We start from the raw sequence: 284364 nt of genomic DNA on the forward strand, positions 1-284364 counted from the left end.
GGACAGACTTGTGTATTTGATGTACGGTCATCACAACACCCCAGAGAATGGACTGGAGGACAGCTATTTCAAAGTTAAACAAAGAAAAAAAAATCCTCCTCGTGTCGTTGTTGGCTTTGAATGTTGCCTGATGTATTTCAATGAAAATTTCATTGAATAATAAAATGTTATGTCTTCAATCATTAATAAAACAATGAGTTCCCCTCAAAGAGTCGTAACGTCCCTCGGGTGTTGAGTAAGAGCTGATGCATTATGGGTATGAAACTAATGCAATCCAAGATAACAGACCAGTCTCATTCTGCACGATAAGCAAAATGCATCAAATAAAAATAAGGCCGTCATGAGGGAATAAAAAAAACTTGTTTGTGTTCTCCTAATGCAAAACAATGCACATGTAATGCCTTTCATTTTGTGAGTGTTATGTTGACTCATCTCGGCTTAGTGCTTTATAGGCATGTCACTCATATCAATGCAATTTGGCAGCGGGAAGGATTTTGATGAAAAAAGACATATTAGCTCATGTAAATGCGTATGGATTGAGTTCAAGCCGCGACCATATTGTTATTTTGAAATCAATAATGTCGACGGCCCCGAGCAACATGTCAAGTAAAAAGAATAGCGGCACAATTTAACAAATGCAATAATTGCGAGCATACTTCAAATATACTGACAAGTGCATTGCCGAAGCCCCCTGAGGCGCTTCTGGAAAGTTCACATAATCAGCGTGCTTCATTTCTCACTTTTTCCACCTCATCACTGAAAATATTATTAAAGCATTCTGCATGCTGCTGCTCCACAATGGCAATGAGGAAAAAAGATCATTTTTTCACGAGAAGCTGTGTTGCTTGTTAGTTGTCTGTCTCCCCAAAGTCTCCCAGGACCTTGAGGACTCTTTTGTGCCGTTGTGAGAGTAAATTGCCATGGAAGCCTTGAGAGTGCTATTTGAATGGGATGCTGAATACTGCTTGATACAGATATTGCAGATGGCTCACTGAGCGCTCCTCCTGTTGTCTGTTGGGACACCAGTTCAACATTAACCACCAAAAAGGCTGAAGCCCCGAGCCCAGACAATCAATAGGAAATCATAAAAATAGCAATAGTTTCATCCAGGGTCCAGCCATCACCATAAGACAAGCCTCCCAACTGCCATGCAAGCATAAACCATCATGGTGCGTGACTTCGCCCAGGGGTACCGTAAGGAAGAGTTATGACAGTTTCAAGGGCCCCAGTAAATAGATAAAATAAATGTTCTGATGTTGCTCTTTTTTAAATATACTCAGAAAACCCTTGTATTTAGTAGTAGTTACCTGTAAAATAATACCTGCAGTACATTAACCAAAAGTAATCTTCCACAAAGACTGATCACCCCCCGCTTTGCTACATGAAATGGTTTGTTCCACTACCACCTTCACTGTGCTGTCCAACTGCAGCTCGTCAGCCGTTGGGGTAGATCAGAGAGAAACGACGCCGCCGGGGCCTAAAATAAAGTCTCGGAGTCAAAAAGGCAAAGAGAGAAAAGGTGAGAGAAGAGAAGCAAACGAAAAGGGTGTCCATATGTGACCCGTTTTTTGTAAGCTTGCCAGTCTGTGTGTCGTGGAAATACACCAGTTAGCTTAATTTCCACCATGAAATAAGCTAGCACAGTATTAGCATGTTGTGTTAACCTATATTGCACTCCTTTTTTCAAAAACATTTAATCAGAACAAGTACATGTTTAGCATGTATTATTTAGAAGATCCGCTATACAACAAGTGCTCGGAAAAAAAAGGTCCTCTATTTGACAGAACCTAGTGCAAACACAGAGTTACAGATGTTATATATGACATGAGCATAGTGTTATTTTGAACATCCTACTGCAGAAAGTTAAATATCATCCATGTGACAGCAGCGTTCAGCACTTGGTCGTGAAAAATCCTCCTTAGAAACATTCAGCTATTTTTAAGGACCTGCTGCAATAACAATAGCCAAAGATCCTCTACTGAGCAGAAGAATTTTGCTGTGTTTGAGAAACTACTATAAAAATAAAGTCACAGATCATCTATATAAAAAGAACATTCTGCTGTTTTTACTACAAAGGCCCTCTACTCTGCATGGCAGGGAAATTCTGCTGGTTTTCAGGCCACTCATCCAAGATCCTCTATGTATGAAGAGCGCGCTGCTGTTTTTAACAATCTTCTGCAAAAACACTAGTCAAAGATCCTTACTTGACGGGGGTTGCTCCACTGTGTTGAAGGACTGCTACAAAAAGCAGGGGCTGTTTTCAGGCTCCTAGTTTGCCTAGACTAGGAAAAGGTCCTTTGGATGACAGGAACACTAAGAACATACTGCACACTAACAACCGTAGCCGAAGGTCCACAACATGGGAGTGTTGCTGTTACTGACTGCTGCAATAACACTAGTTAAAGATCCTCTATGTGACAGGAGAGTTGTACCATTTTAAGGACCTGCTACGATATCACTAGCCAAAGATCCACTATTTGACAAGAGCTCTCTGCTGTTGTAGGCACCTCCCGCAGAAACAAGTCGAAGATCCTCTATGCTACAACTGGAGGAGTGTTTGTGAAATGATGTTGTGTGTATGAACTTCCGTGGTTGGTCAAGAATGGTTGCTGTCTGCAGGAGATACGACACTGCCGCTGTCTACTCGGCGCAGACCAAACAGAAAGCTTCTATTTCATCCCGAGGTGGATGTTTACGAGATTTTTGATGAGGAGAAGAAGCAGGATGGACGTCTCTCGTCTAACAGGTGAGCACAGTTCAAAGGAGCTTCTCATCCTCCTTGAGGATGGATGGACTACTATCATCAAGAGAAGCTCTCAAGCAATTTAATTCCTTTTGTTACTTATCGAGAATAATCCCTGGCTCTCGTTGAGATGGAAGTGTAGCTACCTACCTACGTATGTATGAGGAGGAGGAGGCGGCGGGTCTGCATTCACACGAGTGACCTGAAGGAGAGACAGCGCCTCTCCACACAGGAAGACATGTGATGACAGTGCCATCTTCAGTAGACACAGGTGAACAACAATACCACACGTTCACAGGAAATGCTGGAGTATTTAGTGCCACATTATTAGACTCCAAAGCTTAAAAAGTACTTCTGTGTCCAATCACAGACAACAACCAATTCCAGCATTTAAAGCTACAATGATGTACTTGGTTGTACTCAGCCCATCGTGCTCTCCATGCAATCGAAAGGCTATTTTCTTTCAGTCTCAATAACAGCAAACTGGTTTTAAACACTTCAAAAAGAAAGCCTATATTTATTGGTGGAGTACAGTAGCTCAAAAATATTTTGCTTTGCAAGTACTGCACCAGTACGGTAATGTGGCTTGTGGCGTATAAGGCAAATTAATCATTTTAATTCCATTTCAGCAATTGTTTTGTTTAATACACGTTCATACTTGTTCCCAAGATTTTTGTTTCTTTTAAGTCTGCAATGGGCCATGTTCCACAGACGGGCCCTGCGCCACATTTTGGACATCAAGGTTTGTTTAGCCAGGAAGGAGAGTGTGGCCAAGAGCTGCTTTCTTGGTGCAGGTATTGGTCAAGGCCTGGCCTGCATTATGGAGGGTTTTTTTCTATACGCTTTCAGACGTGCATGGCATAGTGTTATGGAGTTGGGGCTTACTCCTGCGTACCTGCTTGGCGGATGCCCCATCCTTGTTGTTGGCTTGTATTTCATTAGCAAATAAATGCATGGTGCAAGAAACACTTAACACATACATCCTTCTGTGTATGAGGAGCTTTTGTTTGAAATGCAATCTCCTGACCATGTGACCAACAAACTAACCACGAGGCCACTGATACCTCCATATGCCTGTATTATCATCCATAGTAGCAATGCTAGGTGATAAACAACAACTGAGCGCTAAACATAACAAGTAACTTCCATCCATACATTTTCTTTTTTTGAGTTGCGGGGGTATGCTTGAGCCTATCCCAGCTGACTTTGGATGAGAGGCGGGGAACACTCTGTAAGTGTCCACAAAGCATGCTGGGTAGTCCAGTGGCAACAACAGTATGAGCTGTGAGCAATAACACTTTGGACGTCAAGAGTATTGTAACGTTTCTCTTTGTTTACTTACTGGACGGCCGTAACATGTTGTGCAGTCAAGCAGCAATTTGACAGACTGCAAAATGTTGGGAAAGAGTACCCCAAACTACCCAACATGCCTTGTGGCAAGAATATAGGGGTGAAATTTTGGGCCACGGGCCGGAGTTTTCCCACCACTAATTTAGACAATTTTACCAGAGACGGCCAGCATTATCAAGAGATGATTTACGCCAAAAACTAATTTATATAAAAAATGTCTAAGGCCATTATTTTAAGAGGGTGGTCAATATTTTTCTTGGCAATAGAATAAATCATGTTCCTATCAAGTTTCTTCTGATAAGCGGCGTCTTTGCAATGAAACTCTTTCCAGTTCCTTGCTGGAGACGCCATCATGTCAGCCATCATCTTTCAACTGCTCCCACAGTGAGAGGCAGCCTGCTAAACACCAACACTGGAGGCCACATTGAAATAGTCCTTCTCCCCTCGGGGGGTTGGTGCCATCTTGTTTCTGACTCATTAACTAAGAGAATGGTGTAGTCGCTTTTTATTATTTGACTCATCCATAACAAAAATCACCATCTGGCAGCCAATCGATGAACCCCTGAACTTGCAGATCTTGAGTGAGGACCTTCCAGGCAAGATGGTGTTTGTGCACAGCTGTGTAGCACGTGGGCGTGGACACAGCGAAGGCACGCAGTAGGCAAGCCCCCACTGCCAGACAGCTTCCTCAGGCACCCACGCACATCCATGATGCAGTAGCACACCACAATACGCACAGCAGAGAATCAATCTAAGTCACACGGTGGTGACAGACTGTCTTCATCTGTGAGTGGCGTGTCACATGGTAATGTATTCATCCGCCCACAGCTAGTGCAGAGAGGCTGATCTTAAACACAGACCAGTCAGTCTCTCTGTTGGTGCTAATGGCACACATCCAGTAGACTTTTCTTAGGGTGCTTAACATTTGCATCCTAGCACCTTGGATCGGTTCATTAGCTCAGGTAGGTAGGTAACACAGTAATCAAGAGCATATGCATAAGGTGGTGAACAGAAGAAGTAAGCCTTCACTTTAGCCCGGATGTTCTTCGCATTAGTGTTGGTGAATTCCGTTCATTTTGTAAACTGTTGATTCTGAGTCATTCACTGAAACGATTTGGTTCACTTGAGTCACTGGACTGAAATGAAGGGAATCAAACCACCTGACTGACTGAAGTCAGTAAACCACATGAATGGAAGCATTTGTGTCTGCCGTTTCCAGTGAATCTGCCACCTCGACTCAGTGAACTCATTGAAATGAAGCATCTGAGTCCACTGATTCGAGTCAGTGAACAATTCAAAAGATTGCAAATTTATATCTGAGTATGAAGTGTTTCCAGTGAGTCTGCTAACTCTAATAACTCAAAGTCACTGACTGAGTTTAAATGAATCAGTGATTTCATCTCGATTGACGAATCAATGATTTGAGTGTTTCAGGTGGATCTGTTAACCCGAGTCAGTGAACCAATTCAGCACAATTATCTGAGTCCACTAATCAATTAAGTCAAGTATTTCAAATGAATCGCCTCAGTCGCCGAACTCAAGTCATTGAGCCAATCCAAATGATTCTACTCATTCGAATCAGTGAATGAGTCATCTAAGTTCACTAACCGGAGTTGAATCATCTGAGTCCAACTCAAATGAATGGAGATTTGGAGAGTAATGATTCGAATCACAAACCGGGGTGATTGGGCAACTGACCAGCTCTAGTTAGCCATTATTGTGTTTACTAGCCACGTTTACATGAGGAGTTGTTATTCTTTCTCAATGACTTTTCCGAAAACAATGGTATCCATGGAAAGGAATATTCCAATCTCTTGTCTACATGCGCTGCTATAATCAAACAGGATAGTCAATGGGGCATGCGCAGTAAAGCGTAAACATCAACATCACGTGATTCAGACTTCCCCAAGTTTTTCTTTCACTGATTGGAATAACTCTGTATTGCCAGTTTTTCATTCGTCCAGTCTTGAAATTTAGTTTGGATCAAAAACTAACTTTCCGCAGCAGTCCAGTGCCGATTACTCGCCTCCATTTTTAAAACTGAAGAACGTCTCGAGCTGCATGTTACGTCATATCTGAGCATGCGCTGAACGAACGCACCGGACTGGAATAAATTTAAACAGGAAAAGATCAAATTCAATCTTGCTAATATTTTATAACTAAATTCGGGATACACACACACACATATATATATATATATATATATTCTTTTTAAAGAAAAACTGGAGGGTATGGAGGGTAGAAGTGTAGAATGCACACCGAAAGCTGCATGCCAACAAGATACCTCAATCGGATTGGGGAAAGGAATATTCCACCCCTGTGAATCCGATTATATGTTCATTCGGATTGGCACTTTTCTTTCGGAATGAGGTGTATACAAAGGTTAAATTCTTTCCATTTGAGCAAATAAACCAAATGCAATTGGAATATTTGGGTCCATGTATACGTGGCTACTGTTTCACTCACAATGTTGTGTGCCTGATGTTCCTGCCACAATACCTCACCATCGCCACTTTGCGTGACTGCCGTGACACAAGAAAAGACATCCAGGAAGTGTTCCAAATCTATTCTATATATATTCAGCATGAAGGAGGCCATTGACAATCAGCAGTCACAAACGACAGTGCTTTAAGGCAAGGGCGGTCTACATACAGGGATGTACATATATACAGAGCAAAAACAAACATAGAAATATAAAAGCAGCAAAGACAAACATAAAAGTCTCCAGTGTAATTGTTATTGATTGTCGTAGTCTTGCATAAGCTTGTATATGAACAGTAAGTATACATTCAAGACTTGAAGACTTGTCTTGGAACACCTGCTGTGCGGATCAGCGTGTCTGCATGTCCTCACAGCGTCCACCTGAGGGCCAAATTCACCCAATTTAGCCGCCATACCACCCCAATGGATCAATGAGGCTGCGTCTTCCCCGCCATGGGGTTCCAATCAGATGTTTGACCTCAGCAAATAAGCAAGGCACAGAATCCTACACGACTGATCCAAGAGCAGGTGCGAAGAGGGCACTTTGCACTGAATAAACAGCATTTTTGTTCCAAAAACAACAAAATTTGACATGCATACTGATGCTTTTGATAATGATTCTTGAAGGACTCTTTGACGGTGAAGTAACAAAGCGTCAGTATGCTTGCTAAAAGGAATGAAACCAGGAGAAAATAATGGAATGAGCACTTTGCACCTAAACATTCAAGAAAATCTGCATTATGTATGTATGTATGTAAGTATGTAAGGCTACATGTGGAGAAATGAGTCATCTGAGTCCCCTAACTTGAGTCAGAAAATCAATTCAGCCCAACCACGCAAGTCTTTTCGGTGAGTCGGTCAACTCAAATCAGTGAACAATTCGAATTAATGATTTCAGTCTGCGGTGTTTCCGGGTCGTCCACTGACTTGAATCAGTGATTCAATCTAGCGGAATCACCCGAATTAGTGAACCAATTCAGTTGAATCATCTCACCCTGCAGTGTTTAAGTCCGCTGAATCAAATAAGTAAACCAATTCAAATGGCTCATCTGCGTCCACAGTCTTTCCGCTGAGTCTGCTGACACGAGGCGGTGATTTAATTCAGCTGATTTATCAGAGTCAGTGCTGTTTGCAGTGAATCGGCTGAGCTGCGTTTACGGTAAACCCACTGACTCAAGTCAGTGCACAGTTCAAATGAGTTATCCGAGTTGGCTAAGGCTAGTCGGTGAATCAATTTAGCAGAACCATAAGACTCTGCAGTGTTTTCACTGAGTCTGTGATTCAATTTAGCAGAATCGTCTGAGTCAGTGGTGTTTGCAGTGAACCGGCTAACTCTAGTCACTGAACAATTCATCCGAGTCCGCTGGGTTGGGTCAGTGAGCCAATTCAAAGTAATTTGACTTTGCTGTATTTTCAAAAAGCAACAGAATGCTCACTAAAAAGAAAAGTCAGACAGCAGAACAAGTACATGTCAGGATAAAATTCTGGAATGAGCACTTTAGCACCTAACAACTGAAGCAAAGATGCATTTATACCGTAAGGCTACCTCGAGAAAAAATAAAGCTCCTGTCATAATAGATGCTGTATGCTTTGTATTTCCCTCATGTAAATAGTACAAATAGTACATGTGCCTTTTTTATACAGAATTTAGAAATTCACAAAATAAATAAATTTGCAGTGGCCTTAAAATTGAATCTCAATGTTCTATAATTTGTATGTACAGAGATCTGCGTATATTCCATTTCATATAAACAGTGTAATGCAGCAGAGGCAAGAGATATATATTTTTATATCTATAATTCTTTCTGTTTGTGCAGCCTGCATTCTACTCCATGAGTTGTGGATACTGGACTGTCCTGGTTCAACAAAAAAATGCCCTATGCTAGAGAGGACATGCATAGCTTTTCTTTTGCGTATTAGGAAATGAAGGCAAACTAGCCATTGGTCAGGGTGCTCGCCACGTGATGCAGCATTCACTCACACAAAAGTCATTTTCTTGCACCATTCAGTCCCCCCTTTTTTGGTTTGTGGTGTTTTTCGCTCTCTCTCTCTTTTTTTTTTTAAACCATTCACCGTTTAAGTCCTCTGAGATTTTAATTAAAAAAAGAAAGAAACTGGCACATTTGGTAGACAGGCATCCCTGCTTCATCCATGGCTGTTCTCCTCAGGGGAGCCTTTTTTTTGTCTTTGTCTGAAATGCGACATTGTAAAAAAAAAAAAAAAAGAAGAGACACTCCCTTGATATATTTCTTTAGGCACATGATCATAAAAAATATGTGAGTAAACTATTCAATCCTGAGGCTGACCGGCGCAACATTGAGGAGCAACATGTCAACGGATCTTGGATCAAAAACAAAAACGGCCACCATCAAGTCCAAAGGAGGTCCATGTTTTTTTTGGTTCAGCTTGTGAAGAAAAACAATGTCAGGCCTCAGCAGGCTCTGTCTTTATCTGGATAAAGTTTGCAGGCAGCTCCTGCAGGCCTTTGAGGGCCTGCTCGGGCTGCAGGGACATCTCCCCGCGTACCTCCAGCTCCTCCACCGGGGTGAGGCCCTCACAAGGGCTGCTGCTCTGGGAAGCATGTCCATTGAAGGTAGCTTCACTCCCAACTTCTTGGCCCTCCTGGTTGTGGCTGCTATCGATGATGACAGTCCGGTACTGCAGCTCCGCTTCATCCATCTCCTCCTTGGCCAAAGTGTTAGCCAGGCACGGATCGCCATTCACCATGGACTGGAAGTAGCTGGAGTCCAGCAGCTCCTCCTTTACCTGCAGGCTGCAAAATTCGCCAGATTTGAGCACGGTGGCGATGACGGTGCCGGGCTGCTGCGCCACCATGGTCTGCCCGCATGTGGTGTTGATGGTGACCAGGCGGGGCAGTCCTGACGCAGTGGACGTGCAAGTAGCGGCAAATGAGGAGACGGTGGACGGGCTGTGGCTGGCAACCAGCAGCTGATGTGGGAGGCCCTCCTGAAGGGTGTTGGTCGTCTGCAGAGTGAGAACATCGTTGTTGGGGGGCATGGAGTGGAGGAGGACTCGAGGCGGGGAGGAGTGGGTGGAGTCGCCGTTGGGGAGGACAGTGGTGAGGGGCATGGTTTGAAGGGACGTGGGGGAGGTCAAAACCATCGGGAGTGAAGTGGAAGCACTGATGGCCCTAGAAAGACTAGACTTAAGTTACATGGTACATAATGACAATGTGGACTCCGATGAAGACAGTAAGACATTTACCTCATAGCCTGAGCTACATTCGCCTCCTGGTTGGCCTGCAGGATCTGAAGGAGCTGCTGAGCTGTCTGTCCAGCCTCCACGTCCTGGTCATCACTGGCCTCCTTCTTCATCTGCTTCACTGACACCTGGTGGTGACCGTGGGCTCTTCCTTTGGAGCTCCCGCGAGAGATCGCCCTGCCGTTGGTAGACCTTTGGTTGCCGTACTCGTGACCATCTGCGTCGTCGTCCTCGATCACCACCAGGTCGGCCGGCATCTCCTTGAACTGGTAAACCAGACGCTGACCCTCCACTTTAGCCAGGATGCCTCTCTGGTAGTAGTACCTACAGTACAAAGCAGACAGTGTGGTTCACTGATATGCAAGTGGTGGCCAGGGAGCCAAATCCAAATTGGTTAACACCAGAGCACTCCTGTCATATGGAGAATCTTTGACTAGCGTTTTTTTTTTGCTGGAGATTAAAAAAAAATAGAGGCTCTTTAACTGGCATTTTTGTGGAAGGTCCTTAAAACAGCACAGCACTCCTGCCATAGAAAGGATCTTTGACTAGCATTTTTTCTGGAGGTCCCTAAAATAGCAGAGTGCTCCTGTCAAATACAGGATCTTTAACTAGCAAAAAAACGTGAAATGATCTTTTTTTTCCTTACCTGAGCGCCCTTCCCATGGTCTCATAGTTCATGTCAGGCTTGTTCTTATGTTTGCCCCAAAGCTTGGAGACGGCTTTGGAGTCGACCAGCTTGAAGATGCCTTTCTCCCGCTGTGTCCACTTGATGTATTTAGGACAGGTGTTCTTGTCCTGCAGTAGAGCCAGGAGGAATTCCCACAGGTAGATGGTGTTGCCTGCAAATGAGGATGGGAAATGACATTGGGCTTGTCTTTTTCATATCGAAACACAGCTAAGATATTTATATTTATTATTCAGTCGATATTTTAGGGGTTTACCTCAAAAGGTTTCACTTTTGGAATTACAGTCTACCGCTCTTGGGGTTTTACGATTCATAGTTTTACTAAGGTATAGGTTACACAAACAACTGGAGTTTAAAACACTGTTGCGGGACGTCAGCATATGGCACGAGCATTTCAGGATTAGCTTTGCACATGCTATTATCAAAATATTGCCACATTTAGTGCAAGTTCCCATTTCCGGTGCAAATATTCCCATTGAAAATGAATGGGCAATTTATTTGGTTAAAAGCATTTTCCATTACTGAATCATTCTGTTGATTCTACAGAGGTGACATTGCTCAGGGGGAAGCGGCCTTCATTCCCAACCCAGGAGTTCCTGGTTCAATTCCTGTGTAGACATGAATCATGTTTTATTAAATGATGTCGTCAATATCCTCTCATCATCATCACCTGTACTAGACTAATAGAACTGAGCAGAGAGTAAATTGTGATTGATTGAGCCGGAGAGCCACACCCCATCGCTTTATACATTTCGTCATTCAGTCTGCATTCTTACTTTCCTTCTTACTTTCCAACGTTTCTAACAACGTTTCAATTCTGTCAAAAACAAATGGAGAAATTAATTGGTAGCCATGACTGGTGAAAGGTCACCTTTATAACTTTTAGAGATTATCACGTTCCACTCCCTTGTTTCTGTGCCCCTGCCTTCTCCGTGTTTTCTTTCTGCCCAGAAGCCCGGGTCTTGGGCAAGGGGGTCTCCCAGGTTATTAGTTCTGCTAAAAAGCTCTGACTAAATATTTAGCACGTTTTTGTTCTCTAAAGACCTTTTATACATGGTTCACATTTTAACAGTATGTCAGTGCAGCATCCAAACTATTCTTACATTCAGTCGACATTTCAGCATATTTCCACAGCACTTCAGTCCAGCTTCAGCTCAAAACTTCTCCTACGTTCATTCTACTTGCCAACTTTCATATATTTATTTCAGTTTTACTTCAGCTCTTCTGCATTCACACGCAATGTCTACTGGCATTGCTTCATCCAGTTAAAATGGCATCATTTATAGTTTTATCATTTTTAAATGTTAATACTAATGAGTTCTTTTTACACTTTTGCGTGACAGAAGTGTGAAAATATTTGCACGAGGCGCATCCTGTGACATTAACAATGTAATTTTATTATTTGTCCTTTTTTATTGTCTATTTTGTGTATTTTACACTTGTGTCACTAGGGTGTTTGAGTTGGGCAAATCTGCAAAACAAATCACTTAATTTCACAATTTCTTTACTCGTCATTAATGTTATTGATTTTTTTGTATTTGGTATTTTTACAACTAAACTCAGTGAACAGTGGCTAACTTATTTAACTTATTTTACTACTTATTTCTACTTGCATAATAGCTAATATTGTTAAATTGTCACTTCAGGTGTTGCCTGAGTAAAATAAAAGAGGCAGCCTGACACTGGGACAGACTATTTCTCTAATTTTCTATGTGAATCTCAACAAATCAGTAGCATCCTGGAATGGCTGTGTTCGACCTTGCATTGTGTGTCCATTACTCTTAGTTTGTGGCAGGCTTTAACCAGAGGTGGTTAAAAACAGTAACGCTCTCCCCAGTAGTGTCTTCAATCCCAGCCGCCATGACAGGCTGATGTATATGTGTGAGACTAAAACCACCCCGCCAGCGCTGGCGGTGTCACCCTGTGTGGTGCAATGAGGGTTCATCAGTGGAGCATCAATGTGCCCGCAAGCTTGCAATCTTCTCCCTGCAGGCCATCATTCAGACGAACCCCCCTAGCCCACTATCCCCCACCTCCACATGGTGACACAGATCATCACACAAGAGGGATAGGGACCTTGATTTTGATTGGATAGTCACTTGTTATGGAGGCTTACCTTTGCCCTCTTTGCTCTTCTTCCTGAGTGGCAGGTTAGGGGTGGAGATGGGGGAGCAGGAGCGCACCACCCGGGGCTTCCTCACTGAGGAGAGGTCATGCGTTAGAAAATCACCATAAACCCACACACACACACACACACACACACACACACACGTTGTGTTGTACAGCATGCTCACCTTTGGTTTTCTTCTGCGGCTTCAAGGCACACTTTGGGGGAATCTCGTCCATGGATGACGTGTCCTCGTCCAGTGACATGTCAAGGGCACTGTTCTCCATGTGGTCAGGCCTCAGCGGGGCGTAATTCAGGTCCGACTCCAACAGAGTGCCGTAGGTGTGAACTAAAGCAATGTCGAAAAGCGCCGTAAAATTAAAGTACTGTATATGGACTCATTTCAGACTTGGGTGAGGTTTTTTTTTTACATTTTCATATAGAGTGGAACCTCTGAATGAATGTCAATGAAAGCTAGCAGGAGCATTCGGAGGGGTACAGAGAGGAATCAATCAATCATGCGGGACCTTCTATATTCAGTATATGTCCATAGAAAGTCGTCTTACGCATGCGCTTCTCGTCCAGTATGTTGTTTGGGGACTCCATGTTGAGGAGAGCTGCTGCCGCCTCGTTTGTCTCCATGCTGTCTTCTGCGCCTGAAACGGTCTCTAAACCCAAGACGACACAACATATTAGTCCATTGCATGTCCATACTTCATGTGGCGCAGCTGCATGGATAATGTCACACATTCACAGGATCACCACATTAGGTACACCTGCACAATGTCATATTGGTTTTTTGTAATGCCAGCCAACACATGAACTGCATCAAACATTGTATTGTAATATCATAGTGTCAGATACACAAATGAGGTTTATTACCTTTTGTAAAAGAACGTTTTTTTTAAAAGAAATCCCTAAATTAGGATCGGGCTCCAATTGGGTGCCTGGTTTGTATTCAGTTTTTATTATTGGGGCTGTGATTGTCATAGTTACTGTAAGCCAAAATGTGGTACAAGTACTTCTGGTGGTAAGCGGGCTCCATCTAGTGGTACTCAGGAACACCAGAGATTTTTTTGTATTAAAAAAAATATCATTAGAGACATATGTAACTGAAATAAAGGTGCAAATGTATCACCCACAGATTTACTGTAATTGAGTTCAATTTCAATTTCCCTTTGCTGAAATAAATCCTTAAATTTGTATGCCACAAGCCAATTAACAGCAAGTACATACATCTAGTACTGTGAAAACGTGTTTGCCCCCTTCCTGATATCTTTTTTGCATGTTTGTCACACATGTTTCACCTCATGAAATACGTATATACTTTATGCAATTAAGGAAGAAAACAATTCCAAACCTGCATGAACCTGAACATGGTGAACCTTCCCATGGGGTTGCCAGCCAACCAGAATCACCCCACAAGAGCAGAGACAACTCATCCAAGCAGTCAAAAAATACTCCACAACAACATCCAAAGAACTGCAGGCCTCACTTGCCTCAGTTAAGGTCAGTGTTCATGACTCCATCATTGGAAAGACACTGGGCAAAAACAGCCGGCATGGCAGAGTTCCAAGACCAAAACCACTGCTGAATAAAAACAACATTAAGCCTCATCTCAAATTTGCCGGAAAACATCTCGATGATCACCGGGAGATTTGGGGAAATACTCTGTGATCTGACGAGATAAAAAGAATACCAAACCAGCAGTAAAATATGGTGGCGGTAGTGTGATGGTCTGGGACTGTTTTGTTGCTACAGGACCTGGAAGACTTGCTGTGATAAATGGAACCATGAATTCTGCTGTCTACCAAAAATCCTAGAGGAGAATATTTGTGACTTTAAGCTGAAACCAACTTGGGTTCTGCGGCAGGACAATAATGCAACACACACCAGCATGTCCACCACTGAGTGGCTGAAAAAAAGTTTAGTGTAACCTAGTCAAAGTCCTGACCTGAGTCTTATTGAGATGCTGTGGCATGGCCTTAAAAGGACGGCTCTGCTGGAAAATCTTCCAATGTGCCTGGATGACAACAACTATTAGTGGGCCAAAATTCCTCTACAGCGCTGTAAGAGACTCAGTGCAAGTTATCCCAAACGCTTGATTCCACTTGTTGTCGCTCAGGTTGCCCCAACCAGTTATTAGGTTTTCCACATGGGGCCATGAAGGCTAGGATTTTTTTCTCCCTTAACTCATTCAATACCAAAGATATATTTACGTATGTTTTTATAATCCGAACAACAACTTTTGAGAGAGGTGATTCAGTAACGTGTTAACATTTCAGAGCACTTTTAAGCCATAAAAATGCCAAAGTGCATTTGATAAGATTTGTTTAGAAATTTGATCTGTCACAAAAGCAAAAAATATTTGTGTCAAAGTGGAAGAAAGATGAACATGAACACACATAAAAGTGTGAAAGAACTCAAAATACGTCTTGGATTCTGCAAAGTAGCCACTCGTTCCAAAAGTTTGGCCTGTAGTGTATTTTAGTAAGTTTATGTCCTTGGGGGTAAAACCTTGTAGTAGATTGTGCAGGTGTAGATAATGAAGTGTCCGGTGACTGTAGATTTTAGGCAAAAGAGCAATCAATTTCCAACCTGAGAGGTCCACCCCTCCCACCAAGATGGAGGGCGCCTCCACCACTTGGAGCGTGTTGTCCATCATGATGCCGTTGGTCACCGCGTCTGACTCCAGGCCCGAGTACACCTGCAGCAGATCTGTGGTGGGCACCGGCTCCACGATGACTGCGGGGAACACTGACGGGTCATCCAGCTGAGCACGCACATACACACACAGACACACACACACACACACACACTGAGTGGGAGGCAGTGGATCGGCTCAATAGTTGTAAAATATTAGGGAGAAAAAGCCCTGCAGATTAATAACACAACCTGGGTATTTTTTACAGCCTTATAAAACCTAGCGGGCTCTGTGCAATTTGAGCTAAGTGAGGACACGTAGCACGGAGAGGAGCTCATTTCTGCAGACATTGGAGTAGTCTGCAGGGAGCCCCCCTTCCCCAAAAAAGACAGGAAGGAGGCGGCCGACTTGGCTCAGAAGTGTTAATAAAACCAGCCAATGTGGATGCTGTTATTGTCAATTTCACACTAAATGTGCTCTGGGAGTTCTGGAGGGAGCCTTTCACTTTATTTAAACCTCCTTTCTAACATATGCTGCTTATATCAATGCATGCCATCAAAAACATGTTATATATCCATATGCATATATGTATATCTATATGCATGTATATGTACAGTACTTACAGCAGCGGATTAATCATACATTCCACCTTGACTGAGATAATAATGCTATTTGTTGGTGTTTATGTAACAATGTGTTTATTATTAGTGTGCTTGTAGATTGCACTGCATCATACCCAGAGGTGTGTCTCATTCTGCGGTGACCTAATTTCCGTAGCAGAGGATAGAGGGCTGTGGTGTGTTTTGTCTGAGGTAACTCTTCCACTCCTGAAGCGTTATACACAGAAGGGTGAACATTTGGCATAGCATTCACCCCTGCTGTGTTTGTGCTATTATTTAAAAAAAAACACCACATGATTGTGCTGCTATGAAGCCCCGTGGGTGGGACTGACTTGAAATTTCTCACACAGTTCTACATATAACCCACTGTAATTTTAGGGTTAAAACAAGTAAATAAATAACATTTTAAAAAACATACATTCGAATGTATAAAATATACTTCCATTGGATTTTATTTTATTGTTTTCTTTTTTCCTGCAGTGTTTGCATGTTTTTGTAATTTGTTAGTTTTAGATGCAGTGCCATCTTCTCACCACTAGATAGCAGCACAATACATTACAAATCAACCGGGTTGTTGCTCCTCAGTTTGGAAAAACAATTTAAAAATTGCCTCAGGGAGTCATGACTATTAAGCAGTTAAATGAAACAATGCTGGGTGTTTCTTCTCTTTTTTAAACACATACCCCAAACAAGCGTCATCTACAAAGGAAAGAATGTTGCACAATCCTGAAGTCACACAAAAGGCTAAAAAAAAAACAAAAAAACAAATACAGTGTTGCATCTGTTTGTGTGTGTGTTCAGGCACAGTTCATTAAAAGTAGCAGGAGGAACGGGAATAAAGGCTTATCTGTGTCTTTGGACAAGTGTCCATTCTTGGTGTGGACCTTGGGGGCATACCAGGTGTTCAGGCGGCTTGGAGGGGGGGGGTTAAAATGGAGCCCTGCACATTTGGGCTACACTTTAACCAGAGAGCTGATAGAGCTCTTTGTTGTTTGTAGCCATTGTAAATTGTCTGTTGTTGAGAGACAGAGAGTCTTCCATGGATGAGGATGGACCAACAACACCGTGCCACCTCGGACAACGTTTGCTTTGGCTACAAACAATATATGAAGAGATTAGTGGAATGTTTCCCAATAAGACGAGACACATTATCAAGATGGAGGACAAGCGTGCCTGTCTGAGCTCGCTGATGCTTGATGTCCTTGAGAGAGTTAAGTGTGTGTGTGAAGACATTTTGACTATTGGTTGGCTCCACTCCCCTAACAGTCAAATGTCCCACAGCGTGCTGACACAGCTTGTTGTCTCTGCAGATGTTTTGATGTTGATGTCTTCCTCCGAGCTTGTATTCTCTTGTCAAAGTGTTGATGAGACAGACGGACAGAGAGGGATGTTGCAGTGACTCCTACTTGACTTTTAACGGCTATTTCCTCTTTGTTGTTTTTAATGTTTCCTCGTTTGCATTTCCCCTTTTTCAAAAAGAACAAAAAAATAACCTTCTGCTTTTTGGACTATTTTACATCAGAACCACCTGCACACTCCACTGTAGTGATGATCACAGCACAATAGTGCTGTTCACAATTATGCCTTTGGGAAAACAAAAAAAAGCTGTTTTTTTTTAATAACAGTCAGTTAGTCAGTTGACTGACTGTGATGACCATTGCACTGAGTCATACTGAAAGCTGTTTCTAATATGTTAGTTCCCTTATTTGGCAACAGGGGAAGGGTAACATACAGTATTGGAAACCACTTTCAGCGTGATGCAGGGAAGTCACAGGAAGAATCAACATATAGTTCAATTCATTATTAAAATCACATACAGTTCATACATATTTACTATTTACAGTAAAATAATTCATTATGGTATTTGTATTTACTGTAATTATTGGTAATATGAACTTTTTCCTATTCATTTTGTTTTAATGTAATTTTTTGTTTTCATTTAAACATACTTGAGCACAAAATTTAAAAAAAAATGTCGCTTGTCCTCATGAGGGTAACGGGTATGCTGGAGCCTATCCCAGTTGACTTTGGCCGAGAGGCGGTGTCCAACTTTTATCACCATTCAGGCTGTCAGCTATTGGTGTTTCGTGGGCGTCGTCTTTATGCTATTTTGTGGTCATTTGTCATGATATAAAAAGGTATAAAGTTACAGTTAAAAAGCTACAGACATGTAGCAAATATTCTTCTCTTCAACATCAGCTGATATAGTATCACCATCATAAGGCTGGACATACTGTGTGCTTAGTAAGTTCATTAAACAACCACACACAAATAGTGTTTTGAGGATAAGACATCATTAGCATAATGACTACAGGAAGCAAAATTGATTTAAAAAGTTAGTCTGTACCCCATATACGTTACATCCACTTGTAGCTTTCCCATGGGACAAAAACAAGCTCCTAACTAACTGCATTGCTTGTTTGTTTAAAACAAAATGTCACTATCGTAAAAAGTCACATTTGGAGTCCGAAGATGAGATGTTAGGCGAAATAAACGTAGCTATTAGGTGCAAGATAAATGAAACAGCCATACGTATATGATGATATGATAAGGCAGTGATCAAACACGCTGCCATGGATTGGCACAGCCTGTGTGAAGCAGTCAAATAGAACTCACCAGGCTTTGCAGATGCAGCAATACGGGACAAAGTGTGTCTGTTGTCAGTGAGTGTTAGCAACCCCATGAGACACAGCACACATGTACTGTTTCTCGCCGTACTTTTTTCTAATCAACTTTCAGCAGCATTGCGGAATTTGGCCGATGTTCATCTGTCAACAATCGGAGCCTCCCTGTATTTAACTATACCTAATTTATTATGTATTTTAATTGTTAAAATGAATGACATTCATTCATTATCCCGCCTCTTGCACAAAGTCAGCTGGGATAGGCTCCAGCATGCCCACAATCCTAGTGAGGATAAGCGGTATAGAAAATGAATGAATGAATGAATGAATTGTAAAAATAAAAACAAATCATATAATGCAAAACAAAATGAAGTTAAAATAATAATATTATGCAGCAGCAGATTCTTTATATATCATATAGAAAGAATTAGTTTCAGTTAGGTGGTAAATTATATTTAAACAAGTAAATGAATTACTGGCTTTCAGTGACAGTGTAAAGACTCTGTGATGTCATGAAATGAGGCACCTTAAGGAGTTTCCGACTCACCAACTACAAGAGTAGGGCTCGCTATGTACTTACACACACTTACACGCTCAAATATCATCTGTGTTATTGAGCATTTATCATCCATGACTCATAATCTATACATGAATCTATACATGATTGAAAGCCAGCCAGTATCTGGTGTGGCCACCATTTGCCTCAAGTCATATACACCAACCCGAGCATCCCACACATGCTCGCATGCTTGAAAACATGAATGAAATGCAGCTATTATGGTTGTCCATAACATACGGACCAGCCCATACTACCCCCCCCCCGCTGTCCCCACTGGCGACTCAATCCACAACACAGGTGCATTTTACTGTACTGATGGCATTTTGAATTCATGAGATACTGTGATGAAATCCTGAGATCCATTGTTGTGTCATTCATCCACAAGCATGGCCTCGGCATGCTGCAGCATGTTAACACATCTGTATTCCTGGAAGCGGAAAACATCCCAGTTCTCGCATGGCCACCACACTCACCAGACATGTCACCCAATGACATCCCATTCTTGGGATGCTCTTAATGAGTGTATACTGTACTTCAGGCAATGCAGTGAAACTGCACATTTTGCAGTGGCCTTTTATTGTGTCTGCCCTAAGGCCCACCTATGCAACAATGGTGCTTGATATGCCACACCTGTGAAGTGGGTAGCTCATGAATCATGAATGAAGAATGCCCACTGACACAGATTTAGACAATATTGACTGAGATGCCTTTTGTGTACATAGAAAATGTTCATGAAAAATAAGAGCAAAAACAAAAGTGTTGCATTTATATTCTCGTTGAGTGTATTATAGCCAGTATAAATACATCTAAGAGAAAATATGTAGGCAGTTGTTATTGTGGGGGCATGGGAGGGGTAGGATGAAGTTTGTTTTAACAGGGTGGGTGCAGCAAGGAACAAAGCCAAAGCAGTAGAACAATGTGAGAGCTTTGAGAAGGGAATGATCCCATCCTCTCTCGAGCCGCCTTGTAAACTGGTTGGTCGGGTTAGGCCAAAACAAATGCTAGTCAGGGATCCAGTGACAACCCGTCATTCTGGATCCAGCTCACATTAACGCACACAACTAGAGCCTGCTCCACTGGACGGAGAAGGTGTGGGGGGGGGGGTGTGCTTTTGGTAGGGCAGCCAAGCCAAAGATACATACTGTATTACAGTGTCATATAAACATATTCATGCTAACCTGGCCTGTTTTTCCCTCCCATGCACCCTGACCTTACTGCAGGTTTGTCAGACTGTTAAGTTGAAAAGATGACAGCTTCCCAGTGGCCAAGTTTAGCCGGTGGGACAAGTCTTTCAAATATCAACAAGCAGAACATCTGCTCCAATCTACGAAAAAGTCCACACTCACAGTCTGCTTCTGCACTGTAAACGTACAGCCGCCGCTCCTTTAGCACAGGTTGCGATAACCAAATGTCCACTTCCGTATTAATAAATGTAGCATTTTAGTATTTATGGCATAGAAAACAAACCTGCTTAAAATCTTCTAAACACAGTTTTCAACAGTATTAGAGCCATCTTGACATGAAGTAACACCCCTATAATCAGCTTTACACTTGTAATACCCAATATAGAAGCTATAATCCGAGAAAATAAGACATTACACATGAATTAGAAAACAGACTTAGTTCCTTTTTTCCGGAAATCATACTTCCTGCTGTGGCTGCTGATTTACTGAATTGTAAGGGCAGCTTTAAATGGCTTTACACTTATACTGCCTGATGTAGTAGACATTGCTTGTGTGTCACAGTAAATGTCTTCCTAGGTGACCTTAGTGATGGGCGGACAGATGTATGGAGGATGGGAAGCCAGTTGAGTTTCCACTTGTCCTGGGTTATGGCCCCAATAGTAGCTAATGTTATTACTGTGATTATGATTATTTTTCTGAGATAATTAATGCAATAAATGTCTGTTCTGGTGATGGAGTCTGGCTGGAGCCTATCCCAGTTGTACACCCTGGACTGGTCACAGCCACACTGACTGTAGCTCTTTCTCCCACCACAAATGCATCTGCCCCATGTAGCCCCAATGCAAGCAGATTATAACATGAATAAGGTGGCCTGTGAGCCACCCGTCTACAAAGTTTCCCAAGGATACATTATACTGTCAAGAATAGTAAAACTGTGACATGCATTAAGCATATAAGAGATGATAAGAGACAACTGCAACAAATCTACAGATAAACATAATATTAAATTGTAATCCATGTATAAATAACAGATTAGACCAGCGTTTTTCAAAGTGTGATGTTGAGAAAAAAGCTCGAGAAAAACAAAGAAAAACATAATTTTAAAACCAGTTCAGCTAACTTCAGTTACGTTTAAAGGCAAAATGAGACCAAGACATGTACAGTACCTGGTTGATTTCATCCATCCCGTTACTGGCAAATTCAAACATCAGTTCATTAGGCTGCACTGCAGTGGTCATGGCGGTGGAGTAAGCAGCCCACGTATCCCAGCAGCCGCCTTATGGGTCCTTCTCTGTTCCAAAAGCGCCCCCCTACAGAGGCCCGAAGCTGCGTTCACAGCACCAAATAGGCCTTCCTGTCTCACACACTCACGAGACTCAAAGGGTCAGCCTGATCCTGCTGGAAGCAGCCTGGTTGGTCTCTGGATCCACCTGGAGGAGCAGAGGGAGGACACAGAATATGGTCATAATTCTGGACAATGTGGAGCCAAAGTGTACATTAATATGTGTAACATTACGTTCGCTTTGCTGTTCGAAGAAGCCAGTTTTGGTGTACAGCTGGTAACTGAAGTTAATATGATTGAAATTAGTAGGACCTACAATGTGTCTTTTGCCATACAGTTAGCCAAGATGGGTTCATTTAAAAATCAGGGCTGATCCAAAATGTGTGAAAAATCTGTCACTATGCTGGCAAAAGAAGTTGTTTCACAGTTTGGCCAGCGCTTGAGAGGCAAATCTGGAATGATTTTGTCAAAGCCCAACCACAGGCCGCCTGCGGCCACGCCCACTCCACTGGGATTGGTCCCACTCCCAGGTGTTACAGCCAAGGCCTACAGCTTGGACCCTGGCACGCCCACGTAAGGAAGGCTCACTGGGAAGTCAAAGTGAGCTGAAACATTGGTATTCTTTAACACGACATTCTTAGAACACTTACAGGTCAGAAAAGTGGAAGAAGTATCATGGGTCCCCTTTGAAGAGTATGTGAACGTCCCTCCTTTTTTACTTCCCAGACAGTGCAGTGGGTAGGTCTACTTGTGTGTCACATATTAGTTGACTTTGTCTGGCATCATGGGTGAGGTACTTGTCTGGATCGCTGCATGTGAAAAGCTACTTAAAGGTTGTCTCAGATTGACTGATTCTGACTACTCGCAAGTCATTTTGCCAGCTTGTATGTTAAAAACTTTGGAAGCAACTCTGACTCAAATGCTTGGCAGGCCGGATGTGGTCCCCCCCTGGCCATAGTTCGCCATGTTAGTCATGATAGGCTTATTTTTAAAAATCACGATTGGTTTTCTTAAAGCTGGCACACAATGTGGAGGTTTCACTATACAGATAGCCCTTGAGGGGAAAATCGGGCCTGATTTTGTGAAGTTTAACGCAAAATGTATGAAAATATGCATAAAAGTTGGGGCGCTATGCTGGTGAAAGAAGTGCTCTGCAGGCTAAACAAGCTTCTCAGTCGGCATAATCCTTGAGTGGCACATTTGCTATGATTTTATTTCAGTGGATCACAAATGTGTGATAACCTACAAAGAAATTTGGGAACTATACTAGTGAAAGAAGGCTGCATGGTGGATGAGTGGTTAGCGTGGAGGCCACACAGCTAGGAGACCTGAGTTCAGTTCCACCCTCTGCCATCTCTGTGTGGAGTTTGCATGTTCTCCCCGTGCATGCGTGGGTTTTCTCCGGGTACTCCGGTTTCCTCCCACATTCCAAAAACATGCTAGGTTAATTAGCCACTCCAAATTGTCCATAGGTATGAATGTGAGTGTGAATGGTTGTTTGTCTATATGTGTCCTGTGATTGGCTGGCCACCAGTCCAGGGTGCACCCCGCCTCTTGCCCAAAGACAGCTGTGATAGGTTCCAGCACCCCTGCGACCCTCGTGAGGATAAGCGGTAGAAAATGAATGAACTAGTGAAAGAAGAGATTTGCAGGCTAAAGACGTTCTGTGTAAGAATAGTCCTTGAGGGCCAAATCTGGGTTGATTTTGCTAAAAAGTATTTTTTCATTATGGATTTTTTATTGTATTTTTAAATATATCGGATGTGATTTTAACCCAAAATGTATCATTACCAGGGAACAGTGCTGGCAAAAGAAAGAGTTCTACTGTAGTTATTCATGATGTAAAACACAGGGCTGATTTTGTTCAAGCTAAGCAAATAAATGGACATTTTTGTAATGTCCAAGGATGGTTGATTTTGTTAAAGTTGACCCTAAATGTGCAATAATGTGTGTAAATTGTGGTGAAAGATTACGCTTTGCTGGCAAAAGAAATTGTTCAGCTATATAGGAAGTCATGATGGACTTACCTGTATTTCTATTTTATTTTTTTAAATCAAGACTGATATCATAAAAGCTAACGCAAAATATAAGTACATCTGTGAGAAAATCGTACCACTATGCTGGTAAAAGAAGTAGTTGTTTTGTAGTTTGTTTTTTCGAAAATGTGCTACAAGTGCAAAAGAAATGCCCAGCAGCCAGACTGTCATGAGGATGGACACAAAACAATCAGAATCTTGCCTGTCCTGAGAGACCCATGTCATGATGAAGCTCGGGAGTATGTTTTCATCGCATGATCTGCTGAGGCTTGAACAAAGTCACCCACCACCACACACAATCACCAAGGTGACATCACCCTTGTGATGCTGCCCTGGGTAGTACCCTCAGGCTGCTACTGGAATCACCAGAAGAGTGTGTGTGTGTACCAAAGAGCTGACATCCATGGGCGGTTTTTAGTGCAGGGGGACAGGAGTGGCTCATGTCGGGTTGAAGAATTAATAGAGCCTGGGGGTGGGTAAACACACACATATACCCACGCACAAACACACACACTCGTCTTTCCCAGGATTGGTGGCACTGGAGGTCACAATGTCAGCACACACACACACACACACACATCCTTGCTGCAGGGTGAAGAATATTTGCTTTGAACTGTCTTTGTGAAAGTTGCAGGTCCAAGGTAGAGTTAAAACAAGACAGGGGTGGGGGCCTCCTATGTAAGCCATCCAGACAGAGTAGTTAAATGTGGTGGGAGGAGGGGAAAGTAGAAAGGTTTTAGTGATTAAAAAAATGTTGACTATGTCTCAAACTTTGCTTTGACTAAGTTTTATGATCCGCTCATTGGAACTTATGATCAGCCTTAAAATGTTGAGAAGAAAGTTTAGTCTACTATACTACTTCATTATGCTGGCGAAAGGTCCATCATACATGCAGTCATGGCTTATTGTCTTGTTTTAGAAAATCTCAGTTGATTTTGTGGGATTTCGACACAAAATGTGCACAAATCTGTTTTAAAAGTGCTGGTGATAGAAGTTATGTTGTACAGATGGTCTTTAATGAATTTTGGATTAAAATATGATTCATCTTTGGTGATTTGGATCCAAAATGGTAATGTAATGGTAATGGTAATGGTAATGGTAATGGTTTTATTTCATTAGAACATGCATCAGATTACAATTGAGTGCATCCCATAATCAGTTCCCAGTTCCACATGTCCAAAAGGAGTAGGAAGAAGCAAAGCTTATTAAATCCTACCCCTCCATCTGGTACTTTTACAATCAGTAACTGTTACATTTGTTCACTTCCTGCTTTCCATAATACAGTTTAAGGTTGTTTTTTTTATTTTTTTATTTTACATACGCTGGCAAACTAAAATGTTCCACTGTACAGATTGTACATCAAAAGTGTTTGATTTTTTAAAATTGGGGTTGAGTTTATTTTTGTTCCAATTGTGAATAAATCCATGAAAAACATCAAGGTGCTATGCTGGCTAAAGAGGTGGTCCTGCCGTATAGCTGGTCTTTAACAAGCATATTAAGTGATTTCTTATCATAAGCATATTCAGTTGACCCAAAATATGCATAAAGGTATAAAAGCAAATCTATAGGAGCAATATGTGCTGGCAAAAGGAGGCTCTTTGCTGCAGAAAGAAGTGGTAAAGTTTGTACCGCTGGTAATTCCATCTATTCATGCATGCTGCTTAATCCTCATTAGGTTCCCGGGTGGAGCTGGAGCCTATCCCAGCTGACTTTGGGCGGTAGAGATGTGAGAGACACTCACATTTATATCTTTGGTATATTTTTAATGGCATATTTTTGGAATCTCGAGAAGACCAACGGTGATTCAAACCCTGATTTTCCAGATCTCCTCACCATGTGCCCAACATGCTAACCACTAGGCCACCGTGCAGCCTCAGCTGATAATGAATGGGCATATTTTGGAAACTCAGGATTGAAGGGGTTATGACTGTATTTTTACCCAAAAATGTGTGAAAACATGCAGAGAAATCAAGTTGGTATGTTGGCAAAAGAAGGGATTCAGTTGTCCACCTGGTTTTTGACTGAAAATCAGGATTGACTTCATTATGGGCAAAAATATGTGGACATATTCCTAGAAATCAGAAAGCAGTGCAAAAGAAGACAAAATCCTACTTTGAATTTGTGATGAAATTTCAACAAGCTTGAGGCCGAGGCGCAGTTAATAGAGGCTAATTAGAGGGGCATGAATACTGTGTCAGCTGCTTTCATTTGTTTTACATCCCAGCATTGATTAGCATTGTCTGGCAGCAGACAAGCGAGGCGGCCATTAGCCGTTACAGGCAGGCTGCATATTATCCATGACAACAGCTGCCTTGTCCTGACCAGGAGGCTGAGCTGCTGCTGCGTCATGAAAAGGAAGGGGAGGAGCCGCGCGGCTGATGCGTGGATGCGAGTCAGCGCATTACGGCCCAAAGAGTATATATACAGCTCCTGCCTGGGTGGGGCCCTCTTTGACGGACCCAGGCGTTTATGGAAGAGTGATTACAGAACCAGATGCATTTGTCATGCATGTGTCATCTGGAATTTGGATCCAGTTGAACACATGCTCCACATTACGCCACAAAAAGTTAATGACAGGCAAATGTCTTTTTGGTTAATCAATAGACTGGCGAACAGACGGCTTATCTAATAAAGTCATTCATCGTTGGCAAGCAGCGTGGAGTTCATTTTGGTTTGTTTGTTAGCAGGATTACATAAAAAACACGACTTTTTTGCATCCATTTATTATATTATTCATACATTACTGTGTAGTTTTTAATCATGCATTGTTTTCTAAACATTTGTATTAAGTTTTTTAGATTCTAAATACTATATGTTTTATTTAATATTTACATCATGTTACCTTTGTTGTGTTAAACATGTTCTATTCAATGCAAAATGTGGTTTTCTGTCTTTACCTTTTAAGTCCAAACGGGAGAGGTGTTCCCTGCAATACTCTATCATAGCCAACAATGAATATTGCGTTATATTTGACTTGTGTGTAATTGCTGTTGACTGACAGCTTCTCAGTCAAGATTATCAGCAGTTGCAGCCCTATAAATAGACCACCATCTTGCCAGCTGCTAGCATTGTCAACTTGCCATTGCAGATATGCACGCAGCACTAATAGCCTGCAGCAAATTCAATTTAACACGGCAGTGATTGAAAAGACTGAAACATTAGGCCGAGGAGGTTCATGGGCATATGGGCATACCAGTTTGATTGCAACGCTGAATTATATTCCAGGAGTTTTTGCTTCAGGTTGAATTTTGCAGCTCTCACGGAGATGCGATGGTTTCTGTCAATCTCAGCCGGCAGAGAACACAGCAAAGACTGTGGGGCTCCACCCCTCCCACATGGCACTGCTAGTTGAAATAACAACCAATTAGAGACAGGATCCATGGGCGAAGGGAGCGTTCCCAGAAGGTCTAATGCGCCCCTATCGCCCCTTGGCTTTATTCTCCTCAGCTGAGCTCATTGTTGACCATGAAAGGAGGCAGTTTAAGCCAATAGGGCGACTAAGCAATGACTCACTCTGCATGTGGCGAGTGCAAACACTGAGGGATGCAAACTTGACTTATCAGCCACTTTCAGCTCAAGTTACTGAAAATCTTTTTTTTTTCTCGGGTGGCACCATTGTTGATGTGGTGGAGATACAAGATAACAGCTCGTCGTTTTTTTCCCCCCTCACACAAGTAGCGATGGAATAGCCCAGCTAGCAACATGTTCATATTATTAAAGTGTTCCCAATTGGTATACATCTTCCCCCTTGTAGTTCTTCAGCAAGTTTCTCTGCCATGAATTGTTTGGCAAGCACCACAGCATAACATGCACTGTATTGACTATTGACTATTGACTATTCCTGTATCATAGCATATTCGGCACCGTCATGAATGTTCCACCATCACTGCCTGTTATGGAGGTACCCCAGCAGGTCATTTACTGCCATCATCATAGTGTCTAGGGCTCTATAAACTTGTATTTTTCCCAATTTTGCTGTGTAATAGAGGAATTTGTAGAGATTTTTGCCGCTGTTTTGATTGTGTCCATGATTGAAGTGGAAATTAAAGGCCCTAAGGATGTACGGTTGTGACTATGCCAGGGTCATCACAGCATGTTGTACTGTTGTGGCGATTTGGCAGGTTTTGGGGGCATCACAGCATATCATGCACTGTCATGACTATTCCAGTATCATTGTCCATTTGGGACCTTGCTGGGACTATTCGACTATCATTACAATCGTTTACAGTCTTGAAGGCTTTGTTATGCACGGTCATGACTATTCCGGTATCAACATATTATGCACTGTTGTAACTTTCACAGCATATCATGCATTGTCATGATGACTATAGTACCCATGTGTAGAGACATTGCAGCATATCAAGCACTGCAATGACTAATCTAGTGCTGTTTGTTTGATACTGCAGGATATCATGCACTGGTGGGAATATTTGTGCCATCAAGCATCACATATCATGCACTTTTGTGACTATTGATGCGTCATTGTTAGTGTCGGACGCATGGTAGCACATCATCCACAGTCTGGACTAATTCGGCATCACTGCACATTTTGGAAGCATAGCAGCATGTCAATGTTGTGAGTATTCCACAATTATTGTTTAATTATGCACTGTTGGTACCATTTGCAGCATATTATGCTCTGCTGGGACTATTCCAGCATCATCGACAGTTTTCTGGAATCATATTATGCACTACCATCACTATTTTAGCATCGTGTTTGAGGCATGGCGGCATGTCATGCACTGTTGTAACTATTAAATCCAAATCAGGTGATAGGTCATGACTATTCCATCATCGTTGCCCATTTTAGAGGTATGGCATCATATCATGCACTGCTGGGACTATTCACTGCCTATCGTTCATATGACAGCATTATTGTCTGTTTGGGAGGCATTGTAGGAATACTGTGCACTGTCGTGACAATTACAGTATCATTGGTCTTTTTGTAGGACTTCCCCATCTGACTGTAAACATGGCATATTCATTTGATTTTCAGGGAAATCATCTAAGTGACATTTAAAGATGGTTTAAAGTCTGGTTTAGTGAGACAAAGCAAACAATTTTCTCTGGTGTCTCGCGTTGTGTAAACTGTGACTGACATGCGCTACTCCGACATTCCACCAGCAATGTATTTCCCAAAAACCCTGCTGGCAGACACAATGTGGGCTTTCCACCACCGTGTTGTTGAACATGGTCAGCACAGGCGCTGTTTTTTGCTGGATCCGCCGGGTTCCTGTCAGGGAAATGACTCAATGATATGACGCTCATTGCTGGACGCTGTGATAGCCCGTGTGGGAGGCAGCAGGATGGCGCTCAACTTTTTGTGGGGGGGAAAGAGGGACAGCGCTTCCCTTTTTGGCAGCTTATGTTCATTTGTCACAAAACTATGTAGCCGTACCAAGTGCCAAGGAAAATGCTGGCAATCTCCTGGGCAAAGCATGACTCAGCTTTCAACATGAAAACAAAGTTTAGCTTAACAGCCCCAAGACGGTAACGAACACAAACCTCTGCCCTTTTCAGAACGACTCCCTGTCGGTGACATTCATGACATTTGATCAAAATAAATGTTACGTTTTTATACCATCCCCAACACAGGGCCTCCTTGGCAGAAGTAAAAACTACACTGAATACAAACCTCCACCAAGGCCAAACCATCCTAATATACGCTTGGATTTTGTCATTAACATTAAAACATGACTCGCCCAAAAAATTGGAAACATTATCTTTTTTTAGTAAAACTGGAAGGAATTTTATTACATTTTAATTATAAAAAAAAAGAAAAAAATCTGATTTATTCTGATTACAGTAAAGTCTCGTTATATCGATATTCTCGGGAGTCGGAAAAAATACCGATATAACCGGACTATCCATATATCCGATCCTGCGCCGAACTGCATTAAAAGTGGGCGGATCTTTGATATGGCATGTAATTTTCTCCTTGAGTTCATGGATTGCGTATCTAGCATGCTTTTGTACTACAATACATTTTGTACTACAGTAAATAAAAATAAACTTACGCTGTAGTGATTACCGGTTACCGGGACATAATTCACCCCGGAACTATCGATAGGGAAGGTGTTGCCACCCGGAGGGGTAGGCGCGAGGGACGGGTGTTTTCCGCTGTGTGTGCTGCACTCTGGTGGTGGAAGTGTGAAAAATAAAGTTGACTGGAAGCAGCCGTTCGCCGTGTTCTTTTTTGGTATTGAAATCCTTAAGCAAAGATTGATTTAAGCTGCTTTTGTATCGATATAAGCAGACCAAATTGGCTGGCGGGAGATGAAAAGGGCATCCTAGTAACCGTATTATCATAATAACCGTGTATCGTACTAACGGAACTAATTATATCATAAAAGACTAGAAATTTGCCGGGAAATGAAAATAGTATCGTAATAAGTAGTAATTCGTTTTAACCGATATCGATATAACGAGACTTTACTGTATTTCCAAAATGTCACATCAACTGACCAAGTTGCAGGATAAAACGTACTTAACTATAACACATAGAAGTCTATAGTGCTGCAAGTTAAGTGAAGAATATACGTGAATAGAATATACGTTATAAGTGAAATAAAATGTTGGTCCTGCAAACAAACCACAACATATCCCACCATGCAACTGCACATCACGAGCGAGGAGAGTGGCTGCTACAATATGGCAGACAGCCAGGCTAAAAAAGATGCTGGCTAACAGCATCTATTGCAGCCTAATAGCATCTAGAGCAGCAACAGACCATCAGAGCCTTGCGTCAGAGGGGCATCCGGGCCGTCGCGCTGTGCCAGGGCCAGAAAAGACGGCTGGAATTTAATCTCATCTCCTGCAAACCTTGTACTTTTCCACTCAGACTCAGAGAGCGAAAGACGCATGCTTCTGTTTGACAGCAGCTGTTTGTGCCCCATGATAAAAGTCTAGAGCGTAATTGGTGCATCATCAACAAGTTTAGAATCACTGATGGATGCACACAGAAAGAAAAATGAAGAAAATGACCCCAAATATACGGTAAGAAAAGTAGCACCCAGCAACTGACCTGTGAATTTGGCAGTGGCAGGAAAAGCATCGCTGAGCAGCGGCTTTCTGTGACTTCCTGTCTGTTAAACCACACTCACAGCAACATTTCACTCTCAGCGTGGAAAGTTCTAAACATCTCACTGCTTCCTTTTCGAGCATCTCTCACGTTGTATCATTTCCAGTCACATAACCTCGAAAACAGGCAACGATAGGCGCTCTCCATGCAATATCTCCTTTCAAAAACATCAAAATCATTCAAACCCGTAATTAGCCATCCTCCCGTAGACACCACACACACAGAATCACACACACCCCGTTAACGTGAGTAGAGAGGCACATCGGCATTGCTTTGCAGCCCTTTTACACCAATTAACCAGAAACTGTAGAAAAAGGTCATAGAAAATAGGTAGGTAGCAAGGCATTTAAAACATGAAACCATTCATTTGGAATTACATTCATTGGATGTGTGTTGCACCCAAACCACAATATTTGAAGCAAACACATGAAAGCCATCCAAAAAAGGTATACCTCATCCTCCGGCCAATGTATTTCTCTAAATGTAGCAACAGGCCATGTGTCACAAGCACAGGAAATTGCAGATAGCTTCTAAAAAAAAAAAAACTTCGACATTACACCAGCATCTGGATGTTGTCAGTAGAAGTTTGTCTTGACACACAGTCAGCATCCAAAAATCATCTTGGAAATGACAATATTTCATGTGTGTTGTTATGTTTTGTTTTGTTTTTTTTGCAAAAAAACACAGTAAAAACTGCAGTACTTCATAAAACATAGGGGGAAATGAATCAATAGCTCTATCATTTGGGGAAGAGGGGCAACATTTCGCTGAATGTCCTGTTTCCAAGCCAGATTGAAACTGAATCCACTTTGCCTCTTTCTCCCATCTCATTGTGAAAATAACCATTTAATTAGGTGATGGTTCGTTGATGATGAAATGAAATGCAAATTTGACAGACTTGCTTCTGAGTCCCCAAAATGCGTGTCATCGTGATTCAGCTAAATGCCCTAAAGTTACACTGGGTGGTCTGCAGCGTGCAAGGAGCTGTGTGAGAAATTTCAGGACAGACTTTGGCGGTTAATGGCAGTGCCATCATGCGGTGTATTTTCACAACTAATAGCACAAGCAACATAGGAGCGTTTCAAGTTGTGACACATTTTCAGCCTTTAGTGTGCAGCCGTTTAAGAGTAGAAGAATTAGGCCCTGGGCTATACTCATTTTTCCCCCACAATGTAAAATAATCATTAATCACATTAATGTCACTTAATATGCTATAAAACGTGTCCATTCATCTATCCCTGTTTGATACAAAGCACGTACTGTATCTTCCGATTAGTGTATGTTCTTCCCTTTTATCCAAAAGGAAGCATTTTTTGCTGGGACGTACAGCCATGTCTCACTACATTGGGGTTCGAACATCGCGTTCTCACTCTATTGCCTTTTTCCACAAATTATATTTTATAATTATAATGATATATGTTATTATGTCAAGCAATAATAATGATAATAACAACATGGGCTACTGTTGGGGCCATAACCCGCAACAAGTGAAAACAAAGCTCTGAACCTCTGAAGTCACTTCCTGTCTTCCCGCCACTAACGTCCGAGAGTGAACACATTTACTGTGACACACGAGCACGAGTTTTCGTAAAGAGGACCTATTATGCTAATTGTCAGCGCTTTGTAATGAGTTGTGGACTCCTATAGAGCAGCTACACAGCTACAAACTTTCTAGAGCTTCCAGATTCTACACCTCTTTCTGCAGTGTTTTATGGACTTCCTGCTTCCAACCCAAACGTTAATTTACTCCACAACCCCCGACCCCCCTGTAGATACGTGCAGTCTGTTGTGATTGGTGCAATTAACCGCACTAACAAGGGGCGACTGTACCTGCTTTTTACCAGGCAGCGACGCATATTTCATTTGCCAAATGGTATTGGCAAAGCAAATACTCCCTTTCGGCACCTCCAGATTGGAAAATAGTCACAATTTTAAGCAGAGATTTGTTCAGTTTTATCCAAAAACAAAACCATCTTAGTCTGTTCATTCCATCAATAAAAGCAAATAATTCAGTCTCGACACCTCTAGAGTCTAACATAGCAACAATATCAAGCATTTTGCATTTACAGTTTATGCATTTTAAAAATGAGCAAACATGAGTATGTGTGTGTGTGGCCTGATGACTCCTTCCATGCAGGAATACTCGGGATGCTTCATCCTGACACTGCTGTTATTTTGGCTTGTGTCCAAGTGTGGAAAGTGATTTATACGCGTCACATTCAGACAAATGTGGAAATCTACTGGAATCTGGAGAATGGATTTGCAAGAAGAATAGGCCGCTACAAATTGCCAGTGAAGAACTTGAATTTCCCCTGTCATCGGTACACCGACTGAATAAAAAAACAGGAACAATGACATTCCTGATTGTGTCTCAAACTCGACACCGGTGTGTGTGCGTGTGTGTGTGTGTAAATGTCAGCCACCATCAAATATTTTGAACTTCTTTGCCGTAAAGGTGGCACACACTGTGAAGGCGAGGCTGGGAAGCGGGCACCAGGCAAATAGGCTGCATACCAAACAGGTCTGGACACAGGCGGGCGGGCTGCTTGGTGTGTCCACCCATAATGAGGCATGCAGCAATGCGAAGCACACTACACGCCCACACTACACGGAGAGGGCACATTTGAACCGCAACTCGTTCTCCCGCTTGTTTTTTGTCACACACTTTTTGGGGTTAAATGTTCCTTTAAGGATACTGAACTCTGAGATATATAAAATGAACTTCTGGTGTTAGAATACACAGAAAGGGAAAGAAATGTTCATCTTCATGTTTAACATCAGGATTGGGGATGATGGGCAAAACTCCAAGAAAAGTGCAGTTCCCCTTTAAAGGTCCCATATTGTACTAGAGGTTCCACAATAAAGTACAGTAAAGTCTTGTTATATCGATATCGGTTAAAACGAATTACTACTTATTACGATACTATTTTCATTTCCCGGCAAATTTCTAGTCTTTTATGATATAATTAGCTCCGTTAGTACGATACACGGTTATTATGATAATCCGGTTACTACGATGCCCTTTTCATCTCCCGCCAGCCAATTTGGTCTGCTTATATCGATACAAAAGCAGCTTAAATCAATCTTTGCTTAAGGATTTCAATACCAAAAAAGAACACGGCGAACGGCTGCTTCCAGTCAACTTTATTTTTCACACTTCCACCACCAGAGCACAGCACACACAGCGGAAAACACCCGTCCCTCGCGCCTACCCCTCCGGGTGGCAACACCTTCCCTATCGATAGTTCCGGGGTGAATTATGTCCCGGTAACCGGTAATCACTACAGCGTAAGTTTATTTTTATTTACTGTAGTACAAAATTTATTGTAGTACAAAAGCATGCTAGATACGCAATCCATGAACTCAAGGAGAAAATTACATGCCATATCAAAGATCCGCCCACTTTTAATGCAGTTCGGCGCAGGATCGGATATATGGATAGTCCGGTTATATCGGTATTTTTTCCGACTCCCGAGAATATCAATATAACGAGACTTTACTGTATTGGAAAATCTAGCCTTGATGTTAGAATTTAAGACAGTTTAAATGTGCTTTTGGAAACATGCTATTTGTCTGTAGCTTTAATGCAAATGATCTGTTTCTACAAGCGTTGGTGTGTACTTTATCCACTTTTTACGTATACTGTATACTCGACCTCTGCAACATTACTCTTGAGCGATGTAGTTAACACGGCAGGGTTCCAAGCGTGATACATCAGTAACATCATATTAGGTTAGCTTATTCATATTCACTGAATAAAAACTAAATGATCAAATCACCACACAGGCTGGATGGCAAGAGTGTTCACTCTGCATGTGTCTGTAGTGGAATGAACCAAGAAAGTGAACCCTCCTGTCAGCCTCTTTGTCTCCCAGTATGTGGAGTGGGGCTACTCATGAGTGGATACACATGACTGGCTGTTAGCAAGCGAGCAAGCAAAGCTAGCAAGCAAACACTAATATCATTGTAGGCAACAAAAGCCACGGTTTCTATGACAAATGCCATAGCTGCCTATTGAAGCGTTTGATCGGTCAGTGCAAAATGGTGTACGCTCGCAGACAGTGTCGCTCGCCACATTGCAAACGAAAAATACAGTTGAAAATCCAACATTTTGGGAAATGTTGGAAACAGCAGACAACAGGAAACAGCGTTAATAAATTCACAAATGCCCCCCCAACTCACTGCCCCATATTAACCTTAATTAACAATACCAGTACCAGTCAAAGACAGGTCGATGTGCTCGGAGACAACCTCCCTCTTAGTAGGCACTCATAACTGTGACCCCGTTAAAAGTGGAAAAGAGGAACCCAAAGACATCTGCGCCATGGTACAATACACATACCTACGAGCTGAAACGTAAAACACAAAAACTAGAGAGGAAATGGCGTTCCACCCACTCACAAGAAATCTGCACAGCCTGGAAAGATAAAATATTACAGAAAGGCCCTATGTAATGCTAGAACAGCTAATTACTCAGCCTTAATTGAACAAAACAAGTATAACCACCAATTCCTCTTCAGCACTTGGGCTAGGTCAACAGGGTGTCATAGCACCATCAACCCATACATCCCTTCTACTCGTAGAAGTGATGACTTCATGTCATTTTTTGACACGTCTTTGCTCACGCCAGCCCAGTATCACCTTCCATTTGTCTCCAAGGTCCTAGAGAAAGTCATTGTCAATTAGTGACACCATTTCCTTCAAAGCCACTACTTGAGGTCTTTCAGGCAGGATTTAGGATGCACCACGGAACATAAACAGTACCTTTACCAAAACTACCAACAACTACCAACTGCTCACCGCCTCAGACAAAGTATTAGTTTTATTCGACCTTACTGCAGCATTCCAACAATTGATCACCAAATTCTCTTACCAGGTAACGTCACTAGAAGACACTTCCACTTCAACTTCCACTGGTACGAAGACGACCCACAGCGGCACTCATCAATGAAACCGAACCCAACTCGTCCGCTGTCCAAACTCAATGTGACATAACGTAAAGAGCCGGATGACCTCAAACTTTTACTATAAAACTCAGATAAAAGCAACACCATAGTCCCTTCCGTTAGTCCAAAATACTGCCGCACGAGTCTTAACTAGAAGAAGTGAAGTCAAATTTAGAAGGACGTCTAAAGTCCTCCTTCTCACATAGGAAGTATACAGAAGATCTTAAAGAGCTCCTGGAATCCCATCAATCCAGTAGAACACTTGGCTCCCAGAAATTACAAATACTTGCCACTCCTAAAGTATTAAGAAGTAGAATCCGTGGTACAGCATTTAGTTATCTCTCCGACTCATTCCAGGGGGCAGACACTCTGAATACACTGAATACTCATATATATATATATATATATATATATATATATTATAATACTCAACCCCTGATACACTGATATGTGTTATGGGTTATTATTGTCAACTGTAAATTGTACATTTGTCTTTTTTGTTGGTTTAATTTAGCATGTTGTTTCACTTATTTAAAAGCTCTTGAGATTCAAATTACAATAAATATTTAAAATTAAAGTTTATTGCTTTTGATACAATTTAATCTCATTAGTTTGCTATAAAATTCATGTCAAAATTGTTTAAAAAAATGTTGTCAATACAACCATTATCGACAATAATCTGTAGGGCAATTATGGTCCGGTAAAATTTGTTATCGTGACAGGCCTAAAATAGTGAAAAAAATGTCTCCTGTTGTTCCGTGTGGAAGTGATAAGACCTTGGATTCTTTGTTCTTCTTCACCACTCTGTTTGAAACCCTTAAGTTTAAAACCAACAAACTGGAGGCTAATTAGCTAGCTCAGTAGCATACTATGTTTAAAGCTGTGGTTTGTGTTCTTGTCGCCGATGCATTAGCAATGTGGTGGAAACAAAGAATAATAGGCATTCTTTTATGTCTCCAGGGCTCTAATAATGGTAATAATGGTCAAAATCACATTTAGAATGTCATAGACACGTTTTCTACATTAGTTATTAATTAATAGGTGTGTTAATATTGAATCCTACTTTGTGGAAATTCACTTATCACTGTGGGGTCTGGAACAAATGATCTGTGATAAACGAGGGTCGACTCTACTGGGAGCAGACTCCTCCAGCTCGGGGCAGGTCATGACCACGAGGAAGGAGGAGTTTCCTTTCACCATGTGATTAAACTTCAAATGAAAGGCTCTCGTGTAATAGACGACATTTACAAAACAATTTACTTCAAAATGTAGTACAAACCAGAGTATCGTACATCTTAATGGTGTTGATGAATTGGAATGATGCATGCTAATTGGCAGCTAGGCTTTGGTTTCTTTCATTCATTCATTTTCTACTGCTTATCCTTATGAGGGTCGCGGGGGTGCTGGAGCCTATCCCAGCTGTCTTCGGGCGAGAGGCGGGGTACACCCTGGACTGGTGGCCAGCCAATCACAGGGCACATATAGACAAACAACCATTCACACTCACATTCATACCTATGGACAATTTGGAGTGGCTAATTAACCTAGCATGTTTTTGGAATGTGGGAGGAAACCGGAGTACCCGGAGAAAACCCACGCATGCACGGGGAGAACATGCAAACTCCACACAGAGATGGCTGAAGGTGGAATTGAACTCAGGTCTTCTAGCTGTGAGGCCTGTGTGCTAACCACTCAACCGCCGTGCAGCCGCTTTGGTTTAATTCATTCTCTAAATCCTAAATCTGAACCCCACACAGACAGCCCCCCCCCCGACACAGAGACACGTGGTAGGTCAGTGTGGTGTCTAAACTTCAAGCCCGTAAGCAGGAGGCTCCATCTAAAGTGCAGCATCATCACTTTGCTGCACGTCAAGCGCATACGTGGCCAACAGCGAGTATGTTCAAGTATGCGAGTCATGCCTGGTAACTCCTACGACATCTCTCCAGCATGCGTCGTCTTGAATAATACTTCATACTTCTTCAATATTGGGTCAATATTTGCGAATGGTTTCATGAAGTGGGCTCCTTTATGGTGGTCATGTGACCAGGAAGGTGCAGGACAATAAAGTGCTTGTATAACATGACAATGTTAATCTTTAACAGGTGGTAATAATTCCATTTGATGAAGATGTCTTGTGTATGCGCTTAGATGCCCTCACCAGTGGTGGGGGGTCTTCTTCCAATGACAATCCCTATGCAAAATACACATGAGATAAACAAGGAGGGGCGGTTGCCTAGCAACCAACATATGGCGAAGGCTTGCCGGTAAAAAGAAGGCCCAAGCAAGTGAGCTACAATTCCGCTAATTAACAATCCAAAGCATCCAAAAGGGCTCACGTTGCAGAAACAAAGCCTTGTTGATCTTATCATTTATTAGCAACAACAATAACGACCTTCCTTGGGAGGAATTACACATCAAGTGTTTCCCACAGGTGGAGAATGTGTGGTATTTGGCGGTGTGACGTTTGGCGGCGCCACATTTGACAGGTAGTATGTTTAGTAATGTCACCCCCAGTGGTGTCCATTACGGCATGGGAGTGTACTACGTATTACGTATTACGTATTACGTATTATGTATTTGTGATGGGCCAAAAAGGTGGAATATGAGCTTTGTATGGAGGCGGTAGACTAATCCATCTTGAGTCTATGTTTGGAGACGTGTTACCTCATGCAGGGTGGAGACCAGACAACTTTGCACTCTGCTTGTGTTTTTTTGAAATAGAACATTGTTGAGTAAGGATTTGTGGGAACGGCTCAGTACTTTTGAGGAGGTACTGCTGAAGTCAACTTCTTTTGTTTCTTTCTTTGCAATGCTTAAGTATGTCGGAGTAACAATCATGACTTTATAACATTCACAGAGATTTACTGTGGAAGAAAACACATTCTATCATCAAAATGACTATATTATGTCATATACGGGCCTACTATGGGGGTGTTTACTTAGCTTAGCTTAAGAAAAATAAAGAAATATACTAATGAGCATGCACAGGAACAATATTTTGCTCAAATGTTTAATTTATAGACACTTTGGCATGTGACCAATCACAGCGCAGTGGGCATGCGGGGAGGTGGAATAAATGAAAACAGACCGTTTTGGCGGGAAGCACAAATCAAAGGAAATACAGCTGGAATAGGTGGAGGTTCTGGAAAATCTAAAATGTTTTCTGTACAGGTTATTGTGTGTAGCTGCTCTATAGGACACCAATGTACAAAGGGTGTAAAATGAGCATAATAGGCCCCCTTTAAAAAGCTAAACAGGAGTTTACAGTGTAAACGTAGAAGAATGTAGGTGGACTGACCAGAGGCGGGGACAGTGGAGTGGAGTACTTTGTTGGGTGGGTGCTGCTGTTTTGGTTAGCAATGGATTCAACTTTTTTAGAACAATAGCATCACTGTAGGGATTGTTGACTGGAATTGGACAGGATTATCAGTCCTATGGGAATTACTCAGTGTGGCCATTATTTGAGGGAATACAACAATTAATACCAGAAATGTGATATCGGTCATGAAAACCGATATTAAAAAATGCTGTACCCACGACATATTCGGCCATTCCACCTTAGGAGACATGTCATGGTAAGTATACAATATCGGACATCCTTTAATATTCTAGAAAACACGAATCATAACCAAGCATTATTTGTCTGCAGGTGTTGTATTTGATCTCTTGCCAGTATTGATAGTTTCATGAACCATATGAAAATACTAAATACTGAATGTCATTAAACGTAACGTAGGCTAACTATGAAGTCCATTATCTACATTCTGTTAAAGCTGACTATCACACAATCTGACCAGCATGCTTACTTACATAACCACAAGTGTGTGAGTGTGTGTGTGTGTGTGTGTGCGTGTGCGTTATCAGAGTGTGTAACCTGTTTTCCAAATATCATCTGTCTTTCTTGGGGGTTTTTGTTCCAACGTTTTAGGATAAGGTGGGTGTTATGAGTCACACTTCCACAGGCTTTGCCGACAACCGAACACGGACAAAGAAGTCAACATCTTTGATGGTGATGGTGGAGTTAGGATGAAGATCAATTGTGGAATAAGAGTGAATAGAGAGCTCAGTGTGTTCAGGCTGCTAGTCTCAGCATGCATGATTGCAACATTAGCAGGCAGTTACTCAATATATGCTGGCATGATGGGAATATTTATCAAGGGAGGGCCTGGTGAGCAGAACTAGAATGTGTCCTTGAACGCATCATTGTAGCCTAAAAAAAGTGACACCTCACCGGGGGCCGTTCTCGAGTGGGGGTTACACATGAACCTCCCCCAACCAGACGCGTCTTTCATTGTTTAATGAAGAGGTTTAAACTCTTGAATGGAGAATAAGTGAATGAAAGACATGGAAATAGCATGGAAATGTGCTCTTTTCCCAGCCAAGCAACATCCCAACTGTGCTCAAACACTGATTGTATGCACATGTCGCATTTACGTGTACATTTCAGAACAATTAGACACATTTTTAGAAGCACTTTTTGTTATAATATTGTGACAGGGAGGGTAAAAGTATTTACTAATGTTTTAGTACTTTAAGATGCATGCAGGTTTTTTGCTGAAATTTCCCCAAAACATGACAGGATATATTTTTGTATTATATGAATTCAACTATATTAGCTTAGTTTTAATGTTGTTTTGTACGTTTTTAATTTGTTATTCTTTTAATGCACTGTAGTAATTCAAGGTTTTGGATGCAAGGTTTTTGCAGAATTGATCTCACCCAAAAAAAGTCACTAAAGGCATTTTTATTGATACCAATTTAAATGATTATGATTAAGTTTATGCAAGATTTTTGCTATTTTTTCAGCATTGTTTTATTTTACTCATTCATTCATTCACTCACTCATTTTACTCATTCAAACATTCATAAAAGAAATTCTACAAATGAAACGAAACCTGAATGTCGCACATACAGTTTAATAAAACATATTTAAAAAACTATAAATTAAATTAAATTAAATGCCTGAATATTATACAATTCCATTCACTTTTGTGTAATACTTTTTTCTTCTTCCTCCTCATTTTCCTCCATCCTCATGTTGAGCCGTGCAAACGTGACCCTCATGTAAGTTGAAGCACGTGTGAAACATACCACTACACCACCGTACAACCTACTGGAGATGTAGCATTGGTGAAACAAACCATACCACCTTTTTATACATTTATACTATACAAACTCATTAAAATGACCATTAGACCAAACCATTAGAATAAATACAACTAAGACGTTTAACACCAACCTGATGACCGACTGTGTGATTTACCGTGAAAGCATTCCAACGTTCCATCCAAGGTTCATGTTGGCCGCCATGTAGCATTCCTACCATGCTTTGTCTAGTTGGGATTCATCCCGGTATGTAACTGGGATTCATCCTGGTATGTAACTGGGATTCATCCTGGTATGTAACTGGGATTCATCCTGGTATGTAACTTTGGAGTGTAAGGATGGACCGTGTGAATCTAGGCTTTCCTTAGTGTTTTTACAGGACCATAAAACGTGAGGCTAATTTACATATCCCAGGATTCTAGACTGGATACTCCACCTTCTGTCAACTCTTGGAAAGACCTCTATCAAGGACAGGCTTAGGACGGGCTTCACTTTGTATTCCAACCACCAGCACTACTATTACTACTATCACTACTACTATAAGCACTACTACTGCTACTGCTGACCAGCCTACATTACCAGAGAGAGAGCTGGTCCGTATTTCCAATGCAAAGCAGTGGACCAGGGGGTGTGATGCAACCCCGTCCCAAATAGAAATGATATCCTTCCACTCCCAAGCTCAGCTCCATAGTCATACCCTAAAAAAGGAGGATTTCTAGTGCCTGTGATGGGCCTGCAGGCCAAGAACCACATCACTGCATTACATCGCACTGACAGAATCAAGCCTTTTTGCCAAGCAAAGTGGGGGTGTTTTCTTTTTGCTACTTCAAGCATGCTAACCTGCCTGAGAAGTCATGTGATCACTACTATGACTCATTAGGTTTGTGCAAGATTAAGACACAAAATAGAATTTTTATATTGGCCACACAGTCAAGAGATGTGGAAGATCTGGGTTCGAATCTCCGCTTGGGCATCTGTGTGGAATCCCACGGGACTCCGGCTCCCTCCCACATTCCAAAAACATGCTAGGTTAATTGGCCACTCCAAATTGTCCATAGGTATGAATGTGAGTGTGAATGGTTGTTTGTCTATATGTGCCCTGTGATTGGCTGGCCACCAGTCCAGGGTGTACCCCGCCATCGTCAGCTGGGATAGGCTCCAGCACAAGGTAGTGAGGATAAATGTAGTAAAAATGTGTCCGATTTAGCAGAAGCCAAACGGTGAAGCTGTCAGGAAGCTGCAATAAAAAGCTGTAAGAAGTAGAAGAGGAGAAAAGGCTAGCAGGGCGTAGGTTAAGGTGGTGCACACACGAGGAACAAGAAACTGTGGTTAAACCTCCCACTGAAGCCAAATCAAGATCTTCTGGTCCTCTTTTTTTTTTTTAGGGCTACAAGATGAACGACATTCTGCCGTGTGGTGATTTTACTGCCACCACGCACTTTTGGCAAAATGCGGTAAAAACGAAACAAACCCAGGGATCTGCAGTGACGTGATGCTAGAAAACGCCATAGCGAGGAGAGAAAAGTGGCGTGATACCGTGCTGTGCCATACGTGATTGACAAACACACGATGTGGGCTTGGTCGGTTGGAGGGCCTTCGCAAAACTGTCAGCTCCCGCCCTTCTTTCAGCGCCATATATGGCAACGAGCGGCCGCGAGGAGCTGCAAAAATGACATAACTTGATCTTGATGCTTCTTTTGACTTCAAATTCGGACACAACGTCTCCAAATGTGGACCAATGGGGGAAGGTCGCGGAGTTCGTTCACATAACCAAGTTTTTGTTGTGGCATTTGATGGCATGTAAAAATGTGAAGAATTTCCACCCGTTAAAACGGGCACAACAGCATTTGACTAACCTCAAGCAAGCAGGATGCAGGTGACAGGATCCATGGTGGAAAGTCAACAACCGATGACAAAAAGAGGCAAAAGGAGCAAAAAGGGAATAATCCAAGGCGTGCAAAAACTAACGAAACGGCCACAAAACTAAACGGGAAGACGAGGCGAGAGACAACAACAGCAAAACAAAAGAAAAAAGCAGGCTTGAGTGTCAGCGTCAGAAAAAGGAGAAGTGCAGAGGAGCCACAGCCGTCCTCTCCCTATGAGTCACCAGCCTGGCCGCCATCCGTAGAGACAGCCCCCGGGCGGCCTGCCTTCACCTGGCCAATCAGCGAGCGCTAGGTGCATGCAAATCTTCTCAGGTGAACGCTACCCGATTGGCCCGGAGGAGGAAGAGTGGGGGTAGGCGGTGGGATGTGCTATGAGGGGGAGGGGAGGCCGCGTGAAAGACGATAGACGGGTTTCTCCTGCAGCCGAGGAGGAGGTGAAGGTAAACACCGGGGCAGGTACGCACCCTCTTTAGACTTTGACCGTGTTGAATAAATGGGCTCTGGTTCCTGTGCTGGCCAAACGTCAGCCTATGAGCCATAACTGGGGGGTTGGGGGGGGGGGGGGGGGCATGTTCATCAGGAGGGAACAGAAAGTAGGATGTTGCATTCATGTGCAGTCAGTACGTAGTGCTTGTCACTTGCTAAATGGGTTTATTGGCGCCACATCAAATATTTATTCCTACATTCACACTCATTTAGTCAAAATTGTTAAAAAAAAAAATTTGGATATTTTCTATGCTCTAACTATGAAAATATTCAGTTTATTAATACTGAATGCAACTTTTATTCCACTTTTATGACGGTCCAGTCTGAAAACAATTATAGGATTTTTTTTCAAGTCTTATTGTGAGAATAATCATAGGTTTTTTATAAATAAAGTCGTGATTATTAAGTATAATATATATTATATATATATATATATATACACACTTTACATATTTATATCAATGTACATCAAACAATTATAGAATTTAAATAGTTGTACTCATGAAAAATTATACAATTTAGATAACAATATATAACAATATAGAAATATGATATTCTAAAGTATTAGAGACATAGTCAGCAAATTTTTCAAATCAAGTCGTAATTAATTGTAATATTTTTCCAACAGTTCTATAATGAAAAAGATAGGAGTTGTACTCAAAAAGTTATGAAAATTGTCAGATTTTTGTTTTTTGATATAGTGACATCCAAAGCTATAATTGGGTATATATAATAATGTTAATATTCTTATATTGCTAATCATATAATATATATATTACTATATTAATTATAATTACTATTAATATTGTGATATTATCATAATATTATAGAGACAATATTATGAGACAATAGTGGCAAAAGTGCGCTATGCCATCCGTGACCTATCAGCAGATAATGTAAAAAATGTATCTAAATATATGTCGGCTACAAAGGTTGTCTGTGGAACACAGGACACAGCACACAGGAAGCAATGCTCAGTGGCAGCCAGCACACAGGAAGCATTGCTCAGAGGCAACCAGCACTGTAGACCTCCAACTGACAACCCCGGCAGCCATAAAGAACCCCAGACCCCATACAGTATACCCAATGTACGGTGTGCCGTTCCCAACCACTGGATGGGGACCCTCACCCTCCACGAGAGCCCACCTGAGAACTCCGCTGCGTCAGCATTGTCAAGAGCATTCTCCACGGCCTGCTCACACTGAAGCATGGCTGACATCTCGTTACGTGTTTCTACAAAGGAACCAGAGGAACCACTGACCATGCAGGAGGAACTTGGAAGCCACACGGATGTTGGGTGTGGACTTCAGTCAGCAAAGTGGATTTCATATTGCTTATTTTTTTATTATTTCAAAATAGGAAAAATAGTATTTCAGATGGAGCTTGTGGTGTTGATTTTATAGTTAATACAGAGTAAATCATTCATTCAGAGGATTTTATGACGTCTAAATCTGCCTAGCGATGACAACAAAACCTTCATCTATGACAGGGGTCTCAAACTCAATTTACCTGGGGGCCACTGGAGCTAGGGTCTAGGTGAGACTGGGCCACATCAGGTTTTCCAAAAAAAAAAATGCATTTATTAAAAACAGAAAAATATACAAACTTTTTCAGTGCTTTGGTTCTGATTTTCTACAATAAAAGCTCTGATAAAACATTCCACTGTTCTCAAATATCTTCATTTTTTTCTGCACAAAATAAGATGAAAAACAAATGAACAAATCACGAATAAATAAAATCAATCAATCAGTAATAAATAAATATAATAATAATAATAATAAAAGGGCAAATAACAAAAACTTAAGAAACCACATATAGTTGGTGGGTAGACAAATGATTTTTTTCAGATTAAAATGAACAAAGCATTATTAGAGCCCTGTAGACATGACAAAACACGACTATAGTCACATTTATACTCTTTTTATTTACAACATATTGCGCAATTGCAGGGTCTTGAGACACATGCTAACTCGCAAACTAGGGCGCTAGCGACCTAAACGGTAGCCTTCAAGTTATTTCCTTTAAACTTAAATAGCCAAAAACTTACCACTTCCACACGGATCGGGAGGATAACTCTTAACAGTTATTTAACCTTTAACATGAACATTAATTAAACGTAATATTTTTTTCTGGGTACATGATACCATACAGCAAGGCGGGGGCCTCAAACTAGTGTCCTGCGGGCCACATTTGGCCCGCAGGCCGCATGTTTGAGACCCCGATCTACGACAACCCAAAGAAAGAATAATACTTCATAGTGGATTTTTGAAACAGCTGGACCCAAAAGCCACTACTGTGTTGCCAAGTTTGTAAGTACACAGGACTTGATGGAAAAACTGCAACGATGTATTGATTAGTTTGCAAAGTGATAAACTGATCAGGAAGATCTGCAACAAAAGTTGTGTTTTATCGCTTGTCTCTGAGAGCGCAGAGACCTGCCTGCCTGATGACGTGGTCCCAGCGAGGCCACGTGACTCCTTAAAGGACACACCTTTCCTTTTCAGCCTTCACAATGAAAAATAGGCCACTGCTTGTGATCATGTGATGGCTCTGAACAACAAAGCTCCTTATTTGCTACACGCTGTCCCCTTTCAAAGCAGCCTTGCTTTGCACTTAGTTAAATACACACTATGTCGTCTATGCAGGACTCCGTACAAGAATCACAACATTTAAGTCCTGGCTGAAAATATGAGAACACAAAACAGTCCTTAGACGAGCGACTCCACAGAAAACCGCCCTGCGAACAATCCCCAGCATTCCGTCAAGGAGTTATGCAGGTACTGTGGACTCATAAACCCGATAAGAACTTTGAAACAATCCTTGACAGCCTGAGATACGCGGGGGCTTTGGAGGACATGTTGAATTATTTGTGTGTGCGCCTCGGAGGTCATCTGATGGCAAGACGAGAGGAAGGCTGTCTGGCTAGCACAGCCTCGTTGTTAGCCTTCCTCCCGTATGGAAACGTGTTCTTATGGGAGGTTTGGGCCAACGTGTGCCGACCGGGCGAGACAACACAGCCAGTGTGGGCGCGACGACATGGACAATGTAGTCAGTGTGCAAAGCCTGAATCATCCGCCCCAGTGATGACACGGCGCTGCACGGCTAATGGCAGCGAGACGCCACCATGAAGTCCATTAAGTCATCTTTTATGTGCACAGCTGACTTTGGGCGAGAGATGGGGTGCACCCTGCAGTGGCCCCCAGTCAATTAGCACACGTGTTCTTATACGAACAAACGTTCATTCTCATACTCCACGTCTACTGGATCTGGTGAGGCAAAAGTCCCCATTCGGATGCACACGCTGAGGGCAAGTCATGAAATATGAACGACAGCCATGTGTAGTCAGATAGCACACGAGGTCACAGCTCCGTCTCTTAGCAAAGTGTCCAAAAGGACGACTACGGACCATAAAACCAACGGGACACACCTATTTCCACTATAAAACCCTCCAAAAAAATCACTTTATTTCCATAGCTGACTTGGATATAAGCCAAGCTAACAGTGACGTCGTTATTGTCGCAGCAAAACACGAAGAACTATTTTTCTGGCGTAGTGATGCAGCGCCACACGCCACGGCCGAGAAGAAGGCAGCGCTCCAACACGATGCAATATGACACCAGTCTGCACTGACCAGGTAGAACAGGCGTGTCCATGATGTGCATGTTTAGCCTCCTCATGTTGACGCTTTTCCTCACCTCAGAACGCACAGAAAAGGGAAGGAAAGACGTGCTCATCATCCACAAACGATTGTGGATGACGGGAAGAATTCCTAAAAAGTGCAAAACTATCTGTATGTCCAGCTCGGTATCGTAGCGAAGCGAGCGAGGCTACGCAGCACATATTCCACTATTCTCTCCCCAGGCTAGGATTCTAACAGCCAATGGCTTAGTCCACATGAAACTATTCCACCATGCCTGAGTATGTGTCACTAAGAAATGGAGTCAATAGAGGGAATTTCATGAAGGTGAAGAAAGACTAAAGTTGAGTGACAAGAGACGGGGGACGTACCGACGTGGGACGAGATAAAAGGCCAGAATACAAAAGGCCAGAAGCCGCTCCTAAATGTAATAAGATTTACTTTGTGGGCCAACGGCCGCCATAAAAGTTTCGGTTAACGAAGAATGTGGTGAAAGAGTCACACGGCACGCTGCAAGAGCGACTTTGATTCGTTGGAATTCTTAAATGGAGGCAAAGTCAAAGACGGCTTGGACACGAATGTTGTGTCATGAAAGGGAAAATACACTTTTTGGGAAATTTTGCCCATGAGCAAGTTTTTTTTTCTCTTTTCTGTGCGTTCTAAAGATATGAAAACAGATAAAACGCGAGAGCTCAAAACTGAACGTAATATGATACAGCCATGCCTCCAACAAGGTTTCATGGTTTCATATACATGCTGGGACCATGTAGTAACAGGTACATGATATATTGTAATATTTTGCCATATTTTGGTAACTTTTCCAAATTAAAAAAGCAGTGGTGTCATCTCAAATACCTAGCCTTACCTTTTTGGTGAGGCGAGTGGGTGTGGTGTCGCCAATTGTCAATACACCAGCAACGTCATTCGATTGAACAACAATGTTAATAATAATAATAATAATAATAATAATAATAATAATAATGGTGTAGCTTGATTAATATACACATCACATGATTGGGATTTTGAGAAGGCTTTATAGGCAGAATAAGTGTTTCCTATTATGTGCAGTAATTAGCTGTCTATTTTTTATATATTAAGAAGGCACAGAAAATTATTCCATTGAAAAATTATTATAATAAAAAAAAATAATAAATTATTATATTCAAACTTTAATTTCATGCCATTCCCAAAAAACCATGGTTTACACCACCTCCTATTTGCGTACCAAGGTGTGTTATACATCACTGGAAATATTATTTTGCCAAGTTTTGTTTCTGCACAAACACAAACATGAACAAAACTCACCTATGAAACCTGACAATATTCCAAACCTGACAGTATTCCAAACCTGACAGTATTCCAAACGGACGTTCCACACCAAGACTCACATCGTTGGAGACATACTAACCGTTGCTGAGCACTTCATCATTTTCGTCGGATGCACATATTTTCCACTTATCATTAATTTGGTTAGCATGATGCATTAGCCACTTAACTCTACCCAATAACTCTTTGAAGTTTTGATTGACACCTGCCTCAACCCAATAAACAACTGTTTACCCCGCCTGCTGTGACACAATCGTTTTATTGTGTCACCCAAGCGGAGGAGAAATGTAGCAGTTCTTCTTCTCCGGCCAATTCCATCAAATCCAATTGATGACGGACGCATTGAAGAGCCAATGAAATTGTGATGGATGGACTTTGATCATAAAAGCAAGGACCAGCTCCGCAATGGAGAACAGAAAAACGTGGACTGTACTTGAACGCTGCATCAATGTTGTGGCTGTGAAGGTTTTATTTCTGTCTTCAAAGGTTAGATAAAGGAAGAAAAGGAAGGCCTGGTCGCCATTGTTGACGTGGACTTACTGACGACTTTGACCAGATAGAACACATTTGGAACGTCTGATCTTAACTTTGGGTACGAGGGTTTTTTTTCTCGATATTTTGGCCAAAAAAAAAACAAAAAACAGAAATGCTAAAGTCATCTGTGTAAAAAATGTACTAAGTCAACTAAGTTGTAAATGCAGTTGAATTGGATGAGTTAGTCGTTAGTTAGCTCATCTGTATAATACAGTAAAGTCTCGTTATATCGATATTGTCGGGAGTCGGAAAAAATACCGATATAACCGGACTATCCATATATCCGATCCTGCGCCGAACTGCATTAAAAGTGGGCAATAATGCACTCGACATTGTTCTATAGTATAGCAACAGAAGAACCAACAAACGCCAGCATGTACATATGAAAAACAATGATTATTGCAAGCGATAAAAAGATATCTGAATACAACACAATTAAATACATGTATTTGTACGCTTGTGTCTTCGTTGGAATAGGTGTGTATGCTATGTCAGTTGGTTCTTCTGTTGCAGGCATGTGTTTGGCCAGCTATGTGGGGCGGGTTGAGCATGACCTGTGAACCAGGAAGTGCGGGAATCGGTGTGTGTGCTGTGCTCTGGTGGTGGAAGTGTGAAAAATAAAGTTGACTGGAAGCAGCCGTTCGCCGTGTTCTTTTTTGGTATTGAAATCCTTAAGCAAAGATTGATTTAAGCTGCTTTTGTATCGATATAAGCAGACCAAATTGGCTGGCGGGAGATGAAAAGGGCATCGTAGTAACCGGATTATCATAATAACCGGGTATCGTACTAACGGAACTAATTATGTCATAAAAGACTAGAAATTTGCCGGGAAATGAAAATAGTATCGTAATAAGCAGTAATTCGTTATAACGAGACTTTACTGTACAAGATACGGATGAGCTAACTGGAAAACAAACAAAGCTGGCCTGTCAGGCCCAAAAACATCCTGAAAAGTATGAATCCATCCATCTTCTATGCTGGAGCCTATCCCAGCTGTCTTGGGGCGAGAGGCGGGGTACACCCTGGACTGGTGGCCAGCCAATCACAGGGCACATATAGACAAACAACCATTCACACTCACATTCATACCTATGGACAATTTGGAGTCACCAATTAACCTAGCATGTTTTTGGAATGTGGGAGGAACCCGGAGAAAACCCACGCATGCAAACTCCACCCAGGGATGCCCAAGTGCAGATTGGAGCCCAGGTCTTCCCGATCCCGTGACTGTGAATGCAACATGCTAACCAGTCCAACCCAAACCATGAATGTTTATTCTTTATTTTCCCCACCAAAGACAAAGTGTTAGTCCCAGGCGGCTTTTCCTGCTGTTTATCCAAAGCTAAGTTAGCCAGTTCAGCTAAATGGAGCACATTTCTGAGACATCTTAAGGAAGCCCAATAAGATGTGCCTGATTGTTACGTCATCAGCTTACGCTATCGGCTATATTTGCTACATACAAATACGGTATTAGCGGTGACATACGTATTTACAGAAAATAACGGTGAGAAATGAATGTGTTCTTTGCTCCACTAAGATGTAACCTTCAGGGCCTGCTGTTAAAAATAGGCCTTTTTTTCTATGTAAAACCCCCTGCCTGCCTTGCTTAATGGCAATGCACACATTGACAGAAAGAGTCGGACGTGCCGAGCGCGGCGTGTCACATGATCGCCAGACATGCAGCGTGAGAGAGGAATGAGGCTGCAGGTGGAATTCCCCTCGTTTCTCCTCTCCTCCACTCTCGCTGTGACATCACGTTCTGGCGGCTGAGGCTTTCAACATGTCTGCCGAGGCGCCATTCAGCTGCCACCATTAAAAGGAAGTGCGACAACTGTCAAAGTGAGCGGCGGTCATTTTCCACACACGAAAAGGGGAAGCTTGACACTTTTATTTCTCTTTTTTGAACGCACGTCCCTGCAGTTGTGTGAGTGATTGAGGTGTCAGCCATCTTGTTGGATTGTGGCCTAAAGCATCTGAACATTGCCACCTGGTGGTTAGAGCTCAGGTGTCAATGATAACTTGTATCAAGACCTTGTGGGGGGTGTAGCGTGTAGCGTGTAGTGTGGCAGTGGTTAAGTAAGTAGGTCAGGGGTCGGGTAAGATGGGTGTTTTATGCCAAACAGGTAGCTGGGCGGACGGATGGGTCGCTAGGTAAGTCGTGAGTATGGAGGCCAGTTGACGGGTGAGTGGATAGTTGGGTAGTACGGCTTAAGCTAAGTAGGTAGGTTGAGGTTAGGGGGGTGCGGGGGTAGAGGGGGTGGATATCTAGTTGGGGTAGATCGGTAGGCTGAGGGCTAATCTAAACGAGTCTTACTAGCTCTTCTTCATGGATTTCTATTCCTATGATCCACCTACATTCATGTCTGGCAAGGTTCCCATTGAGGAACCCCTCCACCTCGGACTAGACTCCATTCAGTCTGCCTGTGATGTCATCGCCATGTTTGATACTGTATTGGAACGTATGTACTTTATATATACGTTTATATATACGTTTATATATACGTTTATCTAGCGTTGGACTATAAGTAAAGTCCAACTTTAAGCCTTCCCAACTCATGGATCCAAGTTTCAGGACAAGATAAAAGATATGGAGGATTAAATTCATTTATTATCCATCTGGAGATGACATTTCCTTCAAATCTGACGTCACCAAATATGGTCATTTTACCTGGGAATTACTGTGTACATTGTTGTTACATTGGTGGTGGAGGTAGGTTTGGGAGGTAGTAGGTAGTAGATAAGGGAGGTAGTAGGTAAGGGAGGTAGGTTGGTCAGGGAGGTAGTAGGTAGTAGATAAGGGAGGTAGTAGGTAAGGGAGCTAGGTTGGTCAGGGAGGTAGTAGGTAGTAGGTAGTAGGTAGTAGGTAGTAGGTAGTAGGTAGTAGGTAGTAGGTAGTAGGTAGTAGGTAGTAGGTAGTAGGTAGTAGGTAGTAGGTGGGAGGTTGTAGGTAGTTGGTAAGGGAGGTAGTAGGGAGTAAGTAGTAGGTAGTAGATAACGGAGGTAGTAGGTAGTAGGTAGTAGGTAGTAGGTAGTAGGTAAGGGAGGTAGTAGGTCGTAGGTACTACGTTAGGGAGGTAGTAGGTAAGGGAGGTAGTAGGTAGTAGGTAGTAGGTAGTAGATAACGGAGGTAGTAGGTATTAGGTAGTAGGTAGTAGGTAGTAGGTAAGGGAGGGAGTAGGTAGTAGGTAGAAGGTAGTAGGTAGTAGGTAAGGGAGGGAGTAGGTAGTAGGTAGAAGGTAGTAGGTAGTAGGTAAGGGAGGGAGTAGGTAGTAGGTAAGGGAGGGAGTAGGTAGTAGGTAAGGGAGGTAGTAGGTAGAAGGTAGTAGGTAGTAGGTAAGGGAGGTAGTAGGTAGTAGGTAGTAGGTAAGGGAGGTAGTAGGTAGTAGGTAGTAGGTAGTAGGTAGTAGGTAGTAGGTAGTAGGTAAGGGAGGTAGTAGGTAGAAGGTAGTAGGTAGTAGGTAGTAGGTAGTAGATAACGGAGGTAGTAGGTATTAGGTAGTAGGAAAGGGAGGTAGTAGGTAGTAAGTAGTAGGTAGTAGATAACGGAGGTAGTAGGTAAGGGAGGTAGTAGGTAGTAGATAAGGGAGGTAGTAGGTAAGGGAGGTAGGTAGTCGGTCAGGGAGGTAGTAGCAAAGGTAGGTAGTAGGTAGTAGGTAGAAGGTAGTAGGTAGTAGGTAAGGGAGGTAGTAGGTATTAGGTAGTATATAAGGGAGGGAGGTAGTAGGTAAGGTAGGTAGGTAGTCAGTCATGGAGGTAGAAGAATAAGTTAATAATTGCATTCCTGGTAAGACAACCCAAAGTGAAAATACTTTGTCATTTCTTATCGGAACGCCTCTGCCTCCTCCTCTGCCTCCTCCTCTGCCTCCTCCATTGCCTCCTCCTCTGCCTCCTCCTCTGCCTCCTCCTCTGCCTCCTCCTCTGCCTCCTCCTCTGCCTCCTCCTCTGCCTCCTCCTCTGCCTCCTCCTCTGCCTCTGCTCTCTAAAAGCTTGAGTGAAACTCGAGTGTTGCTTTCCAAATAGCTTATGAGCTCACTTTGTCTTTTGGTCTGGTCCAATCAATACGTGGAAGCCATTAAGGCGGGCGAGCAGACCTCAGACGAGCGAGGACAGAAGAAGCTTTGAGGACAGCGCCGGTCAATAAAGAGGCAGCAGGAATGAGGGCGGCCTCGTCTGAGCAGCATCGCCCTGCTCGGACGCTTGGGAGTGACGTTGCTGTCACGGGATGAGAAAGCTGCCGGGAAGCACAACCACACATTCCCTGCGTGCACACGCACACACGCACATCAGAAGGAGGCGATGTGGACGGATGATCCGAACACAAAAGGGCACACGGCGAGTCTTCAGTGGAGTATATTTGGAAACTCTTGCTGGGGATAATTGCTTTCAGTGGATTGAAGATTCCAATTATCCCTCTGCCAGCGATCCCACCATGGGAAAACTGGAGGGGAGGAGGGGAGGAGGGGAGGAGGGGGTTCTTGTCTGTCGTTCGACCGCTAAAGGCCTCGCAAAAACCTCTGCCCCCTCCCAATGCCTCGCTGCGACCAATGAGAGTTTGGAGAGGGCGTCCCATGACACAAGCAAAAATGTAAACATGTGGGAAACATTTAGATTCCCAAGAGGCTTGTATTCCTAGACAATAGCATGTAGCGCTAGCACAACACTGGAAGACAATAAGACTGAGGAGCTTTCTCAGATTCATTAGCTCAAATCCAGCTTTGGAAAATATATTAGTGTGACATCATGTGAGGAGGGACCATCTGGGAGGTGTACTGGTGTACTGGTGTACTGGTGTACTGGTGTACTGGTGTACTGGTGTACTGGTGTACTGGTGTACTGGTACACCTCATAAAGTCGGCCACAATGTCCGCTAAATATGGTCTTTAGAATCCAATCAAATGTTGCCATAAATGGGGAAATGGAGCAGAAAGGATGGTCTACAAAACCGAGGCGGTGTCACACTTCCATGTTTCACGTCAAAGATATTAAAATATTAATCAATGTTCAAAAACGGGCCGTGTTCAAAAACCCTCAATTATGGCGGAATTGCAACAATTCTGCAAAGACGAGTTGGCCAAAATTGTCTGCCTTTAAAGACCGCTATTATAATATGTCCAATATCCTGGTTTTATGGTTTCATATACATCCTACAGGTACGACCAGGTAGTAACAGGTAGTAACATCATAATAACATGGAATTTGCATATTTTGCCCATTTTGAAGCGTAGGCTGGTCAAACCAGCACGGAAACCCACCGTATGCTGGTCATGCTGGGAGCTGGTCTATGCTGTTTTTTTTCAAAATGGAGTCGCTAGCCGATCCACTAAGCCACCGGCTAGTGGATCGGCTAGCGACTACAGCATAGTTGGATCGGCATAACAATGTTAATAATAACGATAACCATGTCACTGTAGCTTGGTAAATATGCACGTCACATTATATGTAAATAAACATTCATGGTGCTTTTTGGGGCTGCACGGCGGACGAGTGGTTAGCACGCGGGCCTCACAGCTAGGAGACCTGATTTCAATTCCACCCTCGGCCATCTCTGTGTGGAGTTTGCATGCGTGGGTTTTCTCCGGGTACTCCGGTTTCCTCCCACATTCCAAAAACATGCTATGTTAATTAGCCACTCTTGTCCATAGGTATGAATGTGAGTGTGAATGGTTGTTTGTCTATATGTGCCCTGTGATTGGCTGGCCACCAGTCCAGCTGCTGGGATAGGCTCCAGCACCCTTGTGAGGATAAGCGGTTGAAAATGAATGAATGAATGAATGTTGCTTTCTGAAGGCTTTATAGGTAGAATGAGTGTTTCCCATCCGTGCAGTAATGAGTCTTTAGTTTTTTACATCATTAGAACACACAGAAAAGGATTGCGGATGATTGACAAGTGCAGTTTTCCTTCATAATTTTACCTGAAACACTGCCCATACAATCAATAAAGGTTTTACGATGGTGAGAGTTTGACCCTGGAACAGATTTAGTTAATAATTCTCAATGATATTATTTATGGTCAATGTCCTCATTTCCATTCAGTGTTCTATCACACTAATATCATAATAATAACTAATAAGTAATATATTATTGCAGCTAAATAAAATGTCATAATTGTGCTTCCAATTTCAGTTTCGGTATAGTAGTGGCGCCGTGTCTTTGACGTACACGCGCGCCCCAGTTTGATCACATGCTGGCCAAGTGACAGAAATGAAAGTATGATGCAAACTAAGTCATGTGACCAGGCAACAGCTACCGTATCGTATGAGTTAGTCATGCTGCCTTGGTTAGAGCCTGATTAAGGCTAATAAGAAGAATGCGACTCACGCAAGTCGTGTTTCCATCGTAAAGGGGAAATATGAGCAATAAACAAAGGTAGACACTCACCCTGGTGGACGGAGAAGAGTCTAGATGTCCCTCTACCTTCAGGAACTGAACATATTATCCCAAGAGTGAGAGCACAGGCAGCCTGAAGCCTCCTGCGGGCTCCCTGCCTGGCACACAAGGCTTGACTCTCCAAACGTGTGGGGAATTCCTCCAAGCAGTCACATTTTCCTGGGAACTGATTGGTCCTCGCTCGCCCTGCACTTTTTTCCTCGGCGTCTGGAAGAAGTGAGCGAATCCCAACAAGAGATGTTTCTGGGAAAGGAAGAGGGGGAAGTCAATGTAGATGCAGCTTGGATTGTTAGTTATGAGTCGTATTGGAGTCGAACAGGTGTGTGCGACCGATCAACTGACCAGGCGGAGCTTCCAATGGCCGGGCCTCATAAATAAATAAAGAATGTTTCCACTAGCGGGGAATCGAATCCGCGTCACCATCATAACTGTTTTTTGTTCAAAACCACAAATCCGACCTTTAGATGTATGATGTGTTAGGTGGTACACAATTTATTAGCTATAAAAGCAACTTGGTATTAGTTTTTATTTGTTTTTACAAATCAGGTGCGCAAAAAAGAGGAGAACCAGAGCAGACTGACATCTAGTGGTCGCTACCGGTAGGAACACTACCGTAAATACTGTTAACTCTGCTTTAGCTGATTAGCTTCTCGTCGCTACTGTCTTTTACATAAAAAATAGGTCCATATATAAAGTTATTAAAGATGATTATTGAATATTGTGTTTATTAAACAAGAGGACATCGGCACCAGAATAAGATATGGGTGTTTGACACACAACGTCATCGTCTCTGGAATGTTCCATCCGGAGAGCAAACGGTGTCGCTTTAAATGTGACTATGTCACACTTTCTACTTTTACACATGGTCAAAACTCAATTTTCTAATTTGGGGATGCAATTTGGTGATTTTATGCGCATGTATAATATTAATATGTAAGGACCAGACAGTGACAGAGTATCCCTTTTCCCTTTTAATGGTAGCGTCCATGGGCTACCAGAGGCAGCCAAATATTTGACAAACTAACAATCGCTGTGTTCTCCCCCCAGTTAGCGTAAAGTCTTTTAAAGTAATTACTCGTTTAACAATAAAAAAACCACTTCAACTCGATCACCTGTGCGGCCCATACATATATTTATCTGCCAGCGGGATGTCAACACCGGCGAGACGACGTTTAATGAGAGATTTTAAACGGTAAGCGAGACGAAAACAACAAGTAGCTAGCGTTAGCATCCCAAGGCTAGCCTGTCAGCGTCGCCAACATTGGTCAAATTGTCACAACTCCCGAAGAGTATTAGTCTCACGACTGTTTGGCATTTACTTAGTGATATCCTATAATCGTGTATCATATCATGGCGGGCGCGCCAATAAACATATATAAACCGTATTTTCCAAGAGTGTTAGCATGTTTAGCTACTAGTTTTTCATACACGTTGCCATTCAAGGATTGAAGGTGCTACGTTGACGTACCTCACCTTTATGGCCCTTCCTTCTTAGTAACTGACCTAAATGATCCCCAATATCAATGTGTCCATCTATACACACTATTCAGATTATAGTGAAAACAGTTATTACTCAGTGTGGATTTTTAAATATTGTACAATTATATTCAGTTGTGTGCTTGTTTGAATATTAAGACTGCAAGAAGATCCCCCAGCCGGGGTCAGCGGGGCTCCATCAGAAAATAATATCATGGTATGGAACGCTGTCATTTTTGGGTAGGTTTTTTTTTTTATTATAGACTATAAACTTCTTACAACACATGCCTACTGAAAAATGTCACTAAATAACTTATTTCTTTCAGTCCAGAGGGAACTCCTTTTGAAGATGGTAAGTCATTTTTCTTGAAAAGTACATTTGAAACGAGGACCACCATATATGTCCTTATATGGTGCTGATTTACTCAACTGCAGAGAATACCAGCTACCTATGATTTAAAGTCTTTAATTGTACAACTTGGAGCATGACTGGTTTTCCTCAAAAGGTTCAGTGTTTATTATCACTATTTGAGGAAATTCTCGTTACTGCTCACATTCACACATGCTCTACTTTTCCCTCCAGGGACTTTCAAACTTACCATTGAGTTCACAGAAGAGTATCCAAATAAGCCTCCAACAGTGAGGTTTGTCTCCAAAATGTTTCATCCTAATGGTAAGTGAAAGACATGTGATTTATTGGTTGCGTCTCCTGGCTTGGTCATTCATGTGTTCATTTTTCAGTATACGCCGACGGCAGCATATGTTTAGATATACTTCAAAACCGTTGGAGTCCCACTTATGATGTATCTTCAATATTAACTTCTATACAGGTACCAGTTGCACGCAGTGCCAACTTCAAATGTGCTCATCCACTGAGATCGCTTTTATCTTTTTATCCATAGTCTTTACTGGACGAGCCGAACCCAAACAGTCCGGCCAACAGCCAGGCGGCACAGCTGTACCAGGAAAACAAGCGGGAGTACGAGAAGAGGGTTTCTGCTATTGTTGAACAGAGTTGGCGTGACTGTTGACCCATGTTATCGTCTGTCACCAACAGCCCCGAATCATCTCACAAAGAAAAAATATCCCACTCAGTATATACCATATATATATATATACACACACACATACGCGTCCCTGAACTGTTGGTTGCTAAGTTTGTACTGTTTGTGGAAGTCATTTCTGCAGAATGTTATAAAAAAGTTAATGTACCTTGTTATATCTGGGTTACTTCCTCTGGTGGCTGCTAACTGTATGTGCTTGCTGTGTGGTTTGCTGTGACGATACACACTTTATTTTTGAGTGTTTCTCCTCTTTGCTTTTTTTCTTCTGCCTTCTGGAAGCCTTTCAAGTGGGACATAACCCGACACAACCACCCCTCTAACACAGTTGCCTTTTCTTCATATTTTTGTTTTGAGTACTACACACACACACAAGACATAAATGGCCCTTTTTAGGTTTCATTAACAGAAGACTGAAGATATTTCACAATCAAAGCATTTGAACTGATACATGATTTCAGGTTCATTGAGTTTGCACTTGGTAACCCATGTAACAAACTACATTTTCTTGTAAATAAATGAATATACATCAGTTGCGCTTGTTGCTTTTCACTGCACTTAACATTTTATTGAAGCCAAGCCTGGTGATGTCAGATTTATTCAGTTCTGACAGCTGTGAAGACGACTATAGCTCCGATGGCAATGTCTGCCATTAAATAAAATGGCTGATGCAACGCTCCTACCATGAACAAAAAGTGCTACCATAGTTGTGAGTATTGCCTGATGCATTACTCCCATTACAGTAAACGGTTCCATAATCCATTGGTTACACGAATCACCTAACATTAAATGTTAACACACAGTGAACAGTCTTATTTCTGGCTTACGATCGTCGTCAAGATCTAGTACTGAAAACAAGTGTGTCCAAAAAATGTTAAGGTTATGAGCAAAGGCGGGGAAAAAAGGGTATTTTGTTGGAATAGAAATGCAGGACCCCTCCAAGCCTTACCTGAAAGAGTCCAAAGCACTGGCTTTATCTCACATACGTTTGCCTGGAGTGTGATTGGTTCATGCAAATCAGTGCAAGGCCTGAGGTTTGACCAGTTCATATCGCCCCACCTGTCCTTCCTGAAGAAGCTGGCCAATGAGCTGGTCTGTGTCCACCCTGCGGCTGACCACTAGGAAGCGCTGCTTCCCCTGTCCGTACGACTTGCTCCTCAGGCCATACTTCTGAGACACCTGGTGGATCTGCTTGCGTTCCTCATTGGTCAGGTCAGTGGAGAAGCGGAGGTCGTCCTGGCGGTCTGAGCTGACGTACTTGCGAATAATGTCCTCAATGTCCCGTTTGCTGAGGTGGCTGCATTTGTCCGCGTCCATGCCCAAACCCTCCCTGGAGAACTGCTCCTTGACTCGGATGGGCTCTGCAATGCCATCGCCGTCTCGGCCCAGGCCGCCTCCCTTCCAGCCCATCTTGCGCAGCAGCTGGTTCCCAATGTTGTCTTCCTTAATCTCCTGCCTCAAGGCCTCCTCACTGGAACGACACTTTATCTGCGAGCGGGATATGGCGTCATTGTGACCCTCCTTTCTCAGGTTGGATTTGACCACAGCCTGTGTCTGTCTCAAGGTGGCCAAGGCCTCCTGTGCTGCAATGTGCTTCACCTGCTTCTTAGCTCCGACGCCTGCTGCCACAAACTGTCCTTCCAAGTAGACCTCACACCTCCAGCTGTGATCGGGTAAGTAGATGAACTTGTAGTCGGCTGACACTTTGTTAAACTGAGCCGTGTCATTGATGATACAAACGGCATTGTCCGAGTTTTCCAAGATGACCACCTCGCTCAGATGCTTCTTTTTCATGCCAGGTTGTCCAAACTGTCCAAAGTGTCCACCCGAGTCTGACTGATAATTTCCTCTTGCGTCCTGCGGCTCATGCTGCTGGTGGTGGTGGTGGTGGTGTTGTCGTGACGCCTGGTTCATGCGCAGCTTTTCTAGCGCCGCTCTTGCCGCAGCATGCTTGGAGTTCTTTTTGGTGCCAGTGGCCTGCGCTACCATTTCATCTTGGACGTAAACGCTGCACAGCCAGGAGCCATTGGGCAGTGGCTCAAACTTGTAGTCTACTTTCATGTGACTGAAGGCTGCAGAGTTGTTGAGTATGCAGATGGCGTCTTGGGCGTTGTCCATAACCACAAACTCCGTCCAGTGCTTCCTCATGTCGGGCTCATAGGGGCCCTTAAAGCTGGGGTATCCAATGTTCTCTGGGTTCCAGAGGGAAGGTGTCAAGACCGGGGTGGGGCAGTGCGTCTGGCACACAACCACGTCATTAAGCATTGTGTGTTTGTATTTGCGCGGCACCACACAGACCTCCACCGGCTTCATGAAGAGTTTGACGGCATGCTCGGAGGCGCGGTCCCTCGCTCCGTTTTTACTGCCGGAGTATCCAGTGGCTAGATACACGCCCTGACATCTCAGCTCGCAGGCATAGCCGTCCGCCGGCACTTTGCGGTTCTTGGGTAGGTCGGCCTGAGGGATGTCTCTCAGGTTGACATAAATGTACTGAGGGTTCGTCTTGCACGCCTGGATGCTGCGACTCAACATGAAGCTGTAATTTGGAGTGTCTGTTCCAGTGGCGTACTGAGGGTCCCAAAGAGCACCGGACAAAGCCGACGCCAGACTGGCGATGAGCCGCTGCTTCTCAGCTAGTGTGCACTGAGATATGGGGAGGGGCTGTGATGAACCCCCCAGCTGGGAGGTGGATGGACTATTGTACGTCCTGTTTTGAGGCCGGTTGGATGATTGGCGGTCCTGGTGGCCATACCCCAAACCCTGACGTCCGGAGTCCCACCCACCTGATCTGTTCCCTCCCCCGTATCCATTGTACCTGTGGGGCTGCGGGTACAAATCTGAATTTCGAGAGCTATGGGCTTCATATTTGTTTGTGTAGTCCTGCTGCATTTTCGCCATGAAGTTTGAGGACCCGCGGCCTCCGTAACCTAAGCCGACTGAACCACTTGAAGAAACATCACAGTTTCTCTCCCGGTCTCGATCTCTATGGGAGCCCCAAGAGTCAGAAGTGTATGAATGCACTCTATCAAAAGCAGGCCTGAGGGAGGAGCTTTGAGCCCTGCCGCCGCTGCTGTAGGACGCATGTTCAAAATCCCTGTCTCTAGCAGCATACAGATTGCTCCTTCTGGGCTCCTTATCGTTCTCCTTCTCGTCAGGGCCATTTCTTACTCCACCTCCTGCCCCTAAACCTCCACTACTGCTGCCGCTGCTCACAAACTGCACAGGCTCGAATCGCGGTCTGGAACCAAACTTTGACACAGGCATCTTCCTCATTGGTTCTTCTCCTGCAAGAATATGACACAGGCAAATCATTAAGGAGACATACGTCATGCAAAACACATACGCAACATATGTGAATGGATTGGAATCTACAATTTAAATTACTGAGCCACTAAGCACCTATCTATAGTGGTGTGACAAATTGTTCCCTGACCTTTCCTGATTTCTTCTTTTTTAATGTTTGTCACACTGAAATGACATTTTCATTAATCGAAAAAAAAACCCAATTTGCCCTGTGTGAATAAAAACATACATTTACTGTGGTTTATCACCCCCCCCCCCCCCAGAGTTCAATTTCTCTAGCCTCACCCAAGCCTAATAATTGCCAAGCCTGTTCTCAATCAAGAAATCACTTCAATAGGACCTGTCTGACAAAGTGAAGCACACCAGAAGATCCTCAAAAGCTATCACATCATGCCGAGATCTAAAGAAATTCAGGAACAAATTAGAAAGTAATTGAGATCTTATCAGTCAGGAAACGGTTATAAAGCCGTTTTTAAAGCTTTGGGACTCCAGTAAAGCCATTAGCCACAAATGGCAAAAACATGAAAGAGTGGTGAACCTTCCCAGGAATAGCCGGCCAAGCAAAACGACCCCAAGAGGGTAGCGACGACTCATCCAAGAGGTCACAAAAGACCCCACAACAGTATCCGAAGAACCGCAGGCCTCACTTCCCTCAGTTAAGGTCAGTGTTCGTGACATACGAAAGAAAAGCAGCAGAAAAGGCCTGCATGGCAGCGCTCCAAGATGAAACCCACTGCTGAACAAAACCAGTGTTGTCTCAGTTTAGCCAGAAAACATCTCCATGATCAACAATCATTTGCTCTGTGGTCTTTCGAGACAAAAAGTTATTTTTGGAGGGTTTGCGTCCCATTACACATGCAGTTAGATTTGCATCAGTGACTGCATCTTCCTTAGTCACACGCACAGGCATTACAGTTTGAAGATTTTGTAGCAATGTGTGCAGAGGCTGAGATCCATTAGACAAGTTAGCCAGGCCACATTCAATTGGGAATTACTGTTCAGAATTGTCCAATGATGTATTGCATTCAGAGAAGGACTTTTGCGTTTGATTAACAGACTTTTTATTCACTAACTCAAAAAGCACACATTGTGTGCTGTTAAAAAATGACCTCTAAAAAATAAAAATGGAATTTGGAAAATAAATAGAATTTTGCACAAACAAAATGGATTTCATAGGGCCCTAGCTTGAGGTCAACAAATGGCCAGACGTTCTCCTTCAGGATTTTTTTGGAGGACAGCAGAATTCATAGTTAATTTTAAGGATCGACCGATACATTTGTGTTCTTTACTTGAATCGGTATCGGCCGATACGCGTGTGGTTTCGCCAATGTATTTTTCCGCCACATGATTTACAGACAGGCTTCCGCCGGGCAGCTTTGTGTTGCCGGAGGACCATGCAACACACGCAGTCGCGGTACCCCTCCCACACCGCAACAGTAGTGAATCACAACAAGGGTACGTGTTCAACTTTTAACAGTTAAACTTAGTTGAAATATTGCCACCTGTTTTGAAATAGGAAACTTGAACGCCAAGTGCATGCAACGTGCTTGAAAATATAGTTTAGATTGTGGGTGTGAAAAGCAGGAATGCTGCTGAATGCTTCATCTTTAAAAGTGCCTACCGTTGGAATTAGGGAGCTGTTGATGTAGTTGGAGGCTAATATGAACAGCTGCTACCAACACCGCTTTAATGGCAACCTTGGCAATTCAGTCCCATGGTGTTTGGAGGACTTTCATTCAGCCAGCGCCGGGCTCAGGTTAAATGCGTGTCGTGTTATGTGTGTGTGCTCTCTCCGAGCATGTGCACACGTGCCAAACAATGGCCTTGAAGGCCAAACAATAGGCCTTCAAGAGAGGACAATATTAGGTTTTTACTTAAGTACCTCTTCTCATCAATAGAATCATGTTTGGATTCATTCAACTTTCATTATTTCCCATGGTTCTATGGTGTCAGAAAACAAACATGACATCACAGGTGGACCAGTGTCCAAGAGCTTGCCAGATTGTGTTGTGTATCACTGGTTAGGTCACAGGCGACCACAAACTGTAGAATGCTTAATAAATAACAAGCTTTGTTTAAACAATACTCACTTCCATCAGAAGAAATATGTCTCTTTTTTGCTTCAGAGCTAAAACATGGGTCAAAGGAGCGCATTTCGCCAGCATCTGTCCCCTGTTCCATCCCCAGCGCATCCGATCACATCCAGGCCATACCTGTGAAGGTCAACAAAAATGTCAGACTTTTACGCAGTGCATAGGAATGGAATATATATTTATACTACTAGTCAAGAGAATTTGATGGCAATGAACAAGGGCTAATATTGTAAAATAATACTGTATATATATATATATTATATATGCATATATGCTGTTCTCCTATGCTGCACAACTTGAGGGACTGCTTAGCAACTGTGTTGTGCAATATAAACTCAAGCGTCTGTTACTAGTTTACCAATGCTCGTATGTTTATGCATACGTGATGGCATGTACAGTATGGAAAAACAGTGACTGCAGCACACAAATGATCAAATGACGGGTGTAGGCCTACAGCAATCCTTTGCGAGCTGTCACGTGTAATTCATTCGTGTCATATTCTTACCTTTAGCCCCGTAACCGTTCTCTGTTAGTTGGTAGAGAACTTCGATATAAAACGAATATAAATACAAAAAACGTCGGGCTAGCCTACTTTGGCTAGCTGGATGGCACGAGGGACTAGCTTCAAGCTTACCACAACAGCAGGAAAAAATGATTAACCTCTTAAATTAACAACCTAGCTCGTGAAGACGATAGCGGCGTTGGGATGCAAGTGTCTTTTTAAAAAGTATGACCAATATAACCCTCCTTGAAAGCATAAACAGTTGTGTAGAGACAGAAAGCATCCATTTTCTGGTCCCGCTAGCTAAATCAGTCATGGCGTCAATCACACCACAGGACCCACAATGCTTTGCGGGACGGCTGTTCGGACAAGCGCCTGACAGCAGCGTGAAAAGTTTTTTCCAAATGAATTCATGACATTAATTACCACGGTACACAGTCCTTTCCTTATTATTGTTTTACTTTTGTTTTCATTTCCATCATGAATCACCTTATTAAAAACGAAATTACACTTTTTACGCTTAGGTCCAAAATATATGTAATGGATAGATATCCATTCAATATCTTCTTAACTTAACTTATATTGTTATATTATTATGTTATATGCCGTACATATAAGAAACCCTGATCTTTTCAGTAAAACAATACACAAAATAATGGTCCCCAAAAGTGTAAAAAAAATTGAATACATCTTTCTTGTTTTAACTTCAGACCAAAGCACAAATATACATTTACGTTTTTCATTTTAAATATTTATGTTTTCATGAATACCCCCCCCCCCCAAAAAAAATACATGCAATATTTTGAGGTTAATAACAACATTGATTTGGCTGCATGAAGAATTTATTCCAAATACAGTTTTAAAAAGTACATAAAAATACATGGTTACAATGGGAGTCAATAGCACACTAAGGGTCAAGAGTGGCCAAGTGCAGTACAATTTGAATTAACACTAACCAATATATTGATAATAAAAACAATGAATTTAGCAGGATGTGCACATTTGGTTCCCCATTGTGGGGATTAAATTACTGGATTAAGGGATTAATAATCCTGAGAAGACTACACCACATGTTGTAAATGAAAGGACAAAAGATGTTGAATCATATTTTTTTAATTGAAAATGTACATGAATCGGAGTCAACTTAAGAGATATCGAATCATTTGTGGTGTGAGAGGGTTTTCTGACAACAATGACGGACACTAGAAAAATGTTTCTGGACACCAAAATATTACTTGAGCATAGGTAACAAACAACATGTCTTCAATGCACTTCAATACACAAAATATATCCTTATAAATTATATAAATGCATGGGTATGCTTTTTTTTTTATTTTTTTTAATAATCCTATCTGGGGTTCACCTCAACTCCACCTTGTACTAATATTTGGCAAAATAAGGGAGCTGAAACAAATGTATACTCATAATTTGCACCATTTGGAGGAAACTGCATGAAGAGACCACGGGTTATTTGAAGGGCATGGAAAGGCAAGCGGAAAATAAGTCAGATCACAGCATTATGGAAATAAAAGGAAGCATGCTGAATATACTGTAGAATAGGCAGGTGGAATATTAAAGCACGACGTGTTAACGGAAACAGGACACCTCTCTGGTATGTACTGTAAACATGGCCACCTATTTGTTATATATTGCTTTGGCATAGTCATGACTGCTTCAATTGTGTGATTATTATTACACAGTGTACACCTGTCCATTTTTTGTAAAGTTGCTCTCTCGTAATTCAAATTTAATGTGCAAACCTGTGATGATTTTTCAGGGTCCCCCGTTTTTTTTAATTTTAAGACTGGTTTCCAACCGGCAATCAGAGCTTCATGATACCATGCAAGCCCATATATAAACGTATGTTTAACAAAAGGAGATGATGCGATGGGAGAGCAGAAGAAAATATACAGCGTAGGGGGGAAAAAAACTGAAAGAAGAGGTAAAGGGTGCCGAGTTGTTTGCTGAAGCTGCCATCCCCCCCTCTTCAGATGGTCAAGACACATTAAAAGAAGCTAAAGAGAGAAAAGACAAAAGAGATGTTGCTGTTAGAGAAGCACAAATCTGGCGTCAGGAGGAGAAAAGTGTGGTTAGAATGCACGTGATTGCCTCCAACACTGTCAGCAAAGTGGACAATGTGTTAGTGACAGCAACAGAAGAGGACATAAAAAAGGGGAATTTAAAAAAAGGGACGCAGAAGAGTGGTCCCTCAAAACTGCCAGAATTTGAAGATGGTCCCTTACTCTGTGCAGAGCCAGGGAGAACTGCAAAGGAAATACACACAAACCAGTAAAACCGCCGACCACAAAGCACCTCTGCTCGAGGGAAAAAATAAAAGCCAAAAAAGGGTTTATTTACCATTTGAGAAAATATCGGTCCATTAAAAAAACAACAGGTACAAACTAAAATGTGCCATCATAAACGCATAGGAACAAGACCAAAAAAATAAAAATAAAAATACATACGGTACTTAACATCACATTTGTATATTTCTTTTTCTTTCTTTTTTTTATGTGCAAATGTGACTCACAAATACAAAAAACGAAGTATAAAAACACATGATGAGGTACAGGGAGATGTGGTAAAGAGATAACGGCTAAGCCAAACTGTCAACTGATTGGGATGTGAAACGGGGAATTTTAAAAAGTATAAAAGTGAGCATGGGTGAGGATTTATTTGTACATTTTCAAATGCTACGTTTAGAGCTAGTTTTCTGCTAGTTGATGTTCAGCACCGAGCAGGTTTATGCCCCTCATAAGAAAACCATTTTAGGGCTACACTGAAAAGAAAATGTAATATTACGAGGAGAAATGTCCTAATTCTGTAAGGGAACACTGTTATTTTGCAAATGAGAAAAAAGGCTGAAATTTCCCAAGAATAAAATTTCAATATTTGGAATAAAATAGCTGGAACTGTCAGTGTATGAAGACATAATATTACAAAGAAAAGTTGTAAAGTCAACATATTTTCCTCATGCTATAAAGTTTGCTTTTCAGTGTCGCCCCAATTTTTCAAAACACACAAAACCAATTGTGATGCATTTACAGTAAAGTACACATTCTTTCTACCACATCCATTAAATATAATTAGAGTAAGACTCCACCACACCAACATATTACTTTACAATCCACACGCTACATTAACAAAACTCATTTATTTGTGATCTGAACCGTGTTTATATTCCTTTTCACGTCCCAAGTATGTGACACATGTTTGGCTTTGGACGCGGTACATTTGTGCCCATCATGCCCATATACCCGTCATGTTGTTGTGTGTTAATATGGAATAAAATAAAGCACACTCCACAAACGCCATGCAAGAGAGTCACTACATAGGAAAAAAAGCATGGAATGTATTTTTTCTGTGTAAAAAAAAAAAGGCCTGTCCAGGAAACCACGTGGTTGTTAGACAAAGCTTCATCCAGCATGAACAAGTGGCATATATATTTGTTTTTAAAAAAAGTCCAGCTGAGCAAATGCTCACACATTTTGGGAGTGGGGTGTGGGGGAATAGTAAGGGATGTTCATTCACAGCAACGTGGCCACAAGGGGTCGCTTTTCTACAGGAATCCTTCTCTGGAAATAAGAAAGAAGGGCCATTATTGCTTTGATGGACAGCACATATCTACACAATTATTATCATCATTGTGATAAAATGGTCATCAAAGGAGATTTAGGCGTACCCCTCCCCTCGTACGTGTCCTGTCACAGTGGACATAACATCTGTCCATCCCTGGCTTTTGTATGTGTGTTGGTCCATAAATGGTCCTTACTGAGGCCCTGAGGCTGCTCTTTGCTCTGGAGTGACCCTTTCAGCCTTGAAAGGCTCTTTGTGTGAAAGACGCTACCCAACAAAAAGGAGACTGTGGATTTGAGGAGGACAGCTTGGGCAAGCATTCAAATGAGAGGACGAGATCATGAACCGGCTCATTTAGAAGGGAGATGGCACGTGGGTGATAAGGATTTGACTGACAGCCTTGAACTCATGACTACTGGAAGGATGTTTTGTCAATTTGGCATTCAAGCTTTGATTATTAGATTGTTAATTATTGGCCAGACCTTACCAGAACAAGTGACTCATGCAGCATGCAGCCAATGCAGGAGCAGTTAACTAGAAAATAGGATGGATGCGCTGTGCAGTAGATCATACATGCACTCAGCTCCACACTGCAAGTAGCACTTAGTACTAAAGTTGTGTCCTACAAGATGTCTAGCACCAGAACCCAAACCCCATATGCAAGAAAATCTCTAAAATGAAACACAGTGACCATTTCCCCCCATAGGAAATAATGGAAATAGGCCAGGCCTCTTGTTAATGAGCAGAAACCAAAAAAAGCTCAGTATTATGGACACTTTGAACAATTCTGCACTTCCTACTTTGCCGAAAGGCATAAAAGGGAATGCTTGGATGAGTGTGGAAGAACTTGACCACTATCTATCAGATATTTTCAGGATGTACTTACTTCTTCTTCTCTTTGTCTCTCTTGAGCGTGGTGGAGCCCCCCGCCTGCTGGGCCTGATTCAGCAAGAGCTCAGCTGCCGTCTTTTTCTGTTTGAACGTGTTGAGCTCGTCGTCCAGGGACTTCTTCTTCTCCTCCAGTTTCTTTTTCTCGTCCTGGTGCAGCTTCTTCAGGCGGTCAAACTTCTCGTGCAGCTACAAGGGGGAGATATTTGTGAGGAACGGACACAAAAAAAAGACCATAAATTGGTCCAATTATACCCAGGGTATTTATTTACTCAAACTGCACAGAAAATGAGGCTTTAATTGGAAGCAGACAATAATTGGAGAGAGGCTGTCATTTATAAAATTTGAAAATGTAATAATTATTTAGAGTGCATGAGAAAGTGGAAAGTAAAAGACAGCCCTTCTTGACCACATGGTCATTTACAACCAAGTATACACAGCAGTAATAGAGGTTGGTTGTTCCACATGACATCATGCAATTTAAGGTAAATGTACTTGTTTTCAGTGTATATTCCAGTATACTTAAATGTATACTCAAATTGGACATCTGAATTACCAGTTACCAAGTGAGTGATAAGAATATCCACTTGATGTTTTTCTTTACCATCCTGTTTATTTACACACACACACATACACACACACACACACACACACAATCAATGAGGATGCAATGAGGATGAGGACGTGTCGTTCCAGGATGGACAGGCTAGAGACGTGTGTGATATGGTGTTGGAATTGATGTATTTGGTCAGAATGAAGTTAGAAAGGAGTGTGAAACTGTGCTTTACTTAGTGTGCCATCATAGGCGTGCTTGCTCTAGTGCAGGGGTCGGGAACCTTTTTGGCTAAGAGAGCCATGAAGGCCAGATATTTTAAAATGTGTATCTGTGAGAGCCATATACTTTTTTTTAAACATTGAATGCAATAAAATGTGTGCATTTTTATGTAAGACCAACAGTTTTAGATAATGGGCTCTAATTGTGTAGACGAGGCACACTACCGCACGCCAATGGGGTGTGGCCAGCACACTTTCGTGAGCAGTGCAGTGTCCAACAATAAATCAAATACTTGTTGCCATTAATACAACTTCTGCTGCTGCATAATTTTGCACCATACTCAGTATATTTAATTCTTTTGGCCATCTTTGCCAGAAGGCTTGGTTCTGCAGCTTTAGCTAGGTGACTATTTGACTAAAGGAGAAAAGTTTATATTTACATGTTGACATCTCAATGACCGAGGTAGACTACCACATTACCCAGTAATAATCGAGTTTTGGTGTTTGACCTGGAAAATATCAGGAAAGATGGATATGGTCGGCCGTATTGCAGCAGAATATAGATGGACGAATTAAAATGCATAAAAAAGTTGTTGATTTTGAATATTATTTTTAATATGTATATATTATATATATATTATTATTATTATATTATATATTATATTATATATTTTTAAGTCATTTCTGTGATGTTTACTTTAAAATGTTAGCAAAAATACATTTTTATTGTGGTAAGAAATGCTTGAGAGCCAGATACAGTCATCAAAAGAGCCCTACCTGGCTCCCGAGCCATAGGTTCCCTACCTCTGCTCTAGTGGGTAGGAGTTAATATTACCTAAATATTTATGTACATTCCATCCATTTTCCTCCGCTTATCCGGGTCCGGGTCGCGGGGGCAGCAGTCTCAGTAGGGAAGCCCAGACTTCCCGGTCCCCGGCCACCTCCTCCAGTTCCACCGGGAGGACACCAAGGCGTTCCCAGGCCAGCTGTGAGACATAATCCCTCCAGCGTGTCCTAGGTCTGCCCCGGGGCCTTTTCCTGGGTGGGCATGCCCGGAACACCTCACCAGGGAGGCGTCCGGGAGGCATCCGGACTAGATGCCCGAGCCACCTCAACTGACTCCTCTCGATGTGAAGGAGAAGCGGCTCTACTCTGAGCCCCTCACCCTATCTCTTAGGGTGAGTCCAGCTACCCTACGGAGGAAACTCTTTTCAGCCGCCTGTATCCGCCATCTCATTCTTTCGGTCATGACCCAAAGCTCATGACCATAGGTGAGGGTGGGAACATGGATCCACCGGTAAATTGAGAGCTTTGCCCTCCGGCTCAGCTCTCTTTTCACCACGACGGTCTGGTACAGCAACCACATTACTGCCGAGGCTGTGCCGATCCGTCTGTCGACCTCATGCTCCCACTTTCCCTACTCGTGAACAAGACCCTGAGATACTTAAACTCCTCCACCTGCGGCAGGACCTCATTCCCAACCCGGAGGGAGCACTCCACCCTTTTCGGACTGAGAACCATGGCCTCTGATTTGGAGGTACTGAGTCTCATCCCAGACGCTTCACACTCAGATGCAAACCATCCCAGTAAACGCCTTTATTTCTGACAGCCCTAAAATTAATTCATAAATCATTGCTGTGGTTGAGTAGAGCCAATTATTAGTAAAAACATTCTTTTATTTATGTATTTTTGACCTAAATCAAGATTTTAGAGGAACACAATGACTAAATGAACTAAAATACAGGTATAAGACACTCAAAAAATGAATGAAGACACATTGATATGTGATATTTGTGTCAGTAATGACCTGTTGGTGTTGTATAGTTGCTGTTTTAAATTCTGATGTTCTTGCACGCACCTTGCTGTTAATGTTGGTGGATAAGGAGGAAGTGTTGGTATCGTGGGAGTGTGTGCGAATTGAACACTCCAATTAGTAGGGTTGGCAATAAAACTTGAAAAGAGCATCAGACTCTGTGTGACTATAAGAGCGCTACATTACATTATTACAATCACTACTAGAAGTCCCGAAAGTAAAAAAAAAAAAATGAAACAACAATAAGGAACTTTCCCAATGCTAACATGTGTGTGTACATTATGTCTTTTATATGGGGGGAAACGACTGTAAAGTTGACAATATAGGTGTTATTATATAGGGCTGTATTAGTGTCAAAAATCACATTTAGAAGGTTGTAAATAGGATTTTCTATGCTCAAACTAGGAAAATATTATAAAATATTATAAGGAAATCCACTTCATGCAAATGTACTTATCATGGTCGGTTCTGGAACCAATTAACTGCGATAAATAAGGGATGACTATGTGTCTTTTCAAGATAGACTACAATGACACAAACCTCTTTCTCTGCTTCTTTTAGCTCCGCCTCCTTCTCTTTAACTCTTTGGACAAACATTTGCCGCATTTCTTCTTCCTTCTTCTGCAGCTCACCCATGAACTCGTTCCTCTTAGCTTCATACGTTTCCTGTAGACTAGAATAGTGAAAAGGAGAGTTAACACGGTAAAGCATGAAAACAAGTCAAGAAAGCCGTCCTGCGTCTGCTACCTGAAGGGCTTGCTGTCGGGGTCTGTGTCCTTGAAGCCCATCTCCTCCAGCTTGCAACGGCGGTACAGCTCATAGTGGCGCGTGTGCGTCTGCTCTCGCAAGTCCTCCATGTTCACTCGGATCAGCATCTCTCGCAGTTTGACAAAGTCACAGTGATTCTCGTTTTCCACTGTGCACATAAGACATATCCAGTTATACAGCTGTGATTAGGTCATGTCCAGTGTGCTCTGTATTGACTGTGGTTAGCAACATGATATAGACATCATGTGTCACCCCATGCGAGTGCATGCCAAAACATGCCCTAATATTAAGAAAAAACCCTGCCCCCCGCCCCCCATAGCTGTATCAGTCTTTACATGTTATGACACTGTTGTGTACAAAAATAAACAAGGTGTTTATGTGTTGACTTACAGCTTTAAAGAGGGTCTTTACATTTCTTTTCAGCATTACTTACCCTGGTGTTTATCAACAAATACATTTAAAGATGGAGCAGCTCATATTGGCACTTTGCTTCGAACTGATACACTACTGTGGCTGCTGGCTACTTGCACCACATTGTTATGGATCGCTGAACAAGTCAATTAGAAATCAATTCAAAGTCCATTAGTGACATGCTCTAATAGCTCAACATGCTGAATGAGGTTGTATGTACAAGATGGCTGCAGGAGGGAGAGGGATCTGGCAGCACTGGAAGTGAAGCTGACTGACTTACCTTGCACCGTACCCCAGGGATACTGGCGGGCCTTCACCATCTTGTTCCCAATCTTCACCTCTTCTGTGCTGCCCACCACTGCAAACGGCAAATGGCTCTGTGGAGCAGATTGAGACGTGTTGGTCCAATGCTTCAGCTTCCTTATGTCAACGGAAATAACACTAAAATATCCCAAATAAAGCTGACTATAAGCATTTCATTTCACTATTAGTGGACTATTAGTGTATGTCTTAAAGGGCTGTTATAATGTTAAAACCTACATTTAGAAGGCCATAAGCAACAGCTATAACTATAAAAATGTTCCTTTGAAAAGGAATCCCACTTGGCAAAAATTCACTGATCACAGTCGGGTGTGGAAGTAATTAACCGCAACTGAAGGATTAACTGCTTCTAGTGCATCCCTGACAAACAAAAAAGCGTGACAATGTGTCTGAATGTGCACTCCTACTGTGCTGCCTGCACTATTCAAAATATCATAATTGTTTTTTTTTACCCCAAAGGTTGTACAGACTTTGAAAAGCCAAATCACCACTAAAGTTGGTACACAACTTTAGAGGACTGGCAAGCAATTGGGGATGCCACCGAGGTGCATGCCAATACAACAGTCGACGCCATAGCACTTCAATGTAATGAAATGTAACATTTGGACGGATCAAGAAATGGAGTTAATCCTAAACACTCTACTTCAATGTAACAATATTTAAACAAATTACCTCATGTCAGTTGCTAGCAACACTGTGGCACCATGCAAAGTAAGACAGCCAAACAAACAAAACAAAATTGGTGGTCCCAGTCTTCACTGAAACAATGAAAAGTTTTAGAAAGTCTTTCCCCGCAGGCCAATGTTTGCCCAGATATTTGTTTAAACACACTGTCTTTACCATAACAAAACTCATTTTTAAAAATACCTTTGCATAGACATAACCTAATAGCAAGAACTTCCCAAATGTCATGGGTTCCAACAAACGCATGTGATCTATTATTGCAAACACCCAATGAATGAACACAGAGAGACAAGGCAGATGTTACTGGAAGTGTTTTTGTCTCATGTGCGGAGAGGCTGTCAGCTTGCTGCAAGGCTGAGCTGGTTGACCGTCTGCAACAACTAAACTACATGAGACGTCTCAGATGTCGCCTGTCTACATTCTACACTGCAGGTAATGTCTGTGTGTGTGCCTTACGTTCATGGTGGAGTTGATCTCGGCAACGGACTCGTCGTCAGTGGGGAACTGGTAGATCTGAACGCCGTTGCTGACGAGCTCACTGGTGATTTTGATCTTGAACTTGGTCAGCTCGCTCTTAGAGATGGCGTCAGACTTGGCAACGATTGGGATAATGTTGACCTACAGGGTCAGACAACAAGATGGCGCTAATGTGAGAATTCACAATCATTTAATACAGTTTCAAATAAAGAGTTGCCTTTGTTCAAAAAGTTCCACGGAGACATTTTAGCTCAAGGTGCACTGCTACTTGTCCTCTACAACCACTGCTACTGTGAGAACTATACACTATTGCACACTGGATATAAATGATGCTATAGTCATCTTAAGATGCAGCAGACTACTGAACACAAATGTATCCCTTGGATCAATGTGAAGGCTGCCTCTACGTTGCCGCAGGCTCAGCTGCTCTGGCAAACACTTGGGGCGTCCATGCAAATAAGCCCCAGGTGAGCAGATCTCACATAAAAGCAGTCAGCTGATGAGCAGCGAAGTCACATGGGACGACGTACATGGCCTCTGAAGGCTTGTGACCCATGAGTGGAATGGAGGAGGCCATAATGTGCCATTTCATTTTTAATCGTGATTAACAGTCATGTCATAGTTTTCCATCCGGATTCAAATGAGAATATCATTTGGAATGGGTCTGATCTTTGCCTATGCATTTATTGATTTCAAAATACTGGCCTTTTACATCAAGCTGTACAAAGGTGAGGCTGTGGGTTAAAAGAGCATTCATTCATTTTCTACCACTTATCCTCACGAGGGTCGCAAGGGGTGCTGGAGCCTATCCCAGCTGTCTTCAGGCGAGAGGCGGGGTACGCCCTGGGCTGGTCGCCAGCCAATCAAAGGGCACATATAGACAAAACCACATTCATACCTATGGACAATTTGGAGTGGCTAACTAACCAAGCATGCATGTTTTTGTGATGTGGGAGGAAGCCGGACTCCCTGGAGAAAACCCACGCATACACGGGGAGAACATGCAATCTCCAGAAAGATGGCCGAGGGTCTCCTCGCTCTGAGGCCTGCACACTAACCACTCGGTCGCCGTGCAGCCAGTAAAAAAAAGCAATGATGTCACGGCCCCAATGCATCCAAATAATATTGTTCTGCTGACATTCCTTATGTGGCTTCCAATCCTGGCTCACGGCACAACACACTAAGTGGAATTGATTCAGGGTGAGTGGGAAAGCCTAATCAACTGTCAGTGAAGCACATTGTAGTACACCATGCAAACATACACTAAACAACAGCATGGAACTCACCTTGCTATCCAGCTTCTTCATGGTGACCAAGTCAAGGGATTTGAGTGAGTGTCCCGTGGGAGCAATGAAGTAGAGGCATGCATGGATGCGGGTGTCATGGTAACTGTGTAGTGTGCGCTTGATCTTCAGCTCCTCTTGAAGATACGCTTCAAACTGGGCATCGATGAACTCTACGATGGACTTATAACTGTGGAAGACACACAAGAGGACGCATGAAGGAGGATTGTGTCCACCCTGTCCTGCTCGTCTGCATGTGGGAACATACCTGTCTTCCTTATTAATCTGGTCCCCGAAGCCCACGGTGTTGACGACAGTGAGCTTCAGGCGCACGTTGCTCTCCTGCAGCTCGTAGGTGTTGGACTTGAGCGTCACTCCAGGCTGGCTGTGCTGGGTGGGGTCACCCTCAAACTTGGTGTTGAACAAAGTATCCATCAGAGTGGACTTGCCCAGGCCCGTCTCGCCTGCACAATAAGATAATGAGTGGTTTAATCATTTTTGAGGATACAGTTCAATACATACATATGCATGAGGGGCTGGGTGGGCATCTATGATGGTGGACAATTTGGTACTGACCTGTATATGTGATGGCCACAATAAGAATGATATCGATTGTGTGCAGTGAATTGCTCATTATTGGGTTATGAGGCAATAGTTTCCCTATCAAGGACATTTTGGGTGAAGCCCTTGAGTTACCTTTAGGGATGCACTGATTCACATGTTTCACTTCCAATCAGATACCTGACTTTGGATATCTGCTGATACCAAAGCTCTGTTTGCTTTAACGTGCAACCACACCGAAAGAATATCACGTAGCTGTCTCCACTAGAGCCTGAACCTTATTGGTGGGCCGATTAATCAGGCCATTTATGACACATGGCCCATTAAACAACATCGGTGAACATGTAACCGATATATACTTATATACTTTTTTCTGTTCTAGTGTGTGGTCTGTGCTTCTCCCTGCCCGAGTATCAGTAATCGGCCAATATATCGGATATCTGCTTTTTTTCCAGCCCCCAATATCGCTAAAGGCCCAAGAAACCCCATATTGGTCGAGCTCTACTGCTGATAACCGTAAAGCACAGATGTAGCTCATAGATCTGCAGGTGGTATTGGACATTTCCAATACAAAAATGACACCGGTATCAGAACCAGATACCGATAATGGATCGGACTGGCCTCATCCCTATTATGTTTGCATCAGCCTGCTTAACGGATTGCCACACGTTTTTGGCTGCATCCTAGGCTACAAGTATTTTCATTTTATTTTGTATTTAATAATGCACTAATTAGAACAACAAAATTATTGGAAAATTCTTCAAAATTTTTGAAGCTGTGATGGTGGGCAACATGGGAGGGCGGACTTGGCACTTTAATATTTACATGTAGCATCACGTATCATATATTATATGTATCATATCTGGTCACACATGGAGAAGTGCGAGCAAGGCAGACAGGCGATTCTGGTGCATGCTTATCAAAATTATTTTATATTTATATTATTAATATTTTAAATTGTTTCAAACTCATTGTGGTCAATATGTATGTAAATAACCTATATATGGTTCAGTGTAGTGTATATCGTAGATAGATTACTTAAAACGTCTTTGCCTTATTAAAAAACTCTCATGTCTCTCTAAGGTGTGGTGGCTTTTATTTTGTAGTGGAGCACCGCCACGATCAATTACATATTGCAGAAACCCTGATGAAGAAGGGGAATCTGTGAGTGTGCCCAAGATTAATACCATCTTTTATTGCTTGTGGGCTTTTGTGGAGCCCAGTCGTTGAGAAAACGTGTTACATTCATGACTTCACCTCAGCATTTTAGCCTGCATAAATGCACCCAAAAAGATCCCCTATTCTTGTAAGATTCACTGAATAATGATGATAATGATGCAAGGGCGGTAAATGGGAGGATGGGTCAAACGAAAACTATACATTGACGTGAATAGAAATAGAGAGCAGCTTGTTTGCTGATGTACTCTGACGTTCATTTATCTTCCAGGCAGTCAGATGACTCAGTTAGCCAGCTCCCTCTGTAAGAACTTCTATTTTTAATTCTTCACGGCCCTGACTCTGACATCTATGTCAGCCCATTTTTTTGTAAAATAGCACATGATTTAGCAAACGCTTAACCACTCCGGTGAATCTTAGCAATTTGGAATTAAGGTCAATTAAAACACAATAGCTTTACATCAATGCGATGTCACATCACCACCTGGACCAACTCATTTCATTTATGTGCAGCGAGTCTCCTATATATATATATATATATATTAAATCATATTGTTAAGGAAGGTGTCAATCTAAAGTAATAAGTGTGGTTGGAAAGGCTGAAAGGGCAGCCGTTGAACACACAACATGACCACAGGAAGAGCAACTCCACACTGTTCAATTACTGTCTTATGACATTACTGAGGCCGTAACAAATGTTGTCACATGTGACTGTGTACTCACCGACGCAGAGGATGTTGAAGCAAAATCCATGATTGACAGATTTGTTGACCAGCTGGTCAGGCATGCTGTCAAAGCCAACATGGCCGGCGAGAGGTACGGCACGGGCACCTTCTCCCTGAACACAACAAAAAAATATTATTGCACTATGGCATACCTATTCAACAGGAGGCCCGGGGGCCAAATCTGGCTCAATACAGTAAAGGTTTGGAAACACACTGACTTGTGGAGATGTACTACGTATTCAAAAACAAAATGTGCTCCTGTTGTATAGTTGATCTTTGGCTAGTGATTTCCACAATACTGTCTTAAAAACAGTACAATGCTCCCGTCATATAGAGGATCTATGATCTATGTTTTTGTTTGGGTTTTTTTTGCAGTAGTTTCCCTTGTTACACATTTCTGCTGATACATGCTGACTTCCTGTTTCCTGGACGCTTCACTTTCTTCTTACATTAGGAAACCACAAAGCAACAATGCGTATTTATATCTTATTGCTACTTTTAATAATATACACTCACTGTAAAGCGCCAATAGTAACATTTTGCCCATTGTCATTTGCAGGAAGATGCTAACTTTTGACGATTGAATTGTGTGTTTTTAGTTAAAGCAGTGGTGTAGAACTGCACACGATCATATTAAGTCTAGTTATACATGTTAGACAGGTTTCTAATATTTTGGGGAACTACACGGGACAGTTAAAACATTATAAACATCTCAGGATGCAGTACAGTTCATCCATGAGAGTGCCCATCAAAACTGTCTTGCATCTAATCACATCTGCTGATTCCACTTCAAAATAGTGAAAACCACAAAGCATTGAACGCATCATGCTAACAAACAACAGCAATGGGGAATGAGACAGGTTTTATCCAAGAGGAGAAGGAGAGCAGAAAGACAACTGATCCCTGAATTGCATACTATGGAGTATAATACTACAGCATCAGGGCTAAACTAACGTTAGCGTGTGCGTCTTTTGTTGTCTTTTCTAAAAGCAAAAGTTTCAATGATGGTTTTGCCTGTGAAAAGAGACAGACTTATCATGAAGCTGATAGATAAATGCTACCAGTGACTACACAGTATGCAGCCTCTCGCTGGACCAAAGTGGTACATCTCTGCCTGAGTGTAAAATCACAGTGGAAGTGAGTGGGCGTGTGGCTGCTGCCGTTGGTGATGGTGGTGATAGTGGTGGTTTGCATGGCAGCCAACATTAGCAAAGAATTTAGATTATATGGTGAAGCAAGTGGACGTTAGGCGTCCTAACGTAACACCAGTGTCGCTCAACTATGAGAGGAAAAACATTCCAACCAAAAGAAGGATAAAGATGGTGATCAGAGACTGTTACATTGAATTTGGGTTGGGGAAAAAGGATGTATGTCTCTGGCCAAACAATCTTTTGCTTTAATGTGCAACATTCCTACAACCCTTCCTGCTTTTCAAGACAACCACAGCCAAATTCCACACACACTCCGCTGCAGAATGGGTTGTCAAAAACTGCAAAAAGGTGCTATTTTTGGCACATTGTGTGCACACGTATTCTTTTTAAACCCAACCAGAGTAAAATATGTGGCGTAATTTCATGACATTTGCAAAGTGTAGGGTTAAATACCAAGCAAGGAATGACAACGCCCGACTGAAAGTTAAATTGCATGAGAAGATAACATAACGGAAATGAGCATCGTAGCGGTGCTGAAATGGAGGCGTAACAGAGAATGAATGGCCTCGTTTTGTCATAAAAGCTAGTTGTTTTAAACATAAGATAACACAGAGTATTGATTGAATTGACCTGACACAAAGCATTATACGTGGTTACTAATAACAGTGGCAAATTACAGTATTCGCGCATTTCACGATGTAATAATGGAATCATCCATTCTAAATTAGTACAATGTATATTTAAAAAAATACTAATGCTAACAGACATTTTGCTAAATCTAAAAGGACGATACTCACAAAGGCGGGCGGTTACAAGCAAACCAAACAGAGATTCAAAAAAACCTTTCCAGCGCAGCAATGTAATTCTTACACGAGATGAGAGGTATGATATCGTTAATTAATTAATTTACTTATTAATAGGGCTACTCACCGCTTGCCTCGCTATCTCCGTGGACGCCATTGATGGTAGCCGTTAGCTGAGCAGCTCCCCGAGTATAACCCTGGTAGAGCCGCTGAACGAACACAGAACCAAATGCCTCCCCCGGAATGTACCATCACATGTAAAAAATTTATTTACGCTAAAACATTAAACAATACACCCTACTCGTCGACTACCTTACATGCCACAACTAATTACAGTAGATCTGATATATATTTACAAATTCCCAGCATTAACTATTTTTGAACGATGCGTATGGAATGAACTTCCCTATGAGGTGCGAATGGATTCGTCTGCACAGATAGTACCGTAGTACAGCACATCTAAAAGCTAAATGATTGGAAATGATATATAAAAAATATGATTTTAAATTATGACATGCCAAGAATGCAGCAATTTATTTTTTTATACATTTATTTATTAATATTACACATTTTAATGGCCCGCAACCAGCGACTCCGTTGGAATGTACCACTCCTCAAAAGATTGTATACGTTCCATTCTACGCTATTCTGTATTTAAAGTACAATGTATCACATTTTCTAAATATCAAATTTATTTTGTTATTTTATTCACGAATTATGACAAAATAGATATAGTGCACGTTTAGAATTCCCGGAATAAACTGTTTTCGGGGAGCCCAATTGAAGGAACTCCCCTACAAAGTGGCCTAATGGCGTCGTCCATACAAATGCAGTAACAGTAGAATAGGATAAAACTTTATTCACTGTTACAGGAACAATGAAAATCCCTTTAACATCTCTGTATAATTAACAGCATTAAGTTAAACATAAAAGACCAAAGCTTTTTTATTTAAACATCAAAGGTACACAATTATATAGGACACTGAATGCCGTTTTTAGCAAAATATGATATCACAATTCTGCCTAATCATATATTGTTTTACTAAGGTATTATAATACAAGACTAGACTGCGGGTTCCCAATTTTTATTTCGATATTTTACGTAACTAGTTGCAAAATTGGTTTAAAAATGTAATGGTATGATTATGATTAAATTCAGTTTTGTTATCATAACTATAATTATATGGCAGATCATGTAGACAATCACAGATTAAAACCTCTTGGAAAGCCTCTTTCAACGATTTGGCAGAAAATGAACAAAATGTCAAACACAAACCGCAAGTTGACTCTTAGGTTCACGCCCACTGACATCCGGTCCACAAAGGCAGCCAATGGCGTGAGGGCAGCAAATTTAAAAAGGACCCGCCTTCGTTTGTTTGTGTTACAACTCTTTTCCGTCTGTGAGGAGGACATTCATAAAAAAAGCTCGTAAACGCAGGTGATATTTGCCTCCATGTTTTGAGTCTTTCTCTTCCATCTCTCCATTGTTGTTTTGTTTTTATTGGTGACGAAGTAGCATGAAGATCATGCTGCTGCTCGCTAAGCTAGCTAAACTAACGCTAGCTGTATTCATTTATGTTTTTCAAAATGTCGTCCGAACGTTATTAACTCGAAAAGGTTTGTATTGACTGTTCACTATAGAAAACGCTAATGCTTGCTTTTCCCCCTCAGGTACAATGGCTCACATGATTACAGGGCGTGAAAATGATGGTCTGAGAATGTCTCATCTTGGCTTCAAACCAGGTCAGGAGAAATCAAGTTTAACTTGAAAGGAAGTGAATTGATGCATTTCTCAATTGAGCAGATAAATCCCTGAAGACTCCGGCCAAGATCATGAAAACTCCTCTGGCTCCCGGTCGCAAGGCCTTTGGCGTTGTCAATACACAGTTTTCCACCCCTGGTGTCAAAGTGCAGGAGAAGAAACCTGTGAAGATTCAGGTCAGAATGAGCCGGTATGATTAATGTGCTTTTATTTAACTGATCTTTCTTTGGTCGCTGCACAGGAAGCCAAAGTCAAACCTCTTCCGCAGAAGAAAGAGTATCCAGAAATTGAGAAAATGATTCCCTATGATCCTTTGGGTGACTACATTTTAATGCTCATCTATCAACACAAAATGGGGCTTCTCCCTTTACCGTTTCCCCCACCCATGTCCAGACTTTGAGAAGTACAGTATCCCAGAAGATGTGATTGCTCTCGGTGGAATTCCCCTGGCTGGTCTGATGTGGCTCCCAGAAGGTCCTCTGCCCTCTGAGGAAGTTTCATACCTGGCACCGCTGTCACCTGTAAAGACGCCAGAACGCTCAGGTATCAAGCCTATGGTCATGTCATTTTTAAGCAGACACTGCATGCAATGGAACCTCCATGGTCCTGTAGGAATCAGTGGAAATGGATTGAATATGTTCCACAGGGTCAAATGTCACTATTACTAAAACCTTTTAGTAACTATACAGAAAGTATCAAGTTGACATTATCTAAGTGTTTGTCATATGATGGTGAAAATGGCCCAGTGAGGAGTTACTGTGATGTAATTGGAGATTATGCCGGATTGTGTTTTTTTTTTTTTCCTCCTTCCAGGCTGTGCTGAGCTGGATTCCTTCCTGCAAACACTTGAAGAGCTGACTGTTGACTTTCCACCAGAGCCTGATTGTGACTGAATAATACCGTACATAAAATCATGTTTTTGTCTTGTTTGTGTTCAGCTTTACTGGAGTATTTTATAGTTTTAAGCACATCTACTTGCACTGTATATCACTTGTTCAATAAAACTCTTAACATACTTCCTGGTTTCGAAATCAGCAGCGGTCACATGATCAGCACTCCCTCCATTGACTTGCTTTACTGAACTTTGGCTCACTTCCTTAATTTGGGGTAAAGGAAAAGTCGTATGACAAGAGTTAAACGACGTTTTTAAACTTTTACGTGGAAATGAATGATTAGAGATCCATACTCTTTTTGTGGAGCTTACAAACGTGCATTGGAATGAGAGTCGTACAGGTGAGTCACCTTCGCGATTAGCTGGAAGCGTTACGCACTAAAATGGGCCATTTATTTGATCTCTTGTTAGACTGTCATCCACATAAACGGAAGTGGCGTCTCGTCTTGCAAACATGGATGATGGCAGCTTGGGGGACCAGGCTGCCACTACCGAAACTCACTCCAGACAAGCCCCGGTTACGGAGCGCCTCTCCCGGTATGGCATGCCTGTTTCGGTCGGTGCTCCTCCGCGGAGGTCAAGGCTGCTGCAGAGGCGGCAGGAAGACAAGAAGGGCGGTGCTGCTGCGGGTCGAGACCGAGCTTCCATCACAGCTCCCCTGCGAGGCGGGCTGACCTCATCCGCACCCACGGGAGAGCAGGACCACCCGTGGGCTCTGTACCCCATGGAGCACGCGTGGATGCTGTCAGCCGTGGAGGGCAACTATGACACGCTACTGGAGTTCGTGTCAGAGGACCCGCTGCTTCTCACTAGGCGGGACTTCATCAGCGGCTACTCCGTCCTCCACTGGCTGGCCAAGCGCGGCAAGGACGACACCCTCCTGCAGCTCCTCCACCACGCCGAGAAGGTAGGCGGTGCTCGGGTGAGCGTGGACGTGCGGGGAAGCGGCGGGCTGACGCCCCTGCACGTCGCCAGCATGCACGCTCACTATGCGGTCGTCAAGCTGCTGGTGGGGGCTTTCGGTGCCAACGTGGACGCCATGGACTACAGCGGGAGGCGGGCCTGGCAGTACCTGCGGTCGGATGCTCCAGTAGAGATGAAGGAGCTGCTCGGGATGTGGGACGACGAGCACGCCGGTGGGGGGGCGCCCAACGCCAACAAGAACAGCAACAACAGCAGCGTCGTTGAGGCTGCAGCGTGTGAGGAAGTGGATGGACTCCATGACCAAGTCAGCTCGTTTGACAGGACGAGGGGAGGAAGCAGGAGGTTTGGCTCTTTGAGAAGGATTTTCTCCTTTCGTGCAAACAGACGCTGAACACTAACTTTAAATGTCAATCACAGGTACTGTTTCAATGTGATTTACATGCTAAACTACCCTCCCTGTCTAGCCAATATAAATATTTGGACCGACATAGTAGCAACAGTATTCTCTAGTCTAGCTTGTTTTTCCAGAGTCCTATTTGGCCGAGGCCACCAAAGCAGACCTCAAATCAAACATGAGCTGCAATTCATTGCTCTGTCATGCAAGAATTTGCTGTGTGGGCTGATTGAAAATCCCCGTGAGCTTCTCATTTTGCATTAAACCCCCTCCTTGGCCTTCCTGTTGGAATTAGAAACACTGGGCGACACTTCAAGTACAGCGAGGAATACTGTAGAAGCATTTGGCTGCTTCAGCTGCTGCTACAAGGTTATTCTTTACATATTTAAAATGTTTAAATACACACGGTCATGTTATAGCTTGATCACAGATCTTTTATTGTCAAACCAGAGAATCTGTACAAAAACAGCTGCAGCTCCAGATGACATGGAGCCCCCCTCCATAAACAGTGAAGCCCAGCAGCTGGAGGTCTGGTAGGATGGAATGGAGGGATGCTGGATCCATGGGTCAGGTCAGGTCTACAGGCCAAGCTTAGTCCTCCTCCAGTGTCTCCTCTTAGAGTTGTACCTGGAATCAACATGCATGTCTGATTATATTGTGAGCACTTTCTTAGTAGCCTAACAGAACAAAGATGTGGATTCAATGTGGAGTCCAACAGCAGCGACCATCGTGTTCTGCTTCCACCAGCAAATAGAGCGACAGCCAAACACACCAAAATCAAGCAGGACAAGCGACAAGTTACAATCAGCTGCAGTGTTTCAGCGACAGAGGAGCTTCTTCCCCATCAGTGAAGAAGATGCTCATGATCTCTGAAGCAGAAGTGTACTCTCAGCAGGGTTAATGACAGCATTTCACATTAACGAAGTGCTGCAATTGCAGAACCTGCTTTATGTAATCCTTAATAAAAGGATGATGCACTTAGTGTGATATTTGTCTTAACATGAAATTAAAGTCAAGCATGTAGCTAAACTAATAATATGGCATGTTAAGCATATAGGCTACTGTTTTAGGAAATATAATAAGTCCAATATTTTAGTCAGTATTCTGATATGTTGCGGGCCAAACCAATGTTTGATTCATATTGAGCTGGTCTGTGTAGGGCTTAGCTTAACTTGTTTAATGTGTCAACTAGCTTCATAATAAAAACGAAAATAGGGTGACATTACACCACGTGCATTTTCAACAGATCATTCCAGACCAATATTTATTAAAATTCATATTCACACCCTAATCTGTGCTCAACTTTTAAGTCTGGAGAAAAAAAAACTTACCAAAAGCATGCACACAATCCTGCAACAAACCCTAACTACATGCATTGTTGACGCTGTGGTTTAAAGAGGTAGGTGCCTTGCATTAGAATCAATGTTAATGCAAATTATCTTTGTAAAATAAGCATTGTAACTGTTCTGTTTAAGTAACTGCTTCGCTCAATAGTCACTAAAGCGTTATCACTCAGCTCCATATACTGCGCAAGTTCCCATAAGTTATTATTATGATTATAAATGTGAGATAAATGCATCTGTCGTCAGCCACCCACCTGATCTTGTTTCCAGTCTTCATTCTGATCCACTGAGGAATGGGCCTGTTTTGTTTCTGCTTCTTAGCCAAGAAGCGTTTGATCCTGAAAGTCTTGTGGGACGACTAGAACGACACACAGCATAGACTTAAAGAACCGCACGGCTACATGAACGAATCTTATTCGAGGTTTTCTTGTTGAAAACTAACGCGCTAAAGCGGCTCCAGTCATGGATAGCTAGCTAGTACGCAACGTTACATTGCGGCGGTTAAATCATCTAAACTGTAACCTTAACATGTAACATAACCACATAAACAGGAGCGCGTGTATATCATCTGATTAATCTGATCACATAAAATAGTTTGCAGAGTCTATTTCAATGGATGTTAGATGATTTCGGCATTTACCATTTCCACCAGTCCTTTTCCCACAATGGCGTTGGTAGAAGAGGAAGAGAGTCGTGACGTAGTCGGTTTTATCCAATACGACTTCCGGTACCATTTGCCTTTCAGCTAGCGACACCCGCAGGAGATGCCTGTGTACTACTACTATATTACGTTCAATTAGCATTTCTTCTAACAATGTTTTACTTGTGTCATAACGGGTGAAATTAGATGAACCACAACTTAACATATTTGGGAACACATTTTCACCAATGAAATGCAAAAATAAAGACTTAATATTTCTTTATTTTCTCGCTGGCATCAGGAAGAGTGGCATATTCGGCTTGGTGCATGACTGACTGATGCTGAGGGAACAGAGGGAAGGCTGCAGGTGAACTGTGAGGCGTACATGCAGTTAGAAAGGTACTTGGTGTACAAGTCCATGAACAGTCAGTATAATGCGTACATGTGAAAAGATGCAAGAAGCGTGTCAATGCGAGTTGATTACCACCTATCCTATGAAAATGGAATATCTGCAACAATACTGAAATATTTATAAGGTCACTTTGGAGGTTTTTTGATGGCCTAACAAAGCTTTGGCTTGACTTTAAGTGCCCTGCAGACAAAATGTTGCCTTTCCTAACAAAATCAAACTAAAGAGGGTCACTTTGAGGCACTGCCAGGCTCCACTAGATCCCATCAGGGCCTCATCCACGGAGCGCTAGCGAGAAGCCATCATCGGCTCACGCAGCCCTGAGGCCACACGTTGAGCTGAGCATCGCTCTGCTCACCAAACTTAAGGATGCCCCAAATACTGACGATTTTTTTTTTTGCTCAGTCCTCGCCTTTGTCAGATGCTTTCTTCATCTCTGCGTCTGGCTTCCTGTCCGCAGAGAGGGAATCACCGCCTCCTCCGCCTCCTGCTGGTCGATGGCGACTTCTGGCTCCAGGCTGGTACAGCTGGATAGCAGGACGATCCTGATGCAAAAACAGCAGTATTTCATATTAACAAACAATGAATTTCAATGAGTTTATTTCTTCAGACAAATAAACTAACTGAATATACAGTATGTACTCTATAGGTATATATACATATAGTATAACCCAAATAGAGGAAGTATCATTCGATCGAGTGACAGATTTACTTTATTCCGAAGCCTCTCTCTTTTGCTGCTGTCATCCTTCTTATTGTCTCTAGGGGGTCTCTCCATCTTCTCAGCATGTGCAGACTCGGTCATGTTGTCGCCGCGTTTCCTGTCCGACGGACGCTCTCGCTCCTTCTTGGCCCCGTCCTCCTCCACTCGCCTCCTGCCGGCGTTCTCCACATCCTGCTTCTCCCTCCTGCGCCGTCGCTCCTCATCCTGCCGCCTTATGCGTTCCTTCTCCTTCTGGCGCCGCTCCTTGTCTGGCTCGCGGTCGCCGTCACGCTCCCGGAACTCCTTGCGGCCCTCCTCATCTGGTCTGTACAAGGGGAATAAAAAAAAACATCCAAACTAAAGCAAAAACACATCTACATACTTGGGCCCTACAAGAATGACGTACTTCTTTCCTCGCTCTTCCCTGTTCTCATGCTGACGTCTCTTCTGATCTCCACCGCCCGTAGTTCTGTCTTCTTTGATCGGCCTATCTGATTTTTTAAACTTCTCCTTAGTTTTGTCCGTGTCAGCTTCGTCTCCTCTGTCGGGCTTCCTCAGCAGCTATGCATTGGACAAATAAGAGGATCTCTTTCTGCAATATATCAATGACATATATTGTTAAGTCTTTTTTATGCTTTACTTTGATTTTTGGCTCCTCTTTGACTTGGTCTTTGTCGCTTTCTGGCAGCTTGTCCAGTTTCTTCATCTTCTCCGCGCCTTTGCGTTTGCGCTCCTCTCTCCACTTGCGGCGCTCCTCGTCGCGAAGGCGTTTGCGTTCAAGCTCCCTTCTCCTCCTCTCCTCTTTCTTCTCCTCTCGGATTCTCTGAAGTTGGGTTGGGTGATATGAACCTTAGCGTGTTTCACCACATTTTTGGGATGTATCAAGATATGACGACATCATTAAAATCAGTGGAGTCTGGTATATAAACCGTAACTCTTATGATGAAATACACTTAAATTAATGAGATGAAAAATGAGATGTCAGCCTCTGAACACATTGCTACTAAATCTTCAACTAACTGTAATGCCCACCAAAGATGTATTAATAAATATTATTCACATAGCACTAGAGGTAAAAAGAGGTGATGACACAACTCCACAATAGAAGAGACCACGTTTGGTGCAGGTTTGAGATGGAAAAATGGCCACAAGGTGGCAGAAGTGTATTTTATAAGAACTCTGCCTGCAAATTTCCCACATAAGTACACGGCTGCACAGCAATCAGGAAGAGAAAAGGCTTGTAGCGTTGAAGAGATTATGAATTGAGGGGAAATTTTAATGGATTCACACATGTGCACACACACACACACACAGTCCTGTTCCAAATATGAAATTGGAAATAATTCATGGTGTTATCTTTGTAAATAAATGGTTATTTTCATTAAAACAACAGTTTTTGGTGGTGTTTATGTTGTGGCATCGTTGTTTATATATTTTGGCTAAATCTGGGTCAAAGTGGAAGTTGTGCTTGAAATGTATCTTTTCAGAAAAAGCCATTGCTCCTCTCTTTTTTCGCTGAAACTTACCTACACTTGATAACTGAGAGTCTAACCTTTCTTTTGGTATATCCCATGTCTAAGTAGCCATAGAACACAATATATGTGCCAGTACTGATAGCATGGTGAAAACTATATTAATCACACACACACACAACCGCACTAGCATGCTAAACTACGCTAATCCCGCAAGCTTCCATTCACGCTCTGTAAGAGGAGCTTCCACCAACTTTTGCCAGTGTTTATCGCCATTTCAACATGTTTACTTTGTCTCGGACATCAACTCTGCTCTTTCTGTTTTAAATAATCATTTGTACCGCTAAGTCATTTTCTTACCATTGAAAGACTTTATACACTATCCCGCTATATAGAAGTTATCATCCAACCCTAGTCCTGAAGTTCCTGATTTACCTGTTTATTCTTCAGGAAGTCCAACAGAGGAGTTGTCTTTTTAGCTGCAGGACAGGATAAGTTGACATTAGTGACTGAGCAACACAAAGAGGTTTTATTTGTATGTATACTCACCAACTAATTCCTTTGATCTGGCTTCAATCTCTTCTAGCAACGTCTCAGGCGTTGATGTCAATTTCTCATCATCTCCGTTATAATAATCCAGAAATTTTTTGTAATCCGGATCTAACAGAAAACAAACACAAAGACATTGTCCTTGTCACTAACCTTTTCATGTCGCAAAATGACAATGCACAAACGAGCTGAAATTGTGTTTTTCAGAAAGAAAGTATTTGATACTGTGTCCCCTGTTTAGTCAATGTGTTTGCAGTACATTTTCACATGGCTACGGCTTCAAATCACTGTAGCACTTGCATTTTCAACCTCAAAGTAACTGCACTATTGCTGGTACCCCTTTTATGAGAATCATCCCTTTGACCCCCCACTGGGAAAAAGAGACATCTGTCTCAACACGCCCAGGTGTTGAGACAGATGCACAGAGTGAACCCTCTTGTCATCCAGCCTGTTTGGTAGAAGAGGCAAAAAAGAAACATTGATACATTGAGGCCGGCAAAATTATCAACTGTTTGTACTTATTGTGCTGTTAAATGATTTGATCACTTTTCTGACCTATAAATGTTGCACTATTGTGTTAAACGATGCCAAAGTTTCATATAATGAGGTTTGCGCAAATTGCGAAAAAAAACTTTCAGGTGTAAGAGGTTAAATTTGTTTAGCTTTCCTAAGGAGGCAAGCATCAGGCAGAAGTGGTTGGAGTTACTGATTCCCTGCCAGCAAGAGAGAAATGTTTTCATCCGGCATTTTAAACAGGACTGTTTTGTGAGCATGGGTCAGTACGAAGCTGCACTAGCCGACAAACCATTGCTGAAGCCCGACACCTTTCCAACGTTACTTGGTCGTGTCAAAGTCAGGAAAGCAAGCTGTACAATTCATCAATGCCCTAACTGTGTTTATTTTTTGTAAATAAGTTGACTGTGTAGCATTATAGTGGGCTGCAAATTACAAGCTCACCATGTTTGGAGTTGCTAATAACCTTTTTCCACCACCATCATTTAAACGCAGTTGTCCTGCAAAAAGCGTGTATTGACCACATTTCTATTACCGATGTTGTAGAAAACCCCACATTATACTCTGCGTGCATCCACAGTCACAGGTCACAGTCACAAGAAGCTCCTAACCACTTTTCTCTCCAAAGGGTTTATCCATTTAGGATCTCCTATAACTCCTATATCAACAAAATTAGAAAGTGGGGTTGGGCAGTAGTCCAGACGTTCTCGGGGGAGTTTGGGAGTGTTACCAATCACAGCGGAGTGGCGTGCCCGGATACGGGCCGTGGGTGGAATAAATTAAAAAGAGACAGTTTTGGTCATCCACGGAAATACAGCTGGAATAGGTGCAGATTCTGGAAGATCTCGAAAGCTTTCTGTGTGGGTTATTGTGTGTAGCTCCTCTATAGGAGTCCACAACTCAATACAAAGGCACAAAAATGAGCATAATAGGTCCCCTTTAATTTAGAAGACTGGCAGGATGACACCTTTTTTAACCCAACACAAGCATGTTGTGCTTTTTCTTCGGCTGGAGTTTTATTTTGCTTTTCCTTAATAAAATATTGCATCATGAAATCGGTGAAGGTTAAAATGTCTTGTAATGTTCACTTTACAGTTAATAAAAGGTTTCATGCTAATATTCACAGGCATCATTTTTCTAATTTACAGTATGCCTTTATCGCTGACCATTTTAAGCTACAACCAAAGGGTTAAGAGTCACTGTGGTTAACTTCTTTAACTCCTGCATTACAGCTACGATTGTAAACACTGCCTATACTATAGATGAATACTAGTAGGGACAAACTTCATACCGTCAGTTATTGTTCCACACTTGGCGTCCTTTTTCTTCATTTTCTTTTTGGACGTCTTTTGGAAAGGCGCAAACTCCACAATAGCAGGGTACTCCTGTCCTGTTTAAACACAACACGTGTAAGTACTTATATGCATGTGTTTAAATGTAAAATCAGGACTTCTGCATCATACCTCTATTGTCAATGAACACATAGCCATCAAAGCGATCCCTAAATAGAACAATATCTTCCTGGTTCTTGAAGTTGATGTACGCCCTTGCAAAGAGGTGAGGGTAAAGGCTGACACAGAGCATTGATTATCAGTTAAAGTACTGTTCAGTTGCTTTCCTGCTGGGGGTGTGACCACCTCACCTGGTGTCATTGGAGAAGAACTCCAGGTAGTCCACTTCTGGGAGTGGCTGCAGCTGCTCCTCCAGCTCGTCTTTAGTTAGGCTTGGTGGCAATCTTCTAATCACAATCTAAAGCAAACGTTCTCCATTAGTACACATCAATGAGACGATATGAAGGTTATTATAATTTGTTTACAATTGTTCTAAAATACTGATAACGTCTACAATTTATTCGTATACGTTGTTAGATGGGTTAAAATAGGGTTAAAATAGGGTTAAAATACACGTCGTGCCGTTGAACACCAAACAACTACTGTGGTAGCAACAAGCTAACCTAACCTAGCCTAGCTCGATAGTTTTACCTTTGTCATGGTCTCCTTTTTTTCCTTCAACTTCTCCGCCTTTTCTACATCATCGCACATTATTTCCACCCTTTTCTCCCTGGGACGTGTGTTTTCCTTGTCTTCTTTCATGTTTGAAAGGCTACGTGTGAACTTTGCGTCGTCCCCCAGTCAGACTTGTTTACTTTTTTTTTAGCAAGTTAGCCGAGATGGGTGTTCTTCTTCATCGTCTTATTGAATGGCGAGGCGGTTGGGTGCCCAACCTGACAGATGCCGCACCGCCACCTAGCGGACATATGTGGGGAGACGAAACAAGTGCTTGTCAAATAGTGGGGTGGGCGCACCAGAACATGAGCGGTGAAGTGACGGAGGACGTGAGATACAGAGGACTTTCAACACGTATGAATGCAATATGACTCTCAAATACGCTTATATGCTTCACTGCTCTCCATTTTGTTGCATTGCTCTGGTTGCAGTTTCGAGTTTTTCTGTTTGGTTCAATTTGTTGACGACATACAGTTAAAAGTTAAGACATACAGTTAAAATAAAGCGCCCAGTTATTTTATTTCAAAATAAAAGCTTTAGAGTGGGAAAAAACAGTCCATATTATTTTAGGAGTTTAGTTGGAAGATAATTGGGCTTAACAACCATTTCACTCTTACGATGTCGTGTTTGAGTCATTGAGGTTATTGTTTGGGGATAATTTTCGCCTGCTGTTATCTTATTCTGAATTTTCTAACACAAGAGAGACGTTTGCTTCTACTTCCGCTCGTGTAAGGACTCGAGTGGAGGCAGCCATCTTGTTAGCTTCCTAGCAAAATAAAGAGACAACAGGGAATTTGGTGGACGTTCAAATTTCCCTGCTACGATGTGGTATGAAATCCTGCCCGGCTTCGCCATCATGACAGTTTGTCTGATTATTCCCGGCGTCGCCACAGCACAGATCCACAAGTTCACCAACGGTGGAAAGGTGAGCATAAGGGAGGAATTGCTAACTCAAGAAGACGTGCCCAAAGTCAAATGAGTTGTCATTTAAATATGAACATACATACTGTATGTTTGACTGTCACGTAGGAAAAGAGAGTCGCCCGGCTTCCGTGGCATTGGTACTTGTTGGAGAGAGACCGGCGGGTGTCGGGAACGGGACGGCACTTTGACACCAAGGTGAAGCTACATGCTCAGTCTATTAAGTCATGATGCATTCAAGTATTAAGAGTACTATGGGATTACATGTGTAGAATTATGTTGAAAAAGGCAAGTTTTGTAGTTAAACTTCACCTGTCACCACCTTTGTCACGTTAAATGATACATGATCATAATTCATCATACACCATGCCAGACCAGTGTATTGGACTTCTTACATTGTACTTGACTAAATGTGGATGTCAAGGAACACCAACAGATCAAGGATGTTTGTTTTCTTCTCCAGGGACTCGAGAACATCCACTGATGGCAAGAACCCCTTCTCTTGGAATAAAGTCATTTGTTGTACAGTTCTGCCTGATAGCAGTTTGTTCATGTTCATTAAAAAGTTTCCAAAGTATATATGGCTGACTGAGTCATCATTCTAACTTTTAAGAGCACTAAATTACAGTGTATGTCATGAATACATTACTATAATTTCAGCTGAGGGAGACAAGAGGACAATTGAAGGGAATCCCATTGGTAGTTGAAAGAAATTTTATTAACATGGCTTTAAGTAGGCCACAAAAAGCAGTAACAATATGACAAAAATGGGTCTATTGTTCCAAAACAAGCTGGTCGGAGTGGACTCCCAACATGAAATCCGTATTTACTTCCAAATGCCATTTCCATCTGTAAAAAAGCACTGCACTTTAACTGACAGCAGTTAAGTCTTGTCCTCCTTTCCTTTGGTCTTCCTGTAGACCATCTCTCGAAAACTGGACAGGATCTTGCTTTCCCTTTTGCGTCTTTCCTCCTGGTTGAAGGAGGCCAGCGCTCTCTTTTCATCAGCACTGTAGATCTGGTTCTCCTTTCTCAGACGTACAGCCTCCATGCGGCGATGTCTGCGAGGGTGACATGAACGTAAGTGGAGTATAGTTGCTGCGTGCATAAAGCCTCGTGCTGGTGAATAAGCAACTGATGCGTCACACTGGAGCCGTCGAGCTGTCTAAGCACGTCCTCGTACCTGCTGCCGCTCATGACGTAGCCAGACTTCTCAAAATCTGCAATCTCGTTACTGGTGAGGCCGATCTCTCCTCTCCTCGGAATACGTTTTCCGGCCTTCACGTATTCCGCCATTGCGGCACCTTCTCCCGGCAGGAGAGCATGACCAAAACTGCAAGACAATAAAACTATTGAGTATGCTGGAACCTGACTTGATTGTAAAGAACAGGATGAAATACAGTACATTTCTTTTGTAGTCTCATTCTAATCCTATACTGCTGCACTAAATCCTAACCGGCACCCGCACAGAGATATTTCTCGTTTGAGATTCTGCACCTCTTCCTGCAGTGTTTCCATGGACGTTCTGCTTCCGACCCAAACAGTTTGTTTAATTTACTCCACCCCAGAAATATTTCAGTATTGAACAAAGCAAAATTTGTTCTCAATCAGAAATCACTCCACACTCTTTATTGCTCTCTGGTTCTACCATATCTTACTTATTGTGGGGAAATATGGGCTAATAACTATAAAAGCAATCTTCACTCGCTAAATGTACTGCAAAAAAGGCCAGTAAGGATAATTCATAATGGCGCCTACAGAGAACATACTAACTCCTTATTTCTAAAATCACAAATACTTCAACTTGCTGATATAGTTCATCTTCAAACAGCTAAAATAATGCATAAGGCTAAAAATAAGCAATTAGCTAAAAATGTCATCCAATACTTCTCTACAAGAGAGGAGAAATATGATCTCAGGGAAGAAGTACATTTGAAACACTTCTATGCTAGGACTACGTTATGCTAGCCATAGCATTTCAGTATGTGGAATCAAACTATGGAATGGATTGAGTAAGGAAATCAAACAATGCACAACGATGAGCCAATTCAAGAAACAATACAAGCAGTTGATGTTTGCTAAATACAAGGATGAAGAGTCTTGAACCAGTCATGATGTGCTATATATATCACTATACACTATAGACACTTACTATGGTACCCATTATGGCATTGGATGCTCATATCACAGAGTACTTCGGTACGAGGTACATTATTAAAAAAAAACAACCTTAAACTGTATTATGGAAAGCAGGAAGTGAACAAATGTAGGATTTAATAAGCTTTGCTTCTTCCTACTCCTTTTGGACATGTGGAACTGGGAACTGATTATGGGATGCACTCAATTGTAATCTGATGCATGTTCAAATGAAATAAAACCATTACCATTACCATTACCATTACCCCCGGCCCTCCTCAAGGTACTCTGTGATTGGTCACATTCCCAAGCACCCCAGAGCACTTCCGAGTACGTAGGTCCATGTATACTGAATGCGGGCAATTTGCAGGCCATATAAGGAAGTTTCGGCTCGCATTGGTGTCAGCAGAACTCATTAAAACTCATTAAAATGTTTTTGTCTGGACCGGGATCGGGACACCCCTACTAGAAAGGAAAGAAGACAGAGTACTTGATTTCAAACTCACTCTAGGGGTCGTTCGTCCTGAGACAGGTGAGTGAGCGGAGCTTCGGGTCCCACCAGGTGTTCATCCGTACACGTTTTCTCAACCCACGTCACCTCGTTGGGGTCCTCCTCCTCTCCCTCCTCCTCAGACTCGCCACTGCTGGACTCGCTCGACGTCTTGCGGCTCTTCTTGGCCTTCTTCTTCTTCTTCTTGGACTTTTTGGACCTGAGAGCAAACAAGGTTGTTTCAGTTGTGTTGCTTGAAGCATGCGGCGTAAACAAATCCCGTCTTACTTCTTGCTCTTCTTTTTCTTCTTCTTGACCTTGTCCTCTGATAAATGACAATATGTGTGTTTAATATAAAACACATCAGGAACTTCAACTAATGTATTTCAACATCTTTTACCATCTGAGTCTGAGTCCAAACCGCTGTCTGAATTCTTTATGCGTTTTTTCTTCTTGGATTTCTTCTTTTTTTTCCTTTTCTCGTCTACAATTGAACACATGCTGCCAGTAAAATCAACATGAACGCTACTTGCAAATGTGTATTAAAACGTACCTTCAGACCCTGAGCTGGCATTTTTCTCATTTTCTTCGACTGGTGTAAATTCATCAGAGCTGGTGGACACAAAGAAGAGCAATGTTAAAACCTTGCCGACTTACCACATGGCATGGGCCGACATGAGATTCTGATGGTATGATGACCTTGGGATAAAAATAGCACGGTTTTACAGCAATTAAATGACAGCTCTAAAATATCTTATTTTGAAATATCTTTCTCGAAAAGAGAAAAAGTCATATTTAAACCATGTAAACACGATGGAGGTTGAACATATGTATGTCTTTTACATCAAATACTGAATTCTTTCTAATTAAATCATAAAATGAAGTTCTCATTGCAGTCTAAAAAGCAATCAAGTGGCTCAAGGTCCCAACGTGAATAATGCCAGATTTTCCATGGTCACACTTTTTTTCCATAAAAGGTTGGCTGTGGGCTGCACGGCGGACCAGGGTTCAATTCCACCCTCGGCCATCTCTGTGTTTGCATGTTCTCCCCATGCATGCGTGGGTTTTCTCCGGGTACTCCGGTTTCCTCTCACATTCCAAAAACATGCTAGGTTAATTGTCCACAGGTGTGAATGTGAGTGTGAATGGTTGTTTGTCTATATGTACCCTGTGATTGGCTGGCCACCAGTCCAGGGTGTACCCGCCTCTAGCCCAAAGACAGCTGGGATAGGCTCCAGCACCCCCGCGAGGATAAGCGGTAGAAAATGAATGAATGAAGGTTGGCTGTTCCTGTGACTTGTACTCCAGAGCGGCTTATAAATGAAAATATATATATCATTTCACACACAGCCACAGGAGGGCACTCTAGACTTCCGTACTGATATCTCCTACTCCTTAACAATTCAATATTTAAACAGTAGACGTTAGCTTACAAAGACAACTGAGAACGACAAAACACAAATGCCCTCGAAAATAAAATCATATTCTGCAGACTGTAAGCTACAATTAGTGACATATTCAGCTGAAAACAGTAATGGAGCAGCAGAGAGAAAGTTTGGAGTAAGTATGAAACTTGTTAGGGACTGGCGTAAAGTGGAGGCTACTCTTACTTAATTTTAAAACTGTTTGTTATGTTACATAAATACTGGACACCTTTTGTGTTCATGTTTATTTTTCATGTAGCTGAATAAGCATTGTGTTAGCACATCTTACACCTAGTCAGGCTGTTCTTTATTCTTTTATTGACATAATGTCCGTTTTGGTCAAGTAGTTTGTAAAATAAATAACCCGCAAAAATGCGCCTTATTATGCATTTTTGGCCTTGTGCGACTTATAGTCCAAAAAATCCAGTATATATTTTTAAATGTGTTTTTAAATGTTTCATAGTTATTATTTCATAGTGGCAGGTCACACTAGCCCACAAACAAACCGTTTCCAGGTCACATGATTGTTAGCAACCCAGGCGTTAAGTGGTTTTTCCTGTTGTTCAGTGGAGAGTAAACGCTTCATACCACTCCTGTCTCGTTCTGAATAACGTCTCCACATTGGTGACCCCTGGCGTGAGCAATACGTTGAGCGACAACAACACGAGCCTGCAGGTGCCGCTCAAGCCTGCGGTTTCAACACATCCAAGCCCAGTTCCGACTGCAAGGAATGGCACATGATGTGAAGGTATTTCCATGTAGTGGACTTTCTCTCATATCACTGGAACGGTGTGGCCCATGCCTACTTACAACAACAAAAACATGTGTGCGTGTGTGTGATTAGACACTTACTCTTCTTCTTTCACTCTGGGAGAATATCCCCACACTTCGGGACAGCCTTGCTCTCCAATTCTCTCTCGCTCTTGCAGCCGCCTGCAACGCAGAATTAAATGTCAGAATGAGGAAAAGCGGTAGAAAATGAATGAATGTATTATTTTTATGTAGGACAGATTTTAAAAATGTCATGTTTCATGAAACAAATGTATGAGAAATTCAAGAGTTGCGGATGATTTAGGGAACTTGACCAAATGCTGCTGCGTGCATCCTTCATTATCCAGAGGGAAAAGTCAAGCCGGTGTTGTTCTTTCAAATGAGATGGCGCTGTTTGCTCAACAACTAAGTGCTAAACGTAACATCACCTAAAACTGTTGTTCCAAATGCCCACAAGACATGCTGCATCAACAATAATCAACAATAATGAGCGATGAACAATAAAACAGGACCAAGAGCCTGTTAACTCCTTGTTTACGTCTAAGATGACCTCATCAACTTTTTTTTCAATCTAGCAAAGGTGCAAAAACAGTGTACCTGTTACCAAAATGGTAGGAGAAAGAGTACTACAAACTACCCAAGATGCTTTGCGGCAGGACTTATATGAGTGTGTTTTTAACATAGGTACTGGTGCATAGATATTTGTTTGTATGCCCACATGGTGCGACGGTTACTTTGTTCATCGCGGATGGCTTTTTTGTACAAAATACAGATTGCATCTGACTATTGTAGTGGCTCAAGCCTGCCACAGTAGCACCCCAAGTCATGATGCAGCCTACACTTTCCATGTTAAAGGTTTAACGAAAGGTGTAATATCTCGTTATGACCACCAGATGACAGTGTTTTGTGGCTACCTTCATTTTAGTGTTTTATTGCAGTTGATTTTCATATTTCTTTCTCCATGTCCCCTCGGAAAACTTTTAGGTTCTCAATAAATGGCGACGCCATCTCCGCATCAGTTAAACGGTTGTACAGTGGTACTTCCATAAGTCATTTTAAGCTGACAGCCTGGACATAACTTGGCCCCCGTAGTGCTGGTCCAGACCAGGTTATGAGTTTAGCCTAGGTTACCATGGTGATGCAGCTGCTAACTGTTTGAACAGTTTCGTCCGTCTTTCCTCTCAACACAGCTCATTAACCCATTAAACTGTCTTCTCAGAAACCCCCCAAACTACCACGCCATTTGTTCACGTACTTACACCATCACTGTGAATGTCCCTGTAAAGCGCATTACCGCCCACCGCAGGTCTGGAGTGGTACAGCTTCGTTGACTACCACCATTTCATAACTGCGATACGATGTTATGCTAACATGGCTAACAAGTGCTAAAGCGGTTAAGTGGAGTTTTCCAAAGTATTTACCTCGCCATTAATTCCTCTTGTCTCTGTCTGTGGGCGTCGTCCCTCTGCTGGTCGTAGTAAAAGTCGTCTCTGAAGCCACCGTGCCTCCACGGAGCGTCCTTCTGCTCGGCCCAGCGACTGTGGTTAACACCGCCGCTGCCCGTGTGCCTCTCTCTGGATCGGGATCGACTGCGGCGGGGGCTCCCGATTCGGAACCGTTTAATAGTTTTGGCCTCCCTGAGTCGATGCTCCCTCTCCTCTCGTTCGCGCTCCCTGTTACGAGGCTTCGGTGGTTTGGGCCCGAAGCTGTCCGGAGACAAACTCCCATCTCGGCTGGGGCTGCGGGAGCGAGGAGTGCGGCTTCGACGGTGTCGAGGACTCCGGGGACTCAGTCGGTTGAACTGCGGCATGGCTCAAGCGACTATCCCGGACTAATATCTGGGATAAACGCTGCGAAAAGACAAATGAAGCTACCAAGGAAAGCTGTGTTGCTACGAGTACGACCAGTCTCGAGCGCATCCAAACCCGGAAGTGGCGCATTAGTTTCTCCGTAATTTCCGGGAGTCATGTACAATGTTCTATTATTAACTAGATGGACGCTTTCACACCGGCCTCTAAAAGTTAAAAACGATATAAATTAGTCATGTAAAACAAATAACATATACATATGAAGTGAATTAATTTAATTTCAGCCTAGCTAGTACGTTTTTGTAAGATAGATCAACGAAGAGGAAGTTACTGTGACGTTTTCCGTCGAGAAAAATAACTTTGAAGTGAAGCAACGTCGGGGCTTGTATTTCATATTTAAATGTAAGAAATATGAAAAGAATCCAAACCGTGCATTGAACGATCGCGCACGGCGGTTGGGATCTGTTTCGTCATTGAGAGGCAGGCACGGTGATCCCTTTGACAAGTGACGCTCCCTCTGCTGTTAGCCATTGTGTGGCCAAGCGGCTAGCACATTAGCTGTAAATACGCTCACTTCTTGATGCAGATGGCAGACACAAAAGGCGCAGGTAAGGGCGTGTTTGTGAATTTATATTCAGAAGATGTGTCGCGCAATTATCCGGTGGGCGGAATGCATTAACGGCGGTGCATTTGTTTTTAGCAGCTAACACGCTAATGAGCTGTCATATAGTCTAGGCCCGCCGTGTCCTATTGTTCACTATGGAACATATATCAGCATTGTAAAACTACCATTATTGTACAATGAGACTTCCGATAACATACACAAATGTTATGTTGTCTTAAAATGTCCCTATCGGTGCTACAACTTGGCTAAAAACAAACGTCACGTCTCGCGTTGGTAATTCGGTGGATCAAAACACATACTAACAATACTTAATATAACTGTACATAAAATGTGCGATGAAAGGTGGCAAGTGTTAAAAGTTTAAAAGCACTAGCAGGGCCCAATGAACGGACACATTGTGATTGTTTTCATTGTGTCCCCGCAGCCATGCAGACCCTGAAGCTGATCTCCGCGACCGACCCGCAGTATTCGGCCGCTTTGCTCCAGGCGATGAACGAGCAACGAAACAGCGGATTATTTTGCGACGTCACCATCATCATCCAAGACAGGAAGTTCCGAGCCCACAAAAGCATCCTGTCAGCATCCAGTACTTATTTCCACCAGCTGTTCGTTGTGGCGGGGCAGGTCATAGAGCTGAACTTTCTCCGAGCGGAGATCTTTGAGCACATCCTTAATTTCATTTACAGCTCCAAGATCGTACGGATTCGCTCGGACTTGTTGGAAGAGCTCATCTCGGCCGGGCAGACGCTCGGGGTCAAGTTCATTGCCAAGCTGGCGACGCCCCTCTCGCGAGTCAAAGGTCTGCCGGGTTTGTCCAAGGAGGACGAAAGCCGGGATGAATCGGCGTCTGAGATGGTCATGCCCATCATCTCAGAGTCCTTCTCAATATCTGCGGAGGAGTTCAGCAAACCGGCAGATCATGAAGCCGACTCGGACGACGACGACGTTATGTTTGTCTCGCAGACAGACTCCAAATCCAGAGTCTCGGCGGAGGTCATTGATTTGGAGACGGTGGATTCAGTTGAGAAGGAGCCAAGCAAAGAACCCGCAGATCCAAAAGCAGGAGAGCAGAAGCTTCCTGACAGCAGCCCTCTGCGCAGTCCGGACAGCAGCTCCAAGGACTATAATTCCCCGGCCAGGGTGTCGTCTGGAAGTACCGCCGGCCTGACCGGCGGCGGCAACCTGGAGGTCCAGAGAGCCCCTCAGTCGTGTGGAACCAGCACGGCGAAGGGGGGCAACGCAGACATACTGGGTGTCCACAAAAAGCAAGTGTCCTCCTCACCTCAGCAAGGAGATTCCAAAATCAGGCTGCTGGACATTTCGGAAAGAAACATCAAACTGCCGACGGCAACCAAAAAGACGGTAACACTCAATGCGGCAACAGAAATCGATTCCATTTCTCCCAATTGCAAAGTGTACGCCAACATCGGGGAGAACACCTACGATATCGTACCGGTGAAGGAGGATCCGGGAGAAGGCGGCTCAAAATCCAACAAAGGGAAGAGATCCATAGCGGAAATACCCGGGAACCTCAAGGTGGGACCAAACAAGAAGAAATCCAAATCAGAGCTGGACGACCACTACGAGCTCATCATGGACGGCAAGACGTTCTACGTGTGCGTCGTGTGCAAGCGACCCTACGTGTGCCTGACCAGCCTCCGCCGCCACTTCAATACGCACTCGTGGGAGAAGAAGTACCCGTGCCGCTACTGCGACAAAGTTTTTGCTCTGGCCGAGTACAGGACTAAGCACGAAATCCAGCACACGGGCGAGCGGCGGTACCAGTGCCTGATGTGCAGCGGGACCTTCCTCAACTACCAGCTGCTGTCCAACCACTGCAAGCAGGTCCACAACCAGGACCCCAGCGGCAGGAAGGCCAAAGAAGACGGCGAGGACAACATCTACCGCCTGCTGCCCTCCAAGTCGGTGCAGATGAAGCCGTACTCGTGGACCACGGAGGGGGCTGCCATCCCATTCATCTCCGAGGACGGCAGCGTGCAGCATCTCCCACCAGGCCACGAGGGCGTCGTGCATCCACCCGTCCAGAACCGAATGCTGCACTGGGACAACCTTTTCGTGGAGTCCGAGGAGCAAATGCTGATGGGCGGGCAAGGACGGCCGCCCATGAATGCTCGTCCTCCTCAGGCGAAGGCGGAATACGCTTTCACTATTCCGGAGACGTATTGACAGATGCTGGATCTCGCTATCACTTGTGCCTTTTCAGGGGCCCCCGCTTTGGACTTCTAGTACTCCTCTTCCACTCCTCCCTTCTCTGATGCTGGTCCAGATGAGTGAATGTTGACAGAACTGAAAACATGACAAGCCATGTGACCCTTATTTTTGAAGGAAAGAACAGTGATTTGTTGAACGATGGACGAGGATGAAAACATTTGGTAATTATGGATAATGAAGTATTGATGACCTTTCGGCCATGTTGCCTCCAACATGGAATCTGTTACGTAAAACAGAGCACTGCACATTACAGTATGTAAAAAGCATACCAAGCCTTTTTAACTACACTATGCTTTCTTTGCGTTGTTGAAGGGTTCAGTTTAAGCCGGGAGTGTCCAGCCTTTTTGCACCGAGGATGCACAGGGCACCCCTTTCATATTATTATTATTATTATTATTTTATTTTTTACACTAAAGGTGCTGCATGCCTTGCTTAGGTAATGCATGGTGGAACGCCAACTTTGGAATGTCCTTCTGGCATTTTAACCCGGCCTCTTTCTCTTCCCAGCACATAAGCCACATGTCACGTAACGGTTGTTAGCTTATAATGGTGATTTGGCTAAATTTGGCAATGTTCCTATCCTTTTGCGTATGTGCACATGCTACAGACATGTACGTATACAAGACGGCGGTAAGTGAACACCATTAACGCCAACTGAAATTCTCTAAAAAAAAAAAAATTTACAATGAGAATCTCGGTTTGTGTCATTCATTCACTCAAACCAAAACGTACCCTAACTGAATACATTTTACCCTTATAATCTGTTCCAGACACTCCGAGTCATTTTAATAGTTTTTTTTACAAGTAAAACAATTTGAAATGCATATGAAAAGGATACATGAACTTTTATTGTCACTTTTGCGGTGAGTGATGAGATGAAACACCACCTTTGGGTTTTGCTATGAGTTATTTCTTGGATGTTTCTTGAGAATCCTGATTCTCACCTTCTTTATCAAAATGTTGGCACTTGCAACTTCCTTTGGCTCCACCGTGGATTCTTTTGCAACCATGGTCACTAAGAAAAGCAGACATTATTTGTTCAGTCTGTTCTTCTAAACCGCTGTTAGTGTTGCTAGCTGCTGGTGGTTTTATGTTTTTTTAAAACATAAATATCTTAAGTTTGTGTTGTATTACTGAAAGTGTGTCAAATGTAATATATTATTTAAAAATGGGACAAAAAACAACGAGCAGGTCAAAACCAGTCCTCAGGTCGCACTTTGGACACCCCTGGTTTAAGCAGACCAACTATGATCATTCCACATTCAATGTTTTGAATGAAATTAACATTTCACATCTTTGCACTTGAGTATGATCTGAAAAGTTGTTTATTATTGGCAAGCCCACATATGGGGATCATGGAAGGTATTGCTTTTAATGTGGAGCTTTTTTTAAGACCGTTTCATGTTTTTGCAACTCCAAAATGTGCATTACCAGAGTGACTCACGTAACGACTGTTGACTGAAAGGTTAGCACTTAGTATTTCATCATGCTTCTTCATGTTTGGACTCTTTAAAATGGACTTTTCACTGTGTCTAAGAGTGTAGTGGTGAGTAAATGAGTAGAGGTAGCAGAGACGTTCTGCGTCACGTCAATAATCAACGGATTAACATTGGGTTGTGTGTGATGTACAGTATATATTTGTGTCCTTATTTTGTAGAGCCAAGCTTGCTTTTTTATAATGTGGCTGTATGTTGTGTATTCACAAATGTTCCTTCTGTCTTTATGACAATAAATTATTCTTTTACTGTTGAAACATATTCCCCGCCCTTGATTGAGGCGTTCTTAAATGATATAATGAAGGTTACTGTTAAAGGTGATGGAGTAGAAACATCAAATGTGTTGATAGCACTGAACAAACTTTAATAGCAAGACAAAATGAGACTCAGCAACCCTGAGAATCAGTTCAATGAGAGTGGACAAAATCTTACGTCACGCGTGTTTCTTCCATCATGTGCTCACATCCTGTTAGTGAAATGGTCGCTAATTCCAAAGGGAAAAGGTGTTTCTGCTCAGCAGCATTAAGTGAGGAGAATAGAATAAATTGCATGTGGAGTGTAATAACATCCATGATGTTGCCTCAAAAACCTCACAAACTTTTCTTTATAGGTAACGTAATATGTTTATGAGTAATATGTTTATCAGTTTATGAACACCGAATGTGAGACAAATCTTATCATCGCCCTCAATTGTAAATGCTTGTTTTTTGTTTTTTTGAAGTTCTTTGTTTTCATGACACAATCAGGGAAAAACCTTCCTCATGGACATAATACTTCCTTTGACCCGCCCCAGATGGATGACCCCCCCCCCGTGTACGCTGCATGGACCACTTCACGGAAGGTATCAATCCATCTATTTTCTAGACCACTTGTCCTCATCAGGGTCAAGTGAGCTGGAGCCTATTCCAGCTGACTTCAGGCGAGACACGACGTACACACTGGACCGGTCACCAGCCGATCACATGGCACATACAGTATAAGAGTCTTCAATTATCTGTATGTTTGGGGGATGTGGGAGAAAGCCAGCGTTAACCCACGCACTCACTGAGATAACATGCACCACATCGAGATGCCGCAACGGATATTTGAACTCACAGATGTCAACATTTGGAAAAAAAAGGCTTTGCTACACATCTCAAAACACAGCCTGGAGCATGTGTGGGTTTGTGTGCATGCACTTTATGACAATAGAATCAGCGACCTGATTCACTTCAATAAGCCACTCATGAGAAGTGGAGCCCGTAAAAGGAATGGGATCCAATCACTACCGTATGCTGCTGGAGGCGGGCGTGGGCTGACGTCGCCCGATAGCATTAACGCTACAGACACATAAAACGGCTACTAAAAGCACTCAGACTATTTAAGTTGCAGCATCAAGTCCAGATCTGGGCCAACTGACTTCCAATTCTTGTGGGACGTCTCAGACAGATTGAAAATAGTTGAAAATAGCATAATAAGTGATGATTGAATAATACTTACCTGTGGAGCGCCTGTACATGAAAAGCCTTGAGAAGCTATCAACACTCTAACCACTAAACCAGTCTAACCGCTAACGTCACGTCACATCCACAGCCTCCTGATCTACATGGAGGATGCTAAGGTGTGGCCTGTGGGTGCTGGAAGACTGTTGGCATTAAGGCAGATCAACTGTAAACTTCCTCAATGCTCTTGAGCTGCGCAGGCCAAGCGTGCAAGCACCTTTTTGCGCCTTGAAACTCCCCTTGATGGCGCCATCCGCCTCCTCAGGTTCAAGGGCAATCAGACGGCATCGCATACCGGGTACCGTGCCATCCCCTCTTAGGGGCTGTATGGCGGGGGCTTGTCCTCGGGATGGTTGTGAGGTGGGGAGTAGCGTGGAGGAATCATGGTGGGCCAAAGGTGACTGGCTCCAGACTGGGAGTCGTCTGACAGTCCGGAGGAGTCGGCGAACATGTAGGTACCCACCTGCCCACACGGAATGCAGACATCATTCATAAATGAGCCGTCATGCCAACCAGCTTGCACCTTATTGGACACAGAATGTATGATCATTGTGGAAAACATGGCATCCGGTTTTAGCGTTGGAGCTTCTGAGATGAGTGCAGGTGTTCCTAATGAAGTGTCCAGCAGGTGGAACCGCTACCTGTGCGTCATAGGCGCTGTATGGCGGCAGGCGGGGGGCGGTGTTGTAGTAGGAGTTGACAGAGTTGGTGGGTGGTGGACCTTCTGAGGGCACCGAGGCCGTGATGGCCTCTGGTTCAGATGTGCTTTCTGAGGTCTGAGAAGGTGTCTAAAACACATGCAGTAATAAAACTGGTTAGTATCTAGCCACGCACACAATGTCACCAACGTCCCACCATGTCTTTGAAGCCACCCAGCACGGCAGCGGTGATGATGCCCAAGAAAAGAGCCACGATGTTGAGGATGGTGGCAGACCAGAGCAGGTGGTAGAGGTGAACCACATCCTGACAGCTTTTCACGTCGGTGTACTCGTGGTAGCCGCCGACCACCTCCACGCGGCTAGCCCAGTGCACGGGACAGAGAGGAGCACAAGCCCAAGTCAAGCCTCAAAGGTCAGCAACGGTGCTTAAATGTTCCATGGGGACGTAAATCAACTCAGCACAGACGAGGTCACGGACACACACGGCATGCAAGGGAAGACACGCTTCTACGATGGCGTGTGGATTCTTAAGGCGGGCCATCACAACAGGGGTGGGCAAACTTCTTAAATCGCAATGAATTTTAAAAAATTGGCCGGGGGGGCGGACTATATATTTGATACACACATTTTATAATTCAAAAACAGTCCACCTGGAATTAGTTGTCTTATCGTATGTGTAAAGTGTCATGCAATGTGTAATGTAAACAATGTATGTGGCTGCAGCTGTGGCCTTTTTCTTCACGGAATAAGACAACCCAAATGTACAGGAATAACCTTCCTCTTGTGTTAGCTTTCTGGTATCATCTCTAATGTTAAAGGGGGGTTTTGACCCGTGTATTAAATCAGCTAAAAATACACTAAAAACAATAAGTTACCATCAAATCTGTTGGTTACCTTCTTAGGCTTCCTCATCCATGAAAATGTTGCTTTTAATACTTTTGGTGTGGGCATGTAGGCCTTTTTTGGTCACTATACCCCTCCATTTCTATTTACAAAAATGGTCAAATGAACCTCAAAAGAATCATATTCATAAATTGAAGGTTCTTTTGTTACCTGGCTATTACTGAGGGATATAGAACATATCTCTTAAATCAATTAGTTTTATTTATTTTCTCATTTTAGTATTAATCACTAAAGAAACATCTATGGTGTTGGGGTGAATTTTGACCCATATACGTATATTCATGTCAAGAAAAGGTAGGAAAAGTGATTGTTTTCAGCAAGAGAACTTTAGTATAAAGTGAAATGAAAAAGCCAATCAAATGAATTGAAAAGTGAATTCACCTCACATGTATACTGGAAAAGCGGTCAAAATGAGAATCCCCTGAAGCTTCCATGATGAGAAGACGAGCTGGTTGTCATTGTGTTGGCTAATTGGACACTTATGATTTCGGTTGTGGCTCAAAATATTGCTTTATAGTCATATTATTATAACCGGGTTGAAACCGACCCTAACAATACAGTGGTCATCATTTCAACCAGACCATTTTAAAATGTAGTCAAAATTATTTTTTTGGTTTTATTTTGTTGAAATAGAGTTTCCTGACAAAGTCAAAAAGCCTTGAGGCAATAAACAAATGTTATGTGATTCTTTTTATGCATTCAAATGTAAAACGGGTCGGTGCCGACCCTAACACAAGAGGAGGGATAAAGGATGTGTGATATACAAGGTGAATAATGAACGATAAAACAAGTTGTGTGTTACATACTATTCATATACTATACTGTATGTGTAGACTTGTACATATAAAAAGCTCCTTAAACCATCAACATTTCTCAGATTGACTGACTTGTAAGTCATGTTGCCAGCTTACATGTTAAAGTTTGTATTAAATACATTGGAAGGATCTGACGGGCCGGATGTGGACCCCGGACCGTAGTTTGCCCACCCCTGCATTACAAGGTCTAGAAATGAGGGACCTACTTCCAAATCATTGATGGTTTCTTAAACTTTTTCAAATCTTTATTCTGAAGTCCCATTTGAGGAGGCTCTCTGCAACAAAGGTTAAAAAGAAAATGTCTTCTTTTTCTCCTGGTAACAAGAGTCCCACAAAAAGTGGCAACAAGCAAAGGACCCGCTTCCAAAATACCAGTAATACGGGAATACTCACCTGCCACAGTTGTACAGGTCGCAGCAGTAACACGTGTTGCTTCTCACACGCAGGTTGCAGGACGTGCGAGATGACGTCTGGCAGGCCACCTGAGCAGGACACAATTTCTACATTTTATTCAGAGTGGAAAATGTAGATTTTTCATGCATATATATTCTATATTCTGCAATGAATATACATTTGACCAAAATGGATGCGTCTTACGTCTCGTTCAGATGCAGTCTCGCTCGAGTGGTAGTCACAGCGTCCTGCATAGAGAGGCCTCAGGTCCTGCAGTGACCAGTATTTTACTGTATGTAGTATATACAGTATATACATCGTTTACATGCAATATAAACATATTAAGACACAGGTGGACAATTTCGCTTGACGTGCTTTTCCTTTAGAGTTTCAATAATCCCTCGCCACCCTGCGCTTTGAATTTCATTCTTTCATTCATTCATTCATTTTCTACCGCTTATCCTCACCAGGGTCGCGGGGGATGCTGGAGCCTATCCCAGTTGTCTTCGGGCAAGAGGCGGGGTACACCCTGGACTGGTGGCCAGCCAATCACAGGGCACATATAGACAAACAACCATTCACACTCACATTCATACCTATGGACAATTTGGAGCGGCCAATTAACCTAGCATGTTTTTGGAATGTGGGAGGAAACCGGAGTACCTGGAGAAAACCCACACATGCACGGGGAGAACATGCAAACTCCACACAGAGGTGCCCAAGCGAGGAACTGAACCCGGGTCTCCTAGCTGTGTGGCCTGCGTGCTAACCACTCGGTCACCGTGCAGGAAAATGTTGATATGAAGTAAAATACAAATATAAGGCATTCAGTAGATGCATTCAAAGAGGTAATGAGGTAATGTATGTCAACTGTATGTCAACTGGTCACTAGGTGTCAGGTGTTATGTAATGTTCGTTGAGACACACAAGCACCAAGAGGGGATTTCAGGAACAACATGCTTTTTGAAGGTTTGAGTTATGTCATAACAAGCAAATCATCACACAGTTAAGAATGCTAAACGCACCCTGCTTTTACTCTACATTCAATACTGCTTTTATTCCCATATTTTGCTCCTACTTGTCCTTTTTATATTGTTCTGCAGCAAATTAATCACCCATGCAAATAATGCCAAGCTTACATTCCAACCATTTAATTTCACATAATTGTATGAAAAGTACATTAGTGGTTACCTAATGTTTGCTGTGACGTGCATGATGGGGGAATGCTCTTGCTGCCATAGAATATCTTTGTAAGGCTGGCTGCTGTTTACTACCATGTATGTTTAATTCCCACAAGCTAAACCCACACGGTGCTTTAATGGGACTGGCATTTAAGCATCTATAATATATAGGTTTGGTTATGTGCTGCAGCAAAGCTTTAGTTGTACTTACAATGTGCCTGGCGGCAAAAACTCCATCTACAATAGCACAGCAGAAGGCGGCCACCACCCCGAAGCTGATGAAGACAATGGAAGCCACGAGCTGGGAAGGGAACACAAAGCACAGCGGTGCATCAGCTCTATTGCTCGCTCAACATGCACATACACTTTTAATTGATTGCCTTTGGATTAATACAACCCATACAGCATGCTCACTTTGAGTTCAATCAAACACGGAGCGTAGAGGAAGGAGGCAAGGCAGCAGCAGCTTGGAATGAAATCTGTCTGGGAGGTCTCCTGCTCCAATGAACACGTCCATTCTATTGACAGCAGATAGTCCGACTGCTGGATACGTCTTCTATAAAAGCTAATAACCGCCAGGGTTTCTTATTAGTGCTAGGTCAAACAACATTAAAAGCAGTGGCTGTAGGCAACCTCCTGGTGTGTTTTTTTTTCTTTAACTCAACAAGATGGCAACAGCTGCATTAGAAGTACACTCCTGAAATTGGGAGAATTTGCGCGGATGGCTATGAAAGACGTTCAAAGTACTAAAAGCTAAAATCTTGGCAATAATCCGTAGTCGTGTGATTTTGTGTCAGGTATTCACACTCTCATGATCCCTTCATGGCCACGGCAAAACAGCTTGTTCTTTTTCAATGCGGTGGAGTGGAGTGTTGAGCTGCGTTAGCAAGGCCTCTTGCAGTCCGACTGCTGAGGTTGGAAATAATAAGACATTAATAATAAGTCATTTGAAACTTCTTAAAAGATCCTGAGGGTTATGGATCGAAGACCCAAAACATTTCCCTGGCCCTGAGCCGGAGGATCTGATTGGCTGTCCGTCAAGTCACAGAACAATCCTCGGCCCAAACAAAGGTTGTTTGTGTTGCCAAGTGCAGTCCAATAACCATCAGAGGCCATCTGTGAGAGATATGTTTAACAATAAAAATGACTTCAAAGATCTGGTCTCCTTCAATGCCACAAAATTGCCCATTTGGAATTTACACAAAAGCATCAAACATGGGACAATGAAAGGTGGAAGAAACCCTCATTCTGGCAGGACAAGGAGATCCCACCTGAGATGTTGAAGGGGGTGCCATTAAGATCTGGGATGCTTTGTCCTTCAATGGAAAAATAGCTCTTCAGGTTGTGCAGGGGCGTCAAACTGCAACTGCCCCTCTTGACTGAAGGCCCTCATCTGTGTCGCAATCGTTTTTTTGACAGGACAACGCTGCAGTTGACAGTGCCCACCTGACAAAGGAGGAATAACCTCACTCTTCCCCTCATCGAACTCCAATTGGAGCATTTGCGGATGGATGGCAAGGCAAGTTTACAAAAATGGTCATCAGTTCGAGGCACTGGAAGCCCTCAGTGAAGCCATCTTCACCACTTGAAGCAACATAACATTGGTTCTGTTGCTGCTGTATTGTGCAGGAAATTTGTTATTACATGACCGTGTTTCCTTTCCACTTTCTCAAGCAATCACATTAAAAGTTGTTTCATAGAGGGATGGGGCTTCTACGTGAGTAATTCACGTAGCAGACATATTCCATACCACCCGCTTAGACTCCCCATCTATGAGTCGCATCCGTCCTTTAATGTTGTCAGCAAACATAGCAAGAAAAATATCAGCCAAAAGTGTATCAGTGAACATAGGTAGATGTGTCCACACTTTCACTGCAGCCATCCTCCACACTCACAGCATATACAGTAAAGGTAAACAGACCTCAGAAAAATGGAAAAAATACAAAAAATGTGGATTGGTGCATCACTACATATGCACCTTATAATAATTTTTACAATATAAGAAATAGCTCTCCATTTATTGCCTGCAGTCTAAGTAAATAAACGCCCCAGTTTACTGTATGTACATCTATTGTCTATTAATTCCAGCCTGGCAAAAATGGAAAATAGCTCAACGGTATCGAATGTACATCTCCAACCAAAGCGCCAGCTACGACACAGGCAATCAAATAAACATCATTAACGAGTTTTAACGTAACTAGACTCTTCACGTAAAAACAGGGCACGTATTGCCGTGACATCCAAACCCTGCTGCGTTGTTAAAAAAGGTGTCACGGTCCAAAGTCATTCCTCATCTGGGTTCTGACAGCCACGCTCATCTGCCGTTACATTCCAGCATGGACATCTGGCCTGCTCCTCTTACACCCCAACTTCTATTCCGGGACGCATCTCACTTTTAGCTCTGGCACAAAGTACAAACCCCAGTGGACGCTGCCAGACTTGGCTCTGCATCCTCAAGCACGGTAACTGTGACTTGCACATACTGTCGCTTTAATGACATAAGACAAGGTGACACCGAGCACAAAACCTACCATCTGCCTCTTGTTCTCTATCAAATGAGAGCCGATGATTCCCAGGAAGGAGCCAAAGCCCAGCTGAAAGCCAAGAGAAAATAAAAGTCCATTAGAGGATTGGGCTAAAGTGTCATGATGATAAATCAAGTCGCTAAGTGCCTATGTCATGCTCTGGGGAAGACTGCTTACAACATGCTCATCTTTACATGACATTTATGGGAGATTATTCAAGAGGATCGTTTATCAATGTGGTGTGACGTGGGTGGAGAATATATATGTATATATTTAACAGATAACATGGTCTGCATTTGAACATTACACAGAAAACTGGAAAATCACCTAAATGTTGTCACCTGTCGGTGTTTCTATAAAGGCTCTTGGATTCACGGGAGCTCACAAACATGGACGACGCGTAACAACGCCTATTTTTCATATAGTCGAAACCCTCAGTCATAACTCGTTTATTGTGATTACTGTCATTGGTTTCAGATCTGATCATGATCTATATAAAATCATAAAACCTCGTTTGGCGGTTTTAGGAGGTGTTTTAATAGCGGTGTTTGTAGGTGGCATAGGTGGATCTCATTACATCCATTAGCTGTCTACACAGAACATAAAACAACCTGTGTTCATGCTCGTAAGGATTGTGAATGATGGGCAAAAGTCAAATAAAAGTATAGTTTTCCTTTAAGAATGTGTTTCAAATGGACTGGTGAAGGACGACAAAGCAGCCAAAAAGTTACCACTTCCACACACAATGAGAGGAGAACCTCTTTTTCCTCATGTCGGCTTGGCTGTGCTGGCTCAGTCTCCATGTAGTATGGAAGGTAATGTACAATCTCAAGGCATGTTTCATAGCATTACTGATGCCTAGTACCAGAATACTTGTCTTTCAATTTTTTTTTACTAATAATAGGCCATAGTCAACCACAAAAAAACAATCATTTATTAATTTACAATGTAAATTTTTGAAAATGCAGTGAGGGAATGATATTCGAATCGTGATATAGCAATGGACGACTGGAATGCCTTTCACAGCATTAGTACTACACCATTACTACAGGTGTTTCAAATGTACTTTTACACATGAAGAAACAACAGTGTGTTACTTTAAGTTACTTTAATTTTAGTTACAAGTTGAGAAAATAAATCAAGGGAAGTACAAAAATGTGGGTGTATCTACTGTGCAGATTTCCTGCTGGCCATATACTGGGGGTGCCTAATTTTCACTAATTGAGGAGACGCTACTGAGTAGGTTTTGGGGGTCGTGTCCGGGAACCCTAAAATATGTACATTTTTACTGGGACAAATATGCACTAAATATTTTGTTGAAGTCAATACATATATATATTTTTGAGGATGTTCAATCCCTCAATATAGATAAATGTAGATCCTGAAATAATAATTTAATTGATATTAGCAACTTGAATTAATTAAAATTAATTAGCCTTTTTTGCATGCGGCCCTGAAGGGAAAAAGGTGACAACCATCTAACCTTGCAGCCCTTTGGATGGAGAAAGTAACCCTATTAGGAACACTGTTGATAGCTTTTTATACAATATAATGCTGTAATTTTAAGGAAGTTTTAACAGAATTCATATAGGAAACAATATTCACAAAATACAGAATCATGTCAAAAAATTGCAATGTTGCATAAAATGTCATTTTCTTCCGTAATATTGTTCAAATTTTGAAACCTTTATATATACTGGGTTCATCATGCATGCTGACGTCTGACGTGGGCTTTGGATGGGACCGTTGGCTTGTGGTCCAAGATCCTGTTCTTTGCCCAAAGGTTGTCTCTCATTTAGAAATCAAGGTTCTCGGGTCTGGAGGAAGACTGGACAGGTACAGGAGAGAAGCTGCCTAAGGTCCAGTGTGACGTTCCCTCACTTTGTGATGATTTGGGGTGCATTGTCATCTGCTGGTGCTGGTCCACTATGTTTTATCAAGTGCAGAGTCAAAGCAGCTGTCTACCAGCCTACCAGGAGATCTTGCAGCACTTCATGCTTCCATCTGATAAAAACGTTCTTGGACATCCTGACTTCATATTCCAACATGACCTGGTGCCTGCCCACGGTGCCAAAACCACTAGGAGCTGGTTTACTGACAACCGTATTACTGTGCAGGATTGGCCTGCAAATTCCCCTGACCTGAACCCCAAAGACAATCTGTGGGTACTGAGAAGAGGAAGCTGAGTAACATCAGACCCAACAACAGAGATGAGCTGAAGGTCGCTATGGAAGCATCCTGGGCCTGCCTCCATGCCGGACTGAATTAAAGCAGTGATTCGTGCAAAAGGAGTATTGAAAACCAAGTATTGAATACAGTAATTAAACATCTTTTTCAGCGGATGGAAATTGTTTTGATGAAAAACTCTAATTTTATTGACACATTTTTTGGTTTTCATGAGCTAAATGCTATCAACATTAAACAAAATACAATAAAATGATGTGTAATAAATCTGGGATATACAGAGGTTGATATTTTTGAATGATATTACGGAAGACAATTGACTTTTACACAATATTCTACTTTTCTGACACGGCTGTGTATATGCTGCTGAAGGCTAAAAGGCGAATGCAGCGGAGAAAAGACATTTATGGGAAAGACTCTCAGCGCTTAATGACTGATGGCTGATGCTGAATAATGAATGTGAGGAAAACTCACCCCACTGAGACCTTCAGTAATTGGGAGTGCTTGCTTACTTCACATCATATTGTGAAAAGTGGCAGTGGGTTGTGTGTCAGTCACTTCCACTCACAATGAGTCCCGGGTAGTAGCCGCCAACTGTGATGTTCTGCGTCCTGGTTGTCGCTGCCAGGCCGAAGATGAGAATGAGCACGGACACAATCAGCAGCATCACCGTGACGATGATGGATTTCCTCTTCCTCCTCTTAAAGGAACCTAGGAGCAGACGAGTACTTTCACACACAGGAGTCGTAACGTCAGGCAATAAAAGTGCCCTGACTTTGATTTACAATGTTTGGAGATGGGACGTTTATCCTCCTCTGCTCATCTTTGACCTTTGCTGTATGCATCTTGTAAAACATCACTGTGATACAGAACAACTGTTCCTGAAAGTTCAAGTTAAGCGTTTAGGTGAAACAGGAAGAGAAGAGAATTGAAATTGGACCTCAGCTGACATCTGGACTCAGATTTCATTCTAAATCAATAAGACCAACATAGAAAAATACATTCATGCTTGAATTGAAACTGGAAACTGGCACAGCAATTATAGATAACCTGCAGTATGCAACGTGTTTTCTTTGGTACAGTATTAGCAGCCATTTTTCCAAGTAGGCATGGGGAGAGTATGCAAACCCCATGCAAAGATGCCCAGACGGAGATGTTGAAACAGAGCAAGTGAGCAGTCAGTAATTTCAGGAACATGGAAATGGAAGAATTACAAAAGCTCTGCTTATTCCTACTCTTTTAGGACATGTTGAATTGTGCAAATGTAAGCATGTGACATAACCGAAACAAATAAAACCATGACCATTAGCATGAAGCTACTGGATACGTTGTGTATATCAGTGGCATGAACATTCAAAGTGGGTAAGATACATGTGATGATAGCTCACAGCTATGACAACTGACACAATGTCAGATCAGTCACAGCAAAACACATCTTGGAGGAAAAAGTGACACATTTTCACATAGTGGGACAGCAACATGACCTTGATGATTAACTATGCGAGTTCTCAGTCAGCGACCATTTCCTAACATGGCCGATAATCATGATCTCAACTTGTGAGACGACTTTTATCACTTGAATGATTCACTGTTTTGACCACACACAGAAGTCCACAGACGCACATCAAGTCAAAAATCACCTCTTGTCTTCTGACAACATCAATCTCCAGAGCCGCAATTACCAACCACAAGGCATTTAGCCCTGATAGCAAATCCCATTAGAAGAAATTTCATTATGTCATCGACATCTTACTTACAAGGGAAGTCTGGCTTCTTTTAAAACAAAACTGGGGGAGTTGCCCCCTGTCGGCCATTAGTGGGAATGCATTTGAGCAAGGACGGTGGTCCAGCAGAGGTCTCCAATAGGTAGCCTGTGACCTACCGGTAGCTTGACACCTGACTTTGGGTAGAGTAGTACACCAAAGGATCCAGTTGGGATCGGCTTCATATACTATGAAGTACAATTACATTTTGCCAGTCATATAAATAAAACAAACATCGCTCCCCTCGACTTCTGCGGGTGCGCTCACACTTGTCACGTTTGGTACATTTGCCCTGTTAGTAGAGTTGGTTTGGTCGACTTCCAATGCAATCACCCGAACTCTGGTGTACATCAAACAGTTCGCGACTACAGACATGAACCAGTGCTAAAATCATTCATTCATTTTCTACAGCTTTTCCTCACGAGTGTTGCGGGGGTGCTGGAGCCTATCTCAGCTGTCTCCGGGCGAGGGTCAATCCCAGGGTACATATAGACAAACAACCATTCACACTCACATTCATACCTATGGACAATTTGGAGTGGCCAATTAACCTAGCATGTTTTTGGAATGTGGGAGGAAACCGGAGTACCCGGAGAAAACCCACGCATGCACAGGGAGAACATGCAAACTCCACACAGAGATGGCCGAGGGTGGAATTTAACCCTGGTCTCCTAGTTGTGAGGTCTGCGAGCTAAACACTCAACAGCCGTGCAGAGTGCTAAAATCAAAGCAAAAATAATACAGAAATATTTATTTTTTCATTTTCTACCACTTATATACATATAGACAAACAACCATTCACACTCACATTCATACCTATGGACAATTTGGAGTGGCCAATTAACCTAGCATGTTTTTGGAATGTGGGAGGAAACCGGACAAAAAAACACAATTAAAGTAAAGTGATGATAGTTGGAGACCCATCTTTAATAAACTATATAGTGCTTAAATGACAACTAATTGTTATAAATAATTACAATGCATAAAAGAACGACTTCTCTGCCACACTTGAGCAACTTCTACGGCCACCTGAACAAAACATACCGATTTAGTGTGCAAACAAAGCCCTACAAGTGCTGTCATGGACCATTGTGGTCGTTTGAAGTATCCACACGGTGTTATCGGAGCATCCAGCACACAAAGAGGCTGCACCTGCAATGACGCGCAGCGGCCTGGATGGAACTGAAAAATATGTGATGTAACATATTTTTCGCTTATAAATGCTCAGCCTTTGTGTTTTCGCCGATATCCTGCAGCCGCATTGAGCAAGACGGGTGAAGTACACGAAGAGGCATTATTCAGATACACCGGTGACCTTGCACAGACACACACACCTACCGATGCTGGTCTCGGAGAGAGTCAGCCCGCTGGACTGGAGGCTCGGTGCGGGAGGCATGGCTCGGCTACGGAGGGTGGATGGATGGATCCCACCGCTTGTAAATTAAACAGGCGGTGTGACGACGTATTCGCAGTAAATCTTCCAGCTGGCCGTCCGTAGTCATTGAATGAGATGAAGCGTCTGAGCTACAACCGCAGCGCCCTCCCCTCCACTCCGACTGTGGCCGAGGCGGCGTCACTCACATGCCCGCCTCTGCTGACACGTTCGTCGGTCTGTGTCCTCGCCGTGTGTCGGTGTCTGGACAGTGGTGGTGGTAGTGGTAGGGTTGCGGCTATTGGGCTCTATGTGCGCATGTCATACGGTATGAATATTAAAAAACACATACTTACACGATACTTCAAGTATTCGTTACTTAAATAGTATGTACATAACGTGAAAGGACAAGTTAAGTCATTTGAACCTGGTTGTCTAATAAGAACTAACATTCAGTGATTAGCATTTCACAGCTAACTTAATTTTTTTTGGGTTTTTTCCGCAACCACAACAAATATTAGATTACACAACTGAAAATCCTTGAAAACTCTCACCATTTTGCTTTGTGTGAAAAGTCAACAGCCACTAAAATTGGCCATAATATACCAGGCAACATTTGGACAATGAAGCTAGCATCAACAAGCTAATGAAGTAAACAGTAACTTTTGGTCTTTATCGTCAAACACTGCGCTCCAAACGTACCAACAATAATTTAACATACAGAAAAACATCTTTTTAACCAAATAATAAACACTATACCTCGATTTATACCTCGATACCTTGATTTCACATAGCAACATGATAGAAATGAATGCCTACACCTACCGTTAACTATAAGTGTCTACCCATGACAACGGCTAAAAATGCTACTATGCTAATATTAGCATGCTAACAAACACCATGCTAGTGGTCTTTATGTATTTGTCTACCCATAAAAAAGTAAGGAATGCTTGTATGCTGAAGTTAGCTAACATTGCTAATGTTAGCAATGCTAACAAATGCTCTGACTATTTGACCGCACAAAAAAGAGAAACATATTACGAGCATGTTTCACATTAGAATTTTGGATGAAATGTTAAAAAAAACAAAATTTAAGTCCTGCAAAAACGAGGAGTATGCTGCTGTTTTTACGGACATAATGCAATGATCAAATCAAAGATCGTCTTTATGACAGGATTAATGTTTTAAATAACCCGCTGGCCAAAAATGCCAGTCAAAGATTAGCCATATGACACTTTTTAAAACTCTAGTCAATGTTCCTCTTATTCAGAGATCCTGCTCAAGTCCTTTATGCCGTCCCATCCAAGACAGCATTGACGGCTCGTGTGCGCCCTCTGCTGTCAGACATACGCAACTGCGGCACATTGAAAACTCATTTTCAAGTACAATGATTCAAAAATTCTTATATTTGTATAGGTTAGGCAGCCTTAAGTAAAATACTGTACAACCATAGTAATACGCCACACAGTCAGTCTGATCCCAAATGACACTAGAAAGTACAAGATAAGAGGCGTGTGTACATAATCGTGTACTGTAGGGCCTCTGCCTCATCTTCATCCACAGCATAGCACCAACCAACTGTTGTACTATAAGGATTGATGCACTGAAGTGACTTTAAATGCAAAAGCTCCACCGGTGGCCCTTTCTCGCAAAAGTGCACCACGCTGAGAACATCCACACAAAGAAGCACGCGCGTATGCACCTTCCAACTTCCAAATAACCAAAATCCTTTTTTTTCCATGGCACAATGTCTCTTTTCATGTAAAACGGTCCAACAAAAAGTCCTCCTCTCACACTTGCACCCCGGCTAACACAGTTAGCTCAACGTGACTGGAGTGCAGATGGCAGTGAGGGGTGTGTGTGTGTGTGTGTGTGTGTGTGTGGAAGGACTCCTTGAACTTATGTTGGACGTTTTGCAACAAGGCTGTGCAAGTGGAAATCCTGCAACAATACGTGTTGTGGTGTCATTAACTGTGCTGAAAAGAGACTAAGATAAAAAAAAAAATCAACATTTTGGGGCGACAGTCTTTGCTCAGGTGCATCACTTGGACATCACTTGGACATCACTTGGACATCACTTGGACATCACTTGGACATCACTTGGACATCACTTGGACATCACTTGGACAGGAGGACAAAGCTGGCGGTGTCTTTGTGCTGCAATGAGCTATAAATATTGCATTCAGGCTTGCTTTAGCACACAATGAGTGATGGTGTGCGTGTGCAGAATGCAGCGCCGGGTCCCAAAGCGTTGCCAAAATGTGGACTGAACCCTCCAAAAAAAAGGACTTAGGAAGTATCCCACCCCCCATGTTTCTCCGTCCTGAGTTCATTCACTATGTTGGGCGTTTAGCTGAAGGAGGCTCTCCGTAGCACTAAAACTTTCTAATGAAATCCCCCCAAAACTTTTGACAAACAGCATTTCAAAAAATTCCTTATTAAGTTTTTTTTTTCCACACTTTAATCTGCTATTCCACCGAAAAAGAACTTCAGGTACGGCATTTTTTTTTACGATTGTATAACTGTTTTTCTGTGTAATATTTGATGGAAATGTTCACATTTGATGATGTAGAAGTTGACCTTCTCTCCCTGGTAAGAAGATGGAGCCCAGTTCCACAGAGGGAGGAGCTGAAGAGATTCCGCTCCCGAAAAGTCCAGTAAGTGCAAAAAGTCCATAAAAAGCATGCAAAAAGTTGTTGTCATTTAATTTGCAAGGCATTATTAAAAAAGCTGCTAAATGTTGCGACTATGAGGGGACACTTACTTGCACATTGCGTCCCCTCTGGGGTGCGTGTGTCCTGGCTAGGAGTCCAGACATCTGGACAGAAGAAGCAGGAGGTTCTGCTTCAAGGGGAGGTCATCTCTCCCAATGAGGGCTGCAAAGGTCACCAGAGGGTTTTTTATCATCTGCATGAAACGAGAGGCAGAGAGGATAGCAGCACATCGTTAGCATGCAGTGAAGTGTTGGGTTGTCTTCATATGTCGCTCAGAATTCCCTGAATCTATTTTTTTTTCCTCGAGGACAATGTGCGTTGAGCGTCTTCTCCCCTCTTCTCTCCGCCAGCCTCCAAAGGTGATCCTCAAGCATGGGCAGGAGCTGGAGGAGGAGCAGGAGGAGCTGGCCGAGCATCAGCCTCTTGAGCAGGAAGATCTCAACTTTGAGCGTTGGAAGCGCAGGCCCTTGCCCAGAAGGACGCTGCACCAGAAGATAGGCGACTTGAAAACGTACCTGTGGAATGCCGAGACCAAGGAGTTCATGGGCCGCTCGGGAAAGAGCTGGAGTGAGTTGAGCGATGTCGCATGTATGAATTGTGGCTAAAAACGGCTGTGTTTTAAACGTCTTTACCCTTGGGAAACGTGTCTTTAGTGCTGCAAGTGTGTGTGTGTGTGTGTGTGTGGTCAGTGTTTACATAGGTGCACCGACAATTCTCGACAAAAACAGGCCGCCTGGGGACGCGGGGCCCCAGCGGGAGCACGCTGCTCCGAGTCTCGCTTTAGCCAGAAATGACATTCCATCTCCATCTTAGCATGCCCTCCACATCCTTGTTCCCAGGCCGCGGCGACCTCAAACACTGAACTCATCATGCATGCACGTCCCCACTCAGTGCAGGCCAACATCCACGCATCTCCTCATCAGGTCCGATTTGAAGCTTTGCTGCGGGCGTTTAGCACGTGCACAGCTGGCTTTTTACCTCAAATGTTAAGAAACCCTAGAAGTTAACATCCAGGAATGCTGCATCCCAGCCGTGCCGCCGTGCCGCCATGCCAGAGCACCCTTGAGGAGAAATGGGGCCCATGTATTCTCCAAATAACCCCCCAGCCCCCACCTCCACAAAACACCCTGTGAGTGAGTGAGCGAGAGTAGGAGAGGACAATACCAGAGCAGGCTGATTGGTTGCTCCCTGGAGCTGGCTCGGGCCTCCATGGCTGCAAAGGACCTTCACTACGACGTCAACCGGAGGTTCAATGTGTTCCTCAGTGAAAAGACAGCTGGAAGAATTCTCACTGGGCTTGAACAGAAAGGCCTTTGTGGACCCCGAGGGGGACACCAGACGTGGCTTTAGCGTTCGTACGACCTGTGGAATATGCCCACACAGCAAAATATCTGTCATTAAAAAAAAGAAATGTATATTTTCCCTCAAATTCGGTTTTTAAAACTCTATATGAATGAGAATAAAGTAATGTGAAAGTAATTCATCATAGACAATAGAATGAATGATTAATCACTATTAATACAAATGACCATAAAGACAATTCATTACAACACAGCAATGAGGAGGCATGAGAAGCGGTGCCCTATCAGAACCAGCAGGTGGTGCAATTCTTCCTTTTCCTTCCAAGATTATAGAGTTCAAACTCTGCCTAGCAACAATCCTATCCCAGCTGTCTTGGGGCGAGAGGCGGGGTACACCCTGGACTGGTGACCAGCCAATCACAGGGCACATATAGACAAACAACCATTCACACTCACATTCATACCTATGGACAATTTGGAGTGGCCAATTATCCTAGCATGTTTTTGGAATGTGGGAGGAAACCGGAGTACCCGGAGAAAACCCACGCATGCACGGGGAGAACATGCAAACTCCTAGCTGTGAGGTCTGCACGCTAACCACTCGACCGCCGTGCAGCCGCCACATGTACCTCTGTTGATGTTTGCCGTGTTTACCAGCTTGCAAAGATTTGACTTCAATGATTACGTTTTGTAACAAATAAGCAGTGATTTGCGTTGTTGAAAGTACTAAATGACCTCGTCCATTTTCTTTCAGGCCTCATCCTTCTCTTCTATGCTGCACTTTACATCTTCCTGGCAGCCATGTTTGGCGGCTGCTTGTTTTGCCTCATGTGGTCCATTAGTCCCTACCATCCCACCTACAACGACAGAGTGATGCCACCAGGTAAACAGAAGCTCACAACCGTAAAGTTGAACATGATTCCACGCTAGATTATGCAAATACGAATAATCCGATCCAAGGTCAAACGTAAATGTCATAAAAGTGTCATTTAATCCTTGAAATGGAAGTGTAAAAAGAAGTTAGGCATTGCAACATGTACATATGTTGGCTTTGAACGTGAGTACTTCACATAACTTCCTGTGCACTCCTGCCTTCTCTTAACTCTTCTCTTCCTCTTCTTCTGCTCATTCATTTTGGAATAAGTGGTGCAAAAAGCCAAAGAAAAAGCTCGGTTTAAGTTGAAGTACTGTGCAATAGCACAATGGCAGTTGAAAGATATGACAGCAGTAGTGTGTTGGACCCTGGTCTACATCCACTCATGTCTCGTCACAGTTGACTGTCTGTGGGTGTCCACTGGCAGGTATGACCATGGCGCCACATCTGGAAGGCCACGACATCGCCTTCAACGCCTCCGACCGCAAATCGTGGAAGAAATACGCCCGGTCCATGGATGAATATCTGAGACGTGAGTGTGCGATGCTGGGAGGGCTGGGAAGAGTTAAAAGGAAACGGGCTTGCCGTTGGCTAATCCTCCTCGGTACCTTTGTCCTGTATTCTCTTTGGTTCCTGCACTGCATGCTGGGAAGGGAAGCCTCTTTGTATGCAGGGGTTTTCTTTCCACCTCCCCTTTTATTCATGCATTCAAGCTGACTTGGCAGGGCAAAGCAAAGGTTTATTTATGCCGCCCTCCCCCCGTCGGCCTAACACTTTCTCCCCCCCCAGCGTACAACGACGGTGCGCAGGAGAGGAAGAACATCCGTTGCACGCACAACAGGTATTTCATGCAGGAAGACCTGGAGGAGGACGCGGAGAGGAAAGCGTGCCAGTTCAAGAGGTCCTGGCTGGGGGAATGTTCGGGCCTGCAGGACCCCCACTACGGCTACTCGCAGGGGAGGCCTTGCATCCTCCTGCGAATGAACCGGGTAAGATGAGGTCTTCAGGAAGGTGATCATTTTATGTTCACGTGTGGAATATGCAAACGTGGCCTGGAACTTATACAGGAATCATGCATTTTGACACAGAAAAAAGTGCCCTCAAATCATCATATGATATCAATATCTGGACAGCTTCCTGGCCAGACTTCCACTTAAAGCACATTTTGGCTCATCTCCTGGCCTTTGCAGTATAAAACCCTGTATTATGATGTCATGTCAGCATTACATTCAGAAGCTAAGTAGTTATTATTATTTCTCCCACATACAGTGCTGTCCTTTCATCCCTTCCCAATTAACCTTACATCCGAATGGGATGCTAACGAACGTGATACGGTATCACCTTCGATCGACCTTCAATCAACGATTGTCATTGGATACCACAAAAGAGCAAACCATTCCTGTCTGGACCTACCTCCTGCTGTAGTGGATAAATACTAGATAGGATCTTGCACCGAGCTCTCAGACTCGAGCTTATGATAACCCCAACAGTCCAGTTGCAATCAATTGAATGACCTCGCAATACAATGTGACCTTGATGAATGAGATTCAGACGTTTTCCCACTGAAGGAAATCCATAACATGCTAGTAAATGCATCAAAATCCCTCAAATGTTTGTTTATTTTATAAGCAAATTTGATGTTTGTTTCATTCATGAAAAAATGTATTATTGTTGCAAGATGTCAGAGTGACACCTTGTGCCCATTTTAGGTAATGAAGAAGAAGTTGAGACTTGAAATACAAGGTATTAGTTGTACTCGTAGCTTTGTTTGGGCTACTTCAAATTCAACTCTATTCCCAAAACTGCTTTATTTGAAGAAAATAACTGCTTCAATTGCAATTGGAGGGATTAACTTAAAAATGTCCTGTTTTTGCTTCTAGATTCTTGGATACCTGCCCGGCCAAGGGAAACCAATAAATGTGACGTGTGGAGTGAAGGTCGGCCATCAGCCTGTCCATCCATCTGTGAAGTATCACATAGTGATCAATAACATTTGACTGGTGCTCCAGTCCTGATCACATACAGTAAATGTAATGTGGCACACACACATACCGTATTTAATATCTAGGGATATATTTGATATTTAACGGCTGAGTCATAATGTATACTATTGGGTGGCAAACTGTGGCACAAGTACTCCTGCTAATACACGGACTCTAGTAGAATAAAAACACTACTACAGTGGCAAGAAAACAAGGTCAAATTATTATAAATGATGAAAAATTGAACTTATTGTTGATGCAGATTTCCGTTTCATTTTTTCAACTTTTGACACATAGTGAACTGCACAAGCATCGGATTGCAGGAAGATCACAGCACTTACCAAGCGCCCAATCAGTGCTGTTTACAGCCACGAGGGAGCATATTTGGGTGGTATTACACGGGATTATAATTTCTATGCATTGTCACATGTTTCTTCCAGAAAGGACCACCAGAAGCCTTGGGAGAGTTACAGTTTTTCCCTAAGAGTATTTTTGACCTGAAGTACTACCCTTACTATGGGAAACTACGACATGTAAGCGCCATTTTTGTTGATAAATGCAAAAGTGTGATGACCTTCATGTATGTGAGATGCGGCTCCCTCAGGTGAACTACTCATCTCCAGTGGTGGCCGTGCGCTTCGTAGGAGTGCAGTACGACACCCACATCCAAGTGCAGTGCAAACTGAACGGCAAGGGCATCATCAACGACTCGCCCACCGACCGCTACCTTGGCAGCGTCACCTTCTCCTTGGAGGTGGGCGCATAGGACCTGCAGGACGGCACAGGATGGTTAGGGTTTGGTTTTTTTTGTCCACCATATATAATTATTCTCTTCAGACCTAAAGTGTACCACGACAAGCACAATTACACTCAGTTTCACATGCCTTGTGTTAATTATTAGTACATTTAATCCAACTAAGACTTTTTTTGGTGTCTATGCAAATCCAAGTATAACTAACATACATACAAACATATGTATACTGTTTATATATATGTTAGAATGGTTTTGTGTGACCGCGTACTAATATTTTGTGCATATATTTTTAAAACATGTATATTTGAAGGAATATCATGCAAACAATGAATGCACTGTACTTACTTACATAAAACAAGTGAAAAATCGTACTTTTTCCATGCCTTCTTTTATATATACATATATATATAACTTTTGAAAATACTTTCTGTTCTGTCTTTAATACATCCGGAAATGTGCTACTAAACCTGACGCCAATGTTGTATTTATTCCTGTTATAGCTCTTGTAATAAACACAATGAGATGTACGGTCAACCTTTGTGTGCCAAATTAAAAATTAATGAAATATTGTGTTGAGTTGGCATCCTTATTTAGGATAATCATAATCACCATGGCTACTGTCTGTACTGTGTAACAAAACCTCTTCATGAATAAAGCAACATAACCTACACTTTCAACAATACTGTCCCACTGCACAATACAAGATACATAAGGGTATGCCTGGATGAGTTTGGTGTGGAAAACACAGGTTGACCTCCCATACATGCTTAGAATCAGCATTCATCTGTTACAGGGTAAAAACTGTCACAGACAGGTTTGGTTTTGAGTAAGACCTTCACACTCGTCACGGTGTAAAAAGAAGATAAACACCAAATACGAATGAAAAAATAAAATACTCACCCTTTGATGAGGCCTGTTTGAAATGTGGCGTTTAGTCTCACTCTTGGAAGACAGGCTTGGTGGCAAGCATGGAGAGGGAAGATGATGGTGTGTGTCTGGGAGGCGAGACGAGGCCTACATTGCAATAAACACCTTTTACTGTTCTATGGTTATCATCACACAAGGGGTTGGGCTACGCCCCTTAGTGACATTTGTGTACATAACATTTGTAAATCCTTTGGGTTTTGTTGTTGTTTTGACTCTTTCCCTTTGTACGGCCATTTCTCAGGATGAATCTCAATTCATGAACTCAATTCCGAAAACGACAAGGTGGACAATGTCATCAATCACGTGTTTACAGTCTTCTCATATGGAACTGGGAACTGATTATGGGATGCACTCAATTGTAATCTGATGCATGTTCAAATGAAATAAAACCATTACCATACTGGGACACAGGGATCAAACTGAGGAAATGTTTGTGTTTTGGGGGTTTTGGGACCCCCCTGACCTGAGGTTGTTTAACAGTTGTCCTTCTACTACATTCATTCATTCATTCATTCATTTTCTACCACTTTTTCCTCACGAGGGTCGCGGGGGTGCTGGAGCCTATCCCAGCTGTGTGCGGGCGAGAGGCGGGGTACACCCTGGACTGGTGGCCAGCCAATCACAGGGCACATATAGACAAACAACCATTCACACTCACATTCATACCTATGGACAATTTGGAGTGGCCAATTAACCTAGCATGTTTTTGGAATGTGGGAGGAAACCGGAGTACCCGGAGAAAACCCACGCATGCACGGGGAGAACATGCAAACTCCACACAGAGATGCCCAAGGGTGGAATTGAACCCTGTTCTCCTAGCTGTGAGGTCTGCGCGCTAACCACTAGACCTCTTTCATTACATGTTTGACTAAATTCTATAAATGTGAAGCGCCCCACTCCCACAGATGAACGGAGCAACGTTTGGTAATGCCATGTCATTTTAGGATTTAGAAGGTTTTAACTGTTGCTGAATGCACAGAGCCTCCTTTCCACCAAATTGCAGATGCATCTGAATGGTTTCTTAATACTCCATGACAGTTATCATCATTAAATGTTGCACACAACTAATTTTGTCTGACTTTAACTGTGCATCTTTACAGAAACAAATTCCAAATTGTACACTTTTAAGGTGAGGTTCCTCTGTACTCCAAAAAGTGGAAGCTGTCATAGCGCTATTATTTTATACATTTTCACGCCCTTAAACAAGCAAAGTCAAACAGCCAGTGGACAACCTTTGAAGCCAAGTCACAAGACCGCTGGTGTGCAGTAAAATAGGGAGCCACAACTCTACAATAAAGGACAGCGCTACAAAACAAGAACCAAACTTTTATTTCATTCGTCCCGCCCTCCCCTTTCCATCCCAACTCGTGTTTTGAAGTAAGCTCATCACGTGACATTCTTCTCGAGCAAAGCAATTGAACGGTGATCTAACGGAAAGGCACAAAACTGTTGATTGGGGGGGGGGGCATGGTTAGTGATCGACTGTGCAAAGCTGAGGATCCCACCAAAAAACTATCAAGCAGTGTGTGTTTCTGTGTGTAATGAGCCTGTTTAAAGCCTGAAAACAATCCACAAGTTGAGCTATTTAGCATAAAATGAAATGTAAAAAGTGTTAGTGTCCCTTCTCATGTCAATATTGTGTGTATTTAGTGAAAAACCCAGGATTTACGGCCATTCAAGTCAATGTGCTATAGCTTGCATGTACATTCATTCATTCTATACAGGAGGTTCATGTACATGTACATGTATATTATTATTGTACAGGGCTCTGTTTCAGGGCTGGACATGCAGTCTCGACTCGTCTTCAACTTTAAAGTGCATGGTTTGAATGCACGATTACATTGGAATACTGTAGTTTGATTCAGTCACTGGCAAGGAAGAAGACAACCAGCGTGGCGGCAGCTGGGATGCATGACGGTGGGATAAGCTCATGGTTACATTTTCAAATGGGGAAGGGAGAAAAAGGTTTTTTTTTTTGGGGGGGGGGGGGGGGGTGAGAGGCCAGAAGCACTTTATACAGACTGATAGCCAGTGCGACTCTTCCTCCGGCCAATCAGGTAAGAGATAAGCACAAGGACGATAAGGAAGCTGAGGGCCACGCCCACCGCAATGGGCACCAAAAAGCTCAAATCAGAGTCCAGGAAGCATTCCTCAGCTGATAAGCACACAAAGAAAGACACACACAAGAGATAGCAGAGATTAGTGGTGGGTTTGCTTTTGGGGGTCAGGGGCACGGCGACAAAAGGGGGAAGCAAGGAATGTTAAAAACCTTCATAGCGGTGAGAAGATGCCTGGAAATATCACTAAAGAATTCAAGTTCACATTTCTTATTTCAGACAGGCGGTAGGAACAGACGGATAGAAAGACTCATTTGACATGTTGGGGAAAACTCTATTCATGGAACATGTTATATTGGTATGCAAATAAAGTGCCTAATAGTGTAAAAATATGATAACAAATCAGCACAGCAGCCAACAAATAGTCCCTCATATAACCTTTTTATAAAGTCTTCAAATGAACGGGGGTGTCCAAACCTTTTCCACTGACAGCCACGTGGTGTTATTTATTTTCCAAATATTTTAACTTTCTTCATATGGGATGTCTGATAATAATTGGCCTGACACCAGCATGAAATGGGTTATCGGTTGATATTGAGATGAGATTTTTCCCGATTGTGAAAAACGATATTTAAAAAATGCTGTATACAACACCCAATGTGTTCATTGCAGCACAGGAGATATGTCATGTGATACATTATGAGAGTTGGACAATATCGGCATCTCGGTTGTCGGCAAAAAGCCAATATCGGACATCCCTGATAATCTTCATAAATTTTATTTCCGTAATATTATGATTTTATTCCTGTAATATTATGACTTATTCCCGAGGCTAATTTTCCATGAAATACAACTTATTTTGTTTTGTTTCTCCGAATCAGCTTTATATTTTTCATAATACTACAACTTTAAAAAATTTATTTTCTTGATTCCAACTTTATGCTACTAAAAATAGATAGTAATGTAATATGACGAGGAAACTATCATAAAATTAAGTCAATTTCTCATTAGATTTCTTAATATTTTGACACTTAAAATCGGGATTCTTAAAAATTACTTTTTTATTTTTTTGTTAAATTATATCTTAGAATATGCCGCTGGCCAATAAAAACTACTGTCACTGGTCTCAAATGGCCCCACGAGGCGCATTTTAGACACCCCGTACTAAGCTAACATACTAAACTATGCTTTTTTTTGGTATTGTGTTAATGTGAGTGTACTTTAGAGGTGTTCATAGCGTTTGTAGTGACATAAATATTTAGTTTAACTGCCACAGATTTAGCCCTGAGTTATGCTAACATAACCCGTATAAAGACTTAAAATCAACATTTATGTTAAACCAACTAGTGTCTACTGGTTTGTGCTTGTAAAACGACTTCAGAAGCACTGACAGACGGACATTTAGCTTGACTATAGCTGCTAAAATTACTAAGCTTAGGATAAAACAATGACAAATGAAAATTTCACAACTAAACCGCCAAAAAGTCAAAAAAGTTACAAGCCAAGAATTATGCACAGCTAAATGATTAAAGTAAGTGTTTAATATTTTGGTTTAGTGTAAAGGTTCTGGCAGTTGTCACATTTATGGGCAGCCATTTTGTTTTACTGGTTTTGGCGCTAATACGAAGATAAAAAGCTATACATCTATGGAGATCATGATGAAAAATTTTAAATCAGACTGGAAATTTAGCTCAGCATTTATATTCCCAAAATGTTAAATCAAGGCCTCACCTACTGTCCAGACATGAGTGGTATCCCTCATATTTTGGCACATTTGTATTCCCACAATGTCAAACCAAGGGCGTTAGCAGTGTGCTAAATTAATGGCAATCATGCTGAGCTAAATGCTACGATAAGCTAAGATAAAATAAACTTACGTTTTCTGTCCATGCACACGCGCTATCCCTCATCTTTTAGCTAGATGACATATTTATATTCCCAAAATGTCAAATCCAGGCCATCGGTAGTCATTCAAGATGTGTGCAAAATGTATGCCAATTATGCTGAGCTAGAGTAAGCTCATTTTACATGAACTGTCCGATTGGTATATGATTGGTATCCCTCATCTTTTAGGTACAAAATCATATTTCCTTTCCCAAAATGTCAAATTTAGGCCATTAGTAGTTGGTCAAGATGCAGAACAAAAATCGAAATGCCAACACCAAACAGCAACACTGACAGAGAGGAACACAGGCAGCGGTTCTGCGAGTTCAAAGAAGGGGTGAAATGAAGAGAAAAATCATGAGGAGCCTAAAAGTGCCTAGAAAGACTCGTAACCGCTGGCCATGTTTCTCTTTCTCCCGATGAAGTAGGCCAGCAGAACGATAAGAATGAGAACAAGCAGGGCAACTCCGACAGCTACGGGAACGAGGAAGTTCTCCGAGTCCATCTGGCATTCCTCAGCTAGATGAGAGTGAAGAGAGCAAAGGTCAGCGTCTTAGGGAATAACAATACAAGTAAGGAAAAGAGGGTGTACTACGGGCACAAATGGGAGGTTAGTCAAATAAATACATGTATACTCAAATGAGCCAGGACAGCAACACTTTTATTTGCATGAATTCCAAAAATCTTTAAAAGACCAAGTCTGTGAATTCCAGTTTGTGACAGCATCACACAGATTCCCTTTGTTTGTGCGACACCGAGGGAGGAATAATTCTCATCACAATAAGCCAAATATCAGCTCATTAAAATGAATCACGAGTGCTTATACTTAGCAAAGGCACGATTTATACGGTGGTGGCTGATTTTGTGGCAAAGTGAGAAAATGTTGCTTGAGACAGACACAAAGCTGAAAACATGAGCGGCAGTTGGTGACAAGCTCCCCTTTGCGTTGCTGCGATTGCTGAAACGCACGTATACACACACACACACACACACACACACACACACACACACCAAGTCCTGGGTAAGCAACATTTTAAAATGCGAAAAAACACCACAAAAAAAGTCAAACTGCTGCCCCAGTTCAAACATACAAAGGAGTATTAGGCCTAAAAAACAGCAATGATAATGAGAATAAAGTTGAAATTGTTCAAGAAAAGCTTTTTAAACGTACAAATATAATGCCAAATATTACATTCATTCATTTTCTACCGCTTTTCCTCACGAGGGTCGCGGGGGTGCTGGAGCCTATCCCAGCTGTCTTGGGGCGAGAGGCGGGGTACACCCTGGACTGGTGGCCAGCCAATCACAGGGCACATATAGACAAACAACCATTCACACTCACATTCATACCTATGGACAATTTGGAGTGGCCAATTAACCTAGCATGTTTTTGGAATGTGGGAGGAAACCGGAGTACCCGGAGAAAAGCTGTGAGGTCTGCACGCTAACCACTCGACTGCCGTGCAGCCCCCCAAATTTTACAATTTCATTATATTTTCAGAGAAATACAAGAAAAAAATTCTTGTAACATTCAGACCTTTTCTCATTATCTAACAATTGAAGTTATTCCAGTAATTGTTTGACTTTTTCTTTGTGAGTTTACAATTCCAATTGTTCTTGTTTTTGCATTTTTATTGTAACTTTGCCTCTCAATTTGGAATTAATACTCCTTTGTAGCACCAAACCCAAAGAGCAACACACACGCAAAAAGAAAAGCAAAGAAAAAAGACACAAGCTGCTGTTCTCCTGAGCTTCTGGTAGTGCTGCAGTGCTGCCTCTGATGGATGAGGATGATTGAGGATGCTATCACACCAACATTTTGGCTTCAGGTGCAACACAGAAACCCCCATAATATTTTAGAAACAAAAATAGGATGTTTTTGTTGTCATAGTGTTATTGAAAAGTTGTCTATATTTCCAATTCATCATAATGTATCCCAAATCTTGAGAATGGTCACCAGAATTGTGCCACAGTTTCAATGTGAAAAGTGGTTTGTGTGTTGCTGTATCTCAAATTGGGATTCGTCCATGTTACGATACTCAAATGAGACTAATGCAACAGTTGCAGTCACATGACCAGGTAACATATTAACTTGACTGCAGCCTACAGAGCCTGGAACACAGCACATTAGCATCATCATCATGTGACATGGTTTCCAAGTACAAATTGCAAAGAAAAACAACATAATCTTAGTGCATTTACATGAAAATCTATTTTAAATGAAAGTATCTACACAATGGCTTCCCTTTTCAGAAACTAGTGTCTAGCACAGAAAATACTTCTTTAGACTGACGTGTGCAAGTGTCCACAGACCCTTTTAGCAGCAGACGCTGTGATGTGTCTCAGCAATGGTTTGATTGTTCCAGATTTTTCTCAGCGTAACACATCAAAACGTCTTCTGGGGAGGGGGGAGGGGGGGGGGGGTTGTCAAAAAGGTCTGTCAGACATTCTAAACCAACACAAATCTAATGTTGCTCCCGCTCTGCAGGGCCAAACATTGGCTAATGTTTCCTTTCACTACTCTTGACAGTGCACACTTTCACTTTCCCTTGGTTAATGACTGTTTTAGCAAAGACAACTGAACTATCTTTTTATACTGGAGTCAAGGATTTTCATCTAAATTCTAAAGGAAATATTCATTTTCTTCAGTGTAAATGATTATGGGCATGTTAACTCAAACAAATATAAAGGAAGAAAATGTCAAATGAAAGGTGCAAAGAGATGAAATCATGTCAAAGGAAACAAAAAAGAAGAGTGTCAGCAGAGCAAATGCAAGGTTGTAAAGTTGCATCTAAACAAAGTCCCTACTGCGCCATGTTATTTATTATATATATGCCGAAAAGATTTTGCCTTTGGTCTGATGACATTATATTTGACATGGGTTCACACCAACAAATGTACATTTTGCATTTGCTCCTTCACAAAAAAAAACTAATATTGGAGAATGAGAACAAAAACAGAATAAAACAAAAATGTGGTGCAGACAAGTTTGGTCCTTGGGGGGGAAAAAAAACATTATTGTCCCTGCAGACTCTCAGAAATGCTCTTTGTGCATGTTTAACATGTCATCATGATTTCAATTTATTTGACAGGCGTAAGAAAAGATATTTCTGAAGGAGGGGTAAATTGTCAAGAGCCAATTGAGTTCATTGCACATGAATCCAAGGACCAGGCTTCCCTGCCATATTTGATAAGTGATCTGCAAAGTGGCTTCTCAAAGGGTCTGATATCCAACATAAGTCTTTCTTCGACCAATCACATAAGCGATCACTACAATGACAATCAAGCCAGCCAGAGCAGCGCCAACAATGATTGGGATTAAGATGCTGGTGTCATCCAACGGACACTCATGGGCTGCAGATGAAAAGAGAGTCAGTCAATGAGCGCGTCACAGATTTCTATCCCTCATCCACTGTGTGGTACCTACTCCTCTCACCCCATTTTTAAATCATCTCATTTTTAAATGGCAAATGTCAAACGGCACTGGGAATATTTCTATCATCAAATTGTATTATTTCAACTATAGCAGGGGTCGGGAACCTTTTTGGCTAAGAGAGCCATGAAGGCCAGATATTTTAAAATGTGTATCTGTGAGAGCCATATACATTTTTTTAAACATTGAATGCAATAAAATGTGTGCATTTTTATGTAAGACCAACAGTTTTAGATATAATGGGCTCTAATTGTGTAGACCAGGCACACTACCGCACGCCAATGGGGTGTGGCCAGCACACTTTCGTGAGCAGCGCAGTGTCTAATAATAAATCAAATACTTGTTGCCATTAATACAACTTCTGCTGCTGCATAATTTTGCACCATACTCAGTATATTTCATTCTTTTGGCCATCTTTAGCTAGGTGACTATTTGACTAAAGGAGAAAAGTTTATATTTACATGTTGACATCTCAATGACCGAGTAGACTACCGCATTACCCAGTAATAATCGAGTTTTGGTGTTTGACCTGGAAAATACAGTGCATCCGGAAATGAGTTTGGAATGAGGCTGTAACATGACAAAATGTAGAAAAAGTGAAGCGCTGTGAATACTTTCCGGATGCACTGTATCTTCAAGAAAGATGGATATGGTCGGCCGTATTGCAGTAGAAAATAGATGGACGAATAAAATGCATAAAAAAGTTGTTGATTTTTAATATTATTTAATTTAATATTATTTCTGTGATGTTTACTTTAAAATGTTAGCAAAAATACATTTTTATTGTGGTAAGAAATGCTTGACAGCCAGATACAGTCATCAAAAGAGCCCTACCTGGCTCCCGAGCCATAGGTTCCCTACCTCTGAACTATAGTATCAGGTCAGTCAGTGTTCCAAGTGTACTGAAGCTTTGGGTGCTGCTGGTGTGCTTTTACAGCTTCCCAAAGTATTATTTTTAAATGGAAGGTGGCTAAACTGCCCCAAAACAAGGCAACTTGGGCAGAGTAGAGTTGAGCCAGTACTGTGTGGTGAAATTTGTGACACCTAAATATTGTTAATTGATGCAGGACAAGTTTGTCATTTCAATTAATATCTTGTGTGACCATGATTGTATATTGTACATGATGTACTGAAAACTCTTATAGTCAAAACATTTTACTGGCCACATAAAAACCCATGAAAAAAAAACATTTAAAAAATATACCTGTTTCAATTGGGATTTTTACTTGTGTTAGATGTTTTGTGTGCATAATACTTAAGATATATTTTAATTTTGTGCATTTATGACTACAATGTATCTGTACTCCTCATATTATTTAACATAGATGTAGTGTGGGGTACACTGTCGTCATCCATGACCTTGCATTGTAATGGGTTATGGTCGTTGTAGTTAGTGGCGGTGCACAATCTGTCGATCAATGTTATGAGATGTCAGTGACTTTATACATTCATACAATATAATATTGTATGAATTAAATAACGACATTATAGTTGGATAAACGACAAAAGATCACAACAGAAGAAAAGTACCTGTGCTGAAAAGGCCCTTCTTCACTCCAAAGGGCTGCACTTGAAGGTCAAACGTGAAGACGCTAAGTTGGCTGGTGATGGTGTAGTTCTGCTCCTTGTTGCACATGTACGAGCTGCCCACAGACGCCTCCCACAGGCTCAGGCTGCTGTTCCCCTCAGAGAAGGCCGCGCCTTGAAAAAAATGCAGATCAATGCTTGTCTCATTTCAAGATATGTGGTCAAAGTAGTTGAAATAACTTGGATTACCAGAACTCAGTGTTGCGGTGACATTCATTTCCTGGAGGCGGAATTTTTTGGTGTCCTGTCAAGAGGAAACAAATCACATGTGAAGGGGAAGAGGAGTCCTCATCTTGGAGTCAGCCTGATGTGGGCCAACTCTTCAAGTCATGATCCACCATGTTTTTTGCGTTGCTAAAAAGTAGGGTTGGCCGATATTTTTTCTATAATGATAGGAAAATGACTCAGACCGGTGTAAATGATAAACGTAAACAAGCCAAATTAATGACATATACATTAGGTTGAATCAAATGCCGTCATTGTGAGGAGAAGAAACATTTGTGTGGGGAAGTATTTACTCGATAGAATGCTCAATCATGGGGAAAAAAATCATAATTAAGTTAAAATGGCAATAAACACCAATTCTCATGTCCTCTTGCAGAGCTTGGAAGCTGGCAGGGGTTAGTGTGTGTGCGACGCGGACTCGGTGAGCATATTTTCACGACGTTGTGTTTAACGGCTTTAATGTAAGCAACGTTTTACAATGTCCGACGACAGTGTGCAGGTTCAGAGTGAAAAAGTACGAGAAGCACCTTTATTTTAGAACACATCCGTGACCGCCCTGTGACATAAGAGCGCCGTTTGTCCTATGTCTTTGTAAACAAGAGTGTCATAAAAAATATCTTCCAAGTGCATTCGGAATAGCATGGGTGACTACATCTTCCTTAATCACAAGCACAGGCGACGCACTTCAAAACCGGTTGCCATTCAAACAAGAAAATGCAACACCAACATGCAGACATGTCTGCGGTGTACCGTGGTGAAGCTCGTTTCACTTTGGACGTTGGGTATGAGGCTCCGTAGGTACATTGGTAGCCCCCCCCACTCTGCCCGAACTGCTGTGTCATGTTGCGGGGAGCTCGCATGGGAAGTGCTGGTGTAACCGCTGGGTGTTTATACCTATAGCCCGTCAATAAATTACTATTGCGTTGAAGAGACTAGTTTGTTTAAAAAATAAAATTATATATTCTAAATCACACCACAAATTGACCTATAATCATGTCAAATGATTAGTCCGCCCTAAAACGTATTTTCCAATTTTATCTTCGATTAGATAAGGGACCTGACTCACAGAGGTTTGTTCCAAAAGCCAAACAATATTGTTGGTCATGCTGCGTAATAAAGTACAGTAAAGTCTCGTTATATCGATATTTTCGGGAGTCGGAAAAAATACCGATATAACCGGACTATCCATATATCCGATCCTGCGCCGAACTGCATTAAAAGTGGGCGGAAGGCGCGAGGGATGGGTGTTTTCCGCTGTGTGTGCTGCACTCTGGTGGTGGAAGTGTGAAAAATAAAGTTGACTGGAAGCAGCCGTTCGCCGTGTTCTTTTTTGGTATTGAAATCCTTAAGTAAAGATTGATTTAAGCTGCTTTTGTATCGATATAAGCAGACCAAATTGGCTGGCGGGAGATGAAAAGGGCATCGTAGTAACCGGATTGTCATAATAACCGTGTATCGTACTAACAGAGCTAATTATATCATAAAATACTAGAAATTTGCCGGAAAATGAAAATAGTATCGTAATAAGTAGTAATTTGTTTTAACCGATATCGATATAACAAGACTTTACTGTAATTTCAGCAATACTTTGATTGCATTATCTTAATGCTTTGAAAAGCTCTTTTCATAACCATATTAAATTCCACAAATTCATGTTTGTAATGAAAGCTTATTATTAAAAAAATAATAACAAAAAGAAAATAAAATCAGAAGCTAAAAAATGTGAATTGTGGCATCCCTAATCTAAACAAGAGCACAAACTCTTATGATTATATGTGTATTATTATATATTTATTAGGTGGCAAATTGATAGAAAAGAAATTGTTATTGAGTACTCACATTAGTGAATGCCAACGTGATGGTCATGGTGTTAGAAACCAACACCAGCTCGCTGCTGTTGCCACCACACGATCCAGACACAGTGGTCCTGTTGGGGTCCAGGTTGATCTCCTCATACTTCTAATGAAGGGGGGGGTGGGGGGGGGGTAGACATTCATTAATTAGCTCCATTCCAAAAGGTGTTTAAAGAAGGATCATACAAACCTCTCCTTGCTTGACGCCGATTCGCAGGCCGAAGTTTGCCAACAGGCAGGCTGTGCTGTTGTCATCCGGTTTGATGCTGTACTTCCCGGTGGAGGGTGTGGGCATGGTTGGAGTGGGTGTGGTTGTAGGAGGAGGGGCAGGGGTGGTGACGTTTGTGACGGGAGCTACTGTGGTGGCGTTGTGCGTGGTGGGAGCGGGGGTGGGCAGATCGGCAGCACAGGTGGTCACTGCGAGGCGGAAAAGGAAGAGAGGGAGGTGAATGTTTTTAACAGTCAGGAGGATGAAGGGTGTGCTCACACCAGGTCATCCGTACGATGATGGACTTGGACTGATTCCCCTTCCCTCTCATGGCCCCCACTGGCCTGCGCTGACACACAGCATTCCTGCCATGTGATGTTCACTTATCCCATCACATCTTTCCTGCTGTTTAATTTTAATTTCTCTGAATGGGTGAAACATTTTCAGACTTAAAGTCATTCTGATTATTTATTTTGTACAAGGTTTCAGATTTGATTATTTTGTATAAGGTTGACAAAGTCAATTAGGAGGGGGGTCTTTTAATTAAATTAAAACAGGGGATCTTTATTACGTAGACAAATGTAGTTGTGGGTGGGTTTCACTTTTCATCATTTTTCATCATTTTGAGTCTTTGTATTTTATTTCTATAGTGAATTGTGTCAGTTATCATTAAATAGCCTGTAAGGAGCTGCCACATTCTGGTCATTTGATCATTTTGCTGCATGTGCATGGAATCATGACGTGCATGAGACCACGTCTTCCAATTGTGCCACGCCTGGGTGCAATTGAGTGCACTATCACGTTAAATTTGTGCCTTCAGCATGAAAGGATTGCCCGGGTGTGAGTACAACTTAAGACTAAGTGAGGCCAAGCCTTTTTCTTACAGTTCTTGCTCTGTGTGCCGTTGCTGACGAAAGCCTGGATGAGCATGTTCCACAGGGTTTGATTGACCGACTCGGCCTGAATGGTCTCTTTGCTGTTGCAGGAGTAGCAGGTGTCCATGCCGACGTCGGTGATGTGAGGCCTCACGGTCACAGAAACGGTTTCTGAAGAAAAAACAGAGTCAAGGGTTAAAGTCAACTGAATGTTGAGCAAAAGTGAAACAGCAGAGAAGCACCTTTGTTCTTTTTTTCCTTTCACATGGAAAGTTGTTTGAAAGTGGAGCTAGTTGTCATTCTGGTCCATTTCAGCTCTGAAGGGAGCGCAGCCAACACAATGGAACAACAGCATCATAATTCAAGCTGTGCTCACGTTAAACAGTGAAACAAGCAAAAGTGAACTGAGAGCACTTCAAGATTGTTGGTCAGTTTCAGAGGGGTTGGAAAATCTTTGGGGTGACCTGAATGGGGATGTGCACAAGAAATGCCCTATAGGACATGTTTAGAAGTCTTTGGCAAGGGAGAGTGATCAAATACAAGTCAAAATGTGCTGAATGGGCATTTGATATTTGATGCATTTCCCCTCTGACTTTCATTATTATCCCTCCAGGAACGTCAGGAAAACTTGCTGTTTTAAGAGGGTTCACTTTAGTTCACTTATGTCCATTGTAGAAAGTGTGAATATTTTGTGTGAACATAAAGTCTTAGAGCGCCTGTGTGCTATTTGTTCTTACCAAAGAGCTTTAAACTAATTCAAAAGCCAAGCAGGCTGCCCAAAACCCGGCATGGCATGTTGCTAATGTGCTAATGATGCTTCCTGTGTCTGTGAAATGTATTTCATTATGGGGAAAGCCAATAATTTAATATTATGTAATACTTTTTTTTAATAGGGGAAGCACTCTTTGAATGTTCTTAACTCCTGTTTCACTACCGGTGTTGTATTGTATTGTTACAAATAATGCTGCCTCTGTCAATATCCTGTTCTTTTTCAGGCTACAAACTAAGCAGAGCTAAATCAACAGCACCTCTGCTGGTTGGAACCAAGTATCACACTCTAATTTATCACAATTGCTCAAGAAAACAATGAATTAACAATGCAGGCCACCACACTGTGACTAAATGGTTGCATTTTGCTACGAAAATATGATACATTGCGAGTACATTTTTTTAATCTACTCGTGCATGTGCAACCAGATAAAAAATGTCCTGTATTGATTTGACCAGGGATGTGTTTTATTGCTCACGTTTGGATCTTATTGCAGTTAGACTTTTCTGCCATCTTTGTTTGCACATTTTACCTTGCTCTCACTGTCTCTCCGACGGCAGCTAGCTAGCTAGCTAGCCAGCCAGATTAATCTGCCTTGCCACTGGTCCAGAGATTCCAAATGCGACTTTTAAAAACAGAAATGACAAAACAAGCAATGCCTCACTCTGCATTAGTTTCAGCACCTTGGCACGTTTGTTCCATAGAACAACAGCAGGCATGAACAGAGTGAGGCCTTTTTGTCAGTTTCTTCGTCTCAGTGGTTGGAGGCGGGGTCAGTAGCATCGACACAGAGTACAGAGGCTTAAAAAAAATAAATAAATAAAGCCCACACACATTATAATCACAGTGCTTATAATATACGTCGGCTTTAAAAACAAAAAAAAACAACAAAAAGAAACGATTTTTATCCACGGAAACCTTTTGGTACAGATCCAAGAGCGGTTGATGAAAAAGCAAACGCTTCAAATCACAAACATGATCGGTCATCAGGGTCGTTGTATCAGATGTGGCTGTTGCTCCTAGCAACCGGCTTGTATGTGCGAGGGTGCAGACACCGACTTCATGCCCGGCATCTCTGTCGTGGCGGTGGAGTACTTTTTTTTTTGGCACTAGTAGCATACTGGGGGTGTTCAACATTTGTATAATAATTATTTAAATAACATAAAAATACTAATAATATTTATTATTATTATAAATAAATTGACCAATGTTTTTTTCATAAATACACCAATGAACCTGTAAGGAAAAAAATTAACCTTATGGATAGCTGAACCAAAAACTACTAAAATATCATTGTGAACATGAACCCCACACTAACTGAAACGTATCAAATACCTCCCAGAAGTGCATACAATTCTACACAAGTTCCCAAGCCTTACTTACTTAACCGCCTTAATGTTAGCTAGCTAATGGTAACAAAGCCAACAGGAGAACGCTCAACCGCAGAAGTAAATAGCAACTAAATGCAGCACAACGGAATCATCTCATGGTCAAACTGTGCTATTACACATAGCATCTGAAACCCAGTTGAGGTGACCAAGTTGAGCCCCCCGTCTCCTCCTCCTCCTCCTCTATGTTTCAGCTTTGCAACTTGCATACTCCCCCCGGAACCCAAAAACTTTGGTTTCCAGAACAGGCAGACTGCTCTATGTCGCTCTGTCTTCACCCCCGCATGCACTAGAGTCTCACAAAGAAACACAGCTTACTAACATGTTTTAATTGTTCCTGAATACAAATATTTAGAAAATTGTTGTTCGAATTAATTATTCATAAAGTCATTATTTGTGCCATTCCGAGTACTGTATTCGGTTTCGGCTCTACCCCTAGAGAATACACTAGGTTCTTGGACCACAGCACACAAAAACATACACCTGGCTCCCTGAACTTCTGGCACCAACTCCGGGAGGGCTTGCCATCTCCTCCTTTTTCCTCCATCCACGCCCAGCGCCACTTGTTTTTAAGACCCTTGTCTACTAAGACGTCTTCCCCCGGTTTCATAAATTTAGCCTCTATTGTCCAGAGCCGTTTTGAACGCAGCATAATCGTAGGATTGGACAGCAGCAATTTGAGGCGAAGGGGTTTGGCAATCGCTGCATTCAAAGCCCTATCGCATTCTGATAATGAGCATTTGGAAGTGAGCCCTGAAAGAAGTTTGGAACGGCTCTGAATGCTCGGTCTCAGAGTTTTTTCCTAACATTGGGTCACAGACATCACAGTGAGCCGGGCTTCCTTATATGGGCGTGCCCAGGTAAAAGCTGTACAAGCTGTTAAATGCACCAATCACAGCGGAGTGTGCGTGCCCAGAGGAGGGCCATTGGTGGAATGAATAAAAACAGACTGTTTTGGAAAGCCAAGGAAATACAGCTGGATTAAGTGCTGATTCTGGAAGATCTAGAAAGCTTTCTGTGCAGGTTATTGTGTGTAGCTGCGCTATGAGTCCATAACTCAATAAAAAGTGATAAGAGGTCCCCTTCAATGCACGAAGAAGACGAATGTAGATTAACACAGAAGAAGAAGAAGAAGAAGGCAGGTCAATGTGTGCGACTCGAGGATGGTATTGGACTGGTAATGTATAAGCTGCACCCAAGGGTGGTTAGAGAAGACAGTTGTAGTTAAAATGGGAGGAAATGTCAATATTTACTTTGCAAATCAATTTCGTTATGTTCCCCTAAATTTTCTGCTTGCGTTCCTAAAATTTCAAATTTGGGGCCCACTGTGGTCCTATCAAAAATGGTTAGTCTGGAGCCCTGCCGTCTAATCGATTAATATGCGCAACCCTAATACAAAGTCTGAAAAAGGCATACAGTCATACCTAAGGCTTTGCACTTAGCAGCAAACATCCATATACTCGTTGTAAAGTGAAATGGAGGCATTACCGTTTGACACAGACTTCGGGAAGATGGTGGAGTCGCTGAGGTTGTAGGTGAACGTGATGGAGTCTGCCTGGTACACATTCCCGTTGGCAGTGAATTTCACACTCCAGGAGTGGCCCGCTCCGAAGTTGAGCAGCAGCGTGGAGCTGGTTTCCTCGCACGTACTGCCATCTGACATGACATTGGCGGGAAGCTCAAACTGCACTGTATTGCTCTGAGGCCAGAAGAAACAAAGTTTTATAATTATTAGTAGTAGTAATAGTACAGTGTAATCTGCTTCAGTCGGCCCTGCTTATGTCAACAACTCATTTATGTCCCAGTCCACCGTGTTGTTATTATTTCTAAAAGCCAGATTAAGTTGACATTGATATTCATGGTTGACCGCTTCTGTCCGCATAAAATTAGAAACCAAAAATTTCAGGTAATTTCAATGAGAAATCGGTCCATTTATGTCAACCTCCTCATCGCTAAGCCTGCGTAAAATGCAACTACTGTCTTGCTACACTGCAGAGCTGCAATAATCAAGAAATTGATGATTCATCGATTAATTAATAACTATTTCATCAACTATTGTGGTATTCAAGTCATCTTTTTTTAATTAAAAAATTAATATCCTGTTTCAGCATCTCAAATGCAAATATTTGGAACTGTCCTTTGTCAACCATGAATGTAGAGCTTAGCGTTAGCGTTTTGGCCATCAGCTTTGGCTTTGGTGAGGAGTGATTGACATTTTTGCCTGTTGCTGCCCAAACCACTAACTGTGTTGGGTTTATATTGATTTGATCTGCCTCGGGCTTAACTGATTACTCAGTTAATTGAAACAACAAGCTTCAGATTTTTCAATTAAGAATATAATCATGAGCTGCAGTGTTAAAACGTGCACAAAGTGATTTTCTATTAAGTAGGCTTCAAGTTAAGAGCATCAGCATAGAATTTCCCGCCTCAACTAACAAAATGCATCCATTGTTTAAAAAAAGGTTGTTGGGCACCGGGAGAAAGATTTGCACAAGTATGAAACCTTTACTGTCATTGTAGTCAAGACATACAACAAAAAAGTATAAAATGTACAACGAAATACAATTTTGCAACAAAATTTGCATGAGCAGGTTCCACTGTAGTCTTCTGGGTTTATTTAGGCTTCGGTCCAATATTTTACCAGTGAATAAAAGGAACATCTGCCCAGTGACAGGATATCCACCAGGAAACGTCAACAAGCAAAATGCTGAGTTACAAGAACCTTGGCAGAAACTCCCATCATCAATTCTAAGAGTTGTCTGCGTATCAGTTATGCAAAACTTTTAACCTCAGTGTAGAAACTAACCTTATTGTCAGCCGCCTCATACGAAACGGAGAAATTGACCATGAGGTTGGCATAAAGGCACAACTTGTCATCTTTGTCCTTCACCATCACCTCTGTACCATGTGACGGATGGATTACTAAGAAGACACAAATAAATAATTCAATGCATTTTAGTTGAATAGCAATATTTAACACATTCGTACAATGTATTGGAAATGGCCTTATCTTGGCTCTGATCACTGTAATCTCACCACTGGCTAACTTGGCTCCCAACAAGTTTTGCATTAAGGTGAAATCTAATGTACATCTAACCATGCTCCTTTTCCAAGTTCTATGGATACCACACAATAGCTCTCTGCAGTTTAGTATATAAGCGTCTCCACCCGCTGTTGTAGACGAAAGACCGCATTTATAAAGGCTATATTTTTTTATTATACAAATAATAGTGTTTTTTGTGGTTTTGAAACTAATTCTACGGAATTACACATTTTACAGCTTTCTACAATCGCTGTAATGACAGTTGTGAAAGATATCTGGGTTACAGTCCAACAGGCAATGTGATCCGTAAAACAGGCTGGTTCGAAAGAAATTTATCGTTGCGATTGTTATTTTATCGCTTTTTGTGTAGCAGTTTTGTTAATAAGCGTCAGCGAGCTGAACCGTGACAATGAGTCCAACATTTGCACATAAGAGAAACAATTTGGAACAAAAAGGGCAATATTTATGAATTTGTTTGTGTTGTTTAAGTATAGCCTCCCAAAAATGACGCTACTAGCTTACACGGCTAAATGCATGACATAACGTCGCTAAACTGTAAACAACTACAAGAAGCTAACTGCTAATGTACCGCGATGTTGACGTCTTTTAATCACCATTTATACAATTACAGCATCATTTTGTACAACGTATCACTTACACGAGATCATGATTTTTCAACATTAACTCTAAAACTTTTAGCTTTCCGAAACTAGCTTTAGCCTAACCGTGACGTCGTAAAAGCGCTAACAGTAACACTGCTTTTCACAATTTTAAATGATACACTCCACTTTTAAACTTGTTTCGGTTCTTACATCATACATCTAAACGCATACACCGAAGCGCAATTGCAACATTTTGTCTTAATCTTCATGCTGTAATGTTGACGTATTCGGTAATTAGCATTCGAGCTAACCACATTAGCAAAACACCGCTAAGCTGCCTTGATGCGTCACTCGATGTTGGCTTCATTATGGTGTTTTAGGAATGTTTTAGAATACATCTTTGGCCGAAGTTATTTCACAAGTATCATTTTAGTGCGTTTAAATCATCCTGGAGCTCGGGGCCGACTTACGGATCCCTGTTGCCTTTCCTTGTGTGTCCCAAATCGGCTTCGTTTTTCATTATCATTGAAAAACGATTAATAACAAAAACTTACCGCATCCAAATGCAAGAAGTAAAGAAAAGTATCGGAACATGATGGCCAGGAGGCAGGGAAAGAAAAAAAAAGAGCCGAGCAGTCTTCGTTGTAGACGAGGTTGGCTGACTGACGAGCTGCAGACTGGATAAGGAAATGCAAGTCACATAAAAAGTCATATGACAGGAGGCCAATGTATCACCGTGTGGGACTCCAATAATGTGCTTCTAGAACTATTTTACACCGTACTGCTGCACTGAAGTCACTTTAAAAGCTACCAGTCACTTGTTACACAATCCACAAAAATAACGAATAGAAATAAACTCTGATTGCAAGAGTTTTTAATCATAAGCAATGAGCCTAACATGTTGTACAAACAAAAGGTGTTTATTCAATGTTTTACCATCTCACTTCCTGCAAGCCCCAATGAACTCTTTAGTGTGTTAAATGAAAGAAGAAAAAAACATGGAAGATGTTGACGAAATGGTGACATTGTGCTTTTGGCATCTAAAAGGGGTAAACAAAAGCTGCACAGCTGGTTAAAATGTCACATCTGTTGTTTTGGACCAAAACAAATAGTGAAGATTGACAATGTAGCAGCTTGAATAAAGAAGTGCTCCTTTTTTTTTTTTTTTTAGGCGCAGTTGTCTGCTTCGTGTTGCAGCATTTCAACACCACACATGCAGTCCAATAGTCTGTTATTTGACTGTGGCTGGAGACATTGTTTTCTAACTTGTGAAGGTGTGCCGGCATTTACTACTAGCGTTTGCCAGTGAACAGAAAAAGTGACTTGGTAACAAAAGAGCGTATCGCGTCAAACTGTGTGGAAAAAAAAAAAAAAAAAAAAGCTTGACTGAAAATAAATATTTTCCCTCGCCTTGAAAAAAACGTGTGTGTGTCCTTTGTCCAAAGGCGCCCAATGAACTCAGAGGCACTGGGAAATATGGACATATGCTTTCAATGGACGCGCAGTCCACAGAATCTTAAGACCAACCCCTGACGAACAACCTCCTGTGGAGCGGCATCCATTCAGCTTGTCCGTAGCTGGGTTGAAGATGACAATGTTAACATCCACCGAGGCGAAAAAAAGGGTTTTCGGCCCGCCGTGACCATCTGCATCTCTCTCTCAATCACTGTCCCTGTTTTTGTTCTCTAAGCCACATAGTTGTACTGGTTGGCATTCTCCTTGTCACGCTCCATATAGTCCCTGTCAATAAGAGACTCTATCCTCTTCTTCAGGTCAGCAGGCTGGACGGAGAAGGAGAAGAGGGAGGAGCGTGAATGGTATTGTAAACACAAACATTTTACAGTATATGCAGTATGTCACAATGGACAGTATTAAAGCACAGCCATCTCCAAATGGAGAGAACCATGGCTTGCTGGAAAGAGCAAACATTTCAAAGTGAAAGGCCGGACCCGATATATGTTCATTCTTCCAGAATCCAGTGCCAAACTGCTATGTCTAATATGCTCTGTCGCTGTAGCGCTGGTCAAGAGCACAAATGTGACGGGATATTACCTGACAAAACATAAATCATGACAAATCGACTAAAGTCACAATACATTCACAGGTACAGCACAGCAACATAGAAATGAGTTAACTCAGGATTGTATGAATATTGGAGCAAAACAAAACATCTTTCAGTGACGGGAGAGTTGTGAGGGAGTGCTTCTATAGACCTTACTCAAGGGTAAACAAAAATGTGTAACAAAATAAGGCCAATCCCAACAAAATCTGAAACTAAGATGTTGTACAGTTGCTGCTTTTCTGTTATAAGGAAACACGTATTCAATTATTTAAATGTCTTTTTCATAAAAACCAATGCAGTTTTAACTTAAACAAGTGTTCATCCATTGTTTGTACAGTCAAACCTTTAATCATTTAGGTGAAATTCGGCTGTGTTTTCTTATAAATGCAATTTAGGTGCCAAGATAATTGTGTTGTATTGAAATACTAAGGTGACGTGCAGGGTTTCACTACATTTCATATCCTGATGAGCTAGACTGTTTGGTGCAATTCAAAGAAAAAATAGGTTTTGACCTTTGATGCTGAAAAAATCGCATAAACAGTAGACCCCTTCTATAGAAATTGATAGCAACACAAGTTGCCTCGCATTGTCGTCTAGCACTGCTTTGATCCTCTTGGCCATGGAATTCACCAGAGCTGCAGAACTGTAACTCTCTTCATCACTTGTGGAGGTTAGACACCTTGTGCTTGCTCATCCACCTTCCTTTCCTAGGAGGACGCCTCACAGCTGCTCTATTGCTAAAGGTTCAGGTCTGAAGGAGACATACTTGGCCTCCTCAGCAAGATTCTCATCTTGGAGGTGTGTTTGGGCTCCTTCTGGTGGCCCAGTTTTCCAAGAGAGGGAATCACGCTCTGCTCCACTGTCCCCCTTGATGAACTGCACGTCCCTTGTGCTGGCAGCACCCGTGCAGCCCCAGACTATGACACTAACGTCGTCATGTTGGAGGTGAGACAATTACCTTGCTTCCCACTTCTGTTGTCAGCTATTTGGGCAATTATGTGTGTAGTCATTTGCAGTATTTTCAGTACACTGTCCCTTGAGAAGCTAGAAATGCTGAAATGTGAGGATACTGAATGTTGCCAATCACCTTGACGGGAAACTTGAGCTGGTTGTACACCTCAGACATCAGAAGGTTATGGCTCAGAGTCTTTCTCATCTTCATGATCCGCACGATGGCGGCGTCGATCTGATACTGCCGATCCTGGAAGACCCTCTCGGTGGTGCTGGCTTGCTCCTCCACCTGCAGGGAGACAACCACCTCAAGATTATTGTCCACCAAGACCACACCGTGTATAAAAGCCCGAAACTGTACCGTTTCTTTCATCTGAATCTGGTTGATTTTGATGCGGAAAAGCCTGTGTTTGAATTCGTCGTTGCAAGAGAACTTGTCACCGTCCTCCACATCTTTGCTTTTGGGGATTTTGGTGAGGACGCGTGCTTTGCCGCACGCCAGAGACTGCAGAGTGCGACGCAGTTCACTGTCCTCTGTAGAGAAAAATGATGTGTCAATCGTTTGGTGAGGAGAAGGTGGTGACAGGATGTTGGCATGAGTGTACCTATTCCTGTGGCCAGTTTGATCTCCTCCAGGGTGAACTCCTCCCCTTCGTTGAACATCAGCAGCACCAGTGTTTGGAAAAGTGATACCTGCAGCTCCTTCTTACCCTGGTGTGATAAACACTGTGTTGTTTATATGCCACAAGAGGAAGTACGTGAGAGTATCCCAGAAATAAAACACCCACCTCTTTGAATTCCGCTTTTAAGACACAGTGGCCGAGCGTCGACTGCCACTGCAACTTCCTGCCGCTGTGTTTGCCCAGGTAGAAAGTCTTGAAAATTTCCTGCAGCCGCACCATCTGGACGGAGATAAAAAAGGCGGCGTTTCAGGGCAACACTTGACACATTTACGACACGTCAGGTTATTTAAAATATATTATTTGCTCTCACCTCGGGAGGCAGGTGCACTTCCATGGGTACGTATGTGGGCCAGTAACCCATAGTGAGGATGTTCACTGTTAGCTCAATGTTACCGGGAATGTTTTGGCACTGCATATACTGAAAAACAGGAGAAACTGTTGCATCAGAAGGCATGTATTGATGTATATAAACTGGTTTGGTCGCAAACGTGGCAGTAATCCTTTATCATCATTCATTTTAAAAAGAAGGGTATATCTGCATAATGGCTCAAGGCAATTGACTCTTTGTGAACGTACATTGAATCTATATGGAAATGTGTCTTTCTAGACAACAGGCGCATCTCAATATTAGCACTATTCTATGTGCCTTTTTCTATTTTATGCACACAAATGTAACACCATGAACCATTTACAAATTTGGCATTTGCAATTGAACTGTGTGTGTGCATGCTTTAAAATTTCCCCTCAATGTGTAACCTCCTTTGCACTACATGGCAAGATGCCTTTTCACTTCCTGGTAGCTGCAGAGCATGTATTTATAAAGCACCAAATATTATCTCTTCTATTGTGGCGTTTCATAATCACTTCTTTCTTTAAAAGATGTATGAATACCTCTTTGGGAGCATGTGGGCGGGTTGGGGAAAAAAAAAGATTGTCCAAACCATAGATGCATAACACAGTATGATAGACGTATAGAAAATTGTATAAAATTGGATAGGATAGGATGTCTTCCAAAGCATTTAGAGCATACATAGTCTTTATGACAACACATTCACAGCACGGTGACCTTTTTGTACATTCCTACCTGTTTGAATTGCACCATAATGTCTTTTGAAAGCTCCATATCTTTGAACATGCCTTCCAGTTTGCTGGTGAATGCTGCTCCACATTCTGGGAGGGAAGGAAAGTGAAAGGCCACACTCTTTTACTCTCATTCTCAGTCAAGTGTTAAACAATGCGTGTTTTAACGACGTGTGTGTGTTTTACCATGTTTTAGTTTTGACAACATTGACTTCTCAGCATCCACCGAGGCGCTTTTCCCCACCAGTAACCTCTTAGCCAGATCCTTCTTGTAAAAGGCCTCAAAAACATCTTTTCCTAAAAGAACACCAGCATGTTATTAATATCCACAGACAGGAAAGCACCTCCATTGTTGCAAGTATAGGATTACCATAGATGAATCTAAATATAATCATTATCTTGTCCAGCATCTTTTCCAATTCTTCATCTGTTGCTTCCTTGTTTCCGGCCCGCAGTTTAGAATCAACATGTTTGGCTGGAAAAGAAGCAACATTTACAGTGATTGCTCGGTCACGACTCAACAGGCTGGCGGGAACATGGTGGGGGGAAAAAACAAATACCTATGAGCTCGGCGGGCTTATTTGGCCGTTTGTTGATGAACGTTTCGAAAGCCTCCTTCATGGCGTTGACAAACTTCTCGTTCTTCATGAAGCACACGTCTACGATGTGGTCCACCTTGTCTTTAAAGTCCAGCAACTCTTGCACCATCGTTTTGTCTTTTTCAGGATTGATCACAATTGTGCTTCCGAAAGCCTGGGGGGGAAGAGTTCAGAGATGCAGGGGGAAATCAAACACACAGGATCACCACATTACATTTAACAGGAAATCAACAGCAGAAGCATTTGTGGCAATTACAACAATATGAAGCAATACATGTCATTCATTCATTTAGCATGTGTTTTTTATTGAAATCATCTTTTTATATCTGATTTGTAATATAATCTTTAACGTTTGCACTGTGACAAATAATACAAAACACCACACTGTGCATCAAATGCATTTTGCTGCGTACAAACCATGTACTTTGACCAAAGTCAAAGTCTTACAATACGTAACACCCCATGAAACATAAACAGTGGATTCCACACACGATGTTGCTAAAAGTGAATCAAGGAAGTGTGAATGAAAATAAGCTGATGTCTGCATTGACGCATAATGTGAACTTCAGAGTAATTTCTCATTTTTTGGCCGAATATTCGAAATATAATATAACGAAAGTGAAACTGATTCAAAATCAGAAATATTATGATTAAATGTGATTTTGATTTAGGTGCAATTTTTGCTAAAATAGAGTCCATTTTGCGTTCATTAGTGTTTTTTTGTTTATTTAAAAGCTTTTCCCATTCCAATCACCGTACAATGTTAAGAAACTAATGTTTATTGCTTTTGATACGGTGTACCCACACTATTATGCACATATTATTACGTTCATGAAAAATGCTGACAATAATATTGTTTATAAATAATTTGTAGGACAATTATCGCCCAGCAAAATGTGTTATTGTGACGGGCCTGCTTTTTAATGATTAATGATTTAACGGTACAAATGCATGAATGATTTGAAGCGTCAACATGTAAAACACATGCTGTGAACCAATGATCAGAAATAGACACAGGAAAGGGGTAGGATTACACATGTGTAAAACTTGGTCACATGGTAAAACATGGTCCTCAATGTAACTTCTTTTATGATATTGTTATAGTCTGGAGCGTACCTTTATGTACTCTATCCAGTGCTGCAGGAGCACCTGAACCCCACCTCGCACTCGACTGAAGAGCTGATAGAGGAGAGAAAGATCCTGAATCCTGTTTTCATCCAGCAGGTGTGTCAGCCCTGGAACAACACAAGTCACAAACGATTACTAATAGTCTCCATCTTGTGTCTAATGCACTCTAATAATGCGTACCTTTTTGCAGTGTTGCAGTGAGATGTTCTCCTAGCAGCTGCTTCTCCACTGTGGCAATTAGCGGCTTTCTGGAAGGCAAATAAACAATTTTCCAGTTTTCTGTTTCCTTTTATTTTGAATCGAATGAACAGAAAGGCCAGCACTCACTGTGTGCTCTGGTCTAAATATGTGATGACTCTGTCCGCCTCTTCCTCCAAGCGTTTGTTGACATGATGGAGATACTCTGGTACCTGCAACCACATTAATAACAGATTCATTCATTCATTTTCTACCGCTTTTTCCTCACGAGGGTCACGGGGGGTGCTGGAAGCCTATCCCAGCTGTCTTTGGGCGAGAGGCGGGTTAATAACAGATTTAAAGTAGAAAATGGCACACGATACGGCATATGTGCCGATACCGATGCCATTCTGATATCAGAGCTCTGTTCATATGCCAACATGCCAAAAGAAAAGCAGCAAATGTAGCTAGAAAAATATCAGTGAACGTAGCCGGCTACCAACAGGCACACGCACAGACACACACACAGACACACACACAGACAGACACACAGACAGACACACAGACAGACACACAGACAGACAGACAAAGTGCTCAGCCTGGCTTCTCCACGGCTTTACAGACATCGAACATCAACATAACGTCTGAGTCGCTTATTATTTATTATTATTAGTCGCTTATTTATTGTTGATTTTACCATAAACTCCTCTATACAGGCAAGTATAATATTGTAGAAACACAGAAGGTTTGTGTAGTTTTGTGTCATAAACGCATGCATATGTGTGTGTGTGTGGAGCGAGTGAGGAAGACAGCTCCAGTGCATGTGTGGAGACAGCTACGTGGGCTGACAACATTAAAGCACATATGTGGCTCATAGATTTGAAATCTCCGCAGGCGTATAAAAAAAATTACGCTGGTGTCGGAACCTGATCGGGTCAGTTGCATCCCTAATTTGGACATTATCAAACGTCATGTAACTGTAAAAACAGCAAGAACAGCACGAAAGTTGAGCTTCATGGGGAGCAACGCAAGGTAACCTGAGGGAAAAAGATACTTGCAAGCCAAAGGCCACAGCCTCCGTGTGAGAAGATGAATGAGCAAAGTCAGCCCATCAACACCAATGAGCAAGTCATTATTTGAAACTACCAACAAAACAAAAAAACATTTTGTTGACATTAGCATGTAGGCCACACAGTCAGGAGAGCGAGAAGACCTGGGTTCGATTCTCTACTGGGGCATCTCTGTGTGGAATTTGCATGTTCTCTGGGCTTTCCTTGGGGTACTCCGGTTTCCTCCCACATTCCAAAAACATGCTAGGCTAATTGGCCACAGGTATGAATGTGAGTGTGAATGGTTGTTTGTCTATATGTGCCCTGTGATTGGCTGGCCACCAGTCCAGGGTGTACCAAAGACACGGGATAGGCCCCAGCATGCCCGCAACCCCAGTGAGGGTAAGCGGCAGAGAAAATGATTGGATGTACTTCTCTTAAAAATCTTGTCTTGTTCTCATGGTGCCCGTCTGGCCAATCGTCTGACGCCCCTTGCAGCAATCATACTTTAGGCTTTTACCGAGGGCAAATATAGCGTCTGGCACTTTGACAATAAAGCTTTACGACAGAGAGAATGCACGCTCTGTAAAGTGTGTTTTTCATTTCAGGCTAAATTAATCTCATGCAAATGAGTTCACATGAACGGTCGCCATGTCAGATGTTAAGTACACACATACTTCTTATCGTTTATTGGTGGATTAGCTACTGACTTCAGACATTCTTCCCAGATTTACATTCCGGAAATGTCTTTGTTTTGTGAGTATCTCTATTTTTAAGGGCATTCTTGGAGTGTTTGCGAGTTCATTCTTCATAACGAGAAGACTAAAGCAGCAAGCTATTACCTCTCGCTCCTGCATCAGCCTCTGTCCCTCTGCAGCGTACAGTCTGTTTGTCTCCTCTAAAAATCGCTGCTCGAAGGAGTCTTGGTAAATCTGTCAGGGGTCAGAACACTTTCATTAAAGTCGTTTGTCAACAGGGAGCTCCTAAAGCGGCACTCTTCATCACATACGAGCTAAAAGGGCTCATATTAAGCAGTTCTTAGGAGTCCATCAGTACAACCATCCTGTATTGAGCCAAGTTGAGTTACCTGCAGGTCAGAGAGCATGCTCAACAGGCTCCTCAGCAGACTGCGGTCTATTGCCTCGCCGTTTCTCTCCCGTTCGATGAGCAACAGGATGCCGTCGATGGTTTTGCTCTGGACCTTCAAGTCACTGATGATGTAGAACCTGAAGAGCTCCAAACCCATGTCCCTGTGAGGCAGACAACAACTTTCGCCTAACATTGACACGGCAGAAGTGTAGAAAAAAAGGAAGGTGGCAGATCACTCACCAAATAGATGGCAGCATTGAGTTTTGTAAAACATAGGTGCGGTCCAAAAATAAAAATATACCTCTGATCATGATCTGTGGAAGAAAACAACCGTGTCAGACCAAATACTACACCATTTTATACTTCCAGGTGTTTCTAATGATCAGGTTCTCTTACTTATGCATCGACGTGAGCATATTACAGCACTGCAAACTACAAACAACTGCAAAAAACTCTCTGATCGCCCCCATCAAGACATTATCCAAATGTGGAATTTGACAAAGCCTGTGTATTGGATCTGGTTGCGAAGATGTACATAATGAAGTTAACCATCAGTATATGGATTGCAACAAGCCAAATTAAATACTGGTAAGCTCTAAAATACAGTAGAACCGCAGAAAATGCCCGTTTAGTCGGCAACAAAGGATTAAATATCCATACTTTTCATGACAAATATACCCAAGGCATATTCATATTATTTTTACACTTGTATGACAACTACATTAACTACACGGGCCACTTTAAATGTTATTTTGACAACAATTTGACACTTAAGAGATTCCATTGAGATGCAATTCAATGCCACGGCAACGCCTGCCTATCAGGTCACATTATTTTTACAGGTACAGGGGTATTTCCAACACAATGTCAGGGCGTACCATTTGTCTGCAATGATCCTGCCAGCACTTGTCAATCTTCTTCAGAAAGAGCACACTGTCCAGCGCGCCCGTGAGAACAACATTAAGGCAAACGTCAGGTTAGTGAGTCATAATAACTGTATAAGAATATGAACATTCCATTCATATTATTAAAAGGATATTCTCTAAACTGATTGATCTGGGCCTTAATGTGGTCTTCACACACGGCCCTCAGCTGTTTGTAAAGCTTGGCAGAGATCTTATGGGAACACAGGTTCTCTACAGCCTGCAGGTGGAAGAAGTCAAATGAATTAGTGCAAAGCACATGTTAGATAGCGAGGGCATGGGGGACCGCAAGCAAGACCTGGTAGAGCTCCTCCAGGTTGTATTTTATGGAAGTGCTGTTCTGAATGGCCTCCACAGCCTCCTTCAGCTTCTGCCACGTCTCCTGTGTGTAGTTCTCTGGCAACTTGGGTTTTTCTGCGTGGGGGGGCAAAACAACACTGGTGTATTTTTATACAATGACTACTCACAGTGAAGACATTACTGCCCCGTGTTAGTGGTGCAAATAGATATTGGCGCCATCAAAATCATCTAGACTCCCAAAGGTATTTACAATGCATCATAAATCCTGTAGTCACCAGGTATGTGATAAAAAAAAAAGCAAATAACCACTCAGGTATTTAAATAGCACCAGGTCAAAGACATTAACAGCTGTGGCTGTGGGTAACCTCTTATTTCATCGACTCCAAAAGACAGCAGTAGCAGCATTTGAAGCATTACGAGTGATCAGTGTCCAGCCGCCGCATTTACCAATGACCAATTAATTGCCCATAGCTTGTTTGAGACCGCTTTTGTGTATGGACACATGCTACATGCATCTACAGTCATGGACAACATTATTAGACCCTGGTTTCTTCAGCTTATCCATCCATTTGAATGCATGGTACAACTAATGGTGCATAGCTTGTTAGAATTTCATTGAAGAGATGATATCTCACAACTTCCATGGTTTTCCTGAAAATAACCAAAATCACTTGAGGTCTTACATGAATAGCCATAGTGTTTTTGCCGTTGTCGTCATTATATTTGTCCAAACAAAGGGATCTTTAGATGTACCAGGTATTTAAAAACAAACTGGTCTAATAATTTCTTCCATGACTGTACGTGAATACAAGACCGTTTCATTTATAATAGTGACAAATACACATTTTTGTCCTGTTATTTGAAATCACTATTGGTAACATATGCCCTTGAGCAAGTTACATTGAGGAACAAATATATTTCAAGACAAAGTCAGGTGTTATTATTAGTATCAACATTTTGATCTTTTCCTTTACACTGAGCATTTTTATTCCATGCCCCCCCCCCCAATTTGCTGTTTTTTGTGCCGTGGGCCAATTAAAAAAAGGAGGTTGTCAATTGCACTTTGCACATCCCTGGTTTAACAGTTTAACTTCCTAAGAATTGGTCCTGAGTTTAATGGGAAAAATAGCAGCCAGTTTAGCCTTCTGTTACTCTTAATAACCGGGGACCATTTGAGGACATGACCGGTCATGATGCGTTGTTTCATTGCAAGACGTCGATATGTTTTAGATATGTTTTACTACCTTTGAAATTCTTGATGACTAGTTTCTTGGCGGCTCCGGGCTTGCTGTTGGAGAAGGTCCCGGAGCCTGCGGCGCTCTTGCTCAGTCCGTTGGCATGGTGGCCCACGCCGGCGGCCAGCAGCGCGGCTTTGCTTTTGTTGTTGGAGCACGAAGCAGCGGCAGCCTCCTCGGCCATTTTCACATCCAAACCGATGAAGTCCACGGAATCCTCGAAGCGCAACTTCTTCTGGATGTGCGCCGGGGTGGGCGAGCAGGAAGAGGACGACGAGGAGGAAGAAGAGGTGAGGGTCTTGGGAGGCGAAGGGGAGATGGTGTCGCTAGTCTCTTCCCTCTCGGAGCCGTTTATTTTCCTCTTCTTCGAAGATATAATGTTGCTGCTGTCGTTTTTGACATCAGTAGCCGTCGCTCTTGCCTCCTGGGTCGGCGGTGGTGGGGGGTTAGGGGAAGATAAACCTGTTGGAAACATGAAAGAACGGGAATACTAATTCTTAGCAGCCAGTCTTCTTGGTCGCAAACTTCCCAAAGGCTAGCTTAAGCGGGGGGTCAGCTCGGTGGTCGGTGTCCGTTTATCTCAACGCAAAGCTTCCCTCGGCTTGCTTCTTTTTTAGTCCCAATAGAGGAAAGATGATAAACGTGTGGAAAGTACACTTGAAGCTAGCTCTGCTCTCTTGTTATTGCTGCTGGCATCCAAAAAGAAAGATGGTCGTCTATTGCTTCCTCTTTTCGCCTCGCTCGTCTTTAACCGCGTTTGCCGCGAGAAGGTCCGGCGATGAGTAACGTGGACATAAACAAATAATAAAGACTATTACTTATTAAAGAAATAAAGTATAAGTGTGTTCACGGGGGAGTAACGAGCAGTGGTAAACATGAGGAAAATGGCTAATAAAAACTACTGGTGACCCCACCGGAAGTACTTTGTACAAAAGTACTTTTTGCACCAACGTGTTTTTTTAATTGTTGCATTCATTTCGCCCACAAGATGGCGCCAGCAATAAACACACTCTTGAGAAAAGCCAGATAATGCTATGCATGCTTTTCCGACACTAGATTATTACTCAAATAAAAACACTATAAAAAGAGTCAAGATTGAATGTACTGTATAGTTAAGTACTACTGTTTGGGATCATGTTTATTTTGTTCTACCTTTACTACCTATACTACTTTGTTCATACAATAAATATTGAAATAAAAATATTATTAATTTATACTGTCTGGTGTGAATGGCTTGTCTGACACGACTTAAAAATTGTCATTATGTATGCACATAGCGAAATGATGTCGGGTAGCTCGCACAGGAACATAGTAAAAAAATAAATGAATACAAAAAATTACAAATAAATACATCTCCAAGTCAACTAAACCGATGCCATCTAACAGGAGGCAATAGAAGACCGCTACTTCCATCAGACTCGATTTGGACTTGACCTGCCGTGTAATGACTTGACTGTCGTAAATTTACGTACTGCTTTCCGTCGTCGTAAACAGGCGTGTGTTCTTCTTAACTTGACCATTTTTATCACGGTATTTTTGCCTCGTTGCTCTTAAAAGTATTGTACATGAGCGGTGAGTGTAAGAACAAATCTTGGATCACACAGAAAATCGAGGAAACGACGACCAAAGAAGATGTTTAAAAAGTACGTTGTCATTATCTTGATACAGCGGCTAAAGCTAACTGAGCTAGCGCAGGCTTGGTTAAGTCTGTGCTTGTTGAATGTCTGTCTCAGATGGACGCGTTGAATCAAGTGTTTGACGTTTTGTATATAGGTATTACATACATTTCAAAGCTGCAGTGTACTGATGTTACGGAACATGTAGAAGCTACTAAGGCAAGCATTTGATTGACTGTAATTGTTGTGTCAGCGTATATGTTATGATCATGTGTTCTAGAGTGCTCATTTTGTGATTTCCTTTAAGGTTCGATGAGAAGGAAAATGTGTCAAACTGCATACAGTTGAAAACCTCCGTCATTAAAGGCATAAAGAGCCAGTTGCTGGATCAGTTTCCTGAAATTGAATCATGGCTCAATCACATCATGCCAAAGAAGGACCCTGTCAAAATTGTGAGATGGTATGTTTTCTCTTATTTACATTTCTCCAAATCTTGGCCATTGATTTGTTAATCTGACAGCTTTTGGTTTTCATTTTGCAGCCATGAACACATTGAAATCTTGACAGTGAACGGAGAGTTGCTCTTCTTTAGACAACGAGAAGGCCCGTTCTACCCCACGCTGAGATTGTTGCATAAATGTAAGTCACTCAGGCCAAGTGTTGCTCGTGTTTATAATGCTTCCACACTCAAAACAGCATGTCATTTCATTTCAAATCAAACAAACGCTGCCCTTATACTCGAGGACTTGTGCTTCATTAACATGATGGTCGGCCAGGGCGAGGTGGCTCTACTCCCCATATTCATGGATTGACTTATTTCTTGGCTTACCTTTATTATGTGCATGAATGTATTGTAAGGTGAGCAGGTGTATTCTTTTCATTGCAATATAGTCGTTTTTATCGAGTAAGTCCCCCGTCAAGTGTGCTTCCAGGACTTCCTATAAAGAACATCAGAAAGACCACTGGAAGTTTATTTAAAGCGGAAGAACACAATGAGTCAAATAATAATGAGAATACAACGAAAAGGGATTTATTTAAAATACTACCATGACTCAGAATATGCTGTGTGTATGTGCAAGAAAACCATCTCAGAGAATCGCAACCTTTTTTTATTTTTTTAACACATTTTTTGCAGACTTGTGCGGCCCTATTACACTAATCATATTGTCCCCTCTCAGATCCGTTCATTCTTCCACACCAGCAAGTCGACAAAGGGGCCATCAAATTTGTCTTAAGTGGAGCCAACATCATGTGTCCAGGGCTGACGTCCCCGGGCGCCAAACTCTATCCAGCTGAATCTGACACTGTTGTTGTATCCTTTTTAACATTCATCATTTGAAAGAATTCCCTTTCTGTGCACATTTCTTCAGCATTGTACAGGTAAGTGCACAAGTACGTAGGTAATAAATTGAATATTTTTGTAGTAAGAGTATAGAAAACCAGGTTGACTTTCTAAATACAGTTTTTACACTTCTACACTATAGTCACCTTTACACTCACAATACCTAATAGAGTAGGCAAAATAAGTCCTTTAAGACACCATGTTTTTCACACCTAAGTTTCAGATATCAAACAAATGCAGAAAATGCAGTGTTGAAGTGAAACTTTTCACTATTAAGTAAGGGGGGGGGGGGCAAACCTACATGGCCCTATGTGAAAAAGTGATTGGAAAAAACACAACTGAGATTAACTGGGAGAAAGACACTGGACAAAAACGGCCTGTATGGCAGAGTTCCAAAGAACATTAAGGCTTATCTCAATTTTGCCAGAAAACATCTTGTTGTCTGACGAGACTAAATATTTGGAAAGTGTTTGTCCCATTACATCTGGTGTAAAAGTAACGCCACATTTCAGAATAAGAACATCATATCGACGGCAAAATACGGTGGTGGTAGTGTGATGGTCTGGAGCTGCTTCTGGACCTGGAAGACTTGTTGTGATAAACAGAACCATGATTTCTGATGTCTACCAAAAAAAATCCTCAAGAATGTCCGGCCATTTGTTCTTGACCTCAAGCTGAAACCAACTTGGGTTCTGTGGCAGGACAATGACCCAAAACGTACCAGCAGGTTCACCACTATATGGTTGAAGGGAAAAAAGAGAAAACTTTGGGGTGGCCTAGTCAAAGTCCTGACCTGCATCCTACTGAGATGCTGTGACGTGATCTTAAAAGGGCGCTTCATGCTGGAAAAGCCTCCAATGTGTCGGAATTACAACAATTAGAAGAAGAGTGGGCCAAAATTCCGCCACAGCGCTGTAAGAGCCTCATTGAAAGTTAGCGCTGAAATGCTAGATTGCAGTTGTTGCTGCTCAGGATGGCCCAACTAGTTAAGATTAGGGGGCAATCACATTTTCACACAGGGCCATGTAGGTTTGGATATTTTTTGTCCCTTAATAAAAAGTTTCATTATAAAACTGCAGTTTGTGTTGTTGTTGACTAATATGTCAACAATATAATATATTTTATGTAATATATTTGTTTGGCCTAAAACATTCACATGTAACAAACATCCATAAATGCTTTCCCTTGGGGACCTGAAAGGGAGAATTATAGGAAGGGACGTCAGGATTACAAAATTAGCCTGTGATTTTAATTTGATTTAGTTTAGTAGATATTATTGTCATTGTTGTGAGAGAATTCCAACCTGCAAGTGGAGATGAAGTCTGGTGCTTGTGTCTCTCATCAAACATTGCAGCAACACTACTGACACCTGGTGACCAATGTAAGAGACTACATTTCATTAATGTCATTTACTATGTGGTGCATTGGTGGTTTGGTCGTTTAGTAGTTTTAATACTTAAATGCTTCATTTAAGCAAAACTACACATTTGCATATAATTTGTATAATAATATGCCATATTCAACCGAGAAACAACGTGAAGGATTAATACATTTTAGAAAAGCCATGATAGAATGAAATTTGAACAGCGAGGGGGGAGGATGATTTTTTCCCTTTTTAATTACGTTTTTTTAAAGATGAAAGTCACAAATACATTTTTATTGGCAAAAACTTAAATAGTAATTGGTTGAATATGGCCTATTAAATATATGAGTATAAATATAAGAAGCAAATATATATATATATATATATATATATATATATATATATATATATATATATATATATATATATATAATATGGCCTATCAAATAAGCATGTTGTTTAAGACATGTTGGCACGTATTTTACACATGTCAACAGTGTCAGTAATGCACTCCTATTGCGTTGAAAAGTAAACAAATAACACTGAACTCTCCCAATGCTAACGTGTGAGTTTGTTATGCCTTCTTTTCTATAATGTCTACAATATTATGTAATACAAGTGTACAGGAGACTGTAGTGTTTAAAAGGCACATTTAGGTCAAGTTTGAGGTGCGGCATTTATTTTCATTCATTCATTCTCTACCGCTTATCCTCACGAGGGCCACGGGGGGTGCTGGAGCCTATCCTAGTTGTCTTCGGGCGAGAGGCGGGGTACACCCTGGACTGGTGGCCAGCCAATCACAGGGCACATATAGACAAACAACCATTCACACTCACATTCATACGTATGGACAATTTGGAGTGGCCAATTATCCTAGCATGTTTTTGGAATGTGGGAGGAAACCGGAGTACCCGGAGAAAACCCACGCATGCACGGGGAGAACATGCAAACTCCACACAGAGATGGCCGAGGGTGGAATTGAACTCCGGTCTCCTAGCTGTGAGGCCTGCGTGCCAACCACTCGGCCACTGTACAGCCCGCATTTATTTTCATTCTGCCAAAATAGTCTGTGTATATGTAAATGAGCATTTGACTTAATCACGTCATCTTACGCTACATCCTTAACCAAAGCGCACAGGCCATCATGGCAGAGGGTAAACAACACGCACTGTGTGTTGGCGTCATGAAGATGTCTGCAGAGAGCATGTAAGTTCAATATGGTTACTCAAACTGTAAATGGAGTCTAAGCCATTTTAATGGGGTCTCTTATAATCATTTTGCCTTCTGCACACAGAGAAAAAGTCAACAAGGGCATCGGGATCGAGAATGTTCACTATCTGAATGACGGATTGTGGCACATGAAGACGTATAAATAAGACACATCCCACCTCCCTCAAAATATTTAGTGAGCTTGACGGCTAATCTGTTTACACCGATTTATTCGAACCTTTGAACCAGTCCACCATTGTGCACCAATTAAAAGAAACACCACGCTTTGAACACATCTTCTCTTTGTGAGTTGTTGCTTTGGGTCTGGTTGAAGGATCCCCCTTACTTGATGATCTAACAGGAATAAAGTGGCCCGAGAGCCTGTGTATGAGCACCAATATAAGAAAAATCAATGATCTCACTCACTTGTTTGAGCCACTTCAAACGCTTGCTTTAGAAATTGCAGCTTTTCATGCCCTCAACCTAAAATGTACTGACTGTTGTATATGACATCTATTACACGGGACAAGGGCAGAGTTAGGGTGTATGGAAAAGGTGGATAAAGGTGCACAATACAGCCTGGTACAGTCACACACTCTGAGACAAACACAGCTCATGAGCATTAAAGCTACAGATTCGCAAAACGGGGTGTTCCCTGTAGACCTTACTAGATTTTGCACAATACATACCTCTGATACGGATTTAAAACTGTTGAAGAGTGGTGTATCATAAGATCTTTGTACTATCAGTTGGAGCAAGGCTTGCCCACGCAGCAATACAGGGCGTGGACATATTTACACACGACTCAAGGCCGGGTCAGCACAGCAATAAATCCCACCTTCTGTTAAGCGTGCAATATTTCTAGCTAAGCTGACAACACTTGCTGAACATGACCAGTTACATGTTTCCAACTTTTATTATAATTTTTAATAATTTAGTCATTATCAAGTGCCGGTTATCCAATAATGATTTGACACACATACAAAAAGTAATCACCCACATAACTTCCTGTTTGTCATAGGCTGTCATAGGTTGTTCCGCCCTGTGATCTTCCAGAGCAGAACCAAATTCAACATTCAAAATCAACGTTTGGTGCTTCCATGTTATGCAGCTGCAGGACCACCACACATACAGTAAGACAAATACATTAAAAAGGCCGTAGGACATTACAAGAAACAAAACCTGCTGGTAACCTCTGCACTGACGTAGCTGGTCTCTTCATTCAAAAGGACAGTGTGCCCATCGACTGGTAACACTACAGGATCGGGTGCAAAGAGTGCAAAAGGTAGAAAACTTGTAAAAGCTGGATTCCCTCTGCAGTAAACATCCAGTTGGACAAATCAACATTAGAAAACTATCTTCCCATACAAGTAGTTAATATAAAAAGCCAGATCTAGTCATTTTCTGAACCTTCCGGGGGGTTAAATGTCAACCAGTCGTGAAAATCGTGGCCGAAAGGACGCAGTCTGTAGATGCCGTACATCATCACCTGCATCTGATTTGGGCTCATCCCGCTGAAGGTGACGGCCATGTCGGAGCAGCAGCCTTCCACCACGTTTTGGGGGTTGTTCTTCATGCTGTCCTTTATCAACATTTCGATGCTCTTGCCATTGAACAGGCCCTTGCCGTGCGCATCCTCACCGTTTTCGGCGAACACGCCCGTGTACTTGAGGCACACAGCCAGCTGCTTGTCTTCGCTCAGCATCCACAGGCTGTGTCCTCTCATGGGACACTTGTCACTGTCTTGGAAAACGCCCACCAGCCTCCTGAGAGCCTCGTAGCTGAGGACGATGCCGCTGTCGTACGCAACGTACTCCAGCTCGCCAGACTTCATGGCGTTCCCGATGTAGAATGGCTCGCTGGGGTCCTTAGTGAGCAGCAGGTACTTAAGGTTCTCGATGATGGCGAATGTGGTGGGCTGCGATATATAGAACCAGCGAAAATCCCCGGCGTGCTCGTAGGCGTGCTTCAGAGCTTTACGCAACCTCGCCCAATCATCCTTTTCGCTCAGGTCCACTGCCTCCAGGGCTTTGGAGGACTCTGAGGTGTAAAACACAGCCTTGTCACAGTGTTTGCTCCAGGTGTCCACGGCGGCGGCCCAGTGGACCAGAACCTTGGGCTGCACCATAATGACGCAATATACACGGACCTGATTTGTCAATTCCTCGGCCTCAGAGTCCGACAGGCGCTTAAGCTCGTCGTTACTCGGTGCTTGGACGTGATGGTGGTGATGGTGGCGCTCCTCCGACCCAGGCTGGTTGCTGGGGCTGAAACTAGCCAGGAGCGACAGCACCAGGCAGAAGAGACCTCCCAAGGCCGCCCCCTTCACAAAAGAGCATCCTTCGGCCAACATCTTTGCAAAACTGCACAGAAGTACAAGAAGACACCGACTTTAAGGTACTTCCACTCTCATTGTTTGCTCTCAATCATTTTGTCTTTAAACTAGGGATTGTTTTCTTCTACCTTTGCTTTGTCCCAGTTGGACACTATGAAGAACAAGATATTGGAAACCCAGTGCCGCAACCATCACTGCTAAAAACAACCTGAAGTAGCATTTGTCGGTGAGTCAGCCAGTCAAGTGATGCGAAGAGGAGTGAGTATGTGGACAGTAATCGGTTAAGTCGATGTTTTTATTGCTGAGAGAGAGCAGAGTTGCATCATAAATGGCTCATATGCTATGCAGTTACTGCTTCATACTCTTAGTTGTCATATTAAAAGTAACAAAGCACATACAGGGTCAAGAATGTAATAATCTTTGCACTCGGAGTGCGCAGACCTCTGCCAAGCACCACGGTTTCTCCACATTGTGATTTACACCACAAATATTACTCCATTTATTTTATCTACATATTTAGATTGCAACTGTTAGCATTGTGATTTACTCCATAATTATTACTCCTACATTTAGCAAGGCTAACATTAACATGCAAATATAATACTGCCAAGTGTTTTATAAAATATTTTGAACACACAGCAAACACATGACTGCCTTAGCGAGGTAAAAATTGATTAATTTTATATTGTGCCTTTTAACAAGTCACCCACAGCGCTTCACAATGAAGTGAGCCCGTTATTCCTTCACTCCCCAATCACACACTGGTGGTGGTAATCTACATTTGTAGACACATGTGTCCGACCACCACCATTCATTCCCATTTGTACACCAGTGTGGGCAGCACTGGTGGCCCAAGTCAACCTGTGGTGTGAATGAATGATCAGTAATGGGGAAGGGGGTGATGACATAAGCTCTGCTTCTTCCTGCGCCTTTTCAGACATGATAAATTAAGTGTACGTATCAAAGTTTCCGAAACAAAGAAACCCTACCATACCAATATGGGTCTTACATTTGGGGGAATTCTGTAAATGTGAATGGATGTGTCATTTTGTGACCACAACATGGCATTTAAGACTGATGGCGTGTCACTATGACAATAAACTGGTTTGGTCTGCAGAGACATGAAGATGACAAACACGATAAAGCGTAAACCTTCTTTAAAAGTGACACTCAAGACGCCACTGCTGGTGGCGCGAAGCAAAACTTTTATAATTGCCGACGTGAACAAAAATAGATATGAAACAGATAAGAAACCGACAAGTCCAGCCATTATTGGCGGTATTGTTAAAAAAAACTTTCCAAACTTAATGACAAACGTTGCTGTAGCGTACAAGCTAACCATTAGCATATTATGGCCGTCAACAACTGAGCGCTTAATTGTGGAGATAAATACAATAAAAATGAATTCTTTACTGTATCGAGGGAGGGCGGCGCTCCTTGGCAAGGTGCTGCTCCAGTTTGGGTTGGTCTTTCAGCTCCCACTATTCCACTTTGGCCCACGTAGGAAAGTAGCCATTACAGTGCATGGTTCACATTCTGCCGACTTCCGCCTTCTCTCGGGTCACGTGTGTACGTCGTCAGCTTGGAATGGTTTCTTAAGGTGACGTCATGGTTACGTTTGTTTTCCCTCGGAAAAAAAACGTTTTTAAGAATCATACTCATATTTAAACATTTACCGGGTTTTTTTGCACAAAATAAAAAATATACAGTAATAATTTTGTTATTTTTACTTTATTGTACATGTGACATTCTAATATTGTAGCTAATTTATTTAATGTGCTGGTGAAATAAATAAACTGAAACCAGATCACTTCTCTGTCTACATATAGGTTATTTTGATATGTAATGTAAATAATTGACTATAAATGTAAATTAGCTTAACCTTTATAATAGCAATGTTTACTTAGTATTCACTGACAGGCTAAATTACTCAACATCAACAATGCTGATACTAGTTTACAGTTTCTTCTGCAGTGTAGTACGGCTCTTTTAGACCAGTGCTACTCAACTGGTTTGGCTGCGGTACCCACCATCACTTCTCAATGACAAGCGGTGACCCAAATTGCGTAAATCTTTCCACTCAAAGTTGTCATCAGCTTACTTTTAAAGACTGTTTGTTTGTAACACTGTATGAGCTACAGCAGTAAGACGATGTACGCCTTTCATGGTGCGCTATTCTACAGCAGATACGTATCTACGTGTCGGACAGCCCCCACTCAATGTCTTTCCTCTCACGCTCAAACTTGACAAAGTCGCCCTTTAAGACGTATGAAATGTCACTTTCAGTAACAACATCAGAGACGTGGACACAAGCTAATTCCTCACGTCTGAAGAACATTAAGGACCTTTCAGTTTGACAAAAGGCCCAGGGCCTGAGCACCAGTACTTGTTTATGTGATTCTCGTACACGGTACCGTGCGTGTTTTGCCTTGAAGGTGTGGTGCAGCGAGGTGACGGAGGAGTGGGTCCCAACTCTGCCTTCTTGGCTTTGTTACATTGGGCTGAGTTCCATTGTGGAGGGTTTCTAACAGCTGTCAGACATGCATTGCACAGCGTTACATTGTCTGCACACCCTAGCTTAGTGTTGCTAAGTTGTCAACACAGATGGCTTCTATGTACTGTATAATGTGTGTTATGAAGCAGATCATTGCTGAGACTTGAACTCATCGGTACAATTGCTCTGTGATTAAGGGTGCAGACAAGTCCAAACATGTACAATACTTGTGTTGATCTGACAAATATTTAAGTAAAGTTGATCAAATGTAGAATTCGTCCAGCCTCTGCTTGGACGCTTCCAATAATGCCTTGCACACCGGCACTTCCATATGACTGTAATGTTTTTGGCGTACATTTTTGATACTGTCAGGGGAAATTCGGAGGTAAATCAATACCCCCAGGCTACATTTCGGATGCTGTTCTTGTATTAGATGGTGCAACTGGTCCCAATGGAATTGACACATTTCCTGAAGGAGTGGATTGTTGATGAATGATCATTCAGGTGCGTCGTTGAACAGTAAATGACATCGACAGTCGCAATGACCTTTGTCTGCACTTGGTACAAAAAAGTCCACCATGAGCGATGATGCTTTGGAAGAGCCCATCACGTCGGTGCGGCATCACACATAAAGCACCACAACCTCACCAGACAGCCTCTCATTATTACAGCAGGCGTGTAAACATTTGTTAGGTTTCTCTGTCCAAGCAGAGATAGGCCTCAGTTGACTGACAGCCGCCTCTAAATGGTGTCCATGACGCCTTATCCATTAAAAGGCCGACGCTGGCTGGGATGATAATGTATTGATCACATTGTGATGGATGGCCTGCATGCGGGTATAAAAGTGAAGTTCTTTGCCAAGCTGGGCGCAACAAAGGTCCACCTCCGAAGAAAGAGAGCGAGTCACCATGCTGTCGCTAGCTGTGGTTCACCTTGTAGCTGTCATTTCTTCTGCAAGATGGACGCACGCACTTCCTCTCTATCCCGAGACCAACCTGGAGACACAGCCGGGTAAGAACACAACTCAATTCATCTTTCATCTTTCAATGTTTTATTTGACATATTACAATTCGGCATTGATATTATATAATTATTATATACATTTGGCAATGAGATAATAAATCCCGAAGAATCCCATACAGCTTTGCTGTAAATATATGAATATGAGGATGTTTTCCACAGATTTTGCCTCTTATAACACAGAAGGGGATAATAATCTGTATCCTCTCCTGATGCAACACAACGGCCAAAGAGAATCTTGGAATAAAGGTATAGCAAAATGATAGACGTGCACTAATACCTCAGCAAAAAGCCAACATGTATTTTGGTTCTGTTGAAGGACCCAAGGAGTCCCCACACCAGGATAACTATGCAAGCATGGTAAGTCTGAGTCTGCATTGACAAATCCCAAGAAAGCTTGATTTGCATTAGTCCACAATGTTTTGGGAATATTTATGTGAAGGTTGAGGGCCTTAAAGAAGCACTTCTGAAACTGGCAGTGGCCGACAAGCTTCGTTCTCAAGCGTTCCTCAGATCGGAGCAGGGCTTGCCCAAAACCAACAAAAGAGGTGAGAAAAATCGCCGATACAAAACTCATGAGTTGCCACAAGCTTTGTTGAAAACCTGTAGGAAACATTCTGGATACATATCAGTCATAGCGAGGGATCATATTTGGTCATCTGAGCAGGCTTCATCAGTTCATGCCCAAAGACTTGGTTACCACGACAACCTACTTAGACTTCTCAATGACGCCAACAAATATAAAGACCAAAAAATGGCATAACCAGTGGGTATAAGAAGAAAATCATGGAGTAAGTGCAAACCATTAGCTGTTCCCATTCTTGGTCTTCCAGAAATACCCAAAGAAGGGGTCCCCCTCAGACCCATCATCAGCAGTATTCACTCTGGAACTTACAATACATCTCAGAATGATCTTAGCAGCCCTGGTGGCCAAAACGCCAACGGACTTTGTCAAAATGAAACTATAGTTTCATTTGACGTCACCTCCCTGTTCACTCGTATTCCGACTCGGGATGCGGTGGAAACGATGAGGCAACGTTTCCTCCACCACACCTTTTTCTCAATACTGCCTATTTTCAATTCATGGGAACCTCTTACAGACAAAAGCATGGTGGTGTATCCCCTACGGTGGCCAACAAAGGGCCAGAGGAGACCTATGGAATCCTTTATGATTGACACATGGGTCAAGATTAGAAGCCAAGAAGTGCTAGCTTTCACTGAGCACATTAACTCAGGGACAAAATGATCAAGTTCACATAAGTTGGCTTTTTGGGACATGACACAGGCCTCCATGTTAGTGTTTACGCAAAACCTCCACACAGTTTGTGAAAAGTGTATTTCCTTCCTGAAAGAACAAAAGCAAGGCAAATGAGGAAGACAAGAGTAGCAGACGCAATAACAGGACACTGCATTCCCAGAAGAAGAATCTGGTGTATGCGGGACAGTGCAGGGATCAATGCACCCATTTTTATGTTGGGGAAACCAAGCAGGCACATGGCAGATGGGTCCATGACCATCGTTACACGTGATGAGATGCTCATGAAGGTGATGCCACCCAAACAACCATCTTTGGCAGGCAGAGGCTCCACTCCATTGGATCCAGTCATCATCATTTGACAAGAGCCAACCAGAGCCAACCATTCCTGTCTGGACCCGCCTCCTCCTTTAGAGGATAAATAGATTAGATCTTGCACCGAGCTCTCAGACTAGAGCTGTCCTATCTAGTCTGACTGGTGTGTCCCACCTAGTCTTTGAGCATGAACTGATGAAACCTGCCCAGATGAGAAATGAAACGTCCTCTAAGTCCAGTTGGGATTGATTGGATGGATATTTAAAACTAAATATCATGATTTCATTCATTTATGGAGAATTTAATACATGATTTCATGTTTTCCACATCATGATTTTCAACTGACTGATTTATAGATTTCACCATCGTTTGCGATTAAACTGGCTTTTCAGTGGCGCTTCATAAAATATTGTACTATTATTTAGGTAAAAATGATACTAAATATATATTTTAAATGACCATTAAATAACTGAAAATATCCATGAAATATTGAGTGAATAAGTTCAATGTAATTATTAAAAAAATACACATCATAACATAATTGGAAAAAAAATCACAACATATTGAAAAAATTATTTATTATTTACATTTTGGCCAAAAAAAAAAAAGAAAGCCCTGTACAAATTTGTCTTGAATTATTCTTAATTGTCAGCTTTGTTTTTTTTTTTACAGCTTGTTTCTGGAAATACTGCGTGACCAATTAGATGCGGAGCAAACAACCACTCTACACTTTGAATGAAGCTCAATAGAACATCTATTTTTTACGACTATTGTAAACTAACGATTGTCTCTTTGGTGTGTCTCAATAAAGTCAAGTATGAGAAAAGGGAGTTTGTGTTATCTGTTTCTCAGCCATGACTATTTCACACAGTAGCCACGCCCCTTTCAGTGTTTTATTGGTGGAAAAGTGACACGCTATCATCATTGTCAACTGTCAACCAATCAGATACAGAAGACTAGTCCTGGTAGACCAGTTTTTCCATAGAAATAAACAGTTTGGAAACAGCTGGTGGAAATATACTGTATGTACACTATAAACACAAATCTGCTCAATTTTTAACAGTCCATTGCACATTTGGCCTCTTGAATCCAACATGTTCCCCGGTTTTGAGCAGTTCTGGTGCGGTTCAGTTCACTTGAGCGGAAATGTGAACACGACATAGCCCAGTGTTAAAATGGCAGAAAAATGCATGCAAAAGTGACAAATACGTAAGAGAAAATATGCTGGAAGTGCTGCTTCTCTGCTGGGAAGGAATATTTAGCATAAACGCTAAGGAAACGGCACCAAGTATGTACTGAACCTCAAGTGTGAACACGACCTAAAAGAGGTCAGATAATGAAGGTTTATTTCCTGTTATTAGCCACACTGAAGTAAGCCTTCTCAATCTCGATATCGGCTGGAGACGTCTGTTTGAACTCTTCCCGCTCGTAAGCGTTGTGCAGGTATCTCCACACACCCGTCAGCTGGGCCGGGATGTCAAAGTTGCAGTATTTCTTGGAGGCGATCTGGAAAGCAAACAATGGTAATGGTAATGGTAATGGTAATGGTAATGGTAATGGTAATGGTAATGGTAATGGTTTAATTTCATTTGAACATGCATCAGATTACAATTGAGTGCATCCCATAATCAGTTCCCAGTTCCACATGTCCAAAAGGAGTAGGAAGAAGCAAAGCTTATTAAATCCTACCCCTCCATCTGGTACTTTTACATTCAGTAACTGTTACATTTGTTCACTTCCTGCTTTCCATAATACAGTTTTTTTTTTAAAATAATGTACCTCGTACCGAAGTACTGGGTGATATGAGCATCCAATGCCATAATGGGTACCATAGTAAGTGCCAATATAGTGATATATATAGCACATCATGACTGGTTCAAGACTCTTCATCCTTGTATTTAGCAAACATCAACTGCTTGTATTGTTTCTTGAATTGGCTCATCGTTGTGCATTGTTTGATTTCCTTACTCAATCCATTCCATAGTTTGATTCCACATACTGAAATGCTATGGCTAGCATAACGTAGTCCTAGCATAGAAGTGTTTCAAATGTACTTCTTCCCTGAGATCATATTTCTCCTCTCTTGTAGAGAAGTATTGGATGACATTTTTAGCTAATTGCTTATTTTTAGCCTTATGCATTATTTTAGCTGTTTGAAGATCAACTTTATCAGCAAGTTGAAGTATTTGTGATTTTAGAAATAAGGAGTTAGTATGTTCTCTGTAGGCGGCATTATGAATTATCCTTACTGACCTTTTTTGCAGTACATTTAGCCAGTGAAGATTGCCTTTATAGTTATTAGCCCATATTTCCACACATTTTAAATGTACTTGAATAAATGAAACCTATCCCAGCTGACTTCAGGCGAGGGGCGGGGTACATCCTGGACTGGTTGTATAAATACCAGGGACAGTTTAGTCACCAATTAACATGCAATATCATACACAACATCACCCACCACAAATGTGATGTGGACAACTAACTTTTTTCATATATCAATTAATATTTCAATTATGAATTATAATTATAAATGCATGGACTACCCTTGACGCGAGTGAGGAAAGGGGTATGTTGCCATGGTGATATTACATAAAAGCAGTCCAACTACTTTGTGTTTCAAATGTAGTTCTTCCCTGAGATCATATTTCTCCTCTCTTGTAGAGAAGTATTGGATGACATTTTTAGCTAATTGGTTGTTTTTAGCTTTATGCATTATTTTAGCTGTTTGAAGATGAACTATATCAGCAAGTTGAAGTATTTGTCATTTTAGAAATAAGGAGTTAGTATGTTCTCTGTAGGCGGCATTATGAATTATCCTTACTGAAGTGTGTGAGTTGGAGGTACATACAGTACGTATATGGTGTTGGAACGGTACTGATGTTGATGAGTTCGGGTCTAAATGAAGTCTAGACTCTGTGTGACTGTGTCGGGATGCTCCACTGTGCTGCCGTCTGCCGTCATAACAGAGAGACGTGCTTGCTTAATTACACTAAAAAGGTTGACGTGATTCATGACATGAATTAGTCACTTTTGACTACATTTCTAAATCACTTATGTTGTTCTCACCCGGATGACATGCAGTTTGGGCAGCAGGTTGCAGTCAGCTAATGTGAGGTGGTCACCATCCAGGAACTTCCTCTTGGAGATGCTGATGCTTTCTTGGGCGTTATGGTCAACCTCCTCAGGAAGAGGAGCGTTCAGGTAATTGTCCAGGCGCTTAAACTCCCTCAGCAGGCTTTTCTCCTGAACTGTAGACCCACAAACAAACATATACATAAACATATACAGTAAAGTCTCGTTATATCGATGTCGGTTAAAACGAATTACTACTTATTACGATACTATTTTCATTTCCCGGCAAATTTCTAGTCTTTTATGATATAATTAGCTCCGTTAGTACGATACACGGTTATTATGATAATCCGGTTACTACGATGCCCCTTTCATCTCCCGCCAGCCAATTTGGTCTGCTTATATCGATACAAAAGCAGCTTAAATCAATCTTTGCTTAAGGATTTCAATACCAAAAAAGAACACGGCGAACGGCTGCTTCCAGTCAACTTTATTTTTCACACTTCCACCACCAGAGTGCAGCACACACAGCGGAAAACACCCGTCCCTCGCGCCTACCCCTCCGGGTGGCAACACCTTCCCTATCGATAGTTCCGGGGTGAATTATGTCCCGGTAACCGGTAATCACTACAGCGTAAGTTTATTTGTATTTACTGTAGTACAAAATTTATTGTAGTACAAAAGCATGCTAGATACGCAATCCATGAACTCAAGGAGAAAATTACATGCCATATCAAAGATCCGCCCACTTTTAATGCAGTTCGGCGCAGGATCGGATATATGGATAGTCCGGTTATATCGGTATTTTTTCAGACTCCCGAGAATATCGATATAACGAGACTTTACTGTACTGTATATACATACATACACTCAAGATGTGTATCAAAAGTAACGGGACTGGATAAAAAAAAGTAACTGGTCCTGTATGAAAGTGTGTGACAGACACACACTCATATATGCTGTTCATATGTTTAAATCTGTAACTCACCTGTAGAGGCGGGCAATACTAGAAATATTAGTACGGATTGGTACTGTTAACATACTTTGGAATTGGACATTATCCAAGATCATTGAATCGTTTGCCTTTAATTTGTTGTAATCAGTATAAAATAGATATAATATGATATGGATATACTGATATGGATGATTGATCCAACCTCGACTTTAAAAAAGGAAAAAGCGACTCACATGCGTTATTTGGTGTATTCTTGATGAAAGCTGAAAACTTTGCAAAAATGTCAGCGCCCACGTCAAAGGAGTCTTTGTTTCGTGGGCTGAGGTGAGGATACCTGCAGAAGGAAGGAGTACATGTTTCTTTTATACTGTCTTCTGGGGCTCACAATAGCAACATAAAGCAACAAAATGTACAGCAGGTATGCTAAGTTATGTACAGTTTGTATATTTCAAGAAAAACAACAAAAAATACACATTATTTATTTATTAGTTTTTTTCTTGTGACATTGCAAGTTATAAAAAATTGTTTTCTTTAAATGTAATATTTAAACCTTATGCTACTTAAATGACATATTTTTTATAATATTAATAATATTTTTCACAATATTATAAGTTTATTCTCATAAAATTGCAACATTTCTCATTAGAATATGTTTTGTTTCTGTTTTTCAGTTTTTACTTCATTCTCATAAAATCCTGTTTTTTTCAAGCTTTCCAGCTTCCATAATTATGTACAATTTTATCTCATAATTATGATTTTATTTCCATAATATTTTTACTTTATTCTCATAACATTCCAACTTTTTCCACAATCAAATTTTCCAACAGTTACAATTTTATTCATACTTTTTTGTGTCTCATAATGTTACAACAAAAAAGTTTTCTTTAATATTTCAACTTTATGACACTAAAATTACTTATTATTTATTATTGTTTTCCCTCATAATATTACATCATTTTTGTACAATTTCAATATAGTTAGATTTAGTTAGATTTTTTTCTTGTAATATTTTTTGTCATGATCCGTGTTGTCGCTTTGCTGCCCCCTGCTGCCATTTATCTGTATTGCACCCTGAGCAGCAGCAGGCGGCCTGTTCCTGCTCACCTGGGGCCCATTTAGACCTGACTATTGAAGCTCTGCTCTGAGACCAGCGCATAGCCAGATTGTCCCTCAAGCTTTCCATGCTGCACTCCCGCCGCTCGGCCACGTGTGGGATCTTCCCATAGCCAAGCTTTCTGGCTTTTAATCCCGTTCTTGTGAGTACTTGCTGCTAGAGTTATTCTCATGTGGTTTTTTGTTGCTTTGTCATCCTTTTGGTCATCAGCGTTTTTTGTTCTTGTGCCTTGTGGCCCCCGAGCTGCACTTTGGACACCCGTGACCTAGATTGTAAAGTGCTATTATAACTGACCAAACAAACACACAATTAGCGCTTGGCAATTTGTTGTGTAATATTTGTATACTGTTTATCCAACTGGTTTGGCTTCTAGTTATCCTTACAAAGTCAGCGTTCAAGTGCAAGTGGCGTGCACCGTACCGGGGCGGGGCTAGCGTTTGCTCAAGAAACTCCTCTATTTTGATGAAGTCTGTTTTGAGGGTGCCGTTGTAGAGCAGGAAAGGAGGGTTGGTGCCAGGGGCCAGGTCTTTTAGCTCCGCAGGCTTCCTGTGTGGAGAAAGATGGAGAAACATCTCATTGGTTTACTATTATGGATGAAAATAGGCGTGTCCCTCCACTATTACATCATGGGCCCATTATGTGCTATGAAGCCATTAATTAGAAGCATCCTTTATATGTTTCCTGTTTTCTGAGCAGTAATGACCCTGAGAAGTTCCCACAGTGCTTGTTTAGGGGCCACACTCAGCTCTTTGTATCCTGATGGTGTGAAAGTTTTGCGCTATTGCATAAAAAACAACAACACCTCAGTTCCTGTGTGTCTTTAATAGAGGTCTTTGTGGACAGGAAGAGGAGGGGTGCTTACTTCCTCATGTCAACAGTGGTCACGGTGAACTTGACTCCTTTCAGCCACAGCACCATGAAGAGCCTCTGGCAGAAGGGGCAGTTGCCCACGTTCTCGCCGTCATGGCCGGCCTATCGCGTGCATAGAGAGAGAGAATAGCGGCCATGTTATGTCTCTTCCTGCGTGCTGATGTTCTACGACATAAGCCAGGGTGGGCTGCGTTTCGGAGGAAGACCAAAGTACGACCGGTTTAAAGATCCAGATCTGGTTCTGAGCTCCTGTCAACGTTTGTATGAAGTCACACAAAAAACTCCAACGCCAATGATGGCAAATGAGAAAAGTGTGATGATAACCATAGACCTTAACCATCTCTGTCCTGGCTGCTCAGTCGGTATGGCCATTTATACAGTGTGTTGGCAGACCCCCAAAATGCCTTTTTAATAAGATGTCTCTACATGCATATTTAAGCTAATTATAAGATGCTTTTAAAGCATCAAAATGGCTAAATGAAGTCAAATGCAAATGATCTCAAGTCTTCTGGAGTGACCAATCACAGCGGAGTGGGTGCACCTCGAGGAGGGCTGGGGGTGGAAGTCCATGGAAACACTGCAGAAAGAGGTGCAGAATGTGGATCCAGAAAGCTTTCTGTGTGGGATATTGTGTGTAGCTGCTCTACAGGAGCCCACAACTCAATGAAAATTAGCATAATAGTTAATAATAATAATAATAATTAACTTGTAACTTCCAACATTGCCTGTGCAGTTATTTAGCTATTTAAGCGGTTTATGATGGTCACAGTTTGACTCTGGAACTGAAAAACGTAAACAGAGGAAAAAGACTTCTACTAAGGTGTTAGTGTGTGTTTGCGTCCATGTGTATGAAAGCGGGTGTGCCTCTGTTATGTTTTTAAAACATCTGAGGTCACCGTAACAAATGATTACTTCATGAAGAAAAAAAAACCGTGAGCCCCTCCCTTGCAACTCTCAGTTAGGAAAGAGCCTAAACGTAAGAAAAAAGACTCTTATGTATTGAATGTATTGTATGTAATATTCCAGGGTGTTCCCCACCGCTTCCAGACTCATGCTGTATGGAAACGTCTGTTTTGGTGGCGAAACAAGGCCCCCCCACAGCAAAGCGGGTGTGCCCGCCTGTGTGACTATTGGGGCCAATCAGCCACTTTGCTCCCTGCTCGCCGGCTCCCTGCTCACTTTTCTGGGCTGCGATAAGACCTGCTGTGCCTGCGCTCTGATAAGACACGTAAAACCCAACAACAAGCCACGAGCCACGACGCTCTGCTGACGGAAAGAACCGTAACGACATCTGCTGTGCGTCAGGCAATCAAAACACACGGAGGAGGCCGGCGTCTGATTGGTTGTCGTGATTAACGTAATATCACGTCTGCAGCCTTTCTACAAAGTCTATGAGAGGAAGGGCTACATTTAAGGTTACATTAGATAGTTAGAGATGAAATACTAGACAATATTTATGAAGTATCTATACACACTGAACTTGAAAGTGAAAGCAGCAACAAAATGGAGAGCATACAAGAATCAAATTGCATGTTGAGTACTATACATGTGTACATGTTGGTAGGTCTGCATTGACATGAAAGCCTCTCGGGGTGGGGGGGGGGGAATAAATTAGATGAATAAATGTTTGTATGCTCCATCAGTCCAGGGTGTCGTCCAAAGACAGCTGGGATAGGCTCCAGCATACTCCCACCCAAGTGAGGACAAGATAAGCGGCATAGAAAACGGATGGAAGTCTCTATGCTGTTCAGTAAAAAGGGTCATCTTGTAACCTTTGCTTCCGTAGTATGAATATCTTTATTATGTCTTTTTTTCCTTTCAATGGGGGTGTTAATACTTGGGATTAATAATGTGGCTGCCCTTTAATTTAATGTCATTTACTTTTAGTCATTTAATTCACACAATATTCCAAATAAATAGAAGGTCACATTCAGGAACATAATACAGTTACACTTACACAAGTCAACATGTCCTAAAAAATAAAAACACTGACCTTGACAAACAACTCTATGCTTGGCTCCTTCTCTGAATGTTGCCGTAATGCCATGATGTCCCAAAAAAAAGTTCCCTCAAGTCGTTTTTTTTCAGCAAAGAGTGTTGGGACGCCTCAAGGCTGCTGATGTTTGGTCCCCACAGGAGAATAAGCTCTCGACTTACTTGTCAGTGCCGGGGGAGGGTCCACAGAAAGGGGGGCGGGGTGCACGCTCGCTTATATACCAGCTGCCAAAATCTATGAGGAGGAGCTTAAAATAGCAACAGGAATACTATATATTGTAATAGGAAATGATAAAGCTATGATTCAATAATAATACAATCATTAACCATTCACATTCCAGCACTATTAGACATGTGTGTGTGTGTTTGTGTGTGTGTGTGTGTGCGCATGTGTATATGTGGATGGGAAGGACTATTTTGTTAGCGTTTAATACAAATGATGTGCTTAACACTTGAAAAAGACGCATAAAGGTCGCCTTCAGGGCCGCATTGTGTGCCGCATGAATACATTTCTTTTTAAAAAAATATTCTGAGAATAAAGTAATGAAATGATCCATAACATAAGTAACATCCTAACTTTCTATTTATTAAAATAATGAAAGTCATTTAGATTACATTATATGAGAACTTTAGTCATTCCTTGTGTGTGTGTCCTTCAGGAAATTAAGGAGAAAAGTTTGATTTGCATCCAAGTCCTAAATCATGTAATTGTATGATAATACAGTACAGTTGAATAAAACAGATCATATCTTATATTTTGTTTAGTATTCAGCAGTGTGTCTTAATTCACCTAATGTCCATGATGTTAAAGGTTTCGTTTTACTGTGTCTGTAAAATGCATATGTATTTGACATGTGTATAATATAACGTATGGTAAAAGAACCATACCTTGGACAGTTCCTTAAAGGTTTTCCCCTCAAATCTTCCATTGTTTTACTTGTTGTTTCCAATACTGTGCATTTATGGTAAGTGAGTATCATTTTCTGTAAATGGAGGAAGTGAAATTTAACCCCCCCGCTCCCCCCATTCAAAACTTCCTTAAACTCAATCATGAGTAAGATTATGTCAGGGTTTGTAAGGAATTTGAAGAGAAAGTACACCAAAAGCATAAATGTGCTAAGTTCTTGTCTTCCTTATCTTATCGGGGCTGAGGTACTTTCAGGAATTTTCATCACGAATGAATCGTGGAACATTGCAGAACACGCAACTGTGGGTGGCTGGTACAAAAAGTGACTTTCTTGCTATCTGGATGTTCCAGGAAGGCCAAGCTGGAAAAATGCATGACTTTTCTTAATGAAGGTGAGTGGAATTTTACTGTGGAATAAAGTGGGAGTGCCGCTCTGTTGAAGTGATCATTATAGCGTCCACTTCGCTGCTAAGGAGGGAGTGTTTATTAGAGATTGTGTGACAAATGGTTCCAGTGCCATTCCCCCATTATGTTGCATGTTCGTGTTTGGTTGCCGTGACAACAACAAACACGGGGTTGAGCTAGAAAAGATGCACAAAAAGGTTGTAAATCAAAACCGCTGATTCTGGCAGCACTGTAAGGATATTCCCTTATGCGGATGGGGGTTCCAGAGTATTCCTGGAAACGGCGGAGAAACAGGAATCGCCATTGACCTCTCACTTCCTCTCCGAGCTCTCGAAAGATAGGAAGGAGCTCTCTGGTTAAGAGAGACACATATCTCTGCTGGACACACACGGCAGCTGGAAGTGACAACCTGGAAAAATGCCTTATCTTAGCAGAACAGAACCTTCTCTGTTGACTACCAGGGAATATTGATTTTGCCAACATACGGAAGAAAAAAGTCCCACAAATCTGATTTTTTCAATTCACAAAAAGGCACACAAACCCACACAAAGGCAGGTTTCCTATGTAAGAAGATGCAAAAAAATACATGATCATATAATAAATATGCGGCACGGCGGTCGAGTGGTTAGCGCGCTGACCTCACAGCTAGGAGACCAGGGTTCAATTCCACCCTCGGCCATCTCTGTGTGGAGTTTGCATGTTCTCCCCGTGCATGCGTGGGTTTTCTCCGGGTACTCCGGTTTCCTCCCACATTCCAAAAACATGCTAGGTTAATTGGCCACTCCAAATTGTCCATAGGTATGAATGTGAGTGTGAATGGTTGTTTGTCTATATGTGCCCTGTGATTGGCTGGCCACCAGTCCAGGGTGTACCCCGCCTCTCGCCCCAAGACAGCTGGGATAGGCTCCAGCACCCCCGCGACCCTGGTGAGGATAAGCGGTAGAAAATGAATGAATGAATCAGATGAACCCTTTTAATTATTGTACATTCCTAATTTTGCCACAACCATAATCTAGAGTGATGCCGGCTCCCAGCATGCATTGTGGTACTTGGTTTGTGTATGGAGTTGTGAATGTGTGTTACTGACCTGGTACTTGTTGTTCCATGGTTTTACATGGTATGGTGATGGTGATGGTACAGTAGGTAGTGTTCTGTCTCATGACACGCTTGTCCATCTCTGTGAGTACTTGCTTATCATGAGGAACTCAGCTCAGATGTCGCAGGTCCAATTCAAAGTACTCTGTCTCTCTGCTATGTATGAAGAGTGTGCCAGTAATTTGAATGTTTTTACCATTGTAAGAGCCAAGTGGCTGGCATATGAAAATGTTTTTTAGCCAATGGGATACTTTTTATTGTGAAAAAATGAAATTAGTGTGTAAAAAAAATGAGCAACTTTGCATATATCTGCATTCACTGCGCTGAATTCTCTGTGAAAAAGCATCTTTATGGCAAAAAAAAAACAAAAAAACAAAACCAAAACAAAAGCACCATTGAGAAACAGATCTCGTCGACAGTAACAGAAGACGACATGACGAGTTGTACGCAATGACAGCACCAAGGAGGTTCTGTTGGTTCCTCTCCTTTTTGGCTGTGGGGATCAACACTGTTAATTCAGCCCCTGACTTCTCTTGTAAGTCTTACCGTTGTTTTAGTTGAGTGGTTATATGTTCTAGCAAGTAGAGAATGTATGTTGCTTATGCGGAGATGTGCAGTATTAGAGTTCAAAGTAGAGAGAATGTGACTTATTATGTCATAGGAGTTTTATGTTATTGTCTATTTGTGGCAATTTTTGTGTGTTTCTACAAACTTCAAGGCTCTAAGAATAGTTGATTGTGAGCTTGTGCCTGGTACTGCCTTCTTGAAGTCTCAAAATACACACACACACACACACACACACACAGATACACTTGTCCACTTTCTATTGTTGTGCATGTTTACATGTGTGGTCATAGTCCAAATAAATGAAAAGCTACGCCCAATGACCGAGGCAACACCCAGTTTGAAATGGCATTTTTTTTAGCTCATAAATGAGTCAGTCAGTAAAATATGTCAAACCTTTAATGAATCATATCTCACCCTTTATGAGGTCCTTTGACTCAGCTTCCCAAAAACAGCATTAATATTTCTTTCCACTTTAGAAAAGTCTATATTTGAAAACTACTATACAAACCACACGTATAGAATATAAAACACCCTCATGGGCTTTGAAAAGCTTTAGATTGGTACGGCATTGGTGGGCGAGCACTTGGCAGGGTGTGGTGAGTTTGAGGCTCGCAATGTGATCATCCATCAGGCATCGGTTATAAAGCCCCGGTCCCGGCCCCAACCCGCTGTACTTGCAAGTGTGGGCAAAATGTGGGGATGAGTACCGGTTCGGTACACGTTTTTAGACTTTTAGTGCAGGAGGCACTTTTGTTGCGTGCAGGGCTGCGTCCGGCTATGAATGACGTGTGACACACGTGCCTGCAACCACTTCTGACTTTGTGAGCATAAATGTGGTGGGTACACGTCAGTTTGGGCACTTCCCCAGTTCGGCTGTCCAGTGAGCGGGCACAGCCGGCATGGACCGTGATGAGTGACTGTTTGTGCCATGCTTGAGACGCACACTGATCTCAGCAATGGTGCTAAACTGACGGATGACTGCAGGCATTTCTTCTCCTCTCTGGGATACCAGGGCACAGAAGAGGGAGTCAGCTGCAGCTGCTGTTCAGAAGGCAGCGAATGCTGCTAGAGGGCCCAGCAGAGGCAGGCAAACCAGCTTTTCACTCAGGTTTTCACTTAATAATGTGAGAAGACGAGAAAGAAATACAAAACATGAATTGTGGATACCACCATTTGGTTTGTGTTCCGGTAAAACAAACATATTCCCTTTGTTTGGCTTGACACCCATCCATCCATCCATCAATCCATCCATCCATCAATCCATCCATCCATCCATTTTCTATGTCGCTTATCCTCAATAGTGTCGCAGGGGTATCCTGGAGCCTATCCCAGCTGACTTTGGAAGGGGTACACCCTGGACTGGTGGCCAGCCAATCACAGGGCACATATAGACAAACAACCATTCACACTCACATTCATACCTATGGACAATTTGGAGTGGCTAATTAACCTAGCATGTTTTGGAATGTGGGAGGAAACCGGAGTACCCGGAGAAAACCCACGCTGGCTTGAAATAAGCTATGTAAATAAATATTGCAAAAATGGCTCTTGACCATTTTCATTTTGTAAAAGTATCTCTCACCTTGGTGACCCCCTGATGTAGCCAATTGTGCATTTACTCATTTAAGAAACAATTACAAATGTTGTAAAACATTGATAAAATCAGCTATTGCACATTCTTTTGACGTAGCCAACATGTCATGACAATCAAACTGTACATGATATACCCTCGTAAATAAATATTGTGTACATATCAAGTGATTTAGAGCCAGTATCAGCGTCATAGATTCATCCTTTGTCTATACCGTAGTATATCTTCACAGCATCCTCAAGAATCACACGGCTCATGCTTGTGAAGGGGATTCACTCGCCATCCAGTGTCCAACCAGGACGTCGGTGGCCATCCTATCAGCCTTCTATGGACGCCGTGTCCCTCATCAGTATTTATGTCCCAGCTCAAAGACCAATCTGACCGTGGAGGAGGACACCGAGTGCTCCTCTCCGGTTGCTGTCAAGGTGATTATTATGCTAATATTCCATTGTCTCCATGGGATAAAGTCGTTGTTTTTTTGTGCAGAAAGTGCTGTCAGAGTGTCAGGATGAGCGCTCCTGTCACATTCCGGTTTTAAGCCCCGTGTTTGGTCCCGACCCCTGTCCTCTCACCAGCAAGTACCTACTAGTGTCCTACAAGTGCAGACCAGGTAGGCAATACAGGGAAACAGCAGGCAGATGTATGTGTAGCTGTCTGGAAGCACCAGCCCAGCAACGTTATGGCTTGTGAAGTAGTAAGAGATGCTGGAACTGGTGTGTAAAATGTGTGAAAGTGTGAAAAAGGACCTATTATGTTAATTTTTGGCCCTTTGTATTGAGTTGTGGACTCCTATAGAGCTGCTACACATGATAACCCGTACAGAAAGTTTTTTGTTTTAATTTATTCTACCTGCTCCCGGCACTCCCACTCTGCTGTGATCAGCCACACTCAGCTTGTACAGCTGATAACCAGGCATGCCCATATCAAAAAATGGATGATCAGTATCAGAATCGGCAGCATAAAACCATGTTCAGAGCATCCAGGAGTGGCCGGCCAACCAAAATTAGCCCTTGAGTGCAGTGGCAACTCATCCAAGAGATCACAAAACAACAATCACAACAACATCCAAACAACTGCAGGCCACACTTGCTTTTTAAAGTGTGTCCGTTTACATCTGGTGTAAAAGTAGCGTCACATTGCAGAAAAAGAAAATCATACCAACAGTAAAATATGGTGGTGGTAGTGTGATGGTCTTGCTTCAGAATGGTTTTACCATCCAAAATGTCTTTTAGGGTTCACTTCCAACTGCCAAATCACGTCATCTGAAACGTTGGTATCGTTTAACACCACAATACAACATTCAAACTACATTTATGGGTCAGACAAGTGGAAAAAGCACAAAAGGTCCCCCGAGAGACACTACAGTGTAATTTCCAATACTTGTTTGTTGTAATGCAGTTTTGTTGCATTGTGCTCCAGTTCTGAAATGCTTATGTACGTTATCACCTGTTGGCAGTTCTCCCCAGTCTTCTGTGTCTTCATGTTGTGTGTTTGCAGCACACCACCGCACACGGCTGGTGTGCGAGAACGAACGTCTGAGGCTGGCGTGTAAAAACCACACGGTCCTTGCCATTTACTCAGCCACGTTTGGACACCTGCTGCACGGAAGCCCCCTGTGCCCTCAGGGAGGTGGCTCCCAGGTGGACATGGGTCAGCATCACAAAAACTCATGCCCTCAATGTGGTCTTCAGTGAATAACTGCTATTTTTGCTGTTTAGAGTGTTTGTCGCCATCGGCTCTGAGGAGGGTGTCACGCCGCTGTCATGGTCGAGCGAACTGTTCAGTGCTGGCTGATACTCAAACCTTTGGGGACCCGTGCTTCCCTGGCACCAGGAAACACCTGCGAGTGTCCTACACTTGCGGTGAGCATGTGGTTCTTCATTGGTTCTTCGCTATTGCATGCATGTTTGGAACTGAATGTAAGCCGTTTAATGGTTTGCTTGGCTAGCTTGTTGACAAAAACTGGAAAACTTGGTTTTATGAAACTGTGGAGGGGTAGCGCATGTGCCAGGAAGAATCCATTCAAATCTGCAGCCAGCTTTGATAGAGGGGTGCATTTTGTGGTCAGGTCCACGTAATCCTTTTGTTTTACACCATTCATGAACGAGAAAGTAGCTGAAGTTTGTGTTGATGGTTATGAGTATGTATGTGTTATGACTGCATATCTACTGTCTCATTCTTGTCAGAGTGCACGCTGCCATTTGCAGAAACTGGACAATTGTCATCCTCGTTCTTGTTTTAAGGTCCCCCATTATGCAAAGTGACTTTCTAGTGATGTTCTAGGCAAGTGGCCATTTTGAGCACCAAATATGAGAAGAATCTATAATTTCCTTCCCTCGTTTGCACCACTTTTGAGAAAAGAAGCTTTTGAAGTTTTCAAAAAAATAGTCTGTGGTGAAAAGCCTTCGCCACACATCTTCAAATAAAGTCTATATATCTATTGATAGTGCCCAGGTATCTTCTGGAGGATGTGGGCCGGGGGTCGACGGATCCTTTCATGCTCTCAGACTACACACATGGTAAGTGTAAAAAAAACCCACACAACTACTACTGCTTCTTCTCCAATTACTACTACGCTATGCTAATGTATTGGAAGGATTCTTTAAGTCTGACTGGCTGGTCTGAGCCCAGGTACTTGCCCCTTCTTGCCTGCAGGTGGATGGTACACTGGCCCCACCTACAGGCCTCAAAATGCGCTACTAACCAACTTTCTGGAGATGATAGAAAAACTGTTGGGTATGTGCACAGACTTGGAAGTTAAATATGCAATAGGTTTTATGCTTTTATTCAGTCAAATATGAGTTTACACAATGTGGCTTACACTTAAAAGAGTTTTGCAACATACTTCTTAGACATAATTATCATGGTTTCCTATTACTGTCCATATCGTGTATATCAATATACAGCATCTAGCATGTCTGCTGATGACAACACAAATTATTCTGTATATTATATTTGCTTACAGGCAATGCAGCTTGTATATATGCCCTTAAATTTACACTGAATCACCATACGTTCTCATGTAATGAATGGAAGTGTCCAACTTTGAATATTGTTGAAACATGTTTCAGATCATCAAACTCATTTAAATATTAGACAGTGACAACACAACTGAATACAAAATGCCATTTTTTAGTACTAAGGGAGAAAAAATCCAAACCTCCATGGCCCTGTGTGGAAATCATCTATCAGTCTAGAACAGGGGTGGGCAAACTTTTTGACTCGCGGGCCGCATTGATATGACAAAATTTATGGGGGGGGGGGGGGGGGGCAGACTATATATTTTACATGTAACAGTCCACCTGGTATTATTGTATCTGTAAAATTGTCATGCAATCTGCTATTATTATTTATTATTTTATATTTATATTTAAATATTTTAAAAATAATAAAATATTATAATAATTACAATAAAATCAAAATAATAAATATTATATTATTATTATGTAAAATATGCAAATATAACAATAATATTATATATAATTAATATAATAATTAGCATTAATATAATAATTATAATAATCATAATAGTTCTAATAATAATTATAATAATCATAATAGTTCTAATAATAATTATAATAATCTAATAATAATAATAATATAATTATTATTATGTGCTTGTGTCCCTTTTTTCAGGAGCACTTTGTAAACAACAGACCATGTCAAAAAACGAAATTGATAAAACCATCAAAAGGTTGGCTCAGGCCATGATGCCAGGTTGTATGTTGAGTTTAAATGAAATACTTTGGAAAGATTGGGCGGGTCGTATTCAAACACTTGGTGGGCCGGATGTGGCCCCCGGGCTGTAGTTTGCCCACCCCTGGTCTAGAATCTAAAGCTTTGGGAGTCCAGCAAACCACAAATGGTGAAAACATGGAACAGTGGTGAACCTTCCCAGGAGTGGCCAGCCACCCAAAAATACCCCAAGAGCGCAGCGATGACTCATCCAAGAGGTCACGAAAGACCCCACAACAGGATCCAAAGAACTGCAGGCCTCACTTGCCTCAGTTATGATCAGTGTTCATGAATCCACCACGAGAAAGACACTGGGCAGAAACCACTGCCAAACAAAAAGAACATTACGGCTTGTTTCAATTTTGCCAGAAAACAAAAGTATCTTGATGATTGCCTTTGGGAAAATACTCTGTGGTCTGACGAGACTGAACTTTTTGGAAGATGCGTGTCCCATTACATTATGTAAAAGTAATGCCGCATTTCACAAAAAGAACATCATACCAACAGTAAAATATGGTGGTGGTAGTGTGATGGTCTGGGGCTGTTTTGCTCCTTTAGGACCTGCAAGACTTGCTGTGATAAATGGAACCGTGAATTTTGCTGTCCACCAAAAATCCTGATGGAGAATGTGCATCCATCTGACCTCAAGCTTAAACCAACTTGGATCCGAAACACACCAGCAAGTCCACCACTGAAATCACACAGGGCCATGTAGGTTTAGACCCCCCCCCCCCATCATACAACATTTCATTTAAAATCTGCATTTTGTGTTCATTTGTGTTGTCACTGACCAACATTTGAATTGAAAAAAAGGAAATCAGGAAAACCTTTTTCCACACCACTGTACACACACATCATCACAGTTAGATGGAGATAATACCTTTTCAAATTCATCATGTTGGGACCTGAAGGTTACTTCAATGTGTAAGACCCGGTAGAGGTTTCATCTCCTCATCATTGTTCACTAGATTGTATAAAGCACGACCTTTCTTTTTAATTAATGTTACAATTAAGGTTGTTTCAACATGTAAAACTGCACAGATGTTTCCTGTATGTGTTACCTCATCAAAGTACATTAATTTAAACAAATTTTAATCCAAAGAGTGAAGAATACTTAATAGTTAATGTCCTTCCTCTTATACATGGTTTTCTTGTTCAGGCGTCCCTGAGAGAGTGGCTCTATATTTTGTCTCTGGCATCTGTGCTGGTCTGGTGTTCCTGTTCTGTCTGTTTGGCCTCCGGTCCACACTGGTCAAGGATGTGAAGGAGCTGGTGTTGGATCTGAAAAATGAGATGAAATCTTCCAGCAGACAGAACAAGGACCTTATGGAGGACCTCTATGAAGACGATGATGATGTCTCGGATGCCTCGTCCTTCCGTCACCTCACTCAGTCATATCGCATGGCGGAAATGTTTGCTCCCTCCACGCTGACTGTGGAGATGCTGGGTCAGGGTGTGGAAAACAGGAGGGAGCTTCCTAACGGAGATATGTGGCCACATCCTGACACCAGCCCATATGCCATTCATCAGATTAAAACTTACAATAATTGAGTCCATTATTTTTAAACTCCATCACATTTTATGTTATGATTTTAATGTATATTTTAGTATTTAATGTTGCTTTAATAGTAATAGTAATTTTTACATCTTGCTTTTATTCTGTCTTTTTCTATGCATTTTAAGTTTCCCTGTGTGTGAATTATTGCTATGCAAATAAACTTGCTTGAACTACAATGGGTTGGGTTTCATAAACAAAAATGTGAAGCATATCACAAGTAATTTTCAGTGACAAAATATTGGAACCCCCTGTAATCAACAAATATGTACATAGATTTGTCATGCACCTTCCTGAACACAGGGGGCGCCACGCATCAATAACGTATTGGCAACCGCAGTTCAACAACAAGAAGAAGCCGATTGGGCGAAGGAGGGAGTGAGACAGGAATCCATTCCTTGAGTCCTTTCCCGAACCGAACAAGCTTCTTTTAGCCACTCTTAAGACCAAGGATGTTTGTTTAACCACCTTCTCAAATATAAACATTTTATCGCGATGGGCAGATTGGCGAACACTTTGAAATCAAGGCTCTGTTGAGTGTCCGAGCCGAACCAGTGACCACCGAGCAGCTGTCACCCCGGAAGGCCGCCGTTGCTGCTTGCCGCTTGCCTCACCTGGTGGGGATTTAACTTTCTCTCTTTTCCGAACGCATGGAGAGAACTAACACGTAGCGGACCCGGTTCCAGCCTCTGGTAAAACTTACTGTCATCCGGTAAGAATGGATTCCTCCTTGGGGATCGGCAACGAGGAGTGCTTGGCAATATCCTTAAAAAATACATTCGCCTTTACAGTTAGTGAGTTAGCTTCTTGTCTTAACATAGCATGGACTGCTGCTGTGTGGATTTTCCGGCCATGTAACATAACTAATGCGAATACGTGAAATACTTCCTATGTACTTAATAATAATAATATTAATGCATGATATATATGACTGTGTTCAGTGCTGATATATATGTCCATATATAAATTACTAGTTAATGTTACTAAATAGTTTGACCTGCTGCTAACCATCTCTAGACATGCAGTGTATCATTTCTTCCGCTAGGGGGCTGTCAACCAAAACAGTGTTGTTATTATTATATTATAATGTGTTAATTTGGTGGCGTTGACTAGTTCTTCGCTCATAAACATAAACATTTAGTCTTAACATTAGTGTGTGTCAGACGCATATGTTATACTGTTACAGAAAACGATAGTGTAATTGCCTTGGTTGTATTTTGATGAGGATAAACTTATGACCCAGTGTCAAATCAAGCCATTGTTTTGATTGAGACCCCCAAGTGTAAAAAAATCTAATCACTTTCTGTGTTTAAAACAACAACCTCTGTTGTTATGTTTGACATTAACTCACTAACCACATCAACTGTTTTTGCCATCGTGTTACATATGTATTTTTTCCTCTCTCTGTCTTATTGATTATTAATGAAGCATGACCTCTTGTGTCTGCAGTCCCAAAACACATTTAAAACCACACACAAATAGCAAAGTACTGTGATATCTAGGGGTCTGTTTCGTCTGCCATGTTTGGTGACAATAGTTCCTTGATTATGCTGCTCACACTGTAAGAGGTCTGGAGCTGAGGGCGGACCAGAAGGAGCCCAGACTGCTGTCACTAATTGAACGCGGTGGCGAGTTTATGTAAGTAGTGGCTCTAAACCTTAGACTCACATTGTCCGATGGTCTTTAAACCCCAAAATGTATTTGTCTTGTTTAAAAATCTAAAAATATCAAGGGTAGATTTCACCTATAGATGAAGAGCAGGATCCATAGCGTATAAAATTAATACAAAAACAAAAAGTCCCAAACATTGCCACATACTACCCACTGGGGATTACGCTGTTTTTACATTATTATTATGCAACCCCGTGTAAATTGAACCACTATTTGTCTCAAGCAATTACAGACACTTTTCTTTTTGCCCCCATATTTCATGCGCTGAACGCAAAGATGTATACAAAAGTTATGCAAGTTATGAGTTATGCACACATCAAACCGCTGACCATTAGACAGCAAAATTAGTGCACAATTAAAATGATTGCCTTAGGATGGCCACAATAAAAGGCCACTGCAAATTCTGCAGTTTAACTGTTGGTGGTCACACCACTGACTGGTTTATAATCACTTGCTGATTTATGTTATTGTTGTAAAGGCATGAAAAAAACAACCTGTCCACAAATGTCTGGACTTTGCTGTCCAAATATTAACAGCAAATGATTTTCGTCTTTAATTACAAACTGTTGTTAAATTTACAGTGCCAGTGGAATGTTTGGACGTATTTACCCACTGCTATAAATGACGTGTGTTCAAACATTTGACTGCTACTGTATATTGTGGGGTGAAATAGTTTTCTATGGTGTGACCTTGTGCGTGGAAGCCGCAGGTTGTGGCTGCCTTGCTCTGCCATGCACAAAGCAATTAGTCCCGCCAGCTGCCATCCACCTCCACTCATTATCTGGAATTCCAGCGCTCCATAACGAGACTCACATGGCGACACACGCTCCATGCTCAGCTAAACTGCACTCTCGTTGGAGCCTCAGCAGGGTGACATTTTTGCTGCACCTGAAATTGTATGATGCATAATCATCCGACAAAATAACACAAGAAGTGAATACAGTCTTTTTAGATGATTGTTTTTCAGGCTTCCTGAATGCTGCTATCATAGTCTCTTGGCCTCATTTCTAATTCCGTTAGCAACACCAGCCTCACAGATACCATATCTGCTGCTCGGGGTGTGTATGTTGCGGTAAACACATACTATAAACTTTTTGACTCATGGGCCGTAGTGAGGTGGTGCAAAAAAAAGAAACTATAATAGAACCAGGAAGTACAGTCTCAAAAATAAACATAACAAATAAGATGAGGCAGTAAAATGAGACCCTAAGTATTATTTAATTTGCCAAAACTACTTGGACCCGAAGACAGCTGGGATAGGCTCCAGCGCCCCCGTGACCCTTGTGAGGAAAAGCGGTAGAAAATGAATGAATGAATGTATTATTATCTATTGCTACAAAGAATTACAGAGCATTCTTGAAATGAGAGTATAAGACATTGCTGCATGTCTGCATGACGGTTTCACCAAATAAGAATAATCTACACTCTGCATGATGATTCCTAATACCCTTGAGTTCTGTGCATGATCATTTTAAACAAACAAGACCTCTGCACATGTTTGTAGTATGTACAATAATTTGCATATCTGTACATCTTGCAAACAAATAAGGAAGCTGATGATAAGCTAAGCAAATGTGTCTGCTGTTCTCATGCAGTCTGGGTGTGCTTGCCACCCCTGATGCTGTCGTAGCTCGTCCGGTGGCCCAGCTGTCCATACCCATCAATGGTAAATTTGAGATTGTGAAAGGTATGTCACTTTTTCATTCTTCTTGATTCTCCATGTGGATGAGATGGCTGAGTGGTTTATTGCTGACTTTGTGCTGGCTTCTCGCTGTCGTGCCACGTATTTGCATTCTTAGAGGGTCCTTTTGAAAATCAGCGTGCAGAAACAACTTCCTCCCATATCTCCTCCCAAAAGTGAACTTTGACCTGCGTGTGAGCATTGTTTAAGCTAATTTCTCTTTTCACTGCAGAGGCAGAGGAGGCTCTTCTGATTGACTTCTCTCTAGCTTGTGAGTACTTTATCTTACAAGACAACCAGTCTCTCGCTGTGGGAATGTACGCCAGCTGAGCTCTACAAGCGGTTTACATCTCTGTTTAGTAGCAGTCGTGGGTTTCCCGGACTCTCTGAAAGAATTCGGAATGGCTGGACTGTTGGAATCACCATGCTTTGTTTTTGGACACTCTACATTTCAAGCGGCAATCCTAAATGTGTTTCTCCCCCTTGTGTGTGTGTGTCTGTGTGTGTAGCTGGGCTCAGGATACGAATAAAAGGAGATAAAGCTCCAGAGCTCCTGTTAGAACTCCAGGATGATGAGCGCACTCAGACTTTCCTCACACAGGTGATAAGCGCTCAACAACAAGGTCAGTCCACGCTTTTTTATGTCGTGTCTTTTCTTTCTTTGTTTTTTAAGCCAGCTAGTTACTCGTCTAACATTTATTGACCAAGCGTAGATTGATGATTTCCTTTCTTCCTGTTTTCCTTCAACATGCTGTATTAAATCTTACACATGTGCTTTCACTGTCAATTCATAGTTTTTTGTGCTTATGAGACCTGTATGTGATTTGTTTTTCATGTCCGTGTGAACAGCACAATTTAGATTTTTTTCAAATGGGCCTCAGGCCTGTGGGTATAAATGCGATATGAATGCAATGCAACTGCAGTATGAACGGTCAGGTTGGATATTATTCTACCTATATGTCATTGAAAGGTGTGTATTTCCATGCCTACCGAGACTTTAAACATACTCACTGATGTAGGAAAAAACTCTTCTTCTCATTTGAAAATCATTTTTAAAGTGTCATCCAAGCGGCTCTCGTTACCTGCCACACACACCCTCCTCAGAGCAGATGGCAAATTCTCCCTCTTTCTTCTTAATCTGTCACACAGGATCATTTGGTTTAAAAAATATTCACCCCTGTTGCACCTTGAAATCGCCACAAACGCGCCACACACTGCAGCAATCTTCACTTCCGTAAACGCATGGAAATGAGATGGTGGGATGCACGTCACTTCCCGGTTGCTTTGTGCCACATTTTGTTTGGTAATATGAACAAGCATATGAAAATCCGATTTGAACAAGTCCCAACTAGGCATCATACCCTGCAGTGTGACCGTAGCGTCAGAGACATTTCATGCCTTTTTCTCTCTCATTACCAGATTTTGAACGCATCTTTGTCAGTAAGAAAGCGATTCAAATGTCTTTGTAGAGGATGACTCACTCATCATTTATTCATGTAGCCATTGTGTCAGGGATAATTACTTTCCTGAGCAACAGGGACATGTGTAGTCCAAGCAGGCAGGAAGTCATAATGACTCACACTCAACTTCAAATGACAACTTTTTTTTTTCTTTTGGCTTTTTCCTGATTAAGGAGTCGCCACAGCGGGTGTTATTTTGATCCGCATAGTGATTTGGCTTGAGCTCTTTATATTCTGGATGCCCTTCCTGACGCAGTCTTTTTAATTTCCTTATACTGTATGCTCATACCGTTGCACACACAAGTGATTGCCATATAATTTATAATAAGGTTTTTTGGTATTGGATGTCATTTGTACCAAGGTGGTGTTCAGTGAGTGATATATTGTACTGCTACACACCATCTGGTTTGTCTCCATAGTAACAATAATAAATATTGACCTATTTTGTTGAATTGATGCCATTTGTTTGATCTGCCGTGATTTATTATTTTTATGGCGACTACTTTCTTGATAATGCAACGAGGCAGTTCGGAATTTGTAATGTTAATGTATTCCCAGATTTCGGCAAAAATAATTTTGAAGAAACACAGGTCATCTTTTCACTTTTTCACTTAGTAGTACTGTAATAGAACAATAGGTTGTTGTGTTCATCCCATAGCACAGTGCTCCTCCAGGATACTGGATGGAAATACTAGCATAAGTCAGATTCAACATGCGATTCAATCTTTTGTTTCCCAGTTAAATTGAATTCCTCCACGCCCAAAGTGATGGATCCTGTTACACAAACATCCCAGAGGGGTACAGTCCCCATGCCACCCCAGAGAGGACACAGTGCTGCCAACTGTGTGGACTCTGGAGCCAACCTGCCCGGTACGACCAGTGCACTGCCCCCTACCCTCAATAGAAGCACATCCACACATCGAACTGATGCAGGTAATGTATGTGCTAAAGAAGGGGTCTCCAGCCTTTTTTCTTGTGAAAATGGCCAAGAGGTAGTCAGTTTTGTAACATTTATTTTCAGTATGCTTGTTGGACCAGAATGTTAACAAAATGTTGATATCCACAACTCACATTTTCTATTTCTATTTTATTTATGTATTTCTAGTGTTCTCACATTATTTTTTATTTTATTTTTATTTTTTGCGTATCCCGTCCAGCCATTGGGGCAGATAGTATTGTTGATCTAAATGCCCTTACATGCTAAACAGATTTGCTCTGTCAGGAAAGGTGTAAGCTACAACTTCCCTGTACTATGACATTTTATTTGCCGTTGATATTTTTGTTATGCGAATTTGGAGCGGCCGGACCGGACCAGGGAGAAACACAGAAAAGAAGAAGAAGAGAAACTGGGAGGTGGGGCGGGGGGACAGTAGAGAGAGAGAGACAAAAACAGCAGCAACAACAATTTCCATGAATAAATGAACAGGACTGCATGAGTTAAATGTCAATGATGGCTAAGGGTCACAATGGAGATGATATCAGTGAAATGAAACAGTCCAACTTACCAGTAGCAATAGTAACGATGAAGACATGAACCGTGATAGTAAACACAATTACAGCCATACAGGTACAGTAATTAAAATCTCACTGCTAGACATCATTATTACTGTAATAATAGCATACCAATAGCATATAGACATCAGGGATAAGATGGTAGATTGTGTAGAGATTGTGCAAAAATGTATTCATATGTGTGAATGTGTGTTCTCACATTATGAACTGAAAACCTTACTACTTATTTGCTTTCACCATCCAGCTCAGTCACTTGCCTCAGACTTTGGCTTTGAGGACAACTTCAATCACACCTTGAAGGTGGAGGAGAAGAAGAACCACCAGAACAGGATAGTGGCCTCAAGGGATCCTCCACCTGTCCCTCCTCTTCCTCCCCGCAAAGCCTCCTTCACACCGTCTTATCAGCTGCCTGCTACCCCCCTTCCTAAAGAAAGAGTTGTCTCCTCTCAAGCCAAAGACAACTCATCCAGTGGCGTCAGCAGACCAGAGTAAGCCAGCCTGCCTTTCCCACACCTTTCACTTGGGAAAGATGCTGAATTGGTTATTTATTGTTTCTTTCTCAAATCCTGCAGTAGTTTTCAATCGAGCTTTGAGCGAGACAGGCCACCATCTTGGTGCGACAGTCCCACCACAAACACGATGAGGCAAGCCATGTTCTCCAGCCAAGCGGGACAGAGAGAATACCTCATCAAACACCGCCTGGGAAAGAAGGAAAACGAATACGTGGACATCCAGAACTTCAGGTGGCAACACTTCCTTTCTGTTTGACAGTTCCCGCCAGGGTACAGCCATGTTTTTGACGTTTATGTATTAGAATGCATGATAAAAATCCAGAAGATGTCCGCTCCTGACCATGGATTTCTTGTTGAAGCCACTTTTTACTGCCACCACTTTCTGCAAAGTGAAAACAAATGCTCTCTATTGTTTCTCCAGGTTCTTCACTGGTACGTGGAATGTGAATGGGCAGTCTCCAGACAGCAGCCTTGAGTCGTGGCTGTCTTGTGACGCAGAGCCCCCGGATATGTATGCCGTGGGGTCAGTGCTGATTGTTAAGTTGTTTCGACATGTCATTTATACAGGCTCTGCTTTTTCTAACCAACTTGTGTTTGTTCCTCAATTATTCAGTTTCCAAGAATTGGACCTGAGCACTGAAGCTTTCTTCTACATGGACTCCTCCAAGGAGCAACTGTGGGTGGAGGCCGTTGAGAGAGGCCTACACCCTAAAGCACAATATAAGAGGGTGAGTGGATGAGGTCATTTATTTAACTACGCTGCTCATAAAAATAAAGTGAATGACAAAGGCACACGACCTAGATTTCTCCAAGTACTACACTCCGTGCACAATTTTAGTGTGTAGTTTGCAGTTCAACATCCACCTGGTCTTGTACATTTTGATCATATCATATTTTGAATGGTTAGTGGGTGTAAACATAGCTGTTGTAATGAAGGAGGTTGTGGCCTGAGGAGATCAACATGCATGGCCAGCATTATGAAAGAGGAGCTAGTTAGGAGCTAGTTATAACTCTTCAGCACCCAAACCTACCGTTAGTTTTTAGAAGACACTCTCCCCAAGCAGAAAGTCCAGGAGACCGTGCAGGGCAGTGATCCAGTTCATGCATGGACCTTTTCTTCTGCATATCTTTAAGATATAGAGAAATAGTAATAATAACAACATGACCCCTTTCCTCACCTGACCAAAACCCTGATTGCGGCCATTTGTAACGCTCTGTAACACACTGCTGCCACCGTTTCACCTTCTACAAAGGAGTAGTCTGGGTTATTTCCCTCCTACAGCTTTCTCCACTGCTCCTGGTGTACTGACCTTGTCTCTTTGCATCACCTCTACATGCTTGACACTGTTTTGGGATATGATCACGTGTTCTAGTTATGTTTTTCAGCAGGCATGTTGTGAGCGCTGCCACTAATTTGTGAAATTCTTGCCATCAGGTTCGCATCATAAGACTGGTTGGCATGATGCTGGTGGTCTTTGTCAATAAGATACACAAGAATAATGTGAAAGAAGTGGCAGCAGAACACGTCGGGACAGGAATCATGGGCAAAATGGTACAGTCAGACGGATGAAAAAAAGCTTTCAAAGCTTCTGAATAAGCTGTCTTTTCTGTAGCTGAAATGTTTTTTCCTTGTCAGGGGAACAAAGGAGGGGTGGCTGTGAGGTTTGTGTTCCACAACACGAGCTTCTGTATTGTCAACTCGCACCTTGCGGCACATGTTGAAGACTTTGAGCGACGCAACCAGGACTACAAAGACATTTGTGCCCGCATGACCTTCCACCTACTGGACCACCCCCCTCTGAGTATTCACAAGCATGAGTGAGTTCCCTCAGGCTTTTTCATAGCCGTAGTGCCAATGTGGCACACACTTGTTAGTGTTATAGATGTCTCGGGATGTAATGGTACATACTCCGGGTGTCCGATACAACTTTTTCACTTCCAAAATGATACGCATTGCAGCCTTCAGTAACGGTCAATAGCAATATCAATTTGATACAATAATATTAAAAAAACTGTTTGGTCAAGTGATATTACAAAACAGAATAGCCAGAATAGCCAACATCATGTCTGCTTCTTGGTGAGCACACACCGTTGTTGTGTATGATGGATCATAACTGGAGCAGAGTCTGGAGTGGACTGCTTGAAACGGTCTTGATACCCTTTAATATAAGTGAAACTAAGTGGTGAGTGGGCACAATATAAAACTGTATTTCACAACAGAAATGTACCCAGAGCTGGACCATAAGAACAGAGAATGCATTGTAGTGAACTCCAACGTCAGTTTTCTTATGCTTTGTGTGTTATAGTGTAGTAATCTGGTTTGGAGATTTGAACTATCGCCTCTTCATGTATGACGCTGCTGAGGTCAAACACCTCATTTCCCAGAATGAGCTGAAAAAGCTTCAGGAGTTTGATCAGGTGAGCGTTTTGGGACGAGTAATTTTAAAGATGTGTCATGTAACATGTTTCACTTTCTCTGAAACACAGCTGAACATTCAGAGGCAGACCAAAAGAGCCTTCACTGACTTCATGGAAGGAGATATCAACTTCATCCCTACGTACAAGTACGATACCAGAACGGATCGTTGGGACTCAAGGTTGGTTGCATTTGGCTTGAATTTTCTGTTATTATTCCATCTGACAAAACCTTATCAGCACAACAGGCGTTTCCGTTCCGTCGTGATCGCTGCACAAACACGAGAGTCAGCGTGTCTGTATGATCATCCCTGAAACTCTTTCACTGTTTCCTCTAGCGGGAAATGTCGCGTTCCAGCGTGGTGTGACAGGATCCTGTGGCGGGGCAACAATGTCAAGCAGCTGAAGTACCGCAGTCACATGGAGCTGCAAACGAGTGACCACAAACCAGTCAGCTCCATCTTCAAGATAGGGGTAAGAAGGGGTAAAACACACAAAATTGAAAAACTTCCATCATCATTTCAGCAACACCACAAACATTTTGGGATGTGTGTGTGCAACAGGTTAAGGTGGTCAATGAGCAGCGCCACAAAAGGGTCTTTGAGGAGATTGTTCGTGCCATGGACAGAATGGAGAATGATTTTCTTCCATCAGTATCTCTCAGCAGGAGAGAGGTTAGGAAAAGTCACCTCCCATAGAACTGTACATGCACTCCACTACAACCATACATCCGTTTATTTTCCACCATACAGGTGGAATATGAGCAGTATAACCAGTTGTCCCTCTCCCCAGCATGGGCTTCCGGCCATTCCCAGGGTATAGAGCCATATAATCCCAACCAAACATGAGTGGAATACTACCTCCAATGGAATGTATCCATCCATTTCAGCTGTCATCCTTGGATGCAGCTACCCTCAATGTTGTTCTAGCTATGGTGATACACTTCACCTTGAGGCAAGGCAATCTCCCAGGTATCTAGAACTAGTTTAAAACACCTGGATCATCTTACCCGAGTCCACTGCTCGTCTGTCAACACTTCCAACCCCCCCTGCCTTTTACTGCAAGTGGTGGCTGCATTGTGCCAGTCAAGTCTTCCACCCACAGTACTTTCCAGCATCTAGCCTCCTCCAGTGTATTTAATTCAACTTCTTTTTTTATTCTCCCACTGCAGTTCACGTTTGAGAACGTGAAGTTCCGGCAGCTCGTGAGAGAGCGTTTACTCATAAAGAATGACGGGCAGGTCCCCTGTCACTTTGCTTTCATCCCTAAACTCAACGACTCACAGTACTGCAAGTCATGGCTCCGTGCCGAGCCAAGCGAGGGATTCTTGGAACCAAGTTAGTCCTTTTTTTATAATATAGCAGTTTATGTGTGGACATTTCATTGATCAATCATTAAGAATGTTGTTGAATATTGTGTGGAATTGATATCTTGAAGTATTTAAATCTAAATGAAGTGCCCTACTTGGCTGCAATTAATCTCTCACGGTTGGAAAAAACAAAAAAAAAATTGTTTTCATGTGAACAGATGAGACCCTGGAGATCTATCTGGAGGTCTACGTCAGTAAAGACTCAGTCACGCTGCTCAACTCCGGCGAGGACTCCATTGAAGACATCCTGGTGCTCCACCTGGACCGCGGCAAGGACTACTTCATCACCATTTCCGGCAACTACATGCCCAGCTGCTTTGGCACCTCGCTGGAGACCCTGTGTCGGATGAAGAAACCCATTAGAGAGATCCCTATCACCAAACTCATTGACTTGGTAAATAGATTCATAGTTGAAAGCATGCTTCTGAAACATAAACTTTCCTGGGGTGTAGCTCAGAGCCAAAGGCCAGTCCTGATACGAGGAGAGGACACGTGAGGGTTTGTTCACTCCCTCTGGGTAAATCTGGTCACACGAGGGGGTATTTTTGGAAACTGCTCCAGCATGTATTTTTGGAGCAAAGTGAACAAGGAAGTAGCAAGAATACAGAAATAAGAGAAAGAACTGCTAACGTTACCATACTCATGATACTTTACAAACCCCGGTGGTTATTGCTGGTGTAGAACCTGCACACGGCAACCATGTGAAATGACACAGCAGTTAATGAATAGAGCTGTTAACTGAAGCTTTTACGGTATTAAAATATTAGCCTGTATGTATTGCTATGGTATTTAGTAGTAATTTGCACGACAATGACATCTTCCATTCCATTTCTATTTTTCTGCCGGATGTTTGGATGCAATGATTAAGCCGATCTATTCTATCTCAATCTAGTTTTCTTGATTCTGATGCTCAGTGCCATCTTTTCTCTTCTTTTGCTTCCTTTCATCGCCTCTCCTTGCCTTCTTTGATCATTCTTTTCCCATTCTGCACTTCTGGTTACGGGCTGACTTCTACCTCAGGGCGAGGACAGCTTCACAGAGAAGGTAACATCTTCTTGCTCATATCCCCAGGACATTTCTATCACCTTTTGTAGCAGCTTGTTTCTGTTGGGGGATTCATTTGCTGAATACAAATATTCTATTGAAAGAGTCCCAAGTCTGCATCCTGAAAAAATGAGCTATTATAAATAAATGCTGAGTGTGTCTCAAAGTATGAATGTGCTGTCACTGCCCCAGGAACGGTCAAAGATGAACTTCCTAATGGGAGATGGTACAAGCACAGAGGACAAACCTCTGAAAATCCCTAAGGAGGTGTGGATCCTAGTCAACCATCTTTTCACCAAGGCTTGTGATCAGGTGAGATGCTAGTGTGTGTAAATGTACACACTAAACAGCAAGGACAAATATGCACTTTTACAGTTGATATATTGTTCATTGTTTGCACTGCCTGTCCCTCAGGAGGACCTGTTCCAAACGCCAGGATTAAAGGAGGAGCTCCAGGCCATCATTGACAGTCTGGACACCAGCATCCCAGACACCATCCGTATCCTTATTCATGTTAACACTTTTCAATTTCACTAAAAGCACTTTTCCCACACCAAGGCTAATGTTAGGCAAACACGCTGTCAATCCACTATGGTGGGACTTTGAAAAGGATCTTTCATATAAACGGTTAACATTCAATGTTTATTCCACTACATAGCCTAGCCCAGGGTTTCACAGCATTTATTCAGCCAAGGTGGAAATTAGTCTTATGAATGGCAACAGGTAGATACCCAGGTTATGCACCTCCTGTCATCTAATGGAAGAGCATCTAAGTGTTCTGCCTCTTACTGTGTGTTGCTGGCATTGATAGTTTGCCCATCAGTCACAAGCCATATGTCAGACATGAACACACATTTTTTCTGTTTTCTCAGCGTTCTAAATATTGAAAAACTGCTAACATCATAATAATAATCACACACCAGCAAATACAAATAGACGGTGTGAACAGCGTTTAAAGGGTGAAGGAAAATACATTTCTGGGGACCACAATAGATGAAAATATGAGCTAGAAAACTCATATTCCAAATATACAACATAAGGTGGCCAGAAATATTTCAATATTGAACAAAGCAAAATTTGTTCTCAATCAGAAATCACTCCACACTCTTTATTGCTCTCTGGTTCTACCATATCTTACTTATTGTGGGGAAATATGGGCTAATAACTATAAAAGCAATCTTCACTGGCTAAATGTACTGCAAAAAAGGTCAGTAAGGATAATTCATAATGCCGCCTACAGAGAACATACTAACTCCTTATTTCTAAAATCACAAATACTTCAACTTGCTGATAAAGTTCATCTTCAAACAGCTAAAATAATGCATAAGGCTAAAAATAAGCAATTAGCTGAAAATGTCATCCAATACTTCTGTACAAGAGAGGAGAAATGTGATCTCAAGGAAGAAGTACGTTTGAAACACTTTAAAACTTTACGTTATGCTAGCCATAGCATTTCAGTATGTGGAATCAAACTATGGAATGGATTGAGTAAGGAAATCAAACAATGCACAACGATGAGCCAATTCAAGAAACAATACAAGCAGTTGATGTTTGCTAAATACAAGGATGAAGAGTCTTGAACCAGTCATGATGTGCTATATATATCACTATATTGACACTTACTATGGTACACATAATGTCATTATATGGTACCTTGTACTTTGGTACGAGGTACATTATTAAAAAAAAAAAACCAAACAAACAAAAAATAACTTAAATTGTATTATGGAAAGCAGGAAGTGAACAAATGTAACAGTTACTGATTGTAAAAGTACCAGATGGAGGGGTAGGATTTAATAAGCTTTGCTTCTTCCTACTCCTTTTGGACATGTGGAACTGGGAACTGATTATGGGATGCACTCAATTGGAATCGGATGCATGTTCAAGTGAAATAAAACCATTACCATTACCATTACCATTACCATTACCATTACCATATAATAATGCAATGTAATGCGATTCAGCTATTCTGCCTATAAGGCCTTCTATTAAAACACCTTTAACAACATTGTATCGTTTTATATCCATGCTATGACCATGTAGTAGCATGATAATATGTAAAGCAACAAATGCGGGACAATAGTCGAGCACAACTGGCTTAGCCGATGTTCTGCTTCTTTGACACTTTTTATGTAAGCTGGCTGCAACCACTCTGTGGCAGAGGCTCTACTGATCTTCTTAGAGGCCTTGCCAGAGCCGGTCGTGTGCTACGAGCTCTACCAACGCTGCCTGGACTGTGCCCATGACAGCCGCCTATGCAAACAGGTGTCTATGCAAACACACTGTTGTGTGTCACAGGTGTGTCATGCATTTATTTATTCTGCCGGTTGACAGTTGATCTCCCAGCTGCCCCGAGCACACCGTAACGTGTTCCGCTACTTGATGGCTTTCCTGAAGGAGCTGCTGAAGCACGCGCACAACAACAACCTAACAGCCGGCCTCATTGGTATAACACGCTCTGAAAGTCATACACTTCAACAACTTTAGTGCTTAATTTTTCATCATTCATCCTTTCAGCCACCCTCTTTGCCAGCCTTCTTATCCGACCTCCTCCCAGCATGGCGAGCCGGCAGACAGCCCATGACCGGCAGAAAGCCATCGACTTTGTTCTGGGTTTCCTGATGGCGGGAGATGAAGAGTAACTCAACGTGGCATGCATCCCTCTTGGTTTGTTACAGTGTCTCCATAGGAGCCAAAGAAGACATTTTTCATCCGTTGGAAACTGTTCACATACTCATGTTCGAGATCCCCAAGGTCCTTGTTGGCCTGCATTTGACCTTTAATGCTTTTACCAAGTGTTCATACACAAACCAATTTGGCCACTTGGCTGGATTTCCAAGCACTTTGGAGCGCTGTAAGGCGGCAAGGACCTGCGCCTCCAGACCAGATTTGTCGTCCTTCCTCTCCAACCCAGAATGAACTCAATCTGCACCAAAGAGAGCGGCGCAGATGTGCAAACACTATGTGTCATTGGGTTATTTTTCTAGTTGACCTCTCATAGAAGTCTTTACTTTTGATCAATTGTCTGTTTTAGTTGAAGGGGTTCAGACACCTGCGAGATCTACCTACCGTATGAATGCATTTCCATTTCAACATGGCTGTTTGCACCAGATGACATAGAGCAGTGTTTCCCAGCCTTTACGGAGCCAAAGCACACATTTTACACTAGAAAAGTCTCATTGCAAACCAAGCAAAGATCTTGCGTGAATGGCAGCAGTTGGATAAGCAGGTTAATTATGTTCTGCCACCTAGTGGAAAAGCATTGAATTGCTCTGCCGGTCACCACACATCACTGGCATAGATATTGTAAATAAACAAACGTTATGTCTAGTAAATAGTTATTTTTTGACCAATTCATTGAAATTGGAATGGAATATGATGGTGTGCTGCAGCCCATTGGTTGAGAATCACTGACGCAGACAACATTTGCTCTTGAATGTTGTTCTGTGTTTTGTTTTTTGTTTTTTTTGGGAGCCTCACATCAAGTTTGTCCTGTTCCTCCGGTCTTTTAATTGATACACCGACTTCCTGCTTCAACAGTACAACCTGCTGTCCTCAAGGCTGTAGATAGTGAATGTTGATCTTTGGTGTGGTCCTTTGCTGTCACCAATGGTACTATCTTTATTGGGGGTCTTTTGTTCAGACACCTCATCTAAACACTCCTATGAGTTATAGTTTTGCCTTCCTGCCAGTCTGACACAGTTTCTGTGAGAATGATGCAACATATTTGGGATCAGGTTTTGCAAGGTTACTTTGGTGGTTGCAGGATGTGTTTTACTTTTGTGCTATATTTCATATGCCAATCAGAGTTGCATGAATGGAAAAACACGTCCTTTCACGATTGGTCTGCTTGTAAGTCCTCATTCATGCTGATACAGTTTTTGCCTTGTGATGCTCACTGTACCTTCATCTTAAATGTGAGCACATGATGCAACTGCTGACAATCACGCACGCAGGCCTTATGGTGCTCTGTTTTTTGTTTTTGTTCACGTTCAGCTTAATGCAACTCACAGCCTGTTCTACTCCTCATTTTCTGCTCTTGTGCTTTATAAATTCCACAATCTCGCCTGAAATCCAAACCTCAGTGCTGTCCCAAGCCAGTGAATCAACTGTATTTATGTGAATTCTAGTGCAGACACACAAGTGGTCACCATGTGCTCCTTAATGAAGGTACCCCTTTTCAGCTTCTTTTACTTTTTAATTTATTTAACGGAAATAAAAACATTTAAATGTCCTGCACCTTCTTCTGCAACTCAGTGCTACCTCAGATGGTCTCTTCATTTTACTAACAGAATAAGATGATGCTTTATTTTTACTCATTGCAGCATCCTAACCGCCACCATGGCCCCACCTTAACGCTTGTGTTGCCCTACTGGCAGTTGGAGGAGGACGAGTGTACACCTCCATGAGGTCAGTGCCCAACCAAACCTCGCAAGCACTCTAGTAATGAAGTTTTCAAATGACATTAAATTAGTGGCAAAATCTGTCTACATAAAAACCATCATCGTCACGCATAAAGACCACTCTGTAGAACGGCTGTTCCTCCACATTGAGAGGAGCCAGATGAGGAGGGAGGTGGTCTCCCTGGGGAGGTGTTCAGGGCACTTCTGAGTGGTAGGAGGCCTCGGGGAAGACCCAGGACATGTTGGAGAGACTATGTCTCTCAACTGTCCTAAGAACGCCCCATAACCCGCTGGAAGGAGCAGGACGAAGTAGCCAGGAAGAAGGAAATCTGGGCTTCCCTGCTTAGGCTGCTCCCTCCACACCCAACTTGGGATAAGCAGAAGATGATGGGGTTTTTATTTCGATAAACAGAATTACTGCTGTTTTTGCTGCTAATAATAGAGCCCTGTGTATAGCTGGATTCTGGAGCAGATGCCTTGGGTTGGAATCTCCACTAGTAAGTTGGTTAGGAAGGGCATCCGCAATATAAAAGCCAAAAATCAGTATGTGGATCAAAAAGATCCGCGGTGGTGACCCCGTAATCAGGGAAAAAGCAGAAAGAAACAAACATTACGGCTAATAATGATGTGCTGTTTTTATTAAATGATTTTAAAAAGCTATTAGATATTTAAAAAATAGTTTATTGAATAGAAATGCAAAGATTAGATTGTGAAGCTTGGCAACATATCTTGCTCCTGATAGCAAGATCATGTCATGTATATGTTTTACTAACGTTCTAGCACCTACCAAGGGAGTACTATATACTATATACTATGTACTATGTGCCAAACATGCATCAGTGGCGCTGGGGCGTTTGGGATCTGGGCTTTCAGTGGGCCAATAGTGATGCACCATACAGGTGTTGGAGCCTGTTTCAGCTGTCTTTGGGCGAAAGGCGGGGTACACCCTGGACTGGTGGCCAGCCAATCACAGGGCACATATAGACAAACAACCATTCACACTCACATTCATACGATGGACAATTTGGAGTGGCCAATTAACCTAGCATGTTTTTGGAATGTGAGAGGAAACCCACGCATGCACGGGGAGAACATGCAAACTCCACACAGAGATGCCCGTGGGTGGAATCGAACTCTAGTCTGCTGTGAGGTCTGCGCGCTAACCACTCATCCGCCATGCCGCCAAAACCTGTTCAATGTACAGTAATTATTTCCAGTGCCATGCGACGATACACCTTCAGCACTAGGTGGCAGTGTTGTAAAGCAATATACCTCAGCATGGTGACGGCGGAAGTGCCATGCTGCTGCTGCCCACATGAGCGTGGTTGTGCCCCAGAGTCGGTGTCAAAGGGCATATTTGTGCCAGAGCACGCCCTCTTGCAGGCAGAGCCAAACATCGCATAGGCTTTTCATTTCTGGTCTTTGCAGCTGTTTGACCGAGTTCTCTGGTTGTGAATGAGAGACAGCTGCTTGGGTTCTGCTGGAAAATCATCAGGGAGTTTGATTCCATGTCTTGCTCCACAAACTTGAAGTGATGAAATAAGTTGTTTTTGGCTTGTGTCATACTGCTATTGCTTTTATAACATTCCAATGACGGATGAATCAATAGTTGTTATTCAACTTATAGTTAGGGTAGACGTTCTCCTCTCTGAGGCCTCCACCAGTGAACTCATTTTCTTAGTTCATGCCATCCTTGACTCTTCTTCACTGCACAGGAAGTGGATGCCGTGTGTGTGACGGTGTCACGTTTGGCACAGAAAAGAACATAAGGGAGGAGTGAGGAGCAGCTGGCTGAACAAGATGGTCGGAGAGAAAAAATGGCCGCACTGTGACAAAGCCATAAAAGTTCTCACAATACAAATCGACTTCCTGGAGTGGTAAAACAATGACATCGTCAAAGTGGTTATCTTCTTCTTACACTTGTAGAACAGTTATAAAAAGAAAAATAATAAATAAATAAATAAATAAATAAATAAATAAATAAATAAATAAATAAATAAATAAATAAATAAATAAATAAATAAATAAATACAAAATATATATATAATATATAAATTTTTCAAGCCAATAAAGATAACTTCTCAAGACTGATACCAATGCCGATAACGCTATTATTTTTAACCGTGTATATTTAACCATATTTGATATATGTATATATGGTGATGGCTGCACAGTGGAAAAAGTGGTTAGCACGCTAGGAGTTCGATTCCACCCTCAGACATCTCTGTGTGGAGTTTGCCGGTTTCCTCCCACATTCCAAAAACATGCTAGGTTAATTGGCCACTCCAAATTGTCCATAGGTATGAATGTGAGTGTGAATGGTTGTTTGTCTATATGTGCCCTGTGATTGGCTGGCCACCAGTCCAGGGTGTACCCCACCGCTCGCCCCAAGACAGCTGGGATAGGCTCCAGCACGCTCGTGACCCTCGTGAGGATAAGCGGTATAGAAAATCAATGAATGAATGAATGAATAAATATACGGTGGTGTGAAAAAGTGTTTGCCCCCTCCCTGATCTCTTCCCGTTTTGCATGTTTGTCGTTCTTAAATGTTTCAGATCATCAAACAAATTGAAATAGTAGTCAATGACAACACAACTTTTTATTATTAAGGGACAAAATCCAGACGTACATGGCAGTGTGTGAAAAAGTGATTGCCCCCTAAAGCTAATAACTGGTTGGGCCACCCTTAGCAGCAACAACTGCAATCAACTAATCCCTTGCAATGAGTCTCTTCCAGCGCTGTGGAGGAATTTTGGCAAACTCATCTTTGCAGCATTGTTGTCATTCAGCCACATTGGAGGCTTTTCCAGCATGAAGCACCTTTTTAAGGTCATGCCACAGCATCTAAATAGGGTTCAAGCAGGACTTTGATTAGGCCACTCCTAAGTCTTCATTTGGTTTTTTGTCAGCCATTCAGAGGTGGACCTGCTGGTGTGTTTTGGATCATTGTCCTGCTGCAGAACCATGCCATGAACAGATGGCCGGACAGTATAATTCATGGTTCCATTTATCACAGTAAGTCCTCCAGGTCCTGAAGCAGCAAAACAGCCATAGACCATCATACTACCACCGCCATATTTTACTGTTGTTATGATGTTCTTTTATTAAAATGCCGCGTTACTTTTATGCCAGATATGATGGGACGCACGCCTTGGACAAAGCAAAACTTTTGTCTTGTATTTTCACAAAGTATAGTTTTCCATTTATGGATACGGGCCCTCACTATGGCAGATGTTTTTACACTTTTAAAATGCTGCTGCTGTAGAAACAAGCCCCGGGCTTCATAGCGATGCTGGCATTTCAGATGGCTGATAAGGTTTGATGTGCTGAAAGGTAATGTTTTTTTTCCCCCATTGCTGAACAAAATGTTTCCTGAACAGTGTTGTTTGTTTACAAGTGAGTTTGCACACCCACCCACCCACAGAGCTAATAACTCACAGTATAGAGAAATATATTTTTTGTTTTAATATGGTTTCTGTAGGAGGACAAACATGACACAAACATTCTTAACGTTTTCCAATGCTGTAAAAATGTGTAGAGTAAATATTACATTTCAACATTTCTGTCAACGGAGATTGGCGTCATAGCCTGCGACACACATTTCTATCAGCAGGGCGGGATGCCAGACGGGTGGCTGGTGTAAACAAACCGGCAGCTGTGTGATGGGCCATGGATCTCAAAGGGAAAAAGAGAAAAATAACTGAGGAGAACAGAGGATTAAACGTTTCTTGGAGCCAATCATTTGCATTCATTGCATTCATCTTACATGCCCGATGTTGAGGAGCTGACCAGTCATGTCCGAAAACAGAAGTCACATTAAAGGGTAAGAACACAATCCTGTCATAGGCACATATTTCGTAACAAAATGGCTGTTTTTATTAAGTGATTTCTGATTTCCGTCATTATATATTTGGAATGACACTTAGGGATATTATTGTGTTTTGTTGCTCGGGTCCGAGTGTTACAGGCATTTGCCTTGGACAGCTATGTCGGGTGGCCTTGCATGAACTTTGAACCAGGAAGTTGGTCCGGTGTGAAATGCCCCGGGGCTGTTAATGTTAAAATAAATGTTAAAATAAAGTTGGTTGGAAGCAACAAGTGACGTTTTCCTTACTGCGGCTCGGAGCTGAATAAGACTGACAAGTTAACACGTTGGTTAGGTAGATACTTTAGTCATCTATCTACTTACCTACCTGACGAGTTAACACCAGGATAGCTACGTTGGTTAGGTAGATACTTTAGTCATCTATCTACTTACCTACCTGACGAGTTAACACCAGGATAGCTACGTTGGTTAGGTAGATACTTTAGTCATCTATCTACTTACCTACCTGACGAGTTAACACCAGGATAGCTACGTTGGTTAGGTAGATACTTTAGTCATCTATCTATCTACCTACCTGACGAGTTAACACCAGGATAGCTACGTTGGTTAGGTAGATACTTTAGTCATCTATCTACTTACCTACCTGACGAGTTAACACCAGGATAGCTACGTTGGTTAGGTAGATACTTTAGTCATCTATCTACTTACCTACCTGACGAGTTAACACCAGGATAGCTACGTCGGTTAGGTAGATACTTTAGTCATCTATCTACTTACCTACCTGACGAGTTAACACCAGGATAGCTACGTTGGTTAGGTAGATACTTTAGTCATCTATCTATCTACCTACCTGACAAGTTAGGCTGCGTTTTATGCACGTTATGCACCTTCCATTTTGTTGTTTTTTTCGAATCCTTAAAATAAAAATGTCATCAAAAATCGGATTTCTTTATTTAATTTCTTTAATTTCATCAAAGCAATAAAACATTATTTATTAATATTGTAATGAAGTTAAACTTGAGGCGGCTTCGTCCAACATAGTCACGTGGTGAAAATCAAACATTTAATCAGGAAGGCTGATTATGTATTTGTAGCCAACTTAGTCATTTTGGTAGTAGGCTAATATAGCTAATATAGATACATACAGCAAGTGGTGCATTCATTATAAGGCTTATATAAAGCTTTTATTTTTTTTGCGGCTCCAGACATAGTTGTTTTTTTGGTCCAATATGGCTCTTTCAACATTGTGGGTTGCCGACCCCTGGTATAGCATACAAGCCGTCATTCCCACATACAACCTTTAATTCTCCATCCTTCCGTTCGCCGCCGTATAAGGGCTGTAGTTATGGAAGCCGGTTCCATCACGCTGAGTTTTTCCCCAGCGGACATTTAACACAAACCCCCTGGGGCACGCTCCACCCGTCACCCTCCTGAAAATGCTGCTGAGTAGCAAAAAGAAAACAGAAGTTGCCATTGTTTTATGAAGTGTTATTATCAGCACTTCCAGATAGCCCATCGTCTGATAGACGAGGAGGCGTGTCATCATTTAGCGAGGGAGGGTGGAGGCAAATAGCAAGGCTGGCCGTGCAGCTCTTAAACAGGCCATTTGACTTGCAATGCACGTGTGTTGCATATTTCAAGCGGAAGATCTTCACTATATGTACGGGTGAATGCTAATGTTCACTCAGGTCATGTTTTTTCAGGGTTGCAAAGTAATTAAGTACACATACTCAACGTTAAGCGAGAAAGCATGTGTACTCCATGACATTTATGCAGCAGCCCGGCTCATAACAGACTCACTCTGCCCTGCGCTGCCGTAAAGAATGTTTCAGGTCGTTGATCATTCTATTCGCTATGCGTTCAAGTCCTCCTATGTGTATGATATATTGGCCCATACATGAAATAAGAGCATGGATTAACACAGGATGCTGCTGTATAATAGCACAACAGTTTTGTGTTTATCTCACTGAGACGCAACGATGTCATTTGCTCTTTAAGACGTGTGTGAAAAAACTAGAATGTTCTCCTTGATGAGCCTTGATGGCGTGTTTCCTTTGGGATGTTATTCTCATGGTCCACTAAAGCCTAGTGTTTTACAAAGTCACAGCATACCATTGGCGTAGAAAATGCAGTTTCTTTCACCATTTGTCTAGTCACCCTCTGCTGCAGTCGAGTGAGTGCGACAGGAAGAGCTGGACCTCGCCGGTCTGTGTGTTGGTGTGTGAAGGGGGAGAGGTTTGCTACTTGGCAGGGAACGACAGAATATCTGCACAGCAAATACTGATTCATCGGTGGTCTGCCCTAATTGGCTCAATTAATCGGAAGTCGGACATGTAGCATTATTATTATAGCATTATTATAACATGTAGCAGAAAGAAACATCTGTCCCCGAGTCAAACTGTGGCCTTTAATTCAGTATATAGGCAATGGTTGAAGTAATATTTTAACATAGTGTAGAAATACTGTCAGAAATGGACCCAATGGCGGCGGAAAGGTCAACAGTTGCAGTAGCAGCTATTAGATTTAACAACCCTGACATCACTCTGGCCTCGCCTACAGCAGTCGCCATCTTTATCTTCTCCCACTGACCACTTGATCCCTCTCCATTTTCACACGCGTCCTCCCTGCCGAGTCGGGCCAATAAATCTCTGCCATCTCAAATCCTCCTTGTTTTACTTCCACTCTTGACACAAGACAAAAGTGTGCCTTTGGAGTGTTTAGCATGTACGGCTACTTGGTTGTGGACCTGGACACAATGTCTTTGTCTACCGGGTGCTCTTCTGGGGTCAGGTCTGCAGCTCCATTGGCTCTGACCTCTACTGGGGCGAGGGTGTCTGCCCAGTTCAAAGGTCACGGGTGTAATCAGACTGCTGGCCGCCTTCCCAGAATTCTCAACATTATTCACAGTTGACGGCTTTCTGGCATCATTTTTATGTTTGCGGCTCTGTGCTGCATGAATTCTGCCTAGCAACAAGTAGTCAGCCAAACACACTTCACTCGTCTCCCTTGCAAAATGATTGCCGCTATCGGGTTTGAACAGTAATGGTGATTGCAAGCCGACACACTCACACCTGCGCGCCCTCACCTTCCTTTGCGTTGCTACCATCCAATCAAGAATGTAGAGTGCAGAGGGGGAGATTTAACAATCAGCCAGTGCTCGGTGACAGCAGCTCTGATTTACTCTTAAAGAGAGAGTACAACAATCATATAGCTAATATTTGTCCTTATTATTCCTTACAGTGTTTGTTGGAGGATAAACAGCATGGATGGATGGATGGATGGATGGATGGATGGATGGATGGATGGATGGATGGATGGATGGATGGATGGATGGATGGATGGATGGATGGATGGATGGATGGATGGATGGATGGATGGATGGATGAGCCCTTCACAAGTACTGCCCCGCACTGATGATAGATGTCTACAAAACGAGGATGCCGGTAAATGACCTCCCTTTTTATAAATGATTATGGTTGATACACAGCTATGTGTATGTACTACACGTATGTATGTATACACGTATAGTGAACATAAACAAAACATAACACAATACAACAATAACCCACCCATACAATAAGCTTGCATTGGGATTGTATTGTATTGCTCAGAACTAATTAAAATCAACTCGGGCAAGGCTAACAGAGGCTAAAATGCTAACACACATAATAGAGGCTAACTTTGGGTTATCATATGTAATAATAATAACTAATAGCAGAAGCTTTGAGTTAATATATCAACCATGAAAGCGACCTTGAGTGGAATACCGGTACCTGGTACTTATAGCGAGGCTAAAAGAAGCCCATAACCAGAGGAAAGATGGGTGCTAACACCAATAGCAGAAGCCCACATTGTGCTAATTAAGCCTCATTGGCAACTCAAACGGGCTATTAATTATTATATTAGGGTAATGGTGAAGGCTAACAGGGGGCTACAGAGGAAAGGCTGAAAGGTGCTAACATTGGGCTAGTAGCGACCCTTTTGGTGCTACGTACGTGTTGATTGTGTGGCTGAGGTACTTTGGTGGCAAAAAGGTGCTAACAATAATAACGCTTATTGCAGAGGCTAACTTATGATAACTGATGATAACTGACATGCATTGTTATTATACAGGAGAAAATAGACAATACTAAAAACTGTGAATGCTTATGGAAATGTTTTCAGGTCAAAACAGCAAAACCATTTTATGGATTCAGCCATTCATCTTCCTTGGAAAAGGTGTCCTGGGTGACCTGAAACTGCCGCCACAGCCCGCCTCCGGGCACGCCCACTCCGCTGTGATTGGTCACAGGCCCCACAGTACTTTCCTGCTATAGTGGCTGTAGGACTTCACTGGCATTGTTTAACATGAGAATACAACATTCTAACTACATTTATAGGTCAGAAAAGTGGAAAAAGTATAATAGGTGGTCTTTAAGGGGCTAAATATATAATATGAAGCTTGTGTGCTACCACATGGACAGTGACAGCTATGAGAGGTTGTTATCCATTGTTTCTACTCTTCTGCTGCCATTTTGCTCACTTTGTGCACAAAAAAAGCAAATACGTGTCCCAAAATAGTTCCTTTCATTCGGAGCTTCCTATCACACATATCCCTCCTGTGTGGTTTGAACAGGGAAAAGGAGCCATGCAGTCCACCACTGGCTCCAAATCACATTTCACCAGAAATGGATCCCCTCTGCAGGTCTTCAGGTGGTTGAGTGACAGCAGAGCGAAAACAATGTGTGACATCCTGCTGACCAGTGACTCACTTTCAGCAGGAGATATGAAGGACTTGTGCTTCAGCATTTATCACCCCGGGGGTCCTCAATTCATTAAAATCACTCACACACACACACACACACACACACACACACACACAGAGTGAAGGCTTCCTCTCCAAATAGAAGAATGGAAATAAACCCCGATTTGAAATAAAGGCCAGCAAAAGGATTGAAATAGACCAAGAGTTTTTAACGTCCATCAGTGGTCAACCTGGTTTGGTTCTCATTAGCACGAAGACCCTCTGCTGTGTGATAGATGCTTCAGGTCTGCATGCCCAGAGACCCTCCATGGCCAAACAAACACTTCCCTGATGCAAAAGTGTATATAATAGAGCAGACACTTAATGGCTTGCACACATGTGTACATACATACACACCACCATGCCAAAGGCAACGTGCGAGTGTGTGTGTGTGTGTGTGTGTGTTGGAGGAAATGAGGTTGCCAGGTTGGTAGGCTGTCATCAGCCAAGAGTCTTCCTCGCCTCATATGATCTCACTGAAAGACGAGCTGCACAGCTGCATGATCCCCATCTGGCTGCCACAGCTAATTGCTAAACTTGGGAGATTGCAGTAATTACTCATTTGCACACACACACACACACACACACACACAGTTGGGAGGAGCATGACAGTGCATTTGTTCGGAATGGAACATTTTCTTTTTGGGTGGTTGGTTGCTTGAAATGCGGGGTTTTCTCCGGGTACTCCGGTTCCCTCCATTTCCAATATGCGTGTTATGTTAATTGGAGACTTTAAATTGTGCAGGTATGAATGTCAGCGTGAATATATGTGTGATTGGTTGGCGACCAGTCCGGGGTGTACCCCGCCTCTTGCCCAAAGGCAGCTGGGATAGACTCCAGCATATCCGTAACCCTTGTGAGGATAAGTGGTATAAGATGGACGGATGGATTTCTAAAAAAATACATAAAGAGAAAGTATTTTAAAAAAACATAAAATAATGTTATGCATAGTTTGGAATTTATCGAAAAAAATCATGGAGACTAGCGCTGTAAGGTCACAACAACAACGTCCTGATATCATGACAAAGTTAAACAAAAAAACTAATTATTTAAGAAAATAGCAAAATTAAGATAATAAAGCTTGAAATATTAGAAAAAAAGTTGTCAAGTTTTGACAATGACTTTGTAAATACATAAAAATGTGTGAAAATTATGAGAATATCATAATAATAATAATAATAATAATACTTTACAAATCGGACTTAAGCAATGACAATGTTATGAGACTGGACAATAAAGTTCCAAGAAAAAAGTTGCACAAATAAAGTTAGGATCATTAAGTTGTAGCAATGACCAAAAAGTTGTCATGAAGTCATGAAAATACTGTCATAAATGTTCAAAAATGACTCTGGAAAAAAGGTAAGATTACGAGAGAATCTTCAAATCAATATAAGAAAAAGTTGTAAAGCAGGAAATCCCACACAAAGCTACAGTACAGTAGATTCATGTCAAATTACAACTTTATTATTGTAACATTACACTTTTTGTCAACAATACAACGGATTTTTGCACAAAAATACGACTTTCTTCTCATAAGATTGTTCTTTTTTTCTCCAAAACATTTGACCTTACCACAGACAGCTGGTTGCTGCATTCAGACCAACTTAAGGAGCTGATTGGAGAGTCCTTACTGCGGGGCGTTGAGAATAATTCCACGGATGGATCCGTGGATGCAGGCAGCATGACGAGATGGGTTAAAAGGGAAGGTTACAGCTTATTAATTTGCTCGTATTACCCCCATTATACAGTGTTTATACTAAATGTCTTCACACACAATGACCTTCATTACCATCTTCCCCTTGAGAACTTCATGCGCAAAAAAAGACTCTTCCAATTGACGCACACACCTAATTATTAATGTCACATACATCTTGGTACAATTAGGGAAGAATGGTCTGCTAGTCTCTGTAGGAGGAAATAGATAGAGATGGACGCTCGTCATGTCTGCTGGACGGTTTTCCATTTCTACATAAACACCAAGACGGCCCGCTTCACTCATGAGTTTGTCCTCTGATTAACGGCCGTTCATCTGTCGTGACCTCACCTACTGTTGTTTCTAATTACAATTAAAAAGACGTCCCGACATTAAAAAAGAAAAACTATTCAAATGAAAACAGGCCTGCTGCCTTCTGGAGGGGTCCTCACTTCCTTCTTTGCAGGACCTTCAAGGCCAAAGACCCTCATTGCTTTTTATGCCGACTTGATAAACTCTTCCTGCACATGAACCCACAGCTCCCCGCTTCCGGCAGCATTCATGCAGCCCCCGACCATGATACCAGTTTCACCGTATACCATGGTATTTAAAAACCACTACAATTGTGTGTCAAACCGTTTCTATGGTAGTTGTTAGCTGTCCTTATCCTCACTGGGGTGGTGTATAGCTAGTATATACTAGGTATCCCAACTCACCATTTTTAGGCCAGAGGCAGGGTACCCTAGACTGGTGGCCCGCCAATCACAGGGCATATATAAACAAACAACCATTCACACTCGGCCGGCCGATATTTGCGTTTTTTCCTAGAATCGGTATAGGCCGATATATTTTTCCGCCGCATGATTTACAGTCAGGCATTTGCCTGACTGCCACCGTGGCAATCGCCGAGGACCATCGCAATCGCAGTACCTCACAAGTAATAGTATTAGCTTACTTTTTACACTTTACTAAGCTCATCACATTTCACTGTGTGACCGCTAGGCATAACAGTTTAAGTCAGGGGTCCCCAAACTTTTTCCTGTGAGGGCCACATAACTTTTCCCTGCTCTGATGGGGGGCCGGGGTCAGTTTGTAGCAGAAAATGTAACGATTGCATGGGTGTCTACATAAACATTTATTGTTTTCCAGAAAGCCATACAAAACCAAATATTAATAACACTTTCCGGGATCTTCACGGAAAAAATAAGTCCGAAATAAATAATAACACTATTAATAAAATAAATAATACTATTTGTGAAATAAATAATAACCAAATACTCTCTCTGGGGACTTCAAAGAAAAAACAAAGTCAGGAAATATTTAACAACACAATTATGAAATAAATATCATACTATAAATAGCTATCATACCTGTCTTTGTGACGGGATTCATAGTGTCGGCGCAGATTGTATTCTTTAAATACGGCCACCGTCTCTTGACAGATGAGACAAACCACTTTTTCTTTGCACTGAACAAAAAAATAATCGTGTGTCCACTGCAGGTTAAATACCCTGCATTCTGAATCAATTTTTCTCTTACCGAATCTTTTCGCCATTGTTCCGCTCTATTTGACGGGGTGAGTCAAGGATTTTTTTCTGGGAGGGGTATTTATCTGGTGTTGCTCAGGGGGCCGGACCAAAGGTGGAGGCGGGCCGGGTTCGGCCCGCGGGCTGTAGTTTGGGGACCCCTGGTTTAAGTCATGGTGTGAGAACAAGAAATCCCAAAAACATCACATACCAACGCAACAGACGAATAAAAGCACTCTCACTAGTTGGGCAGAACAAGAATGAACAACTATGCTACTTTAACTACAAACTGACCAACTATTTACATCGACGATGCCGCAAAGCATGCAGGAGCAGTCATCACATCGATGCTAGATAAACTTAAACTACGACAGAAATGTTTTGCACATGGTTGAATATTTATTCCTTTTAAAGTTGATAATGCCGTATAAATGTGTGTTTAAGAAAGCTGAATCCTACTGTGTTCAGTGTTAACATTTCAATAAATTTTTGTTTAAACTTGAGACTTGCAATATTTGTTATCATGGTCATTTTGTCATATACTAAATTGAGGCAGCAAAAGCAGGATCGGCCACAAATATCGGCCCAAGCAAAGTCGGCCATCGGCTAAGGGTGATGGGAAATAATCGGTGTCGGCATCGCCCCCCCCAAAAAACATATTGGTCAATCCCTAATTCCCACTCACATTCATACCTATGGACAATTTGGAGTGGCCAATTAACCTAGCATGTTTTTGGAATGTGGGAGGAAACCGGAGTACCCGGAGAAAACCCACGCATGCACGGGGAGAACATGCAAACTCCACACAGAGACGGCCAAACGGAGATTCTAATCGACCATGCTTCAATTTGGAAGAACATTGTTCTCCTTTAGCCTGCTCTTACGTCATGGCAGGACCCCGAGGGTGCCCCTTTGCAAGCCCGAGCAGACCCTGGTTTTAAATGTACGCTGGGCTCCTGCCAGCCGTTGTTAGCGTCCTTACTCACATTTGTAGCTCATGCTTTTGAAGACCCCTCACTGCCCAGCAAAGTCTCTTATAGTCAGCCAACTTTTTCCCCTCTACTGGTCCTTTTCTTTATTTACTGGCTGTTTTGTCATCCGTGGTGAAAATGACAAATGGAAGCCTGTTTATTCTCTCTGCATGTCTGCACAACAGACCTTAATGACCCGGAGGTGCCATTACCGGGTGGCTTATTGCCCGTGAAAGCATCTTCTGCTGCTTTTTTCACCGCTAATGTTAGCCACATTACACTCTTGCACAGTAGTCTGCTGGGTCGTATACGCGGCCGTATACGCGGCGTACTGTATATATGACGCAGCAACAAGTAGCTCATCTGAAGCCCTTTATGTTGCCGTGTATTTAATGAGAGCTGCCTGCGAGGGCTTATAAAACTATGCAAGGATGATTAATGCTGGCTGATCCCTCTTTCATCCATCTCCATCCTTAACGGGAGATTTGAACATTCCCCGGCTATTAATGCTCTTTGAGGCTTGTTAGCGCTGCCATAAAGATGATGATGCAGTCAGTAATGTATCAGATGGGATTAGCTCACAGTCGGTCAACGGGCTGCTGCTGTGTGGCCTCGCTGGATTGTTTCATTGTCCTGACGTGAAACATGGCCGACCCCGAGACGACGCTTTTGTGTCTGTTCTCTCAGGGCTGAAACACTCAATCATACCCACTCAGGAGAACATCTAAAGAACGTTGCACTCTTTCATCAAGTTGTATCTAGTACAACAGTTGGCTCCAAAATGTTGCTAATGCTGAGGGCTCCTAATTATTTCCGTTATGTTATTGTTTGTTTGTTTCAAATTCATTGAATAAAATTTCAGGAATTGTCAGAAATGGCGTATGGAAGAACTGATTAGATTTCGGAGATGATCCGGATTACTGTCTGGATCCAGGATTCGGTCACTACTTGTGCATATAACGGCACAAAAAATGGTCTGAGCAAAAAAAAAAATACAGCACACATTCCCAACAGGTTCTACAAAATATCATAGAACATTTTGGTGTGAATCACAATATGGGGGAACTATGGCCCTACTTTCACAATATGTCGTTAAATAGTAGAAAAGCGGGCTGCACGGCGGATGAGTGTTTAGCATGCAGGCCTCACAGCTGGGAGACCGGAGCTCAATTCCACCCTCGGCCATCCCTGTGTGGAGTTTGCATGTTCTCCCCGTGCATGCGTGGGTTTTCTCCGGGTACTCCGGTTTCCTCCCACATTCCAAAAACATGCTAGGTTAATTGGCCACTCCAAATTGTCCATGAAAAAAATAATTTCTCTACCAACTGTATGTGGTTTCTTACGTTTTTTTATTTGCTGTTTTATTATTATTTTACTTATTTATTACTGATTGATTGATTCATTGTCTTTATTTTTAATTTGTTTATTTATTTTTTTAATCTTATTTTGTGTATAGAAAAATACAAATTAAGATATTTGAGAACAGTGGAATGTTTTATCAGATATTTTGGTGTGGAAAACCGGAACCGAAGTACTGAAAAAGTGTAGGGTATAGCAGAAGCAAAAGCATTGAAGATTTAAAAAAAATTTTTTTCCACTTTTTAATAAATGCATTTTGGGGTTTTTTTGAAAACCTAATGCGGCCCGGCTTCACCCAGAACCTAGCTCCGGTGGCCCCCAGGTAAATTGAGTTTGAGACTCCTGATCTAAAATATAAAAATATAAAATATGTTCCAGTAGAGTCATAGAAGAAGTCAAGACCCAACTGGACAAACATGATGAGACCCCTTGGCACTGTAGTCCCCTGACAAACACGTCAAACCTGAGCACCACATGTGGTAAATGAGCCTTTTAAACAACTTTCATACCACAATAGAATATTTGAAAGACTTCTATGTGTGAGCGCCGTGACCTCAGCACTGTGTTATTCCGTGGCCCCCATCACAGGCGTTTGACAAGGGAGAAAAATGCACATTAACCCCTCAAAGGTGCGGGGTGACACGGAGTGGCCCCGGGCGGGACTGTGGCACCTCTTGCTCCGTGAAGCCGGACAACTTGATTTCAATGCGCACACTTTTCAAAGGCCGGTCATGGATCAGCGCTTCTGGAGCGCCGTGGCCTTTTCATGCCTTTAGTTAGCCTCGACGGTTGAGAGCGTGGAGAAAGCGGGGGGGGCTGACAAACAGCAACAAACAAAAGAAGGGAACGCTGCAATAGTCCAAGTCCCTTTAGAAAACATTCCCGGTGTTTGAGCATGACTTCACTGACGCTTTGCTTGTGCTGAATTTCAAACAATGTGCGTAGTGGACATAACATGCCATTAATATCAGCGATGGCAGTTCAGACCAATCAATTATGACACCCAAGCTGCTTGTATCGGGGCAGATATCTCCGGTGTGCAGCGAGGGAATGTGATTAGCAAGGCCTGAGGTAATGCTAACCAAGGTCAGCCTGTCACCTATACATAGGCATCACCAAAATAATCCTATCCCTTCAGGTTCACCTAGACAAATAAACAGCGGCCTCGCTCAGCGCTAAGGTCATTCTTTAACGTCGGCCCATGTTAGTGCGGACGCGAGGGCCTACGCTGGTGTTTAGAAAGCAAATAAATACCAGAGGACGGGGGGGCAGACGGAGGAAGAAAATAAGAACAGTAAAAATATACAAAGGAGAGAGTATCTCCTAAGAAAGAATGAATTACGAGGCCTCCTTTGAGGCGGAGCTGGCACGCCTCAGGGTAGCAGGAAGTGGGCATCCCTCTCCTTTTATAGGGGTCATGGACAATACCTGCCCCCACTCCCGCAACCAACACACATACAGTGTGGGAGCATCTTTTTTACATCCAGCGACTTTATAAGGCGCTCCGTCAGTGCGGTCTTCCATCATGTCATCTCTGTAGATGGAGCCCCCGCCCCCCGCCCCCCTCACATCTACAGTCCCACTCGGTCGCCATAGCTGAGAGGCTGCTGACAGCCGTGACCTCACATTTACCTCCACGTTCCCCCGCAGCCTCGTCCCACGGCAGGTGCCGGTACCCGGCAACGTGAGCTGCCGCCATAGCTTGAGCCAACCTGAAAGCACCTCAAAGAATTGCTGTACTATTAAACTGTACTAGTTGGCGTCTATTTCATCTCATGGGATTGAGGTCACATTAACTGGAAGCACAAATGGGAAAACGAGGGCTGGGGTGTTCGACAAACGATTTTCATAGTCCAACCTCTTCATTAGATTTCCAATGATCACATCAAATAAATATATACAGGGGGCGGCACATATCACAGTATGTGATATTTTACAAGGAACAACTACAACAATGGGCAGCACGGTGGTCAAGTGGTTAGCGTGCAGGCCTCACAGCTAGAAGAACCGGGTTCGATTCCACTCTCGGCCATCTCATGCATGTTCTCCCCGTGCATGCGTGGGTTTTCTCCGAGTACTCCGGTTTCCTCCCACATTCCAAAAACATGCTAGGTTAATTGGCCACTCCAAATTGTCCATAGGTATGAATGTGAGTGTGAATGGTTGTTTGTCTATATGTGACTGTGATTGGCTGGCCACCAGTCCAGGGTGTATCCAAGACAGCTGGGATAGGCTCCAGCACCCCCCCGCGACCCTGGTGAGGAAAAGCGGTAGAAAATAAATGAATGAATGAATGAACAGATAGATAGATAGACTTCCTTTATTGTCATTGCACAATAACACAGCAGTGAAATTGCCAATGAAATGTGGTTGCCTGGCTCCTGTATAATAATAAATAATAATAATAATGTGGAGAATAAATAGATGACATCAAATATGAACAACAATGTACAGCGTAAACGGTAAATTGCACAAATAATTTAAATTGCCATAATGTTAGATCAGCGAGGGCAAATGTGAACCGTGCCATCAGAGTAGCAAAGCGTGACCACAGTCAGAAGATCCAAAGCTTCTTCCAGGACCCCTGCAGCACCAGACAACCGAGGCAGGGCATCCAGTCTGGCTACAAAGCCCCCCCTCATCCTGCCAGGATGACATCAGCTACCTCAATGAGCTAAATAACTTCTTTGGAAGGTTCGAGACTCTGAACAACAACCCTGCGAGGAAGGCTACACCCCCCCCCCCCCGGCCCCCCACCCACATCCACCATTATGAATGCTTCAAAAGGGTGGTTAAGGATCACCTCCATACTCCCCCCATCACTCGACCTGTTCCGATTTGCACAAAACCAGCATATAAGACTGCATAAACAAATAAACGCAGTCGGTGTGCAACTACGGTATCTTCGTTTATTTAGTGACACTGAAAACAAAAACCCAAACACGGTTACTGTGGGCTAGTGAGCCGCACCACGGAGCCTGGGTTCTGGTCAAGGTTCCTTCCCCCGAGGGAACTTTTCCTTGCCTCTGTTGCAAAATGTTTCAGTTAGTTCTCTGTCTTTCATTTATGAACGTGTCAAGTTTCATGAGATGGCGGCTGATGTGATCAGGCGATAAGGCGATAAGGTGATAAGGTGATAAGGCGATAAGGTGATAAGGTGATAAGGTGATAAGGTGATCAGGTGATAAGGTGATAAGGTGATAAGGTGATAAGGTGATAAGGTGATCAGGTGATAAGGTGATAAGGCGATAAGGTGATAAGGTGATAAGGCGATAAGGTGATAAGGTGATAAGGCGCATTTTGATATGATTTGATGGTCAGATTGATCTACTCCTACTCCTGATCTACTGATCTACTCCTGAATACTCCTCCGAATCTAATTATTGAATAGTTGATTATTTTAAGACGCCCCTATATTGTGGTTGTATAACTTTAATAATGATTAGGAATGCATGAAAAAGTGAAAAAGAAAACAATAACTTTTTTTTGACCCTCTGATCATGGATTGGATGTTCCAATCAGGGTTTTATGCTGCCGATTCCAATACGATCATCCGGGAATGAAATACCAATACCAATACTGATCGCATGGATTAATTATACATTCCTAAATATATTTATGATTAGTGCTAGTAGTGCCAGGACTGCCGTATAAAGGGAAAAGTCCAAGGTCCCTTGACTGCCAGGGGCCCCATTTTTGGCAAAGGGCAGATAGTATTATTGATCTAAATGCCCTGACATGCACCTTCCCTGTTATATTAATTAGTTGGTTTTGGTGTAATGCAAATTTAAAGTGGCCAGACCGGAGCAGGAGGGGATAGAAAAGAAGAAAAAGAAAACAGAGAAGGGGAGTGTGGGAACAAGAGTGGGACAAAAAGAGACCAGAACAACAGCAACAATAAAAAAAAACAAAAAAAGCAAATACTAATAAATTTAGTAATTCATTAATAAAGGGGGGGGGGGCAAGATTTCTTTACATGGGCCCCAGGATTCATGGCTACACCTCTGCACACCTACTGCCTGTATGAAAAAGGAACCATACAATTTGACAAAAACATATTTTACCTAGGCCTCACAGCTAGGTCACCCGAGTTCGATTCCCCCTCAGCCATCTTTGTGTGGAGTTTGTTGGCGACTCCAAATTGTCCATAGGTATGAATGTGAGTGTGAATGGTTGTTTGTCTATATGTGCCATGTGATTGGCTGGCCACCAGTCCAGGGTGTACCCCGCCTCTCGCCCCAAGACAGCTGGGATAGGCTCCAGCACGCCCACGCCCATCATGAGGATAAGAGATGGAAAATGAATGAATGAATGAATATTTGACCTACTTTTTGAAGACACATTAACTTCTTTAAGGAGACTTTGATGAACCGAGCATGTAGCGGCATATGCCTGACCACTACATTTGGTAGCTGATTTCTGCATGGCACACTAGCAGTAGATAGAATAGCAATAGATAGTGGCCAGGACCATACTGTCAGCCATCATGAATAAACTGATGATGAGCTCATTATAAACAAGTGTAACGCACATGAGCATTTTACAGTGCATACAGAGATAGATCAAGCCTCCAGCTTCTCACCCGCCATTTGTAAGTAGTCCAGCCCTTTCCTGCAGCGTCGGGGACGTGTTTATGTGGTCACCATGGCAACAGGTCACAAAGGTGTTTTGTACAAATATAGACCGCTTTTGTTTGTATGTCATGGCATGATGTAAATATTTTTGCATGAATCACCTTTTCACTCCCACTTATTGACAGGGAAAGTTTAATATTCCCATAAACGACAACAGATACGAGAAACTTCAAGGAGTCTTTCGGTATTTTCTTTTCTTTTAGGTTCAGCAAACTATGAAAGACAAACAGATTTGTTTCATTGCTGCTAACCTGAGAGAGCGTGCTACCAAAACAGCTTTAAAGCATCAATTAATGAAAGGATGAAATGATCTGAAGTCATTTCCCATGATGGTTTATTGCATGTTTTATACTTCATGTGAAAACATGGAAAGCATATACTAATGCTTAAAGGATTGGGGCACTTCCAGCTTTGACAACATAAGCCCGGGTAATACAATGACAAAAATGAGTTTTCCTGCAAATGGTTTCTGGCTGGATGATTAAATGCGTTTTGATTTGGCGGGTCCATGTTGTAAACTTCCTGTGTGGCTGCAGTTCACATGAGCGCCATTATTATCCCAGCAAATTAGCAGCCCCCGCTCCAGATCGCTTTTTGTTAACCCCTCATTTTTCACCCTGTCTGTCTGGACGTTTGGACTGAGGGATTGCACCCACCGACACCCCCACCCGAACCGTCACCCTCACCCTCGCCATCCCATCCCTGTCCAGGCCCATCCCAACCTGGCTGAATATTAAGCAGGCTGCAGGAATGCTTCAAGTAAATTGGCAGCAGATGTGGTTGAGGGTGGTGGCTCGGGGATTTGCTTGTGAAGTGTTTTGTCTGCAAACGGAGCTGTAAAACATCGGCCTGAGCTGACAGCTCCTCTGGTGTGCGGCGGAGGTGCTTGTGTGTTTAGTTCGGGTCGGACGGAAAAGATGGCTGAGCGCTCCAGCTTCCATTTAACGGTCACTTATTGAGGATTGCAGGGGATGTGCTGCTGCTGCTGCTGCTGCTGCTTTGGGGGGGTAACTGTACACGTCTTAGAGATAACAACGTGTCCCGTGGACCCATGGAGGTTTTCCCTCATACTATAGCACGTTTTAGCTCAGGCCCCAAATTAATAACGGTGGTTCATATTGCCATAGCATTGACATATGATATGTAAAAAAGCCAAGTCTTTTGGCAGGGAATTGTGTGCCGGTGGTCTTCCAACACTTGCTCAGTGTGTCACTTCACTTGGTAACAGTTGGGAACATTAAAAAAGCCTTGTTCATGTTTCACCATACAATGGTCAACTTTTTATTTTATTTTTACTCTTGATCAATATTTTATGCTCACCATTAGCGATCCAATAAAAATTTACCTCAGAACCGTTTTGGACCCAACCCTAACTTCGGGAAACCCTGCGTTATAATACAGTGGTACCTCGATTTTGCTTTTCAGTTGTTCCAAAAGTCCCTATTAAAACCAAAGCATAGAAAATAATTCATCCATTCCACACACCAAAAATACATTTCATAAAGATGAATTATAACTGCACGTGCAGAAAAAAATGGGAAGTAATTGTAAATGTCGAAGGAAAAAATGTCATTTTTTACCATTTTTTATATTTCACAATTCTGCGGAATGATACATACAGTTCAAGCCAGGGGTGCTCACACTTTTTCAGCATGCGAGCTACTTTTAAAATGACCGAGTCACAATGATCTACCCACTACAAAAATGCAAAACATCTATTTATTTTCAAATGTATTGAGGATTATTTGTACATACAATGTATGTTGATGTACCTTACATAACCAAATGAGCCAATATTGCAAAACACACATAATTAACTATTAACATTTTTTGTAATTACCTGAGTTTACTTTGATGACTTGCACTGAATTGAATCAGCCAGGGATGCATAGTCCGGACAGTAGCTGCTGATAGCCAGGTTAGCCAGGCAAACGCACTTCGAAAAAGACATTGTGAAAAAAAAGTCCACCTCCCATTCCGTATGGAAGTGATATGTTTTTGCCTTTTTATTTGGTCCAGCTACTTCACTCATTTTAGTGACCATAAACTTTAGCGAGGGCTTAAAATCTGACGCAATTCACCGACTAGCTTAGCACTTTGCATCGTTGTTTACGCATGAGCGGTGACCTAAAGGTCAAAATTCAGTTGTCATCTGACTGGCTGCCCTGTATGTCAATCAAGTGACGGCATTGATGCTAGGATGATATTTTTTAATGTCACGCCGCGATCGACCAGCGATCGACCAGTACCACCGACTTAATGAGCACCCCTGGTTCAAGCAGACCGGTTTGTTACATGCAATATTGTACGATAATACGAATACGAAAATAGAGGCAAAATGTTTGTAGAAAACCAAATGATGTTGTTATTGGGGTGTTTGAAAACCAAGGTTTGACTGTAATTGGAAGACTTGGAATTTCAATCAAGACATTACCATCGTGACCCACAAGGTAGCGCTGTTTATTGTGGATTCTAATACAGAATGCAAAAGTTCTGCTATGTCAGCTTATTTGTTTGAGCTGCCAGGACAGAGACGTTTAGTCTCATGTAAGTTACATTTCTATGGTTCTATGATTTCTATTTCTATCTTCTATGGTTATCATTACACTACACATCTTTGGCCTCGCTGCTACCCTTCTGTCGTGGCGTCACAAAAATAGTTTGGACAGATATGCTAAATATCCAGCATGACTCCCATTTTTTTGTGCAACTTTAGAGGAATATTTTTACAAATGTTTTGGGACATGTTTTACATATTTAATCCAGCTTATCGATTAAATGGCAACATTTGAATACATGAATGTATATATGAATACATAATCCTAATTTTGTTTCAACCTCTGGTTTGTCAGTGAAAGAACAGCCTCGTGGGCACGACATCGGCTTCAACTCTGCCTAGCAACAAGTGGCCATGTAAACAATGTGATCATGAAAAATGACCCACAATTCTCTTGTTCTACACCCAATGAAGCATCAAATAAATGCAGTGAACCTTTATAGTGAGTGAAAAATATTATTATATATTTATATATTTATATATATATATATATATATATATATAATTACTATACTATATATATATATATATATTATATATTTTTCATTCAAGTCATTATTTACCTTTGCTGCTAAGTCACCAAATATGCCGATATGGTTCCCTTCCTACGCTATAAAGGGTTACAAATGTTTTTTCTCACATCAACTACACAAATCCCTCTTGAAAATGTGCTCAATTTCTACACAGATTACATGTATAAACATCTTACAGTATAATTTAAAAATCCTACATGGAATTCCTAAATGTTTTTACCTGCCGGTCATGTCACTTTTGAGAGGAAGCAGGCCCGACTTGTCGGAGCGTCTGGGAAAAAAAGATGAATGGCTGGTGGAGAGGAGAAAATGATTTGGTAGTTTGTAACAAATTCTAAAGCAGCCATTCCTCCAGGCTACGACGGCTGCTGCTGCTGCTGCCGGTCTAAACTGAGACACATGTGATTTCTTACTCCCAGGCCCAAATTACCAGTGCTCGGACTCCTGGTGCTCCGGCTCCAAGCGTAACAGGAAGAGGAATTGGATGCGAGCTTAAATAAGTCAATACATGCTAATAGGAGCTTTCAAGTCTTATGTGAAAGGAAGCATTACTATAGCTAGTTCGTGACCTTCTTAATGACTGAAGTATTTAGTGACTACATTTACCAACGGGCCTGAATTGAGTCAAACATCGACCTACAACAAAAGGGAATAAAGGGAGCAAAACTGTTATTTGGAAGATACTGTTTGCAAGCACGGGGCGGCACGGCGGTCTAGTGGTTAGCGCGCAGACCTCACAGCTAGAAGACCAGGGTTCGATTCCACCCTCGGCCATCTCTGTGTGGAGTTTGCATGTTCTCCCCATGCATGGGTTTTCTCCGGGTACTCCGGTTTCCTCCCACATTCCAAAAACATGCTAGGTTAATTGGCCACTCCAAATTGTCCATAGGTATGAATGTGAGTGTGAATGGTTGTTTGTCTATATGTGCCCTGTGATTGGCTGGTGACCAGTCCAGGGTGTACCCCGCCTCTCGCCCAAAGACAGCTGGGATAGGCTCCAGCACCCCCGCGACCCTCATGAGGAAAAAGCGGTAGAAAATGAATGAATGAATGAATGAATGAATGAATGAATGTTTGCAAGCACAAGCACTTTTTGGGGGCGCCAATGTTCTATTTAAAGCTTTCAACTGTCATCATTGAGTTTAGGATGATAATATGTTATAACACCATCAAAGTCCAAAGGCCTGCCATGTGATGTGGCCTGCAAAAACCTGAAAATAATGCAAAAGTAGTCATTTGTAATATCATGTAAAACTAAATAATTGTATACATATAAACGTACATTCATTCATTCATTCGTTCATTATCGGAGGGGGGGGGGCTCTTTTGGCACAAGGCGGGATAGTATAAACATACAGTACATATAGAATTATTTCCATTATATTTTTTTTCATTATTTTTATTGTATTTTTCTAAAATATATAACTTTTTTGCTTATTATAGTCCGTTGAAATGCTTTTAAATGCGTGTTTTTAAAATCTAAAAGACTTGATAAATGTATGTACATATGTATGTATGTATTTTTGACAGAAATTTTCAAATAATATAACAAGTTTGTTGACTTTATTCTAAAATGAGGCCTTGCTAAGACAGCTATGACAAGGCCAAAGGTCACATGGGGCACTTATGTGGGCAAATGTATGACTTATATATATACAACAATATACAACTTACCTGTAAATTTACTCCAAATCTCCAATAATGTTTTCTATGTGGCCCTAATATACTTTATTGATTGGCTAATTTTGTTGAGTGAGGAAGGGATGTTTGAACAAGTGTTTATGTAAGCCAGCGCTTTAGGATCCCTGCTGACGCTGTGCAAGTTCAGAGTGAAATAAGATGAGAGACATGCTTATTCCTGCTCTGAGCTGAACTCTTAAAATATTCAAATGGAAAGAGCAGAATTTGCAAAAAAACCAAAAAAAACACAAAATGCAGCTGGGATGTATTTTTCCCATGAACTCCCCATGAGTGGTCAGCAGCATCCAGCAGCTTCATCTACCTCTGCATGCGCTTTAAAATGTTGCTATTCAGCTGTTGCATGTTGTGCATGTAATGAAGGCATCAGGCATCAGATCTCCTCTCCATTTTCTCATGCACTCCAAATCATCATTCATGTTAAAAAAAAAGGAGTAGTGAGTTTTCCAATTTGGGAACTAGTCTTCCATGAGCTTTTTGTCCCCCAGATATAATGAATAAGATGTGAATGCGCCAGTAAAGAATGTACACGTCTGACATTGAAGGCAACGGTACACAAACGTCAGCATTAAGGAAGCCTCTGGCTCACGAGATAGCGCCGCATGCAACATCACAGGAAGCACGGGAAGGAAACACACGATAATCTAGCGGAGGTCACGTGCTGCGTTTGAACCCGTGATGACAGGAACACATGGCGGCGTTCGCCTCCAGCCGCACACACATGATTTATCTCTCAACTTAAGATAAGAATGTGCCACTGAATTTTCCTGTCTATCTCTCTTAAGCCGCTGTGTTGGCGTGGACATATTTGGGGGGTTTCCAAGTGCCTGGTCTGGTTTTTAAAGACTTGTTGTTGATCTAACTGAATTAGTGGTGGAACTTTTGTCCTTATTGCCGTTGTGGCATCGATGTTTGAAGGTTAGCAGATGGCCACGGAACTTGAGGTCTGAAGTCACGTTAAAGTAGGAAAAAGGGTCCTACTGGTCAGAGTGGCTGCAGGTTCCGTTTCTTGTTCTCACTTGTGATTGGCTGGCAGAATGCCGACGTGTGCCTGCGACGTGGACCCATTGCAGTCATGTCCTGGTCCATGGTCACCTTGATGCACGGGGTGACTCCCCTCAGAGAACATCAGGCGATTGAGGCCTCCTGGAAAGACACAAGTTCTGGAGCTTGGTTTGGAGTTGTTAGTACAGCTAAGATTCTCTTAGTCATCATTTCAAGTTAAAAACATAACTGAAGTTAGCTTAGCATTTTTCTTTTTTTTATGTTGCTGCTCCCTGCAGAGTATGGTAATGGTATGCTTATTTTGATTTTTCATTTATATTATTTTACTTGTCTTACAATTTTTTATTACTATACTATTTCATATTTTCTTATTTTTGGAATTATTCTTATTATTCTTATTATTCTTATTATTCTTATTATTCTTATTATTCTTATTATTCTTATTATTCTTATTATTCTTATTATTCTTATTATTCTTATTATTCTTCTTCTTCTTCTTATTATTATTATTATTTTAAGATTTAGTATAATATTTATTTTACTCAGTATTATATATAATTTATTTAATATACTGTTGTTTACCCAAATGTTGTTTACCCAACACACAATGTTGGGTAAAATTTAAATAAAATAAATACAGAAAATAAAATAATGAAAAAAAACAACAGTTAAAATACCAATAAAATAAATAATAATTGTACAGGTCATACTTTAGACTGTATTACCAAATAATACACTGTATATATTACTGTATATTGTAAAAGAAAACCGACCATCTCTGTGTGGAGTTTGCATGTTCTCGCTGGCGACCCTCGTGAAGATACTAAGCGGTAGAAAATGAATGAATGACTATAAAACAAAACCACTTTAAATCTGCATTTTCACAACTTTATTATACCGGCTCTTATACCTCTTGTATATTTTTGATATTTTAGGAATTATGCAATATATTTGGGGATTCATTCCTTCATTTTCTACCGCTTATCCTCACAAGGGTCGCAAGGGTGCTGGAGCCTATCCCAGCTGTCTTGGGTGTGGTGAGTTTGAGGCTCGCAATGTGATCATCCATCAGGCATCGGTTATAGCCCCGGTCCCGGCCCCAACCCGCTGTACTTGCAAGTGTGGGCAAAAAGTGGGGATGAGTACCGGTTCGGTACACGTTTTTAGACTTTTAGTGCAGGAGGCACTTTTGTTGCGTGCAGGGCTGCGTCCGGCTATGGATGACGTGTGACACACGTGCCTGCAACCACTTCTTCCTGACTTTGTGAGCATAAATGTGGTGGGTACACGTCAGTTTGGGCACTTCCCCAGTTCGGCTGTCCAGTGAGCGGGCACAGCCGGCATGGACCGTGATGAGTGACTGTTTGTGCCATGCTTGAGACGCACACTGATCTCAGCAATGGTGCTAAACTGACGGATGACTGCAGGCATTTCTTCTCCTCTCTGGGATACCAGGGCACAGAAGAGGGTGTCAGCTGCAGCTGCTGTTCAGAAGGCAGCGAATGCTGCTAGAGGGCCCAGCAGAGGCAGGCAAACCAGCTTTTCACTCAGGTTTTCACTTAATAATGTGAGAAGACGAGAAAGAAATACAAAACATGAATTGTGGATACCACCATTTGGTTTGTGTTCCGGTAAAACAAACATATTCCCTTTGTTTGGCTTGACACCCATCCATCCATCCATCCATCCATCCATCCATCCATCAATCCATCCATCCATCCATTTTCTATGTCGCTTATCCTCAATAGTGTCGCAGGGGTATCCTGGAGCCTATCCCAGCTGACTTTGGGAGGGGTACACCCTGGACTGGTGGCCAGCCAATCACAGGGCACATATAGACAAACAACCATTCACACTCACATTCATGCCTATAGACAATTTGGAGTGGCTAATTAACCTGGCATGTTTTTGGAATGTGGGAGGAAACACGTGTAACCCGGAGAACACACGCAGAATCCACACGGAGATGCCACAGGGTGGAATTGAACTCGGGTCTCCTAGCTGTGTGGCCTGTGTGCTAATCACTCCACTACCGTCCAGCCCATATTTGGGGATTATTTTGAAAAATGAAGGCGTGGTTTTTTACTCGATGCATTCATTTTTTGGACAAAGGCCCACTCAAATCTGGCAAGAAGAGGCTCATCGAGCACACGGAGGGTTCAGGTTTTAATTGGACCGCCCATCTTCATCTTCTAAAACTGACCTTCATGTTGATGATTAGATAATGAATTGTATGCCATATTAAAGCAGTGTGTGCTGTTCGGCATCTTCCACCGTGACTCGTGGATCCTCTGGCATGGGAGGGGTCAGTGTGCCCTGCATAGTGCTGATGTGTGTGCACGCACCGTCAGCCAGAGGTATTAGCCAGTACTACTACTACTACTACTACTACTACTACCACACACACACTAACAGTTGCCAAGGAGGAAATAATCAGCCGTTATTGTTTGAAAAACAACTCCTGGTTAATTAGCTGATAAGACGGCACTTTGATTTACAGCAGGGACTATCGCCTGCAAGCACAAGTCTCGCTCTGATTAGCATAATGTTGAATTTTTAATCAATTAGCTTCCTGAAGGAGAAATGGGAAGGTGCAACATTTGCTCCAGTGGGAATGTGCGTGCAAGGACAAGTCTGATATTTGCATATGGCTCTTGTTTGCACTCTTGTTTACATTTCTAATGTGAGCCCCAGCTAAACTCCCAGAAACTGTCTTGGGTCTGGAATCTTTAGCGTATCTGATAATTCATGTCTTCATGTTCATGTTGAATTTGATGAATTTCATCGATCTAATTTTTGTGGGGAGTTGGACTTGGCATCCACCATGAGCCAATTCAAGAAACAATACAAGCAGTTGATGTTTGCTAAATACAAGGATGAAGAGTCTTGAACCAGTCATGATGTGCTATATATATCACTATATTGACACGCACTATGGTACCCATTATGGCATTGGATGCTCATATCACCCAGTACTTCGGTAGGAGGTACATTATTAAAAAAAAACAACCTTAAACTGTATTATGGAAAGCAGGAAGTGAACAAATGTAACAGTTACTGATTGTAAAAGTACCAGATGGAGGGGTAGGATTTAATAAGCTTTGCTTCTTCCTACTCCTTTTGGACATGTGGAACTGGGAACTGATTATGGGATGCACTCAATTGTAATCTGATGCATGTTCAAATGAAATAAAACCATTACATTACCATTACCAGTACCATTACCAGTACCATTACCATTACCATTACCATTACCATTACCATTACCAGTACCATTACCATTACCATTACCATTACCATTACCATTACCAGGACCATTATTTACTGTATTTGCAAACGTTCCGACACACTAAACTGTGGTAGCCAAAAGGTATGGGGCGTCTGAGGGGGTACCAAGTAGGTTCCTACATGGGACTTTAAATATAGTGCAGGCTAACCGTTGAGCGACTGAGTCATTTTCATGAAGAAAAGAGTTTCAATTGACAGTTGGCAAAGTAATTGTGCCGCTGCCGAGGCCAACATCTTTGAGCGAGACAACAGCAAAGCCAGGCTGTGTGTGCGAGCTGATAAGGAAGCAAGCACAGGGAGAGCTGCTGATTCCGGCTTTTATTCCATCCCAGTTCTCCGAGCAGCTGCAGGTCTTGCAGACTTGACCCGCATTAAAGACTTCCCAAAGTGCCTGATGGCTAATAGCAACACTTTTCCAGAACATCCTCAAATGCCTATTAAACGGTGGAGTTTTGGCTGGTGATTTAAGGAAATGGGCTATTATGGTTGAAATAGCGTTCACCTAATCCGCGCTGGCACATTCTTCATGCTGGCCGTGGCTCAAACGTTCTAGTTGACGCTCCCCGCATCAATCTTTCATTTAGCACACGCTCAGACCTTTCTGGCAGCTGGGAACCGGCGGTTCAAAAATAAGCTGGGCCTCGTGTTTGATTCCCCTCAATCCTCGCAGACACTCGTGGCTGGTGTGCCCTTGGGCAAGGTATCTGGAAAGATGCCCGCTGCTAATTATTGGTTAAACCGATTGTGTTTGTCATTCTTTTAAATGTATAATTTTCCATTTATAATAATTGTTTTTGTATTGATATAACATAATAGTTTGCATGTTGTTCCCGTGTGTATGTGGGTTTTCTACGGGTATTCTGGTTTCCTCCCACATCCCAAAGACAAGCATGCTGGGACTCTAGACCAGGGGTGGGCAAACTTTTTGACTTACGGGGGGCAGACTATACATTTTACACGTAACAGTCCACCTGGTATTATTGTATCTGTAAAATTGTCATGCAATCTGCTATTATTATTTATTATTTTATATTTATATTTAAATATTTAAAAAATAATAAAATATTATAATAATTACAATAAAATTAAAATAATAATTATTATATTATTATTATGTAAAATATGCAAATATAACAATAATATTATATATAATTAATATAATAATTAGCTTTAATATAATAATTATAATGATCATAATAGTTCTAATAATAATTATAATAATTATAATAATCTAATAATAATAATAATTATTATTATTATTATTATTATGTGCTTGTGTCCCTTTTTTCAGGAGCACTTTGTAAACAACAGACCATGTCAAAAAACGTAATTGATAAAACCATCAAAAGGTTGGCTCAGGCCATGATGCCAGGTTGTATGTTGAGTTTAAATGAAATACTTTGGAAAGATTGGGCGGGCCGTAATAAAACACTTGGCGGGCCGGATGTGGCCCCTGGGCCGTAGTTTGCCCACCCCTGCTCTAGATTGTCCACGGTTATGAATGTGAGTGATTGATTGATTGATTCAAACGTTGTTTGTCAATATGTGTGCCTTGGGTCCAGGGTGTACCCCCCGCAATCCTAATAATGATAAGCGGCATCGAAAATGGATGGATGGACTACTGATAATAGTTTTAGAGATTCAAGTTCAATGAAGAAATAAACGTATTAATAATAGTAATCATTTATCACAGTGTAATATCATACGTTAGACACATTAGATGTACAATTGTGGTCACGAGGTATCAGCAATTCAATGACATGACCTTTAGCACTGCACCGTATGCTAGCTACGCAGCGAGCCGACATGCCACGGCTGAGGTTCTCCTCTCATTCCGACTGGAAGTAGAAGGTATTTTACTTTGTCATTCTTCCCTGTTTCATTTGAAACACCTTTCTTCAATTTAGAATATGTAAATTGGAGTGGCTAACGAGTTAGCTCCATAGCACTGATCCTGTAGCCTGAGCAATATGATGTCAAGAAATGATAATAGCAATGTTATTTCATGGCTAACAATGGTAATGGTAATGGTAATGGTAATGGTAATGGTTTTATTTCATTTGAACATGCATCAGATTACAATTTGTTCACTTCCTGCTTTCTGTAATACAATTGAAGGTTTTTTGTTTTTTTTAATAATGCACCTCGTACTTCGGTACGTGATATAACCATACAATGACATAATGGGTACCATAGAAACAAATAAACTTGTTCTGTGCAGTCTAACTTTGAAAATATTCCATTTATTAACAAATACTGTATATCGTAGAAATTAATTTAATGCGGTCGGGTGTGGGACCAATTAAGTACGATAAACAAGGTACTATCTTTAAAAACAATACAAGTTAGACATTTTTGGGAAAAATTCAAAGTATAAAGAAAATACTGCATAATAATCTACATCCCCTGCAGGACTGCTTGATGAAATCCCCTCATGTGTTTCTTCCATTTCTAAAATCCTCCTTCATCTTGCATTGCTTTCTCAAAGGCCTCAGTGCTGCTGATTGGAAAATGGCTTTGATTGTGGAGTGGAGAAGAGGGTGGGCCTCGCCACCAGGCATCTGACAGCTATTTGCTGATCCTGTGTGCAATTGGGTGATGGCTCTCATCCTTTTAGGGCCACGGGCAGCCAATCACTGGCCCTGCGTGCAATTAAAGGTCAGCCTGTGTCGTCGTTGTCATTTTCCATGTTTTTTCGGGGCTGCAATCAGTCTGCTGGTTCTCTTAGCTGCTCGCACATGAGCGCGGATTCTGCAGCTTCATCATACAGAGTGTCTATGAGTAAGCATAAATCTAATAATAATAATAATAATACATTTATTTATATTGCACTTTACATTACATAAATCTCAAAGTGCTACAAAGAAAGCATAAAACCTACAGTGAAGCAATAAAACAACACAACAAAAGGTATATAAAAAAAAAATATATCTATCCCTCTTTGGTGACGTACCTTATTGACATTTTGGATGGATATGAGGGAAATACCTTCAACCCAGTCTCGGTACTGGTTTAGTTGTTCGTGTCTGAGACTGTTAATGCCTGGTTTAAAGGCAGCCGGCAGAGCAAAGTGACGCCCTCCCTGACAGGCGGGGCTCAGCCCTCAGAGACACGGCCTCTTAACTGGTCTTAACAAGATAATAACCACCAAGCTACCCTCCATCATATTGGCAAATTGTTTCTTCGGGGGGGTTTGGCTGGGATTCAGACTTTACAAAGTTGCAAAGCAAACCTCATCTTGAGATAAATGAAGCCATGCGAGCCTTAGATAAACACGTTGTTTGGGACTTGGACATGGGCCTCAGGCGCCTTGTTTCCACCCGACAGTACCATTTGGTACACTTCTGTTCCACACATCCCATATTATAGTATTTTTCAATAGTATCACATCTCAGAGGTTCCACCAGAGTGTGTTGGAATTCTGTTGTCTATATGGAGCCTTGATGCTGGAATTGAGACACTATTTTATATTATTTTCCATGTCTGTGGCTTGAACACCAATCTTTGAAGTGCTATTGTGCAACTGTGCACTTGTCCAACGTGATAGATGCCATATATGACACACAACATTGAAACATCCAAATGAGACTTATTGTGCTTTTCCCTGGATTTTATGACCTCTAAATGTTGTTCCAATGTTGTATTCCTGTGTGAAATGATGCCAAAGTGTTAGATCAGGGGTCTCAAACTCAATTTACTTGGGGGCCACTGGAGCTCGGGTCTGGGTGAGACTGGGCCGCATCAGGTTTTCCAAAAAAAAAAAAAAAAAATGCATTTATTAAAAACAAAAAAATTAAAAAAACTTTGCTTTGGTTCCAATTTTCTACAATAAAAGCTCTGATAAAACATTCCACTGTTCTCAAACATCTTCATTTTTATTTTTCTACACAAAATAAGATGAAAAATAAATAAACAAATCAAGAATAAAGAAAATCAATCAATCAGTAATAAATAAATAAATATAATAATAACAATAAAACATCAAATAATAAAAACTCAAGAAAGCACATATAGTTATTTTTTCAGATTAAAATGAACAAAGCATTATTAGAGCCCTGTAGACATGACAAAACACGACTATAGTCACTTTTATACATTTTTATACTTTTTTATTTACAACATATTGCGCAACTGCAGGGTCTTGAGACACATTCTAACTCGCAAACTAGCGAGCTAGCGACCTAAACGGGAGCCTCCAAGTTATTTCCTTTAAACTTAAATAGCCAAAAACTTACCACTTCCACACGGATAGGGAGGATAACTATTAACAGTTATTTAACCTTTAACATGAACATTAATCAAACGTAATAATTTTTTCTGGGTACATGATACCATACAGCATCCATATCAAACTTGCGCGGGCCGCACTAACATTAAACTTTCATATCAAGGCGGGGGCCTCAAACTAGTGTCCTGCGGGCCACATTTGGCCCATGGGCGTGTTTGAGACCCCTGTGTTAGATAGTGACGTTTGACCATTTGGAATTGAGCACTAAACAATGTTTTGGATGGTTCTATACGTTCGGTTTTACTGATGTCAAAGCAATCCGGACTTTCTTATATGGGCTGCAGATTGTCTGCACTCACGAAACTCAGACCTACGTATCCAGAAGTCCTCAGGAGCACTTGGGAGTGTGATCAATCACAGTGGAGTGGGCGTAGAAGAAGGTGTGGAGTAAATTAAACTAACCATTTGGGTCGGAAGCAGGAAGTCTATGGAACTACTGCAGGAAGAGGTGAAGAATCTGAAAGATCTGGAAAGCTGTGTGGTTTATCACGTGTAGGTGCTCTATAGGAGTCCAAAAACTTAATACAAAGCATGGAAAATGAGCATAATAGGTTCCCTGTAAGGAGTGGGACAGGCGGACAGAAACATTGCAACACCAGTGTAGCTACGTGAGCTAAAGTGCTAACATTACACACGCTACATTGCAACATCAGGTTAAGTTATCCTATTTGATGAAGGAAAACAAAATGATCAAACTTACAGCTGCCATGTCTGTAGCTGACTGACCCATAGTTGGAAGTTTTTTTTAACATGTGGAGTGAAGCCTTTTATTGTGTGTGTGTGTGATGGGTATATAAACGGGGTCATCTCGCTAGTGGTGGGTCAAATTATGCCCATGAGGAAGGAGGTAGGGGCCAAGGGGGGCAGATAAGAAGTAGCACTTGATAGGGAGGGTCCATCTGTCATCGGTGTTGTCCTGATGGGAAAGTGATGGTGTTCGCCTGCAGGTCGACCTTTGTCCCTCAAATCTCACGATGGATAATTGCTGAAGTGTGGAGAAAAGTTCTCTTTGAAAGTAACGAATGAACAGTTGGGAAGAAATTCCGGCTATGCCGTGCAGCCGCATGTCACCCCCTTCCAAAGTTTAGCATTCTCATACGAGTTGCCAATCCCCTTCCCCCATCCTGCTTTGTTGTTTGCAGACTTTGTTTTTACGACCACTCCGGTGATCTGCCGCCACTGGCGGAGCTGCTGGTGTTAACACAGCTGACGTACTTTAAAACAAGGCTTTTCTTCCTCCGCCATTTTATTTGCGTGTTTACCTCACATGCAGAAAGGCATTTTTCTTACATCTTCTTCCACTTGGAGGCAACTGCTACTGACATGGATGTTCTATATCATCTGGGGACCACAATAGATGAAAATATGAGCTGGAAACCTCATATTACAAATATACAACATAAGGTGGCCAGAAATATTTCAATATTGAACAAAGCAAAATTTGTTCTCAATCAGAAATCACTCCACACTCTTTATTGCTCTCTGGTTTTACCATATCTTACTTATTGTGTGGAAATATGGGCTAATAACTATAAAAGCAATCTTCACTCGCTAAATGTACTGCAAAAAAGGTCAGTAAGGATAATTCATAATGCCGCCTATAGAGAACATACTATCTCCTTATTTCTAAAATCACAAATACTTCAACTTGCTGATATAGTTCATCTTCAAACAGCTAAAATAATGCATAAGGCTAAAAATAAGCAATTAGCTAAAAATGTCATTCAATACTTCTCTACAAGAGAGGAGAAATATGATCTCAGGGAAGAAGTACATTTGAAACGCTTCTATGCTAGGACTACGTTATGCTAGCCATAGCATTTCAGTATGTGGAATCAAACTATGGAATGGATTGAGTAAGGAAATCAAACAATGCACAACGATGAGCCAATTCAAGAAACAATACAAGCAGTTGATGTTTGCTAAATACAAGGATGAAGAGTCTTGAACCAGTCATGATGTGCTATATATATCACTATATTGACACTTACTATGGTACCCATTATGGCATTGGATGCTCATATCACCCAGTACTTCGGTACGAGGTACATTATTAAAAAAAACAACCTTAAACTGTATTATGGAAAGCAGGAAGTGAACAAATGTAACAGTTACTGATTGTAAAAGTACCAGATGGAGGGGTAGGATTTAATAAGCTTTGCTTCTTCCTACTCCTTTTGGACATGTGGAACTGGGAACTGATTATGGGATGCACTCAATTGTAATCTGATGCATGTTCAAATGAAATAAAACCATGACCAATTTCTCATCCGTCTTTCCATTGTCAGCATCAGTATTGCATGGAGAGAAATAATAATAGTAAAAATGACTAAAAAGTGTCTGAAACACCTGCTGGTTATTATGTGACATGTGACTTTGATCTTCACTCGGCTGGTGAACTTTTCTTCTGCAGGTGCTCGCTTAGCGGGGGCTAAATGTCCGTCGTTGGTGGGGTCTGCTGGCGGTTTGTTGGTGGTATCCAGGTTGAGCCAAAAACACTAAAAGTTTTTATGATGTGGCAGAAGTCGATTTTTATTTTTATCGAGTTTTATTTTCATCTTCCAACCAACCCAACATGGCCCCTGCCCCCTCCAGTCTAGTGGTTGACAGGCAGCGCCACGCATTCCAGCAGTGACAGTGAACAGGACCGGAGCCACACTCCCAGATGGACCTTGAACTCTTTAAAGGGACGCCTGGTCTCTGTGCCCACCCCCCTTCACCCCGTCCTCTGACCACACACTGTAACCCTATAGCTTTATTGTCACGCTCCATATCCTCCCGCTGACCCCACTTCCAATTATACGGCTGACCCAGGCTTGATGATATAACCTTGGGTGTCTTTTAGGGGCTCATGGGGGTCCACTTCTTGTCTATCATGACATGTCAGCTCTGCGCGTTAACCAGACACTTCCACGCGTGGTCCCGGTGGGGGGTCAGTGGGTGAGAGAGTGGCTCTGATGCAGGGCCCGCTATGTCTCACAGTATTCCCATAAGGATGCTTTTAGATCAACAACTCCATGATTACGTAGTGGACTCTGGAACTGTAACACGCTTACTTCCGTGTATTTAATCCTGCATCATGACAATTCTACATGACTAGAAGGCAATAACATGTATAAAGTGAACCAATACGTTTAATAAATGATTCTACAAAAAGCAAGTCATTGGGCTCTGCAGGACCAAACCATTTCATGCAGATGTAGGGGTGGATGGTCAATATGAATGTTTACTTTTTGTTCAATGTATATTGAACTTTTACTGCCAAAACTAGAGACTTGCTTTAATGACAATGTGATGGAAAAGTGTATAAAAATAAAAGTGTATAAAAATAAAAGTGTATAAAAATAAAGGCAATAACACGCAACTGAATGCACTTTAAGTGAAATGTGCAAATGTGCTTACCTCCAGCCAGTTATTTTCTGTAGCAGTAAGCAGTGAAGGAGGCTCTTTTGTATTTGGATATGACACGTGAACCGGCACGGCCTGGATTTGGACATCTCCAGGCGGTCTGAGTGCAAGCTCAGCAGCTGCCATTCATTAGAAGAGCAGCATGCTTAGTATGCACTATAGGTGCTGCTTCTGCTGCCGCACAGGCTTACCTGTCTCTTGTGATGATGCGCCTTGCTGGACCGCCACTTGATTTACATGAAAGGAGCAGGAGTACGCGGCTGATGGTGAATTTTAACATATGGCACCTCGCCATGTAACGTAAGAATCCGGAGGTCTGTTTAACTTTGCATGTAAACCTTGTGCCAAAAGCCGTCTAAATGACATCTAAATGTAAATGTCAAGGAGACAACTTCACTTTTATCTCCAGGTAAGGTCGTGTCCCGTGCTCCTGAAGTCTTTGTTGAACCGTTCATTCACAGGCTTGTGGTGGTCCATGTCCCTGGGTATAGCAACCCTGTGCACGTGGTGGCCTGGTCGTGTCCCACCAGTGTCGTGAAAAGGTCTCCAGAGATGGCAACTCCCGTCCGTCTGGCTACCACATCTTGGTGCATTCCCGCCATCAGCATGCCCATGGCGTGGACTTTGGATTCTGCACGTAGTCGTGGCATCGTCAAGTGAAGGAATGATGCCATTTGTGTCCGTCTTTGATAGGCCATCCTAATTATCCCAAGTGTACACATTGCTGTACAGTCATGCACAATAGTCACTCCCTTTTCAGACATACCACCAAACTCCAGTGATTTGAAGGAGCGGCCGTGCAGGGAGATGTGTGTGATATCAACAATTCATTATATGGGGCATATTTATTATTATTATTATTCATATGGGGCAATGAGGCTGGACATGGAAACTTTGTACTCAAACTACAAATCTCTACAAATCACCACAAAACTCCATGGCCCTAAAAAAATAAATCAATAAGTAAATTGTGTTTTTAAAGTCCTTAAGTATATTTGGGATGAGGCCAATGCAGCCTTGACGGGTTTTAATAAATGATAGATGGCCTTTGAGGGATTGTTACTATTATTTTTGGTGCTGAGTTAAGAAAAAAAAATCTCATTACTGAGCAAAATGTTCCTTGTTAAGTGACATAGTTTGGCAAACCTTTATTTGTAACTTTAGTCACAATGATTTTTCTTGAAGAGGAAGCTATTTGAGTGGTGGACAGTTTACATTAGCAATGTTTCTTGTTGTACATTGTGTTTGATTTTCATACAGTGGGCTCCATTTTGTGTTTGAGCGTTTCATTCACAAGAATTTGCATAAAGCAAAAATATTATCTAGGCTCATGTTGATAGGTGTATTCAAAATTATATTTCAGAGGTAAGCTTATTAGTATCATGGATGGGATGCTCTCCCATCGGCCACTTGTTCACAGCATCACAGCATTTTCTGTCAAAAATGTGATCAGCCTGTGAAAAGATACATTTCAATCACAATTGGAAGCATTAAACCCTGATCGGAGCTTTCATACTTATTATACATTAAAAAGTATTACTGTCTGCAGTTAGTTGTGATTAATCACAACTGGACGAAATGTGATTAATCATGATTAAACATTTTAAACGACAGCGCTAGTAAAGAAACATCCCAAAGTGATGTCATGAAAATGTCATGTATAAGAATGTATTTATTTACTAATTATTGGATGTTTGCCAGTTGTGTAATCCTGTATTCATATGTCAATCAAGATAATGAGCATTTCTGACACTTTTTACTTCATTTTTTATTCCATGCCTGAATAAGCTATCCACAAACCCACTATTTTCTTTCCCTGTTAAAAAGAAAATCGGAATAGGAGAACACAGAAACTGAACAAAGTATCAGTAATTGCTTAAAAATCGTGTCGGGTAGGATTAAATCAGCTTTGCTTCTTCCTACTCCTTTTTGCAGATGTGGAAATGTACAAGTGTTCATGTTCTAAATAAACCAAGCATTATGTTTTGTAGTATGCTAACATGCTAACTACGCTAATAGCGTATTGGATATGTTAGCATATTTTGCAAGAAAAAAAACCCCACGCAACACCAAGTTTTTCTTAAAATAAGATTTTTAATATTACTCATTATCATAAAGATATATTTACACACTTTACAGAAATAGAAAATAAAAAACACAAAGCTACGCATGAAAAGGAAAAAATAAGTACTCCAAGAGCTAAAGCTTATCTTGTTTTTTTTTTATAAATTAGAAACCAAAAAGTTCAAATATGTACACAGTATTTCAACCATTTCTGATACACTTGTTTTATTTTATTTATTTATGTGGTTTATTTTTGCCCAGTTCAACACCAAAAGAGACAAAGGGGGACTGTACATTTGGCCTGGTGAGTAATATTGAGCACACCTTTTCTTCTTTTTTTCTTCAACAGAATATCGGCGTAATACATTGTCTTTTTTTGTTTTTTCAAGGGCTGTAGGGACCGAGTAACACTGTTATCTCCTGGCATGTTGTGCATGTTGATGGAGAATGTGTCCCTTCGTGGCGGGGGGTGGGGTGGGGGGGGGGCTTGTGTGCTATTCTAAGTGTAGTCTCATTTTCCAGATCATGGTTGTTTCCCACGAGAGATAAAACCTAGTTATCCTAGACGATGGAGACACATAGAATTGAATATCGCCCACATTGGAGAAGCTCAACAAATCATGGAATGTGTCGTGTTTAATTTCCACATCATTTTATAACCAAAACACCAGAATGGGAAATATCTGAAAGAAGTATTTTTCACGGCGTGTGTTTTTAACTACCATCTTGACTCCCAGCCAAACGGACAAGCAGACATGAACATAAAGAAGACGGGTGAGAAGAAACATGCTAACAAGTGCATAGGAACATGACTCAGGCCTTGGTGATGGTCACGGAGAAAGAGGAAACGTTTGAGAGGCAAGGAATGGTTTCTCTTGCTGGAAAAGACCATTAGGGCAAATGGTTGAGCTCCCCGCTCGTAATGTATTGGTTTAGCATTTCAGCCCAGCCTGGACGTGCTTGTCCTTCCGCACCACAAGGCCCATTAACCTGATGGTGCGGCCAGGGAGGGAGGAGGGAATGTGGATGGGAACTCTGGGTTACCATCCACGGTAGGGGTGTCCAAACATTTTCTCCCACCAATACAGAATTGAATACATTTTGTGCATTATGAATGCTGTAACCAATCCAATGTGGTATCTTATTTTAAGGGGCCGCACTTTGGACACCCCTGATGCACAAGAAAGAAAAAGGATGCCTGAAAGCTTTTCACGTGACGTAATTGTGCTGCAGACTACTTTTTTCTATTTTGTTACATCCACAAAAAAAAGCTTGGAACAACCAGCTACATCCCAAAATAAACTCAATCGAAGGAGAAAGTGTCACGACACGCTGGAAAAGCGTTCCAGACCGAGACACTTCTTCCAGCGGCATCTTGGAATTGCAAGACAAAGTGCAGCCTCGGAGCAAAGCCACACTTCCAGTTGTTGTTGACAAGCGGACACTTTGGATCACTGGGATATTTGGCTTTTTTTGGTTGAAATTTTGGAGTTCTGCTGAGCAAAGAAGCCATAAATGGTGGGTTTGCTCTGCTCTCCGGAAGGTGACCGGTGCAGATGGTGAGGATACATTCATACAGATACAGACGTTGGCCTCTCATTCACCATGGAGATACGGCTAGGAGGAGGAGGTGGATATTGATTACAACCTTCCCTGTCTATGTCCAGCATCCAAATCCAAAGACCTTCCATGTAGCTGATATTTTCCTCCGTTATAACGACCTCACCCCCGGAGGAGCGTGAATGAAATCTCCATCTCTGTCTGACAGGATATGAAAAAAAAATTCAATATTTCTAATAATAATAATAATCACGGTGGAAATCATCACGGTGCCCGAGGATTTAATACATTTTAAATCAGTTGGCTGTGATGTTATGTGCTCGCTTTATTCAAACATTTGCATGAGACACGGCGAGTAAGAGAGAGTCGTTCATCGATTTGAATCTTATGGCAGGGGTGTCCAAATGTTTTTCATCAAAGGGGCGCATACAGACGCTAACTGGCGGCTGTGGGAATTACCATACTGACCCCAATATGAGACAAACTGTCTTTACCAAAGTCGGCTTTTTGAAAATTCTAATCCAAATCATGTCAGTCAGTTAAACAGCAACTGGTAAACTACCAAAAAGATATCATTATTATTATTTCTTGGTTGCTCGGTAATTGTTTGACTCTGCTTCATTCATCACCATTATCTTAAAGAAAATTATGCGAGACATGAACACAGTATGTCTTTCTCTGTGTGTTCTAAAGGTATAAAAACAGGTAAAAAGAGACAGCTCATTATTGCATGTAATGGGATACACCTATGCTCCCTACAAAGACTGCTATTAAAACACCTCCAAAAGCCTCTGGTTGTACCAACGTTGTATGTTGTTTTTATACATGCTGTAAGCATGTCGTAAGAGGTACATGAGAGCTAACATGTAATACTTACAACATTTGGTTTCTTGGAGGCATTCATTTCACATGGCAACATACACCTAGCATTCATTTTTCCCAAAACAAAAACAGCAGCAGTAGCGGCGGCTCCGACATGTAGCGTTATCTTTGGGTAAAGACCTAAGGTGTTGACAGCGTGGCGCTGAAGCAAGTATGTGTGCTAGTTGCTAGTGTGCTAGTGTGCTAGTTGCTAGCCGGTGTGGTGCCAATGCACCAGTAACGTAGTCGCTGTGGTTTGATTAATATGCACTTCACATTATATGCAAATGGAGCGTTGTTGCCGCACCTTTGCATTTTTTTTCCGCAGGCGGAATAAGTGTTTCCCATGATGTGCATTCTTAGCTGCGTCTTTTTAGCCAAAAAAGATACCTGATGCCTGATACCTGGTGTGGTTATCGTGGGACCAAAGGCAGTAAAGAACGTATGCGTAAAGTACGGACGGATTGTGCAGCTTTTGTGACATATTACGTGTCGTAGGTCAAATATTCCAAACCTAAATGCCATCTGCTGGGTTGAATATGTGGGTTATTTTTATTGTGCTATATTGTACTGCTTAAAATTCACAAAAGTCTCTAAAATATACTTTTAAAGAGGGGATAACCAAAGCACTTAGATTTCCTGCTATATAAATTTCTAAATATACCTTGAAAATAAGATAACCTGTCTTTTGGAAGCCTATATTTTAGTTCCCATATCCGTCTGAATATGGTAATTAAACACGCTAATACCATGCTGATGCTTGAATAAGGGTTCATTTTATATTGCACTGTATATACCTGCTTAAAATTCACAAAAAGCTTGAGAAATATACTTTTAAAGAGCACAGTCGTCACCCACAAAGCCCTCTTGATGTATTTCCTCTTGTATAAATGTTCTTAGAGACCTAATTATATTTGGGTCAATATGTTAATTAAACACAGCAATACTAAACCAAGGCAGGTCAAGGGATGCAATTTTTAGCTCAGATTTCACCAAGAGCTTCTAAAATATACCTTTAAAGAGCACCATTGTCACAAAGGGAAGCGAGTCAACTGTTGTTCTGAGATATGAAATACAGTTTTATGAACGGGCCAATGCGGTTATTAAACGCTGTAATAGCAAACCAATGCAGGTCACCATATGCTAAGCTAAGGTGATCATAGGAAATCAATCAAGAGTCGAGTATTGGTTGAATATCTTATTGATATTGTTGAGGATTTCAAATGATTTTTTTTCTTAAAATGTACCTAAGGCCAATCCAGGCCGCACCTTGGACACCCCTGGCCTAAGATGAAAAGAGCCTGCCCAGTCGCATCGCCGTCTTAGTCTTTGACATGGATTTTACACACTGAAGCATTGAAGCGGATTGGACGAGTGACGGAGGGCATTGGTGTTGGGGTCTAAGCCAATCAGACTCCATGGCCTCGGTCAGCCTCGGGTCGGGTAGGCTTTGGGGGCAACATCCATCTGACAAAGATTAACTCTTGCCATTTTAATGAGGGTAATGATCAAAGCCGCCACCACCTGCGCCGTGGCGGACTGGAAAGGCAACTGTAAAGTAGGCGAAAGATCACGGCGAGAAAATGGCTATAACGGTAATACACGGAAATACCTTCTATAAATATATATAGTATGTATATATATATATATATGTGTGTGTGTGTGTGTGTGGTTTAAATGATGCAAATAAATGCGTAGTACAAGCGTCCTATCCTAGCACCCTGAGAAAAATAAACACAGAGATGAACTTGTGATCCAGTAGAATGGAAAGGCGTTTAGCATTTGGTTAGCATTAGCATAAGTCATTAGACACCTGCAGCGCTTGTGACGGGATGATTGCTCAAACGTTTGGAGGAAGCGAGGAGTGGCCTGATCGATGGAACGGCGTATCACACATGTTGGGCTCATGCCTCCCTCGTCTTCATCAGTATGGGCTTCGATATTTGGCACTTGATTAAAAGGCAAGGCGGGGGAGGAGACCGCCGCTGCCAGTTAACAGTCGCGTGGCAGGATGACGATTGGGACCAATTGGGGGGTGCTACTAAAGTGACCTCTAAAGTGACCTCCAGCGCCACTCAGAAACACATCATAGATTTGGATTGCAGAAGCAGCTACGTTCTCTCACTTCAATGGTTCATATTTTCCTGTTTATTGTTTGACTGTTTATTGGGTCAAAATATTACACTCGGTTACTAAGAAGTAATGGCGCTTTTGGTTTCGGCCGGCCGTATTTCTCAACCAATCTTGCCCAAATTTTACAGACATGCTAATCAGTCCCCTAAAGGTGCGTACCAAATTTTATGATGATTTGGCTAAACACCCTAAAGTTACGCTGTGTGTGAGAAATTTCAAGCCAATCCAACTTATAGGGGTTAATAAGAATGCTGCCATGTGGTATATTATTATATATTTAAAAGGAAAATAGTAGCACAGGTGGACATTTGGACTAATTCTGTGTGCAATGCTTCACTTGGAGAAGTCATGTGGGAAAAATGAAGTTTGAGTTGAAATTGGTATATTCACTTCTTGAAAGCTGGTTTCTATCAAATGATGGGGGGGGGGGGCTGCTGTAACTAAATCTGAGCGACACAGAGTTTAGAATCGGGCTCCTTCTCGGCCGCATGTCATGCAAAGTCTGTGTCGGCGTGTATAAAGCAAATGATGGGGGGGGGGGTACATTTTGGAGAAGACAGAGAGAGATCCAGAAGGGATAGAATTCTATAGCTTGGGCTCAATACCTCCCCAACCCCCCCATCACGGCCCTCCTCCATTCCTCCGTATAGAGCGGAGGGTTGAGCGGCTTTGTCCTGATTTTTCTTTTTTTTCTTAAATCTTGTGGACAGAGTTGCTTGAAGAACCAGCAGGTGCTATGGACATCACTCTTCAGGCAGGGCAAGCGTAGGCCCTTGGCTGCAAGGCCCCCCAAGGCAAAGGAAGAGCATAGAAATCAGAACCTGGGGGAGGGCGCTCAAAGCAGTGCCTGCAAAAAAAACAAAACAGAAAAGTGTTGGACATGTGCCCTTTTTGGGTGGGTAGATCTATTTATCTATATCTCTCTATCTAATAAATATATATATATATGCTATTTATATAGATATATATATACTGTATATATAGACTGTATATAAACTGTAGTTTGATTGAAGCAAGGTAACTCTGTAGCTGGAGCAAATATTGAGCAGAAATGGAAAAAAAAGCCAATCCCAGGGCACATATAGACAAACAACCATTCACACTCACATTCATACCTATGGACAATTTGGAGTCGCTAATTAACCTAGCATGTTTTTGGAATGTGGGAGGAAACCGGAGTACCCGGAGAAAACCCACGCATGCACGGGGAGAACATGCAAACTCTACACAAAGATGGCCGAGGGTGGAATTGAACGCAGGTCTCCTAGATGTGAAGCCTGCATGCTAACCACTCGACTACCGTGCAGAGAAGCATCATTCTTTATATATTATATAATTATTTAATCATCCATCAATCCATCTTCTATGCTGCTTATCCTCACTAGAGTGATGGAAGTATGCTGGAGGCTGTGCCGGATGACTTCGGGAGGGAGGCGGGGTACACCCTGGACTGGTCCCCTGCCAATGGCAGATTATTTAATAAGGTATTGCGTGTCATCGTTTGTCTATTTGACTCTGTTTAGTTCTTCCATTACTGAATAAATGATCCACAAACTCTATTGTCCCTACTATCACGCTTGCTTATTTTTTCTTGCCCTGTTAGGAAATGGCAACACATGAAAACGGTAAATATGGGAAATGAGTCAACTGTCAGTAACTGCTAGTGAACTAACTGCAAATAAACCAACCAGTCGCCCCGAGCTGTCCAGTAAGGCCTTCGCTCTGCGTGTGATCTTACACAAAAAGTGATGTCAACGTTTACACAGACAAGTTCCGACCTGATTTTGAGTTCTTTGATAGAAAAACAATTGTATCGTATATAAGTCCCAAAAGGAACACAAACCCGACTTTATTCAATTGTGCTGGATCAGCTCATGTCTTTAGGAAATCTGTTATCTTTGGTGTTTTATCTCCTCCCATTCTGCCATAGCATCCTGACATTTGCATGAAAACATGGCGCCTTACTGATAAGGGCCTAGTTTCTTTCAAGATGGCATATTTCTGTACTCGTGTAATGCCCAGAGAACTGACGTGCATGTATCAGATCTCCATTGTTGTTTTGTTGGCTTGGACCTTCAGGATGATCTCACTGTAGGAGCCCGAGGTCATACCCACACTATAGAAGACTCCATCACGGCTTTCACACGTAGGCTCTGGAGGGAAGCTTTGAGAAATGTTCCCCGCGGCATTCAAATCTGTAATATCCTGTCTTCGTTTTGTCTTGTCAGCGGCTGGGCTTTTTATCAAATCGGGCCTAACCGAGGGTTTGAATGTGCAGGAGCGGAGCTCAAGAAGACATCTTTCATCTTACATCTGGAACATGTCAGGATGAGAAGCCCGCTATGTTGCCCCAGGCCGTATCGGAAATGTTAGGATGGTGAGATGCCGCAAAATAACACTCAACCTACTAACTCAATAATATACATCCTGTAAAGGGTCCCGTCCGCCATATTATACTATTTTTAGTCTAATTAAAACATCAAAGAGGTCCACTCTAGAGTTTTGGAGGTGTGGCGACCTTGATGCTGGAAGGAAGCCCCAAGCCATCTCGCTACTTCTCTATGAACATTCTTAAAGCAAATACTACATCTGAAGTACTCTTTGGCATGAAACCATACTGCTGCTCACAGATGCGGACTTCTGGCCTTAGTCTGGCTTCAACTACTCTTCCCAGAACTTCCTGGTATGGCTCATTAGCTTCATACCTCTGGAGATGCCACAGCTCGGACATCACCCTTGTTCTTAGAAATGGGCACCAACACACTTCTCCTCCGTTCCTGAGGCATCTTCTCACCACCTAAGATCCTATTGTCCCTCACTGACTGCCACGCCCATATTACTGTATCATCCTTCATGGTAGCCACGCCATAGTTCACCGTCTGATGGGCTTCTGGCTGCCCTGATCTCATCATATTCAGCTTTTCTCCAAATGGCAAATCTTGTTGCATTTTTGAGATCTCCCTATTTGTGCTTATAAAAAGGCTCTAGGGGGGTGTGGTAGATGTTTAACATGCCCCTCCTGGAGGGAAGTATGGAGGACCTGATATAGGACCTGTATGAGTTGCTGGCACCAACATTCTACCCACAATGACCTGATTATCACAATTATTAATAACATGAGCAATTTCCAACATAAGTCTACTCATGCACCCCCCCCCCCCCCCCCCCATTATTTGAGAAGCGCTGTCATTTAAGGGCATCATTTAAAAGTTCATTTTCCATAATAGGGGACCTTTTAAATCACAATACTTTTCTGATGGTCCAGTTTATAACTGACCTTCTGTGTCTTTTTAGAATGGCACAATCTCTTGGTTTTGGATCTGGTTGGACAGTTTGAGATCTCTAGTATCTGATGTTTACAGTAGTACTACTTACTACTAGTAGGCCGGCCCAAAGTGGAAAGGCCAAAGGCTAAATAGCCACTTAAAGCTACACTACTCTGTCCCCTTTGAACAAGAAGACTTGAAGCAGAGCGGGATGTTAAATGATGTTTGAGAACCTTTTCGAGCTTATTGTGTTGCATTTGACCGATGTTGTGTCAATTGACTGCAACTCTTTGACCTCACTCATTGTTTGGCGCCCTTGAGATTCCTCAATTGAAGGCATGAGTAAAGCTAAAAGGAAGTACGGTAGAACTCCAAAATAGAAAAAAACAAAGATCCATAACTCCTCCCAGTTTGTACGGCCTTGATGGTTTTTTCTCTCCCCTAAACTGACAAAGCATGCCTTGACACTCGCTGACTCCAGTCTCACTCGGGCTTGAATTTATGGCGGCCCTTTGCAGGTCAGCATCCTGCCGGGATATTGTGTCTGGGAGAGTTCCCCTGTCTCGCTGCGTGTTTGGAAAAGATGCTTCAATGGATCTTATGTTTCTGAATGCACACACGTACAAATGTATGGAAAACGTACATTTGATCATGTTTGACTTTCTCTCTGACGCCTCATCTGTTTTCTTTTGAAATGCACAAGGTTTGCTTTGCTTGGGCATAGAAAATCAAACTGTGAAAAGTCGAGAAGTAAAATATTGTCTCGGATTGTCGATGAAAGGTTTTTCACACCACGGATTGTTTTGCTTGACGACAAGCCAAACGTTGTCCTAAAGCGCCGAGAGTGGAGCTGAGAAACCAGAGTCCAGAAGGTGTTGTCTTTGCTAAAGGGCTTTAATTGACTTCATCAGACGGACAGAACTTATCTATTCCAGCCGAGCAGACCCAAAGGTTAAGTTTGTAACAATAAGCATCTCCTCAAAGGTTGGAGCTACAGGACCCACCTCAGGCGTACAATCAATGTCCATTCATCTGCTGGCCTTTCAACAAGTCAACAATAGTCTTCCATTTATTTCAATACTGACTTTCCTGTCTTATTGTGAGACTTGGACTTTGAAGTTGAAGAGAATGCATCAATATTTCAACACCAAGAAATGTTGCGTGATTGCGGTTTTTCAGGGCTTCTAAACAGAATTCTCCATCTGACAGAAGAACTTTGTCCTTTTTAGCACCTACTACAAAACAGTCCAAGATCCTTCATAGGACAGGAGCGTCCTATGAAAGGACCTACAGAAAAATCAACAAATGGCAAATGTTGTTTTGTAGCCCCGGAGGCCTGGCGGGCATGAGTGTCATGAGTCCATGTACTGTACGTGGTACGTCATGTTCTCTGATTGGTTTATTGTTGCCAGCGTATTACATATATATTATATACAGTAAAGTCTCGTTATATCGATATCGCTTAAAACGAATTACTACTTATTACGATACTATTTTCATTTCCCGGCAAATTTCTAGTCTTTTATGATATAATTAGCTCCGTTAGTACGATACACGGTTATTATGATAATCCGGTTACTAGGATGCCCTTTTCAGCCAATTTGGTCTGCTTATATCGATACAAAAGCAGCTTAAATCAATCTTTGCTTAAGGATTTCAATACCAAAAAAGAACACGGCGAACGGCTGCTTCCAGTCAACTTTATTTTTCACACTTCCACCACCAGAGTGCAGCACACACAGCGGAAAACACCCGTCCCTCGCGCCTACCCCTTCGGGTGGCAACACCTTCCCTATCGATAGTTCCGGGGTGAATTATGTCCCGGTAACCGGTAATCACTACAGCGTAAGTTTATTTTTATTTACTGTAGTACAAAAATTATTGTAGTACAAAAGCATGCTAGATACGCAATCCATGAACTCAAGGAGAAAATTACATGCCATATCAAAGATCCGCCCACTTTTAATGCAGTTCGGCGCAGGATCGGATATATGGATAGTCCGGTTATATCGGTATTTTTTCCGACTCCCGAGAATATCGATATAACGAGACTTTGTATATTACACATTACATATTACGTCTCTTTGTCAACCGCAAATGGGAACTCCAGTCAATCGAGCGTAGCACTTACCAAAGCACAACAACATTTTTCAGATTTTGGAACTCTGTGCACGTGATTATCACGGCCATCGTTGATTTTGAGAAAGTGCACCTTATAGTGCAGAAAAAACGGTAATGACCTGATGTCTGTGAATGTACTTTGCACCTTGAGAACCACTGCTCTGTATGTCAGGTGCATGTTACCCAGCATGCCTTGCGGTTTATAGATGCGGGTATAGTTTTGCATGTAGAGTATGTTGGTAAGTAATCATCTGATACTTTGATTGCTGTGTAGTCTGTGTGCTGAAGTTGTGTTGGGTGTGTTTTTATTTCACAAAAAAAAAAAAATATTTTTTATTTTTTAAGCAATTTTAAGGTACTTCTGCAAAAACAGGAGTGAAACATCCTTTGTGATCCGCTAGCCAAAGATCCCTTTCTGGTGATTTCAGGGTGTCCCGCAAAAACACTACTCAAAGATCCTGAATTTGATGGGAGTGTATTTCAACGCAAGGAAGTTTTCCGAGCATCTTCTTCTGTCCGGGAAGCTCACCTTGCTCTAGAACGGCATTGGCCCCTTGTGGGAAAGACGGGGTCGTGGACGTCTCCTCTTCCAGCCGGCTGGTCTGTGGGTCTGACCGGCTCTTACGGGGTTTTGCTGCACCAGTTTTCTCACCGAGGCTGCTTCTCCCAGCTCTCGGCCATGTTCCGTGGAGGCCATCGGACCTGGAAGATGAAAGGAAAGTCCTTTTGAGATGCATAAAAAGACTTCCATTCAACAAGGGAGTGTGGGCAAGCCAAGCAGATAATGGATGAGGCTCCACCAGACGTGTGTAGATATGTGGGTGTGTGGGCTGTTTGAAGCCCACCCAGCATCACTGTCCGTCAAGTCAGCGTGCTGGTAGCATAATGCAGAGCAAGCCTGTCCCTTGTGTTTCATGTCTCGGTCACTCAGATTATAAACACCTCGCCGTGACGGAACCTCACCGAGGTGCATCCTATCGCCGTGTTTGGGCCGAGATTAGAGATGAGCCAGCGTGTGTGTGACTGTTTGAACTGTGTGTGAACACCAGCGTGTTTAAGAGTGATCCCAGATGTTCTCACTTAGCCCTGATTCGCTTAAGACCCTATGGTGCAAATGCTTCGAGTGTCAAAGATCATCTATATGACAGGAGCACCATGCTGTTTTAAGAACCTACTGCAAAGAAAGATCTTGTTCACGTCAAGGGGATGTTTAATACAGACAATTCAGGTATTAATGTAAGCTATTTTTTCATGACACCCTTAAACAGTATTTGGTAACGGCGCTCTTTGTTGAAAGTTTTGTCGTGTGTCTTGAGAATGTTGGTGGTTAAGACGAGCTTGGAGCAGGAATATCCTTATTTCCTTATTCCATCCTTATTTCACACACAGCTTGCACGTCAACAGGAATTGTAAAACACTCATTTGCATAACAGGCAGTAAAATACAACACAGAATAAACATACGCATACAGCTTCAACCACACACACACACACAGCAGGACCAGCATGCTCTGCTAAACTAAACTTCCACGCTCCGTAGGAGAGGATGTTTTGCTGGTGTTTCAGGTCGCCATTTCCACACATTTAGTTTGGAAGGTGGCGGTTTTGTGTTTGTGATGAGATTGCATCACGATGAAGCGGTCTGAGAGAGACCTCTTAATCTCTGTTGGTGTTGCTTTTAGTGGTCATAAGGAACTCCTGGGAACTCCTCCTAACACACCCATGTCATAATAATTACCAAGTTACTTTTTGTAATATACGCTGGCTGGAATATGGCGTCCAATTCACCTTAGCACCAAGCTGAAAACCGGTCTTGACAAAGTCGGTTGATGCCCAACGTCACCACACCAGTTGAGTCTGTTTGCGGATGTTTTATGTGTTGCATCTTGACTGAATCAATTCCATTCCAATTCCGCTATTTTCTTAAAGCAGAAGAACGTAAAAGATCTAGTATATATGACAAGGACAGTCAGCGGTTCTGAAGGACCTACTGCAAAAAAAGATGGTCAAAGGTCCTCTATATGACAGAAGACCAACTTGAAAAATGCTAGTCCAAGTCCCACTCCAAAAAAACTAACTAACTAAATAAATCGGGTCCTCGGTGTATGGAAGAAGACTTTGTGATACCGTTCATCCTGCATTTTATCCATCTGTCATTATTATACAATATAATGATGGAAAGATCAGAAAATAGTGTTCTCTTGTTTTAATGGACTCACTGCAAAAAACCCATGAAAGATCCTCCATATGACAGAAGCGCTACTGTGTTTGAGGACCAACCTCAATAACACTAGTCAAAGATCCACTATTTAACAAGTCTGATGAACCATATGTGGCCAGCGGGCCGCCAGTTGAATATCCCTGTGTCTCGTGTGTCTTGTCATTAGGAGATCATAGATCCACGTCTCCAGTTAAGTGTGAGTTAAGTCAGTACTTCCATTTCCCTTTCAGAAGCGAGTATAAACTCAGAGTGGGCATCATCCAAGAAAAAAAAAGCAGCTGATTGACATCCCTCACACAGGGTCATGACATTTCAGTTTTGCAGGCAGACATTGGCTCCATTTTTAGAGTTCCCCAAAGAGTGTTGACCTCTGCTTGCTTTACAAGGGCTGGCTTGAGGACACAGCTGGAGATAAGTCACCCTGTGGACCACAGAGGTGAGGAGAGCAGCAGACCACCCTTGGATCCTTAGATCATGTGACTAAAATAGATCAGTGCTTTCAACTAATACTGTCACCAAATGTTGTCGCTGTGTGTAACACTAGCATACATGTAAGCATACATGTAATACAGATATCCTCAACATTGCATTGGTAGACAAATCATCAAGGACTTATGGACTTGTCAAATCATTTAGTGGAAGCCATGTTTTTTTTTTTAGACAAGCTTGCTCAGATTTTCCAGACATATGCTTGGATTTGGCTAAACACCCAAAAGTTACTGCGGGAGTTTTCTCACATTGAGCTGTGTGAGAAATTCCAAGACAGTGCAACTTCAGGGGCTTTTGTTTTGATACATTTCCATCCTGCACACACCTCTCCAAGTTCTCCGAGGTGGATACTATGAGTTCTGGAAAGAGTCAAAAAGAAAGCACTTCAATGGCAAGTGAACTGTGTGACCAAGCTGGCTCCATTCATGCTATCCATACATGCTATCCATACATGCTATCCATACATGCTATCCATACATGCTATCCATACATGCTATCCATTCATGCTATCCATTCATGCTATCCATGCATGCTATCCATACATGCTATCCATTCATGCTATCCATTCATGCTATCCATACATGCTATCCATACATGCTATCCATCCATGCTATCCATTCATGCTATCCATACATGCTATCCATACATGCTATCCATACATGCTATCCATACATGCTATCCATTCATGCTATCCATACATGCTATCCATCCATGCTATCCATACATGCTATCCATACATGCTATCCATACATGCTATCCATTCATGCTATCCATACATGCTATCCATACATGCTATCCATCCATGCTATCCATACATGCTATCCATACATGCTATCCATTCATGCTATCCATACATGCTATCCATACATGCTATCCATCCATGCTATCCATACATGCTATCCATACATGCTATCCATACATGCTATCCATTCATGCTATCCATACATGCTATCCATTCATGCTATCCATACATGCTATCCATACATGCTATCCATACATGCTATCCATATACATGCTATCCATACATGCTATCCATACATGCTATCCATTCATGCTATCCATACATGCTATCCATACATGCTATCCACACATGCTATCCACACATGCTATCCACACATGCTATCCATACATGCTATCTATTCATGCTATCCATACATGCTATCCATTCATGCTATCCATGCATGCTATCCATACATGCTATCCATTCATGCTATCCATTCATGCTATCCATTCATGCTATCCATACATGCTATCCATACATGCTATCCATACATGCTATCCATTCATGCTATCCATACATGCTATCCATACATGCTATCCATACATGCTATCCATACATGCTATCCATTCATGCTATCCATACATGCTATCCATACATGCTATCCATACATGCTATCCATACATGCTATCCATACATGCTATCCATACATGCTATCCCTGAAACGCCAGACATCTCCAGTTCCATTTCCACGCTAATCCCTTTAGCAAGCACATTACACGCTATATTTGTGTTTGTGGTAGAACACTGTGCTAATTCATGCACCAGGAGAGAGGGGGAAAAAAATGTCTATTGCATATTTCCGCATCTAAAGCCCAATCTTTGCCCCCAAGGAACTTTTAATCTGCACGTTATCCTTTTCGTTATTGTTCTTGGACGCAAAGTGAAAGAGGGACGTTCAGACATTCTGAAGATATTCTGCTCATTTCTTTTCAATTCAGGAGGCTGAACGCTAATGCGCTCTTTGTTTGGGTAGGTTTTAAGGCTGAATCAAGCATCCTGGAGGGATTTTGCCCTTCCCTTTGGGCGTGAGATGTAGGATTTAGGCACACAACAGGCAGACTTCATAGTTTACTCGAGTATAACTAGTCTCAACATTCTTTAACGTCTTTTGTTCCGTAACGGCTTACAGAGTCACTCAAACCAGGACTGATGGTAGCTGCATAGAACCTCATTAGGATTTGGAATTTGTGCCTGAATACACAGTACTTTCCACTTTCTACTTTTGGGGAGGAGACGCATCTTGGTCAAATGTGAACTGCAACAAACTGGACTTTGACGGGGTTCCGCCTGGTGTGGGCAAACTGTCCAATCTGGCCGAGTTTATGGCCGCCAACAACAACCTGACTTCAGACTTCAAGTTCCTTCACAATTCATATTATAACACAATATTTAAAAAGACAGTCGTGTGTCCATCCGGGCCGACCATCCCAATTGATTTGGTGTAAATCCAATTTTGGACACCCTTAGTCTCCAGGACTATCCATCCCTGGATTCTAACCAGCTCTGAAATTCTTGGATATTGTGCCACAAACAAAACAGACACAACTTACCGAAGAAAGGTTCCAGCCCAGGACTACTGGTATGAATATGGAACCCATTTAGGATGGATTTGGGATGGGGGTAGTCAAAGGTGCCTTATGCTCTGTTAAGGGAATCTCAAATCGTGGACTAGTTTAAAGGCTCAGACGATCCTGTGTGAGGCACACCAGAAATGATCACAAAGGACGTAAAAACACATGTCTGTGTGAATAAAAATGTTGGACAGTTTTACCCCCTCAGACTATGTATCCCTGGGTTCAAATCCCCTAAACACCTGCAGCAACAGCAGTCATGAGAATCCTGGATATTTTATGGCAAACACAACTGATAAAGAAATCTTCCAACCCAGGCCGAACAGTAGCTATCAGTATTTGTGATCCTGGCATCGGAAGGTGTTTGAATACTCCAAAAGAGGACTCCAAATCTTGGAATAGTTAAGAGTCCCAAACTTGTATTCAGCACCCATCACCAAACACAGTCAATCATAACTCCATCTGGTGATGCCTGATAAAGATACCTGGCAGATTTCTGGGAGTAATACAACTATGTATCCCAAGGTTCCTTAAACACCAGCCACAATCCCAGCCATGGAAATTTTGGAAATCCTATAACAAACCCAACAGACACAACTAATGCTAAGAGTCCACTGGGCCGGCGCCAGTTGGTACCAGTTCGTGGCAATGCAATTTGTTGTGTCGCCATTAAGATGCCTAGTGGCGTGCAGTGGCTCAAACTGCCTCCCTACTGGCTCATGGTGGCCTGAAACGGCGGCAAAAATGGAGTTTGGCGGCAAGAAAATGTCAAAATGTTACAATCTTCGTCATGCCGATTGTTTCATTGTTTGAAGTGTCCACCAAGTGGAACCAAATGTCGCAAACAGTCCACCTATTGGAATCCACTGGAATGTAATGACGCAAACAATGTGCCTATTGGAATCCAATAGAATGCAATGGCGCGAGCCAAGTTGCGCCAATGATGCTTGGAGTCCACTGGGCTGGCACCAGTTGGTGCCAGTTGGTGCCAGTATGTGATTGGCGCGTAGTAGCAACATGGAAACATGGAAACAACTTGGGCGCCACAGCGAGCCGCTATGCGCCAATCACATAATCTATGGCGCGAATTGGTACCAACTGGCGCCGGCCCAGTGGACTCTTAGCATTAGAGACGTCTTACAACCCAGGCCAAACTGTTGCTATCAGGAACTGCACTTAGGATGGGTTTGGGGTAGTACCTTAAACTCAGATCTTGGACTAGTTTAGCTCTCCAGATCGCTTGCTAGCTTTAACTCTAGCTACAACATATCTAAAAACGCCACCATGAGCCCGTCTGGTGATAGCTGGTGAAATCTAGCAGACTTTTTGCAGAAATCCAAATTTTGGACTTGGTTCAGACCTCGGTCCAGACCTCAGTGCCTTGTGAATGTTGGGTGTTATCTGCTGGCCTTCTGGTGGCTCATCCCGGCATATCCCAGGTCCTTAATGAGACAATCCAGTCGTCTCCCGCCATGGCAGCCTGTCGGCGACCCGTGCTGGAGCATCTCGACCAAACTCAATCAATTCATTCTGGCAAAACGTCCAGAAAGGTATAATAACAAGTGCTAAAAATAGACTGCAGCCCCGTGATAAGGCATGGCAGTATAGATGAACTCTCGCTCAGCCTGTTTCTGGGAAAGTGTTGCAATGTGGCATATTGTCTGTGACGGACAGCTCTGCAGAACACATATAGACCTTTTGACTGTTGCCATGGCAGATACATCCCGGGCTAATGCATATTTCATCTCCATAAACAAAGATATCTCAGCCATCTTATTTCCTTGGAATTGGATCCATTCCCTGTTGTATCTTCTTTAATCTTTTCCCATGAGAGATACCCATGCCGCCCCTAAGCTGCTAACTGAGGAAAATAGCAGGATAACGTCGGCCTGACGACAGCAAGCCTGTTATTGCTTCTCTGTGATGACCTTGGACCCCCTTTTTTTTCTTTGCACCAAATGTGAACTCGCCCACTTGGTAACTCTATAATGAAACTTGAATGTATGGGGGATGTCTGGATGTTGCTCCTGCTCCTGCTGGGTGTTGTGGCTGGATGCAAATGAAGTACGGCCAGGGACTTTCTGACAGTGCAATGATGAGCTGCCTGCTTTTCTAATCACAGGCTGGGCAATATCAGTTATATTATTATTATAATAGTTTGCTATGAAAAAATATAGCATACAAGTATGTGGAGTCAAATTATGGAGCATATGATGTTCTATAAGGTATAGTGCCCTGTGAAATTTGTTTTTTTTTAATTTATTTTTTTACTTTCAGATTTTTTTACTTTAGACTCAATTTTGCGATTCTGTCTGTGATTCTGTTAATGCGGAAATCATAGGGACCAACCAGAATATAAAATATCTGGTATCTAACAGGGACCGTCTGCTGGTTCTGAGGACATGCTGCAAAACAATATTCAAAGATCTTTCATATATATATGTATATATATGTATATGTATATATATATACAGTAAAGTCTCGTTATATCGATATTCTCGGGAGTCGGAAAAAATACCGATATAACCGGACTATCCATATATCCGATCCTGCGCCGAACTGCATTAAAAGTGGGCAATAATGCACTCGACATTGTTCTATAGTATAGAACAATGTCGAGCAGCTTAAATCAATCTTTGCTTAAGGATTTCAATACCAAAAAAGAACACGGCGAACGGCTGCTTCCAGTCAACTTTATTTTTCACACTTCCACCACCAGAGCGCACACACCGATTCCCGCACTTCCTGGTTCACAGGTCATGCTCAACCCGCCCCACATAGCTGGCCAAACACATGCCTGCAACAGAAGAACCAACTGCGTTCGTGGTTTCTCTCGTGTGTATAGATTCTATACAGGCATGTGTTTGGCCAGCTATGTGGGGCGGGTTGAGCATGACCTGTGAACCAGGAAGTGCGGGAATCGGTGTGTGTGCTGCACTCTGGTGGTGGAAGTGTGAAAAATAAAGTTGACTGGAAGCAGCCGTTCGCCGTGTTCTTTTTTGGTATTGAAATCCTTAAGCAAAGATTGATTTAAGCTGCTTTTGTATCGATATAAGCAGACCAAATTGGCTGGCGGGAGATGAAAAGGGCATCGTAGTAACCGGATTATCATAATAACCGTGTATCGTACTAACGGAACTAATTATATCATAAAAGACTAGAAATTTGCCGGGAAATGAAAATAGTATCGTAATAAGTAGTAATTCGTTATAACCGATATCGATATAACGAGACTTTACTGTATATGTATATATATATGTACATATATATATATATATATATATATATATATATATATATATATATATATATATATATGTTCAGGTGTTTTCTGCTGTTTTCATGTCAAAAAGATGGTCACTGGACCTCGATAGGACAGGAGTAGTGTACTGTTTTTAAGGACTACTGCAAAACCGTAGTCCAATACCTCCTGCAAAAACGCACAAAAAGCATCCTATGTATGTAATGTCCTGCATTTATTCATCTATCATTATTATATAATATGAAATGTATTGCCTAGAGATGAATATCTGCACATCAGCTGGTATGCTTAAATCCAGTAGACATTCAGGTTTATTCAACTTGAAGTCATAAAATCTGCATAAAAATTACAATATTGTGTCAAAATACTCACTTGTGTGCGCACACACACAACCACACATCCACGCGCGTGTCTATATGCCAGTGAGTATTTGTGTATGTGTGTATATGTGTATGTGTGTATCAGGCAATTGTGACAATCACATAGATGAAGTATACATTTTAAAATGTATTTATGATGAGTGCTATTGGCAAGAGACAGTAAGTACAATTCAAAGGTCCGCCAACTGCGTAATTAAAGATAAAGGGGGGGGACATTTCACACACTTTTTTTCCTGGTTGCACCCATGCTATGGCTATATGATATGAATAAGAAACCATAACCATCATCGCCATGAGACACAAATATATTTGACTGAGTTTTCCAAGAGAATATATATCATTTGTGAAACTTAAAGAGGATGAGACGTCTGGATGAGAGTTTGGATGTGAGAGTAGTTTGATGGCGTTCTACAGGAGAGGCTGGTCATTTAGTCCAATGAATTTCATTATTTAGGAGTTCTTTGTTTCAAACTGCTGACTGTCGTGCACGTACCGGCTGGTGTTATATCGGCTAGGGAAACTACAAACAGCCGTACCGCTCATCGCCACTAGGGTGATGGGTAGGTTGGAGCCTATCCCAGCTGTCTTTGGGGCGGGGTCCACCCTGGACTGGTCTGAATAAAATCTACCATTTAGAGCATTACCATCTTGGTGAAAAAAAACTCGTCAGTCTGCCCTCATTGCAGGCCGAGGGCGACCCGTGTACATCCCAGTACTGCCAACGAGGCTGGGAGCCGCTTATGAATAGTCGTAAAGCTGATTTGTGTCAAGCGACTGCCAAAACAACCACATAACCTCCGTCTGCGCTCGTAAACGCAGCGACAACAACGCATTTTTCTGTCATTAGAGCAGAGGAGATTAACTTACACAAGGGAACAATGGCGGTGAGAGCACACAGACGCGCTGTGTTCAGAGCTTACGTCCCGCCCTCCCCCGACATTTAATCCACGCTTAGGTTCGATATTCTATAATTGATTGCCTCTCCTCTCGCATCTTTTACCTGTTTGTTTACCCATCTGGCTCATCGCTGGCTGTGCTGCTGGTGGAGCGTTTCATCTCTCGGTTGTGCTTATCTGACACCTCGCCAACCGATGGTACAGACGCAAACAAACGCCATAAGTTCTAGAATTTGTCCTTATCAGGGATCCCTGAGAATGATAAAAACAGTGCAACTTTCCAGGCATTTGGTGCTAGCTGATGAATGTTAGCACGTCAACGTTGACAAAGCAAAGATTTTCAATTCCACAAGCGGCACAAATGCAAAATTCCACAATGCTTTTGCAACACTTTCAAACAATGCGTAACTCAGCTTTGAAGTTTAGGAACCCAAAATCTGCAGTTATCATTGAAGGGTGCTAGTGGGTCCCACAGCCAAACCAGTTAGATAGATAGATAGACTCCCTTTATTGTCATTGCACAAAAACACAGTAGTGAAATTGCCAACGAAATGTCGTTGCCTGGCTCCCATATAATAACAGACACAAAAGATAAGTAATAATAAATAATAATAATAATAATAATAATGTGGAGAATAAATAGATAGAATAGACACCAAATATGAACAACATAATGTAAAGTGCAGCGTGAACAGTAAATTGCCCAAATAATTTAAATAAATAATAATAATGTAAGTAAAGGTTGAGAACCACTGATGGAAGATCCTTAAAAACTGAATTGATGCTGTGGACGGTCACATACTGTCCCATATGGAGGATAGTTTTCTTGTGTTTTTAGTGTTTTATAAACAAAAATGTGCTTCTGTTTGAGTAGCATTTTTTATGACCACATTTCCGACGTCCTGCTGTCATGGATAATAATGAGTATAATGAGTGAAATGAAGCGGTAATTGGCCATGCTCCCCCCAGCAAGTTTTATGAACTGACGCCATCTTGGTTTGGTGTCATGACCACAACACGTTGCGGGCGCCAGATTCAAACACATGCAGCCATGAGCTCAGAGCAAAGCCAAGAAAGTGACATATTCTCAATTGACAAGTCAAGCTAGGCTAGAAAGACAAGTGACACCAATCCATAATTTAACATACAAATATACATAACAATAACAACGTTCCCTAATATTGTGTTGTGGGGAGAAAGCTATGCTTTATTGCCTCAACTCATAGCCTCAACTGATGTCACATTAGCCACTGAGGTAGTGCATCAGTTAAGACTTACCTCTGCACTAGCCTGGCTTACTGCCATCACGCTCCAATGTCTTGTAGGTTTTGGACTTTTCATTGCTGTCTGCGGGGGGGCAGTATTGAAACATTTGTCCCACTAAGTTTGCTGATACCTCTGATAAAGTCACGTACTATGTCTCCTTGAGTGTTCCAGGAAAAGCGGGCATAATGTAAAAAATATATAATAAACAACAGAAATTCCTATGATTGGCTGGCAACTGTTTGAAGGTGTACCTGCCTCTCGCCATCCACGACCCGAGTGAGGATAAGTGGCATAGAAAATAAATGGATGGACATCAGAACTTCACAGCCAACTGGAGCATAATGACAAGGAATGTCAAGTGTAGACGCTTCCACTTCCTCTGCCTCCTCCAGACCCATTAGAAGTGGCGGAAACTTTTAATAATGCTAAATATTTCAATACTCTAACAATGTTATTTTTCACAGTGGAAATAGCAAGATTAACGTTTTTCGTTGTCACTTTAAAACCACCCGACTCAAAGGACCTTCGTCTGGAGCAATTTGGTTCAATAACCTTGTCTAGGGGCGGCACGGTCGTCTAGTGGTTAGCGCACAGCTAGGAGACCAGGGTTCAATTCCACCCTCGGCCATCTCTGTGTGGAGTTTGCATGTTCTCCCCGTGCATGCGTGGGTTTTCTCCGGGTACTCCGGTTTCCTCCCACATTCCAAAAACATGCTAGGTTAATTGGCCACTCCAAATTGTCCATAGGTATGAATGTGAGTGTGAATGGTTGTTTGTCTATATGTGCCCTGTGAATGGCTGGCCACCAGTCCAGGGTGTACCTCGCCCAAACACAGCTGGGATAGGCTCTAGCACCCCCCGCGACCCTTGTGAGGATAAGCGGTAGAAAATGACAGAATGAATGAACCTTGCTCTACAATATGAAGCTTGCAATAACAATAATATCAACTCCTTGCAATAAGAGTCCAGTATTTTGCAATGAAAGAGTTGGAAGTGAGAAAAGTAATGCCTCATCGGTGCTGAATGAGATGCATGTGTTATTTGATTGGTTAAAAACCAGCATCATCATCATCATCTATTTTTAACACAAAGCTTGAATGCTTGTCTCTCCGCATTGACTAAACAACATTATGCGTTTGACACGTGCATCATTTCCCCTTGGCCGGATCCTGGATCTCATGGCGATGAGCAAACCTTCTGGGTAAGCAAAACACGATTTGCCCTAGCTGGGGAGAGGAAGCATGAGTTCCCTGGAGGGTGTAGCCATGGTTATTGCCATGACGTCGGAGGAGGCAACACGGCGTCTTCATCCTGTGTCGTCTCCTCCTTCATTCACTAAAAGGAGATGAGCGGCTGACCAATCCAAAGACGTGTGCTGTAACCACAGCCAAGCCAGACGGAGCAGGGATGCTCGCCACGGCGTAAGCACATTAGAGGATCACAGGGATTATTTAGCCGGGGTGATGTGTTAATTGTGCGAGAACAATCCAAACATTCTCTTGGCCTTTTGGAAGCTGGAGCGGCTGTCGCAGCATCACATGGTGGGATTCATTGATCCCTGATAGCCTCGCCGTACTCATTCATCCCGTACGTATGGGACCTTCGCAAGTCCAGATTTAGTGTCAGATATGCTGCATCCTGAGTATTTCTGGGCCCTGGCAGGAAGTGGTACCGATTGCTGACTTTCAGACCACGTTACCATGGCAGCCACCGTGAAGGCTGGAGCAAAAACAATGACGCTCATCCATGTTCTGCATTCATAGCGTCTTCGGTCTGAATGTACGATCATCTGATCCGTGATGTTGAACATCCTCCTCTGCCTCAAGGAGGCTTGTTTTGCTTTGATTTGGGCTGAGGGCTGTTTGATATGCAGCATTGTTGCACGGCCATAATGCATCGCTTGTGGCCCCAGCTCAAGGCCGCCTTTGTCTTATTAGGAAAGCAAAGTGCCTAAAAAGTTTCTCCCGATTCTCACTGACTGTTCAGAGAAGATTAAAAACAAGCGGCCGCCCGCTACTTTCTGCAAGTGCCCCCTTTTTTTTTTGAGTCGGACTGAATTAGCGAGCGTATGAAATGATGAGGTGTGAGACGGCGTGCTTGGCTATGATCAGAGCACTGCCAGTTCAAAGGGCCGCCGGCAGCAGCACTGAGCCGGCTAATGAAGCCCCCGACTCCCCTCGCGACTCCACTGCCTGTCGCTTTATTCGCAGTCACACTCGTAGTTGAAGGGGTGAAGTTGTGGCTACAAGGTTACTGCGGGTTGGGGGGTTCGGACACTCGGGCTCTCAAGTAACTCTTCATAGCTTTCCTGAACTCAAATATGCAGCAACACACAAAAAAAGATCAGTTCAGATCAAAAAGATCAGATGCAGTTCGCTTAGCGTTAACACTGATATTATTGTTGTGGTACCAAAGCCTGTGGAGCAAAGAACATACCAAGTCAGGAATAGATCGGGCAGCATTCGTAACTCAAATATTCCAAACTAAAATGTCATCAGCCTGGTTGACTATGTATGTTATTTTCATCTTCTACTATATTCACCAGCTTAGATTTCACAGAAAGCGTCTAAAACAGGGGTGGGCAAACTACGGCCCGGGGGCCACATCCGGCCCGCCAAGTGTTTGAATACGGCCCACCCAATCTTTCCAAAGTATTTCATTTAAACTCAACATACAACCTGGCATCATGGCCTGAGCCAACCTTTTGATGGTTTTATCAATTTCGTTTTTTGACATGGTCTGTTGTTTACAAAGTGCTCCTGAAAAAAGGGACACAAGCACATAATAATAATAATTATTATTATTATTATTATTAGATTATTATAATTATTATTAGAACTATTATGATTATTATAATTATTATATTAATGCTAATTATTATATTAATTATATATAATATTGTTGTTATATTTGCATATTTTACATAATAATAATATTATAATTATTATTTAAATTTTATTGTAATTATTATAATATTTTATTATTTTTAAAATATTTAAATATAAATATAAAATAATAAATAATAATAGCAGATCGCATGACAATTTTACAGATACAATAATACCAGGTGGACTGTTACGTGTAAAATATATAGTCTGCCCCCCCCCCCTCGTAAATTTTGTCATATCAATGCGGCCCGCGAGTCAAAAAGTTTGCCCACCCCTGGTCTAAAATGTACTTTTAAAGAGCGGGGCGTAACACCGGTCCATGTTTGGTTTTAACCGAAACAAACATGACAAGTGTGAAGGCGGCCAAAAAGTACCTGGAAGCAAAGCTTTCCCACAACAATGACACAATTAACGTGACGATGGTCCAGTTCTTGATGTGGTCAGAACCACTACAGTAGTCCTGCCTTTCCTCAAATAAACTTGCATCTACAAAGTCTGCATGGATCATCTTGGTATCGAACCCGGGGAGCCACCATTCGGTGGTTACTGTAGATGAGAAATTGTATGTATTTATGCTGCTGGGTATATTCTGGTTCCGTGAGGTTTAGCAGATGACGAATGACGTTGAAGTGCTTTTGGTTTTGTTGAGCTTTTAGCTGATGTCCTTCTGCTTAGGTGGATGTCTTGCTGTGTTTATTGATAGATGACGGCATCACGTAGTAATTGGCGGAGTGACAACCCAGATGCAATCCAGCTGTCCCCAGTACTGGGCTCGGCAGTTTTGTCAACTAAGTGGATATATCAGCCTATCGGACTTTTTGTTTGTTTGTCATGGGCTGCTCCTTCAAGGCTTTGTGGTCATGAAAGGATGTCTTGAATCAAAACAATCCCAAGTGGACTGTTGCAGGTCAAACACAATGCCTACCCTCGCTCCAAAGCACTATTTCCCAATCAGGGACATTTTGGAGGGTAGTTGTATTACCCTGGAGCTAAATTTAGACCCTGCAATCGAACACACATCAGTCTTCCGAAGGTTCCTGTTTCCTGGGGAAGGTCAAAAAGCACCTTTTGTACTTTTTAGGGGTCCAGTCGCTTGCTTTTTGTACCCTTGACACTTAAGTATACTTTCTTATTTTGTATGTGGAAGATGTAGAAACAGTTACCTTGCCGTCCCGTCATTATCTCCACACGCTACCTCAGTGTGGATTAGACCTTCATGTCCAGAAGTGGATTCCTACCGCATCCTTTATTTCTAACAGTATCTGAGAGGCCAGCGTCCTTTAAAGATGGCAAGTCAAGGGCACAGAACGCCTCCGCCCTCTCCCTCTCATCTCCTGTGTCATCATCATCATCATCATCATCATCACCTTCCTAGCTCCCCCTTTGTTGTGAACCTGCCTTCTCCAACGGTGGAAGAAAAACAGGAGCAAAATGTCTCCATGGAGGAGCCTTGCATTGTATATGTGATGACAGGAAATAACAGCTATGTTGCGTCATGGTGTTGCCTCTTAGCCCCGTGAGTGACTTCTCGGCTTGGACACGTAGCCTGAATGCAACATGGAGGGAGGAATGTGGAGTACCTGCATGTACTTGGTGGCAGTGTTACCAAGTACTAAATATGGCAGTAGTCTCGGTCGATAGGATTGGTACTACGTGGTTGACTGACACCCAAAGTCAGCTGGGATAGGCTCCAGTTCCCCCAAGACCCCAGCAAATGAATGCCAATGAATGAATGATGGGCATGGAAGATGACTTCAGTGAACCACCTTAGATAAACTGTTTCCATTATGCGGATAAATGTTTATGAATTGTTCTGCTAATTTTATAAACATCTGGTGCAAGGAAGACCTCTCCCTTGCACTGGAAAGGGGCCCGGTAGTGATCCAGGGAAACACCTGTGCATCTCGGCGAGCACCCACTATTATTCAGTGGCAGCCATCTGACATTTGACAAGATTATAAATGTGCAAAATAAGCGAACAGCAATGAAACAATGGAAGGAGGGAGATGAATTATTTATGATTTTAATCCTTCGGCGACTGATTTCTATGTTGGGGGCGGGAAGAGGGGAGGACTGGGGAGAAGGGGGGTGCAGTTGTGTAGGAAGCAGGAGTTGTAATTTCCAAACCTTTCATTCATAGTGAGAACGCTGCCAACATGACAGTTTGAAACCACAATAGCGCAGTGATGGAAACATGCTGCCTAAGGTGCCCAGTATCCCCGAGGGGGCGTCATAATGGGAACAAACTAAATCCCACTACACGAGTCACGTCTTCCATTCTTTACTGGCATCTTCATTGTAGTCCCGACACTAAGCACGAACAACAACACGGCTTTGCGGCTTTGTACGCGAGGTTGGTGTTCATACTGGTGTTACAGGCGCACTAAAGAACATATGCGAGATTTCACCAAAAGCTTGTAAAATATACTTTTAAAGAGCGCTATTGTCACACAGAGCGAGACGGCATGTCCAACAGCTCTTGCATATTTGTCATTTCTTCATGCCGTTTTACTAGGAATGCCTAATATTATCATAGGACGCATGCATTAAAATGACATATCTGTTCGGTATCAGCTTCTTTTGCCGATTAATGATATCAGTCATGACGTGATCCACAGTCCAGTCTGGAATTATTCATTCCTTCATTTTCTACCGCTTATCCTCACCAGGGTCGCGGGGTTCACCACTCATCATCCGTGCAGCCCCAGTCTGGAATTACTTATAGTTTATTTTTATCTATTTACTTTTTATAGTTCCTCCTTCAGATTTGAAATATGCGGTTGAGTCGAGGAGTAAAGTCTTCCTTTAAACGCTCAGATCTAATATCACCTCAGGACCAAGCACACAGCTAACCAACCTACGGTAAAATAACAAGCCAGTATCGCCAGTTTATCTTTCACTGATTTCCCCTTCACGGTGCTCTCGTACCAGAGTTTGTGCCACATTGAAATGAGCAGCGTTTCCAAATTGTACCTTTGCCATTTTTTATGTATTGAAAAGACAAACTTGTTTTACTTGTTGATAATATAATATAGTATAATAATATAACATGTTATTCTAGCTGACTATCTAGTTGATACTGAAAATACATATAGTTCTTTTCCAGCTTTGTCAGCTGGGGTAGGCTCCAGCATACCCCTGTGACCCTAATTAGGATAGGCGGTATAGACAATGAATGGATGGATAGTTCTTTTCCAACATTTAAGAAAAATAAACACTTGTTTTTACCCCCATTTTCCATCAGCTGACCTCCAAAGACCCAAAATGTTTTCCCATGTACACAAAAGGCTTATTTCGCTCAAATATTCGCTCTAAATCTGTGTTAGTAAGCATTTATTAGTCATGGTTGACCTCACAGGCCACTGTATTGGGGGGGTCCGGGGGTGTCCGATAACCCACAGTCAGCATCTGTTGCCTCAAATACCGTATACGTCCCAAACATGCTCGCTATCTTCAAAATACCATCAATAACATGCACCTGTGTTTGTTGTCCATAATATATATATATACATATACATATATGTTGTCCATAATATATATATATACATATACATATATGTTGTCCATAATATATATATACATATACATATATGTTGTCCATAATATATATATATACATATATGTTGTCCATAATATACATATATACATATACATATATGTTGTCCATAATATATATATATATACATATACATATATGTTGTCCATAATATATATATATATACATATATGTTGTCCATAATATATATATATATACATATACATATATGTTGTCCATAATATATATATATACATATACATATATGTTGTCCATAATATATATATATATATACATATACATATATGTTGTCCATAATATATATATATATATACATATACATATATGTTGTCCATAATATACACGCCTGCCCGTACCACCACCCCACTGCCACCATTGGCCCCTCCACTTCCACAACACCTGAATTTGCATTTGAAGGTACTGATGGCATTGTGAATGCACAGAGGATCCGTACACAATTCCATTCCAGTGCTTGCATGGCCAGCATAGCTTAGCGGACATTTCCCCACCGAGCTTGTTTGGGATGCTCTATCAGGGTATACGTATGTCATTTCAGGCAAATGGTGGCCACAGCAGGTACTTTTGGAGTGGCCTTTTATTGTGGCCAGCCTAAGACACACTTGATATGCCACTCTTGAGCAGTCTTTAAATTAAGCATGCACCTGTGTTCCTAAAGAGCAAATATTCATGCTGTGCTCTTGTTCATAAACGTGTCAGCTCAGATCTTGATCAGAAATTGGATCCAGCAGGACTACTTCTATAAACGTATAAGGCTCGGGAAAAACCTTCTCATTGTTGCATGGTCCTTTAAGGGAAAGGGGGGGGGGGGGGGGTCTGGCTCTAATTAACATGTAAGGGGGTCCTAAAGAAAAGGGTCTGATGATCACATGAGGTCTGTTTAGCCAGGACACCCCCCCCTCCCCTCCAGGTTATGCCCTTCCAGTTTTAAGGGTCTGGCCAGTTTGGTCTCCCCACTGGCAAAATGCAGCTGTGCCATATTTCAATCAGACAAGCTCCAGGCTCCCAGTGCTCCTTTCTTTATGTTCAAGTCCTTCTGTCTTTCTCTTTACTTGCCTTTGCTCTTTTTTCCTTCCTCCACTGCATCTGCTCTCCAGGGACCATCTAAGTGAGTAGATTTATTCATTCAAAGGTGGTTCTGAATCGCATTACGGCAGCTCGGCTCTCACATATGCCAAAGTCTTGAGCAGCACCAGCCAAAGGTTACTCTTATATATCCCTACTAAATGAAGAGAATGGTTCTTCTCCCTTAACTGCTGATCGCTTCAGAGCAGTTGTGCCATTCACCAAGCTCTGTCAGGCCATATTATACCATATTATACCATATTACACCATATTATACCATATTATACCATATTATACCATATTATACCATATTATACCATATTATACCATATTATACCATATTATACATTATACTTCTTCCAAACATCCCATTGGGTATGAAGCCCACAATGGGGCATACGGCTGGAGGCACGCGATTGTTAGCCCCTCCGACCAAGCGCAAACAATTATAATAACAAAGATAGCAATGCTTTTTAATGATATTGTAGATAGTACATTAATAGTACACAATAGTACATTGTGTCAGCAGCTGTAGAGATCAGTTTTATTTGGATCACTTTCAAATTCGGTGTGTTTCTAATATTACTTCAGATTTCTACACGCATCCATAGCTTCATTTTGATGTGACATTTTTCCCGTCTGACTTGAGCCAAACCGTACATAATATTGTATAAACTGGCAGTTTTGTTGATGAATCTCTATGCTGCTTATACTAGGCCATAAACAACCACCATGTGTGGAATGCATTGTTGTCTACGACCATGTACTCCTGCACCGCGGCAGAAATATATACCGCTGAAAATATGGCAAATGACTATGTTGCCTGTGCTATTATGTTGATGACAAATACACCATATGGTGGTGCTGTTATTAATACTCATCAATTGGATTGACTTGAAATTTCTCATATACACTCTACAAAATTTGTAAAAAATTTGAAATTTGTCACACACCAATATGTGTGTGTAAAATTTGAATAAGATTGAAAAACATCAAGAACATATGTTCAGTACAACCAACAGGGCTTGGCAACAAATTATCCATAAGTCATTTACCACATACAGTATGTAATAATTACAAAACACTTATGATATAATGTATTTACCAGCTCCCATCATTTTTTACATTGGGCGGTGTTAGTGTCAGAACTAGTGCTAAAATAAAAACGGCTTTTTAATTTCCCCCTGATAATCCCATGCTAACATTCCCACAGACCCCCCACCCTTTTCCATACAAGACTTATTAAGATATTCCTGGACATCTGGAAAAGTTTATGTGCTTTTGTTCTCTCCACATGCTCACCGTAATCGCATCCAAACGGCACAAACACCTTCTTTGCATTAGAGCGCTCAGCATAATGATTTACAATCACCAATCAGGCCCGACTAGGCGGTGTTTGCCGGCCACCTTGGTTACTTAGCGCTGCGTCTTTTTGGCTCTACTTTGACCCGTAACACTCGGTTGAGCATTGTGCAGTGCGGTGCGGTGCGGTGCGGTGCGTATGCGTGCAGCCAGCCACAACAATACATCAAAGTTTTATACGCAATAATAGCAGTGCTGACAGCTCGCATGATAGCACCCGCTTTCCAGGCAGCGGATTTCTCCAACAGATAAAGAAGCACACATCAGGGCCTCGTGCACGGCGACTGTCATGCACAGCGACTGTCATGCACGCCGACTACCGTGCGTGGTGACTAGCTCACCTGTTTAAGCCAGGTAGAAGAACGATGCTGCCATTGTTTTTATGCTAGGGGTGGAGAGAAATGGCGCATGCTTGACTGTGACGGACGCTAGCAGGGACTGTTTACGTCTTCAGAGTCAGAGGGAGAAAGAGTGATCGGCCTCGGGATGAATTATGGATACCACATGTCTAAAGCTGGAGCCCACTCTTGAGCCAGAGTGCTTTTCAAGGATGGGTAATTGAAGTGCGCCGCTCGAGCATGGCAGTATTACACAAAGAAGGACACAGCTCTTTTTTAGTGTACCCATGTTGGATTTTACACGCCGCTTTGCTTGTTGCGCTAAGGGACCATTCCCTAGTTTACCTGGCAACAGCATTTTGGAGCCTAAAATGCAAACCATGGAGCTCAGCTTTGGAGCGTTTGGGCTTAGAACGTTTCTACAGCAAAGGGAAACCTGTTGTTGTCTTTGACACAGCTACTGTGATACATTACTGAAAGTAGGGGTGTCCAATGTGTGGCCAGGGGGCTATATATGGCCTGCAGCTGTTTTGGATCTTTTTAATTGACTTGACACATCTTAAAAATCCAATTAAACAAAAAAATAAGACAGCAAACAGCAAAATAAACTATAAATACTATTAATAAAAGCGTTGAATTAACTTCCTAGCATATCTACATTGGACTGTGTATAGCCTGTTTACAAAGTTAGAAATATCAAAATGGGCCCTTACATTTTTTAGCATGTGTATCTATTTTACCATTTACTTTGCACCACCTCAAATACGAATATTGTCCGATGTCCAATTGCCCATGTCACAAGCAGTAACAGAACCAATGTTGCAATGGAGCAAGCGGCTCAGCCAGTATTGCTGATGATTTTATTGTAAACAAGAAATCTAACTACAAACCAGCTGAATCGCATCATTTTAAAGCGCATGCAGAGATAGATAAAGCTGCTGGATGCTGACCGCTTGTTATACTTCAAATTCAGCTCCTCCATCTTATGAAGTGAAAAAAACAACATGAGGAGGCTGTCTATAGCCTCAGCTATTAAGGTTTAAGGAGTGCTACTTTGAGCGTTTATTTCCCCTTGTGTACCACGCGCTAGGTTACTACAGGAAACACTTCATTGCATTGACTTGAATAGATTTTTAACTGTTAGCAATAAAGAGTGTGGATTATCGTCCAACATGTTGATATCGCTGTCGGAACCACATGTAAAATTAGCTTTTAGTCAGGTGCTAGCATAGCGTTTCTTTACAAAGCCCCATCCCAACTAACCTTTAACCTGGTGAAACTGGTGAAATGTTAAACAGGATGTGAACAGAATCAAGGAGACATGCAGTAGAATTAAATAAGCTCTGCTTCTTCCTGCTCCTTTTCGCACATGTTGAATGGAAAGCATGTCATTTTGCTATGCATGTTGAAAATAAACCAAACCATTACCACGACAGTCTCACGCCAGCGTTCTGCCCCTTACAGGCAGTCTCGCTCCTCGTCTTCCATATTTCCCAGACGCACATGCCCGAGACAGATGCCCGGCGAGTCGGAAGAGCGTTTGTCTGAAGATAAAAAGGCTTCACACCCACTGCCTACATGCAGAGCCTCTTCCGACACCTTCCCGCGACGGCGCATGCTGCTTGTGCTTAGCAGACGCACTCCAGCTAGCATCCATCCCCACACCCATCACCACCGCCGCAACACACTTGCCTCCCTTCATCCCTTTTTTCGCCCCCTCTCCCTTGCTTGGATACTATACAGTGCGGGGGGTGGGTGGGTATAGAGGCACATAAGCGGCATGACTGGAACAAACACTAAGAGGGATAAGCTCCCTTTAAAAAGCCCAGGGGCACGACTGCCTTGTCGTTTCCCCCCCCTCCCGTTGTCGTCGTCGTTGCTGCTGGTGCTGAACATGCTTCGCCACACGCAGGGGTGCGAAAAATGACACTGGCCGTGATGCTAGATAATTGCTTCCCATTTTGTGTACAAAAATAGCGCATGTGTGTCACTGAACGGCAGCATGGGAACTGCTGCTGTTCTGGAGGATGGATACACAACAACACAACAACACAACAACACAACACAACGGACAGCCAGGCTCCATTGCTAGTAGTGCTGACATGTGGACTCAATCACATCTCCTATAGAATCTTTCAATGCTTGCTTCTGCCTGCGTGTGTGTGTGTGTGTGTGTGTGTGTGTGTGCTACCGGCAACTGTGAGCTAGGTGATAATCCCAAAGAATGGCTCAGACATTTACACAAGGCCCAAGTGTTGTTTTTTCACAAGACAGTGTTACCTGCATCGCATCTGCAGGCTTGGTCCCCCAAAGAAGCCACCCTTCCGGGGACTATTATGTGTGCATCATCCATATGTAGTCCAACAATGGCTATAGCAGCACTTTACGGGGATGTACTGTGACAAGGCTTCCATGCATCCATCCGGGATGGGAGTGAATCCTCCTCAACCTGAGCATACAACAATTATCCTTCCCATCGCCACGGCTGCACAATCAATGTAATAATCATCATTCCGTCACAAATGAATGAGATTCACTCCCAGGATGGTGGAACATGTGCCCATGCACGGCGTCACATTTCATAACAGTGCATCCGTGCGTCAATAATCCCATTTCAAGCATTGCTTGACACAAGGTGGCACGAGAAGCCAGGACAACACATTCAAGTTGTGGAAGCACTGCAGTGCAGTACTGGACCCAGCCAGGTGCTCCTGTTCCTGCTGCCTTTGGAGAGCCCACACATGCTGGTAACTCATCAACCACACACGCACATCAACATGGAGCACCGCACAAGCACAAACAAGCAGAGAAATAGATGAAGAAGAAGGCGCACGAGTGGCGCCTCTTGGCTTCTACTCACCAGCACTGGCAGAACACAGCAGAGACACCAGGAGCACAATCACCAGCGTCAGGATCTTCACATTCATTTCTGCACTCCCCTCTGGCTCGCCGCTAGTCGCTCGCTGATATACTGTACTGGTGTGTGTGTGTGTGTGTGTGTGTGTGGATGGGAGGGAAGAGAGAGATAGAGGGTGAGAGAGCAAGAAAGAAAGCAAGTTGTTTGCTCTGCTCTTTGAGTGTGTTGTTGTATTTGTGTGACTACGCCACTCCAAAGACTGGTCTTTATCTGAGCTCTCCCACAGAGGTGTGTGTCTGTGTGTAGTGTGTAGTGTGTAGTGTGCAGTGTGTCAGAAAATGAGCAACCAAGTTCAGTGGAGCTGTGAGTGCTGGAAGGTCAGCTGGCAGGTCTGCCTTTTGTGTGTGTAAGTCCTGCTTGCCCCGGATAAGGCTGCCTGGTCATGTGGCTGATGTATCTTATAGACCCTCCAGGTCAAGCCACCTCCCCTCCGTGCAAGCGTGCATGGGCTGGGAGTTGGCAAAAAGGGGGGGTAGGAGGGGTGGCATAAGAAGAAGAGGAAGAGGAAGCATGAAGGCTTCTGATTTTGTTGGAAACGCCTTGAAATTAATGCAAACAGGCCAGGAATCCAAGTAGAGGATTCATTTTCAGTCACGGTTCAAACATTGCTCCCTTATGTTGGTTGTTGGTTGAAAAAAAAATAAATTTGAAACACATCTATGCTAGGACTACGTTATGCTAGCCGTAGCATTTCAGTATGTGGAATCAAACTATGGAATGGATTGAGTAAGGAAATCAAACAATGCACAACGATGAGCCAATTCAAGAAACAATACAAGCAGTTGATGTTTGCTAAATACAAGGATGAAGAGTCTTGAACCAGTCATGATGTGCTATATATATCACTATATTGACACTTACTATGGTACCCATTATGGCATTGGATGCTCATATCACAGAGTACTTTGGTACGAGGTACATTATTTAAAAAAAAAAAAAAAAAAAAAAAACCTTAAACTGTATTATGGAAAGCAGGAAGTGAACAAATGTAACAGTTAGTGATTGTAAAAGTACCAGATGGAGGGGTAGGATTTAATAAGCTTTGCTTCTTCCTACTCCTTTTGGACATGTGGAACTGGGAACTGATTATGGGATGCACTCAATTGTAATCTGATGCATGTTCAAATGAAATAAAACCATTACCATTACCATTACCATTACCATTACCATTACCATTACCATTACCAAAATGAATGAAGTAATCATTGCCCTCTGTTTTCATGGTTGTCTTTGCACTATTATTATCAGTAATGTTACATGAGATTCGATTACTAGATTACAATGGCATCCATAATACAACACAGTTCTCCTCCCATTCCATGTGGTAGTGGTAAAGTTTTGGCTTCTTACTTTCCTTCTTCCTTCACTTTGAAACACTTTTGCATGTTAAGAATGACTAAAATGGGGAGGCTAACTAGTTAGCTGGGCAGTTTGCTATGCTAGCAGCGGCCATCGCAATGTGTTGTAACAAAGAATAATGTGAGTGTTAATGTGACTATAGGGGGGCTATTTCATGTCCTTAGAGCTCTAATAAAAGCCAAAAAAGTATTTAGAAAATATTCAGTTTTCTATGATCTAGTAACTATGAAAATATTCCATTTGAGGAAATAAATTTATCACAGTCAAACTTGGACCCAATTAACTGCGAGAGTACCTTGTACATTAAATATGCTTAAAGCAATCAAATAATAATACCTAATAAATAAATAAGAAATGATAAATTCAGGGTCAATTACACAGGGTTATACAAAATGATCTGACCCATTTGTAGGTCAAATAAAAGGAAAATAAACAAAAATAAATAAACAAAAAAGTGTTTTTATTTTCAAAGAATACATACAACGCCATTTTGCTTTGTTTCTTTTGCATTTGCTGCCACGATTGGATCGATGCTTTCATTGTGGAAACGTTTATCAAAACAAAGGAATCTGTAACTGCAACACAACCAGCGTTCCGTTGGCACTTCAATGTTAGTAGACACAATCCCGTAGCAGCTCTCTTGTTACGGGTTATCAACTTCAGAGCTACTGGATCTGCACTGAAACTGAACTCGCACCGCCAGAACTGATTTAGTTTTTAAAACATAATGAAACAGAATGGCATTATATGTACTTTGAATAGCTCTAATAACTCTTATTTGTTTCTGGACTTTATTTGCCTTTGATTTAACCTACAAACGTGTGAGATCATTTGGCCTGGCCGTGTATGAAACATCTTAGTTGGCTGCATGAGAGAAGATGAGCTTCCTGCTTTTGTATCTCTACGCTCCATTCTTTCAGCATATGGCTTAAATCCCGTTTGAAGTCGGCCTCCATGACAGTTACTTCAGGAAAATACTAATCAGCCTCGGTCCGACCCCCGCCCCCCCATGCCCATTGATTATATTCTTCATACAATAAAACCGATAACAGCGTCCCCACCCGACGTAGCTATAACATAACTTATCTTTTCATTTGTTTATCACACAATAAACAGGAAATCTTTTTTTATTATTATTATAGCACTGAATTGTGAGAACTTCCTTATCGTGGTGAGCCATGCAGCAACATGAAGGCGGCGGCTGCTTTCTGGTAGGATTTTTGGTTGAAAACGTGAAGAATGTTTGGAGATTTACCAGATTACGTCACAAGGCTTTTTCATCTTGGTCCTTCAATGAGAGTGAAATGTGGACTGTAAATGTAAGTTGTGGTCGGTATGCTTTGGAAGACATGCTCGTAGGGGCGTCACCAGACACCCACCTCACAGCACCAAACAATGGATGAGATTGGGTCCGCCACAGCGAGATGAGATTTTAACATCAATTTTAGTACAATGAAAGAAACTTTTGGATTTAAAACAATGCACTTGTGTTCTGAAATCCTTAATGATGCTCAAAGATGTTACTGTCAATGTTGTCAACCAGTTTATTACTTGGTAAAACAATAATCATAATAATTATTATTAATAATAATTAGTCTATTTGATAACCATCCATCCATTTTCTATGCCGCTTATCCTCACCAGGGTCTTGGGGGTATTTAAAAACTGCCAATATGCAATGGTTGTCAATTAGTAGAGCTTCTGCATGGACACGCCAAGTAGCAAGCAGGTATTGAACTCGGATGAGGAATACCAGCCAATATGGGTACACTCGGCTTTGTGGCTGTACAGCCTAACGTTGCATCAGAGTTTTGCAGTAACGTGCGTTGAGCTGAGAAAGTTCAAGTTAATTGGACTATTGGGGTCAAGTCAATACGACCGTTGGGGTCAAGTCCAACTTTGGTGGCTTAATAACGGCGCCACTGTCCAGTTTATTTGTCAGAAAAAGAATAGCGAGGCAACACAGTGGGCTTGTATGTTTTGACAAATGTTCACCCTTTTGTGTGAAGCTGTTCAGGAAAAGAAGAGAGGCACCCTGGGAAGTTGTAATGTTTTTACATGACTTACTGTATAGCCAGGAAAATATACACGTGGAGGTCATTAAATGTGTTAGCCTTCAAGTGATGGAAATTCAATCGTTTTGGATCGTTACTCAATTACTCTTGCTCTCAAAATGATTCAACCCTAAGTGTATATTCTATTTATTGGCAGTAATTTGCAATAAAACAACAAAACAATAATAATAATGATAGCATGATAGCATAATAATAATTTGTAATAATACATTTTGTTTAATTCGTATATATTTTCATATATCTTCATATACAAATGTATCAGCTCCAATACACGAATCAGATGAATAATTGCATCAAATTGTTGTTATTATTATTGTTTTTGTGGTTATTGTGGCTGTAATTTTTGATTAACCTAATCTAGCGGCCCAGTGAGTGCTTCAATTGGCGTCTGTTCACTTTGGGGTCTTAAACCGAAGTCCCCAAAGGCATGCAGTGACACATGATGGATGGGCCGCCTTTGGGTCCCTAAACCCCCTTCCTTTAGCGAGGCTTCTCCTATGTGTTGTCATTTAGTGGCGTAGACCTGAGAAGAGGGGCCCTGTGACCCTCAACTCCGTCTCCTGCCTCCCAACAGCCCCACCATTGTTCCCGTAAAGGGCCCCTGGTCCTGGAGGGCAACCGTGTCCGTGCCACCCACTTGACATCCAACAGCAGGAGCACCTTCCATTTTTACACGCAACACTTGAATGCCTCGTGCGAAGCAGGCTGCTTTCCTCAGTGGGGGCTAAAGATGCTTAGCCCAGCTTTTTTTTTTTCTGCTGGCAGATAATTTGCTTGATTGCTTTTAGGAGACAAATGTACTCAGTGATCACTGACAGAAATCCTCCTCAATTCCACCTTATGGGAGATTGTGGCGCCATTATCGGCCCATTTAGTAGTTAGGAGTAATTCCAAATTTAATCCAGGAAGGATTTCAAAGCGAGAAAAGAGCCCTGAGAGATATTTCAAATGAACAGTAATGTGCTTGAGTGGGGTATTAAAGCAGGCATTCCGCCCAATCCTGGTGTGGTAACCCCCCTACTTGCTCATTTACGACTGTGGATTTAGCCGTCATTAAAAAGTCGTATGGATATGGACGGGAATATGAGCGACATTGTAAAGTTGGCAGCACCGGCTCAGACATTTGCACTCTATTAGCTTTAATTGTCTTAGCCTCCGAGCAAAGCCTGTAATGAAACTGCAGCAGATGGCGTTCTGTTGCCGCGTGTCGCTGGACGTTCAAGCATAGGGGAGGACTGCTTGTGTACATCCAGTCGTAGACGTGTAGTGGCTAGGCTCTCTAGGCTCTCCCATAATAAAGGCCTGGTCCCCTCTGCAGTTGAGTCTCCCGGCCACTAATGTATGTTTCTGAGCATGTGCAGAACCCTTATGAGTGTGTGGGGGGGGGTGATTGGAAACAATGTGTAAGAGAGGGGTGTTCAAGCGTTTCAGGGGCAAGTCATATCCAAGTCATATAGATATAGAGATTTCTCAGTGTACATTGAGCCGTGTGAGAAATTTCAAGTCAGTCCAACTTATGGAGGTCAAACTTTGTGGTTTAATAACAGCGCCACCTTGTGGAGTGTTTGTAATAGGCAACACTGCAGGAGTGCGTGTTTGTACAAATTGTCATCCTTTTGTGCGCAGAGTTAGCTTCACCATGGGGTGTCCTCATATTTCACAATACTGTATCCTAAACAATATCCAATATCCTAGACAATATACCCATGTGTGGAGTATTTACATCCAAGTATCCAAATATCAATCAATGCAGCATTAAACGCGGCCACCAGTCTGGGGGGGCAACAGGACGCAGGCGGAGGTTGTAAGTCAGCCAAAGGGCCAACATCTGCCTCCACGCAGGAAACACTTGGCTGTTTACAGGAAGCGTACATGTTGGAATGTGGTGTACGTCTGCCGTGATGACCTTTCCTGAATCTCCATAGCAGGCAGACATTCCTCAGATAACACGTACAGTAATGATGCGTCTTCCTCTTTTTGGGATTTGGTGGCAACAGGTGGCTTCTTTATTCCGCCAAACGGAATCTCTGAATGATAAAATAATTGACTTTTCCTGTTTGTTTGCCGCTTCCATATTAAGATGCTCATTCCGGAAATGCTAATGAAGTGTTCGGATGTTTGTTTTGATTGTTGTTGGGCTGATTGATTAAACAACGGAAGGTGGATGTTGTCCAAAGGTGCGCATGTTTAGTTAGCGTGTAAAGCAGTGATAAGCTGGCATCACTTGGATAATTGCTTCTTTTCAGAGATTAGCAATGAGGCAATCTTATTTATGTTACAGCAATTTACAACACAAACTCCCTCAAGTACTTTTCATATGGAACAGGCCGAGAACAAACAATATGAAAGGTTCCTTGTTCATGATGCTCTAACAGTAATTTGTGTCCCTAGAGCCTGTTTAGGACTTCTTTGCTCCACTTTTGACAAAAAGGTGCTGAAACGCTGGCTAAATCTCTCTTCTCATGGACACGATACCGCCTTGATACCACTGTGATCCGCCTCTAGCCAGATGAGCCCACCTTGTGTATACGTAGGTAAGCAGGCTTCACTACACATCACAAAGGCTAACCTAGTGTAACAGGGTTATAATGTTGTTGTAAATATTGTATATATGTTAATGTTATAATTACATACGTTTCTGTTTCATTGAAGTGATACCTGATGTGTTTGTGTTGTCATGTTTATGTGGAACGCTGAGAACGTCCCCATGTACCCCCTACTGCTCCTAATTAGTGTAACACCTCCGCTGTATATACGTTTTGGCCACTCCTCCCTACTTCCTTTTTATGCATGATTTCCACGTGAGAGGGGCACGTTACTCAACCACATTGTGACTACAACATGTTTATTATCCTCCATCAGGCGAGAATAAAGTGCAGCAACTGCAGCAACCCGGTGCCCGTCGTCATTCTTTGATCACAACGCAGAGTCAAACACCAGCGGTTACACTAGCATGATGTCTGCACTAGCCATCATTTCATTGTTGCAGCTTTCGATGTAGCCGTACGAGATATCCAGATGATGAACCAGCTGTGGTTCATCAGAGCTTCAGTCAGAAACGCAAATCCTTAACATCAATCAGCCTGATAACTTTTATCATCTTCCTCCCCACTTTTGGCTTTCTTTCATTCTCAAATAGTGCCGAGTCATTGATTCTGCATCTTGAGCTTGCCTAAAAATCATCTCATAGACTTTTTGGCCAGTTATCTTCAGTATGAGTCCAGTGTGGTCCATCAGTCTTTGGAAGAAGAAGCTGTGAGTGACGAGACAAGCAGCGCTTTCATGAATGATGTCTGTCAACTGGTTTAACTGGGAGCAGCATGTATCCTGTGATGATTAGTCTGTCTCGATACGGCCATTACTACGGCCTTACATGATGTGCCACCCTAGGGATTACAAGCTGGATAGAAAATTGATATTTGAGTGATAAAACCCAAACAATTACATAAAACAGCTACATTGGGGTTCGAACATCGCTCCGTCGCTCTATCATCAGTTACATTGATGAGAAATTACCTTAGATCCCATCACCCTTACAGTGCATGGAGTCAGCCATGGCATGTCCAACACGATGGAGTGAAAAAAGGCCCCTCTCATCCTGTGTGGAAGTGGTACATTTTTGGCTTTTTACTTTGTCTTTCTTCCCTGCTACGTTTGAAACACTTTCTTAAGTTTAGAATAACGAGTTAGCTGGGTTAGCATTCTATATGCAGTGAGCGGCAGCCATCTTTTACGTCTCTGCGGCGATGCTGTCGCCTGTGCGGTTTTGCGCAATGTGGAGAAAACAAAGAATGAGGTGACTATTAGAGTGTTATTTCATGTCTACACGGCTCTAATATTGGCGAAAACCATTTTTCTATACTCTAACTATGAAAATATGACATTTATTAATGTTGAATCCTACTTCACGGAAATAAAGGATAAATAACGATAAATGAGGGACGACTGTACATCCAGAAAGGTCATATTTGAAGGAAATTTAGTTTTTGGGCGGGATTACATTATTTCTTGTGACTTGACTCTCATAATACTAGGCTCTCCCATAATAAAGGCCTGGTCCCCTCTGCAGTTGAGTCTCCCGGCCACCAATGTGCATTTCTGAGCATGTGCAGAACCCTTATGAGCGTGTCAAAGTCCCATTATTATACAACAACAAATCAGGGGCTTCAGCCACTGAATGTGTCTAATCAGACCAGAGCATCTCATGAGGGTGCGTTCAGGTGCCAGGTGATAGCAGCTGCTACCGTTGAATGCCTCATCACTTGTCGGCAACCGTCTTAAAGCTGACCTTTAACCCCAGCATGCATTGCTATGGATCTGGTGGCAGCATGCCAGCATCCAAGAAAACAAGCCCCCTCCTGCTTTCATGGGTGCCCAGGTATTGTTTCCCAGCAGATAGACTGTATTTGTGTTCTTACTGTAACATAGCATCAAGCTGCAGTCAAAACAAGCCCAATGAAGGAGGAGGCGTTGTCCCCGAAGCGGCCAACTGCGCCCTTTCTTTCTCTCAAATATTGTCGCTCTTATCAGACGCTGGATCAGTTTGGAAACGGCTGATTTGCTTTTTGTGGACGCGGTCTCCCAAACTCAGGGGCCGAGCGTGCCGGGGCCTGGACTAGCCAGCTAACGCTGAGGGTGGGGGGGGCTTAGAGATGTGACGTGGCAGATGAGAGATAAGCAAATGTTTTTATGAGGAGGGACATGATGGAGTCTGAAAGAGAGACGTCTTTGAGAGAGCGAAGGAGCTCGTTAAACCTTTCACTACGACCCTCCGCCTTCGTCTGAACCTCAACTCTTAACCCTTCTAATGACGCCATTGGTTATTTATGATACCAAACATAGACTCACATCTACTGTACAGGTTATGCCAGGGTTAGAAATGCCATGTTTACGGAATGTACTGTTATGGAAATGAGCATAAAGTGAATGAAATGCTTTTGTGTTTGTGTGGGAAATATCTCCCCAGCGAAGGACTCATTCATGGCGGTATTTCCTCAAACAGGAACCGACCACTGGAAACATGGACTAAGTCAGCAAAGCCACTTGGAAAGCCATCTTTTACTCTTTTACAGCTGGTGTGAGTGAAGTGTGGGTTAGCACAGCACGCTAATGCTACTCAGGCTGTATGAGTGTGTTTACAACATGCTGTGTTTGCTGCTTTTTAATAACCTTTTCATTCACTGACATGTTCTGATACTCAAACTTTATTCACTTAAAAATGTTTGTTTTTCAAAAGTAGTGTAATATTCTGTATTATTCTTGTTTTTTTAACTATCATCATACATTCCTTATCTCTAGATAATTGTTTAATTCTCATAAAGTCATATTTCTCAACATAATATTACAGTTTTATTTGATAAAAATATGTTTTTCACCTCATGTTATGTAATATAGTCTCCTTTTTTTAGTATAATTAATGGTCCTTAACTAGTCCTTAGTTAATGGCCGCATGGTTTCCTCCCACATTCCAAAAACATGCTAGGTTAATTAGCTAACTCCAAATTGTCCATAGGTATGAATGTGAGTGTGAATGGTTGTTTGTCTATATGTGCCCTGTGATTGGCTGGCCACCAGTCCAGGGATAGGCTCCAGCATTGATGGTCTTTATTATCACAGTAAGCCTGCTGCATGTCGACTATGTAATATCTGCTTCATGCAGATGTTGAATTATTTGTGTTATGAGTTAGAGGTCTTTCAATGCGTACTGGTCTCGTTGTCTGGTCTCACTGCTGTGACATAAACTGTGAAGAATGAATGGAAAATAACTTTGGTGATGAAGGCTTTCAGCGAGCAAGTGCAGAAAGAGGAAAGAAAGTTTCCCTAAAAACCAAAGTGGTTTCTTTTGTTCTTTTGTCTCCTATCTGGCAGTAAAACTTGCCTTTGTTATCCTGTCACCTTTCCTATTATGAAATCTCTTAGCTAACTTGCAATTCTGCATTCCAACATTTCCCCGCTCATTCGTGCAATCAAGATTGATTATTATTCATGCCTTCTCGGCCTATCCAGTGTCTGCTGTCTTATGGACGCCGCTTCATCGTAGCTCTTTTATGACAAGCAGCCCGTGGCTCACCTGCCTCGTTTAGGCCGGAACACTCATTCCGTTTTAAAGGAACAAATTCCTCATATTATCCTGCGACTGTGTAGGCTTTAAAAAGGGCAAGAAAAAGTGAAACAAAAAGGCAAACGGAGACAGCGAAGGATATGGCGTCCTTTGTACTTGACATGTTGCTTGATGAATGGACGACTATGAAGTCCTCACGTCTCCACAGAGGACGTTTGACCTCCTCAGTAACGTAGCAACCAGCCTTTTCCTCTCTTTGGAATTGGGTTTCACTGTAGTTGTTATCTACAAACGCACACACACAGACATATCATGCAAGCCGGCAATCAAAGTATTTAATTATTTGGAACTATTTTTTCCTAATAATAAGAGATATTTACTTTTGTACTGTTTTTTCACTACAAACTGATAAAATGTACACATGAGATATTTGTTGAGAAATGTGTTTGCTCATAGCTGAAGGCCATGTTGCTTCCCAAATGGTGCCGATAGAGAGTGGTGTGGACCCATGTGCTAATCTTGCCACTCAGTGATGAGTTGTGGTGAAAATCCAACGGCAGACATGCTAGCACAGATGAAATACAAACGTTTTATACTCATCTAACAAATGGTCAAGTCCCGTAAGCTTGGCAGGATGGTGGCCATGTTTTTCAACCAACATTGCGCACATTTTTACACGCGTGTGCTTGTCAGTCCCCTGAGGTGTGGTTCAAATTTGTCATACAAGGGGTCGGCAACCTGTACTATCAAAAGAGCCATTATGCCCCCTCACCCAATAAACACAAATGGTCTTTGGCCAACTGGTTGGATGCCAACTGCTGTAGTGTTACCTCCACTTATTGCTACTCAACTTTATATTTTGTTTCTACAGTGTGCCGTTCACGAGCCCATAAAAATGTGATCCATAAAGGCCCGTGGGCCGCACTTTGGACATCCCGGCTTTACATATTTAACAGGGAATGAGGAGTGCTGTGTTTTCATGGAACTATCAGGCAGGGCCTCCAAAGTGGTGCACACAGACTGGGCTTGTGGAGGTGTGCTCCATCCGCAAGCCTCTTGTGGCCAATCAGTTCAGTTTACACAGTATTCTTATATAGAGGAGATGGAGTGCTAACATTACAGGCAAATTTGAATGGCAACTATCAATCAGTGGAATCATGTGGTCGCCAGTTCGAGCCCGGCATGTGCAGGGCTGGACTGCAGGGGTGACCACTGTTCCACGTGTCGCTCTTTGAAACTACTTTATACTACTTTTTAGAAAAGAGATGCTTGTTTTGATGTTGTTGTCTCGCCACATATCAAGTGTACTGTCGAGCAAGGCAGCATCGTTGGCAATGTAATCTCTCCGTAGAGAATTAAAAATCTTAAATGAATGGTTAGCTTACAGCGGTGGGCAAATGCGTCTCTGCCACGCTTATGATGCATTCATGGTCTTACAGAAATGTTTAACTCTTTCAAAAATTGTAATTTTTCCCACTCAAGTGTTAAAAGTAATATTCAAGCATTGTGAAGGGAGTCACACAAAGGGAGGGTTGCCGACCCCTGTACTAAACGTTAAAGTTACACATTCAACCATGTGCATAACTGCAACTTATGGGGTTTATAACAGCGCCACCATGTAGTTAGTATGGAGTGTGGAGTATTCAGGAAAGTCAGGTCAGCTTTTTTTAACGGGGTACAGTATCAGTCAAAAGTATTGGGACACCTTGTCATTCACTAGCATGAGAAAGTGACTCTAAACTGATACTTTACATTTCTAGAAAGTGTACGTTTTGCCAAGTCAGCTTATCTAAGTCACATTCTTGGCTTGGATCTCTGTGTGGAGTTTGCTTGTTGTTCCGTGCATGCGTGGGTTTTTTACTCCCACATTCCAAAAACATGCTAGGTTAATTGGCCATTCCAAATTGTCCATAGGTATGAATGTGAGTGTGAATGGTTGTTTGTCTATATGTGCCCTGTGATTGGCTGGCCACCAGTCCAGGGTGTACGCCGCATGCCAGTGAGTCTAAGTGGTATAGAAAATGAATGGATGGATGGATCCAAGTCAGTGTTTTGTTTTGTCCCCAAACACCCCCCCCCAACCCAGTGACACCAACATAATATGATTAACATGCCTAATTTAACATTTGGTGTCCTGATTATCTGTTCACTGAGACGTGCAAATCCTCTCTTGTTTGCTCTGTAATCCCGTCTGCATGTTAGCATGGTTAGCATGGTAACACATGAACAGTGCCGTCTACCGGATGTATCATTTCTGTGACGTTCCAGTGTTTTTGCCCCTGTTGCCCACCGTAGCAGGCTTCCACTAAATGGAGTTTCGCTGTTACAAAGTGTCAATTCCAAAAAGTCCCTCCCAGATAACGGTGTTGATTGTCACTGCTGTGGAGCGGACAAAAACCATGACAGGTATCACCTTTGACCCCAGCGACCTCAGACATCTTTGACTATATCATCCAAATCAACACGGCTCTCAGTCTGACATGAAGCCATGCATTCGGAGCACATCAGTGACGAGTAGATGGGCGACAAAGATCATGTGCTAAAGCTAACTTTGTCAGGAAACATCATGTGTTGCCCGTGTAGGTTTAGAAGTGTAGTACTATATGCTCACTTGGAATTCATGGTTTCAACTCCTGTAGGAAGTTATTTCCACAACACCAGCCGTGTCAGCATCCCCTCATCTTAAAGGGACGGCTGCACATTAAAAGAAGGCGGTTAAGGCACGGTGGCACATCTTCAGTCAAAGCCAAGGGTGGCCGGTGGTTGGTCATTTGTAAATGAATAGATTTGCTTTAGGGAAAATTGCACAGCCAGGGCAATTGAGGCAATCAACTGTGCAATTATGTATAAGTTTCCCCGTTTCATAGTTTGCTTCCAGCTGTGACAGACTGGCTGAGTGGCTTTCCAGGAAAAAGGGCAGCTTTTTACCAAGATGGAAAATGATCCTTCAGTACGTCACAATTATTATGATTACTATTAGCAAATAGAGTTGTTGGTTGAACACTCACATTTGGTTTTGTTGTCCTGGTAAACATTTTAACACCAGAAAAATAATCACTATATTATACTATATACACTATATTATAATATTAGAGGTGTCACAAGACACCCAACTCACAAGACGAGTTGATGCACAAGATTGGTTCCACGAGCCGAGAGTTTAACATAATTTTTAAGAAAAGTACAATGAAAAAAACGATATTTTATTTAACCAAGTCAAAAATAAAACATGTTTGGAGACTTTCTGAGCACTGCAACGCTGCACATTTTAGAGGCCATATACGTACCACATTCAAGAACGTGACTTTAAGGAGTGGAACAGGAGGACACAAACATCAACAACAGCTAGCATAGGTGTGTGAGCTACGGTGCTAACATTACACTCACATTTGTACAGCAGCTTCATGCGATGTTAGCCTATTCCTGAAAGGGAAAAGAAAACTACCAAACTTCCAGTTCCATACAGTCATGGGGACTAGCTATAGCTGACTGATATAGCTATATAGCTGACTGATATAGCTATTTAGCTGACTGATGCATAGTTGGCGGGGCTTTATTTTATTTAATTTTATTTAATTTTATTTAATTTTATTTAATTTTATTTTATTTTATTTTATTTTATTTTATTTTATTTTATTTTATTTTATTTTATTTTATTTTATTTTATTTTATTTTATTTTATTTTATTTTAAGATGTGTAACAAAGCCTGTTTTTGTTTTGCTGTTATTTGTCTTTTCTCTGGATGACATAAGTGAGCTGATACGTATGTGAGCTTTGCTAGCAGGGCAGTTCCTGGCATGTTCATGTCAGGTCCAACACAAGCAGCCCACATGACCACAGCGCAGCACAAGTTGCTATGAAACAGACGTGATGATGCAATGCCGCCTTTGAACAAGGAAGATAACGCCCCTCACATGGAGGTTCACAATCCACAAAGGACTGAATCCTTCATCGGCTGCAGGGTTTTTCTGGACGTTTTGAGCGGTGTCTTGGAGGGGAAAAGTCCATGATTCCTGAGCTGTTTAAGGGCTGATCCCACTCTGCATTGAGCTTAATGACTTAGGGTGTATTTAAACAAGCGGGTCAGAGCAGTCACAT

At 42.2% G+C, this 284364-nt stretch overlaps 22 protein-coding genes, 1 long non-coding RNA gene and 1 other non-coding gene across 44 annotated transcripts; 11 read left to right on the forward strand and 13 right to left on the reverse strand.

Moving 5' to 3' along the window:
- Window positions 1–1381: 1381 nt before the first annotated feature.
- Window positions 1382–14507, forward strand: LOC144894906 (uncharacterized). 4 transcript variants are annotated; one of them, XR_013625451.1, is made up of 5 exons: window positions 1382–1519; window positions 2620–2746; window positions 2851–3014; window positions 13930–14097; window positions 14350–14507. It is a non-coding gene; the product is annotated as an uncharacterized LOC144894906 (long non-coding RNA). The 4 variants fall into 4 exon arrangements; XR_013625448.1 differs by having other exon boundaries at window positions 2874–3014; XR_013625452.1 differs by having other exon boundaries at window positions 1387–1519; window positions 2504–2746.
- On the reverse strand, window positions 6645–55245 carry elf1 (E74-like ETS transcription factor 1). Of its 6 annotated transcripts, none has more exons than XM_058076298.2 (9): window positions 54918–55245; window positions 21386–21649; window positions 15187–15361; window positions 13155–13256; window positions 12776–12937; window positions 12598–12681; window positions 10443–10635; window positions 9800–10120; window positions 6645–9725 (listed from the first exon to the last, which is right to left on the reverse strand). In XM_058076298.2, exons 2-9 carry the CDS (start codon window positions 21455–21457, stop codon window positions 8999–9001), a joined length of 1836 nt encoding a protein of 611 aa, XP_057932281.2. In that variant the 5' UTR covers window positions 21458–21649; window positions 54918–55245; the 3' UTR covers window positions 6645–8998. The 6 variants fall into 6 exon arrangements, with proteins under 6 accessions (XP_057932281.2, XP_057932286.2, XP_057932285.2 ...); XM_058076303.2 differs by lacking the exon at window positions 54918–55245 and adding an exon at window positions 48088–48263; XM_058076302.2 differs by lacking the exon at window positions 54918–55245 and adding an exon at window positions 48068–48263.
- Window positions 55246–55892: 647 nt separating this feature from the next.
- On the forward strand, window positions 55893–57989 carry LOC131131535 (ubiquitin-conjugating enzyme E2 A). The gene is made up of 6 exons (XM_058076308.2): window positions 55893–56118; window positions 56562–56642; window positions 56729–56754; window positions 56986–57075; window positions 57144–57232; window positions 57305–57989. Exons 1-6 carry the CDS (start codon window positions 56075–56077, stop codon window positions 57431–57433), a joined length of 459 nt encoding a protein of 152 aa, XP_057932291.1. The 5' UTR covers window positions 55893–56074; the 3' UTR covers window positions 57434–57989.
- Window positions 57990–57995: 6 nt separating this feature from the next.
- On the reverse strand, window positions 57996–63720 carry nkrf (NFKB repressing factor). Of its 2 annotated transcripts, none has more exons than XM_058076296.2 (3): window positions 63536–63720; window positions 62857–62979; window positions 57996–60747 (listed from the first exon to the last, which is right to left on the reverse strand). In XM_058076296.2, the coding sequence occupies exons 2-3, from the start codon at window positions 62945–62947 to the stop codon at window positions 58481–58483; spliced, it is 2358 nt and encodes a 785-aa protein (XP_057932279.2). In that variant the 5' UTR covers window positions 62948–62979; window positions 63536–63720; the 3' UTR covers window positions 57996–58480. The 2 variants fall into 2 exon arrangements, with proteins under 2 accessions (XP_057932279.2, XP_057932278.2); XM_058076295.2 differs by having other exon boundaries at window positions 63365–63719.
- A 738-nt stretch (window positions 63721–64458) lies between these two features.
- On the reverse strand, window positions 64459–79055 carry septin6 (septin 6). 2 transcript variants are annotated; one of them, XM_058076306.2, is made up of 10 exons: window positions 78900–79055; window positions 76817–76931; window positions 74625–74820; window positions 74360–74546; window positions 73053–73214; window positions 71872–71968; window positions 71160–71328; window positions 70953–71085; window positions 67824–68014; window positions 64459–65376 (listed from the first exon to the last, which is right to left on the reverse strand). In XM_058076306.2, exons 1-10 carry the CDS (start codon window positions 78927–78929, stop codon window positions 65367–65369), a joined length of 1290 nt encoding a protein of 429 aa, XP_057932289.1. In that variant the 5' UTR covers window positions 78930–79055; the 3' UTR covers window positions 64459–65366. The 2 variants fall into 2 exon arrangements, with proteins under 2 accessions (XP_057932289.1, XP_057932288.1); XM_058076305.2 differs by lacking the exon at window positions 64459–65376 and adding an exon at window positions 65890–66936.
- Window positions 79056–80359: 1304 nt separating this feature from the next.
- On the forward strand, window positions 80360–81537 carry pttg1 (PTTG1 regulator of sister chromatid separation, securin). The gene is made up of 5 exons (XM_058076612.2): window positions 80360–80515; window positions 80577–80710; window positions 80776–80851; window positions 80928–81077; window positions 81348–81537. The coding sequence occupies exons 1-5, from the start codon at window positions 80449–80451 to the stop codon at window positions 81425–81427; spliced, it is 507 nt and encodes a 168-aa protein (XP_057932595.2). The 5' UTR covers window positions 80360–80448; the 3' UTR covers window positions 81428–81537.
- A 76-nt stretch (window positions 81538–81613) lies between these two features.
- sowahd (sosondowah ankyrin repeat domain family d) lies at window positions 81614–84035 on the forward strand. Its single transcript, XM_058076609.2, has 2 exons — window positions 81614–81767; window positions 81838–84035. Exon 2 carries the CDS (start codon window positions 81881–81883, stop codon window positions 82739–82741), a length of 861 nt encoding a protein of 286 aa, XP_057932592.2. The 5' UTR covers window positions 81614–81767; window positions 81838–81880; the 3' UTR covers window positions 82742–84035.
- On the reverse strand, window positions 83158–84870 carry rpl39 (ribosomal protein L39). The gene is made up of 3 exons (XM_058076614.2): window positions 84728–84870; window positions 84342–84445; window positions 83158–83371 (listed from the first exon to the last, which is right to left on the reverse strand). Exons 1-3 carry the CDS (start codon window positions 84728–84730, stop codon window positions 83323–83325), a joined length of 156 nt encoding a protein of 51 aa, XP_057932597.1. The 5' UTR covers window positions 84731–84870; the 3' UTR covers window positions 83158–83322.
- LOC144894923 (small nucleolar RNA SNORA69) lies at window positions 83556–83693 on the reverse strand. Its single transcript, XR_013625475.1, has one exon. It is a non-coding gene; the product is annotated as a small nucleolar RNA SNORA69 (small nucleolar RNA).
- A 119-nt stretch (window positions 84871–84989) lies between the features above and the next one.
- upf3b (UPF3B regulator of nonsense mediated mRNA decay) lies at window positions 84990–90572 on the reverse strand. Its single transcript, XM_058076595.2, has 10 exons — window positions 90356–90572; window positions 90016–90122; window positions 89837–89943; window positions 89665–89763; window positions 87861–87971; window positions 87747–87790; window positions 86480–86662; window positions 86246–86400; window positions 85849–86164; window positions 84990–85681 (listed from the first exon to the last, which is right to left on the reverse strand). The coding sequence occupies exons 1-10, from the start codon at window positions 90464–90466 to the stop codon at window positions 85538–85540; spliced, it is 1377 nt and encodes a 458-aa protein (XP_057932578.2). The 5' UTR covers window positions 90467–90572; the 3' UTR covers window positions 84990–85537.
- Window positions 90573–91031: 459 nt separating this feature from the next.
- Window positions 91032–91877, forward strand: ndufa1 (NADH:ubiquinone oxidoreductase subunit A1). Its single transcript, XM_058076613.2, has 3 exons — window positions 91032–91304; window positions 91409–91498; window positions 91764–91877. The coding sequence occupies exons 1-3, from the start codon at window positions 91203–91205 to the stop codon at window positions 91782–91784; spliced, it is 213 nt and encodes a 70-aa protein (XP_057932596.1). The 5' UTR covers window positions 91032–91202; the 3' UTR covers window positions 91785–91877.
- A 119-nt stretch (window positions 91878–91996) lies between these two features.
- On the reverse strand, window positions 91997–98074 carry nkap (NFKB activating protein). 2 transcript variants are annotated; one of them, XM_078788614.1, is made up of 9 exons: window positions 97543–98074; window positions 96203–96283; window positions 94584–94625; window positions 94480–94538; window positions 94327–94410; window positions 94215–94251; window positions 93943–94146; window positions 92484–92633; window positions 91997–92361 (listed from the first exon to the last, which is right to left on the reverse strand). In XM_078788614.1, exons 1-9 carry the CDS (start codon window positions 97929–97931, stop codon window positions 92184–92186), a joined length of 1224 nt encoding a protein of 407 aa, XP_078644740.1. In that variant the 5' UTR covers window positions 97932–98074; the 3' UTR covers window positions 91997–92183. The 2 variants fall into 2 exon arrangements, with proteins under 2 accessions (XP_078644740.1, XP_057932583.2); XM_058076600.2 differs by lacking the exon at window positions 94584–94625 and having other exon boundaries at window positions 97543–98070.
- On the forward strand, window positions 97455–101697 carry zbtb33 (zinc finger and BTB domain containing 33). Its single transcript, XM_058076594.2, has 2 exons — window positions 97455–98537; window positions 98979–101697. The coding sequence occupies exons 1-2, from the start codon at window positions 98510–98512 to the stop codon at window positions 100739–100741; spliced, it is 1791 nt and encodes a 596-aa protein (XP_057932577.2). The 5' UTR covers window positions 97455–98509; the 3' UTR covers window positions 100742–101697.
- A 1023-nt stretch (window positions 101698–102720) lies between these two features.
- Window positions 102721–116031, reverse strand: tmem255a (transmembrane protein 255A). 3 transcript variants are annotated; one of them, XM_058076601.2, is made up of 10 exons: window positions 115525–116031; window positions 112992–113134; window positions 110246–110308; window positions 107926–108015; window positions 106738–106803; window positions 106534–106622; window positions 106347–106415; window positions 104619–104781; window positions 104405–104551; window positions 102721–104226 (listed from the first exon to the last, which is right to left on the reverse strand). In XM_058076601.2, exons 1-10 carry the CDS (start codon window positions 115580–115582, stop codon window positions 104080–104082), a joined length of 1035 nt encoding a protein of 344 aa, XP_057932584.2. In that variant the 5' UTR covers window positions 115583–116031; the 3' UTR covers window positions 102721–104079. The 3 variants fall into 3 exon arrangements, with proteins under 3 accessions (XP_057932584.2, XP_057932586.2, XP_057932585.2); XM_058076603.2 differs by lacking the exon at window positions 115525–116031 and adding an exon at window positions 113209–113567; XM_058076602.2 differs by lacking the exon at window positions 106347–106415.
- A 1849-nt stretch (window positions 116032–117880) lies between these two features.
- atp1b4 (ATPase Na+/K+ transporting subunit beta 4) lies at window positions 117881–123739 on the forward strand. Of its 2 annotated transcripts, none has more exons than XM_058076605.2 (9): window positions 117881–118051; window positions 118159–118215; window positions 118623–118839; window positions 120328–120456; window positions 120875–120979; window positions 121237–121436; window positions 122328–122384; window positions 122870–122962; window positions 123034–123739. In XM_058076605.2, exons 2-9 carry the CDS (start codon window positions 118159–118161, stop codon window positions 123193–123195), a joined length of 1020 nt encoding a protein of 339 aa, XP_057932588.1. In that variant the 5' UTR covers window positions 117881–118051; the 3' UTR covers window positions 123196–123739. The 2 variants fall into 2 exon arrangements, with proteins under 2 accessions (XP_057932588.1, XP_057932587.1); XM_058076604.2 differs by having other exon boundaries at window positions 117882–118051; window positions 118131–118215.
- A 1677-nt stretch (window positions 123740–125416) lies between these two features.
- Window positions 125417–142755, reverse strand: lamp2 (lysosomal-associated membrane protein 2). 3 transcript variants are annotated; one of them, XM_058076598.2, is made up of 9 exons: window positions 142589–142755; window positions 141196–141311; window positions 139878–140088; window positions 136242–136403; window positions 135340–135566; window positions 135136–135255; window positions 133261–133315; window positions 133015–133185; window positions 125417–126265 (listed from the first exon to the last, which is right to left on the reverse strand). In XM_058076598.2, the coding sequence occupies exons 1-9, from the start codon at window positions 142626–142628 to the stop codon at window positions 126123–126125; spliced, it is 1245 nt and encodes a 414-aa protein (XP_057932581.2). In that variant the 5' UTR covers window positions 142629–142755; the 3' UTR covers window positions 125417–126122. The 3 variants fall into 3 exon arrangements, with proteins under 3 accessions (XP_057932581.2, XP_057932579.2, XP_057932582.2); XM_058076596.2 differs by lacking the exon at window positions 125417–126265 and adding an exon at window positions 128224–128570; XM_058076599.2 differs by lacking the exon at window positions 125417–126265 and adding an exon at window positions 128692–131405.
- Window positions 142756–142891: 136 nt separating this feature from the next.
- Window positions 142892–154216, reverse strand: cul4b (cullin 4B). Its single transcript, XM_058076593.2, has 20 exons — window positions 153320–154216; window positions 152074–152189; window positions 151892–151995; window positions 151731–151800; window positions 151093–151166; window positions 150851–151013; window positions 150606–150695; window positions 148865–148947; window positions 148718–148785; window positions 148526–148644; window positions 147371–147563; window positions 147181–147285; window positions 146997–147107; window positions 146815–146900; window positions 146041–146148; window positions 145836–145949; window positions 145653–145758; window positions 145409–145581; window positions 145184–145336; window positions 142892–143815 (listed from the first exon to the last, which is right to left on the reverse strand). The coding sequence occupies exons 1-20, from the start codon at window positions 153783–153785 to the stop codon at window positions 143720–143722; spliced, it is 2598 nt and encodes an 865-aa protein (XP_057932576.1). The 5' UTR covers window positions 153786–154216; the 3' UTR covers window positions 142892–143719.
- A 529-nt stretch (window positions 154217–154745) lies between these two features.
- Window positions 154746–159249, forward strand: mcts1 (MCTS1 re-initiation and release factor). Its single transcript, XM_058076339.2, has 6 exons — window positions 154746–154953; window positions 155234–155386; window positions 155468–155565; window positions 156105–156238; window positions 158770–158837; window positions 158926–159249. The coding sequence occupies exons 1-6, from the start codon at window positions 154943–154945 to the stop codon at window positions 159005–159007; spliced, it is 546 nt and encodes a 181-aa protein (XP_057932322.1). The 5' UTR covers window positions 154746–154942; the 3' UTR covers window positions 159008–159249.
- A 488-nt stretch (window positions 159250–159737) lies between these two features.
- c1galt1c1 (C1GALT1-specific chaperone 1) lies at window positions 159738–162755 on the reverse strand. Its single transcript, XM_058076338.2, has 2 exons — window positions 162589–162755; window positions 159738–161203 (listed from the first exon to the last, which is right to left on the reverse strand). Exon 2 carries the CDS (start codon window positions 161191–161193, stop codon window positions 160234–160236), a length of 960 nt encoding a protein of 319 aa, XP_057932321.1. The 5' UTR covers window positions 161194–161203; window positions 162589–162755; the 3' UTR covers window positions 159738–160233.
- A 1733-nt stretch (window positions 162756–164488) lies between these two features.
- Window positions 164489–166963, forward strand: urp1 (urotensin-related peptide 1). The gene is made up of 5 exons (XM_078788625.1): window positions 164489–164680; window positions 164852–164938; window positions 165009–165049; window positions 165132–165237; window positions 166932–166963. The coding sequence occupies exons 1-5, from the start codon at window positions 164578–164580 to the stop codon at window positions 166961–166963; spliced, it is 369 nt and encodes a 122-aa protein (XP_078644751.1). The 5' UTR covers window positions 164489–164577.
- On the reverse strand, window positions 166913–174427 carry clic2 (chloride intracellular channel 2). Its single transcript, XM_058075330.2, has 6 exons — window positions 174264–174427; window positions 172263–172372; window positions 171821–171946; window positions 170520–170620; window positions 169326–169507; window positions 166913–167765 (listed from the first exon to the last, which is right to left on the reverse strand). Exons 1-6 carry the CDS (start codon window positions 174315–174317, stop codon window positions 167604–167606), a joined length of 735 nt encoding a protein of 244 aa, XP_057931313.2. The 5' UTR covers window positions 174318–174427; the 3' UTR covers window positions 166913–167603.
- Window positions 174428–177086: 2659 nt separating this feature from the next.
- On the forward strand, window positions 177087–184237 carry LOC131131039 (protein eva-1 homolog C). 2 transcript variants are annotated; one of them, XM_058075327.2, is made up of 8 exons: window positions 177087–177207; window positions 179050–179255; window positions 179317–179440; window positions 180328–180480; window positions 180549–180692; window positions 181278–181349; window positions 181486–181566; window positions 183725–184237. In XM_058075327.2, exons 1-8 carry the CDS (start codon window positions 177123–177125, stop codon window positions 184114–184116), a joined length of 1257 nt encoding a protein of 418 aa, XP_057931310.2. In that variant the 5' UTR covers window positions 177087–177122; the 3' UTR covers window positions 184117–184237. The 2 variants fall into 2 exon arrangements, with proteins under 2 accessions (XP_057931310.2, XP_078644624.1); XM_078788498.1 differs by lacking the exon at window positions 181486–181566.
- Window positions 184238–184474: 237 nt separating this feature from the next.
- Window positions 184475–200018, forward strand: ocrl (OCRL inositol polyphosphate-5-phosphatase). 4 transcript variants are annotated; one of them, XM_078788464.1, is made up of 24 exons: window positions 184475–184880; window positions 185679–185758; window positions 187387–187478; window positions 187705–187743; window positions 187982–188095; window positions 189671–189865; window positions 190689–190932; window positions 191017–191187; window positions 191378–191479; window positions 191570–191684; window positions 192392–192508; window positions 192593–192774; window positions 193263–193374; window positions 193444–193553; window positions 193710–193845; window positions 193935–194045; window positions 194543–194708; window positions 194899–195134; window positions 195761–195784; window positions 195977–196096; window positions 196199–196283; window positions 197922–198049; window positions 198119–198230; window positions 198302–200018. In XM_078788464.1, the coding sequence occupies exons 1-24, from the start codon at window positions 184839–184841 to the stop codon at window positions 198424–198426; spliced, it is 2958 nt and encodes a 985-aa protein (XP_078644590.1). In that variant the 5' UTR covers window positions 184475–184838; the 3' UTR covers window positions 198427–200018. The 4 variants fall into 4 exon arrangements, with proteins under 4 accessions (XP_078644590.1, XP_078644593.1, XP_078644591.1 ...); XM_078788467.1 differs by having other exon boundaries at window positions 189671–189802; XM_078788465.1 differs by lacking the exon at window positions 195761–195784.
- Window positions 200019–241507: 41489 nt separating this feature from the next.
- On the reverse strand, window positions 241508–270989 carry apln (apelin). The gene is made up of 3 exons (XM_058075930.2): window positions 270714–270989; window positions 248291–248463; window positions 241508–243221 (listed from the first exon to the last, which is right to left on the reverse strand). The coding sequence occupies exons 1-2, from the start codon at window positions 270778–270780 to the stop codon at window positions 248297–248299; spliced, it is 234 nt and encodes a 77-aa protein (XP_057931913.2). The 5' UTR covers window positions 270781–270989; the 3' UTR covers window positions 241508–243221; window positions 248291–248296.
- Between the last annotated feature and the right edge of the window lie 13375 nt (window positions 270990–284364).

The sequence above is a fragment of the Doryrhamphus excisus genome, linkage group LG23, assembly GCF_037039965.1.
Source record: "Doryrhamphus excisus strain RoL-2023G ecotype Guam linkage group LG23, RoL_Dexc_Guam_v1.1, whole genome shotgun sequence".
Lineage (NCBI taxonomy): Eukaryota > Metazoa > Chordata > Actinopteri > Syngnathiformes > Syngnathidae > Doryrhamphus > Doryrhamphus excisus.

What these genes read in the sequence shown, in the direction of transcription:
- nkrf (XM_058076296.2), bottom strand. Translation starts at nt 62,947, where the DNA reads ATGGAACAGGGGACAGATGCTGGCGAAATGCGCTCCTTTGACCCATGT. An exon ending in ACATATTTCTTCTGATGGAA is followed by an intron (nt 60,748 to 62,856) that starts GTGAGTATTGTT and finishes ATATTCTTGCAG; the next exon opens with GAGAAGAACCAATGAGGAAG.
- zbtb33 (XM_058076594.2), top strand. Translation starts at nt 98,510, where the DNA reads ATGCAGATGGCAGACACAAAAGGCGCAG. An exon ending in GGCAGACACAAAAGGCGCAG is followed by an intron (nt 98,538 to 98,978) that starts GTAAGGGCGTGT and finishes GTGTCCCCGCAG; the next exon opens with CCATGCAGACCCTGAAGCTG.
- atp1b4 (XM_058076605.2), top strand. Translation starts at nt 118,159, where the DNA reads ATGGAGCCCAGTTCCACAGAGGGAGGAGCTGAAGAGATTCCGCTCCCG. An exon ending in TCCTCCTGCGAATGAACCGG is followed by an intron (nt 121,437 to 122,327) that starts GTAAGATGAGGT and finishes TTTTGCTTCTAG; the next exon opens with ATTCTTGGATACCTGCCCGG. An exon ending in ATGTGACGTGTGGAGTGAAG is followed by an intron (nt 122,385 to 122,869) that starts GTCGGCCATCAG and finishes TGTTTCTTCCAG; the next exon opens with AAAGGACCACCAGAAGCCTT.
- LOC131131535 (XM_058076308.2), top strand. Translation starts at nt 56,075, where the DNA reads ATGTCAACACCGGCGAGACGACGTTTAATGAGAGATTTTAAACG. An exon ending in CAAAATGTTTCATCCTAATG is followed by an intron (nt 57,076 to 57,143) that starts GTAAGTGAAAGA and finishes TTCATTTTTCAG; the next exon opens with TATACGCCGACGGCAGCATA. An exon ending in CAATATTAACTTCTATACAG is followed by an intron (nt 57,233 to 57,304) that starts GTACCAGTTGCA and finishes TTTTATCCATAG; the next exon opens with TCTTTACTGGACGAGCCGAA.
- septin6 (XM_058076305.2), bottom strand. Translation starts at nt 78,929, where the DNA reads ATGGCGTCCACGGAGATAGCGAGGCAAGCG. An exon ending in AGATCAACTCCACCATGAAC is followed by an intron (nt 71,969 to 73,052) that starts GTAAGGCACACA and finishes TCTGCTCCACAG; the next exon opens with AGCCATTTGCCGTTTGCAGT. An exon ending in TAAAAGAAGCAGAGAAAGAG is followed by an intron (nt 68,015 to 70,952) that starts GTTTGTGTCATT and finishes TCCCCCTTGTAG; the next exon opens with CTGCACGAGAAGTTTGACCG.
- c1galt1c1 (XM_058076338.2), bottom strand. Translation starts at nt 161,193, where the DNA reads ATGTTGGCCGAAGGATGCTCTTTTGTGAAGGGGGCGGCCTTGGGAGGT.
- clic2 (XM_058075330.2), bottom strand. Translation starts at nt 174,317, where the DNA reads ATGGCATTACGGCAACATTCAGAGAAGGAGCCAAGCATAGAGTTGTTT. An exon ending in GCATAGAGTTGTTTGTCAAG is followed by an intron (nt 172,373 to 174,263) that starts GTCAGTGTTTTT and finishes TGCACGCGATAG; the next exon opens with GCCGGCCATGACGGCGAGAA. An exon ending in GAATACACCAAATAACGCAT is followed by an intron (nt 169,508 to 170,519) that starts GTGAGTCGCTTT and finishes GTGGGTCTACAG; the next exon opens with TTCAGGAGAAAAGCCTGCTG.
- rpl39 (XM_058076614.2), bottom strand. An exon ending in AAGACTGGAAACAAGATCAG is followed by an intron (nt 83,372 to 84,341) that starts GTGGGTGGCTGA and finishes TGTTGATTCCAG; the next exon opens with GTACAACTCTAAGAGGAGAC.
- mcts1 (XM_058076339.2), top strand. An exon ending in CCTGTCAAAATTGTGAGATG is followed by an intron (nt 155,387 to 155,467) that starts GTATGTTTTCTC and finishes TTCATTTTGCAG; the next exon opens with CCATGAACACATTGAAATCT. An exon ending in CTGAATCTGACACTGTTGTT is followed by an intron (nt 156,239 to 158,769) that starts GTATCCTTTTTA and finishes CAAAGCGCACAG; the next exon opens with GCCATCATGGCAGAGGGTAA.
- ndufa1 (XM_058076613.2), top strand. Translation starts at nt 91,203, where the DNA reads ATGTGGTATGAAATCCTGCCCGGCTTCGCCATCATGACAGTTTGTCTG. An exon ending in AGTTCACCAACGGTGGAAAG is followed by an intron (nt 91,305 to 91,408) that starts GTGAGCATAAGG and finishes ACTGTCACGTAG; the next exon opens with GAAAAGAGAGTCGCCCGGCT. An exon ending in GACGGCACTTTGACACCAAG is followed by an intron (nt 91,499 to 91,763) that starts GTGAAGCTACAT and finishes TTTCTTCTCCAG; the next exon opens with GGACTCGAGAACATCCACTG.
- sowahd (XM_058076609.2), top strand. Translation starts at nt 81,881, where the DNA reads ATGGATGATGGCAGCTTGGGGGACCAGGCTGCCACTACCGAAACTCAC.
- nkap (XM_078788614.1), bottom strand. Translation starts at nt 97,931, where the DNA reads ATGCCGCAGTTCAACCGACTGAGTCCCCGGAGTCCTCGACACCGTCGA. An exon ending in CCCAGAGTGAAAGAAGAAGA is followed by an intron (nt 94,626 to 96,202) that starts GTAAGTGTCTAA and finishes TTTTATCCCAAG; the next exon opens with GTCATCATACCATCAGAATC. An exon ending in ATGTCGGCCCATGCCATGTG is followed by an intron (nt 94,539 to 94,583) that starts GTAAGTCGGCAA and finishes TGTGTCCACCAG; the next exon opens with CTCTGATGAATTTACACCAG.
- pttg1 (XM_058076612.2), top strand. Translation starts at nt 80,449, where the DNA reads ATGGCTCACATGATTACAGGGCGTGAAAATGATGGTCTGAGAATGTCT. An exon ending in TCATCTTGGCTTCAAACCAG is followed by an intron (nt 80,516 to 80,576) that starts GTCAGGAGAAAT and finishes TCAATTGAGCAG; the next exon opens with ATAAATCCCTGAAGACTCCG. An exon ending in AAAGACGCCAGAACGCTCAG is followed by an intron (nt 81,078 to 81,347) that starts GTATCAAGCCTA and finishes TCCTCCTTCCAG; the next exon opens with GCTGTGCTGAGCTGGATTCC.
- cul4b (XM_058076593.2), bottom strand. Translation starts at nt 153,785, where the DNA reads ATGTTTCCAACAGGTTTATCTTCCCCTAACCCCCCACCACCGCCGACC. An exon ending in TCAATGCTGCCATCTATTTG is followed by an intron (nt 151,014 to 151,092) that starts GTGAGTGATCTG and finishes TCTGCCTCACAG; the next exon opens with GGACATGGGTTTGGAGCTCT. An exon ending in CACTGCAACACTGCAAAAAG is followed by an intron (nt 148,645 to 148,717) that starts GTACGCATTATT and finishes GTGTTGTTCCAG; the next exon opens with GGCTGACACACCTGCTGGAT.
- elf1 (XM_058076298.2), bottom strand. Translation starts at nt 21,457, where the DNA reads ATGACCACTGCAGTGCAGCCTAATGAACTGATGTTTGAATTTGCCAGT. An exon ending in GGGAGGGGTGGACCTCTCAG is followed by an intron (nt 13,257 to 15,186) that starts GTTGGAAATTGA and finishes TCTTGGGTTTAG; the next exon opens with AGACCGTTTCAGGCGCAGAA. An exon ending in ACCATGGGAAGGGCGCTCAG is followed by an intron (nt 10,121 to 10,442) that starts GTAAGGAAAAAA and finishes TTTGTACTGTAG; the next exon opens with GTACTACTACCAGAGAGGCA.
- apln (XM_058075930.2), bottom strand. Translation starts at nt 270,780, where the DNA reads ATGAATGTGAAGATCCTGACGCTGGTGATTGTGCTCCTGGTGTCTCTG. An exon ending in GCTGTGTTCTGCCAGTGCTG is followed by an intron (nt 248,464 to 270,713) that starts GTGAGTAGAAGC and finishes TTCATCTTCCAG; the next exon opens with GTCCGATGGCCTCCACGGAA.
- urp1 (XM_078788625.1), top strand. Translation starts at nt 164,578, where the DNA reads ATGCTGTCGCTAGCTGTGGTTCACCTTGTAGCTGTCATTTCTTCTGCA. An exon ending in AAGAGAATCTTGGAATAAAG is followed by an intron (nt 164,939 to 165,008) that starts GTATAGCAAAAT and finishes GTTCTGTTGAAG; the next exon opens with GACCCAAGGAGTCCCCACAC. An exon ending in AGGATAACTATGCAAGCATG is followed by an intron (nt 165,050 to 165,131) that starts GTAAGTCTGAGT and finishes ATTTATGTGAAG; the next exon opens with GTTGAGGGCCTTAAAGAAGC.
- ocrl (XM_078788464.1), top strand. Translation starts at nt 184,839, where the DNA reads ATGGATTCCTCCTTGGGGATCGGCAACGAGGAGTGCTTGGCA. An exon ending in CTAAAGCACAATATAAGAGG is followed by an intron (nt 191,685 to 192,391) that starts GTGAGTGGATGA and finishes TCTTGCCATCAG; the next exon opens with GTTCGCATCATAAGACTGGT. An exon ending in GCTCCATCTTCAAGATAGGG is followed by an intron (nt 193,846 to 193,934) that starts GTAAGAAGGGGT and finishes TGTGTGCAACAG; the next exon opens with GTTAAGGTGGTCAATGAGCA.
- tmem255a (XM_058076601.2), bottom strand. Translation starts at nt 115,582, where the DNA reads ATGCCTCCCGCACCGAGCCTCCAGTCCAGCGGGCTGACTCTCTCCGAG. An exon ending in TTTTTGCCGCCAGGCACATT is followed by an intron (nt 106,804 to 107,925) that starts GTAAGTACAACT and finishes TGGTCACTGCAG; the next exon opens with GACCTGAGGCCTCTCTATGC. An exon ending in GACCTGTACAACTGTGGCAG is followed by an intron (nt 106,416 to 106,533) that starts GTGAGTATTCCC and finishes CCTTTGTTGCAG; the next exon opens with AGAGCCTCCTCAAATGGGAC.
- lamp2 (XM_058076598.2), bottom strand. Translation starts at nt 142,628, where the DNA reads ATGTTCCGATACTTTTCTTTACTTCTTGCATTTGGATGCG. An exon ending in CCCGAAGTCTGTGTCAAACG is followed by an intron (nt 136,404 to 139,877) that starts GTAATGCCTCCA and finishes TTTTTTCTTCAG; the next exon opens with AAACCGTTTCTGTGACCGTG. An exon ending in CGGCACACAGAGCAAGAACT is followed by an intron (nt 135,567 to 136,241) that starts GTAAGAAAAAGG and finishes TCCGCCTCGCAG; the next exon opens with TGACCACCTGTGCTGCCGAT.
- upf3b (XM_058076595.2), bottom strand. Translation starts at nt 90,466, where the DNA reads ATGAAAGAAGACAAGGAAAACACACGTCCCAGGGAGAAAAGGGTGGAA. An exon ending in AAAAGGAGACCATGACAAAG is followed by an intron (nt 90,123 to 90,355) that starts GTAAAACTATCG and finishes CGTTTGCTTTAG; the next exon opens with ATTGTGATTAGAAGATTGCC. An exon ending in AAGAGGAGCCAAAAATCAAA is followed by an intron (nt 86,401 to 86,479) that starts GTAAAGCATAAA and finishes TCCAATGCATAG; the next exon opens with CTGCTGAGGAAGCCCGACAG.
- LOC131131039 (XM_058075327.2), top strand. Translation starts at nt 177,123, where the DNA reads ATGACAGCACCAAGGAGGTTCTGTTGGTTCCTCTCCTTTTTGGCTGTG. An exon ending in GTCCTACAAGTGCAGACCAG is followed by an intron (nt 179,441 to 180,327) that starts GTAGGCAATACA and finishes GTGTGTTTGCAG; the next exon opens with CACACCACCGCACACGGCTG. An exon ending in GCGAGTGTCCTACACTTGCG is followed by an intron (nt 180,693 to 181,277) that starts GTGAGCATGTGG and finishes ATCTATTGATAG; the next exon opens with TGCCCAGGTATCTTCTGGAG.